Genomic DNA, 288,358 nt, shown 5'->3' with positions numbered 1-288,358 from the left:
GGCAATAATAGCCTATTTTTCTATCTCATGACCCATAGGTGGCGCTGTCACCAAATTTGGCATGGACCCCAAGTTCATGGTCCACATGAAGTGTACCAAATTTCATTTCAATTGATCAAAGAATGACTGAGATACAGCTTCAGAACCATTTTTGCGTCAACCTCGTTAAGTTTGCGCATTTATTACTTTTGAACAAAGATCAATATCAAAATTCTGTTCGGTCATTTCTATGCAGCTCACTCCAAAGATCATCTAGCCAAATCTCATAAGAATTGAACCGCATTTTAAGGAGGAGTAGCGAAAAAACGAAATACTGTACATTTCAAAATGGCCGCTATTGTAATGGGTGGAGTCTTACTGTAAAGTATCAAATTCAATAAGCACGATGAGAGCAATCACGTGTACTAAGTAGAATTTTCATAGTTCAAATGTATCATTAGTTATAACAGTTCGAACATTGATTTTTTGGACTACTGGTGGCGCTATAGAGTTACTGCTAAAGACCCCATTTTTGGTCACATGACTATTTATGACCACCTCTACAACTGTGCCAAATTTCATCATTTTCCTATGTACGGTTCATAGGGCTGCCATAGACTCCCATTGGGGAAAAATAATAATAATAATAATAATAATAATAATACTAACAAAAACAATAGGTGTCTCAGCACCTTCGGTGCTTGACCCCTAATAATAATAATAATAATACTAACAAATATAGCTGCAAGCAGCAATTGCGTGGTCAAGCACCTTCGGCGCAATGCACACACAGCACAGCAAGCACACAAAGCACAGCAAGCTCACAATGCACATCAAGCACACAAAGCACAGCAATTACACAAATCACAGCAGGCACACAAAGCACAGCAAGCTCACAAAGCACAGCAAGCACACAAAGCACAGCAAGCACACAAAGCACAGCAAGCTCACAATGCACAGCAAGAACACAAAGCACAGCAATTACACAATTCACAGCAGGCACACAAAGCACAGCAATTACACAAATCACAGCAGGCACACAAAGCACAGCAAGCTCACAAAGCACACAAAGCACAGCAAGCACACAAAGCATAGCAAGCTCACAAAGCACAGCAAGCTCACAAAGCACAGCAAGAACCACCATAATGCAGAGCAACAACAGCAAACATGGAAAAATAGAACACATGTGAACTATAGACAGGTTGAGAAGAATTGATGAGGAAGAACAAAATGTCATGACTCAGGTGGGATTTGAACCCAGGAACTCAGAATCTCAATGCATATGATTAACTAGATGCACCACTCAGTTGACACAGTTCACGAAGCAGCAGACAAGAGATTAGAGAGCTGAAAGGATTAACATATGTCAATCACCAAAGATGCAGGAAAGACACAGTAGAAGCACCACAATGCAGAGCAACAACAGCAAACATGGAAAAATAGAACACATGTGAACTACAGACAGGTTGAGAAGAATTGATGAGGAAGAACAAAACATCATGACTCAGGTGGGATTCGAACCCAGGAACTTAGAATCTAAATGCAATTGGTTAACTAGATACGCCACTCAGTTTACACAGTTCATGAGGCAGCAGACAAGAGATTAGAGAGCTGAAAGGATTAACATGTCAATCACCAAAGATGCAGAATTGACACAGCAGAAGTAGAAATAACAGAAATACAATGTACATTAGTTCAAGTGAAATTGAAGACAAGCAGATCATTATGTATAGTGATGCTATACAATGTAATATACAGTCACATTAATTTATTACTATGACAAATAGACAACGTCACAGGCACGGTAAACTTTAGAGTGGTATTTCTAAGAAAGAGAACAGAATATCAAAAATCTGTTCGGTCACATCTGTGCGGATTGCTCCAAACATTATACGAGCAGAACCTGACATAAAATACACAAAATTTGTAAAAGGAGTAGCGAAAAAATCAATTACCATATGCCTTACAATAACACCTGAACATAATGTTGGAAAATGACAAACAAGGTATCGTTGCGATCGGCATAAAACAGTGAATACAATTTCACAAAGAAAATGTATATCAGACAATGTATTCAGAAGTTATAAGCAGTTCAATAAGAACTGTTATAGTTTATAACCCCTAGGTGGCGCTGTACTCTGACTTCCCATGTACCTTCAGGACATCATGTCGAAGCTCCCTACCATTTTTTGCGCGGATATGTCCAATAGTTCAAAAAATATAACAATTTATTTGATATTTCAAAATGGCGGACAGGCGGTTTGGTCAAACCCGGCATAATTCACATCGACAGATGCGGCATGAGGTAAGCAATCCATAGACATCAAGATCATAATTTTCTGACAAACAGTTCAGAAGTTATGGGCAATAATAGCCTATTTTTCTATCTCATGACCCATAGGTGGCGCTGTCACCAAATTTGGCATGGACCCCAAGTTCATGGTCCACATGAAGTGTACCAAATTTCATTTCAATTGATCAAAGAATGACTGAGCTACAGCTTCAGAACCATTTTTGCGTCAACCTCGTTAAGTTTGCGCATTTATTACTTTTGAACAAAGATCAATATCAAAATTCTGTTCGGTCATTTCTATGCGGCTCACTCCAAAGATCATCTGTGCCAAATCTCATAAGAATTGAACCGCATTTGAAGGAGGAGTAGCGAAAAAACGAAATACTGTACATTTCAAAATGGCCGCTACTGTAATGGGTGGAGTCTTACTGTAAAGTATCAAATTCAATAAGCACGATGAGAGCAATCACGTGTACTAAGTAGAATTTTCATAGATCAAATTGTTCACCAATTATAACAGTTTGAACATTGATTTTTTGGACTACTGGTGGCGCTATAGAGTTACTGCTAAAGACCCCATTTTTGGTCACATGACTATTTATGACCACCTCTACATCTGTGCCAAATTTCATCATTTTCCTATGTACGGTTCATAGGGCTGCCATAGACTCCCATTGCGGAAAAATAATAATAATAATAATAATAATAATACTAACAAAAACAATAGGTGTCTCAGCACCTTCGGTGCTTGACCCCTAATAATAATAATACTAACAAAAACAATAGGTGTCTCAGCACCTTCGGTGCTTGACCCCTAATAATAATAATACTAACAAAAACAATAGGTGTCTCAGCACCTTCGGTGCTTGACCCCTAAATATAGCTGCAAGCAGCAACACGGGGTCAAGCACCTTCGGCACAATGCACACAAAGCACAGCAAGCACACAAAGCACAGCAAGCTCACAATGCACAGCAAGCACACAAAGCACAGCAAGCACAAAACGCACAGCAAGCACACAAAGCACAGCAAGCACACAAATCACAGCAGGCACACAAAGCACAGCAAGCTCACAAAGCACAGCAAGCTCACAAAGCACAACCAGCACACAAAGCACAGCAAACTCTTAAAGCACAGCAAGCACACAAAGCACAGCAAGCACACAAAGCACAGCAAGAACCACCACAATGCAGAGCAACAACAGCAGACATGGAAAAATAGAACACATGTGAACTACAGACAGGTTGAGAAGAATTGATGAGGAAGAACAAAACGTCATGACTCAGGTGGGATTCGAACCCAGGAACTCAAAATCTCAATGGATCTGGTTAACTAGATGCGCCACTCAGTTGACACAGTTCATGAGGCAGCAGACAAGAGATTAGAGAGCTGAAAGGATTAACATATGTCAATCACCAAAGATGCAGGAAAGACACAGCAGAAGCACCACAGTGCAGAGCAACAACAGCAAACATGGAAAAATAGAACACATGTGAACTACAGACAGGTTGAGAAGAATTGATGAGGAAGAACAAAACATCATGACTCAGGTGGGATTCGAACCCAAGAACTCAGAATCTCTATGCGGTTGCCTTACTCGCCACGCCACTCAGTTGACACAGTTCAAGGGACAGCAGAAAAGAGATTACAGAGATGCAGGATTGATATATGCCAATTACCAAAGATGTAGAAATGACACCACAGAGCAGAAATAACAGAAATACAATGTATATAAGAATCAAAAAGGTCAAGTGACATTGAAGACAAGAAAAACATTCTGTAGAGCAACACTATAAAATGTAATATACAGTAATTAACTATGACAAATAGACAACATCACAGGCATGATCAACTTTACAGAGGTATTTCTCAAAAAACTGCCTAGGTGCCAGAAAAATCTGTTCAGTCATTCCTGTGCGGATTGCTCCAAACATTATACCAGCAGAACCTGGCATAAAATAAACAAAATTTGTAAAAGGAGTAGCGAAAAGATCATTTACCATATGCCTTACAATAACACATGAATAGAATGTTGGAGAATGACAAATGAGGTATCTTTGCAATCGGCATAAACCAGTGAATACAATTTCACAAAGAAATTAATATCAGACAAAGTATTCAGAAGTTATGAAGTTATGGGCAAAAATAGCCTATTTTCATATCTCATGACCCATAGGTGGCGCTGTCACCAAATTTGGCATGAACCCCAAGTTCATGGTCCACATGAAGTGTACCAAATTTCATTTCAATTGATCAAAGAATGACCGAGCTACAGCTTCAGAACCATTTTTGCGTCAACCTCGTTAAGTTTGCGCATTTATTACTTTTGAACAAAGATAAATATCAAAATTCTGTTCAGTCATTTCTATGCGGCTCACTCCAAAGATCACATGTGCCAAATTTCATAACAATTGAACCAAATTTGAAGGAGGAGTAGCGAATAAACGGAATACTGTACATTTCAAAATGGCCGCTACTGTAATGGGTGGAGTTTTACTGTAAGGCATTAAAAACAATAAGCATGAGGAGAGCAATCACGTGTACTAAGTAGAATTTTCATAGATCAAGTGGATCAGCAGTTATAACCATATGAACATTGAATTTTTGCACTGCTGGTGGCGCTATAGAGTTAGTGCTAGAGACCCCATTTTTGGTCACTTGACTTTTCAGGACCACCTCTACAACTGTGCCAAATTTCATTATTTTCCTACATACGGTTCATAGGGCTGCCATAGACTCCCATTGGGGAAGAAGAAAAATTTACTAACAGAAACAATGACCATGACCAATATAGCTGCAAGCAGCGATTCGGGGCCAAGCACCTTTAGCGCAATGAGCATCCAAAGCACAAAAAGCAACATAGAAGGTATCAATAACCCAATGCGCATTGACCACCCAAGGTGCATCAAGAACACAAGGCGCAGCAAGTACCCAAAGCGTAGCAATCACACAGCAGAACCACCGCAGTGCAGAGCAGCAACAGAAAATATGACAAAAATAGAACATATGTGAACTACAGAAGGGTTGAGAAGAATAGGTGAGAAAGAACAAAACTTTAATAGAACAAATTAACACTTGCCTCAAGCGGGTTTCGAACCCATGAACTAAGCATCTCTTTCCATGTGACTAACACGATACGCCATTCAGTTAACACGGTTCATGAGGCAGCAGAATAGAGTGTACAGAGATGAAAGCATTGACATATGCCAATCACCACAGATGCAGAAATGACACAGCAGAGCAGATATAACTGAAGAATAATGTATATAAGAATCAACAAGCTCAAGTGAGGTTGTAGACAAGAAGAACATTCTGTACAGAAACGCTATGAAATGTAATATACAGTAATTAACTATGACAAATAGACAACATCACAAGCACGGTCAACTTTGGAGCAATATTTCTAAGAAAGAGAACAGAATATAAAAAATCTGTTCGGTCATTTCTGTGCGGATTGCTCCAAACATTATACGAGCAGAACCTGGCATAAAATAAACAAAATTTGTAAAAGGAGTAGCGAAAAGATAATTTACAATATGCCTTACAATAACACATGAACAGAATGTTGGAAAATGATAAACGAGGTATCGTTGCGATCGGCATAAACCAGTGAAACTAATTTCACAAAGAATATATATATCAGACGAACGATTCAGAAGTTATGTGCAAAAATAGCCTTTTTTCATATCTCATGACCCATAGGTGGCGCTGTCACCAAATTTGGCATGGACCCCCAGTTCATGGTCGACATGAAGTGTACCAAATTTAATTTCGATTGATCAAAGAATGACCAAGATACAGCTTCAGAAACAATTTTGCGTCAACCTCGTTAAGTTCACACATTAATTACTTTTGAATAAAGAAAAAAATCAAAATTCTGTTCGGTCATTTCTATGCGGCTCACTCCAAAGATCACCTGTGCCAAATTTCATAACATTTGAACCAAATTTGAAGGAGGAGTAGCGAAAAAACAAAATACTGTACATTTCAAAATTGCCGCTACTGTAATGGGAGGAGTCTTACTGTAAAGTATCAAATTCAATAAGCGGGATGAGAGCAATCACGTGTACTAAGTAGAATTTTCATAGATCTAATGGATCACAAGTTATAACTATTTGAACATTGAATTTTTGAGCTGATGGTGGCGCTATAGAGTTACTGCTAGAGACTCCATTTTTGGCCACATGAATATTTATGACCAACATTACAACTGTGCAAAATTTCATAATTTTCTTACATTCGGTTCATAGGGCTGCCATAGACTTCCATTGGGGAAGAAAAATTTACTAACAGAAACAATGACCATGACCAATAGCTGCAAGCAGCAACACGGGGTCAAGCACCTTCGGCGCAATGCACACACAGCACAGCAAGCACACAAAGCACAGCAAGCTCACAATGCACAGCAAGCACACAAAGCACAGCAATTACACAAATCACAGCAGGCACACAAAGCACAGCAAGCTCACAAAGCACAGCAAGCACACAAAGCACAGCAAGCACACAAAGCACAGCAAGCTCACAATGCACAGCAAGCACACAAAGCACAGCAATTACACAAATCACAGCAGGCACACAAAGCACAGCAAGCTCACAAAGAACAGCAAGCACACAAAGCACAGCAAGCACACAAAGCACAGCAAGCACACAAAGCACAGCAAGCACACAAAGCACAGCAAGCACAGCAATTACACAAATCACAGCAGGCACACAAAGCACAGCAAGCTCACAAAGCACACAAAGCACAGCAAGCACACAAAGCATAGCAAGCTCACAAAGCACAGCAAGCACACAAAGCACAGCAAGCTCACAAAGCACAGCAAGAACCACCATAATGCAGAGCAACAACAGCAAACATGGAAAAATAGAACACATGTGAACTACAGACAGGTTGAGAAGAATTGATGAGGAAGAACAAAACATCATGACTCAGGTGGGATTCAAACCCAGGAACTTAGAATCTAAATGCAAGTGGTTAACTAGATGCGCCACTCAGTTGACACAGTTCATGAAGCAGCAGACAAGAGATTAGAGAGCTAAAAGGATTAACATATGTCAATCACCAAAGATGCAGGAAAGACACAGCAGAAGCACCACAATGCAGAGCAACAACAGCAAACATGGAAAAATAGAACACATGTGAACTACAGACAGGTTGAGAAGAATTGATGAGGAAGAACAAAACATCATGACTCAGGTGGGATTCGAACCCAGGAACTTAGAATCTAAATGCAATTGGTTAACTAGATGCGCCACTCAGTTTACACAGTTCATGAGGCAGCAGACAAGAGATTAGAGAGCTGAAAGGATTAACATGTCAATCACCAAAGATGCAGAATTGACACAGCAGAAGTAGAAATAACAGAAATACAATGTACATTAGTTCAAGTGAAAATGAAGACAAGCAGATCATTATGTATAGTGATGCTATACAATGTAATATACAGTCACATTAATTTATTACTATGACAAATAGACAACGTCACAGGCACGGTAAACTTTAGAGTGGTATTTCTAAGAAAGAGAACAGAATATCAAAAATCTGTTCGGTCACATCTGTGCGGATTGCTCCAAACATTATACGAGCAGAACCTGACATCAAATACACAAAATTTGTAAAAGGAGTAGCGAAAAAATCATTTACCATATGCCTTACAATAACACCTGAACATAATGTTGGAAAATGACAAACAAGGTATCGTTGCGATCGGCATAAAACAGTGAATACAATTTCACAAAGAAAATGTATATCAGACAATGTATTCAGAAGTTATAAGCAGTTCAATAAGAACTGTTATATTTTATAACCCCTAGGTGGCGCTGTACTCTGACTTCCCATGTACCTTCAGGACATCATGTCGAAGCTCCTTACCATTTTTTGCGCGGATATGTCCAATAGTTCAAAAAATATAACAATTTATTTGAAATTTCAAAATGGCGGACAGGCGGTTCGGTCAAACCCGGCATAATTCACATCGACAGATGCGGCATGAGGTAAGCAATCCATAGACATCAAGATCATAATTTTCTGACAAACAGTTCAGAAGTTATGGGCAATAATAGCCTATTTTTCTATCTCATGACCCATAGGTGGCGCTGTCACCAAATTTGGCATGGACCCCAAGTTCATGGTCCACATGAAGTGTACCAAATTTCATTTCAATTGATCAAAGAATGACTGAGATACAGCTTCAGAACCATTTTTGCGTCAACCTCGTTAAGTTTGCGCATTTATTACTTTTGAACAAAGATCAATATCAAAATTCTGTTCGGTCATTTCTATGCAGCTCACTCCAAAGATCATCTGTGCCAAATCTCATAAGAATTGAACCGCATTTTAAGGAGGAGTAGCGAAAAAACGAAATACTGTACATTTCAAAATGGCCGCTACTGTAATGGGTGGAGTCTTACTGTAAAGTATCAAATTCAATAAGCACGATGAGAGCAATCACGTGTACTAAGTAGAATTTTCATAGTTCAAATGTATCATTAGTTATAACAGTTCGAACATTGATTTTTTGGACTACTGGTGGCGCTATAGAGTTACTGCTAAAGACCCCATTTTTGGTCACATGACTATTTATGACCACCTCTACAACTGTGCCAAATTTCATCATTTTCCTATGTACGGTTCATAGGGCTGCCATAGACTCCCATTGGGGAAAAATAATAATAATAATAATAATAATAATAATACTAACAAAAACAATAGGTGTCTCAGCACCTTCGGTGCTTGACCCCTAAATATAGCTGCAAGCAGCAACACGGGGTCAAGCACCTTCGGCGCAATGCACACACAGCACAGCAAGCACACAAAGCACAGCAAGCTCACAATGCACAGCAAGCACACAAAGCACAGCAATTACACAAATCACAGCAGGCACACAAAGCACAGCAAGCTCACAAAGCACAGCAAGCACACAAAGCACAGCAAGCACACAAAGCACAGCAAGCTCACAATGCACAGCAAGCACACAAAGCACAGCAATTACACAAATCACAGCAGGCACACAAAGCACAGCAAGCTCACAAAGAACAGCAAGCACACAAAGCACAGCAAGCACACAAAGCACAGCAAGCACACAAAGCACAGCAAGCACACAAAGCACAGCAAGCACAGCAATTACACAAATCACAGCAGGCACACAAAGCACAGCAAGCTCACAAAGCACACAAAGCACAGCAAACACACAAAGCATAGCAAGCTCACAAAGCACAGCAAGCACACAAAGCACAGCAAGCTCACAAAGCACAGCAAGAACCACCATAATGCAGAGCAACAACAGCAAACATGGAAAAATAGAACACATGTGAACTACAGACAGGTTGAGAAGAATTGATGAGGAAGAACAAAACATCATGACTCAGGTGGGATTCGAACCCAGGAACTTAGAATCTAAATGCAAGTGGTTAACTAGATGCGCCACTCAGTTGACACAGTTCATGAAGCAGCAGACAAGAGATTAGAGAGCTAAAAGGATTAACATATGTCAATCACCAAAGATGCAGGAAAGACACAGCAGAAGCACCACAATGCAGAGCAACAACAGCAAACATGGAAAAATAGAACACATGTGAACTACAGACAGGTTGAGAAGAATTGATGAGGAAGAACAAAACATAATGACTCAGGTGGGATTCGAACCCAGGAACTTAGAATCTAAATGCAATTGGTTAACTAGATGCGCCACTCAGTTTACACAGTTCATGAGGCAGCAGACAAGAGATTAGAGAGCTGAAAGGATTAACATGTCAATCACCAAAGATGCAGAATTGACACAGCAGAAGTAGAAATAACAGAAATACAATGTACATTAGTTCAAGTGAAAATGAAGACAAGCAGATCATTATGTATAGTGATGCTATACAATGTAATATACAGTCACATTAATTTATTACTATGACAAATAGACAACGTCACAGGCACGGTAAACTTTAGAGTGGTATTTCTAAGAAAGAGAACAGAATATCAAAAATCTGTTCGGTCACATCTGTGCGGATTGCTCCAAACATTATACGAGCAGAACCTGACATCAAATACACAAAATTTGTAAAAGGAGTAGCGAAAAAATCATTTACCATATGCCTTACAATAACACCTGAACATAATGTTGGAAAATGACAAACAAGGTATCGTTGCGATCGGCATAAAACAGTGAATACAATTTCACAAAGAAAATGTATATCAGACAATGTATTCAGAAGTTATAAGCAGTTCAATAAGAACTGTTATAGTTTATAACCCCTAGGTGGCGCTGTACTCTGACTTCCCATGTACCTTCAGGACATCATGTCGAAGCTCCTTACCATTTTTTGCGCGGATATGTCCAATAGTTCAAAAAATATAACAATTTATTTGAAATTTCAAAATGGCGGACAGGCGGTTCGGTCAAACCCGGCATAATTCACATCGACAGATGCGGCATGAGGTAAGCAATCCATAGACATCAAGATCATAATTTTCTGACAAACAGTTCAGAAGTTATGGGCAATAATAGCCTATTTTTCTATCTCATGACCCATAGGTGGCGCTGTCACCAAATTTGGCATGGACCCCAAGTTCATGGTCCACATGAAGTGTACCAAATTTCATTTCAATTGATCAAAGAATGACTGAGATACAGCTTCAGAACCATTTTTGCGTCAACCTCGTTAAGTTTGCGCATTTATTACTTTTGAACAAAGATCAATATCAAAATTCTGTTCGGTCATTTCTATGCAGCTCACTCCAAAGATCATCTGTGCCAAATCTCATAAGAATTGAACCGCATTTGAAGGAGGAGTAGCGAAAAAACGAAATACTGTACATTTCAAAATGGCCGCTACTGTAATGGGTGGAGTCTTACTGTAAAGTATCAAATTCAATAAGCACGATGAGTGCAATCACATGTACTAAGTAGATTTTTCATAGATCAAATGGTTCACCAATTATAACAGTTTGAACATTGATTTTTTGGACTACTGGTGGCGCTATAGAGTTACTGCTAAAGACCCCATTTTTGGTCACATGACTATTTATGACCACCTCTACATCTGTGCCAAATTTCATCATTTTCCTATGTACGGTTCATAGGGCTGCCATAGACTCCCATTGGGGAAAAATAATAATAATAATAATAATAATAATAAATATAGCTGCAAGCAGCAATTGCGGGGCCAAGCACCTTCAGCGCAATGAGCACCCAAAGCACAGCAAAAACCACACGACGCAGCAAATGCGCAAAGCGCAGAAAGCGCGCAATACAGAGGCCGAACCCGAAGCAAAGCAAATGCAGAGCAGAACCACTGCAGTGCGGAGCAACAACAGTAAAGATGGCAAAAATATAACACGTGTGGAAAACCAGACAGGTCGAGAAGAACGTGTTAAAGTGAACACAAAAGGAAATCTCAATAAGTGAAAGTAAGAGCTGGGATTCAAACCCATGACCTCAGGTTCCCAAAGCACAGCAGTTACCGCATGCGCCACTGAGTGAACGATTAAACCGCTGAGTTGGTGTGTCCAAGCTATAGAATAGAGATTTAGAGCTGTAAACATTGATATCCAGCAATTACCAAAAGTGCAGAAATTACAACAGAGAGCACAAATAACTGAAATACAATGTATAGTATGAGATTCACAAAACTTAAGTGAGAAAAAAGTTAAGACAAAATATCACTGCACATGGGATTCGAACCCATGACCTCAGAATCTCATGGCATGTGGTTAACCAGATGCACAACTTAGTTAACACAGCTCAAAGGGCAGCAAAAAAACAGCTTAGGTGCTGCAAGGATTGATATGTGCCAATCAACACAGATGCAGAACTGACGGTGCAGAGCAGAACTAACAGAAATACAATGTATATGAGAATCAAAAAGCTCAAGTGAGATTGAAGACAAGAAGATCATTCTGTATAGTAATGCTATACAATGTAATATACAGTCACATTAATTTACTATGACAAATAGACAATGTCACAGGCACGGTCAACTTTGGAGTGGTATTTCTAAGAAAGAGAACAGAATATCAAAAATCTGTTCGGTCATTTCTGTGTGGATTGCTCCAAACATTATACGAGCAGTACCTGGCATAAAATAAACAAAATTTGTAAAAGGAGTAGCGAAAAAATCATCTACCATATGCTTTACAATAACACATGAACAGAATGTTGGAAAATGACAAACGAGGTATCGTTGCAATCGGCATAAACCAGTGAATACAATTTCACAAAGAAATTAATATCAGACAAAGTATTCAGAAGTTATAAGCAGTTCCATAAGAACTGTTATAGTTTATAACCCCTAGGTGGCGCTGTACTCTGACTTCCCAGGTACCTTCAGGACATCATGTCGAAGCTCCTTACTAATTTTTGCGCGGATATGTCCAATAGTTCAAAAAATATAACAAATTATGTGAAATTTCAAAATGGCGGACAGGCGGTTCGGTCAAACCCGGCATAATACACATCGACAGATGCGGCATGAGGTAAGCAATCCATAGACATCAAGATCATAATTTTCTGAAAAACAGTTCAGAAGTTATGGGCAAAAATAGCCTATTTTCATATCTCATGACCCATAGGTGGCGCTGTCACCAAATTTGGCATGAACTCCAAGTTCATGGTCCACATGAAGTGTACCAAATTTCATTTCAATTGATCAAAGAATGGCCGAGCTACAGCTTCAGAACCATTTTTGCGTCAACCTCGTTAAGTTTGCGCATTTATTACTTTTGAAAAAAGATAAATATCAAAATTCTGTTCGGTCATTTCTGTGCGGCTCACTCCAAAGTTCACCTGTGCCAAATTTCATAACAATTGAACCAAATTTGAAGGAGGAGTAGCGAATAAACGGAATACTGTACATTTCAAAATGGCCGCTACTGTAATGGGTGGAGTTTTACTTTAAGGTATTAAAAACAACAAGCATGAGGAGAGCAATCACGTGTACTAAGTAGAATTTTCATAGATCAAGCGGATCAGCAGTTATAACCATTTGAACATTGAATTTTTGCACTGCTGGTGGCGCTATAGAGTTAGGACTAGAGACCCCATTTTTGGTCACATGACTTTTTAAGACCACCACTACAACTGTGCCAAATTTCATCATTTTCCTACGTACGGTTCATAGGGCTGCCATAGACTCCCATTGGGGAAGATGAAGAATAATAATACTGACAGTTCCAATAGGTGCCTCAGCACCTTCGGTGCTTGGCCCCTAAATATAGCTGCAAGCAGCAATTGCGGGGTCAAGCACCTTCAGCGCAATGAGCACCCAAAGCACAGCAAAAACCACACGATGCAGCAAATGCGCAAAGCGCGCAATACAGAGCCCGAACCCGAAGCAAAGCAAATGCAGAGCAGAACCACTGCAGTGCAGAGCAACAACAGAAAAGATTTCAAAAATATAACACGTGTGGAAAACCAGACAGGTCGAGAAGAACGTGTTAAAGGGAACACAAAAGGAAATCTCAATAAGTGAAAGTAAGAGCTGGGATTCAAACCCATGACCTCATGTTCCCAAAGCACAGCACTAACCGCATGCGCCACTGAGTAAATGATTAAACCACTGAGTTGGTGTGTCCAAGCTATAGAATACAGCTTTACAGCTATAAACATTGATATCCAGCAATTACCAAAAGTGTAGAAATGACAACAGAGAGCACAAATAACTGAAATACAATGTATAGTATGAAAATCACAAAACTTAAGTGAAAAAAAATTAAGACAAAAAACCACTGCACATGGGACTTGAACCCATGAACTCAGGTTCTCAAAGCACAGCACTAACCGCATGCGCCACTGAGGAATCATGGTTTGTAAGGTTTTGGAAAAGAGGCTTCAAAGCTGCAAACATTGACATGCCAATCACTGAAAGGGCAGAAATAACACAACAAAGCAAAAATAAACAGAAATACAAAGTGTAGGGCAATCAGATAACTTAAATGGCACTGAATTCGTGAAGAACATTTTGTACAATAATGAACAACATGGGCAAATTTTGTCAGATTCTTTTTAATATGACAAAGGGACAGCATGACAGGCATGGTCCGCTTTACAGAGGTATTTCTCAAAAATTTGACACTCAGCAGAAAAATCTGTTCAGTCACGTCTGTGCGGTTTGCTCCAAACATTATACAAGCAGAACCTGGCATAAAATAAACAAAATTTGTAAAAGGAGTAGCGAAAAAATCATTTATCATATGCTTTACAATAACACATGAACAGAATGATGGAAAATGCCAAACAAGGTATTGTTGCGATCGGCAAAACCAGTGAATAAAATGTCACAAAGAAAATGTATATCAGTCAAAGTATTCTGAAGATATAAGCAGTTCTATAAGAACTGTTATAGTTTATAAGCCCTAGGTGGCGCTGTACTCTGACTTCCCAGGTAACTTCAGGACATCATGCCGAAGCTCCCTAACTATTTTTGCACGAATATGTCCAATAGTTCAAAAGATATAACAATTTATGACCAATTTCAAAATGGCGGACAGGTGGTGTGGTCAAACCCGACATAATACATATCGACAGATTCGGCATGAGCCAAGGAATCCGTAAACACCAAGATCATAATTTTCAGACAAACATTTCAGTAGTTATGGGCAAAAAAAGCCATTTTCCATATCTCATGACCCATAGGTGGCGCTGTCACCAAATTTGGCATGGACCCCCAGTTTATGGTCGACATGACGTGTACGAAATTTCATTTCAATTGATGAAAGAATGACAGAGATACAGCCTCAGAACTATTTTTGTGTCAACCTCGTTAAGTTTGCGCATTTATTACTTTTGAACAAAGATAAATATCAAAATTCTGTTTGGTCATTTCTGTGCGGCTCTCTCCAAAGTTCACCTGTGCCAAATTTCATAACAATTGAACCAAATTTGAAGGAGGAGTAGCGAATAAACAGAATACTGTACATTTCAAAATGGCCGCTACTGTAATGGTTGGAGTTTTCATGTAAGGTATTAAAAACAATAAGCATGAGGAGAGCAATCACGTGTACTAAGTAGAATTTTCATGGATCAAGCGGATCAGCAGTTATAACCATTTGAACATTGAATTTTTGCACTACTGGTGGCGCTATAGAGTTAGTACTAGAGACCCCATTTTTGGTCACGTGACTTTTTAAGACCACCACTACAACTGTGCAAAATTTCATCATTTTCCTATGTACGGTTCATAGGGCTGCCATAGACGCCTATGGCTAAGAAGAAGAAGAAACAGCAGAATAATAATAATACTGACAATTCCAATAGGTGTCTCAGCACCTTCGGTGCTTGACCCCTAATAATAATACTAACAAAAACAATAGGTGTCTCAGCACCTTCGGTGCTTGACCCCTAACAATACTAACAAAAACAATAGGTGTCTCAGCACCTTCGGTGCTTGACCCCTAATAATAATAATAATAATAATAAGAAAACCATCAAACGCAATAGTGGCCTGCCGCCCTGCGGGCTTGGCCCCTAATTTAATATTACAAGAAATTATTAAAAAAATATATGTTGTGGAACTATCACAAAGTCAATAACATTAGCAAACTTTTTTTCATGGCGATTTTTACAAATCTTTTTTCTGAGAACATACCGTATACATGAACACAAGATTAAAGGCAACATAAAACAAGTGATTAATTGTTATTAAAATACTTTTTAATGTCCAAAAATACTTAAATTTATGGGCCATATTAAAAATTTATCATACCCCTTCGTCTGAAGTGTGGTCCTGAAAAATCTTCGTTTGAAGGGCTATCTGGCCCTTACCCCTACCCCTTCAGCCAAAAGAGAATTGAGACACCCCTACCCCTTCACGTGAACGCGCGGAACAAAGGGGAAGGGGAAAGGGGAAGGGGTAAGGGGTAGAATTGGGATTGGGCCTTAGTGTACACTGCAAAAAATTATTTTCAAGAAAAAAATTCTAAAAATTCTTAAAGGTGCAGTGTGTAAATTTTAGTGGCATCTAGTGGTGAGGTTGCAAACTGCAACCAAAAACTCAGCTCACCCTTCGCTTTTGAAATGCATAGAGAAGCTACGGTAGCCGCCACAGGGAAAATATCACCGTTGAAGATAACTTAGTAAAAAAGTTTGTCCGTTAAGGGCTTCTGTAAAAAACATGGCGGCACAAAATGGCGACTTCCATGTAAGGGGACCCTAGGGATGTAGATAAAAACGTCTCATTCTAAGGTAATAAAAACATAACGGTTCATTATGAAAGGTCTTTATACACCACGATAATATAGTTTTGTTTATTTTTTTACATTTCTGTCAAGAGATCCTTCAAAAATGTCACACTGCACCTTTAAATTAAGATACTTTTTCTTCTTGAGCAAAACGACCCAAGAATATAAGCCTAGTTTTTAGACCAAAAATATCAAATGTAAATGATTTTGTGCATAAAACAAGCAAAAAAAATCTGCCAATGGGGTAAGCAATTTTTTTCTTTTCTTGAATTTAGTGTTTAAGAAAAAGAAAAAAGATTTTTTGCTTACCCCATTGGCAGTAAATTGGGGTAAATATATATATTTTGCTTGTTTTATGCACAAAATCACTTAAAACTAGACTTATTTTGTTGGGTCGTTTTGCTCATCAAGATAAAGCATCTTAATTTAAGACTTTTTAGATATTTTTACTAAAAACAAGTCAAAAATACTAAGGAAATATTTTCTTGAAAATCATTTTTTTGCAGTGTAGGACGTAGCGTACGATTTGTAATCTTGTAGTGGCGTAGTGACGAACACACAGACAGAGGAGAGATCAAAACAATGCCAGTCACGAATAAGAAGAAATCTAAACCAGGGATTTTAAAGAAAATGGTGGAGGATTTTGATATAAGACAAGAGGATTTTGAGTTATCACTTATCTGTATAAAACAACTCACAATGCATGATTCTCACGAGAGTCTATTCTCAACGGATCGTATGCTATACACAGGGTGTGCTTTGTTGGGGGAAATGGGGAGGATTATCCCCCCTGGGTTTTATATCCCTGCCTCTGATGAATTATTTTTTATCCTCGGTGGGGACAAAATGAATCCTCCCATGATTAATGGTCATCAAACGGCAGTGTTGGGGAAAGTTACTTTTAAAAGTATTCCATTACAATGCTTCCCAATCCTGCTCCTCACACAGAAAGTTTTAGATGTTACCCTATTTAACATATACGGTCTGAAATTTTCTGGGAGGAGGTGCACGAGGACCAGGATTGGGAAGCAATGTTGTTATGGAATACTTTTAACAGTAACTTTGCCCAACACTGTCAAACGGTCATATAAACAGCCTAATTTAATATAAAAGTAAAAACGCTGCCACGTAATGTTCCCCAAAAACAAATAAATCAGGAATTGGGTAATAGAGGGTATGCACGTGATGTCATCTTCGGCGAGAGGGACTGCGGTTACGCCCACTGAGGGGCAAAAGAGAGAGCGTCACCATTTGAGTACAATGTGAAATCAGCGGAAACATGGGCAAAACGCGTCTAAAGTGGAAAAAGCTGTTGTGCGATAGACACAGATTAACAAAAATTCGGAGCTATCGTTTTACAGACTGACAAAAAACACCAAAAGGAGAAATAAATAGATTGTTCATTCCAATGTCCACAGATCACAGGTGCACTATTCTGGGCTTGAAAATTGTGAACCCTGTTTTCTACCATTACAAAGCAAATTCAAAATATATGTTCGGAGTGTCGTGTGTGGCTCGTCATTTCAAAATATGTGTTCAATGCGTCATGTTAACCTATATGCATCATGTCTAAATGCGTGCCTGCAGCACACGTGTCGAAAGGGTTTATGCTTGAATGAGATTAAGCAAGTATCTTGCTATTTTAACATGATGAGCCATACGCATGACTGACTAAATACATGTTTTGACGAGTTTTGCATTGTGCGCCCTTTAAGAAGTCAGTGGCCGCCATTAGCTAGGACACTTTCTAATATAACTGAAATTGTGCTCATCTGAGAGATGATGGACATATGTATCTCAGATTGAGTAAATCATGGGGCTTTCCCCGAGCTATCACTTAAAGAGAGAGCATCCAGATTAGTGTTGTAGTTCTCGAGACCGGTCTCGGTCTCAAGACCAGTCTCAAGACCACTTTTTAAAGGTCTTGGTCTCGTCTTGGAATCGTCCGCATTTTTAAGAAAAAAATCTTAGTATTTTTGTCTTGTTTTCAGTAAAAATATCTTAAAATTCTTAAATTAAGATGCTTTTTCTTGATGAAAAAAAACGACCCAAGAAAATAAGTCTAGTTTTAGAGCAAAAATATCAAATTTAAGTAATTTTGTGCATAAAACAAGCAAAAAAATCTGCCAATGGGGTATGCAAATTTTTCTTGAATTTTTCTTGAATTTAGTGTTTAAGAAAAAGGTTCAAGATTTTTTTTATTACCCCATTGGCAGATTTTTTTTGCTTGTTTTATTCACAAAATCACTTAAATTTCATATTTTTGGTCTAAAAACTAGACTTATTTTCTTGGGTAGTTTTGCTTATCAAGAAAAAGCATCTTAATTTAAGAATTTTTAGATATTTTTACTGAAAACAAGACAAAAATACTAAGAACATTTTTTCTTGAAAATCATTTTTTGCAGTGCACATCACAAATTAATTTTTTATCATTCATTTTATGCAGTTTATTCAGGTTTGGCATATGATGTTGGCATTGATTAAGCATTGTTTAAGTTTCCCCCAATGACAGTTTTTCTAATTTTATAACTAAAAACACCTGCATTGTGTTAAGTGGATGGCAAGCCATGGAAAGACAGTTCAGATTAAATGGTTAATGCAGTGACTTGCAATGGTCTTGGTCTTGACTTGGTCTCGGCCTGTCTTGGTCTTGACTTGGTCTCGACCCTTTAAAGTCTTGGTCTTGTCTCAGTCTCGGCCAGTCTTGGTCTTGGTCATGACTTGGTCTCGGTTTAGGTGGTCTTGACTACAACACTAATCCAGATTTTAAAGAAAATATGTGCTTTTTCTTGATGAGCAAAACGACCCAAGAAAATATGTCTAGTTTTTAGACCAAAAATATCAAATTTAAGTGATTTTGTGCATAAAACAAGAAAAAAAAATTGCCAATGGGGTGAGCAAAAAAATCTTGAACATTTTTTTAAACACTAAATTCAAGAAAATATTGTTTACCCCATTGGCAGATTGTTTTGCTTGTTTTATGCACAAAATCACTTAAATTTGATATTTTTGGTCTAAAATCTAGACTTATTTTTTTGGGTCATTCTGCTCATCAAGAAAAAGCATCTTAATTTAAGAATTTTTAGATATTTTTACTGAAAACAAGACAAAAATATTGAGAATTGTTTTTCTTGAAAAACAAATTCTTCAGTGCAGTGTATATATATATATATATATATATATATATATATATATATATATATATATATATATATATATATATATATATATATATATATATATATAGGGAATATGTATATGTGTTCCCTATAAATCAAACACTTGACCTAAACATTTAAACATGCTTTACCCTTATGAAAATTAACCATGTTTTTTGTAGTAAAAGTGTAGTAACCATGGTTTTCGGTGTATTGATTACTATTAGCAAAACAATGATTTTACTACACTAACCATGGTTTAACTATGTTTTTAACTTGGTTCTTTTGTGGTTACCATGCTTTTACCATGTTTTTTGTTTTTAACTGTAGTAAAACCATGGTTCATTTTCATAATGGTAGTCAACTGAGCTAAAGGAGCACTATAAAATGCGAATAAAAACTAAATGAAACATTCTCCATAGTAAGACCATCCGGAAAAAAAAAAGTTTACTTACAAACATAATCTCTTCAGGGTGTGACCAGCTTTCTGAAAAAATATAGTAAGCAGTAGATTTAGCGTTAAGCAGTACACTAATCCATTCCAAACACAGCTTTAGTGAACACAATTAGATAATACCCTTCGGTATGATCTCAATGGTATCTGTAGTATCATGCAATGATGCAATTTTAGCTCTGCCACCTCAAAGTCACAGCCCAACATAATTCTACACCTGCTTTTTATAATTGACTAGACTGCTTAACTAACAAACATACTAAACATACTCCAGATTTAGTGACTTAGTAGCAGTCACAATGAAATCCAGATGACACGGCGTGACGGTAGCGCATTTAATCTTCTTCAAGCTAATTATATACAGCAGGGGGAGAGAGAGAGAGAGAGGCACAGTCATAAGGTGAACGAGAGCAAAACATTTGATCAGAGTGGATATAAAGAAAAAAAATGACAGGATCTGTCATGATTTACTCGCCCTCATATGGTCTAAACCCACACGCCGTTATTTCTCTGTGGAGCATAAAGATAGAAACTTTTACACACCTCTTGACACACAATGACACTTCATTGTCACCACATCTGTCAAGCTTCAAAAAGGAAAAAAGCGAAAGCTCCAACTAAACACTATAAATGTGGTCCATATGACTTGTGTCTTATATTCTGAGTCATCTCATGCTATATGACATATATGTACACACAAAAATAAGTGCTTATTGCAATAAATGCTTGATTCTGTGTGCTTTCAAAACTATGAAGCTGTTCTTGGTTTGCTGGCCACATTACAATTCAATATCACATTGCCAAACTAAACACAGGTATTTCAAAATGTCCTACAGCCCACCATCAGCCAAACATAGCATATAAAAATCATTCCCAAAGCACTTTTTCACATATGGAAAGCACCTTCTCTAACACACACACACATTGGGCCTCATTCATGAAACCTTATAGTAATTTTTGTGCAAAACGTATCTTCGCAAAACCATCCTTTTGGATTAACAAAACGTCAGATTTGAACGTAAAACGTGTATGTTAATAAGCATTTATTCGTAGACAGGTCAGGCATGTACTGCACGCTTACTAACAGTTGGCATAATGCACTACACCTATGAATGCTGTAATCCTCTGGACTCCATTTTCTAGTTTGGCTCATAGACTGTAAAATAATATGGACGATGCCCGTTCTTCCATTGGTAAAAGGTGAAGCTGCCAGTGTCCTGATACGGCGCTGACATCTTGGGTCTTGAGTCTGCGCAGTATCGATTTTGGGACCAGTCCTGCACAGTTGTGAACAGGAAGTAAAGCCGCGAAATCAAGGCCCCGCCCTCGATCTCGTAGAATGCGCACATCACAGCTGTCAATCATGACGTGACACCACTGTTTTTATAGCATTAAGTAACTTACTAAAAACAAACTTATTTTAAAAAACAGATACTTGATTTTACATTAGCGTGATAAAAACTACAGTAAATGACAGAAACCAGCTTCGGAAAAAAAGATAATTGAAGTGTAATTCAATTGTTTAGTTGGTCTCAAGTCCCATTGAATAACATGGGGGAGGCGGGTTTATGACCTTTTCTGGGACCAGTCACTGGGGGGGTGATGGAGACATTTTGGCTTCACTTTTCAGGGCTTCTGCGGCACGCTTGGTTTGGCTACATAATATTGCAAAATGCATTAGTTGAAAACTTTTTACACTGTAAAAAGTGAAAAGATGGATAAACTTAAAAATTACTTTTTTAATTATTTTAAAGCAACACTATGTAGTATTTTTACCTTTAAATAATGTCTCTAAAATTATAACTTTTAACTCGACAAATTGTACTGTTGCTGAAACCTGAGCAGCCTCCTAGCTGCTACAAGCACACTCTGAAAGTGGCGGTGGAGGGTAGGAAACACAGCCCCGCCCCTCCCCCTGCCTGCAGAAGAGTGTCTGATACCAGGCACTGTTGCGCTTTTCAACCACATGGGGGAGCTGTAAGTCATTTTTACATGGAAACTACATAGTGTTGCTTTAACTATTTTTACTTTTTACAGTGTAATAGACTACATGCCTACCAATAAATTAAACCGTGTCCACCCAAGCAAGCTGAAATAATCAGCCTGATCTCACAAAACAATACAATTTTTACGAGTTGGCTTATTCGTATCAATTCATATGAAGTTAATCGTGCAAAATCGTACGATTCTTGTAAAAAACAACAATGAAACCGAACCCCTAACCCCGCACCAAACCCCAACGTCACAAGAGTCAAGGCAAATCGTACCAAAACTTATGAATGTGGTCGTATGAATTAATACCAATTAATTAGCCAACTCGTAAAATATGTACGAATTCTGATGAGATAGTGTTGGAATTAATACCTGGTGCTCTGAGATGGCAAGATGCGGCATTACGACCACGCGTGTCAGATGGGCATGATCGCTTGTGCCAACACAGCACTGCGTTTGAGACGACGCAGTGATAATGCTGTTCACGCTCCCGTCCTTTGAACTTTGAAGCTCAACCAGACCAGAGTACGCAAAAGATACCATATAATGCTATGTTATTGGGTATATGTTACTTCACTCAAATCTTAGTATCAAACAAAAGCATCTGCCGGTATCAACATGATCTCTGTGGTATAGTCACAGAATATTTTGCTCATTTATCCGTGTTATTGTCTTACCATTTTCGTGGGGGTTTGGGGTTAGAACGACCTTCTGTAACATAAAATGACATCCTAACCCAAACCCCAAATCTAACTCCAAACATACGGGGAAATGGTTTAAAAATAGGAAAAACAATTGAGTAACCAATACGTGAAACTGACACGGATAAATTAGCAAAAATATTTTGTAACTATACCAGGGAAATTTGTGAGATCAGGTTGGCCGGTATGGTGGCAGCGAGTTGAAAAGTGTTGGGGGTTTATTTTAAAGTGTTGGGGGCATGCCATACTTGTCGCCCGCGTATTTTTCGCCCATGTTGAGTTGTACAAGTATGATGGTTGGTCAATGTAGTGTGTGTCCCACCCCTCCTCTATAGTGATTGGACTGTGGTGTAAAAAAGATGTGAGAAGCTCTGTGTTTTTTCCAAAGTTAAAGTGTAAAAAATTATAAAACACAGGACAAAAGAACTCCGGAAATATCATTATGATACACAATGCATCAAAATGAGGTGTCATCAGTTTATCTAAAAGAATACTGAATGTTTGGACGTTTTACCCACCATTTACACATGGTAGGGAGCAAGTGTAAATTTTAAAAATACGAAATTTTTTATGAATTTTAAAATTAACTTCAGAATAAGGGCTTTGAACCAGAACAGAAACAGTATTTTAATGTTTCCGTTTTTTTGTTCAACCCTAAAATTGACCAAAAAAAAAAAATAAGTAGGCTGATCATTAGGACATTAAACTTAAATTATTAGTCTACATAATTTTCCTTAAGTTTCTATCTTGTCATCAAACATTAAAAAGCTACATTATGTAAGCGACATAACTGTAATTCTGACATGCCTACATTTGTTTCAGCATTATACATGAATTAAGACAAGGAAAATTTCGGCCATGTCGTTTATTGGCAAAAAACGTAAACAAATGTTTTTATAAGAAAAAGAATACTGTGGTTTGCTTGGTTTTTGAAATGCGTCTCTCCGTGTATGCACTTTGAGTGCACTTAAACACGCGCACACACACAGATGGAGGACGAATTCCTAACGGCGCTTCAGGAAAAAGATGCAATATAAACAGAAAATTTACTGAAAAAAAAATTACATTGTTTTTCAGTGCTTTATTGGCCAAATGTATTTTAATGGACTATAGTATGAGACACAGTAGCGCAACTCTCTCTCAAGTTTATACATCAAGAGTTCTGATCTTCGAAGGGCATAGGGATAATCACGTTTGATTGGAGTTGGACCGGACACATTCAACCTTATGTGCGTACAGACATTGCTCACTTTAGGGCCTTTTTGTGGTGAAATTGTTTAAAATCACTTAAGTGTTAACATTTGCAAGCCTTTGAAACGCATGCAAATGATCAACTTTCACCCTATTTAAATTTGCATATTAATCCGCGAATCGCAAGCGAGCCGAACCATAGGTCGTGATCTGTACGGATCAACTGCGATCAGTTACACTACTAATTAGTATTAAAAAAATACTTGGTAGCCTACAATATTTCCCTCTTATGATTGAGCATTAGAGACTTGGGCTTGAGTAGGCTACTTGCAGGTGGCAAGCTTATTATTTCTCCGATGAGTCAACGACAACCAGAAGTGAAGTTCACCGAGTCATACTGCACAGAAATCTTTAAAAAAAAGGTATTAACCAGTTACCATTATTCTAAATAAACTATTCTGTTCCGGAACAAATATTTTTGGAAAGTTTCTGGTTTTGTTTCTGTTCCTTGCAAAACATCAGAAGTTTCTGGTTTTCGTTTTCTTTCCAATCGGTTCAAAGCCTTGGTCAGAATGACTTTACGAATGATTTACACACAAAATTGTTCGGCTTTTGTTTCATAAATGAGACCCATTAAACTATTATAGTGTTTCTATGTTGGTGTTTCACAGCTAGATGGCAAAAGCTCCATATAGAGACTTTTTAAAGATTGAAAGTCTGTGCATGTGTTTCACAAAGAAGTAACAGCATACAGGTTTGGAACGACATGAGGGTGAATAAATGATGACAGAAATAGTTTCATATTAGAGTGAAGTATTTCTTTAAAATGCCAAGTGAATATGTTTCCCTTGAGAGAGTGTCTGGATGTTTTATTTAAAGTCTGGGTCCCAATTTAGATTTTCCAGACAGGTTGTCAATCCTCCCAATCTAATCCTCACTCAGGTATTGTAAACATCAGCTGCCGTGCTCCCATGAAATCAAAGATAAAATTGCAAATCTCACAGGAAGGTCCTTGTCTTCCAAATTGCAGTCAAGATAAAAAATCAAAGTTGAATGACTTGTTGAAGTTGATTGTGCTTAAAAATGTAAATGCAAGTTTTTTGTACATTATATAGAAATCTTCAGGATGTTCTGCACGGCTTGTTTGTGAGCAACCAACACAAATTCATGACAATTTGATTGTATTTAACAAAGTGGTTAATTTGTATAAAACATACATTACATTCAGTACAGACATTGGGTTTAGGGGTGGAGTTTGATTGAGGCTGCGTGTACACCAAGACGTTTTTGGTTGCAGGTGGCACATGTTTTCAATTTTTCCAGTGGAAGCAACGCGTTTTTTTTTTGTCTGCGCTGAGTGTTTGCATTCTACATTTTTTCAGCGTTCAGGGCTGAGTTCTCAGAGTTAAAAAATTTTCAATTTTGGGTGAAATGCTCAGCTCGTATATGTCACTTTTCACTTAGCCATCCAATCACAGTGGACAAATACCAAAACAACCAACCGGCGCATCATACAATGACTTTAAACAAAACAGCAACCAAAGCGCCCACAGTTGGCACCTGCCTGGCATTTTCAGCGGCATTTCAACGCTTTGGTGTACACCACGCCCCGTTAATGCTTTTTCCCTTATAATCATGGAAACAAATTCATTAGAATTAGCCACCTCTGAAATACTAACAAATTTCCCTGAGATCAGATTGGAGCAACAATAACTATGAAGGGCAGAACTTAGAAATAGTATTTGTGGGTAATTATGTTTAAGCTAAGCTGTAAAATACACATTTATCAATGAAAATAATATCACTGTCATGGTATCTCAACTATAAGAACAGACAAGAAATCCACACTAGAAAAATAAGGAATAGGAAATTTTAAAAAATGCCACTTTAAGACAAACCAAATCACTGCCAATACTCACAGGAACAGATAACTGCATATTTTCAAGGTCACTTTTGTTGTAGGAAAATATTGATTTCTGAGAGACGGCAGATCAAAGCTTACAGAAGCCTTCATCGTCTTTCAATGAGAATTTGAGGACTAGTGTTTATTATTTTTACAGTGCTGAATAAATAACACGTACAGTATCAGAAACTACACAGCCAATACGGCAAAATAGATTTCAAAATATACATAAAGGCCCAAAAAATATATGCAAATATGTTTACAAAAATGTATTTTTCACCAATATTTTTGCATTTATATTAACATTGCATTGGAGGAAAAACTTTGTATGTTACAAACCTGTAAACATAACATGTTTTAAAGGTTAAAATTAAATTTAAACTGTTGAACAATATACTTAGAATTGTATATTTTATACATAGTTATACATTTAATACTTATACTTCATACATTTAAAAAATAATATTTTGTTAATAAAAAAATATACTTTTTACTGTATGGGTTGTAAAATTTGAAATATGTTTGTTGAAGTATATATATTAAGGATAAAACTAAATATATTTTTAAATTCAAAAATATATTTAATTAAACTACTTTCTACAAAATATATTTAGCGTTTATTTAAAACATATTTTTGTGCAGAGAAACAAAAATATGGGAACTGAGGTAAATTCATCAAGTTTTTGGAAAGTACTCATTGAGAACCGAGTAACAACAGAATTGTAACAAATGTTATGCATTGTTTAATCCTTTATTCAAAGTAGACATATATGTTGTACTTTAACGCAGTTTTAGTTAAAAGCAAACTCATTATCATAGCTTTAAAGTGCTTGTGTCTGTTAAAATGTCTCAGATCATTAGCATTTCTATCCTGAGGAGATGTAGCAGTCTAAAAAAAGGAAATCGCTCATAAACATCCATCAATAGACGACAGGATGTTAGTTTATTACAAGATAAAGAAGCAAGAGATGAAAGAGTCTGAGACAGTTTTAGGACAGTACTCAACCCTCACTACATGACACTGAAGAGACCCATATGAGAAAATCTCCTGATTCAGCCATTTCTGAAGAAAGAAATTGGGACAACATTGTGTCCTAACTAGATGCAACACAATATGATTCCAGCGATAGGAAATCCATACTAAACACGATAAAGGGGCGTAGTGCGACGCAGTCAATCAAAAAACACAGCCAATCAGAAAAGTTTAGCTCTCTTTCAAAGCAGCTAAGGCTGGTACACACATAAACAAATGCATCCCTCTGCTTTTTATGTCTGTACAGGCGGAGCTGTAATGCTACGTACACACCAAACGCAGAGCATCGCGTTACTCGCTCTAGATTACACGCGGGATTTAACTTCGTGTCATGCAAATTTTTTGCTCAAGTTGAATATTTTCAACTTGAGTGAAGACGCGTTTGAGGCGAATGGCGTGTGTTTTCGCGGCAAACGCGCCGCCCATATCGCGTAACTTGCATCGCCCCACGCAAGGACACGTCTGATCGCATCTTTGCATTGACTTTGTATGTAATCTACTCGCGCAAATCATTGAACTCGTATTTGGTGTGTATGCCCCATAAGCCGTGACGTCGCATTAATAGAAACCGTTTCTAAAATAGAAATGTCGCAAAATTGCATTGTGGGTGGTTAGAACAAAAACTCAGATTAACATGGAAAAGATCTGTTTAACAGATCTGCAATTACATTCGTAAAATTTCTATAGTATTATGTGTGGCAGGCCAGTAGATGGCGATGTTAGTTTGTAAAGAAACACTACATGCCTGAGCACATACAGTTTTTCTACAGAGGGATAAATACAAACAATTAAGATAAAAAAAGCATTGTGCCGTTTTTCGTAACTACAAGTGAGCGTGGACTAAAAAGTGGTAACATTTTGTAAACCTTGGGTTAAATTTACTAACAGCTTGCGCCAGCGCAACCATAATTTTTGGCGTTAAATAACGACGGTCGAGATTTACTAAAGACCTTATTGCATATCCATTTCTAGGAGTTTCCCTTTCAGACGCAAAATTTATGGGAGGAGAGGATTTAAATGATTCACACAATGCGATTTATTACTGTTTGCGCGTGTTACTGGTATTTGTGCCATTATTTAACACTATAAAAAGCATGTTTTGAACCATTTTGCGCTTAAAATGGCTGACATTGTTGCTGATTGAAGGAGGCATTGCAGAGAGAGCGTATGGTACTAGGGAAAGGATTTTTTTTCACACGTAACAGTTTACTGATGTTTCAAAAGTGCCTTTTTAGTAAATAATCTGCATATTATAGACTTGTTCGACTTCATGCGATGCCGCTAAAACTAAAAGGTACACTGTAAAAAAAATCTGTAGAAATTACAGTATTACATGCAGGTGGTTGCCGGTAACTTACCATAGATTTAAATTTATGTTATTTACTATCAACATTTTGTTCAAAGTTAAATGAACATTAAACATTTACAAGTCTTTGTCTTTACATAGTAAAACTAAAATAACAGCATCAAGCAAAACATTCTGGGAAACAAAATCTGAAGCAAAAAACAGAAAAAGGTTGATGATGATTTCTGGTTCCCAGAATCATTTGCATGAGGCTGTTATTGTATAGTTTTATTCTGTAAAGATAAAGACTTGTCAATATTTAAAATGTATTTAACTTTGAACAAACTCTTGCCAGTAAATAACATACATTTTAATATACTGTACATTACCGGCAACCAGCTGCAAGTAACACTGTAATTTCTATGGATTTTTTACAGTGCAAAATACATCAAAGTATCCCAAGTGTGATTTAAAATTAGACTTTTCCACATGATTTCTCGAATTGCACTCGTGGTACCTTGACGTCATCCACTTGTTGCATAAAGTCGAACATGACTATTACCACTCCTATCGTTTTTGGAATTGCACGCTCACGTTAATTTGCCCGTTTAGTAAATCTGGGCCTTTTTAGGACATACGGTAACAAACTTAATATCTTTCGCAGCATAAACACTAAGGGTGGAACAATACATGTATTCGTTTCGAACCGAATCGGTACGGGGGTCACAGTTCGGTGCATGAATTTAAACGGATACACGGTATGAAAATAAAAAAACTTGCGTGCAAAATAATTAATGTAATGCGGAACTACTGTTAGATACGGGGGTTCTTTATGGACAGCTAATCTGTTGCTCCGCTTTAGCTCTGAAGCTCTGATTGGCGCCGATGCAGCCGAGCTCCGCCTATGTATGCGCTCTATCAGAGCCCGTCTACATTCTGGCACTCTGCATTTTTTGGACGCCGGTCCAGTCAGTGAATGAGCAGCCGACAGCGAGTATGGCAAGTGGTGGTGTTCCACAAGAGTTAGACGTTCCGCCAGCCTCTTTAAGATCGCAAGTTTGGCAAAGCTTCAGTTTTCCAGTCAGTTACAATAGTAACGTTACAGGCGAGACAGTGGTGGAAAAGACGAGGACTGTGCGTCGGCGTTGTTCAGCAGTTGTTAGGTATGTGAGTGGAAATACATCTAATCAGGGCTCTCAAGTCTCACGCATTCACCTTGACAAACACGCATTTCAGTCAGTTCAAACGCCACACTTTGTATTTCTCACGCTGAGAAATTGTCCTGCTATATACAACAGGCATACGCAGGGCAGTTCTGTCGAGTTCAGCTGCTTTCAGTTTTTTGGGTGTGCTGGACTTTGCGCGGCGCCGTCGGCGTCGGGGTACCGCGAGAAATCTTGCGGAGGAGGCTGATTTCAAATCGCTCTCGCGTTGCTCTGACGTCGTCCACTTGTCGTTTCTTGCGGCCCCTCGTGGGGTCGTGCACACCTATTGATTCATCCTACAAGCCTATTTTTTTGTTCTTTAGTACATTAACATGAAATAAGGCCAAAATGTAATTTTAAAATGTATTTAGGTAACACTTGTAATACATTTGAACCCATATTTGTATGAAAGATGAGTACAAGATTACTTAAAGAGGTATACATTTTTGAAATACGAGATAGTATGTTAAATGCATTTCAGTTCATATTCATGACATCTGAAAATAACACTGATAAGGACACCTATGTTTTTAAGATTATCTTAAGTACTAAAAAAAATGCCTTCTTCATTTTTGTTTTGCTTTTCCCTCCATTGTACCGAAAGTGAATCGAACCGTGGCGCCTGAACCGAGGTACGAACCGAACCGGGACTTCTGTGTACCGTTCCACCCCTAATAAACACAGTCCTGTATGCTGCCATTGCTGTTTTTGTTACTAGAGCATGCCTATAGACTGAATTAAGATTCATGTTTTCGAAGTTCATATCATTCACAAACGGCATAATTTTCAAAAACTTGCGTTTGCGTTTTCAGGACCCCAAAAGTGGTCCTGTTAAGCAAGAGTTTTGGAAATAAATAAATCCTTGTCTTTGTACAAATCTCTCTTTACAATTTTAACCCTTCACCTCCAACCTCCTGATAAAATCAAGCTCTTATACATCTTGTTTCACTTAGGAAACTATGTCACATTACAAGTTGTAAATAGCATTTACTTTGGAAAAACAAGTTAATGATTAAAAGATTAAAACTGTTAACTTGAAAAAAATCTAAATTGCGGCAATTACAAGCACCTGTCCTTATCTTAAAATAGTCAAATGGTTTCTAACAGCATTTTATTTTCTTTTTCACTTGACAATTTGGAAAAAAAACTTCATCGTAGTCATCTGAAACCAAAGTAAACAAAAACATAATGACTTTATTTACATACTGTACAGCTTCATTTTCAACAGGAATATTTAATTGATATAATCAACCTTTTTATCTTAAAACTCAACGAATTCGAAGTTTAAAAAGGATTTGAATGATGCTTAACACAATGACCATTGAAGAATTTTACCTCTAACATCAGATTACAAAGAGGAGATGACAACGTGTGATTTCAGTTGGAGACACTGTTTTATGTTGCAACAATTGAGCTGTCATGTGTTTTTCTTAACCCTTGTGTGGTGTTCGGGTCTGTGGGACCCGTTTTTAATGTTTACTGAAAGAAAAATTATGCAATTCATTGTTGTTTCAACCTCAGATTCATTGGCCTTGGCTCATTTTCTATGAAGAACATAAAAATAAACAACTTTATAATTACTGTACACTGTTCACCCCCCCTACACATTTATATTACATATGTGGTGTTCGGGTCCACTGGACCCGGGGGTAATAAAAGAGTGTAAAAACTGAATGTGCTATGAAACTTCACTCTGTTTTTCTCATACCTGGGACTCCTGTGAGTGCATGAGTGTGTTTGTATATATGTCTGTACATATGTGATGAATACTTGTCAGAGTTTTGTCCTTTTGCTCTTGCTGTAATGCCGCAAGGATACAAGATGTTATATATCATGCATGAACATTTGTCTGTACCTACTGTCCCAAACACTTTAACTTCTGTCTAACAGGAACCATTCTACATTTTACCATTATCTCCCTTACAAAAAAAATCCATAGTTTTATTGTAGTAAAATCATGGTTATATGTTATATTGATTACGATTTGTAAAACCATGGGTTTACCACAAAACCTATGGTGTGTGTACCTGCTATTTATCATGTTGTGGGGACCAAATGTCCCACAAAGAAGTGTGTGTGAGAGAGTGAATAATAGAGAAAGTAAAATATTATCCATGTATTTTCATCATTCTAAGTTGTGGCCAATATAGCAACACATTTTACTGCAATGTGTGTGAACATAAGAGGGACACAATATATGTGTAAAAAATGCAAGAAATGCATACACAACACAACTACACTCAAAAAAATGATTCAAGCCCTTCTTAGAGATGACACATTAAAATTGTGTTCAATGAATTAAAAATATCTCATTAAGAGCAAAAAGTATATATATTTAATTAGTCTAACACAAAAAGAATATGTACTATAATTTATTGATTTCTTTTTAATTGCGTTAACACAATTAGTTTGAGTTTGGGTTCTGGAAAAATAATTTCCCAGCATGCTTTGCATGCAACTGCTTTTGGAGAGTAATTTTGATAATTTAGTGCTATTTTACGCATTTTTAGGTAAAGAGAAATACTTAATATTGTTTAATGTCTGTTTATCTTATTGATTTAGAAGCATTTGTGTTATATATTTTTAAATTGTTTGGTTACCATCGTGCAGAAGAGTGGCGCTTGTGGTTAGGTTGTGGATGTGACGTATATCTCTCAATGAGCACTAACTGTGTTAATGCCTGTTTGGAGATCAGTCTCTTCTAACATGCTCATCCAAAGTATCATATGTTATTATTATTAGCATGCTAACATGTGCTTATGCTAATTAGTATGATATAAAAACGTTTTATATAAAATAAAAGAATTGAGTTATTCAGACTACACTACATTGTGTTACTCAGACTATGCTAAATTGAGTAATTCAGACTACACTAAATTGAGTTGAGGCAACTAATTAAGTATTGCCATTTACTTTAAATTGAGTTGGACTAACTCAATATATTTTTGTTGTGTGAAGCAGTTTTTTATGAGTTAGGGGTAAACATTCATATTGGATGGAAATCCTGCCCACAATTTTATTGAGTTAATCCAATGAATCATTTTTTTGAGTGTACACAGTAAAAATGTGCTTCTTATGTGTTGTGTTGGCTGGCATAAACAGGTTATGTGTTCAGTGTGGATAATATCTTATGATACGGCATCTGTCCAGTTGGGGCCTGTGCTGTGTATACTGACAAAAATGTGTACAATTTCAAAAAGTTCAAAGAATTAAACATCAACAGTGATGAAAAACTTTGTTTCATTTAAACTTATTTAAGATAAACATGTTTTTCCCCCAAATATTTGGATCAGAATAGAATTTTATTCTTTCATTTCATATTACCACAAAAACGAATGGCACTTTAGTTTATAAATAGTCCTCTACCAGTGGTAAATTACCAATACTAACCATACATTTTGTCTATATTACTTGCAATAAGGCTAAAGTAAACATCTGTAAACAATATTACATAAATTTGTATGAATGCATTGGTTTAAGATACTAATAATGCTCTGGGTCCACTAGACCCACAAACATTGTCTAAGTAACAAAAATACGAACACCACACAAGGGTTAAATCAGCCATAGCTGTCCCGTAGTAAAGACAATCTGCTGGGTTATTCATTATATAACAAACACAAGTATGTGCAGGTTTGTTTTCTCTTATTCAAGAAACCTTCAGTAAATCTGACTGCTTTGTTCTCGTGACGAATTGTTTGTAGCTTACGCACGTCCAACTGTAGATGAAAGTTTGATATCCGAGGAAAAACAAATCTTGCAAGTTACATTTCCTGGTCCACTTATCATTTATCACATTCATAGCAATCTACATTTGAACACAGTATACAACGCATTGCTTTGTTGTTTAGAGAGGCTGACATTGCCGATGCCTGTTTTCTATCTGTTAACAGATCGGGCTCCTCTGTCACAAAACCAGACCAAACACTGCTGTGTACATACTGGAAAACTGATTCATAACGCAACCCATTTCCGATAAGACACAGTCTGGCAACTACAGTCTTCATATAATGGCATGTTTCTTCCTCAAGCTGTACAAACTCTCATTGTTATTGGCCATGATCTCATTCAGCAAAAAGTAAACAGTTGTTTGGCAAGAGTTCCCCTCGCTGGCTTTCATTACGAAATGAATCATGTAAATATGTCATTTTATTCAACTGAACAACTGTAATGGGCCATTGGGTGCAATGTAAGGTCATGGTCTGTATAAGCAAAGTCTTTTAAATAGGGAAAATAACTTACATAGTTTCTGCATGTATGTATGTGGCAGTTGCTTTCATCTAAATGCGCATTCAAGTCCTTTAGGCATTGCAAGCATTTGAGCTACTTGATTGTACACCTGTCCTCAACAAGTTGTCCGTAACACAAATGCAAAAGTTTCGTGCTAGAGTTTTATACTTAACATCTGGGTTTTGTTCAGATCGCTAGTTTTACTGATGCTTATCTTAGCAAACACTACTAATGTAAAATTAAACAATGACAGAAAGATTCTGAAATGTCTGAAAGCTTTTTTTCTCATTTTAAGCTCATTTAAACCTCACAATGTGTTTCATGTGGTAATCCCTAAATAAACTATTTATTTAAATGCAAAAATAAGATTTAGGATGAACAATTAACTTAAATTATTACACAAACAAAAGAGATTCAGATGATGCATTAATGGCTCCTCTTTGCAAAAAATAACAACAAGAAGTTTTGCAACTTCTGTTCCCTTTCAGACGGTCACTACGACGTCACGTCGTGACCGACGAATTGGGAGCTCGCTTAGAGAGACCAATCTGCTTCGAATACTACTAAAACGCCAATGAACTTGACATTGAGATATTTGCATAATGCTGGCGCCGCCCCGCCAGGTGCGTATATAAGGCGCACGTGCAAATAGGGAAATCAGCTTTTTTCGCTTCGAAAGCCGGCTTTATCTGACTGAGAAGCTACTCTCTGCTCTTCTGGGAACGGTTGCTGAAGTTGATTGACAAACAGTACTAACACAGCGGACGCTCGCAGTATTCCACTGCTCTGCATATTTTTTGTTTTGAGTTTAGTGTGTGCGTTGCCTTTCCCTGTGCGCATCATCAGCTGAGCACCTAAAGAGTGATTTCCCTAAAAAGAGTGATACGTGAGAGCTCTGTGTCTTTTTAAAGACAGCCACTCTCTCGTATATTCGGAGATCAGCGTCCTTTTCAGGATTGCTTTTCGTCCGTGCGATCTTGGATGTGAGAGGTATAAGGGTTCCAGTTACGGTCACGAGCGCTGTCTTCATGCTTGGGCATCAAGCACTCTGAGGCTGCGCTCGTGGAGAGTTTTTGTTCTCTCTGTGAGAGCATAACCTTCTTGGATTGCGGAGACGACTGGCGTTTCTACGGGAATGCTGTCCGCGTCTTTGCAGTGCTGACACCGCCATGGTGCGACTGTCAAGCGCTCGCATGACGCTCTTCGCATCACTACGCTGAGGAGGACGGAGGGCGCGTCCTCCACCTACCGGCCTTTCATCCTCAGCCGGTTGAGGTTCCGGTGGAGACGGCAGAGTCGTGTTCTACGATGTCTGCCGAATCCATTGGACCTCCTTCTGGTCCCGTTCACTTCTGCAGCATCAGAGGGGTGTCTAAATTTCCTCCGAAGTGGAGTCGTTCCGGAGATGACGGCCGTGCCCGCTCGAGCGGCGGTAACGGTAGAGTTGGAGGGGTTAACCCCTCTCCGCCCGAACCGTACCGCCCACGTGATTGGTATTTCGGAGCTGCTCGGGCCTCTCGGTCCTCTGCTCCTGTGCCTTTCTTCCCGACGGCACGAAGAGCTGACGTGGTTGCGGCCATCCGGCCGTTCAGCTTCAGTTTTCACCCCTCACCTCCCTCACCAATGGAGCTGCTAAGGGCAGGGACCCTTCAGTGGAGCGGGGGGTTGCGATGCAGCTGCGTTCCTGGAGGGACCACCCAACCCTTCCCTCCCGTGTTTGTAGATAGTCGTCCGGTTACGGGCGCTGTCCGTCAGGCATGCGGAGAGGCGGCTTCAGCCCTGCACGCAATAACGTTGCTACGGGTTCACCAAAGATTTACGAGGGAGGCCGCGACCTTCAGTCGTGCGATGTTCACGACAGTGGTTCAAGATCGCCACCTTTGGCTGTGTCTGGCTGACGGACGCAGGCGAGAACAACTTCTTGAATGCTCCTGTCTCACAGACCGGCCTCTTCGGCGAGGCCGTGGAGTCGTACAGCTCCGCTGCGCAGACTGAGGCGATCTCTGTGGTCACGCCCCCGGCGAAGGAGAGCTGCCCTTGGTAAAAACCACCACGCCGGTTCCTCAGTCTGCCTCTCGCCGTCGGCGTCCTGCGGCGACCACCTCCGTTCCCCTCCTCGGACTCCATCTCGGCAGCGCGGGGGAACCGGTCGTCAGCAGCTCGCCCCGCCCGCTTAGCCGCTTCCCGTGAATCGGGAGTTTAAGTGGCCAGTAAGCGGGCGACCTGGATTGGCAGAGGATCACTCTTCAGGAGACGGTGATTCGCTCCTTCCCCCGATAGAGGGTCGGGTGGAAAATTCTTGGTTTACATATGTTCCACCGGCTGTTTAGCCGGTGCCCACTAACCACACACAGAGTGCATTCCTCTTCCCTCTCCAGGTCTCCAGAGGATCGAGAGAGCCGTGAGCGGGCACACACCAGCTCACCCTACCTCTCCTCTATCGCCAGCGGGTGTTCTGAGGAGTCCGAGCCCTCCACTCAGGAGACCGGACCACCAGCAACCCCTTCGGAGTCTGCGTCCTCAGCTGAGGAGACCGGACGACCGTGTCCCTCAGCGGGCTCAGGTCAGTGTCACACACACACACATACTGTAGATGCTTATGCTGTCACGGCAGACGCACCGGCAGTCCCGCCTGTCCCGCCTCGCTGCCCCACCGCGGGTACACCGGTAGTGTCGTTAATTCTCCTCGTACGGTGCCTGGGTGCTTGGCTTCAGTTCCCAGCCCGTTTCGTTGGGTTTTACGCACGATCCGCCTCGGTTACGAAATACAATTACCGGCACAACCCCGAAATTCTCGGGCTTTCGTTTCACTATAGTGAAAGTATCCGATGCACAAGTACTGCGTGCATAAGTCGATGTCCTGCTGGCGAAGGATTATCGAGCCGGTCCCTCTTACCGAGATGATGATATGATGATAGGGTTTTTCCAGCCTTTATCTCATAGTACCCGAAATACGCGGTGGGTTACGATCGATTTGATTTACGCCCGGCTCTACGGAGGTGGTCTTTTTTGGATGATAACGCCGAGGCTCGTATTTCAATATTCAGATCGGTTGCAGCTTTAGACCTGTAAGACGTGTACTTTGTGTCCATCTCCCCTCGCCTTAGACCGTTTTTTCGCTCTGCGTCGTGGGGTGGGCATATTAATATTAAGTACACCATTCGAGCTGTCTCTCTCTCTCCGTGTCTCCATGAAAGTGTTAGTCACGGCATTAAAATATCAGAGAGAGAGCGTTGTTCGCATTCTGCTTTATTTACGTTGACTTATAATAGCCCGTTCTTGGCAGACGTGCGCGAACACAGAGAGTTAATGCTTCGGCATCTCGCTCGTTTAAGTCATCAGGTCGACTGGGAAAGAGCAACTTTGCCCCGTGCAGAGGATCCTTTTTCTCAGTATGGAATTAGACTCGATCAACTAATTGGCGTGTTTTACAAGAGCGCGCAACTAGTCAGTTCTGACTTGCCTCGGTTTAATTCGAGGGAAGTACGCGGTCCCTCTGATACAATTTCAGAAGCTCCTGGACATATGACAGCATGCTGCAGCCGTGACACTGCGAGCTGCGTCAAATGACACCGCATCAGCGTTGACTTTACGATCGACTCTAGAGGAAAGAGTGGCGCACCGGCATACATAGACAAAACACTACACCTGCGTGTCATTTAAATTTCCCCGTAGTAGACCCAGCATTTCTGATAGCAAGATATGCCTCTGAGGGGTCTCCTGGCATTCTGTAGCATGCGATGCCCTAAGCACGGGATGTTCAGCCACGTATGACGGGCCTGCAGTCTGGGGTGTGCATAGCACCCCAACTGCCGCGAGCGGTGCGATGTATATCTGGGACTTGTACGCTCCGCTATGGAGATGCGAGGGAAGGATGTATTTGTCGACACCGATAACTTTGCGACTGTTGCGTTATTTACCGTTAAGGCGGTTTTGCGCTCTCGTCACCTGTCGCATCTCGCTCGTCATCTCCTCCTTTGGAGTCAGAAGCATCTGAGGTCCCTTCGTGCCATTTACATCCCGGGATCGCTCAATACAGCGGTACGCGCTTCCGAGCTGCGCCCCCGGCGAATGGCGACTCCACCCCCAGACGGTCCAGCTAATTTGGAAGAAGTTCGGTTGTGCGTAGATAGATCTGTTTGCGTCGCCGGACGATACCCACTGTCGCCTATTTTATTCACTAACCGAGGGCAGCCTCGGCGTGGATGCGTTGGCACACAGCTGACCGGGGGTGCGTAAAGACGCATTCCTTCCAGTGAGCTTTATTGCGCAGACACTGTGCAAAGTCAGGCAGGACGAGGAGAGCCTTTTATTAATCGTCCGTACTGGACGACCAAGAATTGGTTCATAGTTAATGCTCCTCGCGACAGCCCTCCCTGGCGGATTCCCCTGAGGAAGGACTTTCTTTCTTAGGAAGGGGCACATTTGGCACTCGCGCCCCGACCTGTGGATATCCATGTACGGTCGTTGAGCGCGCGCAAGGTTTAGGTGATTTATCGCAAGCGGTATCTAACACCATCGACGCGGTTCGAGCACCGTCCACAGGACGGGCTTACGCGCTTAATGAAACCTTTTCGTCACCCGGTGCTCTTCGCAACGCGAGGACCCAGAGAATGCCCTTTAACATTATGCTTTATATCTTTAACATGGGTTAGATGGTAGGCTGTCCCTCCGCCATTAAAATTGATATCGCCGCTATTTCTGCTCATCACTCACTTATCTACGGCAGATCAGTTGGCCAGCATGATTTAATTATTACATTTTAAAGAGGCGCTCCTGGCTAAACCCCTCGCGCCCTCCCTCTTTTTTCCTGAGACCTGTCCATGGTGCTGAAGCCTTCAGGTCTCCGATTTAGCCTTTGCAGTTTGCGAGTCTGAAGTTTTATCAATGAAAACTCTGACCCTGCTAGCATTGGCCTCCATGAAAAGAGTAGGAGATTTACATGCATTCTCTGTTGACGATTCGTGCTTTTAGTTTGGTCCTGCTGTCTCACTGAAGACCCAGACCAGGCTACGTGCCCAAAGTTCCCACCACTCCCTTCAGAGATAAGGTGGTGAGCTTGCAAGCGTTGCCTTTGGAGCAGGCAAACCCAACCGAGGCTTTGTTGTGCCCCGTATGCGCACTGCGATTCTACGTGGTCCGCACGCAAAGCTTCAGGACCTCAGACCAGCTCTTTGTTTGTTATGGTGGCCAGCAGAAAGGGAAAGCTGTCACTAAGCAGAGGATGTCTCATTGGATAGTTGATACTATCGCCCTGGTTTATAATTTGCAGGGCATTCCTTGCCCCTTAATTTGAGAGCGCACTCCACTCGGAGTGTTGCCTCATCTTGGGCATTAGCTCGTGGTTCCTCGCTAACAGACATCTGTAGAGCTGCTGGTTGGGCGACACCTAATACGTTCATTAGATTCTACAATGTTCGTATCGAGCCTGTATCCTCTCGTGTTCTGTCCTCACCAGGGAAGACACGGAGAGCAGACTCGCAAGTCGGCTTGCAGCCTCCGACTGAGGCTCCAAATTGAGTTTTCAGTATGGAAGGCTAACAGAGCAAAAATGCGTAATGGTTTGATTTGCTCTCTCCACTGCCTTGACAGCCTTTGTTGCGGAGCATTGGCTGTCAGCCTTTCACTAGTTGTATTCTTACGAACCTACGTGTTTGGCCAGGGCCCCACATTGTGTCCCAACGGGTTCCTTTGTGAGTATTATTCCGTGGGGTTAATCCTACCAGCCCACGTTTCCCTTAGCAGAGCACTGCTTTGCTTACACAGCCACGGCTGTCATTTATACCTCAACTACGGTTGACTTTCGTCCACCATTAGCCCTTAACGGGGCGGTGGCTTCCGCAGCGTCCCTATACCGCTCAGTTAGGGCGCTTCCCAGTCGCTGGCACTACTGTGGGGTTAAAGGAACATCTAGTGCCCGGCCTTCTGCCTTGAAACCTAATTCTCCTATCCTTAAGTGGAACAGGAGGGCTTTAAGCAGACACTGGAAGAGGTCAGCCCCTAGTGGCGTTTTAGTAGGGTTTCCCAATTCGTCGGTCACGACGTGACGTCGTAGTGACCGACTGAAAGGGAACGTCTCGGTTACGGATGTAACCCTCGTTCCCTGAAGGAGGGAACGGAGACGTCACGCCTTGCCTTGCCTTGCTGTTTAGGCCGGTCACCTTCCGGCTTTCTCAGCGAACAGAAGCTGATTTCCCTATTTGCACGTGCGCCTTATATACGCACCTGGTGGGGCGGCGCCAGCATTATGCAAATATCTCAATGCCAAGTTCATTGGCGTTTTAGTAGTATTCGAAGCAGATTGGTCTCTCTAAGCGAGCTCCCAATTCGTCGGTCACGACGTGACGTCTCCGTTCCCTCCTTCAGGGAACGAGGGTTACATCCGTAACCGAGACGTTTCGTTTAACATGTAAAAATATCCTGGTAGCACTTTATTTTACAGTATGTGTACTTACCTTGTACATATACGGTAAATATGTTGTAGATTTACATAATGACATCCCTACCCAAACCTAACTCTAACCCCAACGCCAGGTGACAACTGTCGTACCTAACTCTAACCCCAACGCCAGGTGACAACTGTTTAATTTTGCGTAATCTAACCCTAAACCGACGTGAAAATGGTAAGAAAATAGGAAAGAGAATGCAACGGACGTAATAGTATTGAAGTCCCCAGTTCGTCAAAAAATGACGCGAAAGGTATACCCTCCGCGTCACATATTGACGCATGGTCAAGTGCGTCAAATATTGATGCCATGGGGTGAGAATGTGTTGAGTGTACAGACAAATGGTGGTACTTACTTTTGAGTATCTACATGGTAATTAAAGGATATCATTACTGTACTCACCAGTGGTACATACTTGGTCGTTATTATGTAACTCTAGGTAAGTACAGGGTAATGCCATATACTGTACTTATAGTGTATTTATAGTGTAACTAACAAGAAACACTACTGTACTTACAAATGAATGTACAATATATGTATTTAGTACTTACAGGCAACTGTGGGTTAATGACAGGTACTTATAGTGTGTGTGTGTGTGTGTGTGTGTGTATATATACATATATATATATATATATATATATATATATATATATATATATATAGAGAGAGAGAGAGAGAGAGAGAGAGAGAGAGAGAGAGAGAGAGAGAGAGAGAGAAACACTACTGTACTTATAAATTGTATATATTTGTATTTGGGTAACACTTTATTATAATGTTCATTAATTAACATTAGTTAACTACATTAGTTAACATGAACTAATGATGAACTGCACTTGTGCAGCATTTATTAATCTTTATTAATGTTCATTTCAACAATTACTAATACTTTATTAAAATTTGGTTAACGTTAGTTAATGCACCGTGAACTAACATGAACAAACAATGAACAGCTTTATTTCTATTAACTAACATTAACAAAGATGAATAAATACTGTAACAAATGTATTGCTCATGGTTTGTTCATGTTAGTTAATACATTAACTAATGTTAAATCATGAACATTATAATAAAGTGTAACCTGTATTTGTATATATAACTGTACATGGTATGTATATGATAACTAATAACAAACATTACTGATGTGCCATTTTTGTGCTTTATATCTTTGTCCTTTATTGTACCTTTTAAACCCAAGCATTGAATACCGTACGCTTTAACTACTGGGTACATTCAGTAGTACGTCCATAGTAAATGCATGGAAACAGGACTGTAAAATTAAGTGTTGCATTTTACACAGTTATTACACAGGACCTACCACCTAAGATAAAGCATAGTACATACCACTGTGAGTTATATTAACTAGTCAGACCATAAAATAAGATGCATTGTTGGGTTTAAAGGGTATAATAAAAGACAAAGATACTGAGTACAAAATGGCACTATAAGTGACACTATAAGTACCTGCCATTAATTACACTGGCCTATAAGTACTATACATTTAGCATGTACATACAATTTGTAAGTAGAGTGGGGTTTGTTATTAGTTATCATATACGTTCATTATACATACCTGTCATTAACCCACACTTGTGTGTAAGTACTAAATACTTATATTGGACATTCATTTGTAAGTACAGTAGTGTTTCTTGTTAGTTACAGTAGACCTACACTATAATTATGTATCTGGTATTACCCAGTACTTACCTAGAGTTACATAATAATTACCGAGTATGTACCACTGGTAAGTACAGTAATGATACCATTTAATTACCATGTAGATACTCAAAAGTAAGTACCACACATTTGTCTGTAAGTACAACATATTTACCAAATGTGTACAAGGTAAGTACATGTACTCTAAAATAAAAAATTACTTGTTTTTACAATTCATTTCAACTTCCCTGACTAGTGAGTTGCTACAGAATAAATAAAAATAATAAAGTTGAATTAGTTATTGCAAATTTATTTTTATAATTTAAAGCAGTAGTCAGTAGTGAAGAAAACTAGTCAAGAAAGTTAATTAATTGTAATTTCACATTGATTAAACTTAAAAATTAAAGTGCAACAAGGAATTTTTACACTGCTGACAAATTTCAATTTGTAGTTTTTCTTTGATTTTTTTTTATTAAGTTCCCTCACTGGATTTTTTTTACCCAACAAAATTTTGTGAGATTTATGGTTAAAACAATAAACATTTTCTGAGGTAAGAAATTCAAAATAATATTGAATTGAAAATATATTTTCAGTCAAGTTTTTTTGCACAATTTACTGGACAAAAGACAAGTAATGGTTACGTGCAGCAATTTCTCATTTATTTTGGGGTCGACATGGTCAGTATCTTGGAAATGTTTGCCAAAAAGTAATGGGTACCTGACATAAAATATTGTCATATGTGACGCTGAACCACAAAACCATAAGTCATAAGTCACACAAGTATATTTGTAGCAATAGCCAACAATACGTTGTATGAGTCAAAACTCCAAAAATCATAAGGATGCTAAGTATAGATCATGTTGCATAAAAATATTTTGTATATTTCTTACTGTAAATATAAGAAAATGTATTTATCATTAGTAATATGTATTTGGACAACTTTAACGTTTTTTGGTACCCTCAGATACCAGATTCAAATAGTTGTATCTCGCAAAATAACAAGCAATGGAAAGCTTATTTATTTAGCTTTCAGGTAATCTCAGTTTCAAAACATTGACCTTTATGACTGGTTTTGTGGTCACATAAAAAACCAACAATCTCCCTGGTTGCAAATCAAATCACCCTCAGAAGTGCAAGCCTCTTAAAACATTTCTAAGGCAAAGAATGCGAACCAAAAAAGGTGCATCACGAAACCTGTCAGTCATGTTAAACTGAGAAATAACTTACATTTTAGCCATAACATCCTGGGGTTGTACCTGGCAGTGTGGGACCACCATGACTTTACAACACACCGTTTCTCTCTGTAAGCTCTTTTCTTTTTTTAGCTCAGACCGAGAATAGAAGTCAGAGTGATGTTGATGTCCTCCCTGGGCATGTGAGATCACGTCCCACCCCGCATTAATGTGAGAGGAACAGCAGCGAGAGAAGACCACCCAGGGGACCCGCCGATGGCTCTGGCTGTTTTACGGCAGGACCTGCTGCTCGACGGCAGCTCCGTGCTCCTGTCGTGACGTGCCGCCTGCTGAGATACATCAAAGTCTGTTACTTTCATCTGTATGCTCTCTCTACAAGTCCAGCTATTTCTCTGTATGGCTGAGTCACACATGGAGGGGATGGGTCGTCTGTTCCCGGAGAAGCATTGTTTCCCCTTATTTATGGCAAGTTAGGGCAACTATTGTCAAATTGAAATGGTAATGGTGCGTTGAGCGAGGCCACATTGCTAAATCAACTGAATGTGCTGCCACAATGTGGTTTAGGGAAAAAACAAGAAGAAAAGAGATGTGCAATAATCCAGAGCACACAGCAAAGAAACAAAACAATTCCAGCTATACCACAACTAATGATCCATTTCCCTTACAGAAAGATCATTTCTATTATGCTATGTGTGTATTTATTACACGGCGTACTGGAATGCATGATTCTGATTGGTCAGAGGCGACATTCCGAGGTTTGTTATTCCCAGACACCAACCACGTAAAATTAATAATGTAACCTCATCCGGGTATAGAGAGTCATCTACAAATGATTAAATCAAAATGCATATTCGTTTTGTTTGTACTTTGAACTTGTTTGAATGGGTCTTGGCTTAAAGCCGAAGTGTAAAGTTTTACCCAAAGCTTTTAACCATATTTGGTGCATAATTGGAACCCCTGGGACGGTACCTTTCAAATAGGTCCTAATATTTTGGTATAGATATGCACCTTTTGAGGTACCAGTATGCACCTTTTAGGTACAAAAGTGTACTTTTTCAAAAGGTACCGCTCTAGTACCAACTTTTGTAGCTTTATTTCTGAGAGTGTGGTTTAAATACCCATGCAAAGTCTCTGCTGAAGTTCTTACATTTTTTCCCATAGTTTAAGAAGATTTGTCTCGTCCATAACTGGGAAAGGTCTCATCCATAACATTGTTTCTTCCTCATAAATGTGCATACAAAATTAATATTACATGTTCTTTGAAGAGCCATCCCTTCCCCATTTGTTGGGTGTTATTGCTTTTGGTTTGTTCCTTTTTATAGAAATATAAAACAAGAGTATAGACTGATATTTGTCTGATGTCTGGACTCTACCATCAGGGGTTTGGGAAAATATTCGGCAAAAAAGGACTTTCTTATTACTTTGGTCTTGTTTTTGGTAAAAATATCTAATAATTCTTAAATCAATATGTATATTTTCTTGATGTGCTACCGAACCCCTAGGTGACATTGGAGAAAAAAAAATCTAAAGTTTAGTTTTGTGTGCTCACGTGAAACTTTCCCATTCGCACGTGAATCTATCGCGTACTCATTGCGTAAAACTATCGTGTGCTCATAGATTCACGTGCGCACGCGATAGATTCACGTGTGCACGCAATAGTATGCGCACGCGAAAGTTTCACGTAGGCACGCAAAACTAAATTTTATTTCGTAATGAGCAATGTGACTTAAGAAAATAAGTCTAGTTTTTAGACAAAAACTATACCATTTAAGTGAATTTGTGTTTAAAACAAGCAAAAATATAACTGAAAATGTTGCTTGAATTAAGTGTTTAAGAAAAAAGAAAACTTATTAAAAAAAAAAATTCTCATCCCATTGGCAGATTATTTTGCTTGTTTTAAGCACAAATTCCCTTAAATTGTATATTTTTGTCTAAAAACTATATTTATTTTCTTAGGTAATTTTGCTCATCAAGAAAATACATCTTGTTTAAGAATTTTTTTTTTTTTTTTGCAGTGTAATAGTTTTGGTGTGCACAACCCCTTAGATTTTTATTTTTTGCTTCTTTTAGGCAAAGAATTTTGTCTAAATACCAGACTTATGCGGTGTATAAACAGATGATTCATTATATTGGTAATCAATGCACTCTCTGAGAAATTATATTTAACTTTTTGACTGCAAATGTCAAAGAGCCATAATGCTGAAATTGTTCTTGTGATCTCTCAATTTGTGTGGCTTGTTTAACAGAGATGTGATACTGAGTGGCGGCCGGTGACTTCTCTTCCAAGAGGTGCGAATTCAAAATGTGTTCGACGTGAACCTATGCGTCATGCATCATGTCAAAATGCATGCCTGCGGCACACACGTCGAAAGGGTTTATGACAAAAGAGATGCTCACGTTCACAAAATTCTCGCACGGCACTAACTTAACACTATACTCTTATTACACATGAGATTAAGTGAGTATCTGGCAAATGTGAGCGACTCTTTTACCATAAACCGATTTGAAGCGTCTGCAGCTGACATGTATGACACGTGATGCACATAGGTTCACATAACGCACCGAAAACTTATTTTGACCTGACGAGCCACACACATGACAGACTTAATGCATACTTGACAAGCTTCCCATCTTGCGCTCTCAAAAAAGAAGTCACCGGCTGTCACTGGTTATATTACTTCTTAACTCTTTCCCCACCATTGACGAGTTATCTCGTCAATTAAGAGAAAACATTTGCATAAAAAACATATTTCTGATGAGTTTTTATGGTAATCTGTAATACCGTGATTATCCACATGATGGCTACACGGCAAAAAATGATTTTCAGGAAAAAAAAATTAGTATTTTTGTCTTGTTTTCAGTTAAAATTTTAAAAAATTCTTAAATCAAGATGCTTTTTCTTGATTAGCAAAACGACCCAAGAAAATAAGTCTAGTTTTAATACCAAAAATATCAAATTTAAGTGACTTTGTGCATAAAACAAGCAAAACAATCTGTCAATGGGGTAAGCAAAAAAATCTTGAACATTTTTCTTAAACACTAAATTCAAGAAAAATTCAAGTAAAATTATCTTACCCCATTGGCAGATTTTTTTGCTTGTTTTATACACAAAATCACTTAAATTTGATATTTTTGGTCTAAAACTAAACTTATTTTCTTGGGTCATTTTGCTCATTAAGAATAAACATCTTAATTTAAGAATTTTTTTAGATATTTTTACTGAAAACTAGACAAAAATACTAAGAATTTTTTTTCTTGAAAATAATTTTTTGCAGTGTAGTTACCCAATTTATAAAAAAACTAAAGAAAAAAATTATTTACTAATTTTAAACTCTGTGTATGTTTTGATAATCGTTCTGAATCTGATCTCTAACTAAATTCCTCCACAAAAATGCAATTATTTCAGCTTTTTGCTAAAAAAATATTTTTTAAGGAAAAATACCCGGCTATTTAAGAGTTCATAAGCAGAGAAAAAAATATAGACAGGATCAAAGTTTTTTTGCTGTTTTGTTTGTTTGTTGTTTGTTTTAAAGCACAGGGTCTGTTCTTTCATTTATTTGTATGTTTATATATTTTATTTTTAGAAGAACATTTTCCTGAAAGGCATTTTGTAAACTTTTTTTGAAAATCAAAAAAAAAAAATGCTGTCTTTTCAAAAATGGCTGGCAATGAATGAGTTAAAGATCAAGAGTCAAATTATTTAGCTGACGGATATGAAAACACTTCCTCGTATTCTGCTAGATTTGTTATTGAGTAAAAGTTGTTGACACTTAACTAACTGGTTCTCACCCACATCACTCCAGCAGCAACATGCTAACCATTTAGAACACCCCAGTGATGCCCTAACAACCAACCAGAACACCTTAGCAACTGCATATGAATAATCTGTGACAGGTAGACATCCGGTATGATTGTTGCACACGTTCATTTCTCTTTCCATGTGAAGTGTGCTTTTGGAAATGTCCTTTAGATGAAGAAGAATCCATAAGGGACTTCATTTGATTTGCGTCTCTGAAATTGATACCACATGAAAGCAGGAAATGAAAGCAGACAATCCATGACAACCTTAGCACTTGTCTATCTGATAAGTCTCCACTGAATGCTAATGTGTTGTAGGAAGAAATGCTTTTGAACAAGAGATTTTGAACAATAGGATTGTAATGGTGCGTTTCCGCTGCATGCTTCGGTACAGCTCAATTTTGGGGGTTTTCCACTGTGTGCAGTACCTACCTGATAATATTACCACTGTGGTTGATGCTCCAAGCGACCTGTGCCGATACTAAAACGTAACATGTAAAGACTGCATATCACTGATTGGTCAGATAAAATCATCACTACCAGCGTCACTGCAATGCAAGATTAGCTTTTCCTTGTGTGCCATCGGGCAAACAAAGTAATGTTGTCATTTGCGCTTTGTTGCACAAATTCCCAAACTTTCTTAGCAGTAAAAAACATCCAGATCAAGAACACCATTCCATCGATATGCTCCATTGATCATCTGTTGTGCGCTTGTTTGCATCAGGTTTACGATGATGTCATGGCAGTAAAGACGGTGCAATTATAACGTTAAGTGGAAATTTATTTTTAAATCTTATTTTTTTCTATGATAAGTTTTAGATTCATGTAAGTGTTCTCAGATTAAGCCCAATATTATTATTTAAGATTCAAAGGAAGATTTATTTTGAAACACTGAAAGGACTTTTAAGTTGCAAAGCTATCAGGACTATGGACTATTACAATGCTTTAAATTCTTCTTCTTTAAGGAATTATATTGTATACCCTTCTTATTCTTTTCAATTTTGTCTTTATTTTATTTATTAAATTTTTTTATTATTTGTGCATTTATAAGGACTGTTAAAAACGTTTTAAGGGCTGTTTACAATGTATGCAAAAACTTTAAAGGCGGAGTCCACGATGTTTGAAAAACGCTTTGGAAAAGGAGACGGGCCGACTACCAAAACACACTTATAGCCAATCAGCAGTAAGGAGCGTGTCTACTAACCGACATCCTTGCTGGGTTGCATATGTGTGGGGCGGGTCTATCAACCGAAGGTCCAGATTCTATTGGGGTAGGGGCGTGTTTGTTTAGGTGATTTCAAATATCAACATTGGCTTTCAAACATCGTGGACTCCGCCTTTAAGTCTATAATCCCACCCACTTTGAAGCGGTACTAAACTACAGTGGAAAAGCAAACTGAGCCAAAGTAAATGAGCCGAGTTGTGCCGTGCCAAGCAGTGGAAAAGTGCCATAAGTTGCATCCCACCATCACCACCAGCTTACTTTAAAATTCTGCTAGACAGTGGCGTGACTCTCTTCTGAGGGGCGCAAATTCAAAATATGTGTTAGTTGGGTCATGTGAACCTATGTGCATCATGCGTGCAATGTCAAAATACGTGCCTGCTGCATGCTTCAAAGGGTTTGTTTATGATCAATAGTATTCTTTTTTCCTACTATGGAAGTGAATGGGGTCCACAAACGGTTTCTCAAAAATATCTTCCTTTTTGTTCATCAGAACAAAGACATTTACTGTATGCGGGTTTGTAACAACATGAGAGTGAATGAATGATGACAGAATGTTCATTTTTGGGTGAACTATCCCTCTAAGCGAGTGTCTGGCAAACGCAAGCATCTCTTTTATCATAAACCCCTTTGAAGTGTCTGCAGCAGGCATGTATTTTGAAATGACGCGTGATGCATGACGATAGATTCATGATGTGCCGAACACATATTTTAACATGATAAGCCACACACGACAGGCTAAATACATGTTGTGACGAGCTTTGCATCATTCGCCCTTGAAAAAGAAGTCACCGGCCGCCACTGCTGCTTCACTACAAATTTTATAAACTTTTTGGATGTTAAATGGGGTCATATTATGAGACTTTTTTAAGATGTAAAATAAATATTTGGTGGCTCCAGAGTATGTGTGTGTGAAGTTTTAGCTCACAATACCATAGATAATATATTATAGCATGTTAAAATTGCCACTTGGTTTTAGGGTGTGTCTTAGTCAGTGCTTTAAGTGGCCCAAAAGAGGTGCCGGTACTCTATATATATATATATATATATATATATATATATTTTTTTTTTTTTTTTTTTTTTGCTGACTCGACTCCTATATTGAAGGGGTTTTATATTCAGCAGTCAACAGACGACCTTGTAATGATGTAGTACTCGGTCTCAAGACCAATTTCTGACTTGTTTCTTCAAAGACTCGGTCTTGACCAGTTTCAGACCGAGTCCTCGAGACCAACACATTTTTAATGTTCATATAAAAAACACATAATACATAACAACAATAATAAAATGCAATGTTGAAGGGCATTATTTGAAAATTACATCCCATGGTGCAATGCAAGGATAATGCCATCGGAGCCGTTGATTTAGATCTAGAAAAATAGGCAGAAGATGATGCAGTAGGTAGGGTTTTTTTTAATGATAGTAAAAGCATAGTTTATATTAAGACGTTAAGACTGCTCCTCTAAACAATTCCCAATCTAGCTTAGTCTGTAGGCCTAACTGTTTAATTGCTTATTAACTGGGGTGATATTCAATCATAAATAAGAAAACTGACACGTTTTATGGTCTTGTTCTCGACTCCTAAAGGACTGGGTCTCGACTCCGACTTGCGTCCTCAAAGACTCGGTCTTGACTCAGACTCGACTCTATTTGAAAACCAACAGACTTGGTCTCGACCCCTTCAAAAACTCGGTCTTGACTCAGACTCGGCATACGCAGTCTCGTCCCCATCACTAGTGTGTCCTTTAAAATGCAAATGAGCTGATCTCTGCACTAAATGGCAGTGTCGTGTTTGGATAGTGCAGATTAAGGGCCGGTATTATCCCCTTCTGACATCACAAGGGGAGTCAAATTTCAATGGCCTATTTTTTCTACATGCTTGCAGTGAATGGTTTACCAAAACTAAGTTACTGGGTTGATCTTTTTCACATTTTCTAGGTTGATAAAAGCACTGGGGACCCAATTATAGCACTTAACATGAAAAAAGTCCGATTTTTATGTTATGTCCCCTTTAAGTGTTGCAATATCTTATTTATAGGTTTATTTTTCGTATGTAAATTTCTGCTGAATTTTGATTGCATGTTTCTTCCTATTTTAAATAAAACCTGCATTTAATGTAATCTGGGTTGTATTTTTGAGAATGAAGACACATCACACAACATGTCCATGTTTGCCTATTTTATCCAGCTTCTGCACCAAAGTTTGAATGAATGCAAAGATGTTTACATTTGCATTTTGTTAAATATCTCCTTTTGTGTTCCACAGATGTGAGTTTTTTTTATTGTTGGTAGTGCCATGGTTGGATAATGCAGATTAAGGTGCGGTATTATCCCCTTCTGACATCACAAGGGGAGCCAAATTTCAATGGCCTATTTTTTTCACATGCTTGCAGTGAATGGTTTACCAAAACTAAGTTACTGGGTTGATCTTTTTCACATTTTCTAGGTTGATAAAAGCACTGCGGACCCAATTATAGCACTTAACATGAAAAAAGTCAGATTTTTATGTTATGTCCCCTTTAAGTGTTGCAATATTGTATGTATAGGTTAATTTAAGTTTGTACATTTCTGCTGAATTTTGATTGCGTATTTGTTTCCATTTCAAGTGAACCTGTATTTAATTTGTCTGGGTTATATTTTTGAGAATGAGAGCACGTCATGTCGGTGTTTGCCTATTTTATCCAGCTTCTGCACCAAAACGCAACAAAGTTTGAATGAATGCAAAGATTTTCACATTAACCTTTTGTTAAATATCTCCTTCTGTATGATGTGATTTTTTTATTGTTGGCAGTGCCGTGGTTGGATAGTGCAGATTAAGGTGCAGTATTATCCCCTTCTGACATCACAAAGTGAGCCACATTTCAATGACCTATTTTTTCACATGCTTGCAGAGAATAGTTTACCAAAACTAAGTTACTAGGTTAATCTTTTTAACATTTTCTAGGTTGATAGAAGAACTGGAGACCCAATTATATAGAACTTAAAGCCCCATTTATTCAATGGTACCATTTAGAGATAAAGTTAGAAGTGACCAAACACATCAACGTTTTTCCTATTTAAGACGAGTAGTTATACGAGCAAGTTTGATGGTACAAAATAAAACGTAGCGCTTTTCTAAGCGGATTTAAAAGAGGAGCTATATTTTATGGCGTAATAGCACTTTTGGGAGTACTTCGACTCGCCTGAAAAGTCCGCTCCCCTTCTCCCTTTCATAATGGGAGAGGGAGGGTGTTACTGCACCGAGTCGAAGTACTCCCAAAAGTGCTATTACGCCATAAAATATAGTTCCTCTTTTAAATCCGCTTAGAAAAGCGCTACGTTTTATTTTGTACCACCAAACTTGCTCGTATAACTACTCGTCTTAAATTGGAAAAACGTTGATGTGTTTGGTCACTTCTAACTTTATCTCTAAATGGTACAATTGAATGAATGGGGCTAAGCTAAATGCTATCGAAGCGTCGCAGCGCGCTCCAGTGCTTACGTGCACGCACACAGATGATAGAGGGATGTATCAACAATTCTTAGTTAAGGTAATAACATATTTTAATATTGAAAATGAGTAGACTATTCCTTTAACTTCTATACTTTACATTAGTAATACGTTCGCTTATAATGTTGATTTATAGCCGCAGCAAATTTAGCTGCTTGTGCTATCGTGTATTATGTTGTGCTATCTGTCGATTTTCTGTGCTTTTCACTGCATCTATTATGTAAAGCTGCTTTGATACAATTACCAAATTGTGAAAAGCGCTATATAAATAAAATTGAATTGAATGTAACTTAAACATGATAAAAGTCAGATTTTCATGATATGTACCCTTTAAGTGTTGCAATATCTTATTTATAGGTTTATTGGGCACACTTTATTTTACGATATCACTGTTACAGGTACATTTAAGTACTAAGTAATAATCATTAACAACATGTACTTACTATAGGGTTGGGGTTAGGATTAGGGTTTGGTTTGGTTTAGTGTTAGTTGCATGTAATTATGCATAATTAACTGTTATTACTTTAATAATTACATGTAGCATGTGTAACAAAGACACCGTAAAATAAAGAGTTACGGTTTATTTTTTTTGTTTGTAAATTTCTGCTGAATTTTGATTGCATGTTTGTTCCCATTTTAAATAAAACCTGTACTTAATGTAGTCTGGGTTGTACTTTGAGAATGAAGGCACATCATGTCGGTGTTTGCCTATTTTATCCAGCTTCTGCACCAAAACACAACAAAGTTTGAATAAATGCAAAGATTTTCACATTAACATTTTGTTAAATATCTCCTTTTGTGTTCCACAGATGTGAGGTTTTTTATTGTTTGGTGAACTGTGTATTTGTGTGTGCGTGCGGGCGTGCGTGCGAGAGAGAGAGAGAGAGAGAGAGAGAGAGAGAGAGAGAGACTAAAACTTTTATTGATTTGCCCATTTGTGCACACTTCGAAAAAATAAATAAAATAATTCTTCTAAAGATCAGCTTCAGTCTCCAAGTCTCCAAAGCAGATTTATAACGGATGATTTATAACTGTCAGAAAAGACAAAACTCGCTTAAAGACATTTAGCCAGAGAGTTTGAGAAACTGACGGCCCCCACCAGACATGAGTAATGAGGTTCCCCATAAAACAGCAGCCATATTACACTAACTGTGCCAGACTGATGAACCGTCTTATGGATCCTGATTTCAGGCCTGCTTTACATAACTGTGCCTTCTGGATATGTAATTATGAGCATGCATACGGGGAAGAAGTAAACTTGAAAGACTTCATCGCTCCATCGGATTTGTGCGGGGGTTTGACTTTTTTGCAGCAGGTAAATTAGGAAAAGTGCACGATTGCATTGTTAATGCAACAATTAAAGCATGTTTTAAAGGTATATTTAGAGCCATTCTCGTGTAAGGTAAATGGTTTTATTATAAGCTAAATCAATTGTAAGAGGTCTTGAAACGTTAACGGTCGTAATCCAACACTTTTGTGGTAAATACATTTCGGATAGACGCATTAAAACGGTCCTTTTAAATATAATGCCCAAACATGATCAGAACCCCCCCCTTTAGCATCTTAATGGCTTCGTAACTCAGTTTTCATGGAGCCACCCTGCTGAGTGTAGAGTACGAATAAGCGACTCCTCTACGATTACAAAGCACCGGGGTTTTACGGCGTAATGCGTTTCTAAATACCGGTCGAGGTTACGTTCCAAAATATTTGCGGCATCCATCCGGTGACCTGAAATCGCGTCTATGCGTTCACGGCACCAAGCGAGCCGCCTCTCCCGTGAAGCCGGCCGGCCAGAGGGGTTAAAAGTCCATACAAACCCGATTAAGAATCAATTTGGGCCAGTGTCAGACAGTCTGGCGCCTGCCGAGGGGTGAACACTTTTGATCTGAAACATTTTGCTGTCTCGAAGGGCCGCCATTGCTGAAATGGTCTGAGGAGGGGCTAAAGTAGCTGTCATGAGCTGTTTTTACACGAACGCTGAATGAGAGCGGCCGGTACGGGCTGAAACGTTGAGAGGAGAAACTCATCCACTAACACCTACTTGACTGTAGAAGCCAGATGTATAAGACACAAAGTAATGGTATGTTTCAAATCTTGAAAATGCTGATGCGTTTTAAAGCTGGCTTGCTCTTGTCATCGTCACCACAAAAGAGAAGTGAAGAAAAACACAGTCAGGCTAAAGTAAGCAGGTAACGCTAAAGATGAAAAGTTAATTAAGCTTATTAACTCGTGCGCTATTAAAAGTCTTCTTTACTTGACACAAAGTGCAGAGTCGTCTCGAAACAGCTGCTTTCGTCCAAGTACATCTGAAGCGTGGTTTATAGTGTGTGTCCCCTCTAAAGAGACGCCCTCCATCTGGACTTCACTCTTTATAGACAAACACTGTGGAATTCTGCAGCCGTTCCTCAAGGATCTGTCGGATGACGCAGATGTGCTGGAAGATCATCTAACTGATGGTGTACACAGTCACCACCACTTATACAACACCCTGAGTTATACATGAGCTAAAACTGAAGAGTGTAATTTTTGTTTTTTTTATGTCGAAATACTTTCTACTGAACTGCTTTAAAATACAGTTTTTCATATGTCGATCTCCCTGAAAAGTGTAAATGTGGCTCTCTGGTGCTTTCAAAACATAGCTCTGTTTGTTTGAGCAGCCCGAAACAGCAGTGTGTGTGTGTAGCGGTGCAGAAATTATACACTTAAACCATCAACAGCATCTATAACAGACTGTCAGCTATCCAGAAAAATCATTCTGACTCCCATTTCAAAGAGTGATCGAGTCATGAATCAGTTCAAACTATTTCTAGGAATTGATTCAAAACTCTGATTCATTGGGTCGTTCACCTTTAACAGATTTCTTTCGGTGGAATTTTTCTTATATTGAATTCTTAGTAGTGCATTGTTAAATAATGCTGAATTTTGTCAAATCAACATATATTTTGTGTTGCTTTAACTTAACAAATTAAGTTTAACAAATATTTTTTATAAGTCATGGTAACTTTTTTAAAGGGACTTTTTAAGATGTCAAATACATTTTTGGTGTCACCAGAGTACATATGTGTTCAAAATACCATATAGATGATTTATTATAGCATGTTAAAATTGCCACTTTGTAGGTGTGAGCAAAAATGTGCTGGTTTTGGGTGTGTCCTTTAATATGCAAATTAGCTGATCTCTGCAGGGCCATTGTTGGATACTGCAGATTAAGGGGTGGTATTATCCCCTTCTGACATCACAACATTTCAATGAGCTATTTTTTCCAATGCTTGCAGAGAATGGTTTAACAAAACTAAGTTACTGGCTTGATCTTTTTCACATTTTCTAGGTTGATAGAAGCACTGGGGACCCAATTATAGCACTTAAACATGGAAAAAGTCAAATGTTCATGATATGTCTTCATTAAGTCAAAACTTAAAATAATAGATTGAATTGACTTGCAAAACCAAAGTGTTTTAACTTCTACAGTGTGTGCAAAAGTCTTAGGTCACCACCAGCAAAGTTTCAATGACATCCATATTTATTTTTCGCTTAATTTATTAAGATAAACTGAAAAATTTTATAACAAAATTAAGAGATACTTTATCTTATAATTTTACTTTAGAGATACTTTATCTTATAATTTTACTTTAATTTTAATACTGCATTCCCTGGTTGTATTTTAATCAAGAGACTGAGAAATAATTACACATTAAGAGCCAGGGGCGAAGTAGGGCCTGCACTGTCTTTTTCCGTGGCATTCTCACGGATTGGTTACTCAACTGTTTTGTCCTATTTTCTTACCATTTTCGCTTCGGTTTAGGGTTAGCTTTACATGAAATGACATCCCTACCCAAACCCAACTATAACCCCAACCCCAGGCGACAATTGTTTAAAGTTTAGAAAATATAAAAGAATAAATCAGAAAAAAAAGTATAAACCAATAGTTAAAGTGACATACTAATGCAAACACCAAATCTAACCCTAAACCGAAGTGAAAATGGTTTGAAAACAGGAAAAAGCAGTTGAGTAACCAATCCGTGAGAATGCCACGGAAAAAGACAGTCCGTAGCAAGGCAACGGAAAAATGCGGAGATCCGTGAGAATGCCACAGAAAAATGAGCACAAAATTCCGTGACTATCCCACGGAACTTTGTGAGATCATGTTGGTAAGAATACAGTTGCTTTGAAAATAATTTTTGTCAAAGTTTTGAGAAACAATAATGTTGTGATGGTATGTATTGTCATTGCCGTTGAATACTCTCATCTACAATATGGAAATCACATACTAGGAAATATATAATGTGGTATTCTGCAAAGTTACCATGCTAATTTATGATATATGTGGATATAAATAAACCTTTGCAAATCTGCTGATTTGATTAATTCATGTCCTGACACCAGGCTAGAGATTTTAAACATCCTTAATCCACACTTACTACACTGTAAAAAATTTGCTTTAATTATGCAACTGGTTGCCAGTAACTTACTGTAGAAGATAAAGACTGAAAATGTTGTTTATTTAACTTTGAACAAATTGTTGCCAGTAATTAACATAAATGTAAAATCTACAGTAAGTTACTGGCAGCTAGTTGCCAATAATACCCAGTAATACTGTAATTTCTACAGACATTTTTTTACAGTGTATCAAATAATATCAAAAGTAGACTATATTGTTTTGTGGGAAAAAGATGCTTCCACAGAAAGTGTCAATCACACGATCATTTTATACACAGAATCAGTGGTCAGCAGCGCACTGCAAATGGAGTATGTGTGAACGGGTGCTTGACGCATCCGAACGCATATTGTAGTTAGCCTACTGCAATAACAGGCATTTAGCTGCTTTTTACATTAAAGGCAGATAGGCTATGCCATTTGGCGAGGGGCCGCTCACTGATCCCCCTATATTTTTGAAAATGCTAGACATAGTTGGACTTACCAAACAGGTTGAGCACATTTATATACCGTGTTGAGCAAAGAGGCTGCACAGTTTGACCAAAGGGAAGCGACCACACATCAGGCCGCCAGACAGAGTTGCTAACTCGCAATGTATAATTATTATCAGACCGGCCCTCGCAGCCTCAAAACACTACCGGCCCAACGGGAAAAGTCCCAACTCTCCCGATTGCCACTCGGCTATTGTTAAGAGCTCAGATGCAAAACCCTCTAAGTGCATCTGACATGTTTTCTTGTAAATGAGCATCTTTATCATACTCTTAAAGTAATAATAAGATAATTCACTCACTCCCATGTGTAACGTTGGAGAGAGGCAGGCAGAGGCAGTGGATTGAAATGCAGCTTTTATTAAAATAAACACAAAACAAGGCAGGCAAAACAGAACACAAGATTATCCTGGAGATAATCCAAGATAAACAGGAACCAAACCATTACATCCAACAAAGAACAACTGAAACACTAGGGCTATGTATACACATAGTAATCAGGGACAATAAGACACACCTGGGAAAGAATTAACACACCGATCAATGAACAAAAAGAACTACAGACTACAAAACATGACAGACAGAACAGAACTTCAAAATAACACAAGACAGAACTACACCACGTCATCCAAGATGTTTATGTCTGTCTTTGTTCAGTCGAGAAGAAATAATTTTAAATACAGGATTTTTCATGCCTTACATATTACGTAATCACGTTGAAAGGTCACACATGACGTATGCAAAACTACCGCTCCAGTGTTTGCAGGTGTGGAGAAAGAGGAGCGTTCAGATGTTGTGTCAGTTTATTGATTAAGTGTGCGTTACACATATGCAACGCGTGACCTTTCGACGTTATTGTGTAATACACAAGGGTGCCCTGATGCGTCACACGGCTAGTGCAAGACGAGAAGGTTTAAAAGGTTTAAAAGTACATTTTTTGCAAAAATTACAATCGTTTTGCTAGATAAGAGCCTTATGCCTCGGTTGGGATCATTTAGAGTCCTTTGAAGCAGCACTAAAACTGCAAACCGTTGGGTCTGCTTCCCACTGCGCAAAGTGACGTCAGCATGACGTCTTTTTCATGTAATTTTTGGACGTCCGAATTCGGTACATAAAAGGGGTTGTTTTGTAACGCCAGGCGACGTCTTTTTTGCGACGTCTTCTGCACGTCTAAATGTTTAATCCGTAGGACCTCCGTGTAAGGAAAAAAGACATGAAAAAAGCGAAAAGAAATGATTGTCTCTGCACTTCACCCATCCATTGCAACACCGAACGCTTCAGTCATTTCCTGCCGGCCGTGGGTTTCGAACCAAATGTTGCTAACCACTCAGCCACACGGCCATATGTTAATTTTGTATATAAGGCACACTTATTGCATTCATAACACGAACACAACATTATGAGAACAGGTGAGAATATTTTCATGTTAAATAGTTAGTATGATCATATATTTTAATATAACTAACTATGCTTATAATTACAGATTTTTAATTGTACATTTAGATGAATTTGTATATACATAAAGAAAGCAGAAAAAACAGTACTGTATAAAATAATATAGACAATTCGTAAGTATTAATCATGTTGGTACTATAATGCTGATATTTGTAAATAAAAAAATTTTTATAGGCCTAATCATGTAATATCGACATAGGCCTGTCATAGACGTCCAAATGACCTCCAAAGAATTACCCAGTTCAAACGTCAAATGTTGCCCGTAAATATGACGTCCAAATGACTTCCAAAAAGTTACCCAGTTCAAACGTCAAATGTTGCCCGTAAATATGACGTCCAAGTAGGGTCATGGTTGGACGTCCAAATAGTGGACCTAGTTTGGACGTCGAATAGTTGTCCAGAATTGGTCATGGACCGACGGACCCAATATAGACACGATCTGCACGTCTATTCGACGTCCTGTGTTTAGTGGGTTAAGTCCACTATATGGAGAAAAATCCTGGAATGTTTTCCTTAAAAAACTTATTTTTTTCTTGACTGAACAAAGAAAGACATAAACATCTTAGATGACATGGGGGTAGGTATATTTTTATAAAAGTGGAGTAATCTCTTAATGGATTCAGCCAACAAAGCGGTATTTACAGTATGAATGGCCTGAGGCCGGGATTAACCCTTAAACAGGCAAGAGTGGAAAACGATGAGCAAAAAATCATTTCATGACATTTTTTGTATCATCTGGACTTATGTAATAGATATTCATTGGAATTTTTAAAATATTTGATATATTCAGGATTTTATGAGTTGTATCTCCCGGGATACATTGCCCTATTAAGGTATAAAAAAAGGATTAAGTCATCAAAATTTATTTTTTATTTGTAGCAAAAATTATGTGATTCTGACTTCCTCTCTTGCTCTAAAACATGCCATATATATTTTTTCATCTATTTTAAACTGTGTAAACAACAGGTTTACTACTAACATTGCATGTAAATAACACAACTAAATGTAAGTAGGCCTAACTAAGAATGAGCAGTTTTTAAATGTCTTCATTGGCTTCGTTGGTGCTTTTTCTGCTCCACCTGCAAAAATATATATTTTTTAGATAATACTAGTTTGGTAAATTATTTAAGAATTTATTAATTTTGCATACTACCTGAACTACCCCTCAATGTAAACTATATGTGTCTATATGTGTTTCATGCAGAGGCCTCTTATTGGCTGCAATTTAGAGGAATGCATGCCTAGTATGAGGAAAATTACCTACATTTCTTGGTTCTAATACACCACTACACTGTCACAAAAAATTTAATCTTCATCACTTTTCTCAAAATCTGAAGAATTCATTGGTATTGGCTCTATAACTCATATTCCCTATCATTCCTTATACCATAAAATTAGCTGTTGTGAAGCCGCAAAAGAAAATATCCAGTTAAAATGCTAAGATGAAGTCATCTAAATATACAAATATCAGTTTATCCTGCAAATTTGATCATTTATAAAAACAATTTCAACTCAAAATACAAAGATAGTCAATATTCTGGTTAATCCCTTTTTTATACCCTAATCAGGCAATGTATCTCAGGGGATACGTATATTTCAAAATGTGATAAATAACAATATAAACAACATATAACCAAATTTTCTTCTTTAGCACCTCAAGACAATGTTCACAATTAATATTAGCAGTATTAATTTTTTTTTAAAGAAGAAAAGTAAGATTAATATTCATTTTCTTACCACAAAATCTGACTGTCCTGCAAAACCGGTGGCCATGTTGGATTTAGGTCGGGCTGACCAATAAATAAAAAAAAAGTTGAAGCAAATACTGTTACCCACATATTCAAGACAGACCAAGGTTTGATAACTGATAGAAGGATTTGATTGAAAAATCTTTTTTATGCCCCAAACAAGACACTGAAGAGAGCGTATCCCGTGGTGCACGTTGCCTGTTTAAGGGTTAAGGAGATTTGAAGCTAAAGGTTTTGATGAACATATAAAACATGCTGAGAGCGTTCGGTTAATATCATTATCTGGCCTAAAGCTGCATGCACACCGCCAGCGGCTAGTGACAGCAGAGCGATGCGATCTCATTCACTTCAGTGGAATTTTGCCGACTTCCGGTGACACGATAGTGACCGTTGGTGACAGGAAGTGGGTGTGTCCATTTCTATGTGTCCAAAAGTTACATTTTATGCAAATTATAAGCGACTCTTAGCCATTAAGAGTGAAGCATTGGACTTCATGATATCCGTCTTTTGTCAGTTACTGACGGTTACTCATTGGTTTGTATCAGTTATTAGGAGGATGTTTACACCTGGTATTAATATGAGTTTTGGTCGGATCACAAGTGGACATGTGTAAAGACGTGTAAAGAGGGTTCAAAAAGTTTTGAGCTTGTCTACTTTCGACCACACACAGAGTCGAAAATGCATTTGACCGGATTGTGTTTGAGCAGCCAAAAAAGACCGCCTACTGTCACTGGTATGACCTCCTTTATTGTTTGGGAATTGCAAAAAACTAGAATACAAATGGATTAAACTACTTAATTTAGTGAGTATACAATGATTGACAACACGTGGTTTGATACCTTGCAGCAGTAATTTTATAAATTGCAGTTTTCCTGAAAATTGTCACTGGTGTTACTGTCACTGGTGTTACCTTCCGTATGGATAACACCAGTAAAGATTAGTAACACCAGTGACTTGTTGTGTCACTGGTGTTACTGTGTTTATTTTTCTTTCACATTAAATAAAATCTTTCACATGTGACATGATGATAATTTTCAATGCATTGAATTCTGCTACACTTAAGAATTTAAAGCTGAAAATTAAAAATAATTTTTCATTAACACCTTTAATATTGCTAAAGAAGTAAGGTAACACCAGTGACAAAAAAATGGTGTATGCAGTCTTTAAGTACATGCACACAAAACATAAAAAAATCACTAAGCTGTCATTTATGTGTACTCATATAGTCAAAGAGTAATCTAATAATGTGGTCTAAGTTTAAATGTTAGAAAAAAGAAATACAATTTAAGATATCTTGACATACCAATAGTGGACGTTTCTGTAGAATGACCCATTTAACAAAAAGTTTTAAGGCAGCAAAGTATTTTTTACAGTGTACTTAGTACTATCATCAGTAATTAGGAATATATTCAGGCAAAAGTAGTTAATAGTGAGAACTGGACCTTAAAAAGTGTGACCAGAATAATTTATGTACTTTTATTTGATTTATTCGAGTTTTTTGTATCATTTAGTAAATAGTATTTAGAAAGTAATTCATAATAAGTATAATGCTTTTTGGAGAGAGTAATTTGTACAGTAATCTAATTATATGATTGAAGATGTAACTAGTAATTAATTACTTTTTTGAGTAACTTACCCATCACAGAAACAAAGCCACTTGGCGGTGTGCACGCAGCATTAGACTTTATCACAGTATATGTATAAATATTGCTATTTTATGTTGCATAGAAAATTAATTAATAATTATCATTGTTCTCTGTCTGTGAGAAACAGTGTAGAAAATATACCTTTATGTTTTTTAATAGATTTATTTTAAAATATGAATAGATTTTTTAATCCTTTATTAAATATTTTGGGGTGGTTTCCCAAACAGGGATTAGTTTAAACCAGGACTAGGCCTTAGATTAATTATGAAATTTAGCTAGTTTTTAACAAACATGTCTTCCTAAATCATTACTTGTGTGCATTTTGAGGCAAAACTAAGGGCATGGATATATTTTAAGATTTGACAGTGCAAGTTGTTTTCAGGTTGGACAGCTCTTACATTTATTTTAATCTAGGACTAGTCTAATCCTGAGAGAAAAAGCCATTTCCAAGTTAACAGAGCAAATCCATAAACATCAAGTTATATACTTAACATTGTAAAAAGCCATAAATAAATAAATAAATCATCCAGGCAGACATTACAGATGCCATCCACAGACCTGAAACTTTTCTTTAAATTCTACAATAATTGATAGCGCTGGTCTCCTTGTAGTAATGATGACCCAAAAAACCCACATCAGCATTACATTAGAAGAAAAGGCTTAACAGTAATTGTTACAACGCATTGAAAGTTAATTAACAGTCATATTTGCAAAGTAATTTTTTCCCATTGTAATCACTGTTCATTTCCCAGCATCCAGCGAAGACTATTTTCTTTTTCTTCCCAGTAATCTTATTCTTGATGGGTTTCATAATGGGTCTGGATTTGCATTTGTCATTGTAATTACATTTGCATGTTTGAGCACCTCACCAGAGCAGTCACTCCAGAGACGCGGTATTTAATAAAACACACTTCAGTACCGCTACCATCTACACAGGAAAAATCTTCAAAAGACCAAAAAGTAAATTCCCGCTCCCACTGAGATCACATGCTGAAACATTCATGAAACATCGTGGAGATGATTTAATTAGTCCTGAATCACTCCGTCGCAATAGTGTGTGTGTTTTAACACGTATAAAAATATGGGTCGCTTAACTTTATAATGCTCATGTTGTGTAATTATATAAGCATGCAATTACGCAACATCACAAAAGCACAAAATAGGTAATAAACATAAAAACATTATCTTTATTAAAGTGTTATTATTTAGTAGATCTGTTGGTAAACACAGTCTGATTGTATTGTATTGCGATGAATTATTAGTGGTGTTTGCTATTAGAGTATTTGTTAACGTTGCCCAGAGTTAGGAATTTAATCCCACAACAGTTTAATTGTGCCACAGACATGGATAATCCTCAAATCATCTGCTTTATTGGAAGTGGTGTGCTTTTACTTTGCTGTAAAATAAAACAACCTTTACGACAATGCTTTGCTGTAAAGCTGCTTTGAAACAATGTGCATTGGGGAAAGCGCTGTATCAATAAAATTGAAGTTTTTACCTGTGGACATTTAAACGAGCAAGAATCTCATAAACTTACATTGAAGAACAGAAGAGAAGACTGACTTGACGTTTGGTTTTCTTGTTCAATAAGCAACATCATAGTTGTAGTCTCGACTGCATTTGGACTTGGCTTTGTCTTTGTCTACATGACTCAGACTGTATTTCAAGACTGAATCACAACTGCAGGGATATCACTAAATTCAGATTTTTTTGTTAACATCATTAAACTTTTCTGCTTCAAATATAATGAATAAATTATTCTTTTTTTGTCTTTTTTGTTACTGTTGTCCCGGGTTAGAAATAAATGGGGGCTGTGTCAAAATATCAGCAAATAAATGGCCACAAATTCAAGAGATGACTAAAAAAAAAAAATTATGTGATCATAAACATAACCCTAAAAAGTCATAATAAAAATATAAAACTACTTTATTGCAGTGCTGAATTTGTGTAGTTATTTTTCTTTGGTTTCTGTTCTGGTTCAGTTTTAAGTTTATTCAACTTAAAATTTCACTTTAGGTGAAAATATTTAAATTAAATAAGTTTTTTCACAGTGCACTGCAAAACAATTGCTGTAATTATGCAGCTGGTTGCCAGTAAATTACTATAGAAGATAAAGACTGAAAATGTTCATTTAACTTTGAACAAATTGTTGCTAGTAAATAACACAAATGTAAAATCTACAGTAAGTTACTGGCAGCTAGTTGCCAGTAATACCCAATACTGTAATTTCTACAGAAATTTTGCAGTGTATTTTCTGATGCATTGGAGAGTGCTGTTCTGGGGTGGGTTTCCCTAAAGCATCGTTAGCCAACTACTGTCGTAAGTTTCGTCGTTACTGACAAAGTTCAACGATTTGGTGTTTCCCGTAACCATAGTTCAAGCGAACATTCGCAAGCTGCATCGCAAACTTGTGGGGCTTGAATGACAGCTCTTCACCTGTGGTAACAAGCATAGTTCCTTGTTAATATAATGTGTAGACTTACGTTGATCATGCTTTTGAATAAAATAAATATATAAAATTTTTATTTGACGTCTTTAAGTTTTTAAACAGAATTAAAGCGCTGCATTTGAAAACTGCGAATGTGCGCAGTCCTACGAACTTTAAGACCCTGGGGAATCCCTGGGAGAAGTGACGTAAGAGGAAACTTGTGCATGAATTGAATATCTTGAAAATAAACAACAGATAACTAAATCATGATAACAAAATCAGTCTTCCGATGCAATGTTATGTTATTTACAGCAATAAATCGATTTGCACAGATTAATTAGTACTCCACCTCCCACGTGACATCATCAACTATGTTGTTAAACCAACATGGTCTAAATGACGATAGTGCGGCAGAGTTACTATGCTTTTGAGAAACAGTCGTGACAAGCTAGTTAGTTTCTCCAACTATGCAGCATCGTACTACAACCCTATATCACGAAATTATGTACCTATAGGCACACATGGACCAACGTGACAATGTCAAGTTTTGCCGTGTTTGAGCGTGAGCATGTCACGCTTTTCTGTTTGTGTCACTGTCACGTATTGGTTACTCAACTTTTTTGTCCTATTTTCAAACCATTGTCGCTTCGGTTTAGGGTTAGATTTGGTGCTTGCGTTAGTATGTCACTTTAAGTGTTGGTTTATAAAAAAAAAGATACAAGACTTATTCTTTTATATTTTTTAAACTTTAACCAATTGTCGCATGACGTTGGGGTTAGAGTTGGGTTTGGGTAGGGATGTCATTTTATGTAAATCTAACCCTAAACCGAAGCGACAATGGTAAGAAAAAGTTGAGTAACCAATACGTGACAGTGACACAAACAGAAAAGCATGAGAAAAGATGCTCACGCTCAAACGCGGCAAAACATGACATTGTCACGTTGGTCCATACGTGCCTATAATTTCGTGATATTGGGTTGCGTACTATGTTGTTTCAGCAGCGAGTTACGTCGTTGTTCGGGAACCGCACCCCTGGTCTTGACTTGGTCTTGCCCTGCCATGGTCTTGGTTTTGACTTGATCTCGACAATCTTTGGTCTTGGTCTTGGTGGCCCATACGGCAAAAAATACTTTTTTTGACCAAATATATATATATTGGTATATTTTTACCTACAGGTTTGTAACCTTTTCTTTCAATGCAATGTGAATATCTTTCCGTGGATTGAAATATATGGAGGACTAAATATATATTTTTAAATACTTTAACTCTTTCCCCATCACTGACATGTTAACTCGTCCTGCCAATGGTGAGTATTTCCGCCAATCCGCAATACCGCTATTATCTGCTACTTATACAACCCGAAAGCAACGCCTCATGAAAAAGAATAAGATATCTGTGTATGTTTTGGGGATCGCTCTGAATCTGATCTCTATCAAAAGTCCTCCAAAAAAAATCTCAAAATTTGGCATTTTTGAAGAAACCTACCCATATTTTAGAGGTGATAAGAAGACAACTAATCAACATAGGGTGAAAGTTTGTGTTTTTTTAAAGCAGGGGGTCTGTTCTTTCATTTGATATATTGTATGTGTATATATTTTAAGAAGAACATTTTCTGGAAGTCATTAAACTTTTGTGAAAATCATTAAAAATGCTGGCGGGGATATTTTGTAAATATATTCCAAAGCATACAAAACAATTTTTGTTAAAAAATGTTTTTATAAACATATTCCAAAATATATTTCAACAAATATATATTTTTTGCCATTTTTGTGTATTTTGAAATATATTTTAATTTATTATTGCCATATGGGGGTCTTGATAACAACCGTAGCAAGCAACACATACAACCACATGGTTTCATTAGCAATTATTAAATGTAGTTATTATTGCGATTAAATATATAAAATAACACGTGTAACACTGGAGCTGTAATGTGTAAACGTGTCATTTTAAACAGGCTCTATTTTCACACAGTAATGCATGTAAACATTCTTTACACCAAATATAACCAGCAGCAAGGTCATACATTGTACATTGTCATAGATGGAGATCACAATGAAAGACGATGTTGTGATTCTTACGCAGATATACAAATACCCAAACGCATACATTGCCACGAACCACAAAACACAAAAACTGAACAATCTTCGTATGCCATTATTTTGCACACAACATCTTTATCATGTACTGTAGGTAAGAATGTGCTCCCCGCAGCATATGTTTTGAATTACGGAGGATTTGACTTTATATGTCAGCAATACTAGATGGCGAGTTATATGATGTTGTATATCTTGTTTTCGACTCGATCAAATTTTCATCCTGTCCTCTATGAAACTGTCTCTGCTGTAATGAGTCCACCTGGTAAATGATGGGACAGATTTGTTGCCCCTCTGTCTGCTAGTCGAGTGATTTATCTTATCTGAGTGTGCCATGTCTTTGCCGTACATTGGCCGTCTCACATCCTGATGCTAATATTAGATAAAGCTCCATAAATTTGCCTTGAGCTGCCGAGCGCATTTGTTTCGGTGGCATGCCAATGTTCCTAAGCCTCGACAAAATTTGTTTATCTGCATTGTTCTTCCCATCATGACTTCATGTATGAGACAGGGCTGTAAAGTTGAGTAATTGTACTTCATTACTACAGTATACTTAAAACCCCCTTGAAGTCGAAACTAGAGCTTTGTGGCTTTTAGTCTATGACTGTTGGCCAAGGTCATCTGTATTCCTAGCCGACACATTTCTCTTCCAATAACAAATCAAAGCTAGTGATGACTCATCTTGCACTGACTACATTTTTGTCCAATAAAAGACTTTGTAGAAAAGGTCTGGCCCCTCCCCCTGACACAATCTTTTTATGACTAGCAGTAGCAGATAGGTTGCAAATCATGACTTACGATGGTGATGTAAAGTTGTTTGCTTTTTGGTATGTGTGTGCGAGCGTACACCTACTTAACTATATTTTGGGAACAAACTTGTACCCAAAGTTAGCAAAACCTGACAAACCTGAGCAAAACCTCCCTTTGGGCATGTCCACGTTTATAAAACGAATATATAGTAAATAAAGTTTTTTTAACCACTTTATTTGTACATTTTTCAAATATCACATATAGAATCATATTCATTATGTTACAAAAGTAAATAAATTTTTTTATTGTAAAAATGCAGAAAGTTTTCTGTTAAGGTTAAGGACTCATTATAGTTTTGCGTAGGTCCTACGGCGTAGCCTCAATGGTTTTCATGTATACTTTCATGTATGCATCGTAGTTTGGTCGACATGCAGTTACACATGCAGACCACTAGTAGGCAGTATGAAGAAGTTTGTGGGTTTACTGGCCAAAGAAGAAGCAGCTTGGCCCACAAACGAAGAAGAAGCAGCAGCTTGTTGTGTATGATTTGAGAAGATCACCAGTGATGGAAGTAAATAGACAGCGACTTTTGTTGCAATTTGTGTTATCACTCCTTAACTTGGCCCATCTTTGTTTTTGTTGCAAGTGGAAATGCCTATGAAGAAATCTGATGCCGATTTTTTTTTAACCTGACGGGAGGGGTTCTAGTGGACCAATCACAGTGCTTGTGGTCCGCGTAGAACAGACGCAGTGTTGCATTTTTGCAAAGGTACGCATCAGGCTACGCACAGCCAACACATAATCTACGGCATAGCTATGGCATAAAATCGCACGACTATATAAATTAAATTATAAAATATAAATTAAACTAATTAAAAATCATATCAAGTAAGTCATATTAAGTTTAAATAATTTCAACTTGTTCATAAGTTACGTCAACTATATACTTGTCAAACACTTAAAATAGTAGGTTACTCTGCAGTCCTTCCAGAAAAACGCGGAGTTTTTTTGTGATTGTTGCGGGCAAAAATCCTCGATTTTGCGGCACGTTTTCTTAAAAAATGCGATGGAATATCAGGATATTTATGCAATTTATGCGATGGAATTGCGGGAATTTGCAAAAACTGCGGAAACTTGCAAAAGCTGCAATGATGTTCACGTCACATAATCACGTCACTTCATAATGTTCCCATGGCAATAGAGGACACGGCTGCGCTTTTGGGAAGTAAATGCAACATTTTTCAACTTTCTGCTAATATATGTGACTTTTTGCTAAGAAAATGCGGAGATTATGAAATCATGCAAGCCCCGAATATTTTGTGCGCGGAAATATGTAATTAATGCGGCGAAAGTGCGTCGTATTTGGAAAAAATGCAGCCCCAAATAAATATGCGGACTTTGGCTGATTATGCAATATATCGCGCGATCGCACAATCGCGTTTTTCTGGAGGGACTGGCTCTGGCATTATCAATTTGATTAAACTTGCACGCAGCACTGCAGCCTTTTTTACAACTAGTAGCTATGCACTGTTAGACTTAACTGTAATTTCTACAGTTACTTACCACAAAATGCCCAGTAAAATACCATCATTTTCTTTTCCAGTTCATTACTGTAATATGCATTGCATTATGCGTATAAACTAGGGCTGTTGAAACGAATTTCAGTAATCGAATATAATTCGAATATTAAAAAAATAATACTTATCGAATGTTAAAACTACTATTCGAATGGGATTTAAAAAAATAGATTTAAAAATATTTTTTTGTGTTCACTATCTAACGCATTTATGCTGTTAAATACCGCTAGCTACCTCGACCCACATTTCCATCGGCTAATTCATTTGAAACAAGACCAGCAGCAGGAGGTACGTGAGAAAGAGAAAGCGGAGCTGATAGCGATTGCGGAGGAAGGTTATGAGGAAGACGAGAACGGAGCAGCCAAGGTGAAGAGGACAGTGTCAGGAGAAAACCGCTCTCAGTCCTATGGACGACCGTTTTGGGAATGTCTTTAATGCTAATTTGTTTGGATAAGTTTGTCTTTTGACCAGTGACAAAATACTTGTTCAAGATCACACTTCCTCTAAGGTGTGTGTTTAAATGAAAAAAGAATATTGAAATTGGAGGCCAGGGGATGTGTGTGCTGTGTGTAAGTATTGTATAACTAATGATGCGATCTACGCAGCCCTCATACGTGAACAAAGAGAACTGCGTTGATAATGAAATTTTTCATTAAAGTTGACAACTTTGTTAATTTTGTGTCTAAGCTTAATCATTAATTAGCAAGAAAGCTATCACCTGTTATTAAATAATTACATGTTTATTAGTAATACTACAATGTCTTCTAGTGGACATAATTTAAAACAAGTCAACTATACGAGCTCACAGTGGCATTGGCAATGCATAAGCCCGTTTTTACAATGTGTGTAGATAGTTATAGTAAATATTAATAAGTCAAATTTGAGCATTAAATAATCGATTATAAATCGAATATTAAAAAAAATTATGAATGAAATTCGAATGGGATAATAGAGGAAGATTGACAGCCCTAGTATAAACATTTAATTTACAGTGATTTACTGTATGTTGTAAATTTGCGGTAGACTGCTGTAAAACAACAGCAGTAGTGCTACTGTAGTTGAATAAAAGAGTGTTATAAAAGCATATAAAATGGAAAAAATATATCTATGAAATTAAATACATTTTATTTGTTATGCTTTTAGCAGTGAAGCAAATTTCAAAATGTGAATTGTTTTTCAGCAGTGTAAATAATTTATTGAGAATTGTAGATAGAAACAAGAAAGGGATTATGGATAAATGCTTGACCGTCAGATTTTATTTTGACCTCAAGACTTCAAAACACTAGTGACGGCAAGATTTCGCTCCTCGGAGTGTCGGTGTGTAGCCTCTTTGGCACTGTGGTAGTGTTACAGACCAATGACATGGGTGACCTGGGTTTGATTCCCCTTCAAGGCAATATATTTTTTTAAAACTATTTTACAATAAGGGTATTATACTGTAAAATGGAACTGCAGTAAAGACATCATACTGTAAAAACATGTACAGTTATGGTGCTGTGATGGGGCAGTTACCGCATTTATACAATAAAAAGTCTAACAGTGTAGGTCTATAAAAAACAATAGATGTCTAATGTCCTCCTTTGTATAAGTAACCATGTGTGTTTTGGTATATGTAGTTCACAGAAAAAATAAGTGTGACATAATATTTTATGAATAAAAAATACCTAAAGTTTTCTTTGAGTGTTTTAGTGTTGGGTTAAGCCCGAATTATAGTCTGTTTTTATGCGTGCGAACATGGTCGAACACACAGCCTTACAAAGCATAGTTTATTTGACTCGGACGTGTACACAGACGTTCGACGCAGACGCATTGCATCAATATGCAAAGCATCTCTTGGGCTACATATTACTTTCTCCTGTACGTACACATTTGCATCCTACACCATACAACGTACAGTATGCACGCACTCTTCTGATGACGAAAATTTGCGTCACTCGCACTGCACATGCAGTATAAAAATCATTCATATTCATATGTCTATGGAGAGTCCCCGTAAACCACATATACAGTGGGACAAGCACTTTGTTATTTCCTATAAAAATTTATTTTCAGAAATGAATCAAAACAGTACAAAAACCTCAGCTCATGTCACAGGTTTTTCGTTCTTATCATTATTATTTTAAGAAAGTTGTACTTCTGTTTGAACTTGCACTTAATCATTTCTGAAATGATATTTCGATACAGTTGTGTTTAGACCTTCAAAGTACTTATGTTTGGTAAGCCATCCTGACAAATCGTTCTTCTTTTCATCTATTTAGTTGAGCTTACAGGCCAGTCACATAAGGCTCCTGGCTGAACTTTTATCTGCAATAACATCTATATGAGTGAAATCATTTCAGCTGTAATTTGCCACAGTTATGGTCATCCGTCCATGTGAAGAGACGCCTCATCAGTCACCACTACACACTGTTTGACCAAAAGCAATATGTTTTAATTATAACCACCGCTGAAGATGAACGATGACTGGCGTCTTAACATGCTCGATGATCAACCCAAAAGGAACTTTCAGTGTTCAAATATCAAACAACTTTAAAAAAATGCTGTGGCTGAATAAAGCTTAATGATTTCTGTAAAAGAGGGTGTCTTGTGAATTGTTTTGCTTCAGGAGTCACATTATACATTGGACATCATTTAGTAACCCAAAACAATACCAAACCATAATTTAACATTTTGCATTGATAAGCATTACTGTGACGTGCATAGTAATTCATGAAATAAAAACAAATTGTTTCGTTTTTTTAACCTCTGCTCTTGGGTTTTGTCCAGGTTTTAATTTTCACAGTCCCTTCACGTCACTATGACCGTTTCTCAATCCATTCTTCTTTGTATTTGTGTTCTAGTGGACTATTAGTTGCGGCCCATTACAATTTCAAGTTCACATCAAGCCAAATTCACATAACATCCCTGAATGTGTTCTTGATCCGCCCCTTTAACGAGGATGCATCAGGACTTGTATAGACTTATGACAGCCAAGTTTCCCAGAATGCATTTCGCATCAACGGCAATGGAGCTTAAACCTGCACAATATTCAAAATATTACTCTTTCTCTGTCATAAAATGTAGTTTTAAAGGCAGTGTGTGTACATTTTAAGGGCATCTAGTGGTAAGATTGCAAATTGCAACCAACAGCTCACCCCTCAATTTCGAAACGCATACGGTAGCCACCACAGGACAAACATGTTGTCGTCTGAGACAACGTAGGGATGAAACGTGCTTTGTAGAGCAGTTTGTCTGTTTAGGGCTACTGTAGAAACATAATGGCGATTTTCATGTAAGGGGACTCGCAGTGTATGTAGAAAAAAATTGCTTATTCTAAGGTAAAAAAACAATAGAGTTCATTTTGTAAGGTCTTTATACACCACTGGTGATAATATAGTTATTTAGATTAAATTGCATTTCTTTCAAGAGATCCTTCTAAAAGTTACACAATGCACCATTAACTCATTCCCCACCAGACATTTTTTTAAAAGTTGCCCGCCAACATTTTTTGTAATTTGAAAATGCCTTTTAGGAAAATTTTCTTCTAAAAATATATAAACATACAAATATATCACATTTTTTTCTGCTTTCAAACAAAAAACAAACGAACAAACAAACAAAATGGGACAAACGTTTCATCCTCTCTATATATTTTTTCTCTGCTTATTATAAACTCTTAAATATGGGTATTTTTCTTTCAAACATATTTTTTTAACAAAAAGTTGAAATAATTGCATTTTGGTGAAGGAATTTTGTTAAAGATCAGATTCAGACGATTATCAAAAAATACACGGAGTTTAAAATTAGTAAATAATTTTTTGATTTAGTTTTTTTATAAATTACGGTATTACAGATTAACATAAAAACTCATCAGAAACGTGTTTATTTCATGAAAATGTTTTCTCTTAATTGACGAGAAAATTCGTCAATGGCGGGGAAAGAGTAAAGAGCTGTTTAGTTGCAAAATTTGTGGTCAGTTAGTAAAAATAGTGCCTATTTAAAAATATCCTCTGACATTTCGGATATGTGAGTTCCAGGTAATCAGCGGGCGGTCAGCGCCGCCTCATCTCCGCAAGTCCTTCTGAAATTTGCCTCTGTTTCAGTCCCGCTGCTCTGCCCTTTGGTGTCTGACGATCAAATGAAATATTCCCTTTGGATATATATATCCAATATAACTGGCATTTTTTGGTCTTATCTATAGACAGTTTCATCTGACGCACGTGCGGTGACGCGATTACGCTTCTGATCGGAACTTTACTTCCAGTTTCTGTTTGTTTAACTCTTTCCCCGCCAGCGTTTTTTTTTTTAAAGTTGCCAGCCAGCGCCAGCATTTTTCATGATTTTCACAAAAGTTTAATGCCTTCCAGAAAATGTTTTGAACATTGCTCTGCTTTCAAACAAAAAAAGTTTCATCCTACCTTCATTAGTTCTCTTTTTATCACCTCTCAAATATGGTTTCTTCAAAAACACCCATTTTGGAGCAAAAAGCTGAGATAATTCAATTTTTGTGAAGGACTTTTGATAGAGATCACATGCAGAGCGATCTTTAAAACATACACAGAGTTCTTTCTCTTTCACGTGAGGCGCTACTTCCTGGTTGTATAAGTTGCGGAAGTGGTGGTCCACCTGGTGGATAATAGCAGTATTGCGGAAAGCCGGAAATTCTCGTCATTGGCAGGGAAGCGTTTTCTCTTAATTGACGAGTTATCTCCTCAATGGCGGCGAAAGAGTTAATTGTCTGACTAGTTGCTTAACTGAACTCTTAAACTAATACCTCATCGAAAATAACAAATATTTTGGTTTCCTTGGTAATATACGTGTTGTTTATTTTGCTTGTTTTATAAATAAACTACCTTAAAGGTGCAGTGTGTAACTTTTAGAAGGATCTCTTGACAGAAATGCAATATAATATACAAAACTATATTATCAAGGGTCTGTAAAAAGACCTTACACAATAAACCATTATGTTTTTATTACCTTAGAATGAGCCATTTTTATCTACATACACTGTGGGTCCCCTTACATGGAAGTCGCCATTTTGTGCCGCCATGTTTCTACAGAAGCCCTTAACGGACAAACTTTGTTTGATAAGTTGTTTGATCTCCGATGATGACATGTTTGTCCTGTGGCAGCTACCGTAGCTTCTCTATGCGTTTAAAAAGCAAGGGGTAAGCCTTGGTTGCAACTCACAGTCTCACCACTAGATGCCGCTAAACATTACACACTGCACCTTTAAAAGGACTTTGTTGTTATTGAGTTTGTGTTTTATAGCATATTTTTATTTTTTTAAACATGAAAGCTTATTAGGGTATGCGCTACCTTATCTTACAGAAAGTCGTGTTATCGTCACAAAATATTTCATTAATTTATTTGTGTTCAGGACACGAATTTTCGCTGTTTTTCGTGTTACTGAGCACAAATGTCTTTTTTGTGTCACTCAGCACAAATTTCTATAAACTGTTTTTTTGTATTGGTTTCTACATTCTTTTGTTCTGCGTTTACAACTATTCTCGCTTGGAGTTGGGGTTAGATTTTGGGTTTGGGTTAGGATGTCTAAAAAACAAAAAGTGATTCCAAACCCAACCAACAATGGTAAAAAAAATAGGAAAACAATGAGAAAACAATACATAAAATGACACGATAAAGAAAGTCGTCTAACCATAGCCCAAGAATAGATGATGCGTATACGTTAAGAGCATGTACAAGAAATTAAAGCAAACACCTAGAACACCTGTTGACTTTGCTTACATGATGGATTATAGTAGCCTACATTTCCAAGTGATTTGGCAAAAACGGCATGTAACCAAATTCAAGGTTATTTAGGGTAGAAGTGGGTTACTCATAGCCAGACTATATTGGGTCTAGGCGTCATTTCACTCTCAGTTTTTGCTCGCTGGGTTCTAAACAAGCCCTGAAAAGGTTTCCTTTGTCTTTTTGGTCAGTGAGTGCACTCTTTAAATGAACGAAACCAACTGGGAGGTCGGCCGTTGAGAAACTGAATTATCAGATGTTGTAAATCTATTCGGTTTCTCTCTTCCACTCCTGTTCCCTCTCCGTTTTTTCTCCACCCCCACCTTTCTCCTCTCTCCGCTGGGACACCAGTGAGCGGCATCTGTTTCCATTTGGCCCTGTCCTCAGCACAAAAGCAATAGCCACACGCACATCAGAGTCTTTCTGCTGTACTGTCAAATACACACTTGTGACAGTAACACACATAACCCCTTTACTTCTGACTCCACCAAAGCTTTTCAAACCCGAACAGTACCATTCGCAGTGAACGGGTGGGCTACAGTGCTTTCGTGAACTATCATGCCATGCAACATTAGAGACATTGACAATATCAGAAACAGCGGGGAGGTTCTGAACGATGAGATGGGAGTTTTTCAGTCATTAAAGTATTTTCTCATTTTTCCAATGTCTTTCGATGATGATTTTTTTGCAAGGCAGATGTCTTTGAGGTGCTATCAAAACATTGCTTTTTGTTTGACACATCAACTTTTGTCCTAACCAATGGTGCTGGGGCTGGACTACCTGTTAAGCCCTTATTTTTTGCAGTTTTGTTTGGTGACACTTGCTACACAAAAAGTCTAACTGAAATGTATGTACTGATTGTGTTATATACTCATTCATTTCAGTTCATGCGTGTTCATGTGTGCCGTAGCCTTGTCCTTTCACTTTTCCAATTTGTACACTGCGTGAAGTTAAAACAACTTGGTTTTGCAAGTCAATTCATCTTATTATTTTAAGTGTATACTTGGAATACGTTGACACAACTTATAAAAACAAGTTGAAATTGTTCAAATTAATTTGTTAAGTTAAAGTAACATAACAATATATGTTGATTTGATATCATTTTTACAGTGTATATGTCACATGTTTTTGTTAGTTCCCATTACATCATTCGTCTATTTTGATTTTGAGCATGACATTTCTTTGTATTTAATTTCCTTTCACTTAAATTCTTTTAAACGCAAGGATGTCCTGTGTGCCGAAACACATTCAATTTAAATAAATGTAAAATTGAATGTGGCTAGTTTACCTTCTCTATTTGAATATTTATTTTACACTGGGATACTGTAACTACTTTAAGCTCCTGTACAGAAGAATTTGTCTAAAGAAAAACATTGGCCGGGTTGTTTCTTTGCATTTCACACCGTCAGTCACCGTCAGTTTCAGTTTCAGACGGCACACCCTTGGACTCATGATATTGTGCCAACAGTCATTGCGCCAAAAGGTCAAAGGTCTGGTTTAGAGGGACTAGTCATTCATTGCCAAGGCTATAGGGTTGGGAATCGTGAACCTGATTGATATTCAGAACCATTTCCTTTTGTCAAAAACAAATGCAAAAAACCAAATGATTTTATGAAATGTGGTTGCATTAACAGTTCTTGAATATATGCATACTTCTGCCAATGTGAACAGAACTTTGCCAAAATATCTATAGCATCTGTTCCCACATGTGCTATAAGAGAAAGACGCAAAATGATGCAAAGACAATAAATCGACTACACGTCTTTCAGCTGCATTTTCCTCACCCATACAATTTTTTTTAATGCATAGGCTCAAAAAACAGCTTGCAAAGTACTAAGTAACCATATTCACACACAGATTACAGAAAAACATGGAAAATGTGTCTCGGATTTGTCCCTGGATCGCATTTTGGTTCATTCACTGCCTATGATGTTTTTTTACATTTGTAAAGATCCCATAAAGACACGTGACATGTAATGTAAATGTATTTGTGCACTTAATTTTCTTAAGTTTGCTTATAATCTGTAATTTTTGTTTTGAGAAATCATGTGCATGCATTTCCTTTTCTGAAACTATTGTATTGTGTACTGTTTAGCTGGCAAATGGTTTCAGCTTTAGTGTGGATAGTGAGGAGTCCACAACCACAGGTCTCAGTTTTTTTCCAGTTTGCAGACCCAATTTGGGTCTCATTCATTGAAGCATGCATACACAAATATGTGCGTGAAATGTGTTTTCACAAACAAATCATGATTCAACCAAAAATTCAGAAGTTCAAAAGTCTGATAAATATGAAAAATGTACACAGTAATATGAGACCCAATGCCCTTATGCCATTGATACATTTAGGCATTTAGCAGAAGCTTTTATCCAAAACGACTTACAAAGATAAGGAAACAATAGAGAGGCAATAATCAGAGTGAACTCATGAAAAATCGGGTTATAGTCACGAAAAATTAGATTAATTTATTTGTGTTTATGGCACGAAATTCAGCTATTTTTTTGTCTTGAGCACGAATGTCTTTTTTTGTGTCAATTGCACAAATTTCTATAAATAGTTTTTTGTGTCCATGGCGCAACATTTTTTTAGCATTTTATGTATTGTTTTCTCATTGTGTTTTTTTCTATTTACTTACCATTGTCGCTTGGGGTTGGGGTTGGGGTTAGAATCACTTTCTGTTACATTTTTGGACATCCTAACCCAAAACCCATCCCAAGGCGAGAATAGTTTTAAAAGCGGAAGAAAAACATGTAGAAACGAATACATAAAAGTACATCTTAACCCAAACCCCAAATCTAACCCCAACCGACAATGATTTAAAAGTAGGATAAAAAATTTAGAAACCAATACATAAAATGACACAGAAAAGAAAGTTGTGCCACAGACACGAAAAACTGTTTATAGAAATTAGTGCGACTGACACGAAAAAGACATTTGTGCTCAAGGCACCAAAATGCTGAATTTTTTGCCATTGACACGAATAAATAATTAAACTTTTTGTGACAATAACACGACTTTCCGTGAAATAATGTTGGCAATAATACAAGAAGTGCTTATACCAAGTTACAAGTTTTCAGACCTACGAAACACTACCCAGTCTCACAAAATAATGTACCTATAGTCTTTTTCGTGATACTGTCACAAATTTCCGTGTTTTTTGGTGACAGTATCATGAATTTCCGTTTGTGTGTCATTGTCACGTATTGGTTACTCAACTGCTTTTTCCTATTTTCAAACCATTGTCGCTTCCGTTTAGGGTTACATTTGTTGTTTGCGTTAGGATGTCACTTTAAAGGACAAGTTCGGTATTTTACACTTAAAGCCCTGTTTTCAGATTGTTTATGATGAAATAGAACGGTTTTGACTGAAATTTCGACATATGCGGCTGCCCAGAGAATTTTTGGGTGTTTGTGTTTCAGCTCCTACCTTTACAATGGGTTTAATGGTGCACTGGAACAATCCTTCCTAAAATGGATTAAACTTTCGTTTACAAAGACGTGAAACTCACCGAGTGGTCAGGGGTGTTCACTGGTATGCTCACACAAAAATCGCTGCAAATACACATTCCAACAGGTTTTATTGTAGTTTTTACCAACTCCATTGACTTGTATTAGTTGTGCTGTGAGGTACGGTATTACTCCGCGCCGGGAACTTTGTTTCTATTCTTGCAATTGGCAGTGGCGGATTAGCGCCACCAACTGGGCTGGAGTGTCTCTTATTCAAGCTCTAAGCGGAAGAATATACGGGTGTGAGGCGTTTGGAAAAATAGGTCCACAAGTTAACAACGAATGCTAAAACAGCTGTTGGAAAGCATCTTTTAACGCGATTTTTGTGTGAGCATATCATTGAACACCCCTGACCACTCGATAAGTTTCACGTCTTTGTAAACGAAAGTTTAATGCATTTTAGAAAGGATTGTTCCAGTGCACCATTAAACCCATTGTAAAGGTAGGAGCTGAAACACAAACACCCAAAAATTCTTGGGGCAGCCGCAAATGTCGAAATTTCAGTCAAACCCGTTCTATTTCATCATAAACAATCTGAAAACAGGGCTTTAAGTGTAAAATACCGAACTTGTCCTTTAAGTATTTTTTTTTTATATTTTCTACATTTTAAAACATTGTCGCCTGGCGTTAGGGTTAGAGTTGGGTTTGGGTAAGGATGTCATTTTATTTAAATCTAACCCTAAACCGAAGCGACAATGGTAAGAAAATAGGAACAGTTGAGTAACCAATACGTGACAACGACACACAAACAGAAACTCGTGATACGATCGCGAAAAAACGGGGAAATTCGCGACAGTATCATGAAAAAGAATTAAAAAAAATACGTGACTACAGGTACATAATTTTGTGTGACTGGGCTGACAAAACAATACCTGTTGAGAGAGGAAAAGAAAGTTACATTTTATCCTGCCTTTTGTTCACACAGGACACGTTTCGGGAATGTTACGCTAATGTTACTACACTAACATGATAGTTGACCATGATTAAATTAGGTTTTCTTAAAATTAAATTTGATAAAATGAAATATATGTTTGATGCCTGAAGATCGAAACGTTGCAATAAAGCAATAAACCCTTTTGTTTGGCAAGTGAATAGTGTGCGGGACCTCTCTTTTTTCATTTGTTGATATTTGGACTTTTGTGTCCTGCTCTCCTACGCACCTATCATACACAGGTGTGCGACGTTGAATTTATAATTAATTCCATTTTAAGAAAATCATGTTGAATTGGTGTACATAATTAAATTATGTAGATCCAACAATTTTAAGAAAACTTAATTTAATCATGTGCAACCTTTTTTGGCAAATTTCTGGGATCATTGTGCTGTGTGAAAGGGGTTAAAGGCTTACTGATGGAACCATAAAGAAATCAGAGTTAAAAAATAAAATCTGAATCTGGACCAAATTCTTATTCTTAGAATTGTGCGCTATACAAATGTCAAGAAATATTAATACAGATATTAAACATTTATTTGAAATCAGATAACTTTTTTGCGTAAACAGTTTAGGACACCAAACCACATTTTTAATAAAAAAAAGATCTTTAAATTAAAGGACACAACAGATCAGTACAATATTTTAGTATGGAGTTCAAAGAGATTCATTGTTGAGTTTAAATACGCCTTTCTGGTAAATATAAAGCTGTCCCTTTGCCCAGGATAATAAACAGGAATAATTTATTGGTGCAGTCTCACCTTGACATTGTTATGATGCTCTTGCCTTCGAGTGAACTGTAAATGATATGAGGCATTTGGAAGAATGAGTATCCGCTGCTATATTCATATAAATTTGCAGTGGTGTGCAGTGTGTGTTGATATCGTATGCAAATGCAACTCATTCGCTTGATGCTAACCTTGTTTATTTTCAAACAGGCAAAAGATAGTATTTATACAAAAAAATCAAGCTCTCGAAAACATTTCATGAACTTTTCCCTGATTTCTTTTCTTTGTCAGCTTTGAATGTGAGAAGATTGAAGTAGATTTTCATTTCGGTCTATTGCGTTCAATTTTGGCATGGAAAAGTCATTTGCAATGACCTGCATGGTTGAACTGGAGAAGATTTGGCTCATCCAAGTTAACCTAATTTTGCTTTCATCACCAGTCTGAAGATCAGCCAGACTCTCATAGACTTTGATGAGCAGTGGGGTGAAGGATAGAGTCGACTTCAGTGGCAAAGCGTGTGATTAAAACGCGGGCTGTGAGAGATAGTTTGCGAATTGCGGAGTGCATGGCATGTGCTTTGTCTCCAATGAAAAGGCATGGAAATGTGTTTCATGAAAGAGTTTTGATGGAAAATCATCTCCACAACAGTCGAAGCAGTTTTTGTTTTTTTGTCCGTCCGCTTTCTCCTCTCTCTCCATCTCAGAATTGCTTTTGAATGAAACGCTTTTGAACTTTTTTTTGCGAGCGAAACCGCCGAGTAATGACACAAGACATATTTTACCACAGTTCTCTCCAGTGCTCTCTTATTAGTGGTGAAGGGCTCTCCAGCCTTTGTGAGGTTTTCCCAACATGCAGAACAATATATGTAAGAGGGAAACACATGTATGTAAAGAGAGAAGACCAGACCGAGACCCACATCTGCATGTGAACGGAAAACATTACAATAATTGAAAAGTTTGCCTGCTGGAGTTTCTGTTTAGATTTATGTATAGTTCACTTTTTGATCTGTCATATCAACTTGAGATAACACAAAACATGATTATGGTAGAAATGCTCAAAGGAATAGTTCATCAAATTATAAAAAATATCTCATATTTACTTACCCTCTTGTCATCCCATGTGTATGTAGACTTACCTTTTTCAACTGAATAAGATTTTTATGAAGATGTAACGTCATGTCTACACTGTCAGAAATAAATGGTCCCTGTTGCTGGTGCAGTACCCTTTATAAAGGTCTTACATTAATATGTACCATTTAGATACAAATACTCATACTGTATGTACCACTAGCTGTACTTATTGAAAGTGTAAAGTTTGGGACAATTTTTTGACAATTTTTTTCTGACAGTGTATTTATAGGATCCAACATGCAAAGCTCCAAAGCACATACAGGTACTGTAAATACAATCCAAATGACTTCAGTAAGTTAATAAATGTTTTCTAAAGCAAAACGATCACTGTGTATGAAAAAAAACAATTATTACTATTTTGTTAAAATTTCAGCCTAATCTCATGAGAAATCGTACATATTTTACGAGTTGGCTAATTCGTATCAATTCATACGAAGTTAATCATGCCTAAATGTACAATTCTCATGAAAAAACAACAACGAAACCGAACCCCTAACCCCAATGTCACAAGGGTCAAGGCAAATTGTACCAAAACTTACCAATGTGGTCGTACGAATTAGCCAACGTGTAAAATATGTACAAATTCTCGTGAGATAGCGTTGTAAAATCTGTGTAGTCAATTGCTTCTAAACACACATTATAAATGTTGGAAATGAAACACGTTACAAAAATTGTGAGCAATGTAGTACTGAATTGTGGAGTAACAACAATATTAAACTGTTTTTCCACAGTGTTCAGGATTATTTGGGCAGGGCTACAATGGTGGCTATAGATGACACACTGGAGCTACCGAGCATGGCTCCGCCCCTAATAAAATCGCGAGCCTATATTCGGGTAATTCTCACGAAAACTTGTCAAGCATGAAAATGTCAAGCATGAAAATGAAAAAAATTGCTTAAATTTACTTTTTTTCCCACCAGACATTGAAAAACAAAGTCTGGAGTAAATGGGAACATTAATTTAAAAACTATCATTTAACACTTTTTGTAACATAATTAAAAAAATTAGTCCTAAAAAATCTCATTACCGCAACAGTCAGAAAACATCAACACTGACATATTTTCAAAATGACATGACAAACCTGAAAAACATAATTTGGAGATTCTGCACATGCATTTAAAATCAAAGTATTATGCTTCTATTAATTAAATTAACATTTAATAAGCATCTGCTGCGGTAATGATAATCAAAATGTCGTGTAAGCTTTCTGACAAGACAATATTTCAAATTAACTGTAAAAAAAGGATCTTACCTGGTAGCCATCTTGAAGTAACTGGTCCATGTGCTTGGTCACTCAAAATCAAACTTTATTAAAATTCTGTATGTGTGCTTAAACTGTTCTCAAAAAGTGTTGCGGAGGATGAGAACATCAGGCATGGACACATCATTTTCCTAATTTTTCTTCATTATTATTATACATGAATATTCAGTAAATATTTTTTCTGTCATCTAAAGTAGTCTAGCAAAACATCCATTTATTTTTTTTTTCTTAATATTTTTGTGTTAATTTGATTAAATTACAACATAACGCATGTTCAAACACAGCCGGACACATTGCGGTAATGAGAATTTCAGCAGAAAATGAGATAAAATTTACAATTATAAATTCTTATGTTGAAATCACACATTGTGCAAGGTAGAACACAGTATTGTGTTAATTCTGATGCTTTTTACTATATTACACATTTTAAAGCTAAAATCATTAGTGCAGTGGTGTTTCAATGGTTTTGTGAGAATCACCCATTCAGGTTGTACCTACTTGTCTCACGTAGATGTGTATAAATAGCACGAAGTGTGAAAACTCGTGCAATACATGCATATGATACACCAGTCCTTCCTGTTCACTTAAAATGGTGCATCTTTTTTGTCGTTTTATGTATTGTTTTCTCTTTTTTTTCCGTTTTTAAACCATTCTTGGTTAGGTTTGGGATTATATTTAAGATTTGCTTTAAGATGTTATAGGTTTCTACATGTTTTTGAATATTTTTAATAGGGATGCACCGAATCCAGATTTTTTGGGTTCGGCCGGATACCAAATCCAACCGAATACCGAATCCTACTCACATCCTTATTCCATTAACACAGTAAAACACATTAATTTAGTAAACAACGTCCACAGCAGTGTATTTTTCATTTTATTTGATTTTAACTGTAAAAACAGGATAGGCAACATTATGCCAGGATGACAAGTGGGAAAAACTATGCTTACCCAAGTACAAACCAAAACCTTTCAATAAAAGTGCAACAATGCAAAGAAAGGTGTTTTTCTTTTCTTTTTTTAAATCAGAATATGTTTGGTGACTTAACTGAAATTAATGATATTGAACATGTACTTAATAAACATGGATAGTAGGCTGTTTAGTTTTCGTTAATAACAGTAGGCTAGGCCAGTGGTTCCCAAACTTTTTCAGCGTGCGGCCCTAAGGTACATTCCTTCGCGGCCCCCCAAAGAAAATTTGTGACAAAAAACTGTTCTAAAACAAAAAAACATTAAATTATACAAAAAAGTAGTGATTTTGGTTAGTAGCATTATTTTTTAGGCTTAATTACTCAGAATTCATGATAAATTTATGTATTTCATAAAATGTCATAAAACTGGGGCCCCCCTGGCACCATCTCGCGGCCCCCAGTTTGAAAACCACTGGGCTAGGCTACGATTAAAACAGTAGCCAAATATTACGAAAAATATTAGGAAAAATATCATGGAAGATCACACACATCTCCTGCATCATAATTAAAGTAATGTAAAACCAGTATGCACGCTCATAAAATGAAATGAGAATGAAATCAACGCAGTGCGACGCGGGCGATTTTTCTAGGTGCGTCCGTGAAATGTGAACCGCCCCTAAGGCTCAAAAGGAAAAAAAACACTTATCTCCACGTCAGCACCCAATGTGTGTAATCAACGGCCGTGTGACGTCGACCAGCGTAGCGCAAGCCTTGGGTTCGGTTCGATGAAAAAAAAATCCACCCGAACCCCGTCAAAAAGCCCAGTATTGGGCTGAATCCGAATTCTGAAACCAATACATAACACGCCAAAACAGATGTGCAGTTTTAAGGGAAAGGGAAGGACTGGCATATCATATGCACGTATTGCACGAGTTTTCACACTTTTTTACGCATCTCCATGAGACTGGGTTTGATCGTAGTGGAAATTTGAAAGGTGAGAGAGATGGCAGCGTTTCCATGAGTGGGCGTGGTTTCAGTGCAGAAGTGGACACGCCCCCAGTTTGTGAGAACTGAGAATCCTGCCTGTTTTTCCTATATTTTGATAACTTCTTAAATTTGTCATTTTTTAATCATTCAAATTTGGCTGGGTGGTTATTATTACATTTTCCAACATGAACACACATTTAATATCACACAGACTTTAAACCAGAGCATTATTAGGGCTGAAATACGGTGGCACGTCAATGAATTGAAATCTGATCTGGGATGTCACGAGGGTGAGTATATTCAAAAATAATTTCCATATTTATGTAAACTCTTTCCTTTGAAGGTTATATAGTGCTGTTACAGCTTCATTAAAGAAGGTCGTACATCTTTTAAAGCACACAACTCACTGACATGACAAACATATTTAATGATTTAAAGCTGATGATGAGGGTTCTGATGCAAAGATTCATTCTGGGTTTGAAAACATTTCATTCTCACGGTTTACTCTTGATATGAGAGCAAAAGTGCAACAGAGCTGCTGTGATCATTATACAAATTTGATTTAAAATTCTAGACAGTTAAGCCTGTATTAATGAAAAATGAGGATGGGTTGCGTATGGGTCAATGGCAAATAAGGAGTTTGAAGACGAGGATTTTCATGACAAAATAAATCTTTAAAAATCTAGTTTATATGCACGGAGCAAGTTTGTAGAACTGTAAACTTTTTTTCTGGGTCATGTTCATTTTAAAACTTTTATAGAATGTGAACAAACGTTTTGTGAACAAAAGTGATTTAATCATTAATTAAAACAATTAAACTTTGTCTTTACACTAAATGCATATAAAAAAAATCAAAAAAGTTTCAAAATATATATTATTTATCATAAATACAAGTATAATAATTATTTAAGGTATTGGGTTTTGACAATAATAAACCTGCGCGACCTGCCAGTCTGATATGCAAGGGTTTTTTCTGTGATATCATTTTCATGATGACAAGTTGAATTCATGCATAACAGACAGACAAATGTTACATTTTGAATCAAAAATCCTTCACTACTTCTTATTTATGAAGTTTTATAGACTTTTTTCTGTTATCTCAGGGTGCTATCATTTCGGCATTTGGCCATTTTGACAACTTTTGTCAAAGGCGATTATTTTGTTTTTTAAGGGAATTGAACCCATGACCTTGTCATTGTCAACACACTCTACCAGCTGACTTTATACAAAAATATCAAAATGAATTAATCATTATAAATTATTTTATAATTAATTAATTCAGAACATAAAACATGCTTATCATAGACATTGTTGCCAAGTATGCTTTTAAATGTTTCACAAAATAAAATAACAAGGTAACTGATGCACAGTATATGAACAACTTACTGTAGTAATTATTATTAAGTTTTAAAGTTTAGATGCAGTAAGCAATTCAATGCATTTCTCCATTCATTTATTTGTGCAGTATTTACATTTCTCATTCGGTTGCCATCATTTTGCATTAAACCCTATAATTCAAAGACATAGATGCAAAAACCCCTAGTTCTTCTGATTATATGGCAAAATACAAATATTATCTTTAATAATTAATGTATCACGCATATAAAAGTGCAACACATTACACCCCCCAATAAATAAATAAAAATAGATGAATGAGACATAAAACATTCCACGTCGCTTTGCGTTTCCTCCCATTTGCTCGACCTACTGCATAAACATTTCTGTGCTCAAATAACAATATGTGTCGGTGAATGTGGTGGCAGTAACCTGCGGTACATCTGTTTTCGTTTACTCTGCTATTCTTTATTATGTAAAATTATGCCTGCGAATACAAGACAGCACACCACTAATCCACTCGCTTTCCACCTTGTGAATCTGACCCAAATTCGTAGCTTCCCTTGTGTGTCCCCCCTTCCTTTTTTTAAATATTATTATTATTGAAGCCACGTGTATGGGATCCTACTGACCTGGCTGTGTACTTGGTCTTGGGAGGAAAGAGAACGAGATGGAAATTAATCTTCTTACTGAAGTGCTTGTTTTTGTATTTGTTTAAGCGCTGTAGTAAAGTGAGTCTGTTTCGTATGAGACAGTCTGTCATGTTTTAATATATGTGGGTGATTCTTCAATTAGGAGATCTCTTCTTGAATGGTAGAAATCTTTTCATCTGCCTTATTTATCAATGCAAAAGGGATCTGATCACATGTCAGTGGGTATATAATAAGTAACAGCTGTGGATTTTTTCATAAAAGAAAGTGAAATACTTGTGACATGTTAAACTATGGTATAAGAAATGACGTGCTTTAAAAATTGCTGTATTTAAGTCTTAATGTTACACAATGAAAAATGTTTGAATAGCCTATCCTGTTGCTATGGTAACACGTAAAAATATAAAGTAGAGAAATTCTATCATATGTAACATTTCAACACTTTATAATTAGGAAAAGATCATTAAAGAGATACAATGAAACGAGTTTAAGGTTGTAATCGTTTCCTTCTTAAATCCAGAATAATTGTTTTACTTTTTTTCAATATATTCTGGTGAAGTAATCCAACCAGTGCCTTTAAAACTAATGGAGAGACTCGGGTATGATAGGACCTTTCCCTGTGCCGAGTCTGTCTTTATTCTCCTTATGAGCGACATTGTTCTTTCAACAACTAAGACTCGAGTTCTGCTCAACTTCAGTCCTTAAAACTGGAAACTTTATGTTGTTTTTGTGAGGTATTCTTGTCTGAACAGGAATCGCATTGACAAAGCGCAGTCTCCAGGGGCGTCTAAGCCATTTCAAAGAAGCGACTGTAGTTGTAGCTCGTATCATTGGTTTACTCGGCTAATCTTGGTGCCTCCTGGAATTATGGAGTGGGCTGTAGCCCCCAGAGCTATTCCTCAGGGGAGGTACCACTGACACCACTGGGAACAAATGGCTGGACAAACATTTTTTGTTGCTTGAAGTGTTGAGATGTCTGCATGGGTTCGAGTTACCACTGTGTTTGCCTAATTCATATCTCTCCTGCTCCGCTCTCTCCCAGCGAATGTCATTGTACTCCTCCTTACTTCCCGCTGGTCCGACTCTACTCTAAACATCATTCATCACCCACGTGGATTTTTCCCGAATTCACTCCTTCCACGAAGAGAAGCGATGTGACTCCTCAATCACAGAGATGTACAATGACAGCATCATTTAAATGACCTTATATGGTGAAGGGAATTTTATGCGCCCATAGCAGAGTTGGTGGTGAATATGTTTCTATTGGAAGACACTTTAAAGATGTTCCTTTATAAATATTAATCATATACATTTTGTAGTAATCCTTGTTGTTTGGACCCATCAGAATTAAACATGTATGAGAAGCCTTAAAAATTTCTTTCATTTAATGGACCACACCTCATTTCCCAGAATGCTTTAGTTTACTTAAAAAGAGTTTAATGGTTGTGTTCATATTTGTTTAGATATATACACATAATCAGTCATAAATAATGAAGTGATTTCTTATGTTGTTGCAAAATGTGGTGACTAATAAAATTATTTTGTGTTAATGCTGATTTGTTTATTCACTCAATCCATTTTAATGCCATTTCTTGTCACCTTGTATTGGTGTGACCTATTCAATTTAACTTCTTACACTCTGAGGCTATTTTGGGGATTTCCGCCTGGATTTGGCCTACTCAATTTCAAAAGCTTCCCATACCCACATGCAGAGGTGTACATACAAAAGTTTGGTATAATTTTACAGGAAACCCTTTGAAATTTCATAAAACACTGTTGAAAGTGCTAAACATGGTTGTATGTGTTATCAGTCCTGTAATAAACACAAAAATAAATAGGCGCTTTTTGATGTTTTTTTTTTTTAAGTTTTTATTTGAAAGTGTATAACTCTGGCCCAGTTTTGTTTGATTCCAGCAATTGTCAGCTTACAGAGGAAAAAATATTTTTTTCTCTATCATAATCTATGCAAAAGTTATTTTACTCCAACTGAAGGTAGGAATAATACCTTTTTTGTATACAATTTCTGCCTAAAAATATGTGAAGTGTCCCCATAACCACATACAGTGGAATAAATGCAATTTCTTTATATAATTTTAAAGAAAACCCTTTGAAGTTACATAAAAAGCTGCTGATTGTGACAAATATTGTTATTTAGGGTGTTTTTCATATGATAAAACACCAAATTGTCTTTTTTATGTTGTAAATACTGTCTTTGATAGTGTATAACTCTGGTTCTGGGTGCTCTAGCAGACTGCAGACAGTTTTGGTTGTTACCAGCAGCGGACAGTAAACACCCAAAAAAGAATGATCTCTTTAGCATGTCTAATTCAAAAGTTATTCTTATTTTACTGAAGGGTGTGAAAATACAGTTTTCATGTAAAAATACTTTTTTGTTTTGCACATATAATAAATAGCAAGGGATTAAAGTTTATCCAAAGCTACTTGCAGTGCAATCAAGCTATACATTATATCAGTATACGTGTTCTTGGTTGATCCAACCCGCAACGCTTTACAATAAGTTTTTTTTTGTTAACATTAGTTAATGCATTAGCTAACATGAACTAACAATGAACAATACTTCTACATCATTTAGTTCATGTTAATTTCAGCATTTACTAAAACCAAACATTGAAACTGTTAACATTAGTTAATACACAATAAACTAAAACAAGTAACTGCATTGATATTAACTAACATTAACAAAGATTAACAAATGCTGAAAAACTATATTGTTAATAGTTTTTTCGTATTAGTTCATATTAGATGCATTTACAAATGTTTAGTACAACCTTATTGTAAAGTGTTACCAATGATGTTTGTGTGCTGCTAACGTAATGCTCTACCACCAAGCTACAGTACAGAAACATAAATCCTAAAATGCTGATAAAAATGAAGTAAATTCTTGAAGTAAATTGTTTATAGTATAATCTATAACATTTCTAACAACACAAGTCACAAAAGACAAATAAAAAAACACATTGTCAGTAAAAATTGTTAAAAAAATTGTTACTGGGGTGGTACCCTTTCAAAACATACACCTTCACACTTTTGCAAGAGTTCAGTAGGCCTGGGCCTGTCACGATAACGACTATATCACACGATAAGTGAACATAACCTCTGTAGTTTTTGGAGAGGCAATATATTGCCATAATGTTTACATGTGTGTGTGTTTGTTTGCATACAAATAAATGCCATTTCAAATCTCGACACAATGACTATTAGCTGTTTAAATTGAAATGCATATTTTATGATATTAATTTATGTTTTGAATATTTAAATATAAAAAAATCTTACATTCCAATTTCATATTAATATTTCATATTTTTTTATCTTAATATTCTTAAAAATTTAAGTTGTTAATTTAAAGGATGTACTTGCATTATTATGCCATTTTATTTTCATACACTCACCTAAAGGATTATTAGGAACACCATAATAATACTGTGTTTGACCCCCTTTCGCCTTCAGACCTGCTTTAATGCTACGTGGCATTGATTCAACAAGGTGCTGAAAGCATTTTTTAGAAATGTTGGCCCATATTGATAGGATAGCATCTTGCAGTTGATGGAGATTTGTGGGATTCACATCCAGAACACAAAGCTCCCGTTCCACCACATCCCAAAGATGCTCTATTGAGTTGAGATCTGGTGACTGTGGGGGCCATTTTAGTACAGTGAACTCATTGTCATGTTCAAGAAACCAATTTGAAATGATTCAAGCTTTGTGACATGCTGCATTATCCTGCTGGAAGTAGCCATCAGAGGATGAGTACATGGTGGTCATAAAGGGATGGACATGGTCAGAAACAATGCTCAGGTAGGCCGTGGCATTTAAATGATACCCAATTGGCACTAAGGGGCCTAAAGTGTGCCTAGAAAACATCCCCCACATCATTACACCATTGCATTAATGATCCTAATAATCCTTTAGGTGAGTGTATAATCAATGATCTTAAAAAGACATTACTATCGACTATCGCCATTATTTCTGATGCAATTACCTCAGATATACCAAATGTATATCTATACCAAACAGTATACTAGGATCGTATTAAAGGATACTGCCCCAATGACAGCTTGGGACGATTTTTTTATCTAAATTCCTACATCAGGGGGCCTCCTGGAGGTCCCCATGAAATTTCAGTGAAAAAGACAAATTTTGTTACACTTATTTATTTGTTGCTAATCTCTTATTTGTTTCATTATCATTCTTATGTGTTTTCCCACAATCCCCATACTGGGCTTTGTATAGCAGTATTCCTTGTAAAGCGTCTGAAATAAGATTTATTTCCAAAGTTTTTGTATAGACGGTTTCAGCAGTAACAACATAAACAAGCGGCTGTGGTGGTCTGCACGTAACTTCCGGTAAACTCCGCTAAGAATAAATAACAACAAAGTTCTTTAAACGTAGTTTATTTATAGGCTATAACAAGCAAAAAAACAACACATAGATCAGCTAGGAAATTTGTTCAAGAGATCAGTTTAGCAACTAGTCAGACCATAAAAAAACGAATCCGGAAGTAAAGTTCGCATCCAGACGTGGATCGCGTCAGTCTATAATAGAAATTAATTTGAATTCAAAATGTTTCTCTTTCTCTTTTGTTTATATAACCAGCAGTACTATAAGTGTATCCAATTATTTTCATAAAAAAATATACCTACACTGAGATTTCAATAAAAACCCTTATCTAGAAGTGCACACACAGCAGTGTGGTGTGTACAAGAAAATCACCTTTTATATGGCTTTCCCAAAGCAAAGTTCGGCAGTGTTTAAACAGTTGTTAGGAAAAGAGCCTTCCATAAGGTTTATGGCCTCATGAATGGGTTTGAGCCTGAAAGCCAGGTGCTGCCCCGCTCCGGATCCCCCGGTGTGAATCCAGCTCGCGTTTTCCAGGGCACCTCTGCAGAGAGACACGCAGCCGGCTCGACGCGCTCGCTCGCCGTCTTTCACCCACTGACTCAAGATTCACTTTGCGCAGTACGAAGCTGCTCGGATTTCCTTAAGTTCAAAAACACAATTACAGCCGAACGTACGGCAAGTCGACGAGTATCGACCGAGTTCATAAAAACTGGTCGGGCTGGCACGATGAGGAGAGGACGCGTGGGGTTGATGTAGACGTCACGCGAATTTATTGCGCCCGAACCGAACGTTGCACGGACCGGGACACTCCGGGCTCCTGAAAACGGCGAAATGTTTCTGTGAAATAAGCACTCGTTGTTCGGTTTACGAGCAGAGGTTATACGTGGGCCTGATGGAGTTATCTGGAGCGCGTGGATCTGTTGGGGACGCGTCTACCTGAGCGAACGCGTCGGACGCGCTGAAAGTCTTTGTGCGCTGCTTTTAGGGGTCACTTGGAAACCCTTTCAGTTTATACTGCGCCCAAACACAAACTGCTGGAAATATTCCTCAACATGTGAGTATTTTTCTTTTCAGTCAAGGTTTATTTGCATGTGCTTGAACAGTATTTATCGTAGTGTAACTATCCTCGTGAAACCGCGTACGTTACCGTCTTTCTGCACCTCAACCGATTCCATTTGGGTCTTAAGACGCCGGGACAGTAAACATCAAAGAACAGTGTTAAAAAAAAAAAACGTGTCTATTTAAAATGAAAACACAATGAATAAAAAATCTTAAACAGTGTAAGGATGTGAAAGAATGCAGGTCGTCTAGTGTTCAGCGCGTGTTTACTGTCCTGCTACAAGACATTGATAACAGCACTTTGTCTGGTTTTGAAAAACCAAAAAAGAGCATGCATGTGCCAGCTGTGCTTATATCTTGTTATTATTATAATATCTGCTGAATTGTACTTTATATGTGACTGATGAAGGCCAGTGCAATGAATCAATGGAGATGTTATAGGCAAATAACACCTTTATAAACTGGCCACGCATTGTCCTCTGTGGCTTTATTTATTACACCACATCAAAGGCTTTGCAGTAATAAATAATATTGAAAGCTATTTGCACGAATGCACAATGTTACCAAAGTATTCACAGTGCTTATATAGTACTATGAGCTGTAAGAAATAAATTAAACAGCGGGGTTAGGTAAAAGAAAAACAGGAGTGCATTTAATCACCGTTTTCGCATGGGGTTTGTGAATAGGAAACATGAATAGGGTTCGGTTCAGTTGATTTTAGTTTTGTTCGTCTCTTAGAAAGTCATTTTGCAGCAGCTAAAATGAGATCATTTTACTGCACATGCATTATTTAGTGTGCTACGAGCTGCTCATGTCACACTCGCTGTGTGTGTGATGTGAAAGACAGAAATTCACAGATCAGGGTACTAGTTTGTTGAAAATGTGATTTTGTATTTAAAGAAAATGGACTTGTGTGTGCCATGGACAGTCATTAAAACAAAGTGTGGAAGAAACTGAAACATTATGGTCAATCCTTTTTAAAGGGTTTCGAGCTTGCTTGAAAACGTAATATTTAAGTAACCTTAAATATTAGAAATAAGTTGAATCTAAATTAGACGAAGGTCACACAGGACACATGTTTGAGTTTTAAAACACCACAGATAGAGCTGGAATTTAATGTGTGTGTGTATATACATATACATACATATACATATACATATACATATACATATACATATATATATATATATATATATATATATATATATATATATATATATATATATATATATATATATATATATATATATATATATATTCGTTTTTTAACGTGAACTGACATCCACAGATGTACAAAAAATTGCAAGAAGATGTCTCAAACTAATCTAAACAATTTAAAGTTAGTTTTAGTTGAATGATTTAAAGTGTGTGAGGAACCCATATTACCCCCCTTTCATAGAAAAGCGCTATGATTTACATTTTAAACGCATGAAAGTACAGTGCATTTAATCTCTATTGTGACTCATTGTTTAGCGTTCATTCATTTGAATGCGAAGAGTGAATTCACATGGACAAATGCACAGTTGTGGTGTGCTCTCATTCGCTCCATTTGTTGTGCATGTCTTTAGAGGAAGTGCCATCTCAGCTCACATCAACGGCCTGTGATTTCCAGCACTTCATTTTCCAGGCCTTCATTTACATATCAAAGTGCTTGCATCTCAATGGCCAAACTTGAGCCACCACCAAACCTCCCCCTCCAAAAAGTTTGGACATTAGGATTCGAGGAAGATTTGCATGGGAAAAGATTTTTCTCTTAAGTTTATCAGAGCATCACATCATATTTTAGTTTTAAAAGGTTTCTGGTTCATTAATTGTTGAATTAGTGGAAGTTGTACATTTAGTGTACTACAATAGCCTAAAGGATGTGTACTAGAAAGGAATTCCTTACATTATTTGGTACCAATCCTGAATGTTTATCTTGGGTTAAAATATGAATTGTATGGGTGATTCTCACGAAAACTTGGTTTAAAAAATGTCAAGCATGAAAATGTAAAAATTGCTTAAATTTACTTTTTTTCCCACCAAACATCGCAAAACAAAGTCTGGAGTAAATGGGAACATTAATTTAAAAACTTTTACTTATCATTTAACACTTTTTGTAACATAATTTAAAAAATTAGGCCTAAAAAATCTCATTACCGCAACAGTCAGAAAACATCAACACTGACATATTTTCAAAATGACATGACAAACCTGAAAGAACACAATTTGGAGATTCTGCACATGCATTTAAAATCAGAGTATTATGCTTCTATTAATTAAATTAACATTTAATAAGCATCTGTTGCGGTAATGATAATCAAAATGTCGTGTAAGCAATCTGACAAGACAATATTTCAAATTAACTGTAAAAAAAAATGATCTTACCTGGTAGCCATCTTGAAGTAACTGGTCCATGTGCTTGGTCACTCAAAATCAAACTTTATTAAAATTCTGTATGTGTGCTTAAACTGTTCTCAAAAAGTGTTGCGGAGGATGAGAACATCAGGCATGGACACATCATTTTCCTAATTTTTCTTCATTATTATTATACATGAATATTCAGTAAATTTTTTTCTGTCATCTAAAGTAGTCTAGCAAAACATCCATTTATTTTTTTTCTTAATATTTTTGTGTTAATTTGATTAAATTACAACATAACACATCTTCAAACACAGCCGGACACATTGCGGTAATGAGAATTTCAGCGGAAAATGAGATAAAATTTACAATAATAAATTCTTATGTTGAAATCACACATTGTGCAGGGTAGAACACAGTATTGTGTTAATTCTGATACTTTTTAATGTTACTATATTACACATTTTAAAGCTAAAATCATTAGTGCCGTGGTGTTTCAATGGTTTCGTGAGAATCACCCGTATATTAGAAGAACAAACAGAATTCCAGATAAAGTAGGTTTATCCAGGATTAATTCTTGGACTGTTTTTATTAGGTGCTGCACTTTTTGTTGTTTAATTATATTTTAGTTGATTTTTAAATACTGCTGTGCACCGTCTTTAGTGTCTCATGCTGTGCACAAATATTTCACGACATTTTGTCTATTTTGCAGTATTGTTTATCCCAGCTGATGAAATGCAGACACCAGCATTTTCCAGTTGTTCTCGCAGCTGTTGACTGCTTTTTCCACGGTAGTTTATGCCAAAATACTATAGTTATTGCAGTAAAACTGTGATAAGCTGCACTAAAAAACAAACAAACAGAAAACACACTTTTTATTTGTTTTGTATGATGGTCGTGGCCAGTGTTTGTAGACCGCACCAGTTGATCCTAATTCAAATATTGATTGATTTTTTTAATGTAGTTCAGCATTTAAACAGGATGATCTTGCCCTACACAAACACACATCCATGCATGCCACAATGTGATATAGCAAATACTGAATGTATTCTCACATATTACATTTTAAGGCGCAGGGCGGATTGCTTATCATATCTTTTAGAAAAAATCCTATGATTTACAACAGGCCGGTCGGAAGAAAGCTGCCTTGAAAATAGCATTCAGCTAGATCATATTACGCCACTGGTTTCCTTTCCCACTATTTACTAACTCCATCCAGCAAAAGCCTTTGTACGTCAAAAGAAATGATGGCTCAAGAACTTGCGGCAAAAGGCGTTGTTTGTACGGAGCTGTTCGGAATGAGGAATGACACGTCTGGAAAAGTGAAATAACGATGTTTTGGGAGTGTTTTTGCACGGTGGAAGAATTCAATTGGATGCCACGAGGTGGGAGCGTGGCGTTTCTTCGCGAATGTCTGCTCTGTGGATGAGGAATGCTGATAATGTTTATTTCAGTACTCTGCCGGAGTGAAAGGCTGTCGTAGATGATTAATTATAATCATTAGTATTATGATTTCACAGACGCGTGGTTCAGGATACGTTTCGTGGAATTCCAGACCGTGCCCAACACACGTGTTCACGGCAACCTCTGACATGTGTTGAAATAATCAACGTTCTACTGATTCTGCTTTAAATTTGATTCGCTCCTTAATGTCACCAGCCCAGTGGTTGAGTGTTAGGATGGAGATTGATCCCTTTAGTGTGCTAATGTTCCCACAGAAATGATCTGGATTACTCGAGATCTCATTTCGACTGTCCTAGAAACTAAGTCTCGAGTCCTTCACGTCACTTTATAGAATTCCTGATGCTAACAAGCCACTGCTATCACGTGTCAACCTACAAAAGCGGTTCTCAAAAGATCTGTTTCAGTACGAGTCCTACATATATACAGTAGATATTAAGTATTTGATGTTGAATATTGTAATGCTGTTACAATAAAGAGTACTTCAATTTTGCCTCACTAGCTAAAAACTAAGTTTTTTTTTAGATTTAGTTGTATTTTTAGAAGTATTTCAAGATCTTTTTTAAATGCTAAAATAGACACTGTACAATGTAAAACTAAGACATTTAAAAAAATGTACATGGTGTAATAGTTCCCTATATGATCAGTTAAAGGGATAGTTCACCCAAAAATGAAAATTCTGTCATCATTTACTCATCCTCATGTTGTTACAAACCTGTATTCATTTCTTTGTTCTGATAAACACAAAGGAAGATATTTTGAGAAATGTTAACCAAACTGTTCAGAGGCCCCATTGACTTCCTAGTAGGAAAAAAATCCTTTGTGTTAATCAGAACAAAGGAATTAATACAGGTTTGTGAGTTTCAGGAATGAGTTTGCCATGTATAGCAAACTCCACATTTCATTCTTCTCATAGCTAACTAACAAAACAATAAAAAGTTTTTTTTCCTGCATATGAAGTTATCTTTAAATACCATGGCTAAAGTTGTTTTTTATTCAATAGCATAAAATAAAATTAATAGGGCTGTCAGTAGATTAAAATATTTAATCTAGTTTAATCGCATGATTGCCATGAGTTAACTCGTGATTAATCGCAAATTAATTGCACTTTTATCTGTTCTAAATTTATCTTAATTTTATCAATTTTCAAGTATTTAATACTCTAATCAACCATGGGTGTGGATAAATTTATATGCTTTATGCAAATGTATGTTTACACCAGCCTGTTTACATTTTTGACTGACCCATCAGCTGTTGTTTTGTATATGATTTTCTTTTTCCAGGAGACCCTTTTCTTTCTCCATTTCTGTTTGCTGTTTGCAGCGTCATTTGTGAGTCGGAAGGGGGAAATTTTTTAAATTGATTTATTTATATTTTAACATTCTCTATTAAAGCTTCAAAACAATGTATGATTTGTTGGAATCTGACTAAACATGACAGAACTACACCTGTTTGTAGTTGACAGAGTAAAAAAAATCCCAAATTTCTACAAAAATTACCACATCCACACCTTACAATCACAGGTAAAACTAATAGATTTAATACACACACAACAAAAACCATATCAATATTAAACTTTTTTTTCTGAAATTGAGACAGACAGTTTTAAGATCTACTGCAATGCAAGGATATAATATAATGTTACACATCATATATTTTTCCTCAACAGTTAACCAAACATTTAATTAAGACCTAACAGATTATATCTGCGTGAATTCTTGTCAAAACAGATACACGTCTGTGTGCACGCGCTTCAGATGTGTCAGACAGCGTGAGAAAGATTGTTTTGAGTCTTGGTAATAACTCTTTTAACATCAATCAGGTCCCAAATGTTTTCTCTCTAATGACTATTTTAACATCAAGCAAGTCCTGCACTCTATTTTCTAATTCCTGTATGTTTTAAAACCCAAATCAAAATGAGACGCGCAAGTGGATGAACATGCATCTTTGTGTATTAGTTAAGCATTTAGGACTAGGGATGGTCCGATCAATGCCGATCTCCACTAAAAATATGTGGGTGATCACTATTCTGAATCGGACAGCCGATCTTATTCTTATTCAAGCTAGTTCATGTACTACGGCTTTTGATCAGTAAGTCCTTATCGATCTGAAATGACTGTTAGTTTGAGTTGTTTATAACATGCATTTGAAAAAGCAACACTCGTCAAACATAATTATTAAACATATTCTTTATTATCATGAAAATACCTGAAAAGGTTTTAAGAACAGCAATATAAATATATCCTTAAGACATTTCCTGAAGCTGCGTGTCATCATAGCTGCGTGTGTATTGTTCTTCGTCTACAGCGCATTTTGAGTTTCTGCATGAGAGCGCCCCCTGTCTTTTGGATGTAGCGGCATTTCGCCGTAATTCACTGGGAAGCATAGCAAGCATTATCGGCAGATCGATCGGAGCATCCCTATTTAGGACGTTAAGCCTCTTAAAAAAGTTCATTTTAAATGTCCATTTAGAGCGTTGGATTCGCTAGACGAGAGCCTCATGTTTTTATTTTTATGAAAACCTACAAATCATTAGGCAGCACGGGTCACATTCACTGTCTAAGGGGCAATTCACATTTCGCGTCTTTTGCGCGCTCAAGTTCGTTATTTCAAAAGTAGGGGCGCTTTTTTTTCAGGCGCGTCGAGTTAAAAACATTTTACATTTCTAGAATGCTGCAAGTGCACCTCAGGTCATGTGACAAGAACCAACAGACGATTGCGTTTTCCGTGCGGATTTAGACGCGAAATGTGAACAGTCCCTAAGGGGTTGTGCACACCAAAACTTTTAAACGCGACTGAAAATGCCTGGACAACGAGCGCAGCTTTTTACCCAACAATGAACATTTTTCAACTCGTGGCGCTCAGCGCTGAACGTGGAAAAAACACTGGACGCCGGTTTTCAGCGCGGAAGAAAACTGCTAGTTGCTGGCTTATGTGACAAATGCAGAGCTTCCATTGGAAACAATTGAAAACATGCGCCGGTTGCGGGCGTAAAAGTTTTGGTGTGCACAACCCCTAAGGCTGCGTCTCAATTAATCAACTATGGGGGTCAAACAGAAATTGTGCATTGCGTTAATCGCACGCTAATAAAATTATTGGCGTTAAAAAGAATTTGCTTTTACACGTTATTAACGCGTTCATTTTGACAGCCCTAATAATTAAACAAATTAGCTTATTGACTATTTATTTATAAACCGTTATCTGACGAGGTGTGCGACCCAAAAAACTAGTATAACAGGCAGATTTTTATGCATTTGGCTGATGACTTACAGTGCATTGCAAGGTATACAAGGTATTTTTTATCAGTATGTATGTTCCCTGGGTTCAACCACATGACCATTTGCACTCTTAATGCAATGCTCTACCACTGAGCTACACAGGAACTACTTTTTTAGTGCTAAATTAAAATTCAGCTAGAAAAAAAACAGCTTCCTTAAAAAGCCTACAAAAAGGCCTGTTTTTGATACTTTGTCAAAGAGTGTTTTTAAATTAGTGGTAGTTTTTCTGTAGCTGCCAGAAACCTTTCAGAGCTGAAAAGAAACTTGCGTTTCCCCTCTGAGTACTGCTGAACACATAAGGTTTCTTGAGTGACAGTGATTTCACCCAGAACCATTGATCGTCCTCGAAACTTTTTGAAAGACTGTATGGAGGCCATTAAAATAGTTGCTTTAAAGAGAGACACCTCCCTCGTCTCGGTTATTAGTCATTTCGGTACATTGTATTACAGAATGAAGCTCTACCCAGCAGGCAGGATTTCTTCCCGACTTTAAGAGCAGGAAAGTTGAAATGATGCAACTGCAAACTATTACATGATCTGCTTTCCCAAAAGCACACCTTGATAAGGTGAAGAGAGACGCGCATGAGTTCCTGCTCTTGTTGATCGTGGCGCTGACAATGCCAAGGTCATGGGTTCAAATTTCAGGTAAAAGTTGTTTTGGATAAAAGCATCTGCTGAATACATAACAGCAAATGTTTCTTGTGTACCGGGACAAATCTATAGGGTGCGATGGTAATGCAGCAGTTCTCCAGCGTTAAGTGCAATCTTCAGTCACAGCAGGATTGCTCGACGGAACGTCACTGTCTGTTTCTCTGAAAAAAAGATAAAACGATGGAGAAGAAAACAAGAGATGAATCAAGAGAAATGCATTCCTGTTTTGCCAAAACGATTTTACGCTCCTGTAGGACTATCACGGCACTTACGGCATGTTTATGTGTGATGGAAATGATGGTCTTATCTATCTCTCAGAACAGTTGTAGTTGGTTTCTCACCAGTTGATCTATGTGAAAATTACAGACTGGTTGAAAGCAGCTGGATAGTTGCATTTATTGCAAGAACATACATATTTCAAATCATGGTGGATATGCAAGCCTTGAGTGTGCAACTTTGAAGATGTACACATTTTAATGAACCCTTGATGAGGACTGGCTCACACGTGAATGGGTACTTGCAAATGAGTCGAATAAGTGGATACGATATATATATAAGCGTCCTTATATATTTATCAGTAAATGGATAAACTTTATATGATCGAGTCTGCTTTAATGGCTAAATGAGATTCAGATCAAATCTTTGGAGAGTCGTTTGGGTTTTTGTATGGCTGAACATAATTATCATCAAAGCTCAACATATATGAAACACAAGCAGAACACTGTGCTACATCAAAATGTGTGTTTGTTGGTTCACTGATTTTGTATTTGTGTGTGTGGTTTTACAATGATTCAGCTTAAATGACACAAAAAAATATAGGATATAAAAGTATTAGTGATGCACCGATATGGAAATTTTGGCCGATGCCGATAACTCTTTATATTTGGGGGCCGATAACCGATATACATAGGCCGATTAATATTCATATTATTTTCACAATGAAAAAGTCCCAGACCGGGGACATCTTGTCTTTGCGCTAGACTAGCATACTCTTCTTAAGCCCGCAACACGTGTCATCTTCGTGCTATGTCACAAAAAGCACCAATCAAAACTCCACATGGCCAGCAATGAGCAAGGGAAGTGGTTCAACAAACCAAAATAATCCATCATTTATCGGCTTTCATTTATCGGCCTAATTTTGCTATCAGACCGATAACCGATAATATTAAAAATAAGCAGTTATCGTCCGATAACGATATGTCGACCGATATATCGCGCATCCCTAAAAAGTATATAACATCTTTATAATGTCAAGTTAGGAAATGTTTAATGGATAGGTCCCCAAAAATATTTTTTTTATCTTCATGTTGTTGTAGACCTGTATAAATTTATTTTTTCTGATGAACATAAAAAAATATTTTGATAAATGATGGTATGCACAGATTTGATTGTATCCACTGACGTCCATAGTAGGAAAAACAAATACAATGGAATTCAATGGGTAGTAGGGTACCATCAACTGTGTGATTACCATCATTTATCAAAATATCTTCATCATTTATCATTTTATTACTTTCATAGTATTTGTTTTCCTACTATCGAAGTCAATGAGGTACAGTAACATTTCGCAAAATATATTTTTTTGGGTTCATCAAAATAACACAAAAGTCATACAGGTTTGTAACAACATAAGAGTGAGTAAATGATGACAGATTTTTGGGTGAACTATCCCTTTTAAGTAAATGTGACGGTAAGCATCTCTATTTAATAAAAAAATGACAAAATCAGCCTAACTGTGGGCTCACACCAGACGCGAGTTCAACGATTTGTGCGAGTATATTACATACAAAGTTAATGCAAAGACGTGATCAGACGCCTCCTCGCGTGGGGCGATGTGAATTCACGCGCTATTCACCTCAAATGCATCTTCGTCCCAAGTTGAAAATATTCAAAATTTGCATGACACGAAGTTAAATCCTGCGAGTAATCTAGAGCGAGTAACACGATGCCCCACGTTTGGTGTGTACGTAGCATAAGAATTTCTGAGGATGCTGTCAATAGATTTATATTGTGTAAGCATCTATCCAAACGTATACGAATGTCTATGCGCGTGCTCCATGTACAGATATCTTTAGGAATCCGTTGTTAAGTCTGACATTATGCACCGCTTTGGGGTGTAACAGATCTCAAATTCCATAAAGAAATAACTAAAAACACGCTAATATACACTCATTTCATTATGTTAGACTATCAAAAACCCCTGATCTTAATTTTTATCTCCATAGAAAAATCCGAGATGACCAGACTCATTGGCATTTTTTTACGAATTATTAATATATTGTTGTTGATGACTCTTTGAGCCTGGAGACTGCAGTGTAAACTGAGTTTATACAATTTTCTCTTACATGTGTGATATAAATAAATAATGTTCATAAATATCTGTTTAAATAGCATCCTCGATTGAAATTAGGGGTGGGTGATAGGGGGGGAATATCATATCACAATTTTTTTTTTTTTTTTGAGAAATCACGATTTCACGATTTTATCACCACTGCTTTTTTTAATACAGCCATACTTATGCCCCCATTTAAAAATGCAGTTCTACAAGGTAATAGAATATGCACGAACAGTTCAAGGACAGTACGCGTACAACAGCGCATGCGCGCGAAAATATTGATACGGGACAGCACACAAAAATCACATTGTAATTGTTTTCTCTTTTATTTTCACTTCTTCCAAGAACAGAAAGATGTGGATCTTTTTTGTCACCATAATGTTTGATTCTTTGTTTTCTTGATGTTTGATCTAAACTTTGTTTGCAATGGTAGATCGTCTACTTTTCTTTACTTATCATACATTTTTTAATGTACTGTAAATGTCACAAATCAGTGCTGCCCTGACGGCCTGGTAGAGTAATAATTTGAATAAGAAATCATGTGTCGAACGCGCGGTGAGTATACTTTGAAAGCTCCGCGGACTTGGACGCGGAAAAATAGTATACCCGGCCCTTAACTCGCCTTCATGTTGCGCGCGCCTCAGTTTGACGCATACTTACACTTGCCCCATACTTGATGTAGGCGCAATACAAAGACATTTTAATTGTCCACAAACAAATATCTTACACCCCTAATTGAAATGAGTGAAGGCTTGGACCCGGAAATAGTATTATTTATGTCATGACTTGACTTAAACTGATACTAATGAGATTACTTGAGGGTAAATAAGTTGTGGGACTACCAAGCGAAACTTCCAGTTCATTGCAAACATTTGTTTGTCTCCACTGCCACCTGCACTTTTGTTTGCTATACGTATTTTTTGTAGTTCAAAGTGATACAGAACATATCTTGCTTTTTTGGATGTTAGGACCTGTACGGCGCACCCACCATCTGGCCGGTGAACGGGGGCACCTTTGACGATTAGTCCTCCCTAGGCTTTTTAAAGGAGTAAAACGGTCCTTTAAACACACCCTGCTGGAGCTGCCAGGTTTGAATGATGGATAGTTTCTAGACCTTTTTGGTTTTGTATTAAGCGCTCCGTGTTGGCGCTGCACACCCCGTTGGAGTTGTGAATTGGAGGTTGATGAATGGTTAAAGGTCTTGTTGCTCCATCTATCAGGGGATTAGCATTGACCTGCGAGACGTCTGTACTGGCCCTTGGGCTCCTGCGCCACAACAAATGGCTACATTAGCATAGATAGAGACCACAGGCTTTTCAGAGCCCAGAGCGGTAATATGTTTTTATCTCTCTGTGGGAATTTTAAACTTATTATATTATTTTTCGGGCGAGAGGATGCGCATGCAGATATTGGCGGCGGAGGATGTTGCGCGTCTATTGTGTGTCGTTTAATGCGCCACTCGAGCCGGTTGTCTGTGCTGATTATGCCACGTTTCCCTGAAGTGGAAGGGAGCACGTGAGAAATCAGGTTGATGCGTTAATGTGCGCCACATTATTTCATGCTGATGTCCCGAAGAGCTCGGTGCCAAACGGTTATGAATCATCATCTAGATTCTAATGGCATTGAGGAGGACCTCGATGAGCCCATTTGACATTCATTAGGGGGCTAAAGTATTCGAATGGAGAAGAACTGCATATGTGCATTTCTCAGCTTTTTGTATTGATTATTTTAATCTGAGTTTTGGACCTTTACGTCACTTTTGTTGACTTGATAATACGAAATTATTATATAGTGAATGCAAAGCATTTACAATCATTAATTCTATTTCTTTGCCTCTTTCTCTGATTTTGATGATGAGAAAATGATGCGAGCTGAATTTGAACTTGCGAGGACAACACCTTGATGTTATAAGAGATTTACAACTTCATTTTCACATATCAGTTTTATAAAAGAAAAAGTAGGCATATGTATTGCAAGATTGTGAATTCAAACATTTGTGCTTGGTAATGTCTTTGTTTTTCTCAGACCGAATAAATTTGTGCTTTCCTTTACCGCTAGTTTAGTAGAAAAGTTGATGTGTGTGTTACTGTAGCTCGGTTGGTAGAGCATTGCATAAGCTGCACAAAAGGTTCTGGATTCGATCCCAGGGAACACTTTTTCTGATAAATATGTTCCTTGAATGCACCGTGAGTCTCTTTGGATAAAAGCGTCTGCCAAATGCATAAATGTAAATGCAGTTATGGATGTAGACAGAAACCGCAATTCTGTGGCGTATAGTGCCAGTGAAATAAGAGCTCCTAATTTATACCCCCCCCCTGATTGGCAATGATTTGTTTCATTTGAAACAGGACTGTGAAGAGAGAGGCATGACCGTTTTGCTAGATGTGTCGCAAAAGAGAGTCTGTGTTGAACGGCGGGCGAGAGCTAGTGTGATTGCTGATGATCGTTCAGGGTTTTAATTATGGAAATCATGAGCTCCTAAAAGTGCTCGAGGCAGATCGCGATTATTTCGCTAATGGCGAAAGTCGTGAAAATGGTAAATTTAATTTTATGTCGTGCTACACTTCTGCACAATTACGCAAAAGATGGAATGCAATTAATGTTGCTTTTGCAATCAGAGATCATTTCTCGGGCTTGTTGTATCAGTGTTTGCGATCAAAGTAATTACCTGCTTGAATTGCATGATATTATCAGGTGCAAGTGTAACTACATTGTTACACAGCAACTGAACTGAAGTGGTCTGGCGTTAACTGAAAAAGTGTTTAGCATTGCTTCCTGTTCCTTGTGCTGTTCTGGTAAACACATGAAATCAAGTCAGATATATTTATATAGCACTTTTTACGTGAAATAAACTAAATATTAAATATTTAGTATTATTGCAAATGTTATTTTCATCATAGAGATTGTAATCTGATAAAACTATTTGACTGTTGGTGATTTAGTCAATTAATGTGATAAATAACAAGCATCATATTAGACTAGACATATTACATGGAAATAAGAAAAAAATGTAGACAAGAGGAAGAGTTTGACATTACATAATTGCAATAATGCCATGATAAGTGGTGTTAAAAGCAAGGAGAAATCATTAAGGCAAAGAGAAATTACATCAGGGCCATTCCAGCCTTATGGATGTGACATTTGCAGTCAAAACTTGTTATAAAATTTCTCAGAGAATGCATTTATTACCAATATATTTAACCGTCTGTTTATAATTTCATTAACCCCCGACGATCCAGACATTAGAAAAATATCAGTCTATAGGGAAACATGCATGCATTATGGATAGGGCAGTGCAATTAATCGGTTTTTATTTTGAGCCTATTGTAAAACTAGATAAAAATGTTACATAAAAGCATGTTTTCATAGGCACAGAGTAATCATGTTAAATAATCATGATTATGATTTTACAAATGATCGAGCAGCCCCAGTTATGGATGTGACAAAAAAGGTCATACGTTTTTGGAGGCCACATTCTTTGTAGGATTTTTGTAAATTAAAGGTGCAGTGTGTAGATTTTAGCGGCATCTAGCAGTGAGATTGTGAATTGCAACCAACGGCTCAGTTCACCAAAATGCTATGGTAGCTGTAAAAGGAAAACATGTTTGTTGTCTAAGACAAAATACAGTATTGACGAAACACGGTCTGTAGAGCAGTTTGTATGTTTAGGGCTACTGTAGAAACATGTTGGCACAAAATGGAGACTTCCGTGTAAGGGGACCCGCGCAGTATGGAGATAAAAACGGCTCATACTAAGATAATAAAAACAATACAGTTCAATATGAAAGGTCTTTATACACCACTGATAATATAGTTATGTAGATTATATTGCATTTCTGTCATAAAAGTTTCACACTGCACCTTTAAAATTACAAAAATCAGAAGCAATAACACCCAATTATACGATATATCAGTATGGTTAAAAACTGTGCTTGGTTGACATTTGCATGGAATTGCTCGTCAACATCAATATGTTCACCCCAGCACCACACGCCTATACAAAACTGAAATAGTGATGTCCTTAAGATTGTAGCAGGGCCATTTCAAGAAAACCTATATTAACAAAATTTACACTAAGGCCTGTTTTTACTTACAAGGCTTATCTGAAGCCAGGACTAGGCCTTTGTTAAATTAATATCTAAATTCTGTTGTGTTATTTTTATTACAATGCTAGGTAAATATACCCAGCCATGAGTTGAAACAACCCAGCATTGCGTTGAAACAACCCAGCATTGCGTTGAAACAACCCAGCATTGCGCATGAACAACCCAGCATTGCGCATGAACAACCCAGCATTGCGCATGAACAACCCAGCATTGCGCATGAACAACCCAGCATTGCACCGCAACAACCCAGCATTGCGCCGCAACCACCCAGCATTGCGCTGAAACAGCCCAGCATTGCGCTGGAACAACCCAGCATTGCCCTGAAACAACCCAGCATTGCCCTGAAACAACCCAGCATTGCCCTGAAACAACCCACCATTGCCCTGAAACAACCCACCATTGCCCTGAAACAACCCAGCATTGCGCTGGAACAACCCAGCATTGCGCTGGAACAACCCAGCATTGCGCTGAAACAACCCAGCATTGCGCTGAAACAACCCAGCATTGCGCTGAAACAACCCAGCATTGCCCCAAAACAACCCAGCTTTGCACTGAAACAACCCAGCATTGCCCTAAAACAACCCAGCATTGCGCTGAAACAACCCAGCATTCCCCTAAAACAACCCAGCTTTGCACTGAAACAACCCAGCATTGCCCTGAAACAACCCAGCATTGCGCTGAAACAACACAGCATTGCCCTAAAACAACCCAGCTTTGCACTGAAACAACACAGCATTGCCCTAAAACAACCCAGCATTGCGCTGAAACAACACAGCATTGCCCTAAAACAACCCAGCTTTGCACTGAAACAACCCAGCATTGCGCTGAAACAACCCAGCATAGGTTTATTTATTAACCCAGCATGTGTTCTGTCCAATTTTTCCCCAGCACTGGGTTAAAAATAACTTAGCAGATTTTACAGTGAAGCATCTTTTATAAACATGCCCTCGAAAAAGACGTTACTGGTTTGTATCTTAAGGCAAATCAATGGCATTGGCATATTTTAAGATCTGTCAGTGCAATTTATTTTCTGTTGAGACTACTCAAACATTTGTTTTAGTCTAGGACCTTAAGCCTTGTCTGTAAAACCAGGGGTAAGTTAAGCTAATGTCAGCAGTCTCCCAGTAAGTAAACCAAGATGGTGACAGTGGCAAGGAACCAAAAATTCAAATGTGGAGATTAAACCCTTGTAAGAAACAAAATGTCAAGCGTTTGAGGAATGTTTTAAATGAAGATAGCAGAAAAGGCATTATAAAACACGTGTATGGTATTACACGATTTTGTCACCTGCTAACTGTCTTTAGTGTTGTCACATTGCTCTAATCAAATGATCAAGTGCTGATGCTTTCTTATTGCTCAGGTCAGGAAAGCGATACAGGCAGGCGCTTGGGGTAATTTGTTACTCGACAAATCCAAGTTTTCAGTTCAAAAATCATAAGTTAGATGTTGTAATGACTTAAGAATCGAATTTAATTGATCTTGGCCACATAGATTTGCCTCGCAGCCTCTGGCAGGGAGGGTTAGTGTAACCACTAGTTTACACACCCTAGTTTAGGAACTAAAAATACTCAAAATCCATTCTAATTTCGGTCCTATGTCCTTTTAATTCATGAGCCTTTAGTGATTTGCTGATGGTGTCGTTAGACCTGTAATGATGCTCTTCTGTCTGTTTTGAGCTGTCACAGACCATGATGAAAATCAAGGCGGTCCAACCAATGACAGTGAATTATTGAAAGGTTTGTTTTCGTTGAGTGGAACCCGGCAAGCTTTTAACTCGGTGTGTCGGTTCGTCTTCTGTATGGTAACTAAGGGACGCTACACAAACACAAGAAGGAATTACGTTCCGGGGAAAAGAAGAGGGGAAGAAAGCTGGTGTGGTGGATTGGGGGCAGAAAATGAAATGAGAGCGTCTCGCCAGCCAGCGGCCGGCCTGAAGATTAACACGAGGCTGGTGACAGAAAAAAACATGAAGAATTTACAGGCTGTACGGGCGGGGGAAATTCTCACAGTTTTAATCTATGCATATTGTGCTTCTATATCAAAGCCCGAGGTGGCCGTCCTCCTGCGTCGACTTTATGACGAAAGTAGTTTATTTCTAATTGAATTTTTGTTTGCCAATGCAGCTGCGTGTTTGATGCAAATTTTGTTTCGCATTTATGAACAGAGCATTACAAACATGAATAAAGAGCAAATGTATTCAATATATCTGTGAAAACGTGGCTTATTGATTATTAATGTGAAGCGTTGAGCATTAATGCTTGCTTATTAACTCGCACAGATGCTATGGCTGTGGTTAGATTTTGGGCGTCGTTTCTGGGGGAATAGGGGGAGTAACCCACCAATAATCAAAACTGCAATTATAACCCCCCATCCACATATGATTCATGTAAACATATAGACAGCTGAAACTTCAAACACCCCAATGTTTAAAACAAATCTACGCCCTTGGGTTAGATATATTTATCTTATTGAAACGAAGTTTAATATGTGGTTAAACGTGTCAGCATTGGCTTCCCTTGTTCTGTTGACTTTACCCGGTTGAATTTATTATCTTGTTTACTAGATAAGTGCACATGAACACCACTACAAGGTCATATTTACCAATAGGAATCCTGTTTGTCAAAGACGAGACGTGGTGGAAAAACTGTCATGGAAAATAATCATTAATTTTTTGATTCTGTTTAGTGACACAAAAATTATACACTTCAAGTTTTCACTGTGAATCTTGATTATATCAGGGTTCCCACGGGTCCTTGAAATCCTTGAAAGTTTGGAATCTGGGGGGAAAAATTCAAGGCCCTGAGAAGTTTTTGAAAATATACATACATAGATACAGGTCATGGAAAGTGCTTGAATCTATTTTATGCAAGAATTTTTCTGGAAAAAACTCCATATATTCACTATGTTGTGTAGGATAATATCATAAAAATTCTAGACTGTTTAATCACACATGCTAAACTGTTCACTTTAAATGCTTATATCTTCTGTATGCGAATGTTGATTCATACCAAAATGCTTTTTTGCACAGTTGTGTTTCACACATGAATACGTCTCGAGTTATGTATGTAACTGTTGTTCCCTGAGAAGGGAACGAGACGCTGTGTCTCTCTTGCCATACTTCCTGCGTCCCTGTAACGCCGTCTTCGGCAATATTTCAGATGGCGATATACTTCCTGGCTCCCGCGTCTCCCTGTCTTTGTTGTTAAGCCTCACCATTGGTTGAATTTGATATACACATTCAAACACACTTACCCCTGGAGGTGTCCCCAAAGTGTCACTGAAGTGACGCAGCGTGAGTTCCCTCAAAAGGGAACTGTAACAATGTATCTTAAAAGGTAACACAATGTAACCTTGCTCTCACTTGAAATGTGTCCCTACATTTAGTCCTTGAATTTGAGATTATTGGACCTGGAAAGTCCTTGAAAGGTCCTTGAATTTGAAGTTAACGAAGAATCCTGTTTTATGCATACTTTGCATGTTTTGCACAAAGTCCACAGTGAAGAATGGCTATACAAGTTGCAAGAAAACAACGCTCATTAAGCAGTTTTATGAGGCGACAGGTTTGTGCAGCGAGACTTTATTGTCTGTGGCAGCACAGAAATATGAATTACACGCATGATTCTGTCGTCATTATTATTATAGTGTGTTAGGCTGAGAGATGCAATTTTTGATTTTTTTGAGTTATTGATGACGGGCCATTGAATTATAAGAAAATAATGCACACCCAAGGTGGTAATGCGGCACAATGCGAAGCGGTTGTGCATTATTTTCGAATAATTTAAAGGACCGGAGTCAATTATTCTGCTTATACCACGGTTACGACAAACATTGCTCTGATGCCTATTTTTTAGACATTCGACAAGTTAGGTTTGTGGTTTACAGAAAAATAATCAACAACCATTGAACATTTCTCAGCCAATCAGATTCAAGCATTCAACAGACTGTGTTATAAGCAATGTTAGATTTTAACCAAATCCAATTGAGATCAACTAAGAATAAATACATTTTATAGCCAAGCGTAATCCACCAAAGGGCCCCTCTGGTTTTGGTTATTTTTTCAGGCCACATTACAATTTATTTTACCAATGTCCATAAACAACCTCAAGATTATGTTTTGAAAGTCTATCGTAATTGCTTTCTCTTGGTGTCCCGATTCCATGCCAAGTGCTCAGGTGTAGCTGTGAATGGCACCATGTAATTGTGTGAAGCAAACTGAATAAATATGGTAGTTTAGGCCTGCGGGGTGTTTAACTGTTGATCTGTGGGTACTCTCTATTCACTCACCAGTTGACTGATAGGACACATTACAGCCTATTCTGTTCATAGTTAATGTGTGGTTGTCAAGCCAACTGCATTTTCTCTTCTATATGGTGAAATGTGAGGGAACAACTGAAGTATGTGGAGGAATGGGTCGCTGTGGGCGCCTTACAGTTCAATCCATGATAAAAAAAGCAGGCATTAAAGAGAAAATTTTGTTTTGATTTTTTTAATAAAAAGCAAATGATTCAGAGATCTGACACTGAGAAGAATTACAGTATCGCACACAAAATAACATTTCTTTTTAATGAATGGATGTTTGAGTCATTTCTGAGTTCAACACAAAGATTATCGGTCGTAGGGCATTAACATGCCTTATTATGACTTCTCTGTAAGATCTGCTAACCCGAACAAATCGCTCTGGCTATGCTGGAGATTTTCACATTACTTAGACGATAGGGAACCCAATGTTAATAAAAACAACGAAACTGAGAAGAGAATAAAAATTAAGCCCATGGCTTAGCTAGTGCTGAAATTGGCTCCGAAAAAAACGTCCTGCCATTTAATCAGTCTGCGTGGATAGAAAGCCGACATGCTGACATGAATCTTTCCATGCAGAAATATCTAATGTGAGATCATTGGCTCGCTGATTGACACCTGAGCTTTGTGACACCATTTCTGCACCTTTACCCGCATTTCGATACTTTTCAGCATTTTCGCCTGGTGTTGACACCCCACCTGCCATGGGCATCCAGTGGCTGTCTCCCTCATACCGTAACTTGTGACAAGTTCGTAACGTCGCCGTAGCCGAGAAAATGACATTAAATCCTCGAGGGGGAGACCCAGCATGCTGTAGTCTTGTCAGGGATTGTCATCACAAAGTGCAATGCCTCGGAGAGGCTTCCGGTGAGAATGTCGGAGATCTCCTCTAGGCTGCTCTGCACCTCTCCATGCACATCTGTGTGCTTGATAATTACCCAGAAAGCATATCTTCGTTTTATGAAATTGCCTGCCTGGATATTTTGTGATGTAACAGAGAGCTATTTTGATTATCTGTCTTTTTAAATGTAATGCTATCTTTTGGTAGTTAAAGATTTGTAGACAGTTCTTGTTTGATCACATAAGCAGTCTCTAGAATGCCAGAAATTGTTAGACTTGCTTTTTGGATAGTATCTTTGTCCTTTCACATCTGAAGCTATTATCTTGCTGTGGTTAAATTAGTTTTACTGATTTTAAAATCTATGCATAGTGGTGTAAGTGGCCTCCAAAATAAAAAAGCACCATCTAGCTTAATTTGAGCTTGCACTTGGATGCAGCTTTATGTTTCATTTGTGTTCGCCTCAATTACTATGCATGTATGTATGCATACTTTATTTTCTCCCATCTTGGCCCTGACAATTGAAAATAAATTAACATTCCAGCTCTTTTATGTTTTTCTCTTTAAGGCTGTCAAGAATACTTGAAGGCGAACCCTGAGAGGTCAAGCAAGACTCACTAGCTGTCAATCTTCCTGTGTGACCCGCCCGTCCTTTTCTTTTTCTCTCCCATTCTTTTCTTTCTCATTCATTCAATTGCTTTCTGTCTTAGAAACTCCTTCTTGGCTATTCTTCCAGCAGTCACCTCCCCAGTCTCCGAAAGGAAGCCGGGAGTGCTGTGATGAATCTCACATTCACAAACAGAGCCATATTTAACATTAAGGCTTCCTAGCTGCCGTTTTTTTCCCACCCATTCATTTTAATTATAATTTAATTGCCCTCTTTCCACTCTGATAACATGGGAAATTTGAAGTGCACACTCATTTTTACCCTTTGCTATAATGATGGCATCTGTCATCTTGTCTAGATGACTAGAGGGGATTTGTCATGAGATATAAAGCGTATTGTTGTTTTTTTAATCTTGACAAACAACGAGAAAATGAGTAAAATAAATGGCTCTTATTCATGACGGATCATATTTTACCCCCATGGAGCCTTTATGGAAACCTAGAAATGGTGCATTGCCAGGGATATGAAATAGCTTGAATGATCAAAAAAGCAGTTATTTCATTCATGCGAAAGCAGAAACTCTCCCGGATTCCTGATCTCTGCTTTTGCAAAAAATATGATGTCTCGGAAAGGAATGGCGCAAAGCTCTAATGCTAATCGCTTAATCCTTTTATTTCAAGTCAGAACAAATCCAGTCCGAAATCTGCCAAACAAAATGGTGTTTAGGAGGATGATAATGGTCGGCTCCTGCGATTTAAGCCTCCAGACATAAAGCGAACATGTTCCTCAGCAGGGTGAGAGTTTGCGCACTATAATGAAGAGAAATAAACCATGTCGGGCAGACGGTGCAGTCCCTCACTTTTCGTGAGCCCCCCACCCACTCCTCCTCGCCTCCCGTCTGCCAGGATCAGCGTCTCGGCAAACTCAGCAGGGTACAGGATTTTCCGGCGAGTTATATCCATGATCGACGATTACCGAAGTACAGATCAACACCACACTCGAGACACCCTGTTTGGGGATTGGCACGGCTGTGTGCTCTTTCTGCAGGATATTTGGAATCTTGATCCCATCAGGATTCACCAACGCACCACATGATTTTCCTACCTAAACACACAGTCAGCGATAAGGTCGATTAGATGTAGGCTTTGATTAGGTTAATTAAGTGTATTAGCGTGAAGCGAAAAACTATTCAGCCTAAATATATCCTAGCCCTGTTTCCGTCCGGTGCTGATACTCGAATGGTAAATATTCCTGTACATAATGTGTTGGAGAATTTGACTTTAAAGATACTTTAAATGACATTCCTACTGCCTGCTAGTTTAATGTTGCGCATCGCTCTGATTCGTCCTTGTTTGACGCCACTGCTCGAATTGAAATGCATCTGAAAAGGGAACGAACGTTTCCTGCAGCTGGATTTCTAATGAAACTTAATTAAATTCTGTCTGCTGTATGCTGCGTTTTGTTGGAACTTTCTCTTCTTCTCTTTTCATCAGCATCGCTTGAGCTCTGAGAACGGCGTAATGTTCATAGTTAGGTTCATTATAAAATAATCACGCCGCTTGATGATGAGAAACCTTTGGTGAAGCACACATCAAAGTGCGAAATTCCGCAGGCGATGCGAATGAGTCAAAACCACAAACTACCTGTGCCGTACATGCTGAGCCATTGCATTGTGGGGATGGAGGAGGAGGGGCAGTGCTTTTCTTTCCTGAAGATGAAAGTATTATTTAGTTTGTGGGTGGGTGGATGTTTGCGTGCGTATGCGCACGCGTGCGTGTCAGTGGGTATGAATTCGTGGGCAAAGTGAGTTTGACATGTCATCCGTCTTCAGCGTTTGACGTTGCGTTATAATGAGCTCGGGCTCCCCAGGGTCTCGAATAGTAACCTTTTCCAAAGGAGACAAAGCAGTCTGAATCTGTTCATCCCACCCCCATGAGATAACGGAGAAACAAAAGCAAACACACACAAACATACACACAACACACACACACACACAAAAGGAGAGGTGTTTTTAATAGTTTACCGACTAAACCAGTTGCCAAAATAATTATTATCCACCACAGGGTGGGTCGAGGGGAAGCCGGAGATGTTGAGAAATGAGGGATGTGTCTGTAATCTTCATAAACAGTGAAATTACGAACGCAAGTATAGGCGTGTGAATGCCACTCAGAGGTCCAAAGATAGCTTTTGACTTCCCATGAAATCCATCATGTCCCGAAAGCTGAGTTGAACGGTGTTAATGTGGCACATTAAGGTCTGTGGAGACCAGCTTCCGAAATTCAGCTTTGGCAAAAGGTTTCAGCGAAGCGAGACTCGACCACAAAACGCTTTTGGTGGATCCAAATTATACGGTATGCTTTAAAACAGCGCTTTTTTTAAAACTGGGCTTTTAAATTTGAGACACCGAAGCCTAGATTTACACATCCCCGTGATTGTTTACTCAACTGAAATTAACTTGGTTACGTTTTTGACTTCAACAAAACATTTTCGTAAAAAGACAAATGCAATTGAATTAACTTACATTGTAGGAGGGACTCGAGACATATCTAGAGACAACATCACAAGGACGTGCATGATGGTGCACTTTTTTTACTTTAACTAGTAAGAAATCACCCAGTAATAGTATTGGTCAATGCATTTTTACACTACATTTTTTCATAAAAAAAAAAGTTTTAATGAAAATTGATCTACCCACTCTCATACTTTCTCAAAACCAGATGGGAGTTTTGAAACAGAATTTGAGTTTGATTGATTTGAGATTGTTGCTTTCATATGTTGTGCTCAAAGTAAAACCAGACACGGATCTCACATTCCATTACAATTCTTTTGTATAGGTAGACGAGTTATATCTTTTCTTTGATACTGCAGATCAATATCTATCTCACTAGCACTTGGCTGCTGTTGTAGTGACAACATGGTAAAAGTTTAAACAACCATGTAAAGAAATCACTGTGTACATTCCAGTTACCCATTACTACATCATTTATTGGAGAAAGACTGACTAAAATAAACATAATGAGTAAACATCACTGTATAACGTTTGTATTTAAATAAATTGTCCTCGGGCATAGTTTCTGTTTGGTTGTTTAAAACACACAAGATGCATTACGATGTAAATATTTCCACAGGGCACATTAAAGTTAGGACATTTATGTATTAAATTCCTGTTTTTTACATTACTAAAGAAAACATTTTTTTCATGTGTTTTCAGATGGAAGATGATCGGTGAATCTCTAAGGACAACTGATCGCTGACATCGTGGCCTGAATACTTTATCATTCCCCTTTAAAGTCACCCCTATCGTCCAGCTTCTGGAGATCGTCTGTCATTAACTGCGATGGCTACTTCACTGTGGAAATGTCCTTTTTTGCATGGACTTCTGTTAACTGTGATCTTTTTGCAATGTTCAGAAGGTAAGGCCACATGCTTTTTTGCAATTTGGACTGCTCATAAAATGACACCCTTGAAATATTGAGGGATTTAATACGTAACGTGTTTAGTGAAAGCGAGACACTTTCCTCGCACGTGTCTGTGTGTTTGGTTTAGTTTGCGAATTCAATTAGTTCCGCTTCGAGTCTGCGTGTTATTTTGCAGTCCCACACTTCTCCTGCGGGCGAGAGCGCTGAAATCTTGTTTGGGATGAGCGATGTGAATGTTATGCTGGTTGAAAGCATTTGAAATGCAGGCGGCGTGATTATCCGCGCACCTGAGAACATGAAGCATGTGCGTTGGGCTGGTCGCCAAAATGACTGCGACAAAGTGAAATCAATATTTGACTATATCTTCTTTGGCTCTTTGGGTTTGATCAACACGTTCAATCATAATTACATGTGTGGTTGTATGCCATCGAAACCACGTCTTTACATAATCGCAGTCTTTCTTTTTTCTGTGCTTTTCAGTACAAAATTGATTTAATCACACGCTCGAGTGCCAAACATTAATTATACACAAGCAGCACAACATATCTTCAAACAGAGACTATGCTATTTTTTCCACCTTTTTTGCTTGTCTGCTTTGCTGTGCAATTCATGAGCTAGAAATACCAAAAAGTAAAAGAAATTGCTGATACGTAGCAGATTTTCCATCAGATGTGAGCATTGTTTGCAGTATTATAACTTTAGGTTAATTCCCAACACCAAAGTGATTTATTTTGGCATTGTCTTTGGCGTAATTAGGTTTTTGGTTTCTCTTGACGTGCAAGCTCTTAGCTCAGTAAATGATCAGTCACCAATCCATCAGTAGAGGAATGAGCGTGGATCGCTCTAAAAATATCTCATCCATCCACAAGTCATTTAGCATTACCCAGAACAATCCTGGAGCTAAAAACCAACCGCACATCCAATGAGCTCCTCACAAAACAATCTTCTCAGTTATTTTTCTTCCTCCACATCTAATGATGGATAATCACACAAAACTTTCAACAAACCCTTTAAAATCTAATGTAAGTTTTCCATTTGTTTTCCCCTCACATTTATGGTTCTTGAGAAATCAAAACATTGAAACTATTTTGCAAAGTTAAATATTTATGAAACTTTACTTTTTGTAATTTATTGACTTTGATAAAATACAAATTAGCAATTTTAAAGTTTTAGGATTTTTAAAAAAAAAGTCATGTTAAGTTGTCAGATTTTTTACTTGCACGCATACCCGCTCTGGTACATGTGGCCAAACAAATAATGAGAAGCTGAAATTCATTTATTAAATCTTACCCAAAATGTCATTTTGTTTTGCTTCAGCCTAGACTTGCTTGTTACAATTAGGCTGTAAAATGTAGTTATCTGACTCTAGGAAATGTCTACGCATGTTGCAGTAATTGATGTAATTATGATGTTCAAAGCAGAGTATATACGGTACTGTCTCTTTTCACATACACACCATAAATGTGTCATAGTTGGAATAAACCATCTGTGGATTGTAAATTGAGTGATGTTGTTCAGATGCGGTTGAAAGAAAGAGACGGTGAATAATTCGTCATCACAGATGAAGTTTTGAGAATATGCGTCTTGAGCGTTGAGCCGTGAGTTTGCATTTTATTGAGGCAGAATGTGTTAATGGAAATGTGGAAGTCATAATAGTAGTAGATTAAATTTAAGTTTGTCCATGCAATGTGAGACAGATTTCTTTATTAATATGTTTAACAGCACACACTTCAAATGTCTTCAAATAAATGAGCTATGATGCTCACTGAAATATGTCAAGGTCATGTTTCATCCAATTATCAAAAGAAAAATAAAAGTTTCGTAAAGATTAGTTGTAGGACTATTATGCTCGTTTGATTCGTGGTATTATCGTAAACGTTAAACACATTTAAACTCTTTTCAACTGTTTTAAGCCTACCATTACTGTAATTATTTCAATGATAGAAGTGTAATGTGTGAATATTAGTATAAATGGGCTTAATTGTATTATACTAAACTCAGGGCTCCAGACTGCCACTAAATGGTGGCATTTTGGCACCAAAATTTGAGAGTGTGCCACTGAATTTTACATCCAGTCGCACATGTCCGACTAGTAAATTTGACATTTTTTTGTGATATGACACTGAATTTGAAACAGCACATTGTACTTTCAGAAATTAGTAGAAATATGATTATTTGGTTAGCATGTTGATTTACAGTGTGTGCCCCTAAATTTTCTGGTTGCGCCCCTAACATTTTCATCTGGGGGCCCTGTGCTCCTAGTGAAAAAAAGTTAGTCTGGAGGCCTGAAACTAAATATATAATTTCTGAATATTATAATTTTTTTTTCTTTTGATGTTGGTGTAAAATATGACTCGGATATATACAGCAGCATGTTTGACTCGCAACATTTCTCAATCCATAAATGTAGCAGAAACTTGTATTAGCAGAAAATTTAAAATTAAAAATGAATTTAACATAAATTTAAACATTGCAACAAAGTGCCGTAGGGATGATGTATTTTTGTAGGCTAACCAGGAAGTTAGCGGGACACTGGATTCCTCGCAAAAAAGCCCATACATTTTTCCAAAGACAAATATAGCAAAAAATAATCTCTGTGTTAACCTACACGTGCTGTATGTTGGGCTGTCATGGTTATGAATTTTGGCTGACGGTAAAATTGCGACGGTTATGGCGATTAAATGCCTGTGTTAGGACTTTGACTTTGAAGTTTTATTGCTTTGACATTTATTTCATTTTTTGTTTGTTCATGTAATAATTTTCACACATTGTTGTGATTATTTAAATTAAATCTCTTGCAAGGTTTATCTGGCAGTACAAGTTTCAATACACATAACACGTATTAATCTGATACTGTCTCATTTATACAGGTGCTGCAGCTCCCCCTTGTGTTTTTTACAGAGATGTGCAATCATTGCGGTGATCTTAAATCATCGCGATGAGGTCAAACAATCGCGTTGAGATTATTATTTAATCATTTTGACAGCCCTAGTTGTATGACACTTACACATTTTGTCCAACAAGATCGTCTGCACAGATGATACACAACTTTTAAGAATTTAGAAGTAAAAATTTGGCGCTTTATATTTCTAGTCATCGCATTTACACGTCAAAATTCATAAATTATTTATTTATCTTTGAAGATTAACTGGTTGGACCAAACATGTAAGAGTCTTTGAAGGCGGGGTGCATGATTTTTGATAAGCACTTTGGAAAAGGTAGTCGGGCCGAGTACCAAAACACACTTGTAGCCAATCAGCAGTAAGGGGCGTGTCTACTAAACAACATCGTTGCCTGGGTTGCGTATATGTGGGGTGGGTCTATCAAAAGAAGGTCCAGATTCTATAGGGTAGGGGCGTGTTTGTTTAGGTGATTTCAAATATGAACATCGGCCTTCATTGATCATGCACCCCGCCTTTAACTTTTGTTAAACACAGAGCTTATGTTTTGCTTTTTAATCCAAAAGTCTATGGGAAAATGTATGTTTTTTTGCGAGGTAACCACTGTCCCGTTAACTTCAAGGTAGGCCTACAAAAATACCTGATCTCTGCGGCATTGAATTGAGACAGTCCACTAAAGAGTTTGCAGATTTGAAAACTCTGAGAAAGTACGCAGCAGTTTGGTTGGGATATTTGTCTGATATTTCTCTTATGTCTCCAAGTCCCCCTGTCATGAATTCAGTGGGATTCGGTGTGGGCTGAATGTTCCTCTACTACAAACATCACTCTGCTCTGTCAAACACCTTTCTGCTCGATTTGTTTTAGTTTTGTTTTGGCTTTTGGTAGCTCACCTCTGAATCATGGGGGTATGTGACATGGCTATCATGAATTATCGCTGCATTGCCATGGGAGAAGTGCACATAACGGATGCACCAGTGTGCCAAAGATATGATTTATACATCTTACACGCTTCTCTGCCTCTATGCCAATCATCCATGAAACAAGAAGCCTTATCTCCAGCCACGAAAGACGGACCAGGAGGAATGTGTGTCAACACAACTTGTCGTTGCTTTTACAATCTGGATTTTATTGTATCATCGTAAACACATACATATCGAATCCCCAGAAACGTCTTGCTCGTCAGGGTCTTTTTTTAAGGTGGTCTTCAATATTTACAAACATCAACATCTATGAACTTCTTGTTTATCTTGGCAAGTTCAGATGATACTTTTTCTCCTGGCCGAGTTGTGTGACCTTCCCCAAAACATTACACGCAGCTGTGTTTTGTTTTCATATCTTTAGGAATTGTTATTTTAAAACAAACAACAGATTTGTTTACTGAAACACTTTCAAGCAGGTCATTGACCAAAACATTACTATGCGATAAAGGAAACGATGACCGTGTGTGAGATTTTTTATCTTTAGTGAAATCTAAATTATGGTCAAAGTGTGCGAGAAACAGTGCAATTTCACAAAGTTATAAAGCAGTATGAAAGAGTTTGGTTGAAATTAAAATGTTGTAGGCAGTGTTGGGTGTAACTAGTTACTGAGTAATTAGTTAATTTAATTACTTTTTCATTGACTCTCATTTTTCCAGTAATTTAATTACAGTGACTATTGATGTAATTAAACTAAAGACTGTGTACGGACCAACATGATCTTACAAAGTTCCGTGGGATAGTCACAGAATTTTCCCGTGGCATTCTCACGGATCTACATTTTTCCGTGGCCCTGCCACAGACTTTCTTTTCCAGGTCATTGTCACACATTGGTTACTCAACTGCATTGTCGCTTCGGTTTAGGGTTAGATTTGGTGTTTGCGTTAGTATGTCACTTAAAGTATTGGTTTATACTATTTTTTCAGAATTATTCTTTTATATTTTCTAAGCTTTAAACAATTGTCGCCTGTTATTAGGGTTAGAGTTGGGTTTGGGTAAGGATGTCATTTTATGTAAATCTAACCCTAAACCGAAGCGACAATGGTAAGAAAATAGGACGTGAGAATGCCACGGAAAAGAAAGTCTGTGGTGGGGCCACGGAAAAATGTGGAGATCCATGGAGTGCCACTGAAAAATGAGGATCAATTATGTATAATACAATAGTGGATTTAATATCAACTTTTAAAGTCTGAGGTTAAAATGCATTTTTGTCTTTGTCCTTCTGACTTTAAATACTTTGAGTTAATAAGAATAATGGGAACACTTTCTTACTTTTAACTGGTTGGTTATTAGCATTAATATTACTGAGGTATTGGCTGCTTATTAATACTTAAAAAGCACATATTAATGCCACATTCTGCAAAACCTTATACATTCTTAATCCTACCCATACTTAACAACGACTTTATTAAGTATTAATAAGCAGCAATTAGGAGTATATTGAGGCAAAATTAGTTAATAGGGAGAATTGGACCTTAAAAAGTGTGACCAGAAAAATACATTTACTTTTATATGATTTATTCAAGCTGTTTCAAGCCTATTTTTGTATCACTTACTAAATAGGATTTAGAAAGTAATTAGTAATAAGTAATGAAATACTTGTTTGGAGAGAATAATTTGTACAGTAATCTAATTATATGATTGAAGATATAATCAATAACTTTTTTGAGTAACTTACCCAACACTGGTTGTAGGTTAGATTTAAATTTTGTCGTCATCAAAGCTTAATGTGTCAAATCATGTGTGCTAACCACTAAACTATAGCTCCAACAGCGTTTGTAAGTCAGGCTGACCACCTATATATACATTGTGTTAGCATGCACGCTACTAGGTCCTCACTATATATTGAAATCGCTGAAATATCGCAAATAAGCATATCGCAGTGAGTTTGCATTAACAGATTTATTTTAATATTTCAAAGAAGTTTAGGTTGATGCAAATAGCAGAGAGACCATTGAGATAGAGAGAGTCATGCTTACTTTTCCGAAAATAATGTGAAACGTAAATGCAATTTATGCTAATACATTTTAAGTAAAAAAAATGATTTTGCTTTTCTAAAGCATTATCATATCGCATACTGTATATAAAATTTTTAAGCAATATATCACAATCACATTTTCTTCAGTTTTGTGCAGCCCAATGCACTACCCATCAGGCCATACCTCCGACACCCGACAAACTTATAATTGAACATTGTTTAACAACTAATTTGTAGGATTACAATCAGATTAAATTGCAAAATTTGTCTTTTTTGATAAGGCCAGGGTTCCCACGGGTCCCTGAAAGTTTGAAAATATGGGGGAAAAAAATCAAGGCCCTGGGAAGTTTTTGAAAATATACATACATAGATACAGGTCATTAAAAGTGCTTGAATCTATTTTATGCAAGGAGCAAAAAAAAATCCATATTATATATGAAAAGCGAGATAACCACCATTTTTTTTAATTGTTCAGAAATCTCGTTTTTTGGTTATGCATTCCGATTTATTTCAATGCAACTGCAGTTGGTTTGTTTTGATTTAAACCTTCATAACTTAAAAAATACAGCTAAGTAGCACCATAAAACAACATAATAACATGATAACATAATAATAAACATGTTTTGACAAAAATGTTAAAAAATGGATTTATCTCGTTTTGCAACGAAACTCTTCATATGTAGTGTAGGATAATATCATAAAAAATTGAATTTTTAAGCACATGTGCTAAATTGTTCTCTTTAAATGCTTATATCTTCTGTATGCGAATGTTGATTCATACCAAAATGCTTTTTTGTATAGTTGTTTTTGACACATGAAAACGTCTCGGGTTACGTATGTAACTTTTGTTTCCTGAGAAGGGAACGAGACGCTGCGTCTCTACTTCCTGCATCCCTGTAACGCCGTCTTTGGCAATATTTCAGATAGCAATATACTTCCTGGCTCCTGCGTCACCCTGTCTTTGTCGTAAAGCCTCACCATTGAATTTGATATACACATTCAGACGCACTTACCCCTAAAGTGTCACCGCAGTGATGCAGCGCGAGTTCCCTCGAAAGGGAACTGTAACAATGTATCTTAAAAGGTACACTTGAAATGTGTCCCCACATTTAGTCCTTGTTTTTGAGGGTATTGGACCTGGAAAGTCCTTGAAAGGTCCTTGAATTTGAAGTTAACTAAGGTGTGGGAATCTTGTAAGACCATACTGCGAGATTCAATTTTTAGCTAAAACCCCCAGAGTCAAAACAACTGATGATGCAATTCAGTGTAAACAACTTTTAAAGTGCTGGTCGAAAGAACTAGACAAAAAAAAAAAAGGGAGCATTTCCTCCCTTTTGTCTTGGTCTCAATCCACAGAAATGCATATTTCGACCAGGCAGATGGATGATTTAACAGCCTGCAGCTGTCTTCTCGACTGGCTGTCTGAGCTTCGCCGCTTTACTGTCCATTTACATCTGATTGTAAAACGTCCCTAGTTTTATGTGCTGATGACGAACAGGTGCTGCATCTAATGGGGTGGGAGCTGCGGCTCTTGACATTTTGATTTTAGTGAGTAAGAAAGCTTTAAATCAACGTTCCTGACAGCACGATATAGCGCTAAGCTCTTTTAGCCTCTGGTGTATGAGCTACGCGTTTCTCCACTAACTCCTCCTTCAGGTTATCCAGTCAATTGTGCTTCTCAAACATCACTGGAGGGAGAGATTACATTTTGTATGATGCTTCTCAGCTGTGTCCGTCTGTAGATAAAGCTTAGGATGGGAGGTGGATACGAGGAATGCTCTTTCCTCTAGTATAAGCTCTCCGAGGCATCCCGCATTCCACGCTCGACAGGTGTTGTGAATAAATGATATGTTTAAACTCAAGATTTTTTGCCGTTTAATCTAGTTGTTTGGGCTGGTGTTCGACAATAGAAGAGAGAGAGAGAGAAGGGAGTTTGATTGGAAAACATCTGTTTTTGTTTTGTCGTTCAACCGACGGCAGTCGTGCAAGAGTTTGTTTGTTGATGTCGTACGGAGAAACGCTCAGAATAGTGATGTTATTGATTGCAGATGTGCTAAAATGACGTGCATTGTCTGAATACTAATGATAGATATTTTACTGTAATGGGAATTGATTTTATCTCCCGTTTATCCGAATTTTCCATGGAGCCATGCGAAAGATAGATAATCGACTGACTCGTGTATGTTCTGTTAATAGACTTTCTTAGTATGACTGAATTAAATAACTGCTTTCATTTTTGACCAAATTCAATTACAGTTCAAGTCGTTACATACAAGTTTCATTAAAAATCATGAATTATGATTATTAGGGCGTTTTGAGTACGAAATGCAATCAAATTCAATTAACCAAAAACACACAGCAGTGAAAATTCATTTTCATTTGCAAACTGATGGTGATATTTGCATACTTATATTTTTTTATTGTTTAAATTTAACAATATCACAAACTGATTCGCAGTCTGTTTAAGGGCAAGCTCCTCTCGAACCACAGAAAAATTCAAATTAAAAACTCATTGTTACTTAACCAATGCTTGACCCATCTGGTGCTTATCACATGGGGCAGAAGACTGATGGAAGGGGTGGACAGCGAGTGAGACCTAGACATGCTTTAGGCACAACTGCGCTAATGCTGAGGTGAGGTAGGGGTCCTGGACAAGGTCAGTGATCTTAAGTCAGGAAGAAATGCAGACTGCGTTCTTGAACATAATAGGTCCTCTTTTGTGGGCCGAACGTGGCTGGATTGTGTTTGCCCTTCCCTTTTCCTGGAGGAAATCAGTAAGGGATTCGTATAGAGCCACACTGCATTGCATCGGCGTGAAAGTGACATTTAAATCCTGGCTCAGTCTCAGCAGGCGTCACGTTGACGGTTACGCCGGTCCAGGCATTTCTGATATGCCCAGTTCACGTGTCCCCGTGTTTGCGACATGCTCAGGAGCAGAAAAACGCACTTTCTGCTGAAAGGGATCGTGATGGAGACATTCCATCATTGACACCACCACTTATACTGTGCAAACTGTCGGGTGTTTTCATTTGAACAGAAGGGAACGATTTATAGTATATAGCTTTGCCATCTCTTAAAGGAGCAGTTCAGCCAAAAATTAAAATTCAAAGTCATCATTTCCTCACCCATATGTCGCTGCATATCAAATAACTTTCTTCTGTGGGATATAAAAGATTCATTTTAGTAGAATATTCTCTTTTACAAGTAATGCAAGAGAGTTCGAAATGACTGTCATGAACTACATTAGCAAAAAGGTATTTCAGTTTACTTTAAGCAGACTTTGGTCCCAAGAACGACGGATTGGTTTTTTAGCAATGTTCATTAGGGGTCAAGCCACGAAGTGGCGTAGACACCTATTGTTATTAGGGGTCAAGCCCCGAAGGGGCGTAGAACCCTATTGTTATTGTTAGTTTTCTTATTAGGGGTCAAGCCCCGAAGGGGCGTAGAACCCTATTGTTATTGTTAGTTTTCTTATTAGGGGTCAAGCCCCGAAGGGGCGTAGAACCCTATTGTTATTGTTAGTTTTCTTATTATTATTATTATTCATCTTCTTGTTCTTCCGCCATTGAAGTCAATGGCAGCCCATAGAACCGTACATAGGAAAGTTATGAAATTTGGCACACATGTAGAGGACAGTCTCAGAAGTTACTATAGCAACATTGGTGTGTCTGACTCAAACCCTCTAGCGCCACCAACAGTCCAAAAATCCACTTATGTTCATGCTCATAACTTCTGACCCGTGAGTCCTAGAAACTAAATTCTTGTTTCCTCTGAATCCTTTGCTTATGATGATTCAATTGCACACATTGATGTCATTTCTGTCATGCACATCTTTCCGCCATTTTGAATTTTCCTTAAAACCTACTTTTTCGAACTCCTCCTAGAGCGTTCGTCCGATTTGCATGTCCTTTGGTATGTAGCATCTAGAGACACCCCAGACAAAAAGTTATCAAAAGCTTTTTGATAGACCAATGTGTTCTCGTATAAATTGACAACATATATGGCGGCGAGCACGCCAAAACGGACGTGAGGCTGTATCTTCGCAAAACATTATTGTATCGACACGAAACTTGGTATATGTCATTACAGTCATGACTTGAGGTTGCCTGCAACGTTTCGTCACAGCGCCACCTAGTGGTCACGAAATTCGAAAAATGCCTATTTTGCTTATAACTACTTCACACTTGAGTCTAAAATCACGAAAGTGGTCTTGTTAGATTCCTTGAGGGATGCCGAGTCAAACGATACCAAACTGTTTTCGGTCGGCCATTTTGGGTGTCGGCCATTTTGAATTTTCTCATTAAGTTCAGTATTTCACAAACAGAATGGCGTATTGCTACGAAATTTGGCATGATTCATCAGTGACATGTTCTGAGCGCCCCTATAAATCTTTAGGACAGCGCCACCTAGTGGTCAGGATATGTAAATAAATTGTTTAAAATATTTATATAATTTAATTAAATTGCCACACTGACATAAGAATTCACTCTACTGATTCCTTGGCTCGTGCTGAGTCCGACTGTACCAAATATGTCTGAGTCAAACCTACTTCCTGTCGGCCATTTTGAATTATATTGAACACCTACTTTTTCTAACTCCTCCTAGAGCGCTCGTGTGATTGGCTTGATTTTTGGTATGCATCATCTAGAGACACTCTAGACAAAAAGTTATCAAAAGCTTTTCGGTAGACCTATCCGTTGTCATATAACGCATCAAAGAATGCGAGGGCGAGCACGCCAAAATGTGTTTGAGCCTGTATCTTCGCAAAACTTTTGCGTATTGATATGAGACTTGGTATATGTCATAACAGTGATGACCTGAGGGTGCATGCACCATTTCGTCACACTGCCCCCTACTGGTCACGAGATATAAAACATGTCTATTTTTGCTTATAACCACTGCAAACTTGAATGTAAAATTATGAGACTGGTCTTGTTAGATTTGGTGAGGCATGCCGAGTCAAATGATACCAAATGGTTTTTGGTCGGCCATTTTGTGTGTCGGCCATTTTGAATTTTTTCTTTAAGTTCAAGTATTTCAGAAACGCAATTGCGTATTGTTATGAAACTTGGTATGGTTCATCAGCAACATGTTCTGGGAGGACTTGTAAACTTTTTGGCGCCCCCTAGTGGTCAAGAGATTTGAAGCTATATCTCTGCATCTCTTTATCGTATTTACACCAAATTTGGTGGGTGTCATCACAATCAAGACCTGAGTCACCATTTATTGTTTGGTCAGTGCCACCTAGTGGTCAAGTCATTAAAGGCTATATCTTCGTATCGCTTTATCGTATTTACACTAAATTTGGTATGTGTCATCACAGTCATGACCTGAGGCACCATCTATTGTTTCGGCAAAGCGCCACCTAGTGGTCTCAAGATACAAAAAATTGCTATTTTTTCCCTAAAACTAATGCAAAGTTAGATCTTAAATCATGACAGTTATCACGTATGAATCATTTTTTGCCATGTTTGGCTTGACCCCGGTATCGCTGCTTGCAGCTATATTTATTATTATTATTATTATTATTATTATTGTTATTCTTGTTCCTCGTTCTTCCACCCAAAAGTCAATGGCAGCCCATAGAACCGTACATAGGAAAGTTATGAAATTTGGCACACATGTAGAGGACAGTCACAGAAGTTACTATAGCAACATTGGTGTGTCTGACTCAAACCCTCTAGCGCCACCAACAGTCCAAAAATCCACTTATGTTCATGCTCACAACTTCTGACCCGTGAGTCCTAGAAAATAAATTCTTGTTTCCTCTGAATCCTTGGCTCATGATGATTCAATTGCATATGTTGATGTCATTTGTGTCATGCACATCTTTCCGCCATTTTGAATTTTCCGTAAAACCTACTTTTTCGAACTCCTCCTAGACCGTCCGTCCGATTTGCATGTCCTTTGGTATGTAGCATCTAGAGACACCCCTGACAAAAAGTTATCAAAAGCTTTTTGATAGACAAATGCGTTCTCGTATACCATGACAACATATACGGCGGCGAGCACGCCAAAACAGACGTGAGGCCGTATCTTCGCAACACTTTGGTGTATCGACACGAAACTTGGTATATGTCATTACAGTCATGACTTGAGGGTGCCTGCAACGTTTCGTCACAGCGCCATCTAGTGGTCACGAGATTCGAAAAATGCCTATTTTCGCTTATAGCTACTTCAAACTTGAGTCTAAAATCATGAAGGTGGTCTTGTTAGATTCCTTGAGGCATGCCGAGTCAAACGATACCAAACGGTTTTTGGCCGGCCATTTTGGGTGTCGGCCATTTTGAATTTTCTCATTAAGTTCAGTATTTCACAAACAGAATGGCGTATCGCTACGAAATTTGGCATGGTTCATCAGTGACATGTTCTAAGCGCACCTATAAATCTTTAGGACGGCGCCACCTAGTGGTCAGGATATGTAAATCAATTGTTTTAAATCTTTATTTCATTTGATTAAATTGCCACTATGACATAAGACTTCACTCTATTGATTCCTTGGCTCATGCTGAGTCCGACTGTACCAAGTATGTCTGAGTCAAACCTACTTCCTGTCGGCCATTTTGAATTATATTGAAGACCTACTTTTTCGAACTCCTCCTAGAGCGCTTGCTTGATTGGCTTGAATTTTGGTAGGCATCATCTAGAGACACTCTAGACAAAAAGTTATCAAAAGCTTTTCGGTAGACCTATCCGTTGTCGTATAACGCATCAAAGAATGCGAGGGCGAGCACGCCAAAATGTGTTTGAGCCTGTATCTTCGCAAAACTTTTGCGTATTAAAATGAGACTTGGTATATGTCATAACAGTGATGACCTGAGGGTGCATGCACCATTTCGTCACACTGCCCCCTACTGGTCATGAGATATAAAATATGTCTATTTTTGCTTATAACTACTGCAAACTTGAAAGTAAAATTATGAGACTAGTCTTTTTAGATTACGTGAGGCATGCCGAGTCAAACGATACCAAATGGTTTTTGGTCGGCCATTTTGTGTGTCGGCCATTTTGAATTTTTTCTTTAAATTGAAGTATTTCAGAAACACAATTGCGTATTGTTATGAAACTTGGTATGGTTCATCAGCAACATGTTCTGGGAGGACTTGTAAACTTTTCGGCACCCCCTAGTGGTCAAAAGATTTGAAGCTATATCTCTTCATCTCTTTATCGTATTAACACCAAATTTGGTGGGTGTCATCACAATCAAGACCTGAGTCACAATTTATTGTTTGGTCAGTGCCCCCTAGTGGTCAAGTTATTTAAGGCTATATCTCCATATCGCTTTATTGTATTTACACCAAATTTGGTATGTGTCATCACAGTCATGACCTGAGGTACCATCTATTGTTTCGGCACAGCGCCACCTAGTAGTCTCAAGATACGAAAAAATTGCTATTTTTTCATAAAACTAATGCAAACTTAGATCTTAAATCATAACAGTCATCACGTATGAATCATTATTTGCCATGTTTGGCTTGACCCCGGTATCGCTGCTTGCAGCTATATTTATTATTATTATTATATATTATTCTTCTTCTTGTTCTTCCGCCATTGAAGTCAATGGCAGCCCATAGAACCGTACATAGGAAAGTTATGAAATTTGGCACACATGTAGAGGACGGTCTTAGAAGTTACTATAGCAACATTGGTGTGTCTGACTCAAACCCTCTAGCGCCACCAACAGTCCAAAAATCCACTTATGTTCATGCTCATAACTTCTGACCCGTGAGTCCTAGAAACTAAATTCTTGTTTCCTCTGAATCCTTGGCTCATGATGATTCAAATGCACACATTAATGTCATTTGTGTCATTCACATCTTTCCGCCATTTTGAAATTTTCGTAAAACCTACTTTTTCGAACTCCTCCTAGAGCGTTTGTCCGATTTGCATGTCCTTTGGTATGTAGCATCTAGAGACACCCCAGACAAAAAGTTATCAAAAGCTTTTTGATAGACCAATGCGTTCTCATATAAATTGACAACATATATGGCGGCGAGCACGCCAAAACGGACGTGAGGCCTTTTCTTCGCAAAACTTTACTGTATCGACACGAAACTTGGTATATGTCATAACAGTCATGACCTGAGGGTGCCTGCAACGTTTCGTCACAGTGCCACCTAGTGGTCACGAGATTCGAAAAATGCCTATTTTCGCTTATAACTACTTCAAACTTGAGTTTAAAATCATGAAGGTGGTCTTGTTAGATTCCTTGAGGCATGCCGAGTCAAACGATACCAAACGGTTTTCGGTCGGCCATTTTGGGTGTCGGCCATTTTGAATATTCTCATTAAGTTCAGTATTTCACAAACAGAATGGCGTATCGCTACGAAATTTGGCATGGTTCATCAGTGACATGTTCTGAGTGCACCTATAAATCTTTAGGACGGCGCCACCTAGTGGTCAGAATATGTAAAATATTTTTTGAAAATCTTTATTCCATTTGATTAAATTGCCACTATGACATAAGACTTCACTCTATTGATTCCTTGGCTCATGCTGAGTCCGACTGTACCAAATATGTCTGAGTCAAACCTACGTCCTGTCGGCCATTTTGAATTATATTGAACACCTACTTTTTCGAACTCCTCCTAGAGCGCTCGTGTGATTGGCTTGATTTTTGGTATGCATCATCTAGAGACACTCCAGACAAAAAGTTATCAAAAGCTTTTCGGTAGACCTCTCCGTTGTTGTATAACGCATCAAAGAATGCGAGGCCGAGCATGCCAAAATGTGTTTGAGCCTGTATCTTCGCAAAACTTTTGCGTATTGATATGAGACTTGGTATATGTCATGACAGTGATGACCTGAGGGTGCATGCACTATTTCGTCACACTGCCCCCAACTGGTCACAAGATATAAAAAATGTCTATTTTTGCTTATAACTACTGCAAATTTGAATGTAAAATTATGAGACTGGTCTTGTTAGATTTCGTGAGGCATGGCGAGTCAAACGATACCAAATGGTTTTTGGTCGGCCATTTTGTGTGTCGGCCATTTTGAATTTTTCTTTAAGTTCAGGTATTTCAGAAATGCAATTGCGTATTGTTATGAAACTTGGTATGGTTCATCCGCAACATGTTCTGGGAGGACTTGTAAACTTTCCGCTGCCCCCTAGTGGTCAAGAGATTTGAAGCTATATCTCTGCATCTCTTTATCGTATTTACACCAAATTTGGTGGGTGTCATCAAAATCAAGACCTGAGTCACAATAATTTGACTAGTGGTCAAGTCATTTAAGGCTATATCTCTGAATCTCTTTATTGTATTTACACTAAATATGGTGGGTGTCATCACAATCAAGACCTGAGTCACAATTTATTTTTTGGTCAGTGCCCCCTAGTGGTCAAGTCATTTAAGGATATATCTCCGTATCGCTTTATTGTATTTACACTAAATTTGGTATGTGTCATCACAGTCATGACCTGAGGCACCATCTATTCTTTCGGCACAGTGCCACATAATGGTCTCAAGATACGAAAAAATTGCTTTTTTTTCATAAAACTAATGCAAACTTAGATCTTAAATCATGACAGTCATCACGTATGAATCATTTTTTGCCATGTTTGGCTTGACCCCGGTATCGCTGCTTGCAGCTATATTTGTTAGTTTTCTTATTATTATTATTCATCCTTGTTCTTCCGCCATTGAAGTCAATGGCAGCCCATAGAACCGTACGTAGGAAAGTTATGAAATTTGGCACACATGTAGAGGACAGTCTTAGAAGTTACTATAGCAACATTGGTGTGTCTAACTCAAACCCTCTAGCGCCACCAACAGTCCAAAAATCCACTTATGTTCATGCTCATAACTTCTGACCCGTGAGTCCTAGAAACTAAATTCTTGTTTCTTCTGAATCCTTTGCTCATGATGATTCAATTGCACACATTGATGTAATTTGTGTCATGCACATCTTTCCGCCATTTTGAATTTTCCGTAAAACCTACTTTTGCGAACTCCTCCTAGACCGTTTGTCCGATTTGCATGTCATTTGGTATGTAGCATCTAGAGACACCCCAGACAAAAAGTTATCAAAAGCTTTTTGATAGACCAATGCGTTCTTGTATAAATTTACAACATATATGGCGGCGAGCACGCCAAAACGGACGTGAGGCCCTATCGTCGCAAAACTTTATTGTATCAACACGAAACTTGGTATATGTCATTACAGTCATGAACTGAGGGTGCCTGCAACGTTTCGTCACAGCGCCACCTAGTGGTCACGAGATTCGAAAAATGCCTATTTTCGCTTATAACTACTTCAAACTTGAGTCTAAAATCACGAAGGTGGTCTTGTTAGATTCCTTGAGGCATGCCGAGTCAAATGATACCAAACGGTTTTCGGTCGGCCATTTTGGGTGTCGGCCATTTTGAATTTTCTCATTAAGTTCAGTATTTCACAAACAGAATGGCGTATCGCTACGAAATTTGGCATGGTTCATCAGTGACATGTTCTGAGCGTACCTATAAATCTTTAGGACAGCGCCACCTAGTGGTCAGGATATGTAAATAAATAGTTTAAAATATTTATATCATTTGATTAAATTACCACACTGACATGAGACTTCACTCTATTGATTCCTTGGCTCATGCTGAGTCCGACTGTACCAAATATGTCTGAGTCAAACCTACTTCCTGTCGGCCATTTTGAATTATATTGAAGACCTACTTTTTCGAACTCCTCCTAGAGCGCTTTTTTGATTGGCTTGAATTTTGGTAGGCATCATCTAGAGACACTCTAGACAAAAAGTTATCAAAAGCTTTTCAGTAGACCTATCCGTTGTCGTATAACGCATCAAAGAATGCGAAGGCGAGCACGCCAAAATGTGTTTGAGCCTGTATCTTCGCAAAACTTTTGCGTATTAATATGAGACTTGGTATATGTCATAACAGTGATGACCTGAGGGTGCATGCACCATTTCGTCACACTGCCCCCTACTGGTCACGAGATATAAAAAATGTCTATTTTTGTTTATAACTACTGCAAACTTGAATGTAAAATTATGAGACTGGTCTTGTTAGATTTCTTGAGGCATACCGAGTCAAACGATACCAAATGGTTTTTGGTCGACCATTTTGTGTGTCGGCCATTTTGAATTTTTCTTTAAGTTCAAGTATTTCAGAAACGCAATTGCGTATTGTTATGAAACTTGGTATGGTTCATCAGCAACATGTTCTGGGAGGACTTGTCAACTTTTTGGCGCCCCCTAGTGGTCAAGAGATTTGAAGCTATACCTCTGCATCTCTTTATCGTATTTACAACAAATTTGGTGGGTGTCATCACAATCAAGGCCTGAGTTATAATTTATTGTTTGGTCAGTGCCCCCTAGTGGTTAAGTCATTTAAGGCTATATCTCCCTATCGGTTTATCGTATTTACACTAAATTTGGTATGTGTCATCACAGTCATGACCTGAGGCACCATCTATTGTTTCGGCACAGCGCCACCTAGTGGTCTCAAGATACGAAAAAATTGCTATATTTTTCATAAAACTAATGCAAACTTAGATCTTAAATCATGACAGTCATCACGTATGAATCATTTTTTGCCATGTTTGGCTTGACCCCGGTATCGCTGCTTGCAGCTATATTTGTTATTGTAACTTACGTTATATCTTAGTGTTAGAAAGTATGCAGATAGTAAATTAAATATATATTTTTTAATTCATTAAAATTAAATGTTGTAACTGTTAACATTAGTTAATGGAGTATTAACTAACGTGATAAATTGTACTGCGATTAACAAAGATAAATGAATGCTGATAAACGATATTTCTCATTGTTATTTCATGTTAGCTAATGAATTTACTAATGTTAACAAATACAACCATAGGTGTTTCCAGTTCATCTTTAAGGTAGATAAATGCGGCATACTTGATACTTTAAGGAATACGAGGTGCGTTTCCAATGCAGATTTGCGCAAAACTGTAGCGTTTTTTTTCTAAACGTCGACAAAAGACTTGCAAAATGATAGTGTTTCCATTAATTGATGATATGTGACTGAAACATAGTTTTTCCTCTCGCGATAAGCCACTCCAAACATCACGTCCACTAAAAGTATGCAAGTAGTAAATAAAAATTACGTTTTCAAAAATCATTAAATTCATTAAAATTAAATGTTGTAACTGTTATGATTAGTTTATGCAAAATGAACTAATGTGATGAATTGCATTAACAAATATTAATAAATGCTAATAAACTATATTTCTCTTTGTTAGTTCATATTACCAAATGCATTTACTAATGTTAACAAATACAACCTTAGGTGTTACCAGTTCATCTTTAAGGTGGATAAATGCGGCATACTTTAGGGAACACAAGGTGCATTTCCATTGCAGATTTGCGCAAATCTTTAGCGTCGACTAAAAGTATGCAAGTAGTAAATTAAATTAAGTTTTAAAAAAATCATTAAATTCATTCAAATTAAATGTTGTGACTGTTAACATTAGTTAAGGCAAAATATACTAACGTGATGAATTGCATTAACAAATATTAATAAATGCTGATAAACGATATTTCTTATTGTTAGTACATGTTAGCTAATGCTTTTACTAATGTTAACAAATACAACCTTGGGGGTAACCAGTTCATCTTTAAGGTAGATAAATGTGGCATACTTCATACTTTAGGGAACACGAGGTGGGTTTCCATTGCAGATTTGCGCAAAACTTTAGCGTTATTTTCTAATTGTCGACAAAAGATTATTACGAAATTAGGGCGTTTCCATTAATCGATGATATGTGACTGAAACATAGTTTTTCCTCTCGCGATAAGCCACTCCAAATATCAAGTCGACTGTTGTTGGTAGGTTTACTAATATCACATCCACAGCACTAGTACAAACATTAATACAAACATTAATGCATTGGAGAGCCCCTTATACTTAGAAGCGGCAACATATAGGTGTTTCTTGGAGGTAATAGTACATTATTTTAAATCAAAATAGATGTTATCCAGACATTATTGGCAAGAAAAGCCTCTTATTCTTGGAAGCAAACATGTATTGAGGTGTTTCTGGGAGGTTTTAGTACATACCACTTTATCTTCAAATAATAATTATGTGACTTACATCAGGTGACCAGAAAATGTGAATAAACTGTTTCCATTGCTGTTTTGCGAAATACACATTTTCCAAATTGCCGGAAAAACGCCTCATGTCAATTTTGCGAAATTGGCCGTATTTTCAATTTGCAAATGTCATTTTGCCCTATTTAAAGGGTAATGGAAACGCAGCTACTAAGGACTGTTTTTATTATCCTTTTTATGTCTTGTTTGAAGGACAACTATATTTTTTAATACACCAAATTATCGGGACAGGGAGTGTGAGTTGGTAATGGTGTATAAACATATGATCACTTTTAAATGCACTTTCTACAATGTCAAATTTCAATGTCCCTTATCATTTTCCGTGATTAAGGGATCATTAAAAAAGTTTGCACAGAATTTATGGTACATTTAGTGCACTGACTAATGTAGTTTGACTACAGGAAGCTTGAAGAATTTGTTTTTAAGTGGTTTTATTTCCTGGAACACATCCAATAATTTTAACTTCTATCCTGGTTTTATTGTAAATTACCTCTTTAATCCTTTGAGGAGTCTGAGTATGTGCTTTATTTTTATTCACCTCTCTATATGAAAACACTCACTGCTTGTGATGGCGGTTTATGTGCCAGGGGTGGTTGCTTATAATGTTAAAGGTCAGGTGGTCTGTTAATATAGAATTGAGTAAAACGATCATAGAGAATGAGAGTATTGATTATTTTTAAGAGGTCAGTTCTCGCTGCTGAGATTTCTGCACATGTGAAATGTTTACTTTTACACATTATGTTTGTGTTCAAATTACATGTGATATAAAACCCTAAGAGTTGGTTTCCCAGACAGGGTTTAAATTAATCCAGGACTAGGCCTTAGTTATATTAGGACATTTAGGAAGGACATTTTTGTCTGAGAGTAGGATAAGCCTTGTCCACAAAACTGCCTCTATATGTTGTGTAGTAAACATTATTATACCAACCAAAATTTTCTTATTTTTAATTTTTAGTCTTATTAAATTATCGCCTATATCATCATCAGCCGCTAAGCTCTATCAGGATAAGATATTGACGCCCCCGCAAAAAAACCTTATTGGCCAGCCACTGGTTTTAGAATACAGGAATATTGCCTTTTCTTAAAGAGCCCCTATTGTCTGATTCAGGGTTTTTACATTTCCTTTAGTGTATAAGTGTGTATTAGGACATGTTAACGATATGCAAAAGGTACAAATCCCAAAGTAAACATTGACGCGAGTTATTGTCTCCAACGTTAATCTCTTTACTTGGACTACAACAAACACACGGATTGTAGCAACAGTTTACTTCCTAGTATTGGTGATGTGGACAAGACCGACAATATCATAATTCCTCCGGCTTCGGACTCACAGCCTGTAAGTTAACTCCGGTTAGCATTGCATTGTGACCGAATCTTTTAAACATGGTAAGGAGCGTCACATTTCCGATATATTCAGGCCAATGGCAATGTACAGATTAGCTGTCTTTTTTGTACAAAATCAGTGAGAGTGAAATCTGGAGCTACAAAAATGTACAATATGTGGAAAATAATGTGTTTTATAACCATAAACCCATAAACGCATTGCATTATACCAAATACACAAAATAATGTTGTTTTTAGCAATTAAATAGGTGCACTTTACTTATAGCTCATATAGAGGTCTTGGCTTTGAGCACACGCCATCAAGGGCTGACAATGTTTTGGTTAATTTTGTACATTTCATTAATTAACAAGTCGTTTTTTAGAGCAGTATTTTTAGGTCCATTGGTTTGTTCCATCTGATTCAGTTGAGGATCATGTGAGGTTAAGGCTGGTGTTAATGTGTTTGCACGGCAGCCAGAAGAAAGGATCAGGGGCTAAATTCCAGACCATGGCTGGGCTCGAAACCATACGTACGCTCCTACCTTGGCAATGTATTTATCACGGTTAACTTTAGTGAACCAGGGAAAAAATAAAAATTCCTTTCCTGAGGACTGAACCGTCGTGCCCAGCATGCAGCTTTTCTCCAGCAGTCTTGAGGGAAAAAGATTGGGGGAACCTACAGTAGCTATATGAAGTGAATGAAAGGGCTTTGTCCTGAATACAAATCACCATCCAGGAACTTGAAATAAGGCTATTGTTAGAGGCACGTAAGCGTGGTTGGGAGAAGATCAGACCGGAGTAAATGGACTCTCCGAGTTTTTGGGGCTTTCGAATGCAAATATGGCAGGCTGGAGTTACCAATAGCAAAGCTCTGAAGGTTGGTTTTGTCTGTCGGGATTTATTGTTCCCCTCCAGTTTCTTAAGTAGCTCGCCAATGCTGAGCACATTTCTTTGCACATATTACTGCAGGCATTTCACGACTTAGTGTCTATATTTGACAAACGACACGTAGAAGCCGTACTGAATGTGAAATCAACTACTTTCAAGTAAACATGGGGCAGCATTCATAACTCATTGTAGATTCATAATGTGTTGCCAGCACAATGTTCTACCAACTGAGCTACAGGAACAAGGATCAATTTATAGCTTTCGTACCCGAATGGAGCTAAACTAGTTTTTGGTCATTGGTTAATGTAATCCAATAGCCTGTGTGCCCTTGGTGATGTCGAAGTGCAAAGATTGCTAAAGCTACGTTTATACTCGACCCGTCCGCATGGGCATGTTGGTGCACGTGGCAAAAATGACGTCAACGTGGAGTGGGCGGTCATGCGTGTTCGAAAAAAAAATCGAGGCAAGCCTGTGACGTATCTCTTTGATCGATCCATGCAAAACAATGCATATACTATTTATCTGATACTCTGGAAGTAAAGTATGGAAACTTTGCAGTTTAACACACAAATTCTTTTACATATTATTCAGAATTTTGACATATATTTGTATTGAATAAAGGACGAGGAATAAAATACAAAGCTTAAGATGTCTGTACTGCTTGTTTAGTAAAAACGTTAATGAAATGATAATGTTTAATAAAGACATATTTAAGAGATTGGTGTTTTATTCATGTATTTTCATATTTATATATCAAGTTCTGATGTTAGAAGCACCAGGGTTGTTTTAGCGGACGACAACTTCTATCCTCTTTTTTGTGTTTGTTTTTGACTTGATTGTTCGTGTCGCGCCCTGGTGGTTCAAAAAATTGTGCAACAGTGAGTGCGTTCGTCCGTTTGTTGAGACGCGCACATGATCAGCGGAGGCTCGCGTTGCGGACCAAAGCGTGACTATAAACAAAGCTTAATAGAACGATTAATCGTAACTATTGTTTGCAGAATAAAAGGTTTTTTTTACATCATATGTGTGTGTGTATAATTATGTATGTGTAAATACACATGCATGTATCATTTTAAGAAAAAATATTTATAAATTAAGTATTTATATATAATATAATGTAAATAAAACTTTCATTCTAAAACGATTAGTCACGATTAATCGTTATGCAGCTCTACTTGCTTAGGCATTTTTTTAATCTTGTAAGCTAAAGAGTTTAAGGGTTTCGTTAATACCAGAAACGGAAATATGAGGAACATGCGATTAAGGAAGTAAATGAAGTCTTTGACGCTGCAAGCTTCATATAAATACAAATAAAAGAAACTTTTATTGTTGCGAAATTTGTGTCGCACTGTTCACTGTCTTGTGTCTACTACAAAGTAACATAGTGGCTGCATGCCAAGATGAAAGAAACAAAACTATGAAAAGAAAAGCACTGTTCAGATGTTAAAAGAATTATTTCGCTTGCGTGCCCCCCTTTCCAGGAAACTCCTTTGGAAAATCTTGACTTTAACTCTGGATGTGCCTACAGAACAGTAAGCCCTGCATTGCTCTGTATATTGGATTATGGACACATAAGAAGCGGTTGTGCTTTGGTCGCACATTTTTCTTTTCTTCGAAAGACATTTGGCGGGCGATAATACTGGGAACAAAATCACAAAAAAGACAAGTGGACTCGAGAAGTCCCTGCTGGCTCCGCTGTGGGGCCTCTCTTACTTTTCTAAAGGTGACACCCTCCCTTTCTCCTCCCGCCTCTCTCTCTGAGAAATTCCCCGTGGAGGCTTGGGTCTGGGATACAATGGAGGCTGGCCGAGGGGGAGTGTGTTAGATTTGCATGCAGCTGTTTTCTGTTTCCACAGCCACAAAAGCCAATCAAAGCTGCGTTAATAGAGGGTGACAAGCATCACCCGACGCCCAGACCTCCTGTTCGGATCAGCTTTGCACACTTGTTTGCTCGGTAGCCGTGGTGGTTTCCAGCCCATATGGTCACTGAGCCGAAATCTTTTGCTGAAGGAAGTCGGAAAGGTTTGAAATTGTTAACGTCAAACAAGATGTCAGATGAAAAATGACGGGTTCGTGTTGGTTTGTTACTGGGCAGTGTGGCCGGTAAAGCTGGAGTGACATGTTTGACGTACTAGTGGTAGTTATCTGATACCTTGAGATCTATGAACGAGAACTGCAGTACATGGCATTTGTTTTCCTTTTTTCAAAATGCAATCATCTGGGCTATAGTGCCACATCCAATTTCATGGGTGTTGATAGTAAACAAAATTTGTATTATAAAGGGGATCTTTCCTGCAAATTACCTTCTGTCGACCAACAGCAAAGAGAGTCGTGCGAAAATTGTCATGTTGTGCGACGGCATTGGTTGCTGCTTGCTTGAGCCCTGTGGAGAGCCCGAGGAGGGTGTCGGGTAGGCACATAAGAAAAGCAACTTTTCCCAGCGCTGACCAGAATGCCTGAAAAGATTCCATGTTAACAAAACCAAGGATAACGGGATCACATCCAATTACGCTCCGGCTAGAGGTGTTGCCATGGCAATACAATCGAACATTCCATGTAATATTGTTTACCGCCTTGGATGCCCCCTTAACGTGATTTAATTTAAAAGGGAAAGTAAGATAAGGAGGCGCAAGCTGTGGCAGACTTGTTAAGGATGACTGTGTCTTTCTCCTCAGCATTGATGTAAATCTAGACTGAATTTTGCTGAGACATATAGGTGAATTTGAAAAACTGTGCCAGTTGAAAATAAATAGTTACTCTAGGGAGCCAGTAAGAGAGACAAGTCACATTTTTTAGACTATAACACTATCAGACTACATATTAGATGACATATAGTTTTTTTTCTCTAAAGATAAGCTGAACCCTGTGTTCTTTATAAATGTTTAGGTTATTCCGAAGAGAGGGAAAAGTTTTCAGAGTATTGAAATATAACAACTTTTTTGGCTTCCTAAACAACTTTTTAGCTGACATAATCAAGACTGTGCAGGCATCTTGAATAATATTAACTTATATTATCATAGCCTCACAATCCCCTTTGAATCCCGTCAGGTGCAGTGAAGTCATAAAGCATTACATCATTCCTCATCCGTTACAGAATTTGAAGTTACTGTGAAATTAAAACTAAATTAAAAAATGTTGATCTTATTGTGTACTATTTATTGTGAGTGTTACTCTTAAGGGGGGTCACACACAGGATGCACCGCTCAGCGCCGCACCGTTCTAAAAAACTCGAACACATTGCTTTCTATGAGTATACGCACACCTGCGCCGACACGTGGCGCCTGTCCGTGGCGGCCAGCTACGACTCAGGAAGTTGCTCAAATCCATGTCGCGCCACTCACATAGTTTAACATTAAATAACATTATATTTGTCCCAAATCATTAAAGGAATAGTCTACTCATTTTCAATATTAAAATATGTTATTACCTTAACTAAGAATTGTTGATACATCCCTCTATCATCTGTGTGCGTGCACGTAAGCGCTGGAGCGCGCTGCGACGCTTCGATAGCATTTAGCTTAGCCCCATTCATTCAATGGTACCATTTAGAGATAAAGTTAGAAGTGACCAAACACATCAACGTTTTTCCTATTTAAGACGAGTAGTTATACGAGCAAGTTTGGTGGTACAAAATAAAACGTAGCGCTTTTCTAAGCGGATTTAAAAGAGGAACTATATTTTATGGCGTAATAGCACTTTTGGGAGTACTTCGACTCGGCGCAGTAACACCCTCCCTCTCCCATTATGAGAGTGAGAAGGGGAGCGGACTTTTTAGGCGAGTCGAAGTACTCCCAAAAGTGCTATTAAATGACTCCGACTCATCATTCAGATTTTAGATTGATAGGGACTTCCTACTGACCAAATGCCGTAGTACATGCACAAACTGTGCATGAAACACAGAATCGATTCAAAATCGATAGTGCTGCACAATTAATCGCATCGCAATCGCGATGTCAGCCTGTGCAATTATATGACAGCAAAATGTTGCAATTATATTAAATAAATACATAATAACACAAACTTTCTGATAACAGTTTGATGATTTTCTTTGCTGTTTAAAAAAAGAAAGAAAAACGAACAAAAAAGGAAATTTAAGCGGAAGCGCGGAAATACCAGAGCGAAGATGGATGCAGAGGAGGTTGACAGTGATCTGGTATTTAAAAAAAACTCTACGTCTGTTGTATGGCAGTATTTTGGATTTAGGATTACTGACACTGAGCAGTTGCTACATCACGTGGCAATACGAAAACATTTCTAGTTTTACAAATACACATTTTAGCATTATCACTAAACTGTTTGTGGATTTTCCTTAAAACCCATCAAGTTGACTCATGATACCATTTATTATAATCGCAATCGCACATCACAATATTAGCATGAATAACCGCAATGGGAAAAATTACCCAAATCGTGCAGCCCTAAAAATCGATTTCAGAGGCATTTTTAATAGTTGCAGCCCTAAAAATAAATAAATGGTCCCTTTCAGTTTTTATAGATTTACTATTTATAGGCATGTGTTTAAGTAAAATTATAATTTTGGTTTAATTCTATCAATAACAGACAATATTTCTGCCAAACTCGTAATAAAAATTATGTTTTTATTTGCATTTATTTACTGAAAAATTATATTGCGAAAACATGGTCAAAATAACAAAAAATGCTGTGTTTTCTGATCTTCAATACTGCAGAGAAAACAGGTTCAAATTAATTTCTCGACAACAAAATACTAATGTTTTTAGTAACATCTTTCATGGGGTCATGTCATGCTCTCAGTTTTTTACATTTGCTGTTTGGTGACTTTGTCACTCCTGAGGTTTACTTTTGTTGAAATTCAATAGACAGTGGACTGAAATGGACACAAAACATCTAGAAATTATGATTAACTCTTTCACCGCCATTGACGAGATATCTCGTCAATTAAGAGAAAACGCTTCCCCGCCAATGACGAGATTTTCCGTCTTTCCGCAATACCGCTATTATCCACCAGGTGGCGCCCTTCCGCAACTTTTTAAACCCGGAATTATTGCCCTATGGCAAGCAGCTGCATGTCCGTGTCTGTTTTAAAGATCGCTCTGAATGGAATCTCTATGAAAAGACTGTCACAAAAATGGAATTATTTTTGCTCAAAATGTGGTGTTTTTGCAGAAACCTACTCATGTTCAAAAGCTGATTACAAAAGAGGGTCTGTTCTTTCATTTGGAATATTGTATGTTTATATATTTAAAGAAGAACATTTTCTGGAAGGCATTAAACTTTGGTGAAAATCATGAAAAACGCTGGCGCTGGCTGGCAACTTTTTTAAAAAACGCTGGGGGTGAAAGAGTTGAAGTCAAAACTGGAGTGGTCTCTTAATTTTTTCAGTAGTTGTATATTTCCACTGTTAATAATTTGCTTTACAGTTTGGCCATGTTGTGGTCAGTGGTGGCTCGTGACGTTTTTTATGAGACATGAATGCGAAACTCGTGAAACATGTGTGAATTGTCATGTCAAATTCTTATCAAATGTCATCATTAAGGCCAAACAATCCTGCAATGAAAAATGACAAAAAGACACTCCTGAAAATTTCAGAATTGAATATCTCATTCCTGTTCTTTGTTTCTTTTTATTGACGTAATTGAAAATAGTTCACGTTGGGAAAGTATTGGTTTTGCTAGGGCAGAACATATTTGGAAGTGAGGAGTGTGTTGACCGCAGGGCTTCGAGTTCTGGATGGGTTTGTAATTAGCTCCCTGGTTTCCAGGTTCAGTTCCAGATAGACTACCAATTCCTTGTATTGATTTAACAGTTTACTCCTTCCTCCCGGGCCCCTGAAACAGGCGTCTTGTGCAGGGGGTTGGCCAGCCCTCTAGAAGCAGACCTCATCAATTTCTGGACGCTCTGTTGACAGTTGTTTGTGAGCAGACCACATACATTTGATGGATGCACGTAGCTTCTGTGGTTAAGGTAGAGAGCTAGTGCGGCGGCCTCGGGGCATGCAAAGACCGAATGTACAGCTTGTTTGAAAAGCCACATAAACATGTTCTCCCTCTTTCTGCACGGTATTTAAAACATACTGTGATTAACTGACCCACCAACAAGCTCTGCAAGGCTACATCTAGACCTTCGTGATTTATATCTGGGGCTGAACCTTCTGGATTAGTTTTAAACTTTTAAAGTTAACGGTGTAATTATACAATAAAAGCACGCAACTAAATCTTCTGTAGTCACACGCTAGCTGTCTTTGATAATGACATTTTTTGTTTGAGTTTTTGTAAATTTGTGGAGAATAATGAAATGCTCAAACTGGAATTAGAAATATTTTCGTGATCCTTTAAATCCTCACAGTATAATCACAATATTTGAATGAATTTCTGTGTTGTTATCTTTGGTTGTTAGACTCTAATTTAATTATGGTGCCAATACAAAGACAAATAAAATAATTGAGGGTCCAAACAGCAAGTAGTATAGTTTTAATCCAGTCTCTGTGGTTTTATAGGTGGCCAATTCCGTGCAAATGTCAACCTTTCCATGAAAAGTTAAGATTTTACGCAAAGTTTTTAACTATACTGATATTTTAGATGGCAATTTTTGGTGGTTTAAATACTAGGGGTGTAACAATACATCGATGTTGATCAATACATCGGTTTTATTTCTAACAATCCGATGCATCGATCCCACACATAAAAAAATCAATTTGAGGTACGATTATTTTGACATTCTCTATGTCCTCATTCCTCATTTCGTGCATATTTCTGTTTATTTTCATCTGCTAGCGTCAGCAAGTGAATGCGATGCAGCAACAAAGCGGTTGTAGCAGCGAAAAAACTATTTTCAATTTACAACTACCTTAGTGATTGTTACTACTGCATATTTTGGCACAAAATACTGAAATACTTTGACTGTTACCATCATAAGCTTAATTTTATGTGACATTTTGCCCCTCATTATTCATTTTACTTTATTTTTATTTTTATTTTTGTTATTAAATGTTCATGTTATATATTTTGGTTGCATTTGTAAGTAAAAATGTAACTACTTAACTAGGCACATAATATTAAAATATCGATAAATTAATTGAATAAGATCAAATCGTAATCACATCGAAGAAGCTTTTTATATAGCAGCAAAAATCGCATCGCTGGCGGGAAAAAAAAAACATTTTGTATTGCATCGTAATGAACTGTCTGATTTACACTGCTAAATACCCATGTAAAGTCTCTGTTAATGTTAAAAAAAATTCATTATTTTATTTGGCTGTGCAATTATGCTTTTTTAATTTCAATTTTTGATTCAAACAACAAAAAAATTGAGGTAAAACAATTATTGTGCAATTAAAATATAAATTGCGTGCTGTTGGACCAATGTGTTTGTAAGGCACTTCGAAGGCACTACTGCTTTGACATATTTAGCTTATTGCAACATAGAAAAAAGGTTAAATAAATCCATATTTTTAAAGTCACTGTAATCGTGTTAATAATCATGATGATTATGATTTTGCCCATAATCGACCACCCCTATTATTTTCCATAGTTAAGTAAGTGCAAATTTAAAAAAAATGTCACATCCATGATGTTGTTTCTTCCTCATAAATGTGCATACACAATTTAAATATTATATGTTCTTTAAAAAGTCATCCCTTCTCCATTTTTTTGGGTATTATGTTTCTGATTTGTTTTTTTTTTTAATTTACAGAATTCCTGTCTCCCCAAAATGTGTTTTTTTGGTCACATCCACAACGCATTCATGTTTCCTTCATCTAAAACATAAAACTTGCGGGTATAGACTGATATTTTTATGAAGTCTGGACTCGATTTAGGAAAATATAAACAGATGGTTTAATATAATGGTAATGCATTCTGTTAGAATTTATATTTTAAGTCTTGACTGCAAATGTCAAATCCATAATGCTGGAATTGCTCAGGGCATACAGGTGTTAATGTAAACTAGACCACAGGGCAGTGTTATATTACATTTTCATTTGAAAAATCCATACGTTTCATGCAATCTACTTTATTTCAGATACTCACACATAGAATTGAACATTAAATGGGTCACATGGATTGCAAAAGGTTGCAATCATTTTGGTGTGGCCTTAAATCGACAATATGCCAGATGTGAATAAATGTAAACTTTAAACTTGTAATGAATTATGTGCTTAATGATTTTTCACTTAGCATCAGCTCTAAAACCTGCCGACAGTCTAATCAATGGATAATGTGCGTTTTGAGATATATGTATTTAATTTGATAAAAAAGGTGTTCCGAAATGTTTATTTTGGAAACTCCACATCATTTTGGATTGAATAAAACATGCTCACTTGTACCATCTGCATGTGCACCACGATGTAACAACAAAACAATAGTGTCATTTAAAAACCAAACAGTGAAAGTCTTATTGTCTCTCTTGTTGGACGCAATTTTTGAGTTATTGATAAATATTGTATCACTGGCTAAGAGAATTATTGATATTATACAGTATTGTGATAGAATGCCCAATTTAAACCCCACATGGGATCTTTAAATTGCGTAAAGATATTGTATTATTCATGCATATTGGTATTGTATTGCCCACCGGGCTCCCAATATCTTAGTATTGGCACAATCCATGAAATAACCCATATTGATTCTCCCTGAATGAAGGTTCTTGATATTAAAAAAGTGATTATATTTGGCAGGGTTTGCTGTAGCGTCACCATGACGTGGCGTAGTGTTAGTTTCTCAATAACATCCGAACTTCTACATCAGCAGCATTAAATCCGCTGGCACAGACTTGAAGCAGCGCCAGAACCACGCAGGGGTAATTAGCGTTCAGCTGCTAAACGAGTTGGGTAGTTGGTTGCATGACAGAGCTGCGAGTGAATGGCAATATGAGAAAGTGTACAGGGTTTTTTATGAAGGCAACAGGCTGAGAGAGGCTAATTGGGGAGCACGGAGCAGAAAAACACAAACTGGCAGCTGGAGCCCTTGGGATGAAATGTTGCTGCTAACAACTGTGATCATTGAGAGTTAGTGCATGCCGTAGTCACTCTTGCTTTGATCACAAACAAGCACATCTGGTCCAATATTATTATAGTTTTGAAAATTTCACTAGTTTTATTTATATTTCATGTGTCTGTATTGGTTACAACATCGGTTTAGTTTTAGTTCATTTTAGTGGCGCATAAAAAGTTTTTATTGCATTTGTATTTCTTGGAAATTGCTTTTCTACGTTAGGATGATGTTCATTTTTATCATTATTAGAAAATTGCGCCGTCTGACAGTATTCACGGGGCATTAGAGTTTGCATCATCCCTCGAATAATAACAAATTAAGTCCGAATGTGCCGTTGGTGATATATAGAGTAGTAAATTAAAACTAAAATCAGAGGTTTAGGCTACAGTATCCCTGAAATATTTTTAATAGTTTTTTTTTAGAGACAGCAACTGCATTATTTTTGCCTTTTCACAAATTGAGCCTATATAGCTCTTCCAGGTAAAGCAAATTCAATTCATTCTTTCATCTTGTCCCAATCTCTCTTTGTGTCACATTGTAAATGTGCCAAAAATATAGCTTGCATGTATTTCGTTTTATTGTTTCTTTCGCAAATGTGTCCGAATCATTTGTTGAACAGAACACAATTGAGAAAAAGAGTACATTTCTCCCCAAACACAGCTATTTGACTGCACTGAAATGTGCGAAGCACGACATATAGATTTTTTTAGTCCTGTGTGGACTCCAGGCGAGTCTCCGTTTCGATCTGTACGACTGTAAAATAGATTAAATTACACTTCATGCTGCTGAGATTCATGCTTTCTCGCTCACCCTCTCCTCCTTCCCATTTCATCCACAAATACTTGTGCTACTGTAGGAAAGATACAAACGGACTGTTTCTTTACAGTTCAAATTTTGATTATGTTGATATGCACAGTGATGAACTGTATGTTGTTATTGACTGATAAAGATGTGCTTTTCGATAAGAACCTGTGGATAATAATATTGATAAGCTATTGTCATGACGTACGTGTGACCTGAAGCAACTATTTTTTAATGAAATCATATGGCATCACTCAGCCAAGTAGGGCTGCATACCGATTAATCGCAACTAATCGTTTTCAGTCAATATAAATACTTCATATATAAATATTTTTCTTTAAATTATACATGTTTGAGTATCTGTTTATATACTGTATACATAATTTAACATACTGTATATAATATTAGTGGCAGGACAATATATTGCAGAGGCCGATACATCGGCCGATATTTAGACCTTTTTATTACTTTTTTTTCAATCGGTCAGTAAAATGTTATGCATAACAAATGTATTTTTACTTTCACCAATGTTCTGTTTGTCTCTTATTTACTGTAATAACATTTGTGTTATATCAGTCTATCGGCCATATAGCTTTCTTAATATCGGTATCGTAACAAACCATATCAGTCGACCACCACTATATGATATGACGACAACTTTTATTCTGCAAACGATTAGTTGCGATTAATCGTTATGCAGCCCTATGTTAATACATGCGATTATGAGAATGCTATTATTATACATTTTGTCTTTATTATACTGCCTTAGTATAAGCACATAAACATATACTCCAGCCAAATATCAAAATTACCCCATGATTTACTCACCCTCAAGCAATCTGAGATACATATGTCCGTCATCTTTCAGATGAGCACATGTTGAGGTATTTTAGTAAATGTCCTTGCTCTTCCAAGCTTATAATGGAAAACAGGGATTAGTGAACAAATTCAGATTTTAAAGCCCAGAAATGTGCATCCATCTTTCACAGATGGAATCCACATGGCTCCAACATGATAGTAAAGGTCTTTTGCAGGTAATCAATTCGATATTGTAATAAAAATATCCATATTTTAAACTTTATAAACTATATTAACTGCTGTCATTTTTACAGGAGTCCAAGATGACGGCGTTACCGGAAGCTAGTTATTACAGTTAATCAAGTTTGAAATATGGATATTTTTCTTACAAAATCGAAAGTGCTCTGTACGTGCACAGCATATCAGATAAATATAAACATATAATCTGTGACAGGTCAATAGTAAACATCGCTTCAAATTTTGGTCGGTAATATCCTTCACATCACCCCTAACTTTAACCATGCATCATAGGAAAGTATGGCAGACATCATAACTACAGCCTCTGCATGGCACGTTATCATTATATTATATAGTATGATGGGCTTTTTGAGGGCATGCAAAGCAAATCAACATATAATTTTCATATTGGGAAAATGTTTTCTCGTTTATCTGCTGATCTGTCACACATTATGGCAGTCAGGAAGCATTAATGTATATTTGGGTTAACATGTTATATAGTCAGGAAAAAATGCTGACCCATCTACTTCATAATGCTGGAAGGAAGGGCACAGTGCGCAAAAACAATTTAAGAACAATGTAGTGACATTATGGTAGAGATGCGGTCTGTTATTTTAGAAATAAAATTTAGTTCTTTAAATTTATTTTTTACGGCAGAACTATAAATACAGTATGGAGTGTTTGAATTACATAATTTATGTATACATATCTATGACAAATACGGCTTAACAAAGCTAGCTGAGCTATGTCTTCGTCTTAGTAATCATTTAGCAGAAATCAGTTTTACAACCATAAATGCCTTTTAGTTGCTTTGAACTAACAATTTAAAAAGATGACGGCTTGGATTGGTAAACTTGCTTTTAATGCAAGTCTTTTGGACTCTCTGGGTCTTCTGTCTTTCCAACGCTGTCTCATAGCAATTCGTACGTATTTTACAAGGTGTCTAATTCGTACGACTACATTTGTATATTTTTGTACGATTTGCCTTGCCCTTTGTGATGTTGGAGTAATGAGTGGAGTTAGGGGTGGGGTTTCGGTAGTGGGTTTTTATGATTATTGTTAGTTTTTGCTTGATGAATTTCGTACGAATTCATACGACTTAGCCAGCTCGTAAAATATGTATGAATTTGCGTAAGTAGGGTTGCATAACGATTAATTGCGATTAATCTATTGCAGAATAAATGTTTTTGTGTACATCATATATTTGTGTGAACTGTGAATAATAATTATGTATATATTAGGGCTGGGCAAAAACATTGATTTTTCGATTCATCGTTTTTTTACAAGGTTGATTCAAAATCGATTCTCAAAGAGCATAATCGATTTTTTTCTTTCATATTTATTTCTGCAAACATTGAACGTAAGATTAACGTTAATCTAATTACTAGTCTTCTTCACCCTCTTTTTTGCCTTGCGCAATGTTACCAAGAAGCAAGAGGCGAGCATGTCATTCTTTTTTATTAATATTGTATTTGTATTAAATCTATATTCATTGAGTTGAATCAAAAATTGAACCGAGAATCGAAATAGAATCAATTTGATAGCTTGTGAATCGAAATCGAATAGATCTGGAATATCTGAATCGATACCCAGCCCTAGTATATATATATAAATATGCACACATGCATGTATAATAAAAAAAAAAAAAATATATAAATTAATATATAATATACATTATGCATAAATAATATACAAATGTATATACACATGTAAACATTTCAGATCAAGCTAGTCTTTTATAAACTACTAAAATCCCAATTTTTAGCTTACTCTAAACTCTGTAAACAGTCCAGTATCTCAATAAATCTTAATAAATCAGTTTTGTTATATCAGTAATGTTAATAATTGTGCTTCTCGTACCAAACTTATCTTTGTACCGCAGTACTACACTCACTAGCGTTTTCATTTCAAGTAATTATTCAAGTAAACAGTCAATAACAAAGAACGAATCGATTCATTAAGAGCAGTGAATGGTTTTCTAATTTTCTTGCCAATATTGTTGTTTGTTTAATTTTTACAGTATAATAGACAGTGATGGGTCTATTAGGCTGCATTTACACAAGCCCTAAAGCCAATTGTTTGTTTTTTTCTTGTTTTTGTCCCACAAGTTTTCATTCATTAAAGACTATATTTACACAATTAATACATCACCAAGAAACAACAAGGAAATGCTGCAGTTGACACAATCAATGCCACGTATGAAACGTTCAGAAAAAAAACTAGTGTACGCTATAGCTTAATATATAGTTTTAGCTTACCGTAATATATACTTTTTACGTTCCTGTCAAATGACAGCAGTAAATGTTTCTTATTGCTATTCCATATTGTTGATGTCTAAACCGTTCTCTTCTTGTAAGATGTCAAAGCTAATTTTCATTTCCTTTTTCCAAAGCTTTCAGTCGGGCAGCTTTACCATTTGGCCTGGTGCGCAGAGAGCTGTCATGCGAGGGCTACCCCATCGATCTCCGCTGCCCGGGGAGTGATGTCATCATGATAGAAACCGCCAACTACGGCCGCACAGACGACAAGATTTGCGACGCTGACCCGTTCCAGATGGAAAACATTAACTGCTACCTCCCTGACGCCTACAAAATCATATCTCAAAGGTAAACGGCCATTTGCCAAGCATCGCTCTCGCTGTTTCCACGCTTCCGATTTGGTCTTGATGCTGAATTATGCCGAGCAAATAAGTCGCTTTTTTCAAAGGCCCGTTCTTGCTCCATTGACTTGAGAATAATCAAAAAACTTTTAACGTGCCAACTTGAGATGAAAAGGTTCCTCCTGAGGAAAAATTACGAGTCCTTTTATAAATAGGCACCACTTGTATTTCCAAGCCCTATTTAGTCCGCTTTAAAACTTAATTTGTCGAAACCTCATTATGCTCTGACATAAGCGCTAAGTTATGAAGCTCTGTTCTGCCTGTTTGTCCACGTATGACAAATTAGTTTGGGATTTGAGGGGAAAACTCAACAACTTCCCCATAATAGACTCGAAATATGCATTGGCTGTTTGTCTACGTGGAGTTTAATTCCATACTGCCTCCTCACGAGCGGCCCGTATACTTTGGAAAAGCTCTGCTGAAATGGCAGCGCTGGCACGGAGCGGCGGCCCTGAGTAATGCTCGCTTCTCATACCATTTATATTAGTGACACTTGTGCCTGCGCCGGCTCTCTCTCAGGACATACTTGTGCGACTGCCAGAGTGTGTTAACGTACACACACATACACAGACCGTGGACTCCACGCTCGGCTGCTTTGATGGTGCTGTGACTTCAAAAGCCAACCAGATATTAACATTTCATGAACGCGACATCTCCAACCGGCTTTACGTGTGGTTAAACTTCATCCTCTGTTGTGGCGTGATGCTGGTAAAGGCTCTATTTTTTACCTGACTCCTGTAAATCTGAGTTTAGCATTTTATGAGGCGTTTTAGGGCCTGCATTCTTCCACTGTGATCTGCTGTTCTGTTGTTAGCTGAATTGGCAGTGAAGGACAAGGATTGTACAATAAAGTCTTTACGGCTATTGAGTATAAAGGTACATGGTAAATAAACATTTCAGCCTTTTTTTTAGCATGTTTGTTTTTTCTAACCTATTTTTAGACTGCCACAGTAGTTTCTAGGGGTGTGAATCGTCACTGGCCTCATGATTCGATTCGGTTACGATTATTACGTACACGGCCCGAATTAGGGATGCATGGCGATTAATCGCGATTAATCTATAGCAGAATATAAGTTTTTGTTTACATCATATATGTGTGTGTGTGTGTGTGTGTGTGTGTGTATAATAACTTTGTATAGATAAATGCACACACATGCATGTATATATTTAAGAAATGTTTACATGTGTATAGACGGTTTCATCGGACGCTGACACGATACACGTCTGGATCCGAACTTTACTTCCGGTTTCGTTTTTTTAATGGTCTGACTAGTTGCTAAACTGAACTCTTGAACAAATGCCTCGTTGAAAATAACAAATGTTTTGGTTTATTGGTAATCTATGTGTTGTTTTTTTGCTTGTTATATAAATAAACTATGTTTAAAGGACTTTGTTGTTATTTATTCTTAGCGGAGTTTACTGGAAGTTACGTGCGGACCATGACAGCCGCTTGCTTATGTTGTTACTGCTGAAACGGTCTATATATATTTGTATATTTATGTATAATTTATAAATAAAAATAGTTAATATATAAATAAATATATATATATATATATATATATTTTTTAAAATTATACATGCATGTGTGCATATTTTTATATATAAAATTATTATACACAGTTCACACACATATGATGTAAACAAAAACTTTTATTCTGCTATAGATTAATCGCGATTAATCTTATGCATCTCTAGTCCGATTCAATCCGATATCTCTATGCATCACCGTGCATTGCATCCTTAGTGTTTCATTTAAATAAGTTTGATGTAATCTTGTTATCCAACCAATCAGTGCAAAGAGATCTCTAGTGTCCTATCACAGTTTTTGCAGCATCCCTTCTCCACCCCATCGCTTCCGGTAAACTCCGCTAAGAATAAATAACAACAAAGTTCTTTAAACGTAGTTTATTTATATAACAAGCAAAAAAAAACACATAGATTACCTAGGAAACAAAAACATTTGTTATTTTCGACGAGGCATTTGTTCAAGAGATCAGTTTAGCAACTAGTCAGAACATTAAAAAAATGAAACCGTAAGTAAGGTTCGGATCCACACGTGTATCACATGCTTCCAATGAAACCATCTATAAAGTTGTTAAACGTTAATGAAAGCTGTAAATACACACATACAAAAAAAAAACTTTATGAAAAGTGTAAAGGTTTTATATTATTTTATATGAGTGGTGTCATTTTATCAAAAGAAATGACATGAAGATCTAACTGCTGGCATGTTTAAACGCATTTTATGTTGACAAAGTAGTTATTTCATAAGCTGGCTAGGGTTCAATATTAACCCGATTAATACATAAACATCAAATGGCCATATTCACTCTGCCGTTTCTCTCATTTGTTCTGTATCTGGTTCTGCTGGTTAACTCGTGCTACTGAATGACTAACATTGCCGGAGTCAAGGTTAAACCTCTGACGGATGAATGACGATAATACAGCACGTCTCTTCAGAGCGCCGGTTCCCCTCTGCATGCAAATGAACACATCTTCTCTCCATCTGAGGTCGTACCGCTTGCTCTGTTTGAATGGAAACATGGCGGAGAAGAAAATCGTTAAGTCTTATTATTTATCTTCAGTGCTGGGGTTTTTAAAGAGGGAATCCTTCAGGGTTTTGTGTTTTATATTCCCTGCCAGAGTAACTTGCAGTTATGGCCCTGGGCAAGAAGTAATGAAATTTCTTTTCTTAATTAATATTTTCTTTCTGAGGTCCGAGTTAGCCCAGAGCCAAGCTGTCGCGTGGTTAACATCTAGGATATGTGAGCGTGGTGTGAATACTGTCCCGCACTGTGCTAAAGAACATGATGCAAGGAAGACGCAATTGACAGAAGCGCTGCGATGTGTCTTTCTCAGAGACGACTGGCACACTTGATGGACATATAAATGTACGGGTTTCTGGGAAAAGCCAGAAAAGGGTTTCGAGTCAAAATTAAAAATCTTAGGCGAGGGCTTCATTTGAATTTTAATTGTTCTTTTTATTAAAGATTCATGGATAATCTGTAAATAATGATGCCAATTATTTATTTATATTAAGGTATTTAATTACTGAACAGTTATCCACTATTTCTACATCACTGTATACATTTTAGCGTCTAAAAATCTAATTCTGGGTCTTGATGCAAAATGTGCATGCAAAAAATAAGCATCACATCAGTCGGTGATACACACTTGAATAAAAAGATAAAAGCAGAGCAGTATTATACTGAAGTTATGGGGGATGTATAACGTCTGCCGCAAACTCATTTTCACCTACAGTATACTGCTGTGTAAGGGCTATTCGCTTTCAGAAGTGTCCCATTCTTATGGAAATGACTGATACAGGATTGTGGAAAGATTTTAACACCTTTCCACTTCTCGTATGTTTAAATCAGAATAAAAATCTACTTTTATTTACATTTTTCTGATCGTATTAGGAACAATTCATCGGTATGCATGTTTTTTTTTTGTTTCTCTATTGTATGTCACAAATCTCACTTTTCGAACTTCCCCATCCATGCAAAACAGCTTTGTTTTAGTACGAAACACTTTTTTATGATCCAATTAATTCCTGATTAATAAAAAAGTTTTTTTGTTGGCGATCCGGTTTAACTTAAAGCTCACGGAAGCTAACAGAAGTAAAATAGTTTTATTTTTCACCGTGGCACAGTTTGTGTACACAAGCAAATGAATAAGTAAAAAATAAAGAACTCTTAAGAGAGGACATGTCTCCGAATGCCCTTTCAAAACTTCCTCCGCTACGTTTACTGACTTTGGTTTCCACCTTCTGAAATATTTATAACTTTCTGTGAATTGCCGAGAAGCTCGGTTTACTTTTTCTCTCCCTCTTGTGCTAAATGATGTCTGTTTGCTACCAATTCCTGTGCATATAAGAAGCTTGATTGAAGTTTTGCTAATTTCATCCATTATTTACACTATGCACATACAAAGGCTCTGGCTGCACAAACCACCCACATTTTTATTCAGACGGTTAACCGTCTTTATGCTAAAGGTCATCTGAAAGAATAAAAGAGGAAGTTTTCCCAGCGGTAGAACACAAGTGTTGTTTATTCAATGCTTTATTTTTTTTTAAAGCTTAGAGAGTCAACGGAAGAATGCGTATAGCATTGATGTCTAGAGAAATGTGCGAACGGTTGCTTGGCATTTTAAGATGTAAAGATCTCACTCATACAGGCCATTAACTGAAGTCATGCTGTTTCTGAAACTAAAAGCAATGTTATAAATAAAACCTTTTAAAATGCGAGAATATATCTTCACAAAACTGGTTTACTGGTGTGTAAGGGATAATGTATAGGCAGCAGGTTGGTTTTGCAGAAATAAGCCCCCTGAGGGTCTGGTCTCACAATGAAGGGGCTTATTTCACGATGGCAACCAGCAGCCTGTACATTATTTTGCTTATTACATGGCTATTTACCTCTTAAGTAAGGGATGGAACATTAAATATTGATTTGAAATATTTTAATTAAATTCAATTTAATTTATATAGCGCTTTTCACAATTGTTTAATTGTTTCAAAGCAGCTTTACATTAAACACAGAAGAATCGATGGATATCATAAGCAGCAAAATACAGCGGCTAAGATTAAACCTTACTAGCAAGCGTAGTAATAATGTAACGCATAGAAGAGGGTGCTAAGTTAAGCTAATGTCAGCTGACTCCCCAGGGGTTGAAAAAACCCCTAGGAGAAAAAACCTCCTGGCTTTTTTAATCAGAAGGGAAAAGTCCTAGGAGGGAAAAAACCCTTGAGAGAGAGCCAGACATAGCTAATTCTATAAAGGATATATTATATAATAGGTACCATTACCATATTTTTTGGACTTTAAGCCACATTTTTTTCATAACTTGGCTGGTGCTGCGTCTTATAGTCAGGTTTGCCTTGTAAGTCAGTAAGAATTAATTTTGACATTTATGAGGCAAGAGACAACATTACCGTCTACAGCCGGAAGAGTCCGCTATACGCTGCTCCTATATTTATGTAATTTAATGGAATCAGTGATGCGGAATGACGAGTCTGCGAACTTCACGCTAGTTGGCTTGTTCGGTTAATTTAGACTATTCAACCTTCCAGGTAAGTTCTGTATGCTGATAATATTACTTTAACGTACAGAATCTGGTAAGCCTGCTGTTCTGTTGGCTATTGTTTAGTTGAATAACTTGACGTTCCAGATTAAATGTCTGTTCTTCGGCTTAGATTTTGTGAAATAATTTTCTAAATAAACACAACGTATAATCCAATGTGACTTATATATGTTATTTCGTCTTAATGACGCATTTTTGAATGATGCGGCTTATACTCTGGTGCGGCTTATAGTCCGAAAAATACGGTATATAAAATTTTATGGGAATTAAAATTATTTTATATATAGATTAAACTGGGAGCCGGTGGGCGTTGGTTATTTTATTAAGAATTATTTAATTATATTTACATATTTGCTCATTTTAATGAATGCAGACCTTCCGCGAGGAAAACCCATTTACTTTCAGTTTTAAGATATGACAAGACGTTCAAATGTCACGGAAACACTTTTTGGTTTAATCATTTATAAATATAATGTCATACACAAAAATATATATAATTTTTGTGTAATATTAAACTTTACCTGTCAAAATAATTTGCAGCATCCTGGTTACCATGTGTTATTAGTTTCAGGCAGTTGTTATCTTGTATTAACAATCTTTGGAATGTCAGAACTGACTAATCAGAATCAAGCATTTTATTTTGTAATAAGACAAAATAATGGCACAGATATGTTTTAAGATATGTAAGTGCAAGCTGTTTTCGTTCAAAATAATGCATTTTTTTCTCTGAGACTAGACTTGAGCCCTGGCTGGGAAACTGTCGCTTAGTGTTTATTTAGTTTATTTAATGTAGTGTTGTCACGATACTGGAATTTCTAGCTTTGATACTATACCTGGCAAAAATGACGGTATTTGATACCATTTTCTGTACCTTGTGAGGAAAATTTGCCACTTTTTATTTTCTATTAGTTTATTATAAGACATTAATGTTTATTATGATTAATATACAGTAATGTGCATCACTGTAATGTGATAATGCATTATAATATGCGGTGTGATACATGTGCAGTCTCGTATGTTTTGATACAATGTTACTCTGGTCTTACTTTTTTCAGGTGCAACAATCGGACTCAGTGCGTCGTCATCACCGGATCTGATGTCTTTCCTGATCCGTGTCCTGGGACGTACAAGTATCTTGAGGTCCAGTACGAATGTGTGCCGTACAGTAAGTAATCCTACAGTATTCTTCAACAAAGCCTGTATCTGATAACAAAATAACTAACTTGTCCACAATGTAGCAGTAATAGTTTAAAATGTAACATTACCAGTAACATTGTTATATAACAATTGATTGTAAATAATTTATTTAGGATCATAGCCGAAATGCAAACTTGCCAACTCAGACTTGTCTTAATACAAAGTCTGAGTTCTGGTCCAAAATGTAGTGAGCTGCCTCGCTGTCTGTTGACTACATTGTAAGGTAACAAAGAAACCTTATTAGTGACTGACCACCGGTCATAGATGTTAGTAAATATTTAGTGTATGAAAGCATGCACAGTATGTAAATACAGATTGGCATTGGCTATTAAATGTAACAATTTATCTTAATTTTAGTGTTTTAGGCTGTAAAGCTTACTTTCATCATGGGCACCTTTGATACCTAAAAATACTCCCTAGGTAGGCAGCTCACAAGGTTTTGGAACAGAGCCCCTTTGTCTTCTTTAGCATTTGACCTTCTGCCAATGTTTGTCATTCACTGATGACAGGAAACCTGTGTGAAGATTGCCCTACACATCATCTGTTTGCTATTTACCCTGCGTTTAATATATTCATATATTCCTCTTCATATATTCAGAATTTCTGTTTCTTTGTCCAGGCGGCTCATTTTGCAGCAGTATGACCTGACGGATCTTTTGATAAATAAAATATTCTGTCTTGAGTCAACGCTTTTACAGATTTGTTTTATTTTCACTATTTTGAAAGCCTCTAGTTTTTCAGATGGTTGTGCGGAGGATCCTATCTGCTCCATTTTCACAGATTTTGGGTTGTTGTTTGTTTTCCTCAGATATTGCACCATTCTGTACTGATTTTCTTAGAAAACGTTTCTCTTCTGAAAGGCATGGACAAAGACCCCTCTCACTTTTTGTTTATATGGGTAGTTGACAAAATAAATGTCCATGCTACTAGTCATTGACATTTAAGCAGGGGTGTGGTGAACATCGTTTGGGCTGAACATACTTTGGTATGCTAGATCAACCTCAGTAGGTATGCCACCCAAGTAACTAATCATCATTTCTTAATTTATTACTAAAATTTTACAAATTTAGAAGTTTGCATAAATAGTCTAAAACAGTCTAATCAGTTAATGTGAAAGCCATAAAAACTGCATAAATAATGATTATAATAGTCTTATGTATGGTCAACTGCCCATATACTCTGTCAAAAAGATGATATTGACCAAATGTTCTCGGTATGTACTATACAGTATGTTCATCAAATACCTTACGGCCTTTCAAAAATTGGCAGAATCCGCTAAACGCCACGTTGACGCATTTAGAGGGTTTTGCATTTAAACTCTTCATATGATAATTCTTAACCAAAATTGTTGTTTGATTGTAATAATGTATAACCTTTTGAAATAAGGAGGAATTTATTTTACATCTTGATCTTAAAGGTTGGATTCTCCAACCAAATATCAAAATTACCCCATGATTTACAAGCAATCGGAGATACATATGACCATCATCTTTCAGACGAACACATTTGGAGTTATTTTAGTAAATGTTCTTGCTCTTCCAATGGGAGAAAACAGGGATCATATAACAACTTCTGACTTAAAACTCAAAGAAGTGCATTCATTCTTCTTAGAGGTAATCCACATGGCTCCAAATGGGTCTATTGCAGGTAATCGATGCATTTTGTAAAAAAATCCATATTTCAAACGTATTCATATAAACTTTAATAACTATCTTCCAGTAATGTCACCATCTTCGACTCGTGCGCAGTGACTTACGTTGTACAGTGAATAGCATGAGTTCAAGAATGCACCGTTAAAAGTTTAAATATGAAAAATGTATCACCCGCATTGTACCTTTATTAACCCATTGCAGTCGTGTGGATTACTTCTGTAAAGGATGGATGCACTTTTTGGGCTTCAAAGTCAGAAGTTTTCTCACATTATAAGCAAGGACATTTTCTAAAATAACTTCAAATGTGTTCGTCTGAAAGATGATGGGCATATGTATCTCGAATTGCTTGAGGGTGAGTAAATCATGCGTAATTTTGATATTTGGATCGAGTATCGGTTTAAGTTTAAATAATAATTGAAAGAAGAGAACATGTGTTTTTTTACTTAAAGGGACACTCCACTATACTCTCATTCTGGCGTAATAATCAAAAACTTTGCTGCCGTAACATGGCTGCAGCAGGCGTAGTGATATTACGCAGTGCCTGAAAATAGTCCCCTAGGTAACTTTCAACAGCAGGGGGCTATTTTCGGGCACTGCGTAATATCTTGCACCTCCTGCAGCCATGGTACGCCAGCAAAGTCCTTGTTTATTATGCCAGAATGAGAGTATAGTTCCTAGACATCAGCCTAGAAAATCGCAACTTTGAATTTCCCTTGATCTTAGTACATGATGTAACTACAGAAGAGTCAAGTTTTAAATTGGAACAATAAAAAAACTCTTTGGTTATTTTTGAGCACGATGCTAAATGGTCTAATCAGATTCAATGGATTATGCTAAGCTATGCTAAAAGTGCTAGCGCCAGACCCGGAGATCAGCTGAATGGATTCCAAAACGGTAAAAATCAAATGTTTAACTCTAGGAAAGCTGGAAAATGAGCATATATATATATTTTAAAAGTGGAGTGTCCCTTTAAGTGTGTATATATGAATAGTTTGTACCCAAGCTTTTTTATTCATCTCTGAAGACCTTATTTTGCATATACTGTATAATATTTTCCCAGTTGGACGTTCTCTTTGACTCTCTTGGCCTGTATGTGTAAATGTTGAAGTTTTTTGGGCTCGTTCTAATCTCTTCTCTCCCTTGACGCTCTTTCCATTCTCTTGTTTTTCACGGCTCAAAATAGAAGTGGAGCAAAAAGGTAAATGACTGCTCTGGTTCTCAGTCCTCAGCTCCTTGTTTTGTGTTGTATGGTTTTGAACCCTCCACCCCTCCCCACCCTTATCTCCCTACATGATATCCAGATCGACAAGATCTCCCAAACTAACACCCCGAAAAAACGTTGTTGGGTTGTTCTTTTCGCACCTGTATTGGTATCGTCTACAGTCTTGGGTTGTCCAACTTGAAGAACCTGAAGGATCTTAAGCCTCAGACAAAAACAACTCAATGTCAAAATTTAAAGGTGATGTGTGTAATTTATATTCATTTTAAAATATGTTCTCCTGTCCCAGTGGAATGTGCAGAGATTGCTTAAATACATGGTTGATTCATCCCAAAAGTGTAATCACCATGCTGCTTTCCTGACTGAAATCCAGTACATTGGGTGGGAATGTTGAGACAGTGAAAACCCATTTGAATAATTGCAATTCCATTCAGTGACGCAAGTGATACATAAAATTATACACTTCACCTTTAAGTAAGATTGACACGATTGGTTACATCGATTTGCAGTAAATTCTGGCATACTTTTATTTGGCTTTTTCCTTCCATGGCACCTCTGGTCATGTGATATTGATGGGAGAGAGAGGCCACCTACCTGTAGCCATCTGCATGTGATATGCTGTTCATCACAGACTATGGAGACATATCTAACAGGTTTAACACTTGGACAGGGGGGTGCGTTTGCAAAGACCCTTGCTCTTCTTATACTAGCTTGTATTCCTTTAGTAAAGATGCTCCCTTTGGCTGTCAACTGTCCTGAACAGCATTGTCATCATGTCCCCCCGTCCTTGACCTCTGTGTCCTCTCGCCTCTCATCGTCGTCTGTTCTTTCCTCAGACATAAACCATGTATGTGTTTACTTTCAGAGGTATGGATTTTGCAACAAATCCGACAAACCCGCCACATACTATTGGCATTAGAAAAATTGTGGCAATTTAGGTAGCAATTCCAAAACGAATTTCCCTGTCCATTAGCGTTGTCTGTCTCATCTCTTTTCATTTGCAGGGCTTTTTTGCTGTTTGTTTGGTTTCCCTTCTTCCTTTCTGTCTGTTCCTCTCAGTTAAAAGTGTTTGAGAACTATCTCAGGGAGCAAGGCCAACTCAAAACCAATCCACACTTAACCTCTTGTGTTTTCTTTCGACTATGCACGCAACACCAGTTTTGACACTGCCAAAATGAGATTGTGATTTATTAGCTTCAGAAGTGTTTGTTTTACTTATTCATACATTGGATTTAAAGAATGTGTTGAAGTCAACACACTGAGTACATTGTTAGTTGATTTTCTAACTCTTGCTCTTGCTTCCCGACCTTTTTCCAGTTTTCATTTGTCCCGGGACTCTGAAAGCAGTCGGGGATCCAGCCTTTGTCTTTGAGGCTGAACAGCAATCTGGAGCCTGGTGCAAAGACCCCCTGCAGGCCGGGGACAAGATCTACTTCATGCCATGGACTCCGTATCGCACAGACACGCTCATCGAGTACGCCTCTCTCGATGACTTACGGAGCGGTCGACAGACGACTACCTACAAGCTTCCACACCGTGTGGATGGAACTGGATTTGTGGCCTACGACGGTGCTATTTTCTTCAACAAGGAACGCACGCGAAACATTGTCAAATTTGACCTAAGGACACGGATAAAGAGCGGAGAGGCCATTGTTGCCAATGCCAACTACCACGACACCTCGCCGTATCGCTGGGGGGGCAAAACTGACATTGACTTGGCGGTGGATGAGCGAGGACTGTGGGTCATCTACGCCACGGAGCAGAACAACGGCCGCATCGTTCTCAGCCAACTCAATCCGTATACTCTACGTTTCGAAGCCACGTGGGAAACCGCCTACGACAAGCGCTCGGCCTCCAATGCCTTCATGGTATGTGGTGTGCTGCACGTGGTTCGGTCCACGTACGAGGAGAACGAAAGCGAGGCCAGTAAGAGCCAAATCGACTACGTGTACAACACCAAACTTGGCCAGGGGGAGCACACTGAAATCCTCTTTCCCAACCAGTATCAGTACATAGCTGCTGTGGATTACAACCCGAGGGATAACCAGCTATATGTGTGGAATAATTTTTACATTCTGCGGTACAATCTTGAATTCGGGCCGCCTGATCCAGCTGAAGGTAAGAGTCATTATGGTCTTTCTGTTTGGTTTTATAGAGCAGTGTGTTTTTTTAAAGCATGCACCTAATACGCCTAGAGTGTGGGATGTTACGGATGACTGAATTTTCATTTCGAGTAGTGATACAGCTGTGAGATTGAAGTGAGCTTTTCTTCCTCAGTCACCTAGAGAGAGTCCACCTCTAAACAAAAATGCCAGGCTCAGGCGCCAGAGATGATTTACATTATTGTTATGTGTGATTGCCGCGATGACTGCCTGTGAAGGTTGATTATCATAGTGAGCCCCTCAACGGCTTGCACTAAAAAGACTCATCAGGCGGCTGCTCTTGCAGTCCTATTCCCATTTATTATGGCCGTAACCCTATTAACCTCACCCCTGAGCTCAGACCACCAACCGCAGGAAAAAAGGCGCCATTGCCGTGTTTGGCAAATGCACAGCATACGTGAAAAGCCTAGAGGTGACACTACTTATGGAAATTGACGTTAGTTGTCGCCATAGCTACTTATCAGGATACAATTTGCCAAGACATTCGCGATGTCCACACATTTTGCATGTGGCTTGGCAAGAAGCAAGCATCATTGGCTGCGACAAGGTTTCGAAGAATGAATCCCATCTACGTCCGTAACCCTATTAACCTCACCCCTTGGCAAATGCTCGGCATATACGAGAATCACAGATATGACACTACTCGTTTCAACTTATTGCTGTTGCTCCCTGATCAGTTTCTTTCAGAATACAATTTGCAATAAATTTAGACCATCTCAACCTCATTTGGCAAGCGTAAAGGGAAATGTATAGCTTTTGCATGGCAAGGCACATGTATCATTGGCTGCGACAAGGCTCGAGAAATGACTCGCCACAGAAGGAGAGATCAATCATCAAGGGCCATTAGCTAGACAGGCCGGATTTGAAATTCATCTCTTAGGAGCTGAGTGGCACCAGATGTGTCACTAGACAGCTCTCTTCTATCAGCGGGAGGAGAATAAGTGTAATTATCCACACCTACCTCTTTGAACAAAAAAACCTGCTACAATGGTTTGCGCCGGTGCCTGTCGTCCTTTAGCAGCGGTGACCCCCTTTCACCACAGTCCTGTTTGTTTCTGTCTGCTTTTGTCTGTCCTCCGCCAGTGTGCTTGCAGAGGTCGAGCCTTGAATTTCCCCCTGCTGAGCCACAATTAAGTCGATGTAGACAGCAGAATTTTAATTGGCCCGCCATGCATGAGGGGGAATGCATGCATTGAGCCCATTTTTGCTCTGGTGCTCACATGTATGTAAATGTGATTAACAACTGAATTATCATAATTGCCATCCGTGGGTGATCACGGCAGTGTAGCGACTCAGGATTGTGGCTCACTGCCAACGAGAAGCTTAAATATTCATCTTTTCTGACACCTTTCCGGGACACCGCGATTTAGTTGAATGTTAGCAGCAGGTTTTTCCAGTTACGGTCATTCTTAGTCTAACACAGTTAGAAAACCATAGGACATCTGGCCTGTTTTATGATGAAAATATCATTATTAGAGTTTCGTAATCGGAGCAACGCAGCCTTGTGCTGAACGTATACAACACAGTCGTTTGTCAGCATTCAGTGGCAGTTCATTTCCTAATGCATCTTAAATAGCCGTGCGCTTCTTTAAATGCTTCGATATAACGCAATAATTTTTTATTTCAGCTCTCGATATAGACTGTAATAAAATAACTGCTTCGAAAAAGAGAATCTAATGGCACTGAAATAATGTCTCTTTTGTCGAAACAGAGAAGCGCATAGATAAAATTAATTGCGTCCATTAAGATTCACCAGGCTCGTGGTAAAGTCCCCAAGCAATACCTGCCCGCGAAGCATCTGTAGAATTTACACGGACCGAAACTCGAACGAGATGCATCAATGGGAGCGATTAAATCTCATTACCGGACTTTATGAGCTACCTATTAAGCCTGACTGCGAGTTGTACTTTGCGTAATTACATGTAAGGGCAATTTCCAGCCTTTAAAAAGTGTACCAGAGACACTGTTGTACCACTCACACCTAGAAGTAATGCGTTAATCCAGGAACACTGTGCGTTTACAGCTGGTGCCATTATAATGTTTCTTTGCTGTTCCCTTAATTCCTTGAGGGCAAAACCTTATCTGATTTATAAGGGGAATTTGTGTGCAATGAAAAGCATGCAGCTCATGTAGGCCGTTGTATGGAAAATGGGCTTGAATAGTGCTTAGTGTGTACAGTCCTCTATTCTGGTTCATTCACAATTTGGAAAGCGAGCCAACGTAGACCGGCAAGATTTCGGTTCTTTTCAAAAGGAAGACATTAAATGCTCTCAGCTTATGCTGCATAAATAGCGCTTCTTGAATTAGTGCATTGATGTATTGGAGATATAATAATCTTGTTAGCGTTAAATCCTCTTTGTAGTGTGTTTCAGTTCAGACCGTGTCTTCATTTGCGAAGAGCTTAGTGTTGCGTGCTTGTGATATAGTAGCGACAATATTTTTGTACAATTTATCCATTTGCATTGACATTAATTCATTTCGCAAAGCGACTTACCAATGACACAGCATTTAACGTTTTGCATTAATAGGCTGTTTATGCATACAATATACACTGTAGACTTTAGAGTTGTGAGTTATGTGACATGTTGAACAAATGGACTTTTAATTTGTTTAACTTTTCCTAACTTTGTTACATTGGTAGACACTTCCACCTCGCAATGCCAACAGACTGTTGTTAACGGTGCTTGAAATTGCCAACTCTTATTGAAAATTAATGACCTCTGGTTACTTTGTTGCTTCAAATTGCTACACTCCTTGGAGACAGTGCCATTTTGACTACATTGTTTAATGCAGTCATAAATTACACATTTATAACCGTAAATGCAATGCAAATAAATGTGTGTGACAAACTGATTAACTACATTAGTTTAAATATGCTTCATTAAGATCAGGGGTGGGCATTCCTGGTCCTGGAGAGCCACTGTCCTGCAAAGTTTAGCTTAGACCCTGATCAAACACAAACTGAATGTCATTTGCAGCCTTTAATTTGATTTTTCAGGTGTGTTTGGTTAGGATTGAAGCTGAACTTTGCAGGACAGTGGCCCTCCAGGACCAGGAATGCCCATCCTTGATTTAGGGCGCACTCACATTAACCAAACCAAACCATGCCCCAGCGCGATTGTCCCCCCTCCCTACTCCCCCAAAAGCACACACTCACATTGTACTTTTATCAGTCCGAGCCCGGGCGCGCTTTCGTCATTAGGATGCAATTGTTTTGAAAAAAAGCAGGAAGTAGAGCGCTCTCTTAAAAGAACAGTATGTAAGAAATTTATATCAATTAATCATAAAATGGCAACCTGATATGTCACTAGACATTAAGAAATCCTTTTCATTTCAAACACTTATATCACTCACAACAGTGGTCTGGCCAGGATATTATCATTTAAAAAGTGGAGTTGCAGCCCTCAACTGATGTTTATGTTGTCATTTTGTGTATTGGCCACCAGTTTTGTGATTGCAGTACCAGTTTTAGCCACAAGTTTTGTAATTGCAATGCCAGTTTTGGCCACAATCCTACATACTGTTCCTTTAACACTGGAACCCATCGTAATGTAAAGTCTGTGTTCTTTATTCGCAGTCGTTTGTTGCGCGATTACTCAAATCCTTCTCACATGCCGATTAACCAAACCACGCCCGGGCGCGGTACAGAGCGATCACACTAGTCAAACAAACCAGGCTTTGGGGGTCAAACGCGCCCAAGCGAGTTTTGATTTGGATAGTGTGAGTACACTCTTAGATATTTAATTTAGCAATTTTTCAATAATGGAATGAATCTGGTCAATACAGCATTCCAGCATAAAATTCGTCCAATTCCTGATGGTAGCAGAACGATTACAAGCGTAAAATTGGTTGTGAACAGCATTTCACATAGACTTCAAATCATAGAAGGAAATGGTATCAATACGGTATTGTACTGGGGATAGGGAGGATAAAGCCAAAAGGAATCAAATGCATTTTTTAAAATCTCCTTGATGGCTCATTCTTCAAAGGGAAGGTACTAAGAAGCAGTAATAAAACGCATACCTAAATCCTGACACTTATATTGACGCTTAAAAGGCATTGTCAGGGATGCACAAAGCCCGGCGAGTCTTTGTTCAACAAGGTATAAAGACAGAGAATCAGAAGAGGCAATAATTGCAAGGAACTTTTCGAGGTAAAGCAAGGCACGAGGGAGAAAATTAATTTTTCCACCGAACCGCCATTGATCTGAGCGTTAAAGATGACATGCCGTAAAAGCGTAAAATTAATGACTCTCGCAGGTGTGGAGAGGCTTCAGCTAGCACAGAAAATGAGGTTTTTGATTTATTTCAGTTGAATGCATGAAGTCAGGTTGAAAATAGGAGGAAAATGCTTTGATAAATTCATAATGCCCATTGTGGTGCTTATCAGGCATTTATTTGAAGCTATTAAGGCCCTGATATACAGTATACAGGGGGCAAAAAGGAGCTGAGCGATGGTATATTGTTTTCAAACAGTCTAACGCCCATTTGATGCTGAATTGAATTTCAAACTTCCTTAAGACAAAATACTTAAGCCCTTTTCACATAGAGATTAAGGAAAATATGTCCGTGATTTGTCCGTGTTTATTCACCATGCTAATGATTTTCCGTAAACTTAACACATATACTGTAAAGACACGTGATGTATTTAAAATCCTGCACTTTTTTCCCAAAGCATCTAAAGGGTGCTGTTTATCCGTGATTTATTTCTCGAGAAACCACACGCGTGCATTTTTATTTATGAAAAGATCATAAGGAGCACGTGATGTGCAGTTTTGTCATGGTGGTGAATGGTCATGGCTTCAGCGTGGATAGTGGCGAGCTCCCTGATCCCTGTCTCAGTCCAGTTTCCCAACATTTTTTCATCATGAATGTTGATCTGCATTTAAATCCATGTGTCAAAGAGCTGAATAGTCCTCACTATGGCACCCCACTTAAGGCATTGTTTTTGCTTCTTGTTTACGCAGAAAGCTTTCTTCGGCAATGTTACAAGGTCCACTTTATGGGAGTGTCCCAGAACATTAAAAAAAGTGTTCAAGTGTTTTGTGTTCACACAAAAGCCCATTTTACGGAAATTGTCTGGGACCAAAGTGCTGTGTGAAAGGGGTTTTAGTCTAAATCTGGGTTGTTGACGCTCACCTTTGTTGCAATTTCTTTCCAGGGGTGAAATGCCTTTTCCAAATCTTTATTTCAATAAAAGTGTTGCAGAAATGTGTTAATGTTTGCTGCTTGTATCTTGTTGTTGTTGTTTTGGAGGTTGCTCGTGTCAAAGAAGGCGGGGGCACAGAACACACCCACCTACAGTATTATGTGGTGGCTATGGACCAATGGGAGATCGAAGGTGTATACACACCAGAGGCAGAATTTGCTGTTTCGAACTACTCTGTTTAGGCTTTATTTGAAAAGAAAACTATTTTCTACGACAATCTTTGATTTTTAGAGATAAAGTTAGAAGTGACCAAACACATCAACGTTTTTCCTATTTAAGACGAGTAGTTATACGAGCAAGTTTGGTGGTACAAAATGATATATTTCATATAGTAGTATATAAATGAGGCTATAGGTGTGAGATATACACATTGCTTGTGTCATTTTATTATTTAGATTATTATACTGTACCATTTCCACTTTTGACTGTCTACTTATACAATTACTTACTCATTAATTACTTATACAAAACATGATTACTACATAGTTGAATCACACATTTAAACTATAATTATAAGCCATGATTACTACACTTTTACTATTAAAAAATATATTCCGTAAGGTATGTTAATAATTTACAAAAAATAAAAGTATTGTTTTTGTAAAGCAGATGATGACACAAAAGTACTGACGTGTCTGCAACATGAATATTAGTTTATTATATTGTTTTTTTAGTTAACTTTTATTTTTTTTAAATGTTATGTTTCTATTTTGTACAACAAAATTAGCTTGCTAGCCGCGTATGCAGACGAGATACACTGAAAAAAATGATTCATTGAATATAATAAATTTTTTTAAGGTAAGTGGTTGCAATCAATTTATTTAAGCTAAATTTAAACAAAAAATATTAGTAACGTAAAATAAAATATAAAACATTTGTTTAGATGTAGCTTAAATAAATTGATTGCAACCACTTACCTTAAAAAAATTGATTAAATTCAATGAATCATTTTTTTCAGTGTATTGCAATGACAAATTTTTGAGCAGGCATTAGTGCTAGATACCAATCGGGGTCCTAGGGGAGACCGAATTGCTCGGGGGGACCGAATTGCTCACGACACCAGCATCGGTACACTGAAAAAAATGATTCATTGAATTTAATCAATTTTTTTAAGGTAAGTGGTTGCAATCAATTTATTTAAGCTACATTTAAACAAAAGTTTTATATTTTATTTTACATTACTAATCTTTTTGTTTAAATGTAGCTTAGATGGGTTGATTGCAACCACTTACCTTGAAAAAATTGATTAAATTCAATGAATCATATTTTTCAGTGTATCGGCCCGAAGTTGTCTGTTTAAATCTGTATCGGTATCGGCCCAAAAAATCCTATCGGTGCATCCCTAATTGGCGCCTTAAAACTTCTGTAATGTGACAATTTTGAGTAAAACAGGGAAATGCGCCATTCCATACCAATATTAAGATTAGACATGAATATGAGTTAACTCTTAAACTTTTGCGAAATACAGGTTGACATAAATCAGTACAAGCTTCAAGCCTAACATCTGATTGGCTAACAGATATTGTACGTTAAGAGCGTTGACCCAGGATTGTGCAGAACTCCCGACTGTCAATGACATCAGCTGAAAGAAGGGGTGTTGTTTCACATTTCAAAAACATTTATATTTCCTTCGAATAACATGCACAGAGGAATCGTGCGCAAAACGACCACGATCACTTAAAGTGAATGAGGTCAGTTTAGATTTTTTTGTTGACAGAGTAATTCAAGCAAAGGTTTGAAGGGCCGCTGTCCTCAGAGAATATCTCACAAGGGTGCTTCTGTGTGTTTTGAGACTCGACACAGGACACATTTTCAGAGAAAGAGAAACATTTGGAGCAAACAGACCCGAGAACAGCTAGCGAGCAGAAAAAGAGAGCATTGTGTCCTGGTGCATTTTCACCCGCCCTCTCGCTGTTGGCCTGTGTTTTCTCTAACCCCCGCCTCACATACGAAGTGTTTTCCTGGAGGCAGTGTCAATCTGTAGTTAATAGGCCGCGTTTCGCCTCTCTGCGCTCTTTAAAGCGCATACGTGAGACTTTCTAAATAGAGTCCCTGGCACCGATCCGTCAGGTTTTTATCTGCCTCTGGCTCTTTTAGTGGAGTCTCGGCGACACACCAGTCAATCTAGTAATGCTGCCATTTGGTAATGGAGCGTTTGACACCTGTTAGTCAACGGTGATTAGTGGAAATGTAATGCGCATGTGTTTAGTGTGGTCTAAAGCCTTAAATCTCAAGACATTCTGTGAAACAGGTGTTTCTTTTCACACTTCCACAGGACAGAAGTAAATAGACCAATTCCCTTGTGTTTCAGCTGAGCTTTATTCTGATCGTACAACTAAAAAGAGGATTAGTTTAATGTGTTTAATTAGCGGTGTTTGCTAAGGCAGGCATAAGGAAAGCTACTGCTATAACCCATACTTAGGGTTTTTGTTCATTCATTCTCATACCATATACTCCTGTGACTTTTTTGCTCATATATTTTAAAGCAGGGGGTTTCTGGGGTTCCCCGAAGGTTCTAAGGGGTCCTTAGAAAATGTTTGAGAAAAAAAGATAAAAATTGTACAAATTGAATTATTTGGAAACTACATGATTTCCTTATAATGTCAAAATTACTACTTATCTAACAAAGTTTAAATGTTCCTATGTGTAATATATTTTAGAATGGGGGCTTCTTGTATAACTTTCATTATATTTGGGAGTCCTTTCCATTATAAAGTTCGAAAACCTCTGTTTTAAAAACTGGCATTTTCCATATAATAGTCAAAAAGCATTACAATCTAAATTAATTTAAAGCATAAAGGCATATCACATTACGCCACAGATGGGGTGTTTGTAGGCATGACATAAAAAATAATAATTAAAATACTGTGTCATAAAAATTCCTGATAATTTACTCAACCCTATGTCATCCATAATTTTTATGTCATTTTTTTGTTCAGTCGAAAAAAGAAATTAAGTTTTTTGAGGAAAATATTCCAGGATTTTTCTCAATACAGTGGACTTTAGTGGACCTCAACAGTTTACAGTTTCAGTGCTGCTTCAAAGGCCTCTAAATGATTTCAACCAAGGCATAAGAGTCTTATCTAGCAAAATGGTCAAATATATAGTCATTTTCACCTAAAAAGAAGTAGGGCTGTGCAAAAAAATATCGATACAGCTAACTATTGTGATACATATTTCCATGATAGTGTATCGATATATTTCATTCAATACTATCGGTATTTAAAAACGAATCATTCTGTGTGCGTCAAACAACCTCCTCCGCTGTTGCTGTAGTTGTCGCTGTCCAGTTGTCTGTCATATACAGCCATTCGGCCAATATCTCAGAAGTTATCGGGTGTGAGAAAATCTAGGGCCCTATAAAATCCGTTTTATTTTTTCCCAAATTCCGTTTTATCCGTTTTAAATTTTGGCAATTATATTTTTTACCCTTTACTGTTATTTTAGTCATAAAAAGAGTGTGCCTTTAATGTTAATTATTAAAATGTAAATGATTTGGGGAAAAACTGGATAACAGGATTACTTAATGACTATAAAAGATGCATTTACATACACACACGCGCGCGCACACACACACAACTCAATTCAATGCATTGTTTTTTAGTGTTGTTGCAGGAGGCTACAACAAAGTGTCAAAGCAGTGGTGCACGCAGGCAGCTCTTTGCACGTGCGATCGAAAGAGAGACAGAGAGCGGCGCCATGATGCAGATGTGTATATTTTTTTTAAATGCGAGGGATAGTTATTTGCCTCAGCTCGCTTGAAATGCATAAAACTGAACAAATACATGAGGATTTGTGTTCGCACTTCGGACAGATGCGTGAGCGCGTGCACGTGAAAGAGGTACAGTGAGACAGACGTGGATGAGGGAGTGCATGGATCTTTGCGCTCACCGTGAACAGAGTGTTGACAAAACTTCCAAAATAACAGTTCTCCGGTCACATAAAAGTCATGTGAGACCTGCTCGGAACTAAGTGCTTAGCCTCGAATTTCTTATTTTTTTTGCTGACGAAAGCAGAGTCGTGGAGAGCCGCTTCGCCATGGTTTCAGTGTTTTGGAGGGGGTCTGAAACGACGGGAGGGGGGCGTGTCGCCCAGATTTACTTCCCCCGGTCTGCATTTCCCCCAGACATACGTTCGTCTCCCACACAAAAACATAATTTTATTCAAAATATGTAAAATTCCGCAAAATTCCGCGTTAATACTAGATTCCGTGTTAATTAGCCAATTCCGCAATTCCGTCCGTGATTCCGTGATCGCGGAAAGTATAGGGCCCTAAAAATGGCAGAAATTTTAAAAACACATAAAAGACATAAACATCTAGGACGACATGGGGGTGAGTAAATTATTAGATTTTTTACGAAAGTGGAAAATTCCTTTAAGAGGAAAATACATTTGCAATAATGCAATACAATTATTCGTCTATGCAGCATTGTAAAAAAGCACTAAATAAATAAATTTTAATTAAATTGAATATTTGTTCATAACAACAAATTTGTTTTGTTCTGATACAATAAATTAACTGCTTTGGCCATCACATTTGTGATTTTTAAAAAACAAGCCAGTTGACGTGTTTGGATGAGTGGTTTTCACTGGCACATACACCTACTCAAATTGGCTTTTTAAAGTCCCTGTAAAGCCAATCTTGAAAATTGTTTCTAAACACATTATAAATGTTGGAAATGTATTGCTGAAACACGCCACAAAAACTGTAAACTACGTAGTATTGAATCGTTTTTTTTCCCCATTTCTGAGTTCAGCACTGGAGTCACCGAGCATGGCCCCGTCCCGAACACAATTGCGAGCATCCATTTAGGTTGAAGCGGTATTTGAAAGTTGAGAGGGACAGCAGCATTCCCGCGAGTGGGTGTGGTTTCAGCGCTGACAAAGGACACGCCCCCAGCATTTGAAAGCAGATAATGCAGCCTATTTTACTAGATTTGGATTACTTATTTTATTTACTAAGCATTTTCCACCATTTAATTTTGGTTGGGTGATTCATCACATATTCCTGTGGTGTGATTGAGAACACATTTAATATCTGACTTTACAGGCACATTGTGTGTTTTTTCATGTCACAGACACCCAAAAGATCACATAAGTGCAGGAACATACAATACTGAAAATGTTTTACGACTGAAATGGTGTATGTGATGTTTGAAATTACTTTTGGAGGCAAAAATATGCCAGAGCCAACATATTAAACTTTTACTAGAAAACAAAAAAAAAACTTTATGAACTAAATGAAGAAAAAGCAGCAATAAGACCCCAGAGTAGACGTGAACTCCTTCGAAAATGTTTGAAAAACATCTCAAGGTGAGATATGAAGACGCTTCTTTATCAAATGATAAGAGCACATTTCTGAAAACTGTAGACAAAGAGTAAAGATTACATGCCAAATAGTTTAAATTTATTTAAGATGCTTTTAGTCACAACATAGTTACTTTAGTTGTATTTGCACTATTCTATAGTTTTGAAGAGTTTACTATTACTCCAAAATGTGGAAAAATGTGAATAAAGAAAGTGTAAGTGAATAAGTGTTTCTAAAACTTTTGAAACGTTGCATTTAAATTAATCGCAATTGTCCCTGACACTTTTCTCATCTAATTTGTTGGGTGCAAAGTAAGGGTGAGGGATAAACCGGTATGAAAGTGATTACCAGTATCGTGTTACTCCATGATATGGATTTTGCAATACCATTGATACCGCATTTATCAGGTTCCCTGCGGCATCTTAAAAAGACAAAAAATCTGAAAGGTAAATTTAAGGCCCTAAAAAGTTTTAAAACTTTGTTCATCCTAGTAGGTCTTAACTTAATTTATACACGTATTTAAATCCTTACCTCTGTTAATTTACAAGAAATGTTTTTTTATGAAAAATAAAAGTAAAACGCTGTAGTACTAAACAGTGGCGGAGGTAGAAATGAACCTCATAAAAATCTGGACACAAAAAGAAAAGTTCTGATCGCACTTCAATTCAGTTTTTAATCTTTAATTTCATGGTATTCAAAACTGATGCATAAAGGGTTAATACACGTCATTGTTTCTTGTCATCTGTAATGATAACGGTGATGTTGTTAAGGTGTAGTTGGATTGGATCTTCTGCTCTGGACTCTGAAGCTTTGGGAAGGTGTAGGTTCTCTCAGATGACCTGATAGAGCACTCATCTATCTCAATCGCACATCGATTACTGCTGCAGATGTCAGGGAAATTGACTCTCAGTCAACAACAGCAAGAGATATTCAGTCATTTAATCAATAGTTGCAGCTGAAAACCCACTGATGAGTTTTCCCTTGAGAATTGTTAGGACCTGCGTCGACTACAAAATGACAGCCTATGCAAGATTTAAAAAGAAACTATTGAGGTTGAAGTGCTGAATGTGTATAGACAAATATAGTCAGTGGGAGAAGACAAATAGAACATTTTTAATCTCTGTTGTTATGCTGGCCTAGAGTCATGTTTTCATCCACACCAGGGGTTCCCGAAGACGTTCAAAGCAATAAATCGATGGCTCACCAAGCACTCTCATCACTATTTTATGATTTAACCCTTAAGAGCTCTTTGTTGGATTTCACAAGATTAGTTTTAATTTATCAAAAAAAGCATGCATGTGGGCTCCGTGGTTAAATTTAACATTTAATATCTGTTTAAAACATAATTAATATTGCTACATGTGACGCTGTAACATTCTAGCTCATTGTCTACACTGGATGTGAACTCTTTAATGCAACAAATCTCTCCAATTATAGTTAATTGGAAATAATAAATATAATAAAAATATAATATAAATTAAATACAATAAAGAAATGTCTGCACAACAACATTTAAACTTGACTTTTCGAGCATGGCTCCAGTTCCACCACAAATTTCAAAACTATGCATCGAAATTTTGAAAGTAAATATAAACCGAAAATAGATGACACTTCGCTTCTCACAATTTATCAACACTACACAGCAAAGAGAAATCAAAAAAGTGAAAAGTTGGATTTACTTAAAAATGACTTCAATTGTTAATAAAACAATTTAAAAAATGTTTTCAACTTAAATATTCTCCCTTTAAGTGAAAATTAAGTTGATAAAACTGAATTTTTTTTAATGTTAACAATTAAATAAATAAATGACACTATGCTTCTCCGAATTTGTTATCACAACACTACACAGCAAAGAGAAATTAAAAAAGTGAAAAGTTGGATTTACTTAAAAAAATTACTTCAATTGTTAATACGTAAAACAATTTACATTTTTTTTTCATCTTAAATATTCTTACTTTAAGTTAAAATTTTAAATTGATAAGACTGAAATTTTTTGATGTCAACAATTACATATTTTTTTACCATAATTTTTTCACAAGTGAGAAAAATGAAGTTGATAAAACTAAAATATAAATAAGTGCTACCAATTGGAGTATTTTTTTAAGTAGTTAGAACTAATAAAGTAACTAATATTTTTTTTATTTTCATCCAATTTTCATTCAAGGTTTTTTCAAAACATGTTTTTTTTTTAAGTAGATACAACTTTTACTTTTTAGAGTGTAACTAAATAAAGTTAAAATATTTTTTATCCAATTTTCATACAAGGTTTTTTCAAAAACGTTTGATTATTTTATTGGTTTGTTGTTGTTTGGAGTCCAACTCAGACTCATTAAATTAATGCAACTAAAGAGGCATATATTAATACAATTCAAAAAATGTTTTTTTTTTAAGTAGATACAACTTTTACTTTTTAGAGTGTAACTAAATAAAGTACAAATATTTTTTATCCAATTTTCATCCAAGGTTTTTTCAAAAACGTTTGATTATTTTATTGGTTTGTTGTTGTTTGGAGTCCAACTCAGACTCATTAAATTAATGCAACTTAAGAGGCATATATTAATACAATTATACAATAAAAAAAATTTAAATTAATTTTTGGCCTTTTTTGTATCGCTTTCAGCCCAGAATTTTCATTTCGGTACATCACTATGCAAAACATTGATTTGCACCAACATGAAAGTGCTACCAATTGGAGTATTTTTTTAAGTAGTTAGAACTAATAAAGTAACTAATATTTTTTTTATTTTCATCCAATTTTCATTCAAGGTTTTTTCAAAACATGTTTTTTTTAAGTAGATACAACTTTTACTTTTTAGAGTGTAACTAAATAAAGTTAAAATATTTTTTATCCAATTTTCATACAAGGTTTTTTCAAAAACGTTTGATTATTTTATTGGTTTGTTGTTGTTTGGAGTCCAACTCAGACTCATTAAATTAATGCAACTAAAGAGGCATATATTAATACAATTCAAAAAATGTTTTTTTTTAAGTAGATACAACTTTTACTTTTTAGAGTGTAACTAAATAAAGTACAAATATTTTTTATCCAATTTTCATCCAAGGTTTTTTCAAAAACGTTTGATTATTTTATTGGTTTGTTGTTGTTTGGAGTCCAACTCAGACTCATTAAATTAATGCAACTTAAGAGGCATATATTAATACAATTATACAATAAAAAAAAATTTAAATTAATTGTTGGCCTTTTTTGTATCGCTTTCAGCCCAGAATTTTCATTTCGGTACATCACTATGCAAAACATTGATTTGCACCAACATGAAAGTCGATCCCATACATATTGATGGCATTGCAATCCGATATAAAATCAATAAAGTTTATTATTTATTAGTGTATCCTATGACCTACAGTCATTTTGTTGGCCCAACTGCTTCTGTAGACCTCAAGAATGAAAAAGATTTTTATCTGGACTTTATAAAAAGATGGAAATGTAAGACTAAACCCACAGCTGATCAAGGCCAGACACTATCTGGAGACCTTTTACAAATCTGCAGAATTCTGTATGGTAAATAATTTGAGTGTGCAATTACATTTGTAGTTGCAATTTGCCAACAAATTTAATAAATATAAGCAATGCATATGTAGAAACTCAAATATGAATGAGGAAAGTTGCATTTGATAATTGTTTAAGCTGAGGGCGGCAGTGTTGCCAAGATCGTGGTTTACTTGCACAACTGGACTATTTTGAAAATGCAGTTGTGAGAAGAATTACGGAGCTGTGGGTTGCATTATTTCAGGGTACTTTTATAACGTACCACGTCCGCCAAAACATTTGTTTTTAAATTGATCCGTTTCTTAAAATATATATATATATATATATATATATATATATATATATATATATATATATATATATATATATATATACAAATCGTTAAACTCAATTGGAGATGGGAAGAATTGGGATACTTTTTCTTTAGGGTGGATTTTGAGAGTTTTCATTGGGCTGGAAATTTTCCTTGGGCCTGGCAACCCTGGAGGGAGCAGACTTAGTGTGGGAAACTTTAACAGGAGATGTCTTAACAGCAGATTGCTAATGTTCTAGCACCAAACAAAGAGCAATCACAGATAGCAGCGACACGTATTGCCTCGTATTGACTTTTATTAGCCAATAAACATTTTGTGGGGCTTTTACTTTCATTTTGATGCCTCACAATTTTGAAAGACAGCAAACTGCACTTGGAGATGTTCGAGGTTCCAAAGGAAAGCATTTCTAATGTGATACTTCCAGACTGCACACACACATGCTGATCCTACATTATTATTTTGTTGTGACACAACCAGCGTGTAATAAACCGCCTCCAAACGGCCATCAGAGGACTCCAGCTGGAGGAAGCTTTGGATAAACAACGCATTTGCATTTGGCAACTCCTGCATATTGCCTAGCAAAGAAATGTTTTAGACTAAAAGGAGTAGAAAGGAGTAGAAACATTATTTCAATTTAAAAACTTTTTGTTTAAATAGATTTTTACGTTACATAACAGCTTTGAACTAAAATTTGCTATTTACTAATGCTACTTGGTGTCAGTTGGTATTTGGGGAAGGGATTTATGTCTCTATTGAGTCACTATTTTAGTATGCTACATTTATTTTTTTATTTAACTGTGCATACATTTATTTGCATGCTTTAGGTCTGTTATGATTATTCTGTTAATGTACTTGATTTAAAAATCCTTGATAAGAATTCGGCTGCTATATTGACATTCACTCTAAAAAAAGTCTGGGTTATTTTTGAACCATAATAGGTTAATATGGGAAAGAACAAACACTGGCTTAAATTTGACCCAACAGGGCTCCAGACTGCCACCAAATGGTGGCATTTTGCCACCAAAATTTGAGAGTGTGCCACTGAATTTTACATCCAGTCGCACATGTGCGACCAGTAAATTTGACACTTTTTGTGATGTGACACTGAATTTGAAACAGCACATTGTACTTTCTGCATCTGTCATTAAAGTATTTATTAGTAATACAGTGGAAATTAGTAGAAATGTGAATATTTGGTAAGCATGTAGATTTTTGGTGTGTGCCCCTAAATTTTCTGGTGGCGCCCCTAAATTTTCAGTTGGGGGCCACTGTGCTCCTATTGAAAAAAGTTAGTCTGGAGCCCTGCCCAATGCTGGGTTGTTTTAACCCAACTGCTGGGTAATTATACCCCATGGTTGCATAACAACAACCCAACATTGGGTCATTTTTAACCCAGCCTTTTTTAGAGTGTTGTGGTGGGGTCTATGGACAAGGGTCCAAGTAGCAAACCATTATATGCATGGAGTGCATAGATGGCTTCAAAGCAAAAACACACATGTGACACATAAATCAGCCACAAAAATGGGTCCTTAAACATGCGTAGCATTTAACATTGAATACTAAATGTTTCTGTTTAAATAAACTCTGTGCAGATAATATCTGTGCAAAACACTTTAGTCCAGTTCAGTCGAAATAAAACACATTATGACTGTAAATGTGCACAATGAATGAACCAAGATTAGGGTTGCAAAGTGGCGGAAAGTTTTCAATAAATTTTCTGTATATTTCTGGAAACTTTTCAAGAGAATTTTGGAAATATTCCAAAATTGGATACTTACGAGAATATATGGGAATTATTTGGAAATGTATATAAACTATATCATATACAAACATAAATAAACATTTCTTGACTGGTATAATTCCCCCATTAAGTGAAATATGGAGGATTTTTTATTTCAGGGGGAGTATGTGTGTGTGTGTGTGTGGGGGGGGGGGGGGGGGTCATTTAAAGACATTACTTTTTTCTCACCTAAATGTTTTCTCAGTCGTGAATTGGCCTTTACAATAGTATAATGTTGTTGCACACAGATTACACACAGGGAACAAGGAAGTTTTAAACAATTTTATGTCATTTATACATGCAAAGATGGACATTTTTTATATTATTTTGTGTGCAGGATTGAGGAAATGATCTGTGCTTGTTATGTAAGAATGCATGTACATGCAGGAGGTGTGACCTCAATGAAAAAAAGTAGGGATGCACCGATATGGACATTTTGGCCGATACCGATAACCGATAACTCTTTAAATTTGGGGGCCGATAACCGATATCTATAGGCCGATAAATATTCATATTATTTTCACAATGAAAAACTTGCAGACCGCGGACATCTTTTCTTTGCGCTAGACTAGCATACTATTTTTAAGCCCGCAACACATGTCATCTTCGTGCTATGTCACAGAAAGCACCAATCAAAACTCCACATGGCCAGCAATGAGCAAGTGAAGTGGTTCAACAAACCAAAATAATCCATCATTTATCGGCTTTCATTTATCGACCTAATTTTGCTATCAGACCGATAACCGATAATATTAAAAATAAGCAGTTATCGGCCGATATATCGTGCATCCCTAAAAAAAAGCAATGTGCATGTGACTGAGGGGTAGAATTAAACTGAAATTGCATAAAATTTTGTTTTGTTTAAGAATTTTTTTAACTACATTGAAGTTCCCTGTTATAGGCATTTTTTTCCCAAATTCCCATTTTATTCCCATTTTTCCCGTTAATTCCCATGGAAAGTTTCCAGCCTTGAAAATTCCCAGAATTTTGCAACCCTAACCAACATGTTGATGTAACAATGCATCGGAATGCCTGTAATTGATTTCCAATTTTGATTAACCAATGTTAGTTATGTCTCAGATTTCTTTTGATCATTTGTAGTTTCAGCACTTTTCCTTTTTTTTCAGCAGACCACCTAACATTGCTCTTCACTTTTGGACTCGTGTTATTCTGAGTGGTCTTGTCTTTGATAGGCCGCACGTCCTTGCGTTGTGATTCCTCACAGACTCATGAAATGACAGCTAATTGGGGCTCCTTTTCCTTTTAGAGTGCTGATGGACAATGCTCTGCGATTCCTCGTCCCGCCAGCCGGTGAAATTGCCCGGCATAATCAAAAGAAAATTGCAGAGGCATGAGTTAGGAGATGTCAAAATAAAGCGTGGAGGCAGACTTGGCCATTGACAAGTAGTTTACCTCTGTATTTATTTTCTCTCTCGCTCGTCCACCGCAGGCTTTGTGGCTGAAGAGTAGACACGAGATGAATGCAATCGGCGCTTTAAGATGTTGAGAAGATTTGAACGGCCTGCAGGTTTTTTTAGAGAGGCTGACAAGGTCAGGACTGATGGACGATATGCCATTTAGTTACATTGAGCTTTCTGTCCAGAGAATACGTATGCTTCTGAATCGTCCCAATAAAAGTAAATTTTGCCTAATTAAGTTGATCAATATAAATAGCATACATGGATAGTTTGTACAGTTGGGTATAGTGATGCACCGATGTATCGGCCACCGATATTTATCGGCCGATTTTTGATGAATTTGAAACCATCGGCATATCGGCAATAGCACGAGAAAGGCCGATAGCGATTGTTTATTACTTAACTGCATAAAGAAATCCATTATATGTAAAAAAAAAAATGAGCTAATGTTGTTAATAAAATAAATGGTGAATAGCAAAAACCACCTTTGAAGGTTGTTATGCTGTCTTATTATATTTGTTTTAGCTTAATTTGTGCCTCTCTTATTATGTTGGTCAGTTGAATGTTAATTAGATCAAATCCATTTTTAGTAAAAATAATTTGATGCAGAAATACACTAGCTAATAGACCAACTGTATAGTATTGTATTAGTAGTGTTTAATATCGGTATCCGCATCGGTATCGCCCAGAAGTTGTCTGTTTAAATCGGTATCGGCCCAAAAATATCCTATCGGTGCATCCCTAGTTGGGTATTAGTGGTATAACAATAAATTGGCATGGATTTTATGCATCCAAACCACATGTAAAATATTGATATGAGGAAAAATTTCGACACTCAATGTTCACGTATCATCCGTCTACACGTTTCTGCCAAAGCATGCATTTTTGTTTACTGACAATAATGTCTGCCTGTCTGTCAGATTGCAGTGGCATCAGCAGAACTGTAGTGGCAGATGACGAAAACTTTGTGTCTGCTGCTGGACACTGTCTAAATACAGATAAATCGATTAGTAGCAATATGAAAAGCATACATATTGAAAATCGTTCTATCCACAATAACACTAATGTTCACATTTCATCAATTTGATAGCTCAAATCTCTTTCCCATACAAAAATGTAAGATTTTAAGGCCTAGTTTACATGACCTGAGCCACTACTACGACTTTGCTTATCGTCTTGGTGTAAACAGGCCTTAAAGATGCTCCTCCTGATATATAGCTGTGTGAATTGTAAAGAAGTGTGACTAAATGGGAGTGAATGGTCAACAAATAAGCAAGCAAATGACTTGCACTTATTTAATTATGGTGTGTCTGGTAACTTGAAAAGACAGCAAATAGTGTGTCACGGTGCCACAAGCAGGACTGTTTGTGCTTTTGTTTAAGCTGTCGTGACAGTGCCGTTGAATTAAAGTTCCCGAGGTACGGTTTATTTTCCTTTTCGAGCCTCTCGTTGGGTATTTCTTCAGACGGGGACAGTCAGGAGAGATGAGATCGTAAAGAACCGATTTTGCTTGATGCAGAAACAATGCAGAAATGTTTTATATTGGTGGTTTGGAAACTGGCCCAGTGTCTGTGTGTTTGTTGATTTATAAGACCTAAATCTGATGATGGGATGTCAGATATCTGATATGGCTTCTATGCCAAGCACATTCGCCAGCGTTAAATTGGCCGTCTGGAAAACAATCCTGATGGTTTCTTCCGCAGGAACGCTCATGAGACCCGAGCCGCCAATACACAACAGCAGTCACAGTTTTGCACTTTCCCAGAATTCTCAGTGTGTCTTACTGCACCCATATGACATCCTCTTAAACTCAAATCTGTTTGAAAATAAAAAGCGAATATTGCATAAATATGGCATGACTTGGACCAACAAGAGGACAGAAAATAAGTTGAAAGATTATTCCACTTTCATAAAAAACTGATAATTTACTCACCTCCATGTGATCCAAGATGTTTATGTCTTTCTTTGTTAAGTCTAGAAGAAATAAATTTATTTGAGGAAAACATTCCAGGATTTTTTTCCATATAGTGGACTTTAGTGGACCTCAACAGTTTACGGTTTCAATGCAGTGTTCTAAACAATGTTCTAAACGATCCAAAACCAATACATAAAGGTCTTATCTAATGAAACCATCGTCATTTTCACCAAAAAAGTAGCTACTTTTTAACCACAACTCTTCGTCTTGTACTAGCCTTGTGATGCGCCAACATGACCTTACATATAACATAATCACGTCGAAAGGTCATACATGATGTACAAGTGTGGAGAAAGAGGGCCGTTCTGATGTTGTTGTACGTGGATGATACCAATTAATGTCTTTGTGTCAGTTTATTGTTTAAAATGGTCCACAAATGTGCGCTTCATGTTACGCGTGACCTTTCGACGTGATTGCGCAATACCCAAGGTTGCGCTGCGCATCACACTGCTAGATAACTTCTCCCACTTGCGGACCTTTTAAAAGTACCTTTTTATTTTTTTGGTGAAAATTACAATTGTTTCGTTAGATAAGACCCCCTTATTCCTCGGTTGGGATCGATTAGAGCCCTTTAAAGCTGCACTGAAACTGCAAACCGTTGAGGTTCACTACAGTCCACTATATGGAGAAAAATCCTGGAATGTTTTTCTCAAAAAACGTAAATTCTTTTCGACTGAACAAAGAAAGACAAACATCTTGGATGACATGGTGGTGAGTAAATTATCAGTTTTTTAATTAAAGTGGAGTAATCCTTTAAGTGTTTTATTTATTTTTCATATCCAACTTTAGAAGCTCTTGCTTATTACTTATATCTGTTTTGTATCTCTTTGATTTTAATCGATTGTATTTAACTGCCAATATTTATATTGAACGTCCCTGCTATTTGCTGTGCCAAACATCACAATCTCACATTTAAGGTTAGTTAAGGTTAGCGACCACCCAGTAACAAATAAAAACACTTGCAGAAGAAGACTTTAGCAATCTCATTGCAATGCTGTGTCAATCAAACGGCATACTTGGTAGGCACTGCTTAATTTTTTCTCAGAAAATGTCAAAATATGCCTTTTTTGTTTATGATATTGCATGTACATTTGGGTGATTCTCACGAAAACTTGGTTTTAAAAATGTCAAGCATGAAAATGTAAAAATTGCTTAAATTTACTTTTTTTCCCACCAGACATTGAAAAACAAAGTCTGGAGTAAATGGGAACATTAATTTAAAAACTTTTACTTATCATTTAACACTTTTTGTAACATAATTTAAAAAATTAGTCCTAAAAAATCTCATTACCGCAACAGTCAGAAAACATCAACACTGACATATTTTCAAAATGACATGACAAACCTGAAAGAACATAATTTGGAGATTCTGCACATGCATTTAACATCAAAGTATTATGCTTCTATTAATTAAATTAACATTTAATAAGCATCTGTTGCGGTAATGATAATCAAAATGTCGTGTAAGCATTCTGACAAGACAATATTTCAAATTAACTGTAAAAAATGATCTTACCTGGTAGCCATCTTGAAGTAACTGGTCCATGTGCTTGGTCACTCAAAATCTACTCAAGTTACATATGTTACTGTTGTATTTCCTGAGAAGGGAACGAGACGCTGTGTCTCCCTTGCCATACTTCCTGCTTCCATGTAATGCCGTCTTTGGCAATATTTCAGATAGCGATATACTTCCTGGCTCCCGCGTCACCCTGTCTTTGTTGTTAAGCCTCACCATTGGTTGAATTTTATATACACATTCAGACGCACTTACCCCTGGAGGCGTCCCCAAAGTGTCATTGCAGTGACGCAACACGAGTTCCCTCGAAAGGAAACTGTAACAATGTATCTTAAAAGGTAACAAGATGTAATCTTGCTCTCACTTGAAATGTGTCCCCACATTTAGTCCTTGAATTTGAGGTTATTGGACCTGGAAAGTCCTTGAAAGGTCCTTGAATTTGAAGTTAACTAAGGTGTGGGAACCCTGCATTTAGCAGACGCTTTTGCCCAAAACGACTTACAAAGATTAAGAAACAATAAAAGCGATGTGTCATAGGGAGGCAATAGTACAAAAGGTGCTTATATAAGATGCAAGTGTTCACTATTTCTAAACAAAACCTGTTGAGAGAAAAGAAAAAGTTTGTTTAGGTCTTGAATATACAACGTCCCGCCCTGTGACAGACTCTTCACAGTATTGTTAGAGGCTTACATATATTACACGTCCTCAAGTACCTTTGGGTGCTTTAATTATATTCTTTCTTCTGTTAAAATAAAGGCTCACATAAAGATGAAAAACACACTTACATTTCATGCATAACCACAGGGCTGTATCATCTTATTATTATAGAAATGCAAGGATTTTTCCAGTTATATTTTATTTGAGTTGCCTCGTATATTCTCACAGAAAAATGAGTTAAAACCACATTGCAGCCAGACTGACATTTAATCTTGTCCTCACCGCTACATACGAAATGACATCCAGACACGACGATGCGACTTCCAGCTCATTCCTTCATTAACACTGCTGCTACATTACAGTATACTGACGACAATGTCCTTCAGCATTTGATGTCGGTACGCGATGTTAAACAGTGTACCAAAGGCTGTCAGGCAGTTTTGGGTTCGATTAATGTCTGTCGTTTGGGTGTCTTTGGTTTACTCGCATACTCGTGTCGGAGCTGATGCAAGCACTTTATACGCAATACTGGCTGGGAACAGAGGCCTAAAATGTGAAATTTATTCCAAGATATTCATCAGAATGAAAGGAAAAGTGCTTTAGATGTGAAAAAACATTTTTTTCTCAGTGTATATACCGCCTACCCCTGCCTAAGGGATGAGTGGCAAGACCAAAACCGTCATAATTTTATGTCATTATCACAGTATGTGTCACTGCTTAGTTTTCTGCTGGGAATTCAGCATGAAAATTGTTTACTGTATATAGATAAACCATGGATGTGAAATTGCATATATTTGGATGTTTAAAGGGGACATAAGTGCTATAATTGGGTCCTCAGTGCTTCTATCAACCTAGAAAATGTGAAAAAGATCAACCCAGTAACTTAGTTTTGGTAAATCATTCTCTGCAAGCATGTAAATTTGGCTCCCCCTGTGATGTCAAAAGGTGATCTTATTATAATAATACTGCCCCTTAATCTGCACTAACCATGGCACTGCCATTTAGTGCAGAGAGAGAGAGAGAGAGAGAGAGAGAGAGAATAATTCACAGCACAATTGAGTTTCAATTTCAACAAACCACCATTATGGTGATCAATGTTTGTCTTTTTATCAGCTCATTTGCGTTTTAAAGGACACACCAAACAGCGGCACATTTTTGCTTGCACCTACAAAGTAACAATTTTAACATGCTATAATAAATTATCTATGGGGTATTTTGAGCTAAAACTTCATATATGTATATATATATGTATATCTGAATAAAATTTGAATGCTGCAGCGTTACTTTTGTCAGCCTGCGCTAATCGACTCGCTCTTAAACTCTCACAGTACCAACCGTCTCTGATGAAGTCAGGTCGACAGTGCTTCCCAGAAGAACCACACCTCCTATCGTGACCACCACAACCATTGCCATCCACAGACCACCGGTGAACGTCACCACCACTCCCAAACCCAAGCAAGGAAGGGACCCAGCTGCGGACCACCCTGAGTCAGCGGAGCCCACCGCCGTCAGCCTGCCCCCCTCCAGCAAACGCTTCTGCGATGGCACGGAGAGGCGAGGAATATCCTGGCCGCAAACTCACCGGGGGGCAACGGTAGAGCGCCCCTGTCCTAAAGGCACTCGAGGTATGTATTCTGCATACCAGTATTTGAATTATGTCTATAATCGGCGACAGGAATTTCTTTTCATTAGAGAACAAGCTGACGTTTTTGGCATCATCCCCGTTTCTCTTGATATCGGGCATGTGGCATTTCTTATTTAAATGGCAGCCATATGGTGATGTCGAAATGACGGACATAATCAGTTTTTAAAGAGTGCCAGGGTTTGTGGTCCGTAATAAATGAAAGCCGGTTATCTGATTTTTATTTATTTCCCCAAATTAGAAGCTCAAACAAGGTTTTATATAGAAAACGTCCCATAGCATTTTGTTTGTTATTACAAATGCCATCGGATGTAGTCCCAATTAACGTAAAGTTTAACAAGAAAGACCTCAAAATGAAAACACGCTTGATGTTTTAATTACAAAGATAAGGACCACCGCAGTTGTGCTGACCTAAAATTACTGAACGTAATTCTTCTGTGTCACTGCCAGGAATCGCTTCCTTTCTTTGCGTGGCTGCTGATGGGACCTGGAATCCCAAGGGTCCGGATCTTAGCAATTGTACGTCACATTGGGTAACACAGGTGGCGCAGAAAGTAAGTCAGGTTTCCCTTTCACCTCCCTCTATAATTTGCCAAAAAACACAAGCAAAGCAAGCAAAATAAAACTTTTTGTAAATTCACAGATTCGGAGCGGAGAAAACGCAGCAAATTTGGCCAATGAGCTGGCACGTCACACTCAGGGTCCCGTGTACGCCGGGGACGTCAGTTCATCCGTTCGATTGATGGAGCAGCTTGTGGACATACTGGACGCACAGCTGCAAGAACTGAAACCTCGTGAGAAAGACTCGGCGGGACGCAGCTTCAACAAGGTACGGTACAGAAGCAACTCGCAGTGAATCTTTATTTGAAATGGATGGTCTGTCTGGCAGATGTTTGTCGAAATGATTTTCAAATTCAGCTATCAGTTAGCAGGTAAAGGTAATTTACACACCAAAATTCTTCCGAAGCCACTCCCCAATTTTATTCGCACATGCCAATTATAGGTTTTCCTGAGGTCGATTGTCCTGGTAATTCCCAAGGCTAATTTATCCATAACTCCAAAAAATCCCCAAAACATATTTTGTCATTATTAGTCTATTGTATCACATTATTGGAATTTTTGACTCCCATTACGGCATGCTTGCTTGAAATTGTCCATTTTTATAAGGCCGTTGGGAATTCTCGTTTCTCCACCGCAGCGTCCGTGTTGGAAAGAACCGACGATACTTTCCAGATCACCTCTGTGTTAATAACAGGGTTGGTGTGGCCAAATTCACCAGGTTCTGCAGGAACCCACATTAAAAGCTAGAAATCGGCAAATGACCCAGTCCCTCCTGGAATGCAACATCCCACCTCGCATGTAATAAATGGTGACAGAGTTAACATTGTAATTCAGCATGATTTTATCATTCAAAAACAAAATTACAGCCCACAAGCACCGCAAACTAATGTGAAAAATGATTTGGATGCAATTTCTCCGTGTCTCAATAGAGCCGTTCTGGAATGAACCTCTTAGTCAGTAAATTTCCTAACATTATACAAATCTGTATCCAGCTCCTGTGGTTTGGGGAGAAAGGAATACTTTGTTTTGACGGCAATCACGGAGTTTGAAACAATCACGTCGCCGTAATCGTGACCGTCAAATACAAGTGACCTCTATTGGCACCCGGTGTTGAGTTTAATGGATTTTCTGGCATCATTTGAATGCACGCTCCAATACGCCCATCTTCGCATTTCCCCGTTCAGCAAACCTCTTATGTAAGATAGATGCACATTCAGAAAGCCTCTCTTAATTGAAACGGGGACTGTTGACGCGCTGCTAATGATATCAGGTCCAGCTCTATGATGGTTGATGCAGGCACATTTTTACAGGGTCTTGTTTGCTCTCTCTTTCTTTCTTTCTGTGTGTGTGTGTTGTTCTTAATCTTCCGTCTTTGTGTTTTAAACCAATAAAAGCGTCAAAAAAGAGAGAGGACTTGCAGGGCCTATATGAAGGTATAACATGGACACAATCCCAAAATTCCCTTCACCTGCTTAACTGCATGCAGCTTCTCTGTCTATGTGTCTGGCTGGAAGTCCATCTGTATGTTTATCTGCCTTTAGGGGTCCAAGCATTAATTTGTCAGCCCCTTAGGAAATGAAATTGGCCTATTGATGGCAATGTTTTATAACATGGTTGGATATATTTTATAAACCATGTGTCATTAAAAAGCCCACAAGTTTCTTCACTGGGAGTTTTTGAATAAGATGTATGTCAAATTAGTCATAGTTTTTTGCCTGATGTGGACCAAAATTTGCCATGTTTATGTGGGTGATTCTCACGAAAACTTGGTTTTTAAAATGTCAAGCATGAAAATGTAAAAATTGCTTAAATTTACTTTTTTTCCCCACCAGACATTGAAAAACAAAGTCTGGAGTAAATGGGAACATTAATTTAAAAACTTTTACTTATCATTTAACACTTTTATAACATAATTTTAAAAATTAGTCCTAAAAAAATCTCATTACTGCAACAGTCAGAAAACATCAACACTGACATATTTTCAAAATGACATGACAAACCTGAAAGAACATAATTTGGAGATTCTGCACATGCATTTAAAATCAAAGTATTATGCTTCTATTAATTAAATTAACATTTAATAAGCATCTGTTGCGGTAATGATAATCAAAATGTAAACTTAAAAATGTAACTGTAAAAAAATGATCTTACCTGGTAGCCATCTTGAAGTAACTGGTCCATGTGCTTGGTCACTCAAAATCAAACTTTATTAAAATTCTGTATGTGTGCTTAAACTGTTCTCAAAAAGTGTTGCGGAGGATGAGAACATCAGGCATGGATACATCATTTTCCTAATTTTTCTTCATTATTATTATACATGAATATTCAGTAAATATTTTTTCTGTCATCTAAAGTAGTCTAGCAAAACATCCATTTATTTTTTTTCTTAATATTTTTGTGTTAATTTGATTAAATTACAACATAACGCATGTTCAAACACAGCCGGACAAATTGCGGTAATGAGTATTTCAGCAGAAAATGAGATAAAATTTCCAATTATAAATTCTTATGTTGAAATCACACATTGTGCAAGGTAGAACACAATATTGTGTTAATTCTGATGCTTTTTAATGTTACTATATTACACATTTTAAGGCTAAAATCATTAGTGCCGTGGTGTTTCAATGGTTTCGTGAGAATCACCCATATTGTCAGGTGTACCACTGTCAATAATTGTTTGAAGCATGTTTCAGTGAAAAATGTAAGCCATGGCATATTTTACTAAAGAAGCTATAATGTCTGAGCAAATTACCTTGCAATTTTAGGACATTGGTAAATATGTCTGGATTCGGATGATGGAGCTACACAAATGACTACGGGAACATTTGTGTAATTGACTTGTCAATGATTGATTTCAATGTTGCTGACCAACATCCTTAAAAGCCTTAACATTACAAACAACGCTTAGGTTTAGCAGGGACCATGTCGAATGCATTCCTAGATCTCAAATAGTCGAGCATGGTACTAGCAGTGCCAACGTCCTTGGATCGATTCTTGGCAAATTTATAAAGTGAAGAAATGCATAAATTGATAGCAATCCAACTTGAATGCAAATAAATGTGGTAGCAGAGTCTTTAGTGTCATTTTATGGACTTGGTTTAAAAAGCCTGCAAAGTTTTATTATATATAGACATACACTACTGTGCAAAAGTCTTTGCGCTTGAGGTGAATATAGCATGTTTTTTGCGTCGTTCGCATTGCCACGCAAGTTTGTGCCTCTTCATGTTTTTGTATTAACTTTGTATATAATGCACTTGCGCAAAACTTTGAATTTGTGTTTGGTGTGTACTCCCTATTAGGCCACCATGCCACCATTAGATTTGTTGTATTTGCAATATTATGTCTCTTTATTAGAATACAACGAGAAAATAAAGGAATTGTGTATGTAGTATTAAAAACTGTATAAACATATAAGCCGAAGTGTCAAGTAGAGTAAACTCCCCTTCCACTTGAGCAATAGCAGGCAGCTGCAGGATCTCTTAAACCTAAATGAAATTAAATCATATTTTCTAATTCTAATCGAATGACTTCAGGACTTCAGTCTCCTCAAAAAAGCTCAAGATGTGTTTCGTGCCAAGACAGGTCACATTAAATACCGTACTGTTTGTTTCTTAATAGAAAGAGTGATGAGTAAATATGGATGGACATTTAAACTTTGCTTAAACAACAAAGCTGGTGGTGGTGGCCTAAATGTGCGTTCACACCAGCCGCGGTAGAGGCGGCAAAAACGTGCTATTCACGTGTAGTTGGACGCTTGAACATTTTGAGTTTACACACTTTATTTGTGCGTGAATTTCTACTCATTCAAAACATTCACACAGAAATTTGTGTCATGGGAGAGGCTTCTGCGACTACTTTCGCTCCCTGTAATCATGTGTCTACTAGGGCAAGCTCTTTATTGGTTAACGTGGCCCGAATATCCATCAAAGTTAAGATTTTTCGCGTGTTTCGCCCTATTCACGCGTGCCGTGCTGAAGGATGCCTATTCGCGTCTTTGCATTGACTTAGCATGTAAATCACTTGCGCTTGCTGCCTCTTACGCGTCTGAAGACTTTTGCACAGTACTGTATGTTGGCAATGTAACAGCCAAGAAACATGGATCCAACTTAATTTTACAATAGATATAATAAACATGTACTTAGAAAAATGGAGACCGGACTTTATTTAGTTATGATTGGACATGTTATACATTTACTAGCAGTGCAGCTTGTAATTGCCAAACTGAATGCTGTGCATAAAAGAAGGAATACAGAAATTGAGATGCAGGTACTAGCAGCAAGGGCATTACGACGACGCCAAGCCCCATATATGATAAAGACAACTAAAGCTAGACGATCAGTGCCATGGGTTTTAATGTTCGCTACATCAGAATTTATTCGGCAAATGCGTTTCCATCTCCCGTTATATGCATTTACTCTTTTAATTCACAAACCACCACAATCAAGCGTAAAAACTTTTTTGCGAATTAAAGGATTTTTTTTCTTGTTTTGATGTGATATTTTAAAATGCGTATAAAATAAGTGTGATGGAAACCCAGCTATTGTTTTAGAGCAAATAATCTTGTAAGATTTTGGCTTAAAGAGGTTATTGTGCTTGGACCCTGCTGATAATGGCTGTTATATTTCTGTTTAGTTTACTGTGGCTTTTGCTCACTCTTTCAACATTCTCCTGATCTCCGTTCAGTTCTTTCATAATGCTTGTGTACTCTTCACCTTTCTGTTCATTCCTCACTCTTTTATCTCCACTTCCGTTAAACTTTGTTTTATTCTTAGGTCTCTCTCTCTTTCTCTCTCTCTCTCATTCTGTCATTCATTATGTGAGTAATTGTCTTCCCACAGTAAAAATTGCGCTGGTCTGTCAACTGATCAAAGCGTTTACTTTCTCACCTGAGACTTTGCTCTTTTGCCTTCTTTCTCTTTTTGTCTCGCAGACGTCTTTCTTTTCTTTTCTCTTCTTTTGTTTTGTTTGTCTACATGTCATGCCTAACTCTCATTGAGTGTTGTCATCTCTTATTATGTGCTGTATTCACTTTTTATTCAAAGCTGCATCTGTAAAAAGAATAATGGTATAATAACACACAGCACATACAGTATATACAATCAGTCAGTCAGTCAGTTTGTATGTATGTGGACATTATGTAAAGTGGGTCTATAAATCAACCCGTTTTAAAATAGTGAACCCAAAGAAAAAATAACACAACAGGGGAAAATTGCTTATAAAATCTTTTTTTAATGACAAAAGTAAATTGCATAAAGCCTTTTAAACAATGTTTAACTCTTTTAACCAATATTTTTAAAATGAAAAAAAAATGCATTTATTATAAGTATTTTTTTTTTACTTATTTTGCATTTCAATTTTCATAGTTTTACTGTGGAAAAAAATATGATTTTTGTTTTTTTATTAATTTAGCTTATAAGTTATTCGTTTCCTGCCTTTATTTGGATTCAAATGTATAATTATCTTCTGTTTAAATTACATCTTTAAAGTCGCCATGAAAATAAAATAAAAAACTGTTATTTGTTTTGAAATATTGTGGTATTTTTTGCAAATGACTTACCTGTGAGCTTCAATATTTTTTTAAAAATAAATGTGACCTCATAATTTTTAATCAAATTATCAAATCTCATCCCCTCCTTAAAACTATCTCTCTTTACTTCTGGTCATATGGTATGGCAGGTGGGCGGGGTCTGGGAAAAGATCGCTTCGATTAGCAATTAGCAACACGACCCAACTTCAAATGATCTCGATGGACAAATTCAAATCCAGCCCTGCCTTATTTTACTTCAGAAGGCGATTTCATATCAGATATACGTCACCATGGGGAAAATTAGACAATCGATACTTCCGATTCATGGCGACTTTAAGTCACTATCTTACAATATTACAGCAAAATATTAACACTGTGCTTTAGTTTGTCCAAATCTCTTCTGGTTATTTTGAAAGGATTTGAGTTTTGAGTTGAGAATCTATTATTTATTTCAGTTCCGTTAGGTCTTCCATCCCGACATGCTCCTCAGTTCCCCAAAATCAGAACTGTGTTTAGATGATAAGATGCTCTTCGATAGATCTTCGTTTTGTATTTCAGCCACCAAATTTTGATTTCAGTCAATCACAGCCAACCAGCTTTTGCCTCCTAGCCACAGTATCTTTAAGCTGTAAGATGCATAAATCCTCCCATACAAATCAGATTTGTGAAGCTCATCTGACATTGTCGTCACATAAATCCAATGACCATCCTTAGCCACCTGTTGTTTTTTAGAGATGACATTGGTTAACATGTTGCCATTAGTTACATCTCCGATCTGGGGCCTCATTTATGAAATGGTGCATAGAAACTAGGGCCGGTTAACACTGCTTAAGGTTTGGTTCGTATCATGGTTTTATGGGTACGGTTAGGCACTGGCAATGATCAGAACAGTCTTTTAGTTACAAACAAACTTATTTTTTGTCACTTAAACAACATCTGAGCTTTCCTATAAACAAAGTGCATTTCCAACTTTGTTTTTTACCAGATGAGCAGATTCAAACACTGCTTTACTGTATGTTTCCGGCATGTTTGTAATATAGAGCTTTCCATGTTACAATCCAAATCTGCTATCACCTTAAGTAACCTCCAGTTGCCATGGATGTCGAAATATCTTTCTCTGTTCCTTCTCAATTTAAATGCGAGTTTCATCATAGATGTATAACTGCTGCTTAAGTACATAAGGTGAAAGGGTGCTGTCTAGCATTTCAAGAATTTTAAACCGCATCCTCTACAGCCGAAGGGCGTCACTGCTTTGACAAATGGCAATAAAAACATTTAGTGCGTCTGTTACACATTGTTAAACTGCATATGTTCCTGTCTGAATTACCACTGTGTATAGTAGTGGCTGTTTAAATTGTTTCGACGTTACCTGCGCTTGCACGTAATCGCAACCAGAGTCGTAAATTCCGCCTAATGTCATACAGAAGCATGCGAGCCTTCTTGAATATTGAATTTATGATGTTATCGGTTGGTCATGTGCAGGCTTATCAAGTGATTGACATAAAGCACAGTTGACTAGATAGCTCTACTACTATAAAGGACGTAAGACACAATACATCTGTTTCTACAGTACAGTCCATTCTCTGTAAGCATGTAACAAGTTCATTTAAAATAATACCACCCCTTTATCTGCACTATTCAACCACGGCATTGCCATTTAGTGCATAGAGAAAGAGATAAAACAAATATTTGACGGCACAATTGAGTTTCAATGGCAACAAACCACAATTATGGTGATCAGTGTTTGCATTAGCTCATTTGCATTTTAAAGGACACACCCAAAAACGACACATTTTTGCTTACATGTATTTTTAACATTCTATAAAACTTTAAAACTCAGGAGACACCAAAGAGTTATTTTACATCTTAAAAAAAATCTCATAATATGACCCATTTATTAATGCAAAAAGCGCACGTTCGCAACACTTTCAGATGAGAAATCTATAAATCGCAAATATCTTGAAATTGTGCACAGCTGAACAGGTTAAAATCTCCACCTTTAGACGATGCACAGTTAATGTCATTTACACATTAAAGGGCAGATTTTAATGTTTAAATCCATTTTGAGCTGAAAGAATGGCTTATTTTAATTGCTTATTTTAAAACAAGAGTGCGTACGTCTGCTCAGACCCTGACGTGGCGCTAAGCACTTTTCCACATCAAATATAGACTGTTTCAGCAGTAACGGCATAAACAAGCGGCTGTCGTGGTCCGCACGTAACTTCCGGTAAACTCCGCTAAGAATAAATAAAAACAAAGTTTTTTAAACGTAGTTTATTTATATAACAAGCAAAAAACAACACATAGATTACCTAGGAAACCAAAACATTTGTTATTTTCGACGAGGCATTTGTTCAAGAGACAGTTTAGCAACTAGTCAGAACATTAAAAAAAAACCCGGAAGTAAAGTTCGGATCCAGACGTGTATCACGTCAGCGCATGTGCGTCCGATGAAACGTCTATACTTGAAAAATAAATATGAACGTTGCCTTGGATTTTTGCACACTATATACGATCAAATCTGTGCATATGCACACTTTATAAATGAGGCCCCTGGACAAGATCTGAGATCCTAATTTATTTATCATCCAATTATTGCATTTTTCAGAAAGGCTTCGACTGTAATCTTCACTAAATGCAGTGTTTGTGAATTAAATTAAAAATGTTATTATAGAGATTTACTGTGGTTTTGGCTGCTAAAGAAAAACGTTAATTTTGTTTTCGAATCTTTTTGTATTTAAATGAATGTCTAAATCTCAACAAACAATCAGTAAATTAAAAATGCACAAAGCATCATTGTTTACATCTGATGAGCAAATTCATAAAATTATTTAAATTGAGAGTTCCCTGACCTTGGCTGAAGATATAAACTGTTTTCCTGCAACATCATTCTACACAAACACTTATAAAAGTACCAGCTCTCCACAAGCGCATCAGAAAAAATGAAGGGCTTTTATGTATCTGTCTTTTTGTAATGGCAAAGTCTTTGTAATTGATGTCAGGTCATGTAGCTGTGCTCCTTCGGGAAAGTGACAGGTCTGAGAAAATCCTCACAGCCCACCAGGTCACTCGCATTTTATTCAGCCCACACAGCACTCAATCAGCAGCCTTCCAGATTAACATGGCAGGGAACGAGAAAAGTGGCGTGACTCTACTCGTGTTTTTACAGATTCTTTGGACCTGAAGTGACTTATCATACATTAATTGCAAAGGCAGTGTCTCCAGACCAATCATGAGAGCTTTGTCCTAAAAGGATCCTCTTACAATCTTTACAGTTCATAGGTCGCCCCAACTGGGACAGAACCGACAACATTCACATTATCTGCCTGCCGTTTTAACCGTGAGGTCTGCATCGCTTCTGTCAACTTGACCCCTTCGAGTAGATGCTTCAAGTCAAATGATTATTGCTGGAATGTGTTTTCTCAGCATGTCAGATCATTGCTGTCTAACATATCTACTTTTTTCATTTTTACAGCATGACACATAATCTATAGCTTGCTGAAAACAGGGCACTGGATGAGTGCATGGGTTATTGTAAGCGTACTAAAACCTCTCAGGTTTCTGTAGCCTACTCATCACTTTAATTGAAGAACAATAAACAATTTTAGCATGATAAACGATACGTTATAAGCTAAGGTTCAAGTAAGAAATGCGTCCTTTTTAAAATAAATTTTGTATTGAATTTTTAAGTCACAAGTTAATTCAAATACTAAATGTAAAGTTTTAAAGTCCCTGTAAAGTCAGATATTAAATGTGTTCCACAGATAAATGTGTTATTAAACACCCAACCAAATTTAAAAGATGGAAAGAAATTAATAAAATATGTTATCAAAATCTTGGAAAAAATATGCACCTAAGCGGTGTGGGCATGTCCGCTGTCGGAGCTGAAACCACGCCCAGTCGTGGGAAAGCTGCCATCCTTCTCAATTTTCAAAAACTGCTACAACCTGACCCTGAATGGATTTGCACGTTGTGTTAAAAATCATGCCTAAAAATCCTGTACTCAGAAATGGTGAAAAACTGTTTAACGATCTAACTCTGCAATTTAATACTTAATAGTTTACAGTATTTTCTAACATTTGTAACGTGTCTAAATAATTTTCAAGATTGACTTTACAGGGACCAATTCAAGTTAAACCCGACCAACGTTTTCAACTAACCCGCCCACAACTCCAGCCCACTTCCTGGCCCGCATTTTTTTAAAGTAGTAATTTTTTTAAAATAGTTAATTGGCATCTTTATTTCAAATGACCCGACCGACCATGACCCAAATATCATTAAAAATATTTTTGGATGACTCGTAACCGCGGGTGACCGCAGGCACCTGCTCATTTTGGATCAACCCACGCATCACTATTGGGTATAGAGTGCTGCCCTCTTCAGGTTGAACGGTGGCTACTGCAGTTGTATTTTCCTATTGGATGTTGCGGTATTACGTGATGTAAGAGGTTACCAGCTAGCCACGCCCTTGTCTACAGAGAAACACGTCTCAGGTGCACTTTCCCAGCATTTTTCAGATATTGCCAGTGGGTGGAGTCAGGCTCCGACCAGGCATCTAGTTACCCTTTAACCTCCTCACTTCCTGTCACGAGGAATGGTGAGTGGGCGGGGCTATCGGAAACTTGTTTCTGCTTGGAAAAAGATTGCGGTGATGGCCCAACTTCCAACAATCTAACCAGATTAGTCCCGCCCTATTTTTCTCATTTCAGAAGCCGTTTCACTTGGAAATACTTGATTATGTGAAAAAGAAGACAATTTTAGTTTTAACTAGAATTTACAATTTAACTTTTTTCCAGAAAAGCAGTTTTTTCCATTTTGAGTCGACAAAAATGAATAGGCATTTTACAAAGCACAGTCTAATGCTGAGTTTACACCAACCACGTTTCAGGCGTCAAAATGCGTCAGAGGCAAAATCCGCTTCTTGTGGGAGGGGCAAGTGCTATGCGGTTGTCTGTTTGCAAGATGACTGATGTCTTCTGCGCCGCACCGAACGCCTCTTCCGCGCCGCGGGACCTCCTGACGCACGTCAACGCGTCTTCACATTGACTTAACATTGAAATCACTTGCGCTTCACGCCTCTACCCCGGTTGGTGTAAATGCAGCATAAGCGTAGATTTTTTTTATTACTTTGTCAGGTAATTTTTGTCACAATTAATGCAAATAAGAGCTGCGGTCTGCTCTATAAATCACCATGTTAAGCATTAAAAATGAGCTGCAAGCTGTAGTTTATTCTGCAGCAAAGCTCTTAAATTACCGTGAAGCCTTTAGAAAACCAGAGGCTCTGGAGGATCTGTAGATGAAACAGTACTGTGTGTCATCCAAAGAAAGTTTCTTTCAGAGTTATTTCTAGAAAATAGCAACTTTTTCGTTCATTTCAGAAGCACTTCTTTCTGAGACAGTTAGTGAGACCTTTTTACTTTATGTAAAATAAAACTTAAAGACTGATGACAAAAACACAAAAACATCAGCATTTATATGAAAATAAGTTGATACTATTCCATAAATCATCTCAAGATGTCCATACAGATATCTGCTAATCCATTCCCTGCCCATAATACTCCGTAGGCCAGGGTTGATCATTTCTTTTAAGTTCCTTCACTTGCCTCTGTAATGCCGTCTATAGATTGACACCATGTTAAAATCATCCTCTGCCACTGCAGTCTTGAAGTCGCCTTGGGATTCTTTAATTTAATTACATCCTGGTCAAGGCCTTAGGAAATGAAACGATTCCTCTTGGATACAAATGAGAATATCCCATTTATCAGCAGCCTTTCTGTACGCTGCAAGTGGTTTTCCTGCCCGATAGCGCTTTTTACTTTACGGGAAGATTTTTTTGACAGCGTTACGGTTAGATCCTGTTACAGATAGGAAGGCGAGCTTTATTGATCCCCAAGAGGAAATTTAATACAGCAATCATGTACGTTGTGTAGCATTGGCTTCCTCAAAGTAGCCGGCAGCTGCTGGGAGTGGACTTAAGTCTGTAGTGGGATACCTAGAGAAAGTTATACCAATTAATTTTTAGAAAACCACTAATTTATAGCATTAATTCCCAAGGAGGAGTTTGTGTTCCCCAGAGTCTACTTAAGCAGCAGGTGCCAACCACAGATTATGAAAAACACATTTATGTCTTTAAAATTATTAACAATAATAAATCTATATATTTGTTTGTTTGTTTTTAAACCGAGTGATCTTCATTGGCAAAGTTCACACACAAACACAAGCAAGCATTTATCGTCAAGGCAAACAATACGTGTTTGGTCCGATTGCACTTTTTTACAGATCCAAAAACTGTTTCATTTCCCATTATAGTTGTTCTTGCCTGTCACAAGTCTCATTTGCTTCTGTCGTCCCCTGTGTGCTCCATGTGCCGAATCCTTCATCCCGAGAAAGGGGGGGAAATATCAACTGCCTGTCATGTCTCTTGTTTCCATGGTTACAGGCCATTGTGGACACGGTTGACAACCTCCTGAGGCCAGAAGCCCTTAAATCCTGGGAGGACATGAATTCCACAGAGCAAACACACGCTGCCACCATGTTACTCGATACCCTGGAGGAAGGAGCCTTTGTCCTTGCAGACAACCTGATCGAGCCCGCTGTCGTCAGAGTGCCTGCCGAGAACATCAGTGAGTAATTTTACATGAGCCTTTAACTTTTGAAATATATGACAAGGTTTCGCGTCGAGCCGCCTGTCAGGGCCGACGCTTAATGATGGTTTACGAAACCCATTTGGTAAGAATTAGAATTGGCAAGTGGCCGTGCGGGAGGGAATAAGATTACCCTTCACTATTTCTCTGAGTGAGTTCAACCGTTTTTGTAGTGCATACTCTTGTTCCCAAAGTCCTCAAGTGCCAGCATGCTCGTCTTATGTAACATCCTGTACTGAAATGGCCCTAAGTATGAATGCCAAATGCTGTGTCAGGTTTTGAATAGAAACTTCTTTTGTTGTAGTTTTTTCGTAAACAAACTTTAAACATTGAGGTTCTTTAACTGTGGTATCAATGCATGATTTGCTGCCATTTAATACCTTGCTTTAACTACTTCCTTTTGCCCACCAGCATTTTTTATGATTTTTACAAGTTTTACAAAATGCATTCCAGGAAAATTTTCTTTAAAAAATATATATAAACATACAAATATATCAAATGAAAGAACAGACCCTCTGCTTTCACACAAACAAGATGGGGAAAAAAACTTTCATCCTATCTTTATTTTTTTCTCTGCTTATAAACTCTTAAATATGGGTATTTAAAGAAAATACAAAAGTTTCAGCAAAAAGCTAAAATAATTGCATTTTTGTGAAGGAATTTTGTTAGAGATCAGATTCAGAACGATTAGCAAAACATACAGAGTAACAAAGAGTAAATAACATTTTGGCTTCAGTTTTTTTCATAAATTGGGTAATTGTACCATCTTATGTGCAGATTATATAAACAGGCATTATTTGTTTTTGATTAGACATGTCAGGCTTTCTTTGGATATGTGTATCATGTTTGTGTGATGAGTATTCGCAGAGTTTCAATTGATTTTTGTAAAATGTTTTGAGAGACAGCTGGCGGAGACAGAAATGTCTGGATGCACACCCTGTTTATTTTCTTTATTTGACAAAAACACAAAGATCTGTTGTTATTGTGAATGAACATACATTAAAGAAGACACTTTACCGTTTCAAATGATGTCAAACACGTAAATGTATGATTATTAATGATGGAGTATTTTAAGTTTATTCTGCCATGATAAGGAAAAAACACGTCAAAACGCGGCGCCGCGTTTTTGGACCCCAGGGGGTTAACATAAGAATTAATCAGGAACGCGTTTTTTATGCAAATGTTTTCTTTTAATTGACGAGATAACTCATTAATGTCGGGGAAATAGTTAATAATGGGCCTCAACACTGATGCATTCAAAATAGTCTATCTTACCAGTTCACCTCCAAAAATAATGGTTTCAAGTTGAGATGCACCGATATATCGGCCAATATTCGGTATCGGACGATAAAAGCAATTTTACACACTATGACAGCTCAACAAAGCGATCAAACAAAAAGCTTATTGTTAATAAACGTTTTATTTATCGTTTATTGTACGCGTTTTTGTCATTGTAGGACTTTACTGTTTTAGGAAGTTTTTATTACATACTGCTGACGCTCTTTGTCGGTCTATGACATGAGATGGAGAGCTAAAGTATTTCGTTCTCTGTGCTTGTGCAATCTGCAGACAAATACCCATGATCACCTTCGTGTCTTTCTTATACGCTGCATGGTGTTCAGGATTTCTTGATTTTAAATAATAAATTAAACATGAGGTGCTATATGTTTTCGCGTCTTAAACTTTTAAATGCTTTTAACAACATGTTGCTGCATTTGCGCGTCTCTCACTTTGCGCTGGTTACTATCGCGTCATCAAAGATCTCATTGGTTGGTAAAATGTATTCAGCCTTTTCACTTGTCCGGCCGAACACTGAAAAATAGTTTTTTGCTATTTTTGGCCGAATAATTTCGGTTGGCGAACATTTGGTGCCTCCCTACACCAAACCAGTGGCGAGGGCAGAAATTGAAACTGAGTGAACCTTGGTGAAATAGGGTGGACCTCAGTGGCTACTCTCAAATGACCAGTGCCACCCTTGCCCTTATGTAGCCTCGCCTCTGCCACAAACTAATGGTATTGGCAGATATCAGTCTGAATAATCGAGTATCGGTGGAAAAATATAATATCGGTGCATCTCAAGTTTACCACGGTTAAAAGTTCTTCACACATTTTCTGGTTATGTTCAACCAGCTTGCCACCGATCACACAAATCACATTGTTGCAATTGAATGCCATTGTTTTAAAACACATTTCTAACTTGAACTTTTTACTAACTTAACTTGACATCTTAAAAACACAACTCATGGTGTGATATATCGAAAAAACGTAACAGCAGTCAAACACGTCGACCTAGTTCATGTTTGCATAAACCAACACTTAAAACGAAACCTGTCCCATGTGATCGGCCACTTGCGGTGAGCAGCTATTGGTTGAAATAGATACAGCGTTCATTTCTGAAATGTGGATGGAGAAGTTTTTCTGAGCAGATCCTCAGAGGTAAAGGAAGTGTAAAGCTGCTATCTATTATTTATCAAACATGCATTAAAGCAGACTGCACAGTATGGAAATCCGACAGAACGGCTTGGACGAGTCTTTTGACAGCGGCTTCATCCTCTATTCAGCTCTGATGTTTTGAATGAAAGTTTGCTGGTGTTCAGATATGATTTAAACTATACTTGACTGAACATGTTTTTTTAAAATACGGCTTTGCTCGGTTATGTTATTCAATTGCCGTATGTTCTCCACAGAATAATATTTTAAACCAAAATTTCGCATGATGAAGGTTGGATAAAGCGAGGTACAGATGATTTATTTGATCACGTTTCAGTCGTGCTGTGCCAGCATTTTAACAATCTAAAGATCTCACAGTAAGGTAGTCCATGTCACTTTTGAAAAACGTTTGGGAGGATATCAGCTCGCCAGTAGGTCCAGGCCTTAGTAGATCAAAAGGCTACTTTTTGCAGAATCCTTCAGATGAGTGTCGTGCTCTTCTTTTAACATGGCGCGCACCCCTACGCTTGTCTCTGCGGATATCACCTTTCCCTGTCAGTCCACAGAACGAGAAGACAGCATAAAGTAACTCTACACGCTGCAAACCTCTTGATGTTTCGTTTAGGGAACGTTTCCCGGCAGATTCGATCCTGGCTCAAAAAATCAGTGCACTGATTGCGATGTTTATATCCGGAGATATGAGAATCTGCTAAGCGTCGGAGAAAACAGGATTCACTGATTTGCTGGAATGTGACTCTCTGACAAGAGTTTACAGAGAATGAGTCAAGTCTCAGATCGCATTTGCGGTTTCATTTCAGCCTATCTTAAGATTTCCAACCAAGGTTTATTATTCTTCACCCAGTCCACAAGCTGTACAAATGTACATGTGGACTGTAGAGTTGCCAATAATGTGACAGTGTGGTAAAACAGGATTTCCCAAACTTTTGCGACCCACTTAATTGGGTATAATCTATCTTGGGACCCACCAATATATTTAAATGTAAATACGTATAATATCTTATGGTATATCAAATTAAAATCATTGCCATTGCCTGTCATTAGTTGGACTTAACTGTGTTTGTGTCGTTCCCCACTATAGTCAAGTGCCTTACTGCAACCCACCATATCTGACTGTGCGACCCACAAGTGGCTCCCAACCCAACTGAGACATAACTTGAGCACTTAACTTGTGTTTGTTCTGGTTAGTTCTTTATTTATGCAAACAAAATGATAAGAATTGTTGCGATTTTAAAATAAACTGAAATGTTTTTGCACAAGGTAAATATGATGAAGTGGAAACGGAAGTGGCCCTAAAACAGACCCCTGGGAAACACCAAAAATGTTTATCAACTATGACAACAAAACGGTAAAGATAAACCAGAACTCAGAAAGGTAATGCAGTGGAATTTTCAAATCTGCCCTTAGGTCATGTAGTACATGCAGAAAGATCAGACTTGTGCTGTATGACTATTGGTCTTTCAATGAAGTTGAGCTAATTTATTATAGTACATTCTGAAGAAAATATTTGTTCGGGTTAGTTAGGTAAAGACATTTTAGGGTTAGATTTACTTTAGTCCACACTAGTTTAGTCAAGTCTGACAATTCTGGTCATAAAGTACAGTACTTATAGTATAGTCTCATAGAAATTGTTCATTTTACAGCAATAGATTGTGTCTAAAGTTATCTGTAAAACAAATTGCTGTAGTCATGCAGCTGTTGCTAGTAACTTACTGTAGATTTAAATGTAGTTTATTTACTGGCAATAGTTTGTTTAAAGTTAAATTAACATTAAACATTAACAAGCCTTTATCTTTACATAATAAAACTATAAAATAACAGTCTCATACAAAGCATTCTGGGAACCAGAAATCCTCATCAACCTTTTTCTGCTTTTATTTTATTTTTTCAGATTTTGGTTTCCAGAATGCTTTGCTTGAGGCTGTTATTTTAGTTGTATTCTGTACAGATAAAGACTTGTTAATGTTTAATGCTCATTTAACTTTGAACAAACTGCTAACATCAATTTAAATCTACAATAAGTTACTGGCAAACAGCTGTCATTAATACTGTCGTTTCTACAGAAATTTTTAACAGCAGTTAATAATCCATTAGATAAATATTGAAGGCATGCTAAAGTCTGACATTTTAATGTGTTCTCAGTTTGTTACAGCACAGAAAATAGGATATTAACCATTAAAAATGTTAAAAAAGCCAAATAAATAAAATAAGTTAATAAATCTTGGGGAAAACGGCAGGATGTTCTGCTCTTAAACACTGGGGATGTGTTCGCTGTCGATGCTGAAACCATGCTCACTCGTCTCAAAAAAAAAAAAAACTTTTTAATGGCATAACTCCACAAGCAAAACATTTCTAACATTTATAATGTAACAATTCTCTGAAATGACTTTACATTAGGGATCGACCGATATGGATTTTTTAGTGCCGATGCCGATACCGATTTTTGTTTCATCAGCCTTAGCCGATGACCGATACAGGCTGCCGATTTTCTTGAGCCGATATTTGGAGCCGATACTGCTTTTGCTCACTTAATTTACATCATAAAAATGGCACGATGACACCTATGTCTCAATTTAAAAAAAAATTATTGAACTTAATAAAAAAACTATATTTAAAAAAACGGGTGACGGTGCTATGAAACCATGAACTGCACTCTCCACAATGACGAGGAACTATCAGCAAAGGATACTGATTTCTAGCACTTTACTACTTCAAATATATATAGAGATGAGAAATAAAAACCCGCTTTGTGCAGCTATGATCAGCTGTTAGGCCGAGCTTTCGATGTTGTCATGGAAAGGTTGGTTGTTTTTAGTCACATGACCTGCAATCGCTTGCGGCTTCCAGCACTCTGTCTATAAATAATGCTGGAAAAAATCTGCGAACACAGCAGCCACATATCGGCCGATGCCGATACACATAAAACCCGCAAATATCGGCCCGATATATCGGCCGACCGATATATCGGTCTATCACTACTTTACATGGACTCTTTTAGTAACCGTGCAGCCCCTACTTATTCTGGATAAAAGCGCGTTTGTTGTATAAAATAGAAAAGGTACAGTGTTTTGACTGAAGCTAGCACTTAAAAAAAATTCCCATGAATACTAAAGGCCACCAATTAAGTTATTTTCTTTTTATAGAAAGGAAATGCCATTTCAGGCTGTCCAGTTATTAGGTCATAGCTTCATATCGTCTGATTTCATCATGATAATCTGGATTATGGTAATTGTCCTTTGATTAAAGTCAACACGGAATCGAAAACGAACCAATTTATGCACTGGTTGTAAACTATTCATCAGTGCATGTTATTCCAAAAAAGAAAAAAATATTTGTTTTTATAATCTTTCATCAGAATGTAATAGCTCACTTTACGTCTGACAGGGCTTTCTCCTTTAGCTGGCGTCATCGACTGGAAACTGCCACTTTCCAGGATCAGATCTGTTCCCAGTGGATGAATACATCATAATGTGGGAATGAAAATGGCTTGCAAATGTAGTATATTGTTGATGTAGACAAATTGAAATGATTTGTTGATCCAGAATTTGTATTTTTTATTATTTACGTACTCCTATGTCACTCCTTTGACACACACACTCTGAAGCACTCAGGTTTTCCGTGGAACTCGAGAATGGATCCTGTCGCTCTCAAGCTTAAAATGGATAAAAAAAAGGATAATTAAAATAGCCTTTACAACTTACCTATATAGGTTTGGAGCTTTAAGGGATTGTTCATCCAAAAATGAAATTTTGTATCATTTAGGCTGCATTTACACTGGCACAAAATTGGATTTAGTGCTCACATCTGCCAAAGATCGGATATTGCTGCACGTGTGTAAACGCAAATTTTTATACCAAGATCCAATTTTTTACTATCCAATCTGAGCCACCTCCAAATGGGTAATTCTCACGAAATCCAGATTTAGAAGGTGTCCAGCATCAAAATTTTTAAAAGCCCTTTAAGCCAAGGTCTGAACTTACTATAACCATTATTTTTAGAGGATTTAAAAATTATTTCCTATCGAATTATAAAAAATTTTTAGATTATCATTATCAAAAATTATCATCACTGCAACATGATATAACATAAAAAATATGCATTTACAAACTCATGTTTCGGTAATGAGAACTAAAAAGTTGTCTAGGTACTATAAAAAACAAAATTTGAATTTTTATCTGGAAAGAAAAAATAAGAACTGCTTACCTGTTAGCCTTGAGTGTTACGGTCAAATATGTCCCTTCCAAACAAATTTTTGAAAATGTTAGTTCCTTGAGGGCTTAAACAATGATTGAAAAATGTTGCGGCGGAGGATGAGAAAATTGGTCTTGGACACATTTATATTCCTTATTATTGTCTTTACATTTACCAATGATCACCAAATACCATATGATTCTTTGCAGTAAATGTTAATAGTATAACATGCACTGAAGCTTTTTATTCTTTAGATTTTTTAATTATAAATATTTCCATGTCAAAGAAACCAAATCCAGTCATGGACACGTTGCGGTAATGAAAATTTTCACCTTAAATGTGTAAAAAACAACAAAATTTGTATGATGTCATTTGAAATCATGTGCAAAATAGTACATGAAGAGATGTTTGTAACTGTATGGTTCTTATTTTAATGGCATTTACTTTTTTTATATAATATTTTTTTTGGGCCATTTTTGCCTTTTATTGATAGTAAGTAATGGAGAGGTGACAGGAAAGTACAGGATGAAGAGAGGGGTATGGGATCGGCAAAGGACCTCTTGGGTCGCCGGAAGTGCGTTTGCACCATATGTCGGAGCACTGTCCACTACACCATAGGCTCCGACAGCATTTACTTTTTTAATAAAAAATTTTCATGACACCTCATAAGTCTAATTTCGCGAGAATCACCCAAATGTGGATTTTTATCGCATATGAACATCCGAACTGTGTCTAAACACACATTTCCGATTCAGCTTGGTTATGACGTCAGTGTTCCACGAAGGATTGCGCTGACCGGCATCATTTCGCGCCTGAAGTAAGGAGGAGTTACACGCGGCTGCAATGCCAGCGCCAAATAAAGACTTGTGACAGTGACTTCTTTTTTCGAGGGCGCTCGATGCGAAGTTCGTCACAACATGTATGTAGCCCGTCATGTGTGTGGTTCCTTTTTTCAAAATATGTGTTTTGGGCATCGAGAGATCCTTTGTGCATCACGTGTTTTGTCAAAATAAGTGTCTGCTGCAGACGCGTCTAAAGTGTTTGTGATAAAAGAGACGCTCGCATTTGCCAGATACTTGCATAATCTCATGAGTAATCAGAGTTTACTATTAAGGGAGTGTCTTGCGTGTATTTTGTGCACGTGAGCGTCTCTTTTATCATAAACTTTTTTGATCTGTGTGCAGCAGGCACTTATTTTGACAAAACACGCAATGCACACAGGATCTCTCCACACGCAGAACACAAATTTTGGAAAAGGGAACCACACACATGACACACCGAACACTTATTTTGAATTAGCACCCCTCGGATGAGCAGTCATGAGCCGCCACTGATGTAAACACGGACATCGGATATGAAGCGTGTCAAAAAAATCGGATATGGTCAAAATATTGGATCTGTGCGTTAAGACTTGAAGTGTAAATGCAGCCTTACTCACCCTCATGTTGTTTTAAGCTTGTGTGAATTTCTTTTTTCTGATGAACACAAAATCTACTTAAACAAATATTATGGAAGTATTTTGATAAATTATGGTAAGCACACAGTTTCCATTGTGTTTGTTTTTCCTCCTATGGAAGTCAATAGTTACAGTTAGCTGTGTGCCAACCATTACAGTCAAAATATCTTCTTTTGTGTTCATCAGAAAAAAGAAATTCATACAGGTTTAAAACAACATGAGGATGAGAAAACAATGACAGAATTTTCATGTTTGGGTGAACTATCCCTTCAAATAAATCTCAAAAGAGTAATTTTATTTTTGGTGAAGTATTCCTACAAATCTATTATGACAAGACGTTTTAGGTTAAAGGAAAGTCCCTTTTCCATTCTGGGAATCATGGCTATGTCTGCTAAAGAGTTTAAATCTTCTATTAGGGAATTATATATACAGTTGGCATCAGATAAAGAGTCTACGGTACATATTGTCACCAACACTGACGCTATTGTGCATTACATTTGTGATTTAGGTAGACTTTTTGGATGCGTCTAAGTAAGCAGATATCGTTATTTTTGTCATTTCGAATGGATGCAGTTACAGCTAGTGAAAATGTTGAGACAGACAGAGAGGTGGGATTTGAAACAGAATAGATTTAGCTCAGGTCTCAGCATGCGGCAGCCTTGATTTCACTGTTCACATAGCGAGAATCCAGCCCAGGGCCCTGCCAGCGGAGTTTATTAGTAATGTGATCTCATTCATATAAGTCAGCTTTGTGCACTCATCTGTCGTTTCACTGCACAGGCCTCCGGGTTGCCATGGTTTTCCCTTTAACCTTGGCTCAATAGTTTTCCACCTCCTTGATTTTCAAGTCGTCTGCATGGAAATTTCTCCTTAAACTTGCGCTGTGCTCGCTAGTCATGTTTTTCGAATGATAGATTCACATTTTCTAATTATTTACATATTCCAAGCCTTTATGTAATATGGTTTTATTTTCCTTTTTTGTAGTGGAACAAAAAAGGAGCACATTTACAGAATATCCAAGCTACTTTTCTCTTTATTATATTAAAGGTGCCAAAGAATGCATTGATATAATCTGCTAAATTGTTCTTTGATATCTACATAGAAGGTTTGTGGCTTTATTACCTTATTTGGAAGGGGCATGAATAATAATAATGTTGAGCTCTGCTCTGATTGGCTGTTTCACAAAGCAGCTCCTTTAGTAGCTCTGTGTGTGTGTATACAGATTTTATGTTTGAGTAATAATCAATTATTTGGAGATTGTTAATGGATGTGTCTTAGTGGTAAGTTGTATTTTTCAGTATGGACCTGCAAAACGTAACTGTGATGTCAATAGTAGAACTTCAGCCTAAATGCATAAAGCATTAACTAGCATTTAATGCTAACTCAACCATTGCAACTTTTTTTAGCATTGTAACAACATTGTAGTTAATTTAATGTTGGTGTATACATCTCTACTGTAACGACATAGTTGGTGTTATGTTTAGATTGGTCTGTTTTCCAGTGGTCTTTTGCATGGACAAGGTTTATAAAAGAAGGACGAATCAATTGAGTTTAAGGCTCACAATATTTCATTACCATGTACAGAGCTCTTATTATTCGTTTATGCCTAGATAAATACAGTTTTGCATTCTACGGCACTTTTAAAGGGATAGTTCACCCAAAAATAATGTCATTAATGACTCACCCTCATGTCTATCCAAACTCGTAAGACCTCCGTTCATCTTCGGAAAACACAGTTTAAAATGTTTTCTATTTAGTCTGAGAGCTTGTTGACCCTTAATTGAAAATCTATGTAGGGTATACTGTCCATGTCCAGAAAGGTAATTAAAACATCATCAAAGTAGTTCATGTGACATCAGTGGGTCAGTTAGAATGTGTTGAAGCATTTAAAATAAATTTTGGTCTAAAAATAAAAAAAATTACGACTTTATTCAGCATTGTCTTCTCTTCCGCGTCTGTTGTGAAGCGCATGCACGAGACTGAGGTCGCGTGGCTGTAGTGACGCGGATGACGTGTTATCCTCAGACATGTTTGCGAAGTTTTTTTTTAAACTTGAAGTGTTTCCCTCAGACTGTAAACAAAGCCTGGGTGCACAAAAAAAAACAGCTGTGGTGCACCAGATAACACGTCAGCCGCGTCATACTGTACGCCATCTACGTCTCGCTTATGCGCTGCACAACCAATGCGGAAGAGAAAACAATGCTGAATAAAGTCGTAATTTTTTGTTATTTTTGGACCAAAATGTACTCTTGATGCTTCAACACATTCGAACTGACCCGCCGATGCCACATGGACTAATTGATGATGTTTTTATTACCTTTCTGGACATGGATAGTATTTTCAATGGAGGGTCAGAAAGCTGTCGGACTAAATCTAAAACATCTTAAACTGTGTTACGAAGATGAACAGAAGTCTTACGAGTTTGGATCGGCATGAGGGTGAGTCATTAATGACATTATTTTCTTATTTGGTTGACCTATCCCTTTAAAAGTGGCGTATTTCGTCTTTGTAACCATTTGAATGTCAAATAATCGCCATAACCGAATGTGTGCACAATGAAAGGGATATGAGAGCTTAAGCTCCTATCACAAACTGTCATATGGGATTATAGCGCACAAATCATATGGACTTCTGTCATGACACGTCTCAATCTTTTGGATGCTTAATAGCTCCCGTGTCCTTTTACGGGAAGGTCACGTAAAGCGATGACAGAATTTAATTTTATAAGTGAAGTGTCTCCTTACTTTCAAATTCAAAATCATTTAAACATTCATTTTAGTCCAGTTATCCATAAATGCGATAAAGTGGCTTTGGTTTTTATTACAGCTCAAGTTAACTTGATTTAATTAGAAAAGTGCTGTGGTATATTTCAATAAATTTGCAAACAGCAGTCATTGTTAATAAGATAACATTCCCGGCTTAAATGAGAAAATATTTCTGCTGCGTTCATCTCGATGCCTTCCTAACAATTTTTTTCTTATTTGAAAATTATACGATACAGTAAAAAATGCAGATTGCAGTGCCCTGAGGCACATTCGAAAACGTTAACTTCTTCTCCTTGACGTACACAGTTTTGTTTTAATTAAATTTCCTGCCGCACAACGGCGTTCACCTCATGAGATGGAGAGAGAAGCAGACGTTTTTATTTTTTCCATCTGTCAGACGAAGTGGAAGAGCGGAGCGTGTTTGGAGCGAAGAAGAGGAAAGGGGTTTGTGTTGATACCGATGTCCTCTTGACCCTACGGTAATTTCACACATCAAAGAGAGCTCGGGCTGACTCGAGCGGTCCACAGTCACACCGCGGCTCAGCCCAGATCAGCTCTGCCAAAGTACAGAGCTATCTCAAGCCACCAGGGGAAACCGAGTAAAAACCCACGATAGTTTTGATCTTGAGCATATTTGACATTCATATGGTAGCAGACTGTTCTTTTTACTTTTGATATCTGATTGGGTCTGTTGATTGGTCGAGTTCTCTATCTTTTTAGTGAGTGAATAGAGCCGTGATAACGCTTTTCTTTGTCAGAAACTTCTCGGCCGACCTTTATTCTGAAAGTAATTCGATCAAGATCACCGCTGGTACAATTGCACTGTTTATGGTGTTTGAGTTTCCAAATTGCTGGGCAGTGACTGCACAAAAGAAAATGAACAATGAACTTTTCATGCTTGAGCGTTTGGCGGAATGCGTGCATCGCGTGACTGTGTAAAAATCCAAAGAATAGAAAACCGTCTTTACAGATGTACATCCAATAATCTGCGTGTCTGTTTTTCTCTTTTACGCTCAGTTTTGGACGTGTACGTGTTGAGCACTGACGGCCAAATTCAAGACTTCAGGTTTCCACAGAGCAGCAAGAGAGGAGCCTCGATTCAACTCTCAGCCAACATGGTCAAACTAAACAGTAAAAACGGTGAGCAAATACACTTTTATTGCAAAACACAAAAGTGAATAAGTTTCAGTCGAGGATTTCCAAAGAAGTCAAGGCAGGCATATCATGTCGAAGGCCAGAAATATTTTTGCACAGTATGCAAACACAAATTGCATTGCATTACAAGCACATGGTCCTGTTGAACATACTTGAAGTGTGTTCTTGTGTTACAGTGAGCGATAGGAATCTTTAAATGTCTGGAAGCATTCAGGTAGCAAGCTATAAGTGTGTTTATATGTTAAATCAACTTTAACTAAATTTAATCTTTATGACATTAGTTGACGTGTTACTGTAGTGCCCCTTGTGGTCATTCTGAAAACGTGATATGCGTTGCTTTATGGATGGGGGTAACGCATTACAAGTAACGTGCTTTACGTAATAATATTACTTTTTTGAAGTAACGAGTAAAGTAACGCATAACTTTTGAAATGTACGCATTAATATTTGAGTTACTTTTTCAAAAAAGTAATGCAAGTTACTTTTTTAGTTTAATTAATTCGAAAAAAAATATGTACTGAATTAAACTAAACATAGTCACATTATGCACTCTATGCGTACACGCCTGTGAAAAAGTAACGCAAAAGTAACTAAAAGTAACTTAAGCATTACGTTCCATGTAAAGTAACTAAGAAACGCAATTAGTTACTTTTTTGGGAGTAACTTGATATTGTAATGCATTACTTTTAAAAGTAACTTTCCTCAACACTGGTGGCATGCAATACATTATTTTTTTTAGCTTTTATTGTGTTTTTGTCGAAAAGTGTTAAAATCCTTTTCTTGTCTTGAACTCAAGGTGTTGCCAAGTTGGTGTTCGTCCTTTATAAGCATCTGGGGAATTTCCTCAGTACAGAGAACGCCACAGTGAGACTGATGGGTGAGGGCGGAGTCAAAAACCACACCCTGACCGTCAACTCCCACATCCTCTCTGCCTCCATCAACAAAGAGTCCAGCCGAGTGTTCGTGTCGGAGCCGGTCGTATTCACACTGGAGCATCTGGACGTAAGGGATCAAATGCTTAGTTAGAGACAATTATTGATTTCAGGTGTTTCGTACTTCGTTCTGTCTGTCTTTTATATAAAATAAAATCTAATGTAAACCTGGAAATGAACAACGGTTTAGGATCTTGAAGCATTTAAGACAAATTCTGTTTCTGGGTCACTAATCAAATAAGCAAATTTGGACGCCACACATGTTTACTTTTCCATACAAAAGGTCAGGTTTCCCGCACATGATGCTCTTTGGATTATTCTCAGATCATGCTGGAATAACATGGATCATCGGGTTTTGCACAAACGTGTGAAGTTCTTGCCAGCTCATCAAGCGCATATGGTTATTCAAGAAAAAGAGGGACAGACCGAACGTTTTTCCAATTTAACATCACTCAAATTATAATGCAGATAATACAGTTTGTATGTAACGGAGAAAGCTGTATTAAATTGGAAAAATGTTAAATGTAAAAGTGGACACAGACTATTGAATTTCATATGTGCTCTAAAGTGCAATGTAAGGTCAATCTATCCCATACGGCAAAAATAATATATTTTCAAATATAATTTAAATATATTTCAAAATATACAAAAATGAAAAAAATTAAATGTGTTTACAAAAATGTATTGTTCGCCAATATATTTTTGGGGGGCATTTTTTGTATATTTTGAAATATATTTTAAAGCATTTATAATAACGTCACATTGAAAGAAATACTTTGTACTGTATGTTACAAACCTGTAAATATAACAGGTTTGAAAAGGTTAAAATTAGAGCTGGGCATAGATTAATCTAGATTAATCTCATACAAAAAAGTAATTTTTTGCATAACATAGGAGTTTGTGCTCTGTGTAATTATATGTATATATAAATACACACACATTAATTTAAAACTATATTTGAATTTTTTATATATATATATATATATATATATATACATATATATATATAAGAAATGTTTTATTCAAATGTTGTTTTTTTATATTTAATTTAGAATATATATAAAAAATAAAAAAATATATATCTGTATGTGTGTGTGTGTATAATATACGTAATATTTAAACACATCACAAACTCATATATTATGCAAAACATTACTTTTATTTTGTTTGAGATTAATCTAGATTAATCTATGCCCAGCCCTAGTTAAAATTAAATATATATTTTCAAATGTATATTTTCAAATAATTTGATATTTTATACATAGTTTATACATTTTTTACAAACTTTTATATTTTGGACAGAAAAAAATATTTTTGCTGTATGGGTTATAAAAATAAGAAATGTGTTCGTTGCCCCTAAAATACATTTTGAAAAATATGTTAATATATGAAGGTTAAAAGTAAATATATTTTAAAAAATTCTAATATAATTTTTAAATAATTAAAAAATATATTAAATAAACCTTTGCTTTAAAACATATATTTTTGGCCAAAGAATTATTTTTTATTTATTTATTTTATTGCCATAAGGGATATGCTTTAATGTACAATGGAGCGAAAGCTAAAACATTGTGATGCTTCTTACCAAAATAGTAAAATAACTACAATCAAAACAATTTCAATACAGAGCCAATCAGTGCCTTCTGTTTCTTTGGGGTAGGATTTATTTTTGGGTTAGTATTAACCAATCATTGCCCTCTGACATTAAGGCTAAAAAGTTAAGCCTGATTCATACTTCTGTGTAGGACCCTTCGCTGTAGGCACAAACCTTTCCAAAAAATTAACAACCTGTCCATTTTTCACGGACCGCAAACACTGTGATTGGTCTGCTAAAACCCTTCCCATCAGGTCAAAAAAAAATCTGTCTAGCATTTCTGCATTCAACAGTAAAAACAAAGATGAACCAAGTTGAGGAACAATATTTAACAACTCGAGCTGTAGCAAAAGTTCACCCCAATCACTGCGGATGTGTTTCCAATAACATACACAAGCTGTTTTGTCTTAATACTGTAACATGCCTGTGGAAATTGCATACTAGTGATCTGCATGTGTAATTGCATGTCAACACGAACAACGACACAGAAGTATGAATGAAAACTGATAAGTAGCCAAAGGCGGCGTAGGTCATACGCAAAACTATAAATTAACCTTTAAGGCTATGATTGGTTAATAATGCAATGGATGTTGATCCAAGAACATGTACTACTTGGGTAAATTTGATGTGGTTAAAGGTCAAAAGCTTGCACCTGACAGATGACAATTTGTTTCTCAAATCCTTTCATCAGACTGAAAACTACTTCAACCCAAACTGCTCCTTCTGGAACTACTCGGAGAGGAGCATGATGGGATACTGGTCAACGCAAGGCTGCAAACTCATCGCCACGAACAAGACTCACACCACGTGTACATGCAGTCACCTGACCAACTTTGCAATTCTGATGGCCCATCGAGAGCATGCGGTAAGTACCTGCTAGTCCCCTGTGGTGGCACGTCCAACAGCACATATCAACATGTGGTGTAGTTATATAATTACGTCCCCAGCTATTCTCCAATACTAATTTCCAGCTTTCTGTACATTGTTCGCATGATCCTGATTTATATTGAGTCAGAGTTTCCAGAATGTCATTTCATTTTGATGATATGGTGGAATAAATTGGCTGTAATTTGCCTTCATCACAAGCAACTTATCTCTACAAGTGAACAAATGAACATAATAGAGCGCTCTCCCCAAGCACAAAAATAATTCCCGGTCTAGTTTGATCAATGAAGCTCTTGTGTTAGAAGTTTCAGGGAGAAGCGCAATTACGCCGTGAATGACACGATATCATACGCAGCCATCGTTTAAGCCGTAATGAATGTGGAAATTATGGGATTTGTGGTACGAGTACTTACACGGTCTTGGCCCATGAACTTTCTCCTTCACTGAAAGAGCCGCTGTAAATTTAACCACAGTTTAAGGCCCCGAAGCATCAACCCTCGTAGCGACATCTGGAAAGTTCAAGCCTGTCACGAGTGAGACGTTCAAATGAAATAAAGACTTGAGGACTCAAGGTTATCCATTGCGTTTTACTAAATCCAGAACTTAAATCGTATTTTCGTCGAATATCCAATAAATATATATATAAGCCTTTGCCGGGAACGGGAATGTGCCACGGCATCGTCTCTGGGGTCTTCAGAGTGGCTGACGTGTAGACAAGCGATCGATGTCAGTATTGCATATCGTGTTATGACAGACGACATCACGGTTTCCTGTTAACGTAAATACGTTTATTTATTGTAAGTCATATTTCTATCTTTAGTGACATTAAGATTCCCACCGCTAGAAAAAAATGCATTCTGGTTCTTACATTTATTCCTGTCGTAACCCTTAATACCATCATTATTTGTTAAACCCTGACACAAGACTGTAAGATATTTTTCTCATTTATTTTAAACGGAGAATTAAACTAATACAGCAGTTAATGTCTTCTGCTGAGTCACTGTTTTATGACTTCTGGATATAAACGATAATGGCCATCTTAGTTAAACTGGCAGACTCAGCAGACATGTGCGGTGTAAGCTTATACTGAATGATACTGTTAATTACAGGTTTGTCGTTTCATAATCAATATGTTTTTAATGAAGCAGTCATTTAGCAGAGGCTTTTAACCAAAGTGCTTCACTTATTACAAGTTCAGTCTCGCCCAGATGTTGAACCTTTGTAATTTTACCACCCTCGTTCATGAAACACAAACTTCTCGGCTTTTTCGTGTAAATTATTCAGAAAACCAGTTGCGCATTAATTGTTGCAGTCTGCTACTGTAATTATAAATTAGATTTCTTAAACCTACCAGATTTTTATATAAACCAGACATGATTGTATCATAGGACTGAGCTAATATGAAACTACAGTTTAAAATGAATTCACCCCCCGTATGGAAGACCATGAGTGCCACTTTAAAATAAAATGAAAATTTATTTAATATTTTAAACTTAAAATGTAAATAAATAAAACAATTTAAAATATACAAATTAATAGACACATTAAAAACTGTTTCTTAAATTCATGCTTTAAAATGGAGTTAAAGGTGCAGTGTGTACATTTTAGCGGCATCTAGTGGTGAGGTTGCGAATCAACGGCTCAGTCCATTGCTCACCCCTTGCTTTTGAAACACATAGAGATGCTATGATAGCCACCACCTATCTTCCATGTAAGGGGACCATCCTTGTATGTAGATAAAAACCTCTTATTCTAAGGCAGTGCTTCTCAATTATTTTCTGTCACGCCCCCCCCCCCCCCTAGGAAGAAGTAAACATTTCGCGCCCCCCCCAACTCTTCGCCGCGACTCTAAATAGTATAATTTATCTATAAAATGACACATCTGCAAAACATTGTATCCTTATTAACATTAAAGAAAACACAAAAAAAGAAATATCGATCAACTTACAGCAAAGAATAACTTTATTAACATTGTTTTTAGTTTGTAACAGAAAAGACTGGGGGTCCCGCCCCACTATTTGAGAAGCACTGTTCTAAGGTAATAGACACATAAGGGTTCATTATGAAAGGTCTTTATAAACCCCTGATAATATTGTTTTGAATATTATTTTGCATTTCTGTCAAGAGATCCTTTTAAAAATTACACACTGTACCTTTAAAGTTGCAATGAAAAACTGTAATTTGTGATTGTTTTGTTGTAATTAAAACAAAATTCATGTCCCTCATAATTATTTAATCAAAAATGCAAATGTCCTCAAAACGGTCTCTCTTTACGTCCGGTCATATGGTATGGCAGGTGGGTGGGGTCCGGGAAAAGATCGTAGCGATTAGCAAATAGCGGCATGACACAACTTCAAACGATCCAATCGGTTCTCCATGGACAAATTTAAGTCTCGCCCTACCTTTATTTATTACAAAAAGCCGTTTCACTTGGAAATATGTCATCATGGGGAAAATAAGACAATTGCTACTTCTGTTTTGTGGCGACTTTGAATAGATCAATAAAACTGAATTAGAAAATATTTTTTTAATTGAAAAATAAATAGACAATTTTAAAACTCTTTGATTAAAATCTTTTGACCGAAATAAATAAAAAATAAAAGTGTACATTAATAAATCATTTAAATAGTGTTTTTAAAAAGCATTTCCCAATAGATCATTTTACTGTTTGTACACAATGGTGACATGGCAACGTATGCACGCGCAGTTTGGCAAAGGAAGTATGGCAAGAATCAGTAGTGAAGCAACACAGACAGAGAAATTTATTTTAAAAAGTTGACTTATCAACTTTTTCAGCACAGCTACCAGATCCGTGTACTATATAGTGGAGTGGATAGAAGACGTTAGCAGATGACCAAATATAAAGTGGTCAGATACATATATACGTATATTAGTATATTATATTAGTGCAATCAAATGCAACAACCAGACATTTTGATGCTGGGAAACCGTTTTAATAAACTTTCTGAGTTGCTACCATGTTAGAACCAATTGGGAACAACCGCACTTCTGTTGCCAAAATGCGCGATCAGGCTATTTGATTATGTGGGCTATAAAAGGGTCTATTGCTTTTCATTGTCATTTTGCCAAATGCTTTTTTATCCATTTGTCAATCTGTCTTTTTGTTCGTTTGACATGTATTTTCAAGGGTGTGGGGAGCATCCATGAACTCCTGCTGACAGTTATCACTCGAATGGGCATTGCCGTTTCGCTTGTCTGCCTCGCCATCAGTATCTTCACCTTCTGCTTCTTCCGCGGCCTTCAGAGTGACCGCAACACCATCCACAAGAATCTCTGCATCAACCTCTTCATTGCCGAGCTCCTCTTCCTCGTGGGCATCAACATGACTGAACCTCCGGTAGGGAAAGTTTTTCTAATTGTTTATGTGATTGTGATAGACAAAATGCTAAGATGAGGAAGATGAGAGTTGATTGATGTAAGCAACTTGGAAGAAGTGTATATAATGCCTAGAGAGTATAACATTAACTTTAGACAATGCAGCAAAGTTGAGCGACCTGTTGCATATAAGCCAATAGCATGATGCATCAATTACAGACAGGAATGCAGACAGTGACTTCCTTAAAATCTTTAGGAATGTTTGCTAGTGACACAGTAACACTTCAACAATGAAATCACTTTCAGTAGCTGGGTTTCCCTCGAAACGTGAAGCAAATCTTTTTAAAATCCACGAAAACTAAAAACAAACAAATGCGAATTAGGTGCGTTTCCATCACGTTGTTCGAGTGAATAATGGCGGTATTCGTAAGCTAGTAATCAACAGTAAATAAAACAAGGCACGCTTAGAAAATGGAGACATGACTGCATGATTTGGTTAGTTATACATTTATTAGCTTGTAATTGCCAAACTGAATGCTGTGCACAGAAGACTAAATGCAGATTTTTAATGCAGGCACAGCAGCAATGCAACAACATCAAGCCACATATATGGGAAAGAAAACGTCAGCTGATACAGCTAGACGATCATGTTGTGGGTTTAATGTTCGCTACCTCAAAAAAGTTTTACATCTCTCTTTATTTGCATTTAATCTTTTTCGCATAAGTAAAAACTGATTTGCAAATTAAATAATTTTTATTTGAAATTTGTTGTTTCCATCAGTCGTTTCCAGTGTTGGGGGTAACACATTACAAGTAAAGTGCATTACGTAATAATATTACTTTTCTAACGTAACGAGTAAAGTAAGGCATTACTTTATAAATGTACACATTCATATATGAGTTACTTTAAAAAAAAGGAATGCAAGTTACTTTTCAGTTTAATTAATTTAATTTAAAAAACAATATGTACTGAATTAAACTGAACGTAGTCACCTTGAATAACGCACTCCAAGCGTGCGTGCCTAAGCGGGAACAGCTTGACATTTTTGCTATGGAAATATCCAATTTCTGAATGCAAAACTTTTCATTCATAAAAAAAACTTTTGCAAGGCCTGAAAGCCAATTAAGAAAAAGTAACAAAAAAGCAACTTAAAAGTAATCTAAGTATTACTTTCCATGAAAAGTAACTAAGTAACACAATTAGTTACTTTTTTGGGGAGTAACTTACCAGTAATATTGTAATGCATTACTTTTAAAAGTAATTTTCCCCAACACTGCTCGTTTCTGATGCGATACTTTAAAACGCGCATAAAATCAAGCGTGATGGAAACCCAGCAAGTGTGAACACCCAACAAAGTTTTAGTGCAGATTTTCATTTAATATAGCTGTAAGAATAAATTGAAATGTTGATACTGTAGATAGTTATAGTTCATGCTGATTATTTAAAGGGGTCATAGTCCATCCATGTTTAAGTGCTATAATTGGGTCCTCAGTGCTTCGGTCAAACTAAGAAAGACGTAAAAAAGATCAACCCAGTAATTTTGTTTTTGTAAGCCATTCTCTGCAAGCATGTGAAAATTAGGTTGTTCAGATTTCGCCTGTTTTGTGAGGTAGGTATTAAGGCCATTTGCAAAAATACCACCCCTTAATCTGCACTATCCAACCACGGCACTGCCATTTAGTGCAGAGAGAAAGAGAGAGAAAAAAATTGACAGAACAATTGAGTTTCAATTTCAACAAATTTCAGTGTTTGCATTTCATCAGCTCATTTGCATTTTAAAGGACACACCCCAAAAAACGGCAACATACGCAGTCTGGGGACACCAAATACTTAAAAGATATTTTTTTTTATCTTAAAGAAATCTCATAATATGACCCATTTATTTAAAACTGCACTACTTCACACAATTTGTGCATTATGTATTATTTAATGATGACTAGTGTCATACATTCACTATGTTTACATGCGTAAAATACATAATTGAATTATAATGACGTTTTGGTAGTATTGCGATTACACTTTACCTCATGTAAACACAATACTTCCATCAAATTAATGCGATGAAGCTCATGGTCATAGCAAACGTAATTGTATTAAATTGGTGTATTCTTGCTATACACCGTCGTGTAAACACTTTAATTACATATATTCGGCACCAACTGAAGTGTGCATGTGCTTTTGTCACACACCTTAAAGGTATTGCGGAGGATTTTCTTTTTCCGGGTGGATCATCAAGACTATTGGTCCTCCTACTTGTCAGTCAGGAATGTTGCGCAATTGCATTTTTTTAAAAAGTGGAGAAAAAAATTCGAGAAAATCCTCCGCTACACCTTTAAGTAAACATGACATTAGGAAGTTTTGTTTATACTGTCAACCCAACTCGCTGGTAGTAATCTCTGCTTCTTCAAAAACAGTGTATAAAACCGTTCCAGGCATATTCAGAATACTTTATCACGTCACCAAATAACAATGTGTTTGGCATTCGATAAATATATTAAATCAAGAGGCCAGTAACATACCTACTGTTAGTGAGTTCATCATTTGTGCATTGCATTATGTGAAACATAACCACAAATGTTAGCGTATTATAAAATGATTGGAAATGAGCATATTATTGGTGCCTATGTAAACATAGCCATTGTTAGCTTAGCAACGTGCTAACACTAGTGTTAATACATTGTGTACACAAAAACAATAGCGTTGTTGCATAATTGTTGTTGAATTTTGAAGGTTCTTAAAAATCTATGCTAAACTCTGATCCTCTTCTTCTGATCAGATTGTGTGCTCGGTGATCGCTGGAGTTCTTCATTTCTTCTTTCTGGCGGCATTTGCTTGGATGTGTTTGGAGGGCGTTCAGTTGTTCCTCATGCTCGTGGAGGTCTTCGAGAGCGAGTTCTCCAGAAGAAAGTACTATTACGCATCCGGCTATCTGTTTCCAGCAGTGGTGGTTGGGATTTCGGCAGCCATCGACTACAAAAGCTACGGCACCAAGAAAGCGTAAGTTCCTCTGTTCTGGTTGGCTGGTTTTAGCTGGTCTCCCAGCCTGGTTTTAGATGGTTAAGCTAGTGTAGCAGACTGGTCAAGCTGGTGGGTCTGGTAGTTTTAGCTGGTGAGTCAGTAGGTCTACTTTTCAACACTTTTTAGCTGGTCAGGCTTGAAGACCAGCTGGCCCACCAGGTTGACCAGGCTGGAAGCTTGGCCAGCTTGGCTTAGCTGGTAGGCTGGTATCAGCTAGTTTAAGATGGAAGTAGCTGGTTAAAGCTGGTCCCCCAGCCTGGAAAAGCTGGTTAGGCTGGTCTTTCAGCCTGGCAAGGTGGTGGGTCTGCTGGTTTTAGCTGGTCTCCCAGCCTGCTACATAGGCTGGTTTTAGCTTGTCTTTTCAGTAGGGATATTTGTTTGGTTTTGTGCGTTTGTGAGATTTGTCGTGTTGCTTATCAAGTAATAAGACCATATGTTCCTCTAATACTCATTTCCTTTTGATTAGGCATTTCAAAAGAAAGCCTGTCACATCAGAGACAAACATAGCGCCACATATTTATCTTTGACCTCAGGAGACCTTGATGAAGTCGATTGCTGATTCAGCTTGTTTGAAAGATTTGAGATTTCGGTTTGTGAAGTGTGCTCGGTAAACAACACAATGAATGCATGCAGTTACATGTTTGACAACCTCATTTAACTGTATACACTTTTATGCAGCTAGCAAACAACCAAATGATAATACCTTGCTAATAGCCAAGGTTTAAAAAAAACAAGCATCCTCCATCAATGTTTCGTGTTTTCAGTTGTGAATCATCCAGACGTTGTAATTTGGAGTTTTAAGAGTGACTTTAGACATAGACACACACAGAACGATCAGCGAAATCACTTCTGTTGAAGTGCAGCAGTCATTCCCAAATTTTGCGTTGTGTTTGTGGCCATACAAAGGTTATTGCTAATATGGCCATTTCTCACTTATGTTTTTCTCTCTTTCCAGTTGTTGGTTGAGGGTTGATAATCATTTCATCTGGAGTTTCATTGGTCCTGTAACGTTCGTCATCTTGGTAAGTTTTGAACTTTTGTCAGGATTTACATTTACTAATGTAAATGTTCCCCTAATGTAATGTTCCCCACCAGACATTTTTTGAAAAGTTGGCCGCCAGCATTTTTTTGTGATTTCACATAATGCCTTCCAGGAAAATTTTCTTCAGACCCTCTGCTTTCAAACAAACAAAATGGGGGAAAAAGTTTCATCCTATCTATATTTTTTTTCTCTGCTTATAGATGGTTTCAGCAATAACAATATAAACAAGTGGTTTTCGTGGTCAACACATAACTTCCGGTAAACTCCGCTATTAATAAATAACAACAAAGTCCTTTTAAAGTAGTTCATTTATATAACAAGCAAAATAAACAACACGTAGATTACCTAGGAAACCAAAACATTTGTTATTTTCGACGAGGTACTTGTGTAAGGGACCATTAAACAAACTGGAACTGGAAGTAAAGATGGACCAGACGCTTAATCGCGTTACCGCACGTGCGTCCAATGAAATGGTCTATAAACTCATAAATATGTATATTTTTCTTTAAAAAAAAATTTTTTTAGCAAAAAGCTGAAATAATTGCATTTTTGTAAAGGAATTTTGTTAGAGATCAGATTCAGAATGATTATCACAACATACACAGAGGTTAAAATTAGTAAATAACGGGGTTTTTTTATAAATTGAGTAAGTGCGCCCATCTAGTGCATAATCAGATAACTTTTTTAGAAACACGTTTTTTATGCAAATGTTTTTTCTTAATTGACGAGATAACTCGTCAATGGTGGGGATAGAGTTAAGGGACTGTTCATGATGCTGTTATTGGGTTCCTAATACTATAGGGCTCCTTATAGTTGTGCGTAGGTCGTAGGCTACGCGTCAGTTTTCATGTATACTTCTGTAATTGTTGGCGTCTGCGTCGATATGCAATTACAGATACAGACCGCTAGTAGGCATTATCCACACATTTAACCACATTAGAAGTGCAACAGCCAAAGAAGAAGCAGTTTGGCCTGTAAACCCACAAACGAAGAAGTAGTTTGTTGTGTATGATTCGACTTTTGTTGCAGTTTGAGTTAAATCACTCCTTTACTTCTCCCATCTTAGTTCTTAATGGCGCAAACGGAAATACAAATGAAGAAATGTAACATCGATTTTTTTACCAGATGGGAGGGGTTCTAGTTAACCAATCACAGTGCTTACGGTCCGCGCAGAACAGATGCGTTGTTAAAATTTTGGTGTAAACATAACCTACATCGTAGAACCTATACACGACTATAAATGACAATTAATACTACAGTGTTAGTTTTACTTAAGTAAACATCAGTGATGCGCGGATCAATGTATAAACAACCCGCACCTGACCACCATTTTCAACTATCCCGACTCTGCGTCCTGGCCCCGCATTTTTTAAAAGTGGTAATTGTTTAAAATAGTTAATTAGCAACTTTATTTCGAACAACCCGACTGACCGCAACCCGAATATCATAACAAATATTTTTGGATGACTCGTAACGGTGGGTGACCACAGGCACCCGCTCATTTTGGATCAATCCACGCATCACTGGTAAACCTGGTTTAACCATGTTTTATGGTAATCATGGTTTTAACTTTTGGTTTTAACTTTGGTTTACTAAAATCGTGGTTAATTTTGATAATGGTTAGTCGATAATGTATGCTTTGTAAGAACCAAGCATACTTTTTTGCTTCTTTTTTCTGGTGGTGCTGTTCCTATTGGTCGATAACATACAATGTGTTCCAATACAGTAATAAGTGCTGCGTTGTTATAAGTCAATACTGTCTGATGGGTTGCTGTTGGTTAGGCTTCATTTAGATCTCTCATTATGAATTCACTGCACCAGAGAGATGACTAGAAAATGACAAAGTTGCAGACCTGAAGGTCGTTCATTCTTGAAAAAGAGCGATAAAGGGTGACGAATGAGACGAGTATGAAGATAACAAGTAGGAGGTTCTGACAGCCATAGATTGCTGGAGTTTAACTGTACTGACATGAATTACGGCACCACTGCGGGGATATTTTGGCTTGGTGAGGAGGGTTTTTTTTACAAACTCCCACAGATGGATGAGAAATCTGACACAAGGACTGGAAAAACAGGCCATTTTAGAAAGTGCAGAAATAGATGGTGTGCAGATAGTGAAATGTGCAGTCGGTGGTGTTCAGGGTACATAAACAGAGCGTGACCTATGCTGCGAGTTACTCCTAATGCACCCATTTACCTCCTGCGGGTCAGAGAGACCAAGAATGTAAACCAATTTAAAGAAAGGTATCCATATTTCATCCCAAAAAATACAATAAAATTGGAATAAACAAAATAAGTTTCTTTGTAAGACACAGTGAAGACGACAGGCTGAAGTGTCTTCTGTTCTCAGGTGTGAGCTCCGGCTGTGGCTCTATTTTGGGTAGGTGAAGGGTGAGATGGGGGGAGGAGAGGACTGGGAGGTGTAGAGTGAGTTAAGGCGGTTCAGCTGGTCTGGCTTCCTCCCGTGCCGTGCCTGGTCTGCCGGGCTGTCTCATCAGATCTGTGTCATCGCTCGCAGGGAGCGTTAAATGCATTTCCAGCCTCTCCACCCGTTCTGGAGCATAGCAGCCCCAGTGACTTGCAGACAACGCTTAACAGCAACATAATCAGTGATCTAAAAGCCCCCCTCCCCTCTCTGTTTATCCTCCTTTCCTTATATCAGTCTCCACAGGCATCTCTTCTTCAATAATTTAAATTCTAGACTAATGTTTTCACTGCTATTAGTTAACACAATTACCATGAGTCATAATTAGAGGTTAAGGCTTTTGAGAAATCTTTAACTTCCAGACCATTTTGGCAACAAACATAAACAACACTTTAAATCAAGAGATGTCCCATGTACAACAATAAAATTGGTGAAACACCGAACGCGAATTCAATGATTTGCGCTAGTAGATTACATACAAAGTCAATACAAAGATGCGAATAGACGCAAATAAATGAAGTGAATCGGGTAGCGCGATTGTAGCGAAAAAACGTGCTATTCGCCTCAAACACATCTTCGCGCAAGTTGAAAATATTCACTCAAGCGAAAAATTAGCATGACAACGAAGTCCCACAAGTAATCTAGAGCGAGGAATGGGATGCTTCGCCGAAATACCCTGGGGGGAGTTTTCATTTTATTGTTGTGACCAGTGTTGGGGGTAACGCATTACAAGTAACATGCGTTTACGTAATAATATTACTTTTCTGAAGTAACGAGTAAAGTAACGCATTACTTTATAAATGTACACATTAATATTTGAGTTACTTTTTTAAAAAAGTAATGCAAGTTACTTTTCGGTTTAATAATTAATTAGTAATAAAAAACAATGTACTGCATTAACGTATTAATGTAGAATTACACACTCTATGCATGAACAGTTTCAGTCAGAAATGGAGATGGCAGACCAGAGCTTGACATTTTTGCGATGGAATTTAAAAAAAAAAAACTTAAAAGTACATAAGCATTACTTTCCATGAAAAGTAACTAAGTTTTAAAAAAAAGTAAACGCAATTAGTTACTTTTTGGGGAGTAACTTAGTATTGTAATGCATTACTTTTAAAAGTAACTTTCCCCAACACTGGTTGTGACACTAAGCAGCCGGCTAGCAATGGCCTAATAAGCGATCAGAACACAGTAATGATGTATAATTAAAATTTGCAATAAATCAAAATTTTTGTTTAACTTTTTGTTCTTGCTTTGTGAAAATTGCTGAAAAACCTTCAGTCTTGTTTACGTACGATTTCTGCTGGTGATCGATGAAGCGAAGAACTTTCTTTTAAATTTCTTTTTAAAGGGACACATTTTTATTTCTCTCTGTCCTGCACTGTGTGACTTTTTGTGCCTCCAAGAAATAAACAAGATAAATGTGTGTTTTTCACCCCACTGTTTTGCGAAGCCGTAATGTGCTTATAATTGACCTATTTGTCATGTAGTTTTTTTTCTCTTTATTTGGGTTTTAGCCAAACACAATATACCAAGTTACCAACCTGAGCGCGCACAGCACTTGAATTGACGAGTTTGCATTCGTCTTTACGTTGTCAAAATGTGACCCTTATACTTGGGGTAACATTTGGAAAAATTCCAAGAAATTTCTCGATGCTCCAGTAAACTTAAATCAACCTTTTTTGAACAAGATTGAGCCAAATCGAGTTACTCAGCTTCTCAACAAAAATGCAAACAGTCACCATTTTGTAAAAGAGGTCAGCTTACCGTCGACTAAGTTTCTTAGTGTAAATGTCTTTCTTTCGTGAAGCAAGCTGTGTATTGTGCAATACGTTTCCAATGATATCCCCATAATCGCTCTAGCTTAAAGTGACACCAAGCGTTTTTCACTTATTTGTACAGTAAGAATTATTGATTCGATTCAAATCAGTGTATTGATTTTTATTTTATTAAAGGAACTTTGGTGGTCTGTAACTTCAATCGTATTAACACCCCAAGCTTCCCCTAGCCCCGTTCAATATTTAACATTGAAGAAGGCTCCTTTTACTGGACTCATTTTTTTGTCCCCCATAGTTGCTCTTTTAAGAGGTCTCCTTTGGCCTGCCTGAATTACATTCCCATGTACAGGGAGGTGTAGAAAAACAAAAGTTATTGCCAGCAAGCAGACATGTCTAGAGCCACAGTTATGACTTACACTAGTCTGAGAAGGCGCCAACGGCAGTTTGTCTCGGATAATCCTTAAGATCCAAATCAGGAACAAATGGTAGCGCTTTATTATCTGCATGACGGTTTGTGTCTGAAGATATATTAACGTTCCTACTGGCAATTGGAAAACAGATTAGGTTGCAGATCCTACAGATCCAGTTTTTTATTCATCATTTAAAGTGTTTAATGCACGTCTAAACAAACAGCATACTGTTAGGACGTTTCACAATGGTTTATGCAGAGCCTTAGCCGGTGTCTTCCCAGTTCAGACGACTTCCAGCAGAAGTCATCTGTTCTTGCATTTGGACGTTTTTGCAGTTACCGTCTATTTTATGAATTATTGAAGGCTATACTTTGCAGCGTACCGCAGCCAGCGTAAGCCACGGTTTATTTTTGTTTTTTAATGGTGGTGCTACAATGGTCTAATAGCCTGGTGATCACAGGTCCCAAGAGAGACGATTCCTGCCCATGTAACCATTCCAGAGTCTTCACCGTGGACGTAAAACGGCGAAACTGGGAAATATGAATATTAAATGATATTTAATAAACATGCCAACCGAATGACGAATTGCAAACATGATTTCCAGGATGTGTGGTCTTCTCAACATGTTTTATCTTTTCTGACAGCTTAATCTCATCTTTCTGGTGGTGACTTTGTACAAGATGGTAAAACACTCGACGTCTATGAAACCCGATTCCAGCAGGCTGGAGAACATACGGTAAGATCAACCTTAGCTGTCAGCTGTCTGCACAACTTCACGTTACAACGTTTTCTTTCAGATACGTGATTTTGTAGTCCCCAATTACCTTCTTGATTGCTTTGCTCGCATTACTTCAAGTGGCACGACTTTATAATTGTTATAATTGCAATGTGACAATTACAGTGTAGCCGTACAAATTGGTTTCGTGGTAATGGACGGCGTTCTGGGTAAAAGGTTGCGCTCGGGGTAGGGGTTGCGTCTGGGACTGGACTTTTGGTAAATGCTCAGATGAAGCTAATTTGAGTTTATGGAAATAATTATGGACGACATTAACCTTTCCTGCACCGTGTTATTAACACATTCATTAGCATCACTGTCCTGCAATGTCATAGCACGACCCTTCCCTCTTGTAAACACTGTCCTTGGAAACTAGAAGCGTATTTCCAGATGGGAAGTACAATGCTATGATGATAAGTAAGACGTTTTATTGGACCCTGAGTCGTAATTACTTTTAAACGTGCAGCTGGGGGTAAGAGGAGATGGAAAAATCTCCCCGTCATGTGTCCGTATGAAAGGATCGGCCCTCCCGGACATTTGATCCGTACAGATAGTTGCTGGAATCTCTTATGGGAAAAAGTCCACTGATATACTGCTGTCTTAAACTCTTGTAAATCTGGGTGGTCTAATTGTAGGAGTGGATTCAATTTTTTCACAATCTGTTTTGTGAACAAGTGATGTTTGATTGGCAAACAATTTGTTCTTCTGAGCCATTTTTGATTAATGAAAATGATTGATGAAAATTAAAAATTTGGAAATGATTTGTATCAAAGTTACAATCAAGTGGTAAACAAATACGGTTTATAATCCTTGAAAGTAAAACATTGAGTATTTGTTATGTCTGGCACAAAAAAATCCCAAATGGGTTTACCAAACGGTAACACTTTTTTATGAAGCCTGTGTTTATAAGAGAATTCTTAATGCTTTATAATGGCTTATATACAACCTTATATTATTATATATTTTATTGTTTCATAATTAATTATATCAACAGTTACAATACATTATAGGGATGGGCATGAGTAATTGATAGATCGAGTACTCGAACGTTTCATCGCCGTTTTTTTTTTTTTTTTTTTTTATGGCGGCATTTGGATATCTGGTTAACGTTACAAGCGCCTGTGGTAGTAAAGACTGGGTTTATTAACCCTTTAGGAAAAAAAATAAAATAAAAGTCTGTTAACCCTTTAGTTTTACTTCATCACGCAGCTATTCCTGTTAGAGGTTACTGTTAAAAACATTTAATTAATTAATAATCTAGTATGTGTTCATTTTTCTGTCAGAATTTCTTCAAAATTAAGTTTTATTTAAGTTTTTTAATACAAATATTTTAATTTTCACCATGACGCTTACATCCGCCCCTTTGATTGCCCCGCCCCCAGTTAAACAAGTACTTGTGTTTCAGACCTATGGATTAATCGAAATGAAAAAAAAATGACATACATGCACATCCCTAATACTTATACTTTTGTGGATATAACTTTTAAGAGTATGATGATTTATATCTCATGATGAAGTTATAGTGTGGTTATATAAGTACAATATAAATGTATTATAAGTTTCATAGCTTGATACTGCACAATATATTATTACATCTTATTAGTGGCCTTTTACTGCTTTAAGTAAACATATAAACATCCACAAGGCTTTAAAATGTTGTTTTGTCTGCTTTAAGTTAGGGTTGCCTAGTCGTGACTTTTACATAATATATAAACTTTAAACATAAACTTTTTTACTTAATATATGTGGGTGTATAATAATAATTATGTATAAACACACACACAAACACACACACACACACATTCATGTATATATTTAAGAAATATTTTCATTTAAATATACATATTTATATTTATATATAGTTTAAATAAGTATTTATTGTTAAAAAAATATTTTTTATTATTAATTTAAATTATACATGCATCTGTGTGTATTTATATATACATAATTATTAGGGCTGGGAAAGATTAATCATGATTAATCGCTTACAAAATAAAAGTTATTTTTTGCATAATAATATATGTGTGTGTACTGTGTGTAATTATTGTATATATTTAACCACACACACATACATATATTCATGTCAGATTTTTTTAAATTTATATATCTTTTTTTTATTTACATATAATATAGAATATATATAAAATATAAATAAATATATATACACATGTAAATGTTTCTTAAATACATACATGAATGTGTGTGTATTTATATGTACATAATAATTACACACAGCACACACTCATATATTATGCCAAAAAAAATCACTTTTATTTTGTATGCGATTAATCGCGATTAATCTTTTCCCAGCCCTAATAATTATTATACACAGCACACCCACATGTAAACAAAACTTTTATTCTGCAAACGATGAGTCACGACTAATCGTTAGGCATCCCTACCCTCCCTAAGGTTAGGTCTACTCATAAACTGTCAAACATATAATGTTGGTCAAATTGTTACAAACTACGTATGGCTTTAAGTCCAAAAATCTATAATGACATCATTTTCAGATCCTGGGTGCTGGGCGCTTTCGCCTTGCTGTGTCTACTTGGCCTGACTTGGTCCTTCGGACTTTTTTTCTTGAACGACTCTTCGATACTTATGGCGTACCTCTTCACCATCTTCAATACCTTACAAGGGATGTTCATCTTTATCTTCCACTGTCTCCTGCAGAAGAAGGTAACCCGTGGTCATCATGTTCTTCATAATTATAATGGATTGATGGCTGGTTATTGTCTTAAGCGACGATTAAGATCGTAAAGCCATTTTCTGCCTGTGATGTTTATTTGTCTCATTTAATTAAATTGCGATCCTTTAAGCCTATGTCTGGTGATAAGCCGTGCGATATGGGATATAATGTTTACCTCGACGGGCAGTCATTCATAAGCACAGTTTAGATAGCAAACGTGTGCATATGTGTTCTTCTTTAAATGCAACGGGGGTTTCAAGGTTGCAACATATTATCGAAGGCACACTTTGTTGAAAATTTATGAAACATTTTCAGATTATGTACTTACACACATATACAGTACAATGTGAGAAACTGAGTTTTGTATTGCAGCGTTCTCCAGTTGACTGATATATGTACTTTGTCAGACTAGCTTTCACAAAACAACATGCTAATATTTGTTAACTGATTTTGTGCATCTCTAAACAGGTGCGTAAAGAATACAGCAAGTGTTTTCGCCAATCTCAGTGTTGTGGTGGTCTGCCATCTGAAGGCCCACACAGCTCCAACAAAACCTCGGCCGCCAGATCCACGGCCAGATATTCATCTGCTACACAGGTACATCTACTGGTTTATCACTCGGTCAAAGGTTTTTCCTGACTGAGCTGCTCTGGCCTTTCAATTAGTTTAATTTTAACATATGCTCTTTAAGCTTGTACGAAGACTTTTCACACATACAGATTTAATACAGCATCTTTGCCCTTGACAAACTTTGTTTCCATGTTTTTTGAACGGATGCTTGAATCCTCATTGGTTAAACCTCTGCGTCTGACATTTCTTGTTAATTTGCATTTTTTTATCAGACTCTTAACCAGTATTTCTGGATGACCTGAGGGCGAGATTAAGCAGATTTGAAGCGAAAGTATTTGATGAACGTGTATAGTACGTGTTGAGAGCATTGGGTTACAATAATTATCTTGTTTTTGACAGAGATGGTGTTTAGTGGCGTTTGCATCTGAACCCTTCAAATGATCTCTATAGTTCAGGCGTTTATTTTAAAGATGCAATTTGTATAATCCGCACCGCTAGAGGGCGCACAATCAAAACAATAATTTGACGTAGATTATTGACGCTCCGAAGCAGCATGGAATGATGGGATTTGTTGACTTTAACTCAACCGCTGATGGCCATTAATCAGACAGGAATGAGAAATCATGTCAATGGGTGAGGTAAAGTAATCAAGTTTTATAAATGTTGCGTTTGATGACGTGGTTTTATTTCATTATGTAAGGTTTCGTGTAATGTTAAAAACTAAATTGTTTGTCGTCGATGTTACAGTATTAGTCCAATACGATGGTGTGTTAGCACAGCACATAATTAAGTGTTCAGATTAACAAACTTACCATAAACAAGCGAGTGAAGGCTATTACTTTTGCATTTGTCCACGACACCGTTGTCATGTGTTTTTACATCAGTAAAGGTGGTAACAAAGGGTAATGTGGATATTAACTGGTTATTAACTATTCATATTTTTCCCATAATTTACAAGTAGTTGAAAACATTAGAGATAGTTATTAGCTGGACAACACTGAACTAGTGGTTTTTGGATATAAATACAAAATACAATGCATACTATATCTTCAATAGCCCACAAAATAAATAACTGATTTAAAAACAAGATTCTGTCTATCAAGACTTTTGTTATCTTTTGTGCATTTTCATTTTAACACTAACTTTACTTTTTATATTTTTAAAACTGGGGTACCCATTTAGTTAAAAGCTTATTAGTGAGTGACAAATTTCTGTATTTTTGTTATTTGTACATTCCAATACCAATATAATCATAAAGCTGAAAAACATATGAAGAGTTTGGTTCCAAAACGCGATAAAAATTTTTTTTTAATGAGTAATTGCCAAAATCACTATTATATCAGGTCAGTATTTAAAAGTAAATTCTTAATTTTACGCAAAATCCAATATCTGCCGTGTTATTCTGTTATCTTTTATCCCAAAACGGGATAAACGCCACTCCTCCTTTTCTACGGAATGCAATAAATCCGCTCCACAAATTACTGCGCACCATTCCACGCATTGTAAACAAACAATGGCGGCGCATCGAGCACACAGAATCTTAGTTTTTCTCATCTACTTTGTAGTTTGTAATCAACAAACAAACAAAAACAAAATAAAACTGTGATGGCATTGCTAAACCTGTGGTGGTTTTCTGTGACGGGTAGGAAACATAAGCCATCAACATCTAATAATTTACGCGAGAGGCACTCGGCAGACAGGTGCTTGTTCTCCCGACAGCATCAAGTTTCTGTCATGCTAACACATTGACCCCAATGTTAAGCGACGCCATCAAGTATAACCGCAGCAATGACAGTGTTCTTAATATGACAAAGTGTTTTAGTTAATTCCATTAATGTTTATTTCTAACCAGTCAACTAAATGAATATAACATGGCAAAGATGAATGCACATTTATACATTGATTGAATAGATTTGTAGCATTTTGAAAAAAAAAACTTGTAATTATTGCATTTTGTGGAAAAAAATAATTTGTTTATATAATAAATCTTTGAAAATCAAATTATGGATTAGAATTTTTTGTTTCTATAACCTAAAGATGCTATGTGAAAGTTTGTAACAGAAAATAATTGTTTTCGTCTTGTCACTTTCTTGGTATAGAAAACACGTTTTTACCAAAATTTGTCAAAATGGATTTATTGCGTTTTGAAACCGAACTCTTCATATATACCGTTACCGTGAAATAAAATGACTCATTCCGTGAAATAGATTTTTGGTCATACCGCCCACCCCTAACGGTAACCATAGTTTTAATAAGTCAGAATTATTTCCTATATTAAATAATATGCCGCTGATGGAGCATTTAAATAACAATAGCGAAGTATTTTCAAACAATATCTATCCTAAAGTGAATTGTGATTATCAGAGAACAAAATGTTTTTCAATTGCTGTGAATTGTTTGTATTTACTGCGAATGATTTCAACAAGCTGCACAGGGGCAGTCTTTAAAATGTGTAACGCATTCAGATGTCGTCTTATTCCACCCGCTACCATTGAGACTTTAAGTCTTGTAATTGGGTTAAGAAGCTGTCTGCTCGTACTGCATGAATATTAGGCGCATTAATCCATGTGCTCTCTCTCTCTCTCTCTCTCTCTCTCTCTCTCTCTCTCTCTCTTTCCCTGCAGAGTCGTATTAGGAGGATGTGGAACGACACAGTGAGGAAACAGTCAGAGTCTTCCTTCATCTCCGGAGACATCAACAGCACTTCTACTCTAAACCAAGGTGACGGCTCTAACCTACCAAGAGACTTTATGTGTGTGTGTGTTAGTGTGCGTATTAAAAGCTAGTGTGCGTTTTTTTTTACACAAATCTACTCAATTTTGAAATTAAGGTCGCACATTAGTTTTTTTTTTTTTACACAAATCTACTCAGCGCACAACATTCTCGCAAGCTCGAAAAATGTTTTTAGGCTACGTAAACTAAAAGGCTATAAAATGTGGAGTTTTTCGAAACCTCCTACCCAAACTTTACGTTAGCTAACTTTAATTATGTATGCACATTTGAACTTCTAACGAAACGTTCGCATTCATAGATTTTTAAAAAGTGAGCAAGTAAAGCGTAAATATTTGTTATTACGCGCATCTCCTTTATATGTGTAGAAAAAAAAGAATGTAGCCTTTATAATATACTGTATACAATAATATAGAAAATGTATATAATAGTATATAACATATAATATAAAATATATCAACATTATTATATACATTATAATTATAGCCTAGTATTTGATTATAGTGTACGTGTGGTATACAATCTTTTGGTACGGTCTTTTTTGTCCGTAAGCACATTTCATGCACAAATTTGTGCGTATGCATGCTTAGTGAATGAGTTAACAGAAATGTATGTAGATGCAAAACTACTAACTTAGTTTTGTATGTACATTTAAGTATACATTTGAATGTTTTGTGATACAATCCAAATTTAGATTTTACACTATATGTATTTTTATTGTACCATTTTCACAATGCTTCATGGGATGAGTTTCTTTTATACTAAACTATTCACTTTGAATGAAATGTTGTAAATTGGTGTATCTTAGAGCTGGTTGGTTTATTTCAAGGCTCTTTAGTGAAAATGTATTTTTAAAATGCCTTTGGAGAAAGTGAATGAAAGAACTGCGAGGTCATTGTTGCTCTCTATGATCAACTTCTTTAATTAATACCAATTTTACAGATCATATCTTAGATTACCACTCCTACCATAGCACTGTGCCGAGCAGAGATTAAAGTTACACCCAAGCCTGTGCTACAGTAGTCATTATCCAGGGATTTTCCTTTTAAAGCACTCTATAAATGTTTCCGGGAAAAGGACTGTCTTCGTAATATTCCCATGTTTAATTTATACAAAATAATCCATATAAATATCTAGGAGATGAGATTCTCAAAAGTGTTTCTATGAAACGTTACATTATTAAACTGTTAAAATATATCCAAACGCTTGAAATGGCGTTAGACCGTCGTCATCATCGCCGGAAGAGCCGAGACTAATTCTTCATCGTGTCCTGAGGTCTCTCTCCTCAGTTGGAGAGCCGCCAGGCCGGATTTTAAAAATGGTTTGATCAATTATTTAGGCTTTGCAAGAGTGTTGCTGATGAGAGTATGATGTTCAACTCTCATCGACCCCTCGACAAGCCGTTAGATGAGAGAGAGAATATGAGTCATACTAACCTCATAAAACGCTCCTGTAGGTGTCACGCGGGAAAAGTTTGAGCTGCTCCGATGTCTCTGGGGTTCATTGGGAATTGGGAATGAATGTTGTAGATATGGAAACGAGCGTTCTTAAGTATCTTGTATTCTAAAAATATTCATCAGTGTTTCGGCACGATTCACAGAGAACGAGAATATAAAGGGACGTTGTAGCGGGAGATGTTGTTATAAATACTATTTCTGAGACCTGATTTACACCTGCTATAATGATGTGGTTTGGTCGAATCGATCGCAAGAGTCGTTCGCATTTATATTTGTTAAACGCGTACAGGCTTCGCAAAGTGTTGCCCACAATCTCTGCACAGTGTTATGTTTTGTTGGTTGATCAAAGGTAAACCTTATTGTACGGAGCCCCTAAGGGGACATGGACGAAAAATTAAATAAAGTTTAGTTTCGCGTGCGCACGTGAAACTATTGCGTGCACACATGAAACTATCGTGTTTAGTTTCGCTTGCGCACGTGAAGCTATTGTGCGCGCGCGTGAAACTATCACGGGCGCACACGAAACTAAACGCGATAGTTGTAAGGGGTACCTAAGTGGACATGGAGGAAAAATTAAATAAAGTTTCGTTTCGCGTGCGCATGTGAAACTATCGCGTGCACACGTGAAACTATCGTGTTTAGTTTCACGTGCTCACGTGAAACTATCGCGTGCGCACGGGAACTAAATGCGATAGTTGTAAGGAGGCCCTAAGGGGACATGGAGGAAAAATTAAATAAAGTTTAGTTTCACGTGTGCACGTGAAACTATCGCATTTAGTTTCACGTGCGCACGCGATAGTTTCACGTGTGCACGCGAAACTAAACTTTATTTAATTTTTCCTCCATGTTCCCTTAGTGGCTCCGTACAAGTTTTGCGTAAGCACGCGAAACTAAACATTTTAAAAAAAATCTGCACATGAAGGTTTTGCGTGAGCACATGAAACTAAACTTTAGATTTTTTTACTCCAATGTCACCTTAGGGGCTCGGTATTATTTATATCTTGTTAAATCTTAAAAAAATAACTAACCTTTAGTAGAAAGATCGATTGGCTGCACATTTGCTTTCGGTACTGTTTCCTGAACTCTTCTTGTTCACCATCACCCCTCCTCTTCTCCTCTGTTTATTTATTCAACAGGAATGACCGGCAACTATCTCCTAACTAACCCTCTCCTACGGCCCCACGACACTAACAACCCTTATAACAACCTTCTCGCCGAAACCATCGTCTGCAACACACCTTCACCTCCGGCTTTCCACTCCCCAGGTGCTCCAGATCCTCCCGTCTGTTTTCCTGCCTTTTCGCAACGCCGAGAGGGGTGTGGGGTGGAAAAATAAAGGGTTATTCACAGCACTTTAAACACAAGACTATAATTTGCTGAGTATCTGTCATGGTGTCACTGCGGCCATGTGGTCGTTTTGCTTTTCTTTTAAAAGATTTGTTTTTCTCAACACGCATAGCTGCATGAATTTTGCTTTTGTTTTCGTTTCCTCCACAGTCATTAGTTCACCCCCCCGGTTCTTGTTTTTCTCTATTTTGAGAGGCGTTATGATTGACACGTGTTGATCGGCATATGTGCCGTTATATTTCCCATTTCCCACCCTATATTGTTTATCAGACAGGCTGTGATTGGCATTCCTTCAGTGTCGTCTATATACTTTACCCTTTCGACAAAATAAACAGGAACAAACAGGTTTAGCATTTAGCGTCCTCGTTCCCATCAACCAGAGTATATGTATCCACTCGCTACATAGGCGTCGAATCCTGAATGCTTTGATGATAAAATGAGTTAGTGGAAATAAAAGAGGCTGTGTGGAAAGCGTGGCATTCGTGCATCGTCTCTGCACGTATATGGGAATTGGTCTTTGCATTCAGATTGTTAACAGGCTTTTGAAAGAAATTGGAAAGTCACATCCGTCTGTCGGCGTTTCCATCATGCTGCTCGTCAGCCGTAGACAGTGAGCTAATCACCGTGCACTTCTAGTTCCTCACGTAAGGTTACCTACAGGTTACGTGTGATGACAACGAAATGGATGACTCCCTGAAATCACACTGTCTCGAACAGTACACTAGAAATTTCGGTAACACTTTAAACTAAGGTTCATTATTTAACTACATTGGTTAACATGAACTAATAGTGAACTGCACTTATACAGCCTTTATTAATCTTTATTAATGTTAATTTCAACAATTAGTAATACTAATTAACATTAACAAAGATTAATAAATACTGTAACAAATGTATTGCTCATGGTTTGTTCATGTTAGTTAATACATTAACTAATGTTAACTAATGAACCTTATTGTAAAGTGTTACCAAAAAAACCTTATGTTGTAGGGTTCTCACAATACAAACATTTCAGTTATTAGTACTTAAAAGTACACTGTAAAAATTAAGTAAGTAATTTTAACTTACTATTATTTATCTTTACTATAGATTTGTTGTTTTAACTTATAAGTTTAAGTCTAACTTCAGTTTATAAGTTGTAGCAACTCATCTCTTGTCAGGAGAAATAATATTAGGTTGAAATGACTTGTAAATCTGAGTTGATTAAACAAAAATATTTATGTCAGCAAATAATTTTTGGTAACACATTACAATAAGGTTCATTAGTTAACATTAGTTCATGTATTAACTAAGATGAACAAACTATGAGCGGTACATTTGTTACAGTATTTATTAATCTTTGTTAATGTTAGTTAATAGAAATAAAGCTTTAATTGTTTGTTCATGTTAGTTCACAGTGCATTAACTAACGTTAACAAGATTTTAATAAAGTATTATTAATTGTTAACATTATCAAAGATTAATAAATGCTTTATAAGTGCAGTTCATTATTAGTTGACTAATGTTGTTCACTAATGTTAACTAATGAACCTTATTGTAAAGTGTTACCATTTTGGAAAATGTTTTACGATAAGGTTGTATTTGTAAACAAGTAAATGCATTAACAGGGCATCAACAATATGGTTTTACAGCACATATTAATTCTTGTTAATGTTAGTTAATGTCAGTACAGTTACTCGTGTTAGTTCATAGTGCATTATTTTATGTTAACCGTTACAACGCTTGATTTTATAAATGTATTAGTAAATGCTGAAATTACCATTAGCTAAAATTAAAGGCCGGGTAAATGATATCTGAAAAACGCTTTGGAAAATGGAGTCGGGCCGACTACCAAAACACCCTTGTAGCCAATCAGCAGTAAGGGGCGTGTCTACTAACCGAAATCGTTGCCTGGGTTGACTATGTGTAGGCGGGTCTATCAAAGGAAGGTCCAGATTCTATTGGGGTAGGGGCGTGTTTGTTTAGGTGATTTCAAATATCAACATTGGCTTTCAGAGTTCATGGACCCTACCTTTAATAAATGCTGTTTATTTTTAGGGCTGTGAATCGAATTCAGATGTTCCAGATCGATTCTATTTCGATTCACAAGCTATCAAGTCGATTCTCGATTCAATGCCGATTCTCGGGCCGATTTTAATACTCGTTTTTCGATTCAACTCAATTAATATAGATTATATAGAATATTTTATTATATTTTATTAGAATATTATATTATATTCGAATATTATATTAAATTAGAATGTATTAGAATTAAGACTGAATGAATGAATGACAGGTTCGCCGCTCGTTCCTTGGTAACATCATCTAGTGGAGAAGACTAGTAATTAGATTAAATGTAATCTTACGTTCAATGTTTTTGGAAATAAATATGGAAAAAAATCGATTCGTGGGCTTTAAGAATCGATTTTGAATCGACCATGTAAAAAAACGATTAATCGAAAAATCAAATTTTTTTGCCCAGCCCTATTCATGTTTAGTTCCTGTTTGCTTAAGCATTACCGTATTTTCCGGACTATAAGTCGAACTTTTTTCATAGTTTGGCTAGTCCAGCGACTTATAGTCAGGTGCGACTTATATGTCAAAATTAATTCATACTGACTAACATGAACCAAAGGAAAACATTACCATCTACATCCAAGAGAGGGCGCTATATGTTGCTCCTGTAGCCTTCCCCTGAAAAAAACTGTTTACTGAAACATTAACTTAAAGACAATGGAGAAAGACTTAAAAAACAAAATGCCCCCCAAAAGAATAATAATTTTCTAAATAAATGCGACTTATAGTCCAGTGCGACTTATATGTTTTTTCCTCTTCATGACGCATTTTTTGACTGAAAATATGGTAATTAATTGTTAACAAATACAACCTTATTGTAAAGTGTTACCCCAGTTTTATTACCACATCAAAATGACGATGACGTCTTATATACATTTTTTAAACTAAATTGATTTTAAAATATTTATTAGCTAACAATTACACTCTCAAAGGAATATTCAACTTTCATAAAAAAACAGATAATTTACTCACTCCCATGTCATCCAAAATGTTTGTCTTTCTTTGTTCAGTCTTTTTGAGGAAAACATTCCAGGATTTTCATATTTTTTTTCACCTTTTTGCGTGATTACATAATAGGTAAGGTGAGGCATCAAACGGCTAGTGCAAGCTAAGAAGTTTTTTTTTTTTTTGCAGAAAATGATGATTGTTTCGCTAGATAAGACCCTTATGCCTCATTTGGGATCATTTAGAGCCCTATGAAGCTGCATTGAAACAGCAATTTTAAACTGCATAAAAACTGTTAACCATTAATGTCCACTATATGGAGAAAAATCCTGAAATGTTTTCCTTAAAAAACTTAATTTCTTCTCGACTGAACAAAGAAAGACATAAACATCTTGGATGACGTGGGGGTTGAGTAAATAATCAGGATTTTTTATAAAAAAATATGAAATATTTTTCTCCAAGCGTAGGTAACTGAGCTGTCTTCACTACCTATACTTGATGTGAATGCATGCAGATCTTCAATTGTTGAATGGCTTGTTTATATTTATATGCATAACCGCACAGCTATTCAGCTTTTCCTACAAAACCGTGTCGTAAATTTACAAATATACGGAATTGATTCATTTGGAAACTAAGTTTGTGCTTGATTTATAGAAGCACACCACCAATGTAATCTATATGAATACATGTTTCTTTATGAAAGCAGAGATCTTACAAAGAGTTTTTGGCAGAAAATGCCAAGTTACTCCATAAAAATTAATTTGTCAGGGTCATTCGTCACTGCTTGAAAACGTTTGAGTTTTGTGCCACTTACTTTTTCTTCAGCCTTTCCATCAGCACAGTCGCGTGGGTGAGAGTTCTCGTTCCACTAATCATATATAAGAGGGATTTTTGTTTTTAGCTTGAGATTGAAGCAACTTAATGGCTCATCAACTTTACTAAAGGCCGCAGAGTGCATCGTGAACGCGTCGCGCGAGGCTTAACGCCGTGTCGGTGAACAAAAGAAACACTTTAGCGTGCGCCAGGCTCTAATTGCATCCGAACAGCTCGCTCAAAAATGATTTCACAGAGACCTTCGCTCTTTACGTCCCATTTCGACAAATACCGGCAGTGGAAAATAAAGAATAGCTACGCTTAATGTAAACATGCCTGGGCTTCGAGTGCATGAAGTATTGCACAGTTGTGAATTCGACTCAAGAGACCGAAGAATCAAAGATGCCGTCTGGTTTTTTTCCCAGAATTCCTCCTCTCCAGCATGTCCACTAAAATTCCATTTGCATCTGTTGGCACAGCTCTCCCGACAATACCTGTCTGTATTAAACCGATTGCCGACGCATAAACAAATGCAAATAATTTCGGCCAAGTTGATGTTTCACGGTTGCTTGCCTTACTTTCTTCTTTCCTTTATCCCCCCGCTCTGTCCCTCTCCGCTCTCGCTCGGCTCTTTGATGTCTGTTTGTGCCTTCTTTTCTTGTTCGACAATAAAGACTCTTCTTATCTCACAGCTGAACACATATGTTTTGTGCATTGTCATCCCCACGATCTTGCATTCGTTTCAAACGACTATAAAACCATCTGCATGGAACCAAGCAGCAGTCCATAAAATCCATACCATCGCTCTCTTTATGTTTTATTATTCATTTATTTATTTCAATTGCATTTTTAAGAGCCAATAAGTACAACTGTTTTTATTGCCGTTTCACACTGCTTTGCGATTACAACTTGAGATGTTTATCCATTCATATAAGCATAAACAGAAATGAGTTGTTGAAGATTGCTTGGGTGCTGAACCCATTACACGTGTCACGTGTCCTGAATTCAGTCCTGATCCTGATGGATCTGCTCATTAATGAAGTGAACTCACACTAATGACATTGATTAAAAAAACCCATTCCTTGAAGCTTCATTGCTTTGCGTATTCACGTTTTATTAATGACACACACTTGCTGGAATTACAGTCGGAAATGATTTTTAATCCGAATTAACTGGCGAGATCTTTCATCATTTGTTTAGGACGGGTTTGTGCTTCATTTGAATTGAATGGAGAGTGAGTCTAATTTGAGTTCTAGCGCACAGGATCTAATTGAATTGTAATTTAAAGTCTGTGTAAAGTGATATTAAATATGTGAGTTTGTAACACCACAGAACAGTGTTATTAACCATTAAGCCAAATTTAAAGGTGCAGTGTGTAATTTTTAGAAGGATCTGGAAAATAATATACAAAACTATATGATCAGGGGTGTATAAAGACCTTTCATAATGAACCGTTATGTGTTTATTGCCTTAGAATGAGACGTTTTTATCTACATACACAGAGGGTCCCCTTACATGGAAGCTGCCATTTTGTGCAGCCATGTTTCTACAGAAGCCCTTAACGGACAAACTTTTTTACTAAGTTGTCTTCAACGATGACATGTTTGTCCAGTGGCGGCTACCGTAGCTTCTCTTATGTGTTTCAAAAGCAAGAGGTGAGCAGTGGACTAAGCCGTTGGTTGCAATTTGCAACCTCACCACTAGATGCCACTAAAATGTACACAGTGCACCTTTAAATGATACAAAAGAAAAAAATCACCTGCCCCTATTTGCGGGAATACTGCGAATGCGTGAACTTTCAAACAGGGGATTATCACGCCTGCGTTTTTCGTGGGCGGGACTTGTCAACTTTGTGCATGGCCACTTCTGGCACAGTTCAACAGTGGCTAAAACGAAGGCTAGATGTCACTGCTCTGTTGTTAGTCGAACAAACAACGCCAATCTTTCTTAAGTTTTCTTGGATTCCCGACTGAATTGAGTCTAGGAGTGGATGATGTGGCACTTTTTTACAACATTGCAGTGTTTAAAAGCAGCTTTACAAGAGAAAAAAACATAGAAAATATGGGAATTATTTATATATATAGAATTATTTATATATATAACTCAATGTACAAGTCAGAAATTAAGCTTTGTTTTTGCACAGGGCTACTAAAGGGTTAATAGTGCCACATTGTGATAAACTGTAAAAATTACAAATTTGACCTCTTAGCAAAAGGAAAAAACACCAACATTCAAAAATGCATGATAAAAAGGTTTCATAGCTCTTCAATCAAAAAATGTGATTATAATGGAAGTCAATGGGGAAAAAACAGCCACTAACAATAAATGAGGGAGAAAAAAATTAAAACTGATGCTACACAAAAACTAAAAATGTTTCAAAGCCAATGTTTTTACCAATCTTTGGCATGCCCAAGAATGTGAAAAAGGTAAACAAAAATCCAGTTCACAATCACTTCCCACATTGAAAATCAGTCATTTTGTGTGTGTTTTTTCCCCAAATCAGTGACACACCTTATAAACTTGGCAATTAAAGGGTTAAAATCATGGAATTTTTGTGAAGATTTGGTAGTTTTGATCAGTACTGAGGTTGATTAACAGATTTATGAACAAAAATTTGGAAAAAATATTCATCTGATAAACCCCTACAGCCGTTGAACTCAGTGGATGCCCCCATCCACCAACAACACGAAAGGGTAGTAAATTTGCCCACGGTATATCGTTGAGTTTTTAAAAAATTTCAAAGCATTTTCTTAAAATATATGTAAATATAAGATTTTTCACCAAAAATCATTCAATTTGATAAAACAGAGAAAAAGTTGTGGCCAAATTAAGAGTAAAAAAAACCCTCTAGTGGATGAAAACATCCCCAACAACACATAAGGGTTAAGGATTGTGTACTACTACAATCACCGCATTTTGAGAGAATTTTGTGTTAAAATGTTATGCGACAAAACATAAACTTGATTGTCATTTGCGTGCTGTCTTTACTATTTGGTTGTACTGCATACTGTCTGAAGCCTTAATATGCGTGTCGGGCTCGCGGTTGAGGGGTGCAAGCAAAAAAAAAAACGTATAAAAACAACGCGTGAGTAAAGTATTGAGATGTTTCACGATTTTTTTTGTGCTTGAATATTTAAATTGGCCAATTGGGGACTGTTGCATTGCTGCTAACAACACATTAATTTTTTAACACGTTTGTAATAATTATATTACCAATGATAGAGAAATAAATCAACTTTCTGATGGTAATTATATGACCAGCACCTGTATATAAAAAGAATAAAATAGAATATATGGTATTACTGCAAAGTTTTGTGTTCTCACAAATAAATAAAAATTAGAACGGTATTAACTAATTACTATAAAATTGGAAATAACTTTCCTTCGAGTATAAGATGTTTAGTCAATATGATTAATGACAGGCATCATATTTAATACGACATGCCTTTCCATCTTATGTGAAAATGGCCCCTAACAAAAGAATTACGTGATAGCAGGTTTTATATTACATAAAGAATTTGCAAACAGCAGTGCAAAAACATCATTAGGTGCATCTCAGCACCATACGCTTACAAAAGTGAAATAGTGACATATATAGCAATAAAAGCTATATTAACAGAAATAACGTAACCCTAAATTAATCTGTATTCCTTCAATTGAGTCATTCACCGGAAGTGGCCATGCACAAAGATCCTTGAAAGCCGAAGTTCTACGTATCGGCGTGAAAATCCCCTATTGGAGGCTTGCGATTGTGTTAGGGGCGGGGCTATGCTCGGTGGCACCAGTGTGTCATTGAGCCACCGTTTTAGCCCCGCCCAAATAATCCTGCACATAGAAATGTGAATAAACTTTTTAATGGTGTAACTTCACAATTCGGTACTACACATTTTTCTGTGATGTGACAAACTGAAAACACATACTGTATTTAATATCAATTTACACAGACTTTAAATGTCTTGGATTATTAAAATTGTTATGTGACTGCAGTGTTGAATTTTGTGGAATTGTATATGATTCAATAAATCCATCCAATTCAAATTCTGATTTAACATCCTGTGCCGCTTGAGCAGTTCAATACAAACTCCAGCTCATGAATTGAACAAGAGCAAATTTATCCTTTATATTATTTCCCAAAAATAATTGTTTTTTAGTGCGCGGAATTAGAACCTTCTTTTTTTATTATTGGTATTTATAGCATAATTTGTTTAAATTGTGAGTGAATTGAAATGCAAGTGATGGATCTCGACGGACAGACTGAATTCAGGCCCTTGTAATTTGTAAGCTTTCTTTTTGGTGATTTCTCACTTTTCTGTCATTGCTGCGATTTTAAAAAGCGTTGTTTCACTCTTTTTCTTTTCGCACATGGGCAGTTCTCAGGTCAGCTAGCCTGAGCAGACACACATGATGTGAGTGTTTGCACCCTGCCTGCTGTCTGTGATCTCTGTCGATTGGCATCGGTGTGCCTGGCCGTCTGTGTGCAATATTAACATGCTTTTATTTCTGTTGTGTTTTGTGCAAACCTTTGCAGCACGTTTACGTCGTTGTTTTATTTAGTTTTTGCTTTCCACATTTGCGTTTAACATTCATTTACAATAATAGCTTGCGTTCACATCTTTATGAATGGTTGTGTGTGCGTGCGTGTGTGTGCGTGCGTGTGCTATTGCAAGAAGTTCTTTGGCTGCTCTGTAAAATATTTCTTTGTTTTTTTATTTTTATACTGTTAAGGACATACGTTTCACAGAATAAAAATAATTTTTATATCGGGTTTGTTTGGGAAATTTTGAATTTTTTTTTTTTGGTAAATTAATTGTGCATTTTAATTATTCTTATTTGTAACAAGAGCATAATATTAGCTATTTTTTAGATAGCATCAGGATTCGTGGTCGATATATCATTTGACCACAAATTTTTAATTCGCAGTGTGATGAGAAAGTTTATGTCCTTAATAGTAAAAAATACCCAATATTTTTTGTTTGTCATTTCATATAGGTGATCATTTGTTTTTGTTCTCACTTTTGAGGTACTGAATTGTTCTTCTGTGATTTTAGGCCAGCACTCGCTGACGAACAGCCGTGATGTCAGCACCATGGACACCCTCCCTCTTAACGGCAACTTCAACAACAGTTACTCTCTAAGAGAGGACGACTACGAAGACCCCGCTTTGCGCTGCCCGGCCGAATGCGCTTTAGCCCTGGATGATGCCGCCTTTGAAAAGATGATCATCTCCGAGCTGGTTCACAACAATCTGAGGCCTCGTGGGCCGCCGCAGAACCAAAAAGGCACAAAATGCGAACAGGGGTTAAAACGCAGAGACCCAGCAGCGCAGCAGACGCGCGTCAGCATCGACGGGGGCGTCGGTAACAGCAGTGGGAGCGAAGACGATGCCATAGTTGCTGATGCCGACACCTCCGCTTTGCCACCGTCCACAAGCCACCCGGCGCTGGAGCTTCTTCTCCTTCACCCGAACCACCGGGAGGTCCTTGAGGCCCCGCTTTTGCCCCAGCGAACTCATTCCCTCCTTTACTGTGCCCAAAGGGCATCTCGACGCGCCGCCAGGCCGCAAGAGGAGAGTAGAGAGCCAGAAGAAGAAGATGATGAAGAAATGCCGGCGGAAGAAGAGAACACGCCCTCGCCAAATAACAGAGACTCGTTGTACACGAGCATGCCCAATCTCAGAGACTCATCGCCCTTGGATTCGGCAGACCATGCTGATGGAGAGGACGACGGTTCCCTTTGCTCATCCGCTCGCGGTGAACCAGAGGAACTCTGCCATAAGAGTTTGCCCGACCTGGGCGACGGGACCCAACCACTTTCTTACTATCAAATTAGCCGGCGGGGGACCAGCGAGGGCTGCATCGGCCCCGAGCTCCCCGACGGCTGCCTTCCGGAGGAGGGTGAAGCCGATAAAGACGGACAGATGCAGCTAATCACCAGCCTCTGAGTCCAAAATTTTCACTTTTATTCCAGTTATCCTCTTACTTTTCTCACTCCGACAAACTGCAAGAGAGGGACTCGTCGACGGCACAATGACTTTTTTTTAAGCAACAGGACAGACGGTCTGTTCGAACTCTCAAGATGTGCTGATGTGGATGCAGTTTCCTGAGCGGCACGCGTCAGTGTTAAGACTGGCATCATACGCATCTGCCAAAACAAAAGCTTTGTATAATTTACTGTAAAAAAAAATAATAAACATGCCAATGTCAGATTTTTTAGGACTTTGAAAACTCTCTTGGCCAGTTTGCAGGTTAATCTTCCTGTCTTGGAAACACAGAGGTTCTCTAATACAGAACGAAGGGTTAAAGACTGAAAAAATAACAAAGAACCACTATTCCAGACTCAGGCCTTATATTTTCTCTATTGCACATATAACTGTTGTACGAATGACAGCTGAAGAAAATATATTTTGCAGTACCACAAGTGTAAAGAAAAAAAAAAGTCAAGCATATGTCCATATTAGAAACATGTCAGACAAATTATAGAGAAGTCGTTGCACATTTTCTTGAAATGTGTGAGGTTTTTTCGTGCATTAAAAACATGAAGGGAGCCAACTGAACCCATAATCACACTCACCAGTGGTTTGTTCTGCTAGGGATTTTGCCATTCAAATGCCAATGTATACGTACGAAAAGAAGCTTAATTCTTATTTGTTCCGCTGAACAAAAGCTGTCTTGCACAAATTTGGAGTGAATTGGACTGATATGTAATTTATTTTACTTTTAAAAAGAAAATGCTGACATTATTTGTCAGGGATCAGGAATATTCATGTGTGTGTCGACACGATACCTTGAGGACATATCTCCGTATTTGACACTAAATAATTTATTAGATGAAGTATGAACTATGGAGTAAAAGGGTTGATACGGACGTGTGCGTGATGTAACACTGTTGATATTCATTTCAATTTTTTCTAAGAGCCCATTGTCATACGCTGATGTAAATTCAACTCATGTTTGATATCAAATAAATGTGACCATTTTTCTTGTTCGCAAATGTCAGTCTCATTCAGTGCGCTGTTAAGCTTGACAAATTGTTCTTATGGAAGTTCGAATGCTAAAAGACTTAAAAATATTTTGCATGTTGCCTTTGTGAATTGTGCCCACTACCATCCTGAAACATCCCCGGGTGATTCTCACGAAACCATTGAAACACCACGGCACTAATGATTTTAGCTTTAAAATGTGTAATATAGTAACATTAAAAAGCATCAGAATTAACACAATACTGTGTTCTACCTTGCACAATGTGTGATTTCAACATAAGAATTTATAATTGTAAATTTTATCTCATTTTCTGCTGAAATTCTCATTACCGCAATGTGTCCGGCTGTGTTTGAACATGCGTTATGTTGTAATTTAATCAAATTAACACAAAAATATTAAGAAAAAAAATAAATAGATGTTTTGCTAGACTACTTTAGATGACAGAAAAAATATTTACTGAATATTCATGTATAATAATAATGAAGAAAAATTAGGAAAATGATGTGTCCATGCCTGATGTTCTCATCCTCCGCAACACTTTTTGAGAACAGTTTAAGCACACATACAGAATTTTGTAGATGGCTACCAGGTAAGATAATTTTTTTACAGTTAATTTGAAATATTGTCTTGTCAGAATGCTTACACGACATTTTGATTATCATTACCGCAACAGATGCTTATTAAATGTTAATTTAATTAATAGAAGCATAATACTTTCATTTTAAATGCATGTGCAGAATCTCCAAATTATGTTCTTTCAGGTTTGTCATGTCATTTTGAAAATATGTCAGTGTTGATGTTTTCTGACTGTTGCGGTAATGAGATTTTTTAGGACTAATTTTTAAAATTATGTTACAAAAAGTGTTAAATGAAAAGTAAACATTTTTAAATTAATGTTCCCATTTACTCCAGACTTTGTTTTTCAATGTCTAGTGGGAAAAAAAGTAAATTTAAGCAATTTTTACATTTTCATGCTTGACATTTTTAAAACCAAGATTTTGTGAGAATCACCCCCCCAGTGTTGAGGGGCTTTAGATCACGGCCATCCAGTTATATCAAATCCATCACTGTTTACCAGTATAGACCACCTAATCCAAGACCAGAGCGTGTCAAGACCAAGGGCGCACTCATATTATCCAAATCAATAGGTTTGACCCCCAAAGCCTGGTTCGCTCTGTACCGTGCCCTTGCGCCGTTTCGTTAATTGCACCCTGGCTGACTTGGACGTAGTTCAATTGGGCTCAGTTGCAAAACACGCAGTGGCTATGTTTACATGCACAAGATTTTGTCAATCTGACTGAATTTAATACGATTGAAGGTTACGACAATACCCTAAACATTGCAATCTGATCATTTACATGTACATTCTACAGAATCTGAACCAAACGTCTGCGCAAACGCACAGCCAGTGTTGCCAGATTCGCGTATCAAAACCATCCGAATGGACATTCAAAACTAGCCCAAAAGCCTCCGAATGACTGTCCACAGCCCAAATATCAATAACTAATCAACAAAATAATTTCATCTTTAACGCGCACAAAAAATCTGAGGACTTGGCAACCCTACGCTGCAGACAGCATCCCTCGTCAAAACTGAGTTGGATAAAGTTGTTCTTAACAGGTTTTCAGATATATGTAACGAAAAATAGCTTGTAAAACACAAGCTATTTTATTGCTTTAAGTAGCCTAATATTTTAAAAGTACACATAATCGCTGCAGAATGTGCATTGTGCGTACAGCGCTTGACACCATTGACGTTAATTTAATAATGCGTGATGCCATTGCCTTGATATTGCGTGTTTCTGTGACGAGAATCATGTGATATAAGAGGTATACTGCAAAAAATTATTTTTGTCATGTTTTCAGTAAAAAATATCTAAAAATTCTTAAATTAAGAAGCTTTTTCTTGATGAGCAAAACGACCCAAGAAAATAAGTCTAGTTTTTAGACCAAAAATATCAAATTCAATATCAAGTGATTTTGTGCATAAAACGAACAAAAAAATCTGCCAATGTGGTAAAGCAAATTTTTCTTGCATTTTTCTTGAATTTAGTGTTTTAGGAAAAAAGTGTTCAAGATTTTTTTGCTTACCCCATTGGCAGATTTTTTGCTTGTTTTATGTACGAAATCATTCAAATTTGATATTTTTGGTCTAAAGACTAGACTTATTTTCTTGGGTCATTCTGCTTATCAAGAAAAAGCATCTTAATTGAAGAAATTTTAGATATTTTTACTGAAAACAGGACAAAAAAACTAAGAATTTTTTTCTTGAAAATCTTTTTTTTTTGCAGTGTAATTATAAGACTTGAACTTGAGCAGAAATGTTCTGCGCATTTGCACAATGTATTTTGGCATCCGATTGGGAAAATACTACGATACCCATGTTTACATGCATGTTTTTTTCCTACTTATCAGATTACAGATCGGAATACACCACCCCCTTCAATACGATCCAAATTTGCATCCAATCGTCCTCAATCGCATTGATTAAGGTGTTTACATGAAGGTTTTTCAATATGATTGAGCCATCAATACGATTACAAACATATTATTTGGTTGCATGTACAGTAAACATACCTAGTGTAATCGCAAATCCTGCCAGAACGGGTTCAAAAAGAGAGATGTCAATTAGATGACAACTCACCTTTGTGACCGAGACAAGACCAAGACCATCAAAAAATTTATGGAATTACATCTGTAATATTGTGGGTCTTTGTATTCATTTTGTTGACAGATTTCTTTTTGGACTGTCTCCATTCATCTCTTACCGAGACTAACAAAAGAAATCAAATAAAAAAAATTAGTCAATGATTGCTTTTAAAGCAGGTGTTTTTTTTCACATTAATGATGTAACACATGAATCAGACAATTTTTGTTTTCAGTAAAAATCTAAAAATTCTTATATCAAGATGTATTTTCTTGATGAGGAAAATGACCTAAGAAAAGAAGTCTTTTAATACAGTTTATGTGAATTTGTGCTTAAAACAAGCAAAATTATCTGCCAATGGGGTGAGAAAATTTGTCTTAAATTAAGTGTTTAAGAAAAAGGAAAACTTATTTTTAGATTGGCAGATATTTTTGCTCTTTTAAGTTTAAATTTACTTAAATTGTATATTTTTTGTCTATAAACTTGACTTTCTTAGATCATTTTGCTCATCAAGAAAATACATCTTAATTTAAGAATTTTAAGATATTTCTACTGAAAACAAGACAAAAATACTAAGTAGTCATTTTTTGCAGTGAACCACTTGCACTGCAAAAAATATTTTCAATAAAAAAATTATTAGTATTTTTGTCTTGTTTTCAGTAAAAATATCTAAAAATTCTTAAATTAAGATGCTTTATCTTGATGAGCAAAACAACCCAAAAGAATAAGTCTAGTTTTTAGACCAAAAATATCAAATTTAAGTGATTTCAAGAAAAATTTGCTTACCCCATTGGCAGATTTTTTTGCTTGTTTTATGCACAAAATCACTTAAATTTTATATTTTTGGTCTAAAAACTAGACTTATTTTCTTGGGTCATTTTGCTCATCAAGAAGCAGCATCTTAATTTAAGAATTTTTAGATATTTTTACTATATTTAGATATACTATACTTTAGATATTTAAGACAAAAATACTAAGAACATTTATTTTGAAAATTATTTTTGGCAGTGTGTTAACTTTATTACAGTAACAACAATGTATTGCTTTTACTATTTACCAGACTTAATTATTCACTGTACAAGATTTACAAGACAAATATTCTTGTAACTATTAGTGAATTACTTGATGTCCATTAATCCACATCCAAACACTGCTCCCACATAACATAAATGACATTAGTTGAAAAGTAAAGTGTTGTTAAATATTTTATAGAAACTATTCAAATAGACAACCACTGTTTTACTGTACAAAAATAAGACCAGGAATGTGTATTAGAGTGAATTTTGATTTCAGTTTGACTTTAATAACTCGTACACTGAAATAAACTGGGTAATGTGCCATTTTCATGCAGTTCATATGTAAAGGTTGTCTTTAATGAAACCCACATTCAGGTCTTAAATAGAAAGAGCAGATGGTGTAGGTAGGCTGAGCGTTCTGCTGAATTCTCCATATATGAGATATGAAAGTTTCCAGAAAGACCCACAACACACAACATTTGCTCAATGAAACTCAACGTCATTACTAATAAACAAACTGATGTTAATCAAAAGATTTTTTTTACACATTGTAAACACATGATGTGTCATTTTGTGTTCCAATAAATAAAATAAATAAAAGATGTGTTAAAACAACACAAAGGCTGTTTCTCCATTCCAAGAACACAGAACGCACTTGTGAGAATTAAGTTGTGTGCGATCTTCCTGTATGTCACCTGACCTCCCCAGATTCAACATTTATAAAGTGATGAGCATACCATTATCTGCATTATTATATAAATTATTTTACATTATGTCATTTTATAATAGCAAATATGTAAATATTTCAGATACCAAGAAATAATAATATAATCTAAAAAAAATAACAACTCAGTTAAGATTACTTGTTCTATGCCAATTAAACATACATTTAAATATCAAATTTGCATTTTTAATGTATTTAATACTTAAAATGTTTACAAAAAAGCACTTGAGGAATAAATACAACTTGTCAACAACCTCATATAATTCCTTATCTAAATTTATATACATGTACAAGCATATTTGTGTTATTGTTGTTAAGATGGCGTTAAAACAGTTGGGCATTCCTTCCTCCGTCATTGTTTTGCCGCAATAATGTCTGGGACATAAAGCGATTTCAGCGTGCAAGTCTGCACTCGATGCATCATCAATATCAAGAACACATCTTGCGTTCTTGAGAATTAAAATTGAACTTTGACGGTTAATGAGGACGTAGAGCGAGAACACAAGGACGCAAGATCGCTGAAGAACGCATGTGTCTATTTAAGGACAACACATTAAATGTGTTACTAGACACATCTCTGTGTATTATTGGAACAACACATTTGGTGTTGTCTCTTTAATTTATTTGAACACAAAATGACACTTGATGTAAATAGCATAACCCCAAAATTTTTTTATAAATGTAAAGCATCCTTTTTTAAGAAGTTTTGAAATCAGAAAACAACAGCATGATCAGGGGCGTCATGTACCATTTTTTTAAGGGGGCACAGTGTGCACAGCTCACAAAAATTTGTGCATATACAGACATCAAACAAAATATTATAGAGCTTTCAGTCTTTTCCATGGCCCTTACATTCTAACAATCTGAACACCCCTGCTTTCATGCAACAACCTCCAAAATAAAAGTGTTGACTAACTTTTATATCAAATACTATTCAATCGGAATAATGACATATTGGCATCATATTTACATCTGAAACGGCATGTTTTATTTATTTAAGTTTTAATAAATTACTTGTTTAATTGTGTCAATACTAATATAACGTCGAGACGGTCACATTTTAAATCGTACGTTTTCTACACAGAGGAGATTAACTTTACATTACCATACTGGGGTTTGGAAAAGTTGTGAGCGTTTCTTACACGTTTTAATTCCTCAGATAGAAAAATGCAGCAGCAACAGCAAAGAGCTTGTGAGCGCGCTTAGACGCTAATGACGTCTGCGACTGTGCTGACTCCAACACCGCCAGAATAAAGTGATGTTACACGATCAAAACGGCGAAAATCTCCGAAAGTGACAAGGATGCACCACCGAATTGATAATATTGTGCACAGATTAAAAGACAAATAACAGATTAATCGATGCTTCTTTGATTTTGAGGTTGCATGCAAAATGGCTCAAAAAAACCAAGGGGGCACGTGTAAATGTGTAAAAGTAAATGTTATATGGATCAGCCTGATCTTTGTACATATTTTACAAATTGGCTAATTTTTATGAATTAGTATTAAGTAAATTGTGCAAAAATGTACGATTTTCATTAAAAACAATAATGAAACCTAACCCCAACGTCACAGGGGTCAAGGCAAATCATACAAAAATGTATTTGGTCGTATGAATTATTGGATAAATACCCTGTCAAATTCTGGAGGCTGTAAACTTCTCTGTCAAATGTTTGTTACATCTTTGGTTAAATGATAATTGAATAATACATCATTCAAATCTACTTCTTTGGAGGACACACATGCAACAAGAAACTCCAGCCTGATCTCACGAGAATTCATACATATTTTACAAGTTGGCTAATTTTAGGTAATCGTGCAAAAACTTATGATTTTCATGAAAACAACAACAAACCGAACCCCTAACCCCAACATCACAGGGGTCAAGGCAAATCGTACCAAAACTTACGAATGTGGTCGTATGAATTAATACGAATTAACCGACTCTAAAAAATATGTATGAATCTCGTAAGATAGCGTTGAAAACTCACACAATTGGACACGGGTGGAGTTCCTGCGCCCTAAACTTTATTACAGAAACTTGTAGAAATTATTCAGGTTTTGTTTTCCGATTTTCATTTGCACAAACATATATTCTTTACATATACACTTACAAATAAAAGTAAAATCTCATACTGTGTTTAATGCTACCATCTATAATAGAAAAACATCTACTGTAAATCCATTATGGCTATTTATCCAGAGTGATATGTAGTTTCCATATGGTGATGTTTATACGGTATCTTCTCATTTTTTTCTAAAACTGTGTTAGATAAAGTAACATCTGTTTAACTTATCAAAGTCTCAGCGAAAATCCAGATGTACAGCAGAAATGTCTACAATAGTACAGCCTGAGGATCTCTTGAGTCTCAGCATGTGTCTTGTCTTTTGGACTGAAATCAAATATCACGTGGTTTCAAAACAGCGTATCATCGATTTCTTCTCAGACTTCCCTTTAAATCTAAACAACGCAATAGTAAGTCAGTGAAAAAATGGTTGCCATACAGCAACCCCAGATCATAGAGGGTTCAAACTAAAGTTTTACCATTTACCATTATTGGCCAAAGGAATAAACAGTAAACATAAAAGTAAAAAAATACACCAGGCCCAAATTTGGGGACCACACCATACAATCTCACATAATAAACACCCATGAGATGTCAAAACGAAAAGACAGCATCAGCGTTCAGTCATCAGCGAGTTTTCAAGCCACCGTCGGGTTTAATGAAACTCTTAAACACCTTCAAAAAGCTTTGCAGGGTTTTATGCATATATATTGGCTCATTGTTTTTCGGAAAACAACCCATCCCGTTCCATTCCCATGTAATTATCACCCTTCAGGTGAAACATATGACAAATTAACCGCTGGATGCAAACTGCTGACAATGTTGTAGTCTGATCCATTTTGCATGATGACAGCGTTAGTGTTTTTGTGCACATCCTGATTACAACAATTTTGACAGTGGGTGGTTACTGTCAGGGATTGTTAAGTAGGGAATGATTTCTCGAGGAACTCTGAGTTTGCTGTTTTTTTTTGCATAATATAGTTCATTGTTTGCTTAAAGAGAGTTCATTAGGATCGCTTGTTTTGATGTGACACAAATCTGCACAAATCATCGGGGACAGGTCACCTTTGCATGAATATTGAAGCTCAAAAAGTCATTACTTTGCCAAAATATATATACAGTACAGATATTGTCTATAGTGCACGATATGGAAAATCGCATTTCAATGTCATATCTGATTCATTTACTTCATAATTTCATTGTTTATGCTGGCCCCAATATTATTTTGCAAATAAAAACAGGACACAAGTCAAGAAAGCAATTAAGCAGATTTACATGGATGTGCATGACTACCTTTCTCTTGAAATTCCCATCTTTCAAACTAACATCAAACTATAAAACATGCTATTAAAACACAAATTGTATAAAATATTTTTTTCGTATTAATGTTAGCTTTCTATAAAGATATAAATGCAAAGGAGAATTGCTAGAAAAATCTTAGACATAATACCAAGGTATTTCAACGTGATGAGAATCTTTTTTTTAAGTAAAGTGTGGTAAATCCACGTATTTATGTATGAACAGCTTTACAGACATACATATTTGTACTTTTCCTATTCATAAATTTTAAAATCGTGGACAATGCGTGTCTTACATGTTTTCAGTCGTATTTTGTGACTTATTTATTTAAGACAGTTTATTTATTTCCCTTAAGAAATGTTGACGACTTTTAGAGAATACACAATATTAAACAAGACTACACTTTAAAACTTTGAAATTCATAACATTTCTGTAATCATTTAACCATTTTGCAATATTTTGTTTGTTTGCCATGACACACAAAAGGTGTTTTCTCCCATGCAGTCTTCTCCTATGCAATAATAATTACTCCAAAACACAACATAAATTAACAAAAGATGTTATTTTATTGATTCACTGTAATCTTTAAAATTCATACGATTGAGAGAAACAGATCCAAATTCCGCCTTTTATCCAGCGATCTTGATCAAAGTTCTCAGCAGTGCTCTTAAACGCCAAATCTCAAGATTGTTATAAATTTGAATATTGCGCCTCACTAAGCTTTATGACACATTGCTTTACGGCAGTGATATCAAAAGCTCATTGGCTCTTGCATGCCACATCACAGATTTGCGATGCTGCCATCTTTCAGTGGATTTGAAATGCACGCCTTGACAGAGAGAAGCTGGATTAACAGATAGGAACAACTTGTGCCATTTAGATTTGGACTGTATTGAATGAATATTGCCCAAATTTGCGAGAGGTTAATCATTTTTGATACATTTTAGAATTTTGGTTTCGTTTTTTAAAATTAGCCGAAAATGGCTAAGCTACTCAAAAACCGACACATTTGATCCTAGGGCCAAACAATGCCCCATTGAAAACCATTATAACTATCATTTTAAACCTCCATTTATCTTTACATAAACTAATGCATACCTTTATGTCAAGATATCATTTTGGACTACTACCCTTTAAGTTTTGATTTTTATACTTGTTCTCCAGGTGGCGCATTTCATGCACACATTATTTTACGATAAAAAACATGGATAATATAAACAAACTGGCATATAAAGGGTTAAAATGTCTTAATATTTGAAATTAATAAAAAATTCATATTTGATATGTATGTTTTAGGCAGAAGTAGTTTTAAAAGATTGAATTGTTTAAAGTAGAAAAAATATTGATATATAATATTTTTAGAGCAGTTTTTTGGAAGGTGTCGTTTTTTGGCATTGGGAACAAATACGTACGTTTTTTTAAAGATCTCTTAAAGGTTAATTACTTTAATACTTCTATGTACTTTATACACTCCAGAGAGTACCGCAGCTCAAGCACATTTAATTACTTTGGCACTGCTTTTGAATAAATAAATTATTATGCTTTTAATTTCTAACAGTACATGACTTAGAGAACTACCGAGCCCCTAAGGTGACATTGGAGCAAAAAAAACCAAAGTTTAGTTTCATGTGCTCATGCGAAACCTTCATGTGTAGAATTTTGTTTTAAAGTTAAGTTTCGCGTGCTCACCTGAAACCATCATGCTCGCATGTGAAACTATCGCATGCGCACATAAAACTATCGCATGCACACGTGAAAGCGAAAGTTTTACCTGCGCACGTAAAAAAAAGTTTTACCTGAGCACGTGAAAACGAAAGTTTTACCTGTGCACGTGAAAGCGAAAGTTTTACATGCACACATGAAAGTATCACATGCACAAGCGAAACTAAACGTGATAGTTTCAGGTGCGCACACGAAACTAAACTTTATTTAATTTTATCTCTATGTCCCCCTAGGGGCTCCATCATGAACTGTATTAGCGGCTTAAAATATCTTTTTAAATGCTATATTGATACAAAAATGTTCCTCTTTTTTCGTTGCTATTACGTTGCATATTATAAAAAGAATACATTAAGTATTTAAAAAAAAATCTAACTTGGGATTGAGTATAGTAAAATCTTGGTATGAAATATGATATGAAATCTTTGGTATGAAATATTTGGAAATGTTTTACGTTTTGTACCTCTAAAAACGTATTAATGCTATGTTTAAATGTTGCAAATACGTCTACATTGTATGCTTCAGCATCTATTTAAATATACAAAAATGGATGTTTTGTGTTTTTGAAAGTTACGTATATCTATCTATTAATAGTGAGACCAGTCTGAAATATTTATCAAAAAAGCGACGCTTTAAAGCCATTTCTAATTTCAGCTGAACAACATTGTATGATCCCAAGCACATGGCTACATTATGACAGAAGTGGTTCAACAGCCCCGTGTTACTCAGTCAAATCCCTGATTTAAATGCCATTGTGCAGCGACCGTGGAGCTAATCATCCTGCAAGAATGAGCCGAAATCCTACCTGAACTATGTGCAAATCTCATACATACTGGTACAAGCTGATACGGAATTTGTTAAGGGTCTGACTACTTAGGCAAAGCTTTGTAGATTATTTTAGGTTCACCTCTGCCTTTTATAAACCTTCACTTGAAGCTGTAATTCACAGCGCCTTGCATAAACTACCAGAGGGCAAGAATTTGATGCAAACAGTCGGGGTTCAATTAGTCTCAGTACATGACGGTGTACCCACGCACCACCCACAATCCTTTTGTTGACCTTCTGATGTATTCTGCGCATTAAAGGGCAAAAGCTTATTTTAGTCTGGAAAGCTTTAATCTGATTGGCTGGATGCTACGTAATTTACAGAACTCAAATGCAATACAAAAAGTGCATTAATTGCTTAGAATGTTTGCAAAGTCTGTGGCTTAAAAATTTTGAAAATACAGGTGCATAGTTTCAGTATGCTTTTTTTAAGCGTTAAGCCATTTATCTCATTTGTGAAACTTGTGACTGGTTTTATTTGTGCTGATAAACTGCTGTGCCTTATGAGTATTGAAATGTTTTACCACAAACTTGCCTCATTTCTCTATAATTCAACCCTCAATGCTGACTTACAAGATGGTAAATCGCTCCATGCAAATCATATTCAGCACTAATATCTTGTGTTATTTTATTTGCATCGTTTATAATTGAATCAAGTGTTAAGAGCAGACCGTATTCTGGAAATTTTTGCAAAATGATCTGTTTTCTGTACGACCATTCACTGAGACTGATGCACAAATGTAACAATTATTGTGATTGATTTCAAACTTAGCAGCCCTTAAATGTCACAAAAGCAAACAGATTAGTCAGACTGTCAGATTGGTCAGTGGGCAGATTTTAACCAGAAAAATTGCAGAGTAGATCAGACTTTATGCCAACAGTTCAATCAAATGGTGCAATTAAATGAAATTTGTGAAATGCATACAACAGAAAAAAAATCTAGAATAAGCAAGTGAAATTTGTTGAGATATAATTTAAGTCAAACTAAACAAACATGAAACCAAACAAACATATGTGTAGTCTGAAAAAACTTAAATTGGAATCATTGACAGGGAGTCAAACAATCAGTTAAACCATCTTTAAATTTCATAGAAAATATTAATGACCAAAATCAGTCAAAATAATTAATCTAAAGGAAAGAATAAGTCTCACGAAATTTTGTGATATAGTCATGTAACTTTTAATTCTTTTTTTTCGTGATAATTACACTTTGTCACGTATTGGTTATTCAACTGTTTCTTCCTATTTTCTTACCGTTGTCGCTTTGGTTTAGGGTTAGATTTACATAAAATGACATCCTTACCCAAACCCAACTCTAACCTTAACGTCAGGCGACAATGGTTTAAAAATCAGAAAATATAAAAAATAATTCCGAAAAAATGTTTTAAACCAATACTTCAAGTAATATCCTAAAGCAAACACAAAATCTAACCCTAAACTGAAGCAACAATGGTTTGAAAAGAGGAAAAAGCAGTTGAGTAACCAATAAGTGACAATCAGACGTAAACAGAAATTCGTGCTACGATCAAGAAAAAGCACAGACAGTATCACGAAAAAAGAATCAAAAAGTTACGTGACTATATCACAAATTTTGTGAGACTGGGTAGCGATACGATGGTTAATACTGGCCCTCAAATCTGATTGGGTGAGAAGCATTCAAGAATGTTATACCAGCCTTGTCTCACTGTTAATATGTATGTAGTATTAATAAGTAACTTTTAAAAACACAAATTGTCTTTTTTATGTTTAAATATATTTAAATATTCAATCATAGCATTATTACATTTTTACTACAAAACATAAAACATTTACAAATCTTTCATACTATAAAGATTGCTGTATAATTTCCCTTTAACCATTTTATCAATAATGTTAACACCCTATCCTTACCACAAACCTTACCCTAAACCCAAACCCAATCCTTTATATATAAAAAATAAAAATATAATGTATTCTTTTTATATTATGCAATTTAATGGGCAGTAATGTGTAACTTATTTTGTAACAATAGTAACTATATAACATTTAAAATATATTTCAACATGCTAATACAGTCCTACCCAAAACAGTTTATTAAAATCATGAACTGTAGACAGACATGTGTAATCAAAATAATTTATTTATTAGGAAATTCTCAGGACTAAAAGTAGTTAAAATGACGAAAAGCTACAGCCGCGGCCCTCTCTGGAGTTTATGAAAATCAAAGAATTATAAATAAAATTATAAAAATACTTTATTTGTAACAAACAGGAGATAACAAATTTACAAACGTGTGGAGAGCCGAAACGTTTCAGCACTCGGACACCACCGTAAGGGTTTTTAAAAAGCATTGCTTTAGGTTCTCATCTCACTGTATCCAGAGGTCATCATATACAATAAATCTGTGTAGTTACATTTAAAAAAATAACATAAAAAATGCAATATTTGCTTTTGTTTAAAGAAAACATTCAATTACTTACCAGGCTACAGGTGAAGCAGCTCTTTATGCCTTCTACCTTCTTATAATCGATCCTCATTTATGTTCAAGAGATTCAATAATAATCTTTTACATTTTAATCCTTTGATTTTTCATATTTAAAAACGTTTGTGTGCTGCTGCGCATCCATGTGTGTAATAAGCAAACGCGTGTTGTCTTCTCGTTTATAGGCGCATATTACTAATGCACTCTTTAAATAACAAAAACAATATTGGGCCATTGACTTTAGACTATTTTTCCAGCGGAAGAACGATATTTGGGGATTTTACTTCATGAAAGTTGCGTTTTTTTGTGGCCTCAGTATTTGTATTCTGTGATAAGCGTTTTATAAAAGCAAAAGGTACTCAAGGCTATTCTGTGTTGTGTCACAGCTCTCTTTAGTAAAAACGTTTTTGGTGAATCATGATTTATTTGTCAATGCTAATGTCCTGCACAAATTCTTGTGTACATTTGCTTGACCCATCGATGATGATTTTTCCACCATGACAATGAACCCGTGAGTCAAAAACCTAAAAGAATTTATTGAAATTTTCACCTAGAAGAAGACATACTGTACCATGCCACAATTTTCTGCAGGTACTTAAACTTCAAAAAGACTTAAATGTTTTTAAATAAAAAATATCAGGGTTGTCTTAGGTTAACATTTTATTTTAATAGTCCACTTTAGAGTTTTATTGGTTTACTGAAGGTCTGGGAACCATGGCAGCTTTGAATGGCAAAGGATTGCATAAGAGGCCAAATGACTGACACTTAAAGCAACCAATCACATTTCGCTTTGTCCCGCTTCATGTTTAGGGGCTTGGAGATGTCCGGTGTGCAACCATTATTCACAAACACCCCTAACGTTAATAACAACAATAGCAAACACGTTAAAATACCTTGCATACGTTATCAATGTAAACATAAAAGCTTTCTTCTTCGATCAGAAGACTTTGTGTTGTTTTCGGGTGGACTGTTAAAGATCGCGAAACACACATCTCCCGGATAATTCATCCAATCAGAGGACGACTTCGAAATCTGCTGATGTGTTTCCAGAAAAGTCTTTCATCCTGTATGTGTCTGACATTCAGCCAACGGTCTGTGGGTTCGTAGATTTGACTAACTATAAGTAACTTCAGGTTAAACATCTGACATCTTCTTAACTGTTGTAACAACAATTATCTTCTTACCTGACCAACGGCATGTGTAGAGAGTGTTTGGGAAACCTTTCATTATTTTTGTAGTCAAATTAGTGCTTATGTCGTAGAAAACAAGTTAACTTTTAATTAACATGTTTTATTAAACACATTCATTCAATTTCAATCATTTTTGTTTCAAGCTGCAATTTATGCAACAATACTTGCGTTTTTGGTCAGGGTTGTTGTGTAAATTCCTGTGGAGCAGATGTTTTAGTGGAAACGTAGTCGTGGGAATGAGCAGAAATGCACATAATTGCATTATGAGAGATGGCACACAGAAGGGGTCCTATACTGTCTTAACAACAAAACCACTTTCCCATTCCCATATATATGCAGAAAAAAAAGACAAAGGTTTTCTTTGAAGTTAAAGAGACGGGGAACATGCTATAGAGTCTATAGAGATATATAAACAATACCACAGATTCCAGAACGGAGAAAGTGTGAGCGTACATGTGTTTGAGTGGGAGTCAGCCATCCATCATTCTGTCTGTATGGGACGTGTAATTTAGGTCAGAACCGTACACTTACGAGTACACGAATGCATATGCCAATACTTGGCCGAGACATTAGTACGTGCTCCTGTTGTACACATTTAACATGCGATCTTGCATTACTGCAGCAGTAACAGACCTCAACAAAACTCAAGGGGGCGATAGGGTTGCCTTCAGTAGCGGGGTTAAACTGGAGAACGTCTTCAGGTAGCTAGATATGAAAATGTCGAAACTTTAACAAATCCAACCAAATAAAGCTTAACTTATATCTTCAGTGTTGCACTGCCATTATATTTCAACTGAAAGAGATACAACAAAATTAAATCAGTGTAGCAACATTACTATGCAATCAGCTTTCTGTAATTTTCCAACACGGCATGAAAAAATAAAGCTTGCATAGCGACGACAATACAGCTGAGCGACAATAACAGTTTGCGAATATTCAGATAGCACCCACACTCATGTTACAAGCATTAGTGATGCGCGGGTCGTTTTATAACCCCATGATAACCCGCAGGTCGGGTTGGGGCAGGTAAAGAAATTGTCTCTGTGCTGGGCGGGTCATTAAAAACAAAATAAAAAACATGAATGTGGTGTCCCATTCCCTATAGACTATATAAAATACAAACACTGCTTTGTAAATATTGAAAATGTTTAACATTATCATATCTTCTTATAAATACGACCATGCTGGTTTCTATGGTTCCTAAGCGTATGTTGTTGCCAGTTTACATGGCGATGTAATCTAATGCCTGTTTCCAAGCACTTTTAGGCTCAAATAAAGCCTGTTTTCATTTACATTAAAATGCCTATTGTGTCTATTCAAAGTGCCAGTCAGGTCCAATTTCTAAGCTTTTTAATATTGTTAAGGAGTCCCCAACAACAGGTTTAAATGCATGCAAGGTCAAAAAAACTGTAATTTTCTCAAAACGTAAATTTAATACTACCCCATTTTTCTCAGAGATCCTCAAACGATTCGTTCAAAGCTGCTCATAGATTCAGTCTGCCTAAATCCCCCTTTCGGTAGGCTACTCTGCTCTGATTGGTCAACCGACACAGTCTCCCCAACAATAGTGCAACTAGGCATGGGGCGGTTACCAGTTTCAAGGTATACCAAGGTTTTAAACAGTCAAGGTTTCAAAACCACTAAAATGGTCTGTGATATCGTGTCTAAGGTATGAGCCGTTTTATACTAAATTTAGTCATGTGATTGATTTGATGTCTACATTTAAAGGGGCAATAAGTATGATTTACCCCCATCTAGTGGTATTTAGTATTTTTTGTATTTTGCATTCAAACGAACAGTGCTCTCTAGCGCCTCCCCTTTCCAAATGCGTGTTGCAACTACGATAGCTGTTATGTAATCGCTGATCTCCTTGTCTGTTGCAGCTAGTTGAAGTGTTCTGAATGAAAACATATTGTGGAAACGCGTTGGTAGGTTAGTGCTTTTTGGCCCTCTCTGCTATTATAGTTTAACAATATGGCGGAACGATATGGAAGCCTCATTGGACTTACTCGTTCAATGTAAGTAAAGAGGAGAAGTTCTAAGCTACAAAGAAAAGTCAGATCACTGGCAGAGGTCATTTGACACCAACGAGGACATATTTATGAATAAATACATTGATTTTGATTAAAAATCCTAAAATCCTACTTACAGTCCCTTTAACTCTTTCCCCGCCAGCGTTTTTTTTTTAAAAGTTGCCAGCATTTTTTCATGATTTTCACAAAAGTGTAATGCCTTCCAGAAAATGTTCTTCTTTAAATATATAAACAAACAATATATCAGGAGAAAGAACAGACCCTTTGCTTTCAAACAAAAACCCTTTTCATCCTACCTTCATTAGTTCTCTTGTAATCACCTCTCAAACATGGGTAGATTTCTTCAAAACACCCAATTTTGAGTAAAAAGCTGAGAAAATTCAATTTTTGCGAAGGACTTTTAATAGAGATCAGATGCAGAGCGATCTTTAAAACATACAAGGAGTTCTTTCTCTTTCACGTGAGGCGCTACTTCCGGGTTGTATAAGTTGCGCAAGTAATATAACAAAAGCAACATTTGTGGTATTAATTTATCTAGAGTCATGCAATCTCTTTAATGACTGTAATCGGCTTGAAAAAAAAAACGGTATCAGACTCGGTATCGGGCATTAAACAAAGATAACAAATTGGTAATCGTATTGGCTGCAAAAATCCTGATCGGAGCATCCCTACTAACCGGGCAACAGTAAACTGCAACATGCGTTAGCCAATTGCAAGCGTAACTTAATGACCAGACATTAATAGTTTAAAAACTGACATCATTACACATCATTCATCATTAAAGGTGTAGCAGAGGATTTTCTCGAATTTTAGAAAAGAAACGCCTTCTCCACTTTTTAAAAAAATGTAATTGTGCAACACTCCTGATTGACAACTAGGAGGACCAATAGTCTTGATGATCCACACGGAAAAAGAAAATCCTCCGCAATACCTTTAATACCTAGTCATAAAAATGATGACATACACTAACATTGTTACACTCATGTAAGTATTTATTTATTTATTTTTCATATAGCGCTTTCAAATTTTTTTATTGTTTCAAAGCATCTGTACATTAATAGATGCAGAAAACACAGAAAAATTGATGGACAACATGAGCAGCACAATACAGCGGCTAAGATTAAACTGTACTAGCGAGCGTAGTAATTATTTAAAGTATAGAAGAGGGTGCTAAATTAGGCCAATGTCAGCAGACTAAGTAAAAAAAAGTGTCTTTTCGACATGATGTTTACACACTAACTAGCGGAAGTGTCTGTGGGAAGGTCAGGGTATTCGTTTCTCGCGGGAACGACTTCAAATGTAGACAGACAACAGGGGGGAGATTCGAAAATAATATGACTCGAAAACGCGGTTCAGAGTTGACTCCCTACTTTAAAGCCAATAACTTTATTTATCTTTTGGTTTACATTGATGGACGGCTACATAACACACTGCGATACAGTTAATTTTCAATATTGGATCTGTCTGGCACTTTAATGGTTGTGGGTGCAGGACGGGCTGGGGCGGGTCAAATAATTACATAAAAGTGGGACCTGCGGGTTGAAAAAACCCCATCAGCCCCAACAAGCAACCATATGAACAGGGGCATTACGCTGATTAAAATTGTGAATTCTTTGAATTGAAAAACATTTGGAATAGCGTAAGTATACATGCAAATAAAATACTGTATATAACACTGCGCTAAGGATTATTTACATAGTGTGCCTTTAATTGTGAAGGGGAAAGCCTGTTCAATTACCTCTATGTAGTTTCTCTTCAAGTTTCAAGAGCTGTGTCTCAATCAGCTCCTTTGTTCAGTATTCAGGGCACTAATCAGGAAGTCGGCTATTTTAAGGGCTGTCTCATTCGAAAAATCCTTCCAGTGCACTGGAACTTTCGTTCCCTAAAAATTCTCACAATGCAACGTAAAAACAAGTGAGCATCGATGGTCCTTATTTTCCCTAAAGCTCTACAACCGAAATCGCGACTCCATAAACCAATAAGCCAACTCAATAAACTTCATGAAACGCGACAGAACTTTTATAAAGACAAACGTTTGTTTTAGTTTTAATATAAACACACATCACTAGACAGGAAAAGACCACAATCTACTTAATATTTAAATCTAATGCTCCTCCAAATTTATGCACAGATATGTAAGAGAATAATAAAAGTGTTTTTTATAATATAGTTTAAAGTGCGTGTTGCAGGTTAACCACCACTGTCGATTAATGGGTACATAAATCACTCAAGATATGTGTATAATTTTTAAAATGTCTCAAAAATGGTCTTAAAGACCCCTTTTTTTTACGTTTTTGGTATTAACGGTTTTTTAACGCAATTCTGTGATGACGTCACGTTGGGGAGAAGTGGAGAAAGACTCAGCCAGAGCCATAGAGATAGATGAGACATATATAATTTGGAAATCATATATACATCGTAGGAAATATATAATGTGTTATACTGCAAAATTACCATGCTAATTATTATTTATGATATATGTGGAGATAAATAAAACTTCGCAAATCTGCTGATTTGATCCATTCATGTCCTGACCACCAGGCTAGAGATTTTTAAACATCCTTAATCCACACTTACTAGTCTATCAAATAATATCTCAAATATATTGTTTTGTGAAATAAAAGGATGCTTTGTTATATTGTTTATGCAATTATAACGAATCACACGATCATTTTATGCAGCAGCAGTCAGCAGCTGCAGCATACTCGGATCCGACCGCATACATGCATAATAAACAGGCGTTCGGCGGCTTTTTAACATCACGACAGGCTATGCCATTTGAGGAGGACCCGCTCATTGATCACCGTATTTTTATAAATCCTGTACATGTTTGGACCTGCCGAACAGGTTGAGCACTTTTATATACTTTGTTGAGCAGAAAGGCTGCTCAGTTTGACCAGCGGGCTGTGGGAACCGGCCGCACATCACGCCGCCAGACGGTGTGCTAATATAACTCGAAATGTATAACTATTATCAGATCGGCCCACCGGGAAAGTCCCGACTCTCTCGATTGCCATTCCGCTACTGGCTGTAAGAAAGTGAGTGCGTTTGGGTCGCTGGTACCCGTGAACAGACGTGACGTGCTTCACTCACCTTCAAGGATTAGAGACATGCTGCCAAAACCGTTTGTGCTGAAGATCGCAGAAAGTTACACCCATTTCAGGCAGGATCATGGACCCCCTCAAGCCAGCATGCACGAGTATGTTAATTGTTTGTTTACTTTCTACACGAAGATATGCTAACGTTATGCTATCTGGCTGTCTGCCTATCTCTCTATACTAGCCTATCTATCTGTCTGTCTATCTATCTGTCTGTCTGTCTGTCTGTCTGTCTGTCTGTCTGTCTGTCTGTCTGTCTGTCTGTCTGTCTATCTATCTATCTATCTATCTATCTATCTATCTATCTATCTATCTATCTATCTATCTATCTATCTATTATCTGCGCTATCAGAACTGTACTTTACTCGTCTCTCTATAGTCATTCTCAATGCTCTCAAGGCGGCTTTGGTAAATTCTCTCCCCAGCGTGACGTCATACAGTGCGTTGTGGGGGAAAGGAGAATCATTGCAAACCACTGTAGTTTTTCATACTTTTTCGGGTTTTGTGATACCCAACAACATAAAATACAATGGATAACAGTTTAAATGTTTATTATCAACAAGCAAATTGCACAAATTCATTGAAAAATTTATCTGCAAAACGCCCTTTAACAAGTGTTGAGCGAGATGTTGGTTTTGCTGGTTATTGATGAATAACAGCTGGGAATAATCACAATGCACTAAAGCAGTCACGTCACAGGAAAATAAGTGATCATTGCCCCAATATGAAGTGAGCTATAGGGTCCTTACCAGTGCCCGAACTTGCATACACAATATACTGATTCATGACCTCGGAAGCTTGGGATCTGATTGAGACACACCCAAGATGTCCTTTCCCCTAAACTCAGAAAGGCTTTATTGATTTAGGACCATATCAGTGTAAGCTATACTGATCCAAGTCTTGAATTCATAGCAATAATCTTCTATCTTGTACATCATACAATCAGAGTCATCATTTAGCCTTTATTCAAAGTATGTTTGCCTGATTGCTGAAAAGCAGTTTAGTCAAGGACTCAATTATCTGAATCAAATCAAAGTTGCAAAAAACTCCCGTGGATTTGGATAGTCTGCAGAGTTCTCGTCTGGTCTCGACGGGAAGGAACCTCAAGGGTGGTAAATGGAGTTTAATATTATGAGGCACAGAATGCACGGTTGTCAATCTTGTCTGTAGATTAAAGCTTCAAAGCACTAGAGAAAAAGAGGGAGACAGAGAGAGAGAGAGAGAGAGAGAGCTAAATATCCTCCAGCACTTTTGGCCAGGTGTCTTGACTATGCTCCAAGGATTGTCTTGTCCAAATATGCTCGCCATTTAATCATCTCGGTGAAGTAGGCACTGGTCCCGCACTGACACTGGTTAAATAAAGGTTCAGTCAAACAAATAAACTCTGGCCCAGAATAGAGCAAAGGTTGATCACTTGAAGAAGAGCCATAAAGTGCTTCGTCCACAAAAAATATATTATTTTACTCTGGTCTGAGTGTTTCAACATTATGCTCATTTCTAGTTTTGCTTTTTCGACACAACAATGCACACTATAAACATTTTAGGTCAGCATTTTGATCAGCTAAATTAGATTTGGATTTGAATTGGAAATGAATGATTAAAAGAAATGAAAACGAAATGAATTAAATTAGATTTGGATTTGAATTTAGATGACATCACTAGATTACGCAGATTTGAATTTGGATTTGAATTCAGGTGACATCACTAGATTACACAACTTGCATAGATCAGCAACAAATTCAATTTCAAATCAGCAAAACTTGGCCACTTACAAATAATTTCGGCTTTAGAAGGCGTGCTTATGAACCATATACTGACTGTCTGATGCATACTGGCAAGAGCTGGTAAAACAATTTGCTGATTCTGATTTCATAACGAGGCTGTGAGGGATAGACGTCCAGACCGTGCGCTTTAAACCTATTGTTTTGTATCGAGATTCTGTTCATTCAGCCATCAAAACACAGACAATACATGATTATACAAATTATAGATTAAAAAAATGAAAAGGGATATATGTATATATTTTGAGATAAGAGCACCGCAATGTTGACATAAAATTGTTGGCTAATCATTAATTTCTATGTTGTAAGCATGCTAAAACACTAATATAGACCTATAACCAGGGTTTAAATTGGGCCGGGGCCGTCCGGGGCTAAGCTCCGGCACATAGGCTGAAGGTCGCGCTCTGCTTGTGCCAGTGTACCCGCTGCGCTTGTGCGTGTGTACTCGCTGCGCTGGTGCGCGTGCACTGACGCGAAGGGAATAATGCGTTTTCATTCATTATGGGGCATACTCACCAACGCAAGTTCAACGATTTGCGCGAGCAGATTACATACAAAGTCAATGCAAAGACGCAACCAGGCGCGTCCTCGCACGGGGCGATGGCAATGACGCGAATTGGGCGCCGCAATTGCCGCGAAAACACGCGCTTTTCCCTTTAAATGCGTCTTCGCGCAAGTTATGCAACTTAAGCGAAAAAACTCAGAACTTCAAGAACGCGCTCTCACACAGGATCATTTGACGAGAGAGAGAGAGAGAAACAGAGCGAGAGAGAGAGAGAGAGAGAGAGAGAGAAAGGGAGACAGAGAGAGAGAGAGGTAAGAATGGTGCCCACGTCGAGAAAACTTCATAAGACTAGAAACGTGTAAAGGATTAAAGTATGTATGTCACTCATCTAATTACATTATGTTAAGGATGACACTGGATATAACTTTTATAGTTTAATAAAATAGTGTATTTTGATTACACAAATCAAACCTAACTATATGATTGTTTTAGCTGCTGACCAGCATAGGCTAATTTATAAGACATGTTGATGATACAGTACTGTGTGTTGCACCTTTTCTTTTTATTTGAGTCTTTTTAGCATATCTTATGCCTAGAATTATTCAAGGAGGTTGATTCTTTTAACTTCCTTTAAAGTTTGATCAGTTGTGCATAATGACATGTGCAACAAATGGATATAGGGTGTCAAACTCATAGATTTGCATCATTTAAAATTCAGACGCTTTTTATAAAATATTTGGGGTCAACCTCTGGCACAGATTTAAAGCTGAAACTTATCAAATCCTATCAGAGGTCCAGAATGTCATTGAAACACACCAGTGGCTTTGCTATCATCAGTATTAAACATGTTACCCCTTGAAGTACCCCTCCCCGCAGAGCCCCCCCACATAACAAATCCCAATTTAACCCCTGCCTATAACTAAGTACATATCTCCACATATTCATACAGATTACAAAGAACGCAAGGCTTAAATACATTATAAACTGAACTGTACCTAATTTTAGTTTGGGTATGACTTTTTTGAGGTTTTCAAAAGGTGGCATTAACGATTAACTGATTAAGCACATTGAAATCAACAGAAGTAAGATTCATTTCTAACTAAATAACATTTGTACACAACTTCATATGGGGTTTTACCTCCAACAATACTTGCACAATGAACTATCACATAAAAAGTCAATCACACGTTATTAAGTCACCCCAACCCTAACACATGTCGAAGAAACATAATGGAGAAAATGCATGGGCCAAACTCTTTGATTCATTTATTTGTGTCCATGGCACAAAATTCAGCTTTTTTCATGCCTTGAGCACAAATGTCTTTTTCGTGTTGCACAATTGCACAGATTTCTATAAATAGTTTTTTTGTGTCCATTGCAAGACTTTCTTTGTCGGTTCATTTTAAGTATTGAATTCTCATTGTTTTTTCCTATTTTCTTACTATTGTCACTTGGGGTTGGGGTATCACTTTTCTATTACATTTTTAGACATCCAAACCCCAACTCTAACCCCAACTTCAGGCTAGAATAGTTTTAAAAGCGGAAGAAAAACATGTAGAAACCAATATATAGAAGTACATCCTTACCAAAAACCCAAATCGAACCCCAACCCCAGGCAACAACGATCTAAAAAAAGGAGAAAAACGATCTGTTGTATAGGACTTGATGTTGATATCCCTTAATGCATACTTGAGGCACCAATTAGACTCTGTGGGATGGTCAATTGAGGGACCCTCTGCCACACTACTCCTCAGCCCTTCCATCTCCTGAGGTTGCTCCTTTTGTGTTACTCAGTGCATAAACCCTTGCCATGACCTAACCTCAATCTCTTAAGCCACAATCTCACCACAACCGGACTATACACGCCAACCCGTTTGACTAAGGCCAGAAGTCCCACTGTCGTCGTTAATGCAGGTTCAGTGGCAAATGGTGGCAAACTATTTACCGCAATTACCCAGCAACACCGGTCAATTGTTGGGATCTATTAATACTTACCTGAGGCATCGTTGAGACTCCGTGGGATGGTTAATTGACTGATGGCACCCTTTGGGTTGTCAAGTGGGCACCCTCCTTCCTGGGTGTTTCGCTGATATGCCCACAACACCTCCAGAGGGTTCAGCAGTGAATTCCAGTGTCCCAGGTTCACTCCCTAGGTGCCATCCACTCACTTGAAGACCCAGGCGGAGTCTTTTCTCTTCACCCACAGCCACTGGCTTCCCTTTTCTGCAGCCGCGGAGAAGTCTTTGACTGCCTGCCGGTGGGCCTTTCCTCGCACTCCCATCTCCCTGAGTAGCCTGGATGTTGAGGTGGCTACGAACCCTCTGTAACCTGCTTCCACTGGGCGTACCTTCACGTTCCAGCCTTGTTGTTGCGCATCGGATGCAAGTTCAGCGTACCCTTAGCCTTTTCCGTTCATAGGCCTCCTCCACTGCATCCTCCCTGGGCACGTTGAGCTCAATGATGTAGACAAGCTTGAGCGAGGCTGACCATAACAAGGGTTGGTTGCAGGTTGGTGGCTGGAATTTCAGCTGGGAAGCAGAGTTTCTTGTTCAAGTCTGCCAACAGCTTCCACTCCTGTGTTCTGCCCAGCTGACCAGAGTCTGATCTTATGGTTGTGAGGTTGGCTTGTCCCTCACCCTCCCGAACAAATGGTGTTGGCTGCCACTGGAATGATGGGGAGGAAGGGCATTCACACTTCGATTTTCCAACACTGCAGCAAGTCACTTCACAATATAGGATAAATAAATAGAAAACAATACATAAAATAACACAAAAAAGTTGTGCCACGGACATGAAAAACTATTTATAGAAATTTGTACGAGTGACACGAAAAAGACATTGTGCTCAAGGCACAAAAAAGCTGAATTTCGTGCCATGGACACGAAAAAAAGTTAATGAAAAAAAAATTGTGACCATAACACAACTTTCCGTGAGATCATGTTGTGTTTTAAAGAGAAGTAAACATGCTTACAACATGAGGAACTAGTGAATAACCAATAGGCTAATAACAAAAGAGATTTTATGTACACAATGCTCTATTCTCATCTCCAATTAGGTCATATGTCCCTTCCCATTTTGACAATTGACATTTCCTGAGATGTATTTTCTGTGTTTTGATGACTGAATGAGTAGCATCCTGATACAAAAAATATGATTGAAGCACAAGCTTAGACGTCTATCCCTCACAGCCTCGGTTTGAAATCAACATGGGGCAGACTGAATAAGGCGTATTGCTAGTTTCTAAATGACTGCTTATTACAACTATTGTTGTGGAGCACATTTTTTATATAGCACTACTTCAGTAAGTAAAACTAGTTACAATGTTTGAAGTACATTTTCACAAATTTTGAAAAGCCTTTAAGAGGTTTGTTTGAGACAGTATCCTCCGTTTCACCAGTATTTATTCTTAAAACCATTCCAGTTTCTATGGTTATATTCACTGAGAGAGACAGTTTATCTTTACACACATTCAATCCAATTCACCTAACCTGCATGTTTTTGGACTGTGGGAGATAACCAGAGTACCCGATGTAAACCCACGCTGACACAGAGTGAACATGCAAACTCCACAAAAAGACCTCCTGACCTAGCCAGGGCTCACTCCTGGGAGGCAACTTCTTGCTGTGAGGCAACGGTGCGGGTATTCTCAGCCTTAGACGTCACGAACACAGACCGTCGGCTGAACGTCTGATGCATGGGTCTTTAACCGGGGGTCCGTGACGGAACTGCAGGGGGTCCGCCAAATGATGTTTAACTACAAGCTATTTTTTGGTTAAAATTTTAAAATACATGTACAAAACGTTACATGTCCCCTTTAAGTTGTGCACGTGCGTGGCCGCATAGGTTTGAAGGCGCGCGTTCAGTTTAGCCAGCGGACCAAAATAAAATATCTGGATTATAAATGTCCACTCAGGAAGCAGCAGTAGCGACAGAAATGTCATCATAAAACAGGTAAATCTTATAGGCATGTGTGTCTTTCTTTCAGAATGTCATTTTAGAATCAGCGCGACATGTTTTCTCTAGCGGGGTAAAGTTAGTTTTGTTTTCTGTTGTCTCTTCTATATTTCTGAACTTGGACGGCTGTTTCACGCGGTTCAGATTTAAAGCGCTAATTCAACAGGCAAATTACACCACACCGCGTCTGCATTTTAAACTGTGACAAAACTATCGCTCGCATTTAAACATGAATGAAACGCGCGCCGTGATGGTGCTTTGTGCAAGATTTATAGTCAGGTTGAAATCCGCCTCTCAAAAAGTTGCCCCAAAGAGATGCGCGCGGACTCGTTGCATGTTGTTCTCCTGAGTCTGATATTAAGCTATGCAGAAAATAAACCTGCGTTACTCAAACTCGTGACAATGACGATACACGAGAAAGGCAACAGACCTCAAAATTATAAAGTAGCACAACGTCTATCCCCACCAGAATAGAGTGTCTTTGTGCCATTCACCATGATCAGTATCTTTATAAACGGAAAGCCCTTGTCTAATTCACAGTAAAATGAAAATATATTACACTGCAAATACCTTAAAATAATATTAATTTATTATTATTATTATTATTATATTAATATAAAAACAAACTCTACTTTAACAAAAAAATGATGCATGTTAATATAGTATCATGGCTGTGTGACAATATGGTTTGTTTCTATATATAAAACAGTTTCAGTCCTTGATTCTGATTGGTCATCAGTTGTACTTTACTCCACTTTGCGTTGTGCCTAATACGAAAAGGCAGCCTCTCGGACCTTACTGATTAATTAAATATCTCTGTTTTGCACATTTAGTATTAGGGGGTCCCTGCTCCATGCCTCTTCCATCTAAGGGGTCCGCGACCCAAAAAACGTTGAAGACCCCTGGTCTGATGCATATGAAAGACTTTTCTGGAAATACTTCAGCAGATGTCAAAGTCGTCCTTTGACTGGTTGAATTATACAGGATTTTCGGGAGATGTGTGTGAGTCTTTAATGGTCCTCCCGGAAACAACACAATGTCATCTGATCCAAAAAGAAAGCTTTCATGTTTACATTGGTGACATAAAGATCGCTTAAACGCTGCATGCAAGGTATCTTAACGTGTTTGCTATTATTGTTATAAATTTTAGAAACGTTTATGTTGGTTGGTTGCACACCGGTCTGTTATTGTGGCGACAAGTCCAAGCCCCTGAACATGACGCGGCACAAAACAAAACATGATTGGTTACTTTACGTGTCAGTCACATGGCCTCTTGGGCAGTTCTTGGCCATTCAATGCTAAGGTTTCCAAAGCTTCAATAGGAAGGCTACAGTACGGGTACATCCCAATTCGAAGGCTGAATCCTCCAAATGCCGTATTCGAAGGGCACTGCTAGTTTCTAAAGGTGGTAGATCCTTTTCCTACTTAGCCCCTAAGCTCTGGAATGATTTACCAAATAATGTTTGAGTATCAGACACAGTCGATCAATTTAAATCTAAACTTAAGACATTCTTCTTTAACAAAGCATTCACATAAAATGTCCAGTAAATGTACTTTTCCCGCAGTAGTTATTTTGTCTGGAGCAAAGTACTCACATACCTCATATGGGTAATATACTATTGCCGCAATAGTTAGCCTGTCTGGAACCGAGCTGACTTAAACCACTATAATGTATGACACTTGCATTACATGTGAATGGCCCCTACGCTAATAGAACTCTGTTTTTGTCTCCCTGTCTCGTCCTCGACCCCGATGACAATGAGACAAACAGACCCAGTTCCTGTTGCTGTGAAGGTCATCGCACCACTGATCCACTGGCTGTCCTTCAACGAGATGACCAGCCGATGCCCGACCAACGACCACCGGCTAAACCAGTTTAATCCGCTTACCCGCCTCCTATCCCTACAGTATATATATATATATATATATATATATATATATATATATATATATATATATATATATATATATATATATATATATATATATATATATATATATATATATATATTAATTCCTTCCAAGGGTTTTTGTCCTTCTAGGAGTTTTTCCCATTGGGTTTTTTCCTAGGGGTTTTTTTTCGTCCCAGGGAGAGTCAGCCACCTTTGGCTTAACTTAGCACTTTACTGTATACATTACATTATTAATATGCTTGCTTGTACGGTTTAACCTTAGCCGCTATCTCTACTTCTTATATTATCTATTGATTTTCTATGTTCTCCTCTACATCTACTCATGTAAAGCTGCTTTGCAACAATTAACAGTTGTGAAAAGCGCTATATAAATAAAATTGAATTTAATTGAATTGAATAGGAAATACAGGATGTATTTTTGTAGGCTTACCCGGAAGTTTGGTTTCCCATTATTTTTTTCCTATAGACTTTTGGAATATTGCAAAAAAATAAGCTCTGTGTTGAACAAAAGTTTATGACACTTAGACGTTTTGCCCAACAATTTAATCTTCACAGATGAACACTACTTTTAGAAATTATGAAGTAAAAATTATATATATTATAGTAAACACATTTACACTCCATTAAAAGTCTCCAAATGTGGCCTTCAATTGCGTCCTTTGTTTCCCGTGAAATGAAGGATCCATCAGATCCTTCACAGCCTTGGATATCCCAAGATTCAATGCATGCTTGTGACGTCTGGGTATGTTAAAAAACATTTACAACTGTAGCTAAAATAAAAGTGTATATTTTTTGAATAAAAGGTCCTATTTTAATGGTGTGAATTAAAGGGGCCATGGCACAAGACTTTTTTTTAAGATGTCAAATAAATATTTGGTGTCCCCAGAGCACATATGTGAAGTTTTAGCTCAAAATACCATATAAATAATTTATTATAGCATGTTCAAATTGCCACTTTATAGGTGTGTGCAAAAATGTGCCGTTTTGGGTGTGTCCTTTAAAATGCAAATGAGCTGATGAAATTCAAACACTGATCACAATGATGGTGGTTTGTTGCAATTAAAACTCAATTGTACTTTTCATTGCACTAAATGGAAGTGCTGTGGTTGGATAGTGCAGATTAAGGGGTGGTATTATAATAAGAGCTCCTTATGACATCATAAGGAGAGCCAAATTTCAACGAACCTATTTTTTCATGTGCTTGTAAAGAATGATTTACCAAAACTAAGTTACTGGGTTGATCTTTTTCACATTTCTAGATTGATAGAAGCCCTGGGGACCCAATCATATCACTTAAACATGGAAATTGTCAGATTTTCATGCCATGGCCCCTTTAATTTTATTGCTGTAATACTGTGCATGTTGTGTTTTAAGGTTGTTCAATTTGATATACTGTTGACTGCATCAATACATAATATTCTCTAAAATAAAATAAAATAAAATATCCGGCCTTCCGCATAAAGGTGCAAATATTAGTTTGCTTCGCTTCCCTTTAAAGTCCACATCATTTGAATGATTCAGCCTTCGAATTGGGATGCACCCCAGTACTCACTGAAACCATTGTGCCACCCCCTCTGCATTTAAGAGTTTATTATTTTAAACTGATCACTGGTGATTAGTTATTTGGTCATTGGTCTGTCCAAGTGGGCAGCTCCTGGCCAAAAAGAGTTACAAAGTGAACTAATTGTTAAGAATTTTGCAATGTGAGAATAGCCATCATTTGGTCAGATATGCAGACGTCTCTCTCTACTTTTTTCATGCATTTAAGGTCATTACAAATCTTTGATTGTAAAACCCAATATTAGTTTAACCAATCAACCAACCTCACATACTTGTGAAACAGGATATTAAAAAAAAGAACGAACTGAACTTAACCATCAACTGAAAAGCAAAGCTGTTTCAGAGAAGTAAACACTTTAGAGTAAAGTGCACGGTAGTCGAGCACAACAAGGCCACCGGTGAATCTGTATTAATACATGTGAAAGGCTCAATTCTGAGTTGATATTAACTTTTAAGCTCACAGGATTTGGAGGTCAGTCTGACATTATACAGCACTGCACTACATGACATTATAAGGGGGGGTTTAGTTGTTCAGCCTCAGGGGCGTCTGACATCGTATTAGCTTGATGTTTAGTTTTTATCATTGATGTTCAGGTGAAAGGTGACGGGTGTTAGCTGTTGCGAGCTCGGGGCAACTGATGAACCGAAGGTGCTGACGAAGAGGATGAGAAAATATTACTTTGCTCACATTTGACCCCGCCACGGCCTCTATAACAGCCTGAGGGAAAAAAATTCGGTGCTCTACTCTTCATTCCAGACGTGCAGTGTACCAAAGACATTTGTTTTAGATTTCTAGAGTTTATAAAAACAAAGTAATACTATAAGGCGAAGAACACACAGAACCTTGGCCATTTGTTTCTCAATGAGGTCAATCTTATTGCTCAGATGTTTCTCTTTTATAGCTCAAGAGTTCTCAAAGGCTGTTTACATCTGGTATTAAGATGCGTTTGGGTCACTTGGTTCACAAGTGGACGACGCTATAGACAGGTGTAAACAGAATGTAAACGATTTAAGCTCGTCCACTTTCGACCACATATCAGAGAAAGCTCTTTTATATACATGTATATAACCCTGTGAAGTGTGTTTACTAACAACACAAGCTATAAACATCAATATAACCCGTCATTTCTCCCGCTCGCATTTAAAACATAAGCGTACGGACTCGCCCACAGACCATCTCATCAAAGTAATCAGAAGCGGTTGAAAGTGGACAAAAGAGACGGAATTAAACACCAGGTGTAAATATGTCTCTCTCATCTCATTCACATATGAACTTTTTCTTAAAGAGCACCTATTGTCCGTTTCACGATTTTACATTTCTATTGGTGTGTAAGTGTGTATTAGTTCATGTTTACGATATGCAAAAGGTACAAACCCCAAAGTAAACTATGATGCAAGTTATCGTCTCCAACGTAAATCTCTTTTCTTGTACTACAACAAACACACAGATTGTAGGCAACAGTTTACTTCCTGGAATTGGTGATGTAGATAAGACCGACATTATCATAATTCCTCCCGCTTCAGACTCAGCCCGTAAGTTAACTCCTGTTAGCATTGCATTGTGACTGAATGTTTCAAACATGGTAAGGAGCGTCACATTTCCGGCTGACTTCAGAGGTATTCAGGCCAATCACAATGTACAGATTAGCTGGCCAATCAGGGACACAGGGCTTTTCAAATAAGTCCGTTTTAGGAAGAGAGTGAAATCTGGAGCTACAAAAATGTACAACGCGAACACATTGTATCATACCAAATACACAAAATAACATTGTTTTAGCAATGAAATACAGTAGGTGCACTTTAAATGACTTCAGAGAAATAAAAACAAAAACAAATGAGACACACAGATTGAATGCATTAACAGCAGTGCCTTAAAAAAAAACTTTTTTGCCACACTTGCCAATGGCCGATGACTTGAGATATGTTACCGGTGCCGATATTTACTGGCATTGGCACTTGGCGAGTGTTCATTTTGGGTCCCGATTAAAAGTATGCCGCTTTAAAATTAAAATGAGGTTGTATGGATAAAATAATTAAGTAAATTTGATGAAAACGTTTAGATATTGATATCTTAATTAATATCGACTAGGCCAATCTTGAGCCCAGTTGTTGAATTTTATTTGAAAACACTAATAAAGAGAATTTGGAGATTTTTGGGTCTTTTCAACACGCAGGAGACCTTACCGAAAGTTTACAGTTGTTCTTCATTTAATCAATGTGTAAAATAAATAAAGAGATATTGAAGAGATCTCATATAATAACATCTAATTCAGATGAAAGGTAATCAAAATGATGATGTACTATTTTAGTAATGTTTTGTTTTATAAACATGTCAGTTTTTATCCAGTACTGGCTTTTATCTTGCATCACTGCTCAAAATAAACATTTTCCATCAATATATCAGACTGACATCAGGTTTCAAGTCCAAACTGCCAGGATTGTGCTCAGTGTTTTGTTGTTTTTGTGTTTCCTTGTTATTTCAGTTAAGTGTTACCATAATTACTCCCATAGTTACTCATTAGTTTTTTATCTCTGTCTAGTTTAGTTGCCTTTATTATACCCATGTCCTGTACTGTATATGGCATAGCCTTGAGTTTAGTTGTCCCTGGTTAGTTTTTGTCCATGTCGAGGGTATTGCTGCTGGTTTTCTCCCTGTTATTCTCCCTGTTTGTATTAAATACTTTATTTAAGACATCCTGTTCTAGTGTTATATTTTTATTACCTACTGTACACAAATATAGTGAACATCAATTAGTCCAAACAATTTGAAGGTCCGAATTGCAGTTTCAAAGGGCTCCAAATGATCCCAACTGAGGCATAAGGGTTTTATCTAGCGAAAGGATCATCATTTTCACAAATAAAAATAAATAAATAAAATATACAAACTTTTTACACACAACTTTTCGTCTTGCACTAGCCCAGAAATGCCCCTGCTCCAGTTTTACAATGGCAGAGAAAGAGAACCATTATGACGTTGTTGTATGTGGAGAGATAATAATTAATGTTTTGTGTCAATTTTTGTTTAAAATGATCCATCATGGTGACCTTTCAACTTGATTGCGTAATACGTAAGGTCGCATCACAGGGCTAATGCTAGACGAGAATATTGTAGTTAAAAAGTACATATTTTATTTATTTGGTGAAAATAATGACCATTTCGCTGATGCCTTGGTTTGGATCGTTTAGAGGCCTTTAAAGCTGCATTTAAATAGGAATTTGGAGCTTCCAAACAAACAAACAACAAAAAAAACTAATTTATTTTCGACTGAAGAAAGAAAGGCATAAAAGTCTTGAATGACATGGTTTTCGGGACATATGAAAGTGAAAAAATATTTTAAGTCGCACTGGTATATTTGTAGCAATAGCCGACAATACAATTGTATCAAAATTATTGATTTGTTTTTATGCCAAAAATCATTAGGATCTTATTAAATAAAGATCATATTCCATGAAGATATTTTGTAAATGTTACCATTAATATATCAAAAATGTATTTATCGTGTGTGTATCAAGTAACGTGTGTTGCAAATTACTTTTCTTAGTATTTTTTATTTATTTATTTATTTTCAAAAATTGGCCCTCATGACTGGTTTTGTGGTCCAAGGTCATAAATATGTTTGTGAATCAACTCCCTGCATGTCTCAGGGGTTTAAACATACTGTATAGCAGTCTGCTTTTAATAGCTTTCACTAAGAAACATTAAATCTAGAACCGTCTATATATAAATTTAACTGGACGTACAGATCTGCTGTTTACATTATATCATAAAAACTGTGCTCTCCTGTCCACAAGTGTTATTGAAAACTCATTCCCCATAGACTGACAATGACAGAATATTAAAAGCTCATTCATTAATCTCTACAAACACCACATTAAAAAAAAACATACTCTGATATATTAACTTATCTGACACCTTGGGATATTATGTTTTTGAGAACATGCCCTAAAAAAAATCAGTCTTAGTTAGACTTTTATTTCTAGATGATTGATGGTGAATAAATAAAACAGGCAAACTTCCTTGGTGTTCTTAAATGTTTTCTGACGCTTTATCAGATACGAGTCTTCAGCATTTCAGAGTCAATTTTAAGTGTAATATATTTAAATGACAGAAGAATATTGTTTTAACAATTTAGGGTTTTTTCACCTCCCATCACTCAGTTGCAATACAGATACAGTATCTGACCCAGTTGGTAGATATATTCTACATTAAAACAGCTTTTCTCTGCCACATATATTTTAGTCTTCATCCTAAAAGAGTATACATCATTTCAAAGCTTAAAGGAATAGTCTACTCATTTTCAATATTAAAATATGTTATTACCTTAACTAAGAATTGTTGATACATCCCTCTATCATCTGTGTGTGTGCACATAAGCGCTGGAGCGCGCTGCGACGCTTCGATAGCATTTAGCTTAGCCCCATTCATTTAATGGTACCATTTAGAGATAAAGTTAGAAGTGACCAAACACATCAACGCTCCTCCCATTCAAGACGAGCAGTCACACGAGCAAGTTTCGTGGCGCAAAACAAAACGTAGCGCCCTTCCAAGCGGACTCAAAAGAGGAACTATATTTTATGGCATAATAGCACTTTTAGGAGTACTTCCCCTTCTCACTCTCATAATGGGAGAGGGAGGGTGTTACTGCGCCGAGTCGAAGTACTCCCAAAAGTGCCACCACGCCATACAACATAGTTCCTCTTCCAAATCCGCCCAGAAAAGCGCTACGTTTTATTTTGTACCACCAAACTTGCTCGTATAACTACTCGTCTTAAATAGGAAAAACGTTGATGTGTTTGGTCACTTCTAACTTTATCTCTAAATGGTACCATTGAATGAATGGGGCTAAGCTAAATGCTATCGAAGCGTCGCAGCGCGCTCCAGTGCTTGCGTGCGCGCGCACGGATGGTGGAGGGATGTATCAGCAATTCTTGGTTAAGGTATAGCATATTTTAATATTGAAAATGAGTAGACTATTCCTTTAAATAACACACACTGTTTTTGCTTATTACTTCTTAATACCTGCAAAGTCGTTTTATCAGATTCACAAATCCACAGCAACGTTCAAGTTTATAAAAACACGTTTTTGACATGGAAAGTACTTAGCGCCACGTCAGGGTCTGAACAGACGTACGCACTCTTGCTTGTCCAATTGCTGCAAGTTTTTGGAAATATAAGACACTCTTGTTGCTCGAAAAGGATTTGAACATAAACAGAAGCTCTTTAATGTCTCAATGACATTAATCGGGCATTGTTTAAATGTGGAGATCTGAAACTACAGTGTAAGTTCAATATCATTTGCGATTTATAGAGTTCTCATGTGAAAGAAAGGGGTATGCGCATTTTCTGTGCATACATTTTATCTGTGAATCACATGTACAAATTTAGGATGGTTTCTACGCAGCATTTATAAATGAGGCTTATGATTCACTGCATGCCTGTGTCATTTCCATTATATGCATTTATGGGGCTATTGCCAACAAAACACAGACATTTGATGCAGTTTTACTTACCGCCTGCGACTTGTGACCCGGTTTTCAACGAAATCCAGCATTAAAGATGCCATGGCACAATAACATTTTAAGATGTCAAATAAATCTTTCTTGTCCTCAGAGCACATATGTGAAGTTTTAGCTCAAAATACCATATAAATAATTTATTATAACATGTTAAAATTGCCACTTTGTGGGTGTGTGCAAAAATTTGCCGTTTAGGGTGTGTCCTTTAAAATGCAAATGAACTGATGAAATTCAAACACTGATCACAATGATGGTGGTTTGTTGCAATTGAAACTCAATTGTGCTGTGAATTATTTTCTCTCTCTTTCTCTCTGTACTAAATGGCAGTGCTGTGGTTGGATAGTGCAGATTAAGGGGTGGTATTATTATAATAAGAGCTCCTTATGACATCATAAGGAGAGCCAAATTTCAACTACCTATTTTTTAATGCTTGTAGAAAATGGTTTACCAAAATTCAGTTACTGGGTTGATCTTTTTCACATTTTCTAGGTTGATAGAATCACTGGGGACCCAATCATAGCACTTAAACATGGACAAAGTCAGATTTTCATGCCATGGCCCCTTTAAACAAACACACTCGCAAAACTCTGCTGCTACTCACAAAATATATCCATTGTTTCCATAATGCTGGGTTCTTTAAGAAGCTGAACAAGCTTAAATTTCCCTCACAAACAACAACACAGTACTTTGGTGACAATGATTTGGTGTCAGCTCCTGGTTGGTGTGTGTGTGTGTCTGTGTGCGCAATTCCAGGTGAAGTGCCCATATAAGGACTTCCACTGTACTTCCGGCACTGATATTGCCCCTAAAAGAAATAAAGCAAGATTGTTACGTATGAATCTTTTATGTAAAAAACTTGTATGAACCATGGCGTTCAGCACAGAAATACTCCATCACACGTCCAAATGCGCTTTTTACACTTTGCCTATATGTTTAGCATGAGGATTGTCAGAACGGGACATAAAAAGGCTAGTTTTTTTTAAAAATTGTCAAAAGTACAATACATTTCTTTAAGGATAAAACTTGGAAAAACCTGTTATATTTTTTATTCAGTAGCTGTCAGCAGCTGTCAGGTCCGATCCCTTATGAGAGCAATCTTACCATAAAAACTTATTCTGATTCTTATTCTGAAAAAAAGCTGCTGAGTGGACTTTTAAATGTGCAGTGTGATCCAGCCATGGTCTGAATGTAACCAGTAATGATATTCACACGACCGAGTCTAAAATAACTGCACTGCCATCTCAGCTTATCCACATGGGTACTGGCGAAGCTTGAGAAAGTGAATTTAAGGGGCGAGTATTGCATATCTCCTCAGGAACGCTGAAGGTTAAGTATTCTGCTGGAGGGCACGATGGAGGCTTGTTTTGTAAGGTAACATGAACTAGATAAATTTTTCCCTGTCATTTCCTCAATTGATCCGCTGAACTTGTGGTGTCAGAGAACTGCCTGAACCTGACTTACCAACTACAAAAAGAAGATACACAGACACTACAAAGCTGCAAACAAAAGTGCATTGTGTATCGGCCAAAATACACAGCCCTAGAAAAAGTATGCTTTTTTGTTGACTGTAATTTAAACAATTTTAACTTTACACATAGTGGCTTGGTAGTCCATTAAACAACTTAGATGTCTTGTTGAGCGCGTCTAATGGTTTGGACAATATCTGCCTCACATAATTTGTAATCAAACATGCCTTGCTAATGTGTTTTTTAACCGTGCTCCATCCGCGTTTTATTCTGCAGATGAATTCATAGTGGAGGGATTTAGGTTCATAGCCACTGGACAGCAGGGTGTCGTGGATTAATGGCGCTCCCCCACTAACACTTATTCAGTGCTAATTTACTTATGCCACTGTTTCCAGTGCACAGCGATAGGGTGCAGTAAGAAACAGCACTCGCTCTGCCAGAAGCATATGGAGATAATCAGAGTGATTGAAAATTGATGCTTCTCCAGAGACCAGCTGTGAGCAAAGCATTGGTTCCCGAGTCGGAGTGTGGGTGGGCCAGGTAATCACAATGACAACACTTGGGAAAAGAAAACCAGTGGTCCTGCAATGCTGTCCGGGGATCCTATAAATCGGAATTGGAGATTTAAAACCAAATTACAGTCATACATCTGATTAATGCGTAGATGTCGGTTTCTGGCAACAATCTATGGGACACCAATTTATATTGTTACATGTATGCATTTGGCAGACACATATATCAGTTTGTGAATTTTTTATTCATGACTCATTGCCTTAAACATTATTACATCAATAAATGCATAATTATTATATTACAAATGTCAGGTATATGAATATATTACAAATCATAATTCTTTCTACTTAAACAATCTTAAAATCTGTTCTGAGGCAAAGCGATGATAAGGAAACATTTTTATTTCAAACTTTATAAACTACAGTCGCTCACGAGAGAGTTGAGGTCAGGCTGAAGGCTACATTACAAAAACTCGACGCTTCAACAAAGAAGACATTTAATAACTCTGTGGATTTTGATGGATGGGGTTTTTAGAGCTTTTAAAAAAATAGGGAACTATTTAATGCCATTATAAAGCTAAAAGGGACAGAATATTATTTAATAAAACTTCAATTGTGTTTGGCTAAAAGAAAACACTTATACACCTAGGATAGCTGGGGGGGGGGTAAAATATTCAAAAAAAATTATTTTAGGGTAAACTACAGCTTTAAGTTTGATGTGTTACTGTCCTATATGACAAAAAAAATTCTCTGACCAAAAATATGTTTTTAATGTAAATTTTGTAAAAAGTAAAGCTTAATTAAATATATTTTTTGATTTGAAAATATATTTGGTTTTAACCTTCACATATTAACATATATTACAAAATGTATTTCAAGGGCAACAAATACATTTGTAATTTTTTAACCTATACGACAAAAAAATATATTTTCCTGGCCAAAACATGTATGCAGTATGCAGTCTATGCACAAGCACCAGCCTTTTGAACAATGGTAAGTACTGTACAAAACTCAAAAGAAGAAACAGAAACTCTTCCAAATCTCGAAGATTAATGAACATTAAAAACTAACAAGTCTTTCTTTTTAGTTAAAATCACATAAAATAGAGTTTAAATTCTCTCCAAATGCAGTCCCGTGCAAAGCATGCTGGGAACCGAGTCCACTGCCTAGTTAGTTTTGTTTAATAATAAAATCGCGTTTCAACACAAAATTATTATTGTTAATTTCCTTCTTACAAATTTAAGTGGATTATACATGATAAAATGAAGTTGAATTTACTCAATGATGTGTTCATTTAGAATTACTCAAATTATTCAAATTATGATGTTATTTTAACTCATATTTTGATTAAAAAGATAAAAATGTAAAAAATTGTAACATAGTTTACTCATTTTATTTAGTTAAATCTACTAAGGCACAGAAACACTTTTTTACTCTTCATCAGGCATCAACACACTTTTCATGGTCTTAATTATGTAATGTGTTGTTAATTATGTATACACCACTGATCTATATAAATGACTGGATTGCGCATGACGTCACAACTGTGAAGCCACCGGGCCGCCATGTTGGTATACCCAAACGTTCTATTAAATCAATGGACGCGATCAGATTTTAATGATAAAACATCACTTTACAAGTCTTCGTTTTTATATCTGAAGTTACCCTGCACATTATTACAACACAAACGTCCTAAGCATGTACATAGTTATTTACTGAAAGTTGTACATTTTAGTTTTTAATCAGTTATATACATTCATCTTCATTACAGTAACAGATCAGCAGACAGACCGCAGCATATTTAGTATTAATGACAAATGTGCTCATTCTGAAATCTAAATAAATAATCATACTTTGTACCGTATGTGCATGCAATAATTTGTTGGTTTTATGTTATCTAAACTTACAAGTTACCTAAACTTATTTAGAGAAATAACGCCGACCGTGTAGCTGAATGTCAAAAAAAACTTTATTTATACCCGTGTCATTAACAGAACACAGCAGACACACTCACCTTAACGTTTTTTTATAAATCCATTTTCCTGCCCGATTAAAGCATAAACATTGAAAATAACACCAGAATTAACAGTTAATTTACGTACACATATCCTAAAAATAATCTTGCGTGACTGATACGCTGTAAAGCAGGTGAATTTAAAACATGATTTTGAATGGAAGTCAATGACGCTGTCTGCCGGTTGGGTATACCAAGATGGCGGCTCGAACTCTGCGCTGGCTTCACCTCACGCTGTTACGTTAAGCGTTCTATGCGCAATCCAGTCATTTATATAGATCAGTGGTATACACTCATTTTGATTGGTCAATGATGTTTCTTCATGTGATTAGTCATGTGAACATTGTAATACAAAAAGTGTGTTGATGCCTGATGAAGATCATACGATCAAAACGTTGTTAATAAAGAGATTTTAATACGTTTTTGCAAGAAGATAGTGTGCGGGATTTTCTATGTTTGGACTTTATTGTCTTCTCTTACGATTACCTACAGGTGTGCGACATTGACTTTTTCAAAATATACAAACAATTTTCAAAAATCAATTGGTGAAAAATACATATTTGTAAATAGATTTTTCAGTACATATATTTTTGGCCAGTTGTGTATATTTTGAAAGAAATTTTTAAAAATATTTTTTGCCGTATGAGCTCAGTAAAAGATTCATTCGATACAGCAGATGAGTCAAAAGAAATGCTTTTATTTACAGGAGAGATCAGTGCTAGTCGTCACATGGGATGTACTGTGTTTCAGAAGTTTTATGTGCAAAGTTCAAGAGCAGAAATGTGTTTTCTCTAGCAGTTTCTTTTTATGTTTGTTTCAAACGCATACTGTAGGTCAAAATTATGATAATATTTGTGAATTCTCTCTCTTTATACTCTCGGGCACTAACACAGATTTTTCTTTGGTGTCTTTTTTATATAGGCCAGACTGCAAAGTTTTGAGCATAAACTGAATTTAAAAAAAAATGAACCCCGAGGTACTATAAAAAGGTACTATTTTATTTAATACTTGTGGGTGTTACTTGTAGGTATTTGTCATGTTTAGTGGAAGCAACATCAGATTACTGTAGCTTTAACTCCAAATTGTGTTAAAATAAATTGTAAGTCAAAAGTTTAGTTTACCTCACAGTCTGGTGAGGATCTAAAGAGCAAAATGACGTCATAAAACGAACTGATCCATATTGGCGTGAGAGACTGCGTTTGAATGTTTATATCTTCCAATTGCACATTTTGGAGCACACTAGGTTCTAGAGACAACTTGTGCAAAATGTTGTTCGAAGTTTTGTCGGGGGTGAATGCAGCCGTACAATGACTGATAAAACCAGAGGTATCACAGCAACCAAAGTGCTTAGCTGAAAAACACTGGCAAGCGCCCACGTTTGGCGTCCACTTGCGGTATTCAGCTGTGTCGGTGTACACAGGTTAAGGGTAACATAATCATACTTTAAGCCAAAGAATGAATCACTTTTAGTTTCAAAGGGACTTTGAAGCATTCATACATCTCTTACTTATAAGACTTCATTTGACTTTGGTTGTGGGGTTGCAGATTGACACAAACACAGTATATTAGGTTTCAGAATTGAACTGACGTTTGACTAGACTATTAAAAAATGAAGGATATGATGGTTATTATAAAGTATTACACTGGCGAATGGTCTCTGAAGCATTTAACAGGCAACTACTGAAGGTTGTCACATGCATAAGGTTGAACGATAATCTGTCTTCTTCTCTATGCGACAGGAAAGATAAGATAAGCCCTTTATATGCTAACAGCACTCTTATTTGTAGGAACTTGTGTTTGTAACAGCTCTTGGTTTTGTTCCCGACCTTGAGAAAAGAATTTGCTGTTTCCCACAAGATAAGATGGTGGAGATCCCTGACAAACGTTACTTGGCAACAGGTGTCTTGTTCAGTCGGTTGAGGTGCTCTTGAAGGATTGAGTCTTTACTTAAGTCTGTCATTTGCTCTTCAGACGTGTGAGAATGTTTATTGAGTTATTCACAATGCACTTCATTCAAACTTTTATTGTTAGCTAAATTAAACTAGCCTGCACACACAATTCTGAATATATGTATGTTCATTTATCTCTGCAACATGAAAGCGTTTACAATTTAATCATTCTTAAACATACAATCTATTGAAATGAAAAGATATAAAGCATTTTATTTGCAAGCACAGCTTGACGTTTTCATCCTGAAGATATGTAAACGTGTTATGATCCTGTTGTGCGTTTTATGAACTTTAAGTTTTTAAGTTTCATTTTGGAGACATTTGGGCTGTGTCTCGTTTCAGAAGGCTGCATCCTTCGCGTCCTCAGGAGGTTGAATCTTCATAAGTATGGGATTAACAGAGGGTTCTCAATTGAATGAGACTTCCTTCATAGGACATACGGACAGGAAAATAAACAAGAAGTTTCATGTTGCTATGCCAAAACATTTACAGCGTTGTTGCAGCACAGTCTCACGAAATTTTGTTGTATAGTCACGTAATTTTTTAATTATTTTTTTGTGATATTATTACGAATTTCCGCATTTTTTCGTGATTGTGTGGCGAATTCCTGTTCTCGTGTGATTGTCACGTGTTGGTTGCTTAACTGTTTTGTCCTATTTTCTTACCATTGTCGCTTCGGTTTAGGGTTAGATTTACATAAAATGACATCTCTACCTAAACCCAATTCTTAAAAACTTAAAAAATGAATCAGAAAAAATAGTATAAGTCAATATATAAAGTGACATTCTAATGCAAGCACCAAATCTAACCCTAAACCGAAGTGACAAAGGTTTAAAAATAGGAAAAAGCAGTTGAGTAACCAATACAGGATAATCACACAAAAACAGGATTTTGTTATACGATCACGAAAAACGTGGAAATTCGTGATAATATCACGAAAAAATAATAAAAAAATTACGTGACTATATTACGAAACCTTTTGAGACTGGGAAGGTTGTTGCGCTCTCACACCAGTTAAATAAAGAAAAATTATTTCTAAATTTGGAGTAATTTAAAAATAAAATGTGTTTTGTTGTTCTAATATGTGCAATGTTTGAGAAGCTAAACATAACAGATATATATTAGAGAGATATTAATAAAGTTGACCTGTTTTAACCAATATTTGAGGTACAGTAAGTTAAAAGGGTAATGAGCCAATAATGATCTAATTAACTACATCTCTATAACTATACATTATATGTACATTTATTTTATACTGTCTAAAGTGTTGATTATTTTGTCGTGTAAGTTCCATAACTTTATTAATTGTCTAAACAGTTTTTAATTGTTTTATATTACTTGATATACAAAAAGTGCCTAGTTTATTTGTGTAATGAATCTTATCTACTAAGGTAAAACTACTTAAAATCTTGAAAATTCTCTTATTATAACAAAAATGACACAAAAGATTAGCTTGCAAAAAAGCACACAGGATGCTCTTTGGAAGATTCTCAGATCCTGCGGGAATAACACGGATCATCATCAGGCTTGGCACGAACATGTGCATGCCATCTTGAGTGCACACTTTCATTAAAACAAAATGGGGGCATACCAAACACTCTTGTGAAGTTGGTTATTTTTATTGTTGGATGTTATATATTATCATAGAAAATGCAAAATAAAAAGTTTTCACTGGTTACACCCCAATGTATGAAAATATCAATATGTGAATGAATTATAAATTATCGCTACAAAAAAGTGAAAGTTGGATCTACTTAAAGCCCTGTTTTCAGATTGTTTATGATGAAATAGAACAGTTTTGACTGAAATTTGGACATATGATGCTGTCCCGAGAATATTCGGTTTCTGTGGTATCACCTCCCACCCCACCCCACAATGGCTGTATAGGTGCACAGGAACAATCTTTCCTAAAATGTATTAAACTTTCGTTTACAAAGACGTGAAACTCACTGAGTGATCAGGGGTGTTCACTGATATGCTCACACAAAAATCGCTGCAAAAGATGCTTTCCAACAGGTTTTATTGTAGTTTTTGTCCAACTCCATTGACTTGAATTAGATGTGCTGTGCAGGGGCGGCGTTTGCGTATGGCAGGGTATGGCAGTTGCCATACCCTAGCATTCAGACAAAACACCAGAAATTAACAGGCTATAATGAAGCTCATTAAAAATAATGTTAAATATTTTCAGTAGAACATTTCTGAACATTGGTGTATCACTAATATGGATAATTTACGCGTGTGCTCGACTTCATGCTATAATACAGGAACCGACATGTGGATGACATCAACGTGCCGCGAGAGCGGTCTGAAAGCAAACTCTTCCGATGATTTCTCGCCTCATCCTCGCGGTACTTTGATGTCATCAACCTGTCGTTCTTGCAGCGCAGCTTGAATTGTGCAGGAGGTTTCATGATGACCGCTGTTGTTATCATCTTTATTTTCGCAAGTAAACTCCTTTTTTGTTTTAACATTCAAACAGACTCGTTCTCCCCCACACTCGCGCTATGCTGCATACATTATTCCAGAAGTAAAATGATTTGTTCTCTGTGGATAAATAAACATGTTCTCTTACACTGGGAAATTGTAGCGCAGTCGAAGTGAATTTTATTAATTATTTGCGCGCGTTTTTGAATATGGCGACTTGTGGAATAAAAACTGCACGACGACAAAAGGTAAGACTTGTTTTTGCATTTAGCCCTGTTTTACTAAAAGGTTTATTTAGTGTTTTAGTCTTAGTTGGTTAGCTGGCTGGGTTAACTACGTGTGCTCTATCACATCATTAAAGGTCTTTATTGTGTTTTTATAAGTGTTTATTGGCGGCTGTCATGACAAGATTTGTGAAGGGATGTTACAGTATGTTTTGATATTATCTTGTTTTAGTTTATCTGTTGCTGGAGTTGCACTTGACAACATTTGAAAAGCATTTTAAACAACCATGATTTCTATTTTTGTTTTTCATTTGTATTGCTTCCGTATTGTTGTCAGTAAGTGTACATCCGTGCAATCATAGTATGATTTTATACAGGTTGATGGAGTATGTACACATTATGGATATAATGTGTTTTCATAGATTTGTTATTTTAATGGCTTTCTTGTACGAAGAATTTTTGACATACCCTAGGTTTTCGTGAAACGCCGCCACTGGTGCTGTGAGGTACGGTATTACTCGCCGCCGGAAACGGAAATAGAGTTGTTTGTATTCTTGCAATGGGCAAAGGTGGATTATCGCCAAGCTCTCAACGGAAGAATGTACAAGTGTGAGGCGTTTGGAAAAATAGATCCACAAGTTTACAACGTACGGTAAACCACCTGTTGGAAAGCATCCTCTGCAGCGATTTTTGTGTGAGCATATCAGTGAACCCCCCTGACCACTCGGTGAGTTTCACGTCTTTGTAAACGAAAGTTTAATGCATTTTAGGAAGGATTGTTTTTAGTGCACCTATGCAGCCAGCAGCATTATGTCCAAATTTCAGTAAAAACCGTTCAATTTCATCATAAACAATCTGAAAACAGGGCTTCAAGTGTAAAATACAGAACTTGTACTTTAAATATTTACCAGTAAAATAAACAGTGCAAAAATATAGTTTTAATTTAATTTTTTATGTAAGTATGTTTACACAGCTGTGTGTATGAGTTTGGTTTTTAATTATGCTGCATGATTTAAATCAACTAGATGGCCTCACGATGACATAAACAGGGTTTTTTTTATACAAAAAAGCATTAAAATAAGCTCAAACAGCTAAAAAATCAAGACCTTTCTTAGTGTTTGGATATTTTACTAGAAAAAATTATATTTAGTAAAATATCTGTAAGTAGATGCTAAGTGAGGGAAGCTTTCAATATTATTGTTTACAATGCAGCGCCTAGATGTTAATACGGTTGAGATTCACTGCTCTAGATGGGTAAAAAGTGTTGCTTTTGTGTTGTTCAGATGTTTTTAATGGTGATTTACTAGCTTAAATGTAAAAAACATTGTGCCCAAATCTCTATCACATTCTGGCCTCTATTTTTTAATTATCTGTCCGTGGGATTTCATTTATATTGCTGACCGCCAATTGCAAAACAAAATTGTGAGTCTGCTGAATTTAAAATGAACATCCTTCTCAATTTCTTCTCACTGATGCATGCTTTTTTTATGTTATACAGTTTCATGGATCTTTGTATTATCACCCCCTTTTTTTTGTTACATTGAAAGTATTTTTGAAATCTTTTCTGAACACAGCCAGAAAAACAGCATAAAAACTTAAAGAGCAGGGAGATCCTCAGACAAGGAGAGTTCAGAAAGGCCAGAGGAGCATCTGGACTTTATTGGACTGGTTATTGAAGAAATCCGATACGTATCACACACCCAAACTATAAGCAGGGCCTGTCAGCCTCCACACAAACCCGGAATTAGTGTCAA

The 288,358-nt window shown here is 37.0% G+C and overlaps 1 protein-coding gene across 6 annotated transcripts; it reads left to right on the top strand.

Annotated features, from left to right (window-relative positions):
- The first annotated feature begins 90,050 nt into the window (after nucleotides 1–90,050).
- Nucleotides 90,051–243,713, top strand: LOC141350977 (adhesion G protein-coupled receptor L2-like). 6 transcript variants are annotated; one of them, XM_073856890.1, is made up of 23 exons: nucleotides 90,051–90,590; nucleotides 113,718–113,919; nucleotides 148,270–148,483; nucleotides 154,674–154,783; nucleotides 159,004–159,804; nucleotides 182,861–183,157; nucleotides 183,625–183,728; nucleotides 183,818–184,003; nucleotides 185,130–185,168; nucleotides 195,702–195,885; nucleotides 207,784–207,906; nucleotides 208,718–208,923; nucleotides 211,139–211,312; nucleotides 214,481–214,690; nucleotides 217,446–217,666; nucleotides 218,643–218,709; nucleotides 223,990–224,081; nucleotides 226,634–226,802; nucleotides 227,281–227,409; nucleotides 230,007–230,103; nucleotides 232,706–232,834; nucleotides 241,100–241,135; nucleotides 241,778–241,918. In XM_073856890.1, the coding sequence occupies exons 2-22, from the start codon at nucleotides 113,844–113,846 to the stop codon at nucleotides 241,132–241,134; spliced, it is 3,663 nt and encodes a 1,220-aa protein (XP_073712991.1). In that variant the 5' UTR covers nucleotides 90,051–90,590; nucleotides 113,718–113,843; the 3' UTR covers nucleotide 241,135; nucleotides 241,778–241,918. The 6 variants fall into 6 exon arrangements, with proteins under 6 accessions (XP_073712991.1, XP_073712994.1, XP_073712974.1 ...); XM_073856893.1 differs by lacking the exon at nucleotides 232,706–232,834 and having other exon boundaries at nucleotides 90,052–90,590; XM_073856873.1 differs by lacking the exon at nucleotides 241,100–241,135 and having other exon boundaries at nucleotides 90,057–90,590; nucleotides 241,778–243,713.
- The last annotated feature ends 44,645 nt before the right edge of the window (nucleotides 243,714–288,358 follow it).

This window comes from Misgurnus anguillicaudatus, chromosome 2, assembly GCF_027580225.2.
Source record: "Misgurnus anguillicaudatus chromosome 2, ASM2758022v2, whole genome shotgun sequence".
Lineage (NCBI taxonomy): Eukaryota > Metazoa > Chordata > Actinopteri > Cypriniformes > Cobitidae > Misgurnus > Misgurnus anguillicaudatus.
The sequence above is the reverse complement of the archived record's forward strand: the minus strand, read 5'-3'. Positions and strand labels throughout refer to the sequence as shown.

What these genes read in the sequence shown, in the direction of transcription:
- LOC141350977 (XM_073856873.1), top strand. Translation starts at nt 113,844, where the DNA reads ATGGCTACTTCACTGTGGAAATGTCCTTTTTTGCATGGACTTCTGTTA. An exon ending in GTACGAATGTGTGCCGTACA is followed by an intron (nt 154,784 to 159,003) that starts GTAAGTAATCCT and finishes ACCTTTTTCCAG; the next exon opens with TTTTCATTTGTCCCGGGACT. An exon ending in TCAACATGACTGAACCTCCG is followed by an intron (nt 214,691 to 217,445) that starts GTAGGGAAAGTT and finishes TCTTCTGATCAG; the next exon opens with ATTGTGTGCTCGGTGATCGC.